The following is a 288,358-nucleotide window of genomic DNA, read 5'->3' on the forward strand; positions in this document are numbered from 1 at the left end:
TAAGTAAGTTGTGGTCACTATTAATATCTGCACCTGGTAATGTGTGCACCTTCTTGATTCCATTCCTGTATCTTTCTTCTACCAGTATAAAATCGATTTGTTTTCTGTATTTATCCCCCGGTGATTTCCAAGTGTAGAGCCTCCTCTTATGGTTCTTGAACCATGTGTTTGCCGCTATCAGCTGCCTTTCCCTGCAGAAGTCAATTAACCATTAACCTCTGTCATTTCTCTTTCCAAGACCATGACTGCCTACTATGTTTCCCTCTTTCCCTTCTCCCACAATGGCGTTCCAGTCTCCCATTACTATTTTGCAGCATTTTTTATTTTCGTCCATTATTCTCTCTATTACATTGTACGTTTCTTCTACAATTTGGTCATCATGTTCTGAAGTTGGCATATACACCTGGACAATCAGTAAATCTTTTTGTGCTCCTTTCAGCCTTACACCAATAACCCGGTCATTTGCATAGTCTACATACTCCACACATTTAGCCAATTCCTTTGTCATAATCATTCCTACTCCATTAATTCCTTTTACTTCTCCTCCTGAATACATATTCATCTGACTGCAACTCTCCATGTCCATTCCATCTTACCTCAGCAACTCCTACGAGGTCCATATGATTCTTTTCCATCTCTCTTTTAAGGTTTTCTAGTTTTCCTGCTTGTAGCAGAGTTCTGACATTCCAGGTACCAATTCTCGTCGTTTTGGTTTTTTGCCTCCTTTCAAGTTGTCCCCCCCAGAGATCCGAATGGGGGACTATTTTACCTCCGGACACTGATTTAACATGAGAGGAAGCCATTTTTTGTGCATAAAATGGAGACTGCATTATGCAGGGAAGATAATCTGCGGTGGTATTCCGTTGCCTTCCGCAGTTCTGGAGGCCGCCCCTAACATGGGATACAGACGCCATTTGCAGCCGCCCGGTCCGTGTCAGACGCTGCATGTTCTTCTATATGACGCTGAAACATGGACTATGAGGAAAAAAGACAGAGAAAGGCTGGAGGCTTTTGAGATCTGGACATGGCGCAAGATGGAAAGAATAAGTTGGATGGACAGAGTAAAAAATGAAGAGGTACTGAGAAGAGTGGGAGAGAAAAGACAGTTACTAGATGTAATAAAGAGAAGAAAAATAAATTGGATTGGGCATATATTAAGAAAGAATGACGGACTGATAAAAACAGTTTTAGAAGGTTGTGTAGAAGGGAAAAGGAAGCGAGGAAGGAAGAGATTCCAAATACTGGATGACATGATGGACAGTACAACATACAGCAGCCTTAAGAAGGAAGCAATGGATCGCAGAAAATGGAGAGGCAAAGGACCTGCTAATATAACAGATAACTGGTGATGATGACCACTCCACAACATCACTCAGACGAGCGTTCGCGTAACCGAAACGACGCGGGAGATTGTTGATGATGCGGAAGCCGAATGATCGCACGAAAGTTCTTACGCTCGTCACACATACACAGATATTTGGTACCACTCCTCCTTGTCACTACTAATGATATAACACTGTTCGTAAAGTTAATTTTTCAGTTCTCAGTTCTCACTTGTACGAGCGTGCGCGTAACCGTCGCGGCGCGGCTGATTGTTGATGATGCGGAACGCGATGATCGAACGCACGTTCTCACCGTCGCTACAAGACACTGGCACTTGACTGAACTCTTTTATGGTAACTAATTTCTACTGATTCACATCAGTTCATTCTGGGAGACCGAACACGGCGCGGGTGATTGATACTGTACCATATGACACGCAATGAGAGGGTACACAAAAATGTCATTGGTGGTACTGCTCACTTTTAATTACATCATTACGCACTTTCCTCTGAATCACTTCCATATTCCATCACTTTACTGTAATAGCAGTTGCAGCAACACTTGAACTTCCATAATAACAATGCTTCTTACATGCAGAGTTACCCACAACACAACATAACAGTTCCGTGTTCTGCGCTCGACTCTACAGACGCGGCTGCCCGCAAAGTTACTGCACAACTAAGCCAGCGATATGACAGTACACTTACAAGGTGTAGTGTCCACTATCCCTCTAGCGGCCTCATTGCCAGTATCTGTGAGGAAGAGTTGGTATCTGTGGGTTGTGTCCCTAGAAGGTCTTTGCTTGCCTCCCTCTCGGGTCAGCGAATATACGGGACCCGAGAGAGAGGTACGAAGTTTGGCGATTGGCGGTAGCGTCGAAACAGGAGGTGGTCACGAGGTCCAAGCGGCCGAAGCCACGAGCTGCGCAAGGAGGGCCTGCGCAGAGCGAAGACACCGGAGTGCTTCACCGGGGTCAGCGTCGACTACAAGCAGCAGGCCGGCACCCCGTCGGTTGGTTGGTTGGCAACATTCGTGTCGGACGACCGCTCGTGGCCTGGCTGCCCCCTTCTACCTGGCTTTCATCGGCACCACTCAGTAACCGCTGCGACGCACCGTGGATCCATGGAACTGCTAGCTGATAAAGGGGAGAAACATTCTCGAATCCTCGTGCTGATTTATGTAATTGCCTACCTGCCCTCCTTATTATTTTCTGGTTTGTACCCGACCCTCAGAGGTTTACTCGGTCGGCTCTTTGGTCGTAAAATATGGACCGTAGTATTGTGCTAAGACACTTGTCGTTTGAAAATTTGTCCCGCTATTATATTGCCTTTCCTTTCTGGTTTATACCCACTCAGAAGGGACGGGTTGGCATCCAGTCGCACCTTGGTTGCCGATTGAAGTAAAGAGGTTAGTTGCTTTCAGGTAAGCGTTATCATTGTCATATTTCCATAATGAGAATTTTCACTCTGCAGCGGAGTATGCGCTGATATGAAACTTGTTGGCAGATTAAAACTGTGTGAAGGACCGAGACTCGAACTCGGGACCTTTGCCTTTCGTGGGCAAGTGCTCTACCATCTGAGCTACCCGAGCACGACTCACGCCCCGTCCTCACAGCTGTGAGGACGGGACGTGAGTCGTGCTTCGATCTGTGAGGAAGGGGCGTGAGTCGTGCTCGGGTAGCTCAAATGGTAGACCTCTTGCCGTCGAAAGGCAAAGGTCCCGAGTTCGAGTCTCGGTCCGGCACACAGTTTTAATCTGCCAGCAAGTTTCATTGTCATATTGTTTGCTAATCTGTTTAACCTTTAAGCACAGGTGCGCATCCTAACCTCAAATCTTTCGACATACAGCTTTCAGATTAAAAGTTGAGTCGTTTGTTTTGAGTAACTTAATTACTCTTGTCATCAATGGTGCTTACATAGTTTTCATGTGTTGCAGAAGGGCATTTAATGAGACAGACTGTGTCCAGCGCCGTAGTAAACACTGCTGATTCACCCGACAACGGGCGGGCTGCAGGTCCGGCCATCTTGTATCCTTGTCATATTGTTTGCTGTTTTGCAATACAGCACTTCTGATTTCTTTTGCAAAGATTAAAACCTTACTCAACTTAAGATTTAAGGTCAAAAGAATTTTGCAGATTTGTTAAAGAAAATTTTATGGTTAAATGATTCGATTATCTGTAAAACAGAGTTTATATATTGTTAAATAAACAGGTTGTGTGAAAAGAAAGTTATATTGGTGGGTCCTCCCATCCACGTTTTCCTTAATTCCAGTAACTATCACGTATCACTTTCGGCGTCGCACAACACAAAATCATAAACACTACGTTTAGTGTATCAAAATGATAAGCATCAGCCTTAGACTACGTACTTACAGATATCGACCGTGAGAATTGTAAAGTATATATAAAAGATCTTGGCTGTTCTAGTAGTTACTAACCGATAATAAATTTAAAGACAGGCTCGCTACAATCCACAAACCTGCAGGCCTAGGAAAGGATATTCTTGGACGAGAAGTAGATACCTTTCTTTAGGCTATTTGCAAATCAAATCAGGGATGAAGTGTACGTGGAAAACGGTGCGCAGGCTATGTTCTCTAAATTCTCCACACGGCGTATATTAATTTTGAGGAGACGCTTTCAGAAGTAGCCACTTCAACAGCAACAGCTGCCGGCCGCGGTGGTCTAGCGGTTCTAGGCGCGCAGTCCGGAACCGCGTGGCTGCTGCGGTCGCAGGTTCGAATCCTGCCTCGGGCGTGGATGTGTGTGATGTCCTTAGGTTAGTTAGGTTTAGGTAGTTCTAAGTTCTAGGGGCTGATGACCACAGATGTTAAGTCCCACAGTGCTCAGAGCCATTTGAACCAGCAACAGCTAAGCAAAATAATGGATAATTGCGGGTATTAGGTAGTCCTCCCAGACACTACAATTTCCCATTCCTTTTCAAATGCATTACACTAATCAACAGTTCTTAGATTAAGATTACTCCTACAAGAAGATGTACAGGGGGCACCGCTTAGTGCGAAAAAACTATTCGATGACAAAATAATATACACACATCAAAAAAAATTTTGCATCACCTCTGTTCCTAAAGTTCCGGAACATGTACAGAAAATTGGAATAGAGATCAACATAAACATCACTTCCGCCCTTTTTATTGCATGTTGTACCACCATACAGCGAGAACTTCAGAGGTGGTGGTCCAGATTGCTGTACACACCAGTACCTCCAGTACCCAGTAGCACGTCCTCTTGCACTGATGCATGCCTGTATTCGTCGTGGCGTACTATCCACAAGTTCATCAAGGTACTGTTGGTCCAGATGGTCCCACTCCTCACCGGCGATTCGGCGTAGATCCCTCAGAGTGGTTGGTGGGTCACGTCGTCCATAAACAGCCCTTTTCAATATATCCCAGGCTTGTTCGATAGGGTTCATGTCAGGAGAACATGTTGACCACCCTAGTCGAGCGATGTCGTTATCCTGAAGGAAATCATTCATGTTGTCCATGAAGACGAATGCCTCGCCAATATGCTGCCGATATGGTTGCACTATCGGTCGGAGGATGGGATTCACGTATCGTACAGCTGTTACGGCGCCTTCCATGACCACCAGCGGCGTACGTCGGCCCCACATAATGCCACCCCAAAACAGCAGGGAACCTCCACTTTGCTGCACTCGCTGCACAGTGTGTCTAAGGCGTTCAGCCTGATGAGATTGCCTTCAAACGTGTCTCCGACGATTGTCTGGTTGAAGGCATATGCGACACTCATCGGTGAAGAGAATGTGATGCCAATCCTGAGGGCTCCGGGTCTATTCGTCATGTTGTTGGTCCAGTCTGTACCGCGTTGCAAGGTGTGGTGGTTGCGAAGATGGGCTTCTCCACGGACGTCAGGAGTGAAGTTGCGCATCATGCAGCCAATTGCTCACAGTTTGAGTCATAACACGACGTCCTGTGGCTGCACGAAAAGCATTATTCAACATGGTGGCATTGCTGTCAAGGCTCCTCTGAGCCATAATCCGTAGGTAGCGGTCATCCACTGCAGTAGTAGCTGTTGGGCGGCCTGAGAGAGGCATGTAATCGACAGTTCCTGTCTCTCTGTATCTCCTCCATGTCCGAACAACATCGCTTTGGTTCACTCCGAGACGCCTGGACACTTCCCTTGTTGAGAGCCCTTCCTGGCACAAAGTAACAATGCGGATGCGATCGAACCGCGGTATTGACCGTCTAGACATGGTTGAACACGACCCGTGTACCTCCTTCCTGATGGAATGACTGGAACTAATCGGCTGACGGACCCCCTCCGTCTAGTAGGCGCTGCTCATGCATGGTTGCTTACGTCTTGGGGGCGGGGGGGGGGGGGGGGGGGGGGGTTTAGTGACATCTCTTAACAGTCAAAGGGAATGTGTCTGTGATACAGTACCCACAGTCAACGTCTATCTTCAAGAGTTCTGGGAACCGGGGTGAAGCAAACCTTCTTTTATGTGTGTATAAGGTGTCTCTTCTATGAGTCGTCAGGCGCGTAATCTCTGGTGTTTTAGCAGATATTTGCAGTTTCACTGTCGCTGGAGTCAGCCCAAACGAATGGTGCTCATCACGTGCTTCATGCGACACCCACTGTCGCCGGAACTAGTTGGTTTGTTTCCCGTTACAGACGAAATTATTTTTAAAATGGAATTTTAGTGTGGTCCCATATAATTTTAGTCCAATATTCGCTTTACCGATATGTACTAACAGGGACAGTGAAACACGTAGAACAACCAGAACAGCAGCAGCGATTGCATCGTCCCGGTCCGCTCTGACTGCTACTGCCAAGTGTCCAGCGCTACTGAATGCAAAAATCGATAAAACGAGTATCGGACTAGACTAATTTAGAAGTGCTCTATCGAATGGGCACGTAAAATTTCGATTTAAAAATAATTTTGTTTGTAATGGAAGTTACAAACCGACGCTTTCTGTTGTCGCTGGGCGTCGCATGAAAGACATAACGAGCACTGTCTGACTACAGCTAAGCAATGGAAAAACTAAATCGCAAATATCTGCTGAAACGTGGGATCAAATGCACGTGACGATTCTTAGAAGAGACACCCGGTATAATACTGAAAATAAAAGCAAAGGTGTAGGAGATGTCATTAAACATGAAACTGGGAAATATAGTCGCAGGTATAACAAACAGCTCAAAGATGTGGATGGAGTAGTAGAAAACTTCCAGGAATTCTCAGATATTGCTGAGATGTTGCAGCGAAGATTTCGTTAGAAGTTCGTAGCGCACACAACGAAATACACAGCAGTCACAATGACGTTGTTTCCCACGAAAAAACTTGGTCAGAAAGACAGTTCATAAATTAAGAAAGAAGCGAGCAGGCATAGGCGAGGTTCCAGCCGCTGTTACGAAGGCGCGCGTCGATAGCAAACAGATCCCAATGACAGACATAATAAATGAGTGCTTTAGTTCAGGTATTATTGCAGAGTGTTTAAAGTACACAGTGACGCTACTAAAGGACGGTAATGCGGAGAGGTCGCTTTCACGGCAGTCAGCGTTCACAAAAGCAATTGAATCAAGCATGACAGATATGCTAGTGAGTCACATGAATACATGCAACCTTTTTAACGAAGCACAGTTTCATTTCCGAAATGGAAAAAGTACAATAGCGGCCATTACTGAGTACGCAGCGGTGGTACTTGACAATCTTGACTAGGATGACTGTGTTACAGACATATTCTTAGACTTGTCAAAAGCTTTTGACACTGTTTGCCCTGAAATACTACTGAAAGAGATATAAGAGAAAGAGGAAACAAATGATTCAAGTCTTACTTTAAAAAACAGGGTGCGAAAGGCAGAGATAGTTACGCATCTGCTGATGGCAAACTGTTAGTAAAACAATGGTAAGACACACACAACCATAGGTGTGCCTCAGGGTGGTGTATTAGGTCCAGTTCTCTCCTTAATATACATCAATGACTTTCCAGGTGGTAGCAGAGACGTAGAAAAATTTGCCTTTGCCGTTGACAGCAATGATAAAACACCAGAGCTCCTGTTAGAGAAAGCAAATGAAACTCTCAGGGATGTTTACAGTTAGACAGTATTAACAGTGAACACAGAGAAAACAAATAGCATGAACTTCAGCATAAAGACAGAAAACAACTTCGTCACATTAAGCATAGATGGTAAGTCTGTAGGATGTGTAACAAACAGAAAGATTTTCAGGATGAATATTGATTGTCATCCAACATGGAGTGTAAACACAAAGTTTATATCGAAAAGAATATCATCACCATGTTATGTTCTCACTGTTCGATCATCAGTATGTGACAGTCAGTGTCTAGTGTCAACATACTGTTCCCATGCACGTTCGTTTCTTAGCTATAAGATTCTTCTGTGAGGTTCATAGGGACGAAAGATGCACACAGTTTTCAGACAACATAAGAATAATAACTAAAAGTATTAACTGAACTCATTGTAAAGAGCTACTCGAAAAATTCGGTATTTTGTGCACCAAGTGAGTCTGTGCACACCACGCGGAACATTACTATTTCACTAGTAGGAGCAAGACCCTTTTGGGACTTATTTACCGCGGAAAACAAATAGAAAACGCAAAACCGCGTTTTCTATCAGAGAATAAAAACTACATAATAAATTGTCCAAGGAATGCAATTTAACCCTAAAATACGTCTGTTTGAAAAGACAGTTAATTGATGCCTACTACACAAATAAAGAAGGCTAAGTGGACTCAGAGTAGTGTTTAAGAATGTTCTGGGACAACTTCAATATCCAGTCACATTTGCACTAAATGATCAAAATGTAATGCTTTTATGAGATTATCATGTGCCAGGATGTATAGCACACGACAGTAATGTCTTGTCATTCTGCTGAGCTCTCCGCCTTACCGTGCCGGATGCTGATTCAGTATTCGTACGGACTGAAGGGAGGACATAAAGACGTGCACGGGACATAGTTACATGTTTATGGTCGTGACGCGTTTTCCAAGCAGACTGGAGGGAGTGTTTGTGACCCAAAAGTCACCAGCGGATGTCCACAGTCCGTGCAGTGATAAACTATTTTATATGTAGTAAATTATATGGTGCAGGTTGTGTACCAATAAAAGAAAATTGTACATTCAGGACCAACTGTACGAGGCAGTGCTGCTGTTAAGATACTGACCTCATCTTCTGGAGGATGGCGTTTGCTCTGTCTGGCTATCCTGATTTAGGTTACTCGTGGTTTCCTTAAATCAGTCCAGGCAAAGGTGGGACGGTGCCTATACCAAGGCTACTGTCAATCACCTGTCCTATTCTCATAGAAACATACTTAAATATATTACACTGACGGAAAAAAGTCACAACACCAAAAAATAATTACTGTAGAGTAACGAAATTTGGGTAGTATATTTGTCTAAGTAACACATGTAAGTGATTAAGGTTGCAAGATCACAGTTTAATGTAAGCCCTAGACATATCATTGGAAATGTGAAATCGTGGTACATTAACAACCAGTGTAACTGCCAGAATGTTGAAATCAAGAATACAAACGTGCATGCATTGCGTCGTATAGGTGCCGGATGTCTACATCTACATCTACGTTTATACTCCGCAAGCCACCCAACGGTGTGTGGCGGAGGGCACTTTACGTGCCACTGTCATTACCTCCCTTTCCTGTTCCAGTCGCGTATGGTTCGCGGGAAGAACGACTGTCTGAAAGCCTCCGTGCGCGCTCTAATCTCTCTAATTTTACATTCGTGATCTCCTCGGGAGGTATAAGTAGGGGGAAGCAATATATTCGATACCTCATCCAGAAACGCACCCTCTCGAAACCTGGCGAGCAAGCTACACCGCGATGCAGAGCGCCTCTCTTGCAGAGTCTGCCACTTGAGTTCGTTAAACATCTCCGTAACGCTATCACGGTTACCAAATAACCCTGTGACGAAACGCGCCGCTCTTCTTTGGATCTTCTCTATCACCTCCGTCAACCCGATCTGGTACGGATCCCACACTGACGAGCAATACTCAAGTATAGGTCGAAAGAGTGTTTTGTAAGCCACCTCCTTTGTTGATGGACTACATTTTCTAAGGACTCTCCCAATGAATCTCAACCTGGTACCCGCCTTACCAACAATTAATTTTATTTGATCATTCCACTTCAAATCGTTCCGCACGCATACTCCCAGATATTTTTACAGAAGTAACTGCTACCAGTGTTTGTTCCGCTATCATATAATCATACAATAAAGGATCCTTCTTTCTATGTATTCGCAATACATTACATTTGTCTATGTTAAGGGTCAGTTGCCACTCCCTGCACCAAGTGCCTATCCGCTGCAAATCTTCCTGCATTTCGCTACAATTTTCTAATGTCAGTTTGTGGGATGGAGTTACACGCCTGTCGCACATGCCCGGTTAACGCTGTTCGTGGCTGACACTGCAGTTGTCATCCGATGATGTGCCACATGTACTCGATTGGAGACAGATCTATTGATAGAGCATGCCAAGGCAACATGTCGACACTTTGTAGAGCATATTGGGTTACAACATTGATATGTAGGCCCGCGTTATCCTGTTGGAAACACCCCTTGGAGTGCTATTCATAAATGGCAGCACAACAGGTCGAATCACCAGACGGACGTACAGATCTGCAGTCAAGGTGCGTGGGATGACCACGAGATTTCTCCTGCTGTCACACAAAATCGCACCCCAGAACATAACTCCAGGTGTAGATCGAGTGTGTCTAGCTTGCAGAAGGTTAGTTGCACGCCCTCAACTGGCCTCCTCCTGACCAAGACACGGCCATCACTGGCACCGAGGCGGAACCAGCTTTCGTCATAAAACACAAGAGACCTCCACCCTGTCCTCCAATGAGCTCTCGCTTCACCACTGAAGATGCAAATACATGGCTATCACTGGCACCGAGGCGGAACCAGCTTTCTACGGAAAACACAACAGATGTCCACTCTGTCCCCGAATGAGCTCTCACCTGATACCATTGAAGTCACAAACGGCGGTGGTTTGGGATCAGTGGAATGCACGCTACAGAGCGTCTGGGTCAGAGCTGTCGTTGAAGTAACCGATTTGCAGCAGTTCGTTATATCCCTATAGTCCCAGTTGTTGCTCAGATTGCTGCCGTAAAAGCAGTACTATGCGCCAGAGCCGTACGCCGAACATGATGGTCTTCCCTCTCGGTAGAGCAAAGTGGCCGTCCGGAACCTGGTCTTCTAGCGATCGTACATTCTCGTGATCACAGCCTCCAGCAGTCAGGTACAGTGGCTACATTCCTGTCAAGTCTTTCTGCAGTATCGCCGAAGGAACATCCAGCTTCTCGTACTCCTGTTACACGACCTCGTTCAAACTCAGTGATGTGTTGATAATGGTGTCACTGTCACCTTAGACTAACATCACATCACCGAGTCCAGTCTCAAAGGTAACGAACGCTCACGACCGTTATCACGTGTAATTAAAGCAAACCTGATTTGAATCCTCCTAGTCGACTGACGCGAAACTTGAATAGACATAATTTTTCAGACGTGGAAACACGCCTACCAACTTTCATTTATATCACAGAGCTCCTTGGTGATGCGATTTTTTTCCGTCACTGTCTCTAAATGTATATTTTAACTCACGTGTTTTTGCTGTATTATGACGACAAATCCTATTTCGTTGTTAGACGAACCCTGGATGAATAAGCCGATAAATGCATAAACGAATAGCATCACTGGCACCCGGCATAAAATCTTCCCGTCTCTTCGTATGCACTCATAATTAATAATTGATATACGAGGGCTGTCCAGAAAGTAAGAAATGAAAATCACAGTGAAAATCAGAAATGTTTCATTTGTAACAGTTAGCTACACCTTTCAGCTACTTCTCTACGTAGTCGCCGTTCTGACTCAGACATTCGTCGTAGCGTTGTACCAACTTTCCAATACCCCCATCATAGAGGGCAGCCACCAGTGCTTTCCGCCAGTTCTCTACGCTGGCCTAAAGCTCATTGTCTGTGCCAAAATGTTGTCTTCATAGCCAGCGGTTCGTTTGAGCAGAGATGAAACTCAGTGGGAGACAATTACGGGCTGTATTGTGGGTAACCAAACATTTCCAATTGAAACGATGCAGGAACATCTTCATTGCCCCTGCAGAATGAGGCTGAGAATTGTCTTGAAGAAGAAACCGCGCGACAGTTATGTAATGTTGGTTGCATAGCTTCAGGGGAAAATTCTCACCAGGCCCTCGTACTTGGCGAGAGACACTATTTTCTATAACATCTTTACGCGCTCACTAAGAGCTCAGGAATGAAAAGAGCGACGTAATTCTACCTAGAGTCATACTAGAGACACTGCCCAACACATCTTTGCAAAGCTTTATCGGATTTTCATAGTCGTTTCCATTTCGCGACCGATCGTAACTTACTTTCTGGACAGCCCTCGTAGTAGTATATTTAGTAGTTTTAGGTGTGCTGCCGAAACGTGTCGTGCCAATAAATACAGGAATATAATCGTGACTGAAGCTGAGCAACATTTTTATGCAGTTCATGTTACTGTCATCGATCACAGCGAACTCCATGCAACAGAGACAAATTTAAGGGAAATACTGTTTCGAATGGCATGTGAGGAGCAGATACTTTTAGAAGCAAAATGCCCATTACTACTTATTAGCGCAGAGCAGCTGAGCCGCCCTCCGTTAATAGCCAGACAGCCGGGCCTGGGACGCTGCAACCCCCGTCTGTTAGCGCCGCAGATTTCCGGCGCAGTGCGCATGCGCGCCACCCTGCACTAGAACGGTGCAGTCTGCGAGAGCCGGCGCCCCTGGCATATAGGCAGCAGGCGCGCCCGCCACGCGGCAGTGTCGTTTGGGACGTCGCACCTGTAGGGGTGGCGCGACTGGACACGGCGTCGTATTGTGGTGTGGATCCCACACCGGAGAGACCGACCGGTGCTGATGCGAGTGTACGCTACGAGTACTTGTGCTCGCTAAAGCCGGCTTCTGCCGCGATGGCAAGCTCTGAATCACCGGTCCTGTCTCCACAGGGGCTGCGTTAAGTGAGGTCGGGATCCGCTAACATTGAAGGGGATATACTGTGTCGCGCATGCTGTCGGCAGCGAGGAAACGCGCCATAAGCATGTCCGATCACGTTCGCTGGCGGGAGAGCCGGGGGTGAACGGCGCTTCTTGACGAGGGTACGTAGTCAGAGCTCCAAAAACTATCTTTGTTTGTTCCTTAGATGAATCTGGATTATGGAGTGTTCAGCTGTAAATTACTCGTATTTTGTTTTGGAGCAAACAAGCAGTTTACATAATAATGTCCCACTCACTTTTGTTTGTTGTTTAGTTTATTTGCAACCAATTTTAAAACCCTGTATGTCTTCATATTCAGCCAAATAGTCACACTTGCCGAAGCGAAATACACTCGCTACTTTATTTTTGCTGCACCGCAACACTCTCTTCTGTAGTAAATAGAAGACTGTAATATTTACTACATTGGAGGATGTTGTGGCATAGTAACACTGTATACGTTCTAATGCATTTCATTTCGATTGCTGACCTAAGTGTCATAAAACACTTCGAAACTGATTGCAGATAAACTAAAAAACAAACACAAGTGAGTGGAAAATTAGTATCGAAACTGCCTGTGTGCTCCAAGACAAAATGTGTTTACTTTATAGGAGTTATCCTGTTCTGCTACTATTCTGCAATCTGTCTGAGCAAACGATTGTATAAGGGGCAGTGCAATAAAAAAGAAACAGATGGAAAGAAGCAAGTAAACCGTTTATTATTTCGAAAGTAATGGCCATAACTGTTAATAAAGTTATCCAACAATGAAACAAGAGGGTCAGTGCTTGATGAAAAAATGTTTGCGGTATCATGATTGGACCCAAGCACCTTTTCATTCTAAGCAAACCAACGGCCAAGAATGTCTTTCTTCAGGGCTCCAAAAAATGGAAATCGCATGGGATGTGTACGGAGAATGAGGAAGAGCTGCCAGCTACGATAAACTCACGGTGACTTTTTCTATGACTGCAAGGGAGAGCTGGTCATTCACTTTTTGGAATAAGGGGCCACAATTAACGAACAACAGTACGTGCACGTTTTGAAAAAACTAAAGCGCGGCATCAAATGCAGGTACCCAGGAATGTAAACGACGGCATCATTCTGTTACAGAATAATAACCGCTCGCATGTTGCCAACGTTATTTCGACTGCTCTGCAGAAGATTCACTGGGATGCCGTTACACATGCTGCATACATTCCCGATCTTACTCCATGCGAATTTCATTAGACGTTAGTGGCCGTTGGTTGCTTCGGAAGGTTTGCTTGCCTCAGTACAATCATGGTTCGTAGGCAACCGCAACCATTGTTACAGAAAGATGCCAATCGTCTTGTGTCACAGCAGGATAAAAGTATTGACGGTTATGGCGATTACTTTTGAAATAATGAATAGTTTCATTTTTTTCCATCTGTCTCATCTTGATTTCACTATCCCTTATAGCTTTTATGTCGTTGCAATCGTATGGTTCCATCATCCACAGTTTCCTTGCCACTACAAATCATCTGCAATCTGATTTGCATGTAATAGTGTTTGTCTTCCTCTACTATTTTCCCTCTCTACTGGTCCTTCCAGCGCCGAGTTTTCTATTGCTGGATACAGTAGCAGACGTCCCACTAAACTCTCTGGTATGGATGTTCCACAGACTTCTCTCTTCATCTATTCCTTTTTGTATTTCTTCAGTTTTGTATTTTATCCATTCATTTATTTTTTTCAATATTCTTCGACTGCAGCACATTTAAAATGCTTCTCATATCTTCCGGGAGTTCCGACTGTATACATTTCATTTATATTTGCTGATTTGTTTCAGACGTACACTCCCAGAAATTTCTTCCTCATTTCCGTACCTACGAGTATATCTAATACCAGTAGAGATATTTCCTTGAAGAAAAGTCCTTCGTCCGTGGCAGTCGATTTTTGCTTCGACCACCCTGTGAAATCATGTTTCCTACACAGGAGAACCACTTTACTTCTTCCATTGCTGTATCATTCCCAATGCTGGAATTAAACTAGTTGTTGTCCTCTTTTCTGCTACTGTTTGTTACCTTTATCTTTACTGTTTATCCTTAAGCCAAATTCTGTGCTGACTATGCTGTCCATCTCTCTCAGCAGCTCCTCTGAGTCTTCTTTACATTCGGACAGAAAGACCAAGTCGTCTGCCAGCCATAGTGCGGACACTTTCGTTCATGTTGCGAAATTTTCTTTGACGTACAACTAGAGAAACAGTGACGGCAAGCTGCGATCGAGCCTTACTCTCTTCTTGAGGCTAACTTGTCTGTCTTGAGCTTCTACTCTCATTTCAGTTTTCTAGATGTCATAGATTATTCGTCAGACTATATACTTTAGCCCATGTCTGCTAAGAACTGCGAACATACGAGGGATGTCTAGAAAGTATGTTCCGATCGATCGCGAAATGGAAACGACTATGAAAATCCGATAAAGCTTTGCACAGATGTATTAGGCAGTGTCTCTAGTATGACCCTAGATAGCATCACGTCGCTCTTCTCATTTCTGAGCTCACAGTGAGCGTTTAAAGATGTCTAGAAAATAATGCCTCCCGCCCAGTACGAGGGCCTGGTGACAAATTTCGCCTGATGTGATGCAGCCAGCATTACATAACTGTCGTGCGGTTTCTTCTTCAAGACAATTCTCAGCCGCATTCTGCAGGATCAATGAAAATGCTCCTGCATCGTTTTCAATTGGAAGTGTTTGATTACCCACAATACAGCCCGTGATTGTCTCCCTCTGAGTTTCATCTCAGCTCACATGAACCGCTGGCTATGAAGACAACATTCTGACACAGGCACGAGCTATAGGCCAGCGCGGAGAATTGGCGGAAAGCACTGGCGGCTGTCTTCTATGATGAGGGTATTGGGAAGTTGGTACAACGTCACGTCAAATGTCTAAGTCAGAACGGCGACTACGTAGAGAAGTATCTGGAATGTGTAGCTAACTGTTACAAATAAAACATTTCTGATTTTCACTGTTTTCCATTTCGCGATCAATCGGAACTTACTTTCTGGACAGCCCTCGTATTATTCCACCTTACATTTTGCAAGGTATTCTCCAGGGCCATAAAATGCTTCGTCAGTACCCTGATTTTTCTTCAGCTTACCTGCTGTTAAGAAATCACTGCTTCTGTAGTAGCTTTCACCTTTTTGAAACTAACTTTACCTTGCTACCGTACGTCCTCAATTTTGTTTCTGTTCCCCTGTATATCACTTGACCTAGCAACCATCTTGCAGTTGGTTTTCTTACTTTTAACATTTCAAAGTTATAAAATATTTTAACCGACGATTAGCTACAAAGTTAGATAAATGTGCCTAGTTACAAATTTTCACATGAAATGTTCATCTTAAAGAGTGAATGAGTTGAAGAATACGACGAAGCACACAATGCGGCATAAATCGATAAAATACTTTCACGCGCTGTGTGTATTGCCATATGGACTATAATGTTTCTTGTTGTTCCCTTTTTATTCTTTTTATTATTTACGAATAAACGAATGAGGACGAAGCGAGATGTGGGCATTTGCTTTCCTTTGCGCCCACGTTTCTTTAATCCCTTCCCGCTAACTTCCTTCTGCCCTTGAGACAACACTGTTCCACTGTTCTTTTATTTTTCCTCTTGCTCAACTCGTAATTTGTGAATTTTTTACATGGAGATTTCGTGGTTTCGGCCATCTATTGGAGTGATTCCAGACGATTTCAGATCACTTTTGATCTCGCCAACCCACTTTATCTCGTCAGTTTTGCTTTATTCTTGTTGACAAAGAATTCGATACTCCAAATAATTTCTGTGAATGCAGCCGGGTGACTTCTTCACCAACGCCCGGTATTTACACAGGTGCACACCCAGCCATTTTCAAGGAACAAATGCCGTTAGAAAGGACTATGCAACGAAATTTAAAACCTTGCGGTATGAAAAGCATACCCGAAAAGATACACAAATACTCTGTATTCGCTAGCGACCAGACACAACTAAAAATGACCTTCATCAGAAGTTATCGATAGTGGGTATTAACAACCAATGTGTGAGGCAGCATTAACTCTGTCCCTCTGTTTTTTTTTTGAGAAGGAAGAGAGGATAGGATTCCAGGCAGAGTTTAAGCAACAACACCTATCTATATTTACAAGGTTACCTGCAGATTTAATTTTAACTGTTTCCGTAATAGCCCTATCCGAAAAGCTGTATGTGCATGCCAGAATCTCCGAGTTGTTATGTTGCACAAGATGACCGGTGCCAAGACAATGTTCTGCAATAGTGATTTCCTCGGTTGTTGGTGACACCTACGCATTATCATCAATCACCTCGTGTACAGTTTGTCGGTAGCACAAAGTACGTCTGATCTGTCTTTCACTATAACCATTTTTACGAAAGTTCACCTCGAGATGGGATAATTGTGCTGACAAACTTCCAGGATCAAAGATGACGTGGACCCTGTGAACCAAGGTAGGAAGTATCCCTATACGCTGAGCCGGAAAGTGACAACTATGAGCCTGCAGACAAAGGTCTGTGTAAGTTGGCTTCCTATAAACGACTCGTCCTCTGCGTACTACCAACCACTCTCTGAGCAACGCGCGATGCAACAGACAGCAGCTGTCCTTTTCCACCTCCGTCGTGAAGCAAATATTCGGGTGGCTTGAATTCAAACGTTCCCATACGCCGTTCAGATCCTCACTACCATGAAGCCAAACACTACAGTCCAAAAAAAAAAAAAAAAAAAAAAAACCCGCTGCTTTCAAAATCGCCGACTCCAAGGCACAAACCTCGAAGTCTTCTGTAAACAAATTGGCAGCAATAGGTGATAATGGGCTTCCCGTCGTAACTCCATCCGTCTGTTCATAATACTGGTCACTGAATAAAAAGTAAGTAGAAGTCAACACATGTCGAAAATACTTCGTTAATTCAACGCCTAACCTAATCGTAACGAATCAGACAGAGGAACGCGAGTGAAGAGAGAGACTACATCAAAACTTACTCAGACATCAATAGTTCCAAAGTAACCTTCTGATCGATGGAAGATATCAATCGCGTTCTGTAGGGCTCAACAGAGCATCATGATGTTCTGCTACACGATATGTCGGAGTACCAATGTGACTCATCATCGGACGAAGGGGAACCTCTTGCCTGTGGACCTTAGCGAGACCAAACAACTAGCGGGAACAGCACAGTCAGAATTAAGACCTTTGATAGTGTCCTGCGATAAGCAACTTTTCTTCAGGAGGCTGTTAGTCTTTCTCTCAACGCTTTTTGTGGGGTCAGCACTGATCCTGAGATATGGTGAAGCCCGGCGCCGTGGCCGAGCGGTTATAGGTGCTTCAGTCCGGAACCGTGCTGCTGCTACGGTCACAGGTTCGAATCCTACCTCGGGCATGGATGTGTGTGAAGTCCTTAGGTTAGTTAGCTTTACGTAGTTCTATGTCTAGGGGACTCATGACCTTAGATGTTCAGTCCCATGGTGCTTAGAGCCATCTGAACCATCAGGCAGCAAACACTAAATCTGTTGAACGTAATCCTGGTTGTGCAATACAACAGTCGCATTGCCTTTGTCCGCAGATAAAATAACAATATCCGGATCAACTGTAAGTCCGGAGTGGGCGAGCGGTTCTAGGCGCCACAGTCTGGAACCGCGCGACCGCTACGGTCGCAGGTTCGAATCCTGCCTCGGGCATGGGTGTGTGTGATGTCCTTAGGTTAGTTAGGTTTAAGTAGTTCTAAGTTTATTGATTGGCGACTTCATAGTGCCCTGTGCACTACGACCAGATAATGGGTATACTTGGAAGGAGAGAAAGCATTGGTCGTATATTTTTGTTTATTATCGCAAAATCGATTTTCGGTCACTTAGTGACCATCTTCAGTGCTAGAAGTTAAAAAAATTTTTTCACATTACGATCAGAGAGTATAAAACAGAAAATCACAATTACATCTGCATATGAACATAACACTTGTTAGGAACATACCTGTAATTATAACTTAAATTAGTAAGCACTGGTGTCAATACGCTTACGGCGATCACATAGACTGAGGTCGCTGTTTACATGCACTTGTTCAGCAGACCTCGGTGTGACGGGGCTTGACACGCCCTCTATGTGACGTGAAGACATAGTATTACTGGTTTTGCTAGATATTAACACTAAATAACTCTTGTGCATTTGTGAATCGTGAAGTAATTCAAATTTAAAATGTACGTACAACACATAGCAGACGAAGGGGGAAGGAAATATCTAAAATACATTGGCGTATTGTTTTTTAAAAAAACAAACTTATAAAACATAAAACAGATCGATGATAAATTGTCAGAGTACAGGACATATAAAAGAGCAAAAGATAATGAAAAACAATAATAAATGAATAACATGAATGAGGTGTAACACAGGTTTTCAAAGAAAAACATAATACCCACCATCTGGCGTGGGAAGTTAGAAGTACAACGTTCGTGATTTACGTAAAATGTTACGTTAAGACTAAGGAGTCAAATATATAAAAAAATATATATATATATTTAACTCCTTAGTCTTAAAAAATATATAAAAATATATATATATATATTTGACTCCTTAGTCTTAACGTAACATTTTACGTAAATCACGAACGTTGTACTTCTAACTTCCCACGCCAGATGGTGGGTATTATGTTTTTCTTTAAAAACCTATGTTACACCTCATTCATGTTATTCATTTATTATTGTTTTTCATTATCTTTTGCTCTTTTATATGTCCTGTACTCTGACAACTTATCATCGATCTGTTTTATGTTTTATAAGTTTGTTTTTTTAAAAAACAATACGCCAATGTATTTTAGATATTTCCTTCCCCCTTCGTCTGCTATGTGTTGTACGTACATTTTAAATTTGAATTACTGCACGATTCACAAATGCACAAGAATTATTTAGTGTTAATATCTAGCAAAACCAGTAATACTATGTCTTCACGTCACATAGAGGGCGTGTCAAGCCCCGTCACACCGAGGTCTGCTGAACAAGTGCATGTAAACAGCGACCTCAGTCTATGTGATCGCCGTAAGCGTATTGACACCAGTGCTTACTAATTTAAGTTATAATTACAGGTATGTTCCTAACAAGTGTTATGTTCATATGCAGATGTAATTGTGATTTTCTGTTTTATACTCTCTGATCGTAATGTGAAAAAATTTTTTTAACTTCTAGCACTGAAGATGGTCACTAAGTGACCGAAAATCGATTTTGCGATAGTAAAAATATACGACCAATGCTGTCTCTCCTTCCAAGTACAGTTCTAAGTTCTAGGGGACTGATCACCTCAGGTGTTAAGTCCCATAGTGCTCAGAGCCATTTGAAACATTTTCAACTGTAATTGAGCGTCACGCAGCCCGCTCATCTGCTGTGGTACTAGTCTTGGATAGACGTGCCCCTCAAAATTCTGCCATCTCTCTCCACATCCACCACTGCTGGCGGCTCACCCTCAACTGGCCAACTGCGATCTGTTTTACTTGCTAGTAGATGTCGGATGTTAATTGGCTCTTAATCATATCTGTAGGTTCCCAAAGCTTAAATCTGGAGTGAATCGTTAAACGTCACATTACTGATCTTACTAATATCTGTGTTAAGGCTTATTTACGAAATTTTTTCTTAACATTTGTTTGTTAAAATTTTTTTCTTAAATGTTATTTTGGAGGTTTCGTAAATTCTACTACCAGTCCTTGCTTCCAAAACAAGAAGTTACTAGTAACTTAAATTCTGCTGGTTGACTAGTTCCCGACATTTTTATATGTATTTAATGTGATTTAATTATTGAATGAAAGAATAAATGTGGTAAGCTTCTATGAGACCAAACTGCTGAGGTCATCAGTCCCTAGGCTTACACATTACTTAATCTAACTTAGGCTAAGGACGACACACACACCCATGACTCATGCTCGAGGGAGGACTCGAACCTCCGACGGAGGGAGCAGCGCGAACCGTGGCAATGTGCCTTTAACCGCGCGGCTTTAATTACTATTAAATTTATTAATAAAATCATGGCTCGCTATCCTGTCACTCAACACCGTCTCCCTGCTGCTTTTCCAAAACCATCTACTAAATCTCTGTCCCCGTTTAAGGCTGTAGAACTTGTGCTTTTGGCTTGAATCAGCGTGGTTAATAACAGAAGGGTTAATTTCTCGAGGGATCACAGGATACCCTTCCTGTCGCCACCCCGTCAAATAAGGCCAATATTTGATCCTAGTAGACTTCTCTTGGTCAAGAATGCCTTTTTTGACTATGCTAGTTTGCTTCTGGTATCCTTCTTGTTCCGTCCGTCATAGGTTATCTGGATGCCTAGGTAGCAGAATTCCTTAACTGCATCTACTTCATGATCACAAAACCTGATGTTAAGTTTCCCGCTGTTGTCATTTCTGCTACTTCTCATTATTTTCGTCTTTCTTCGATTTACTCTCAATCCATATTGTGTAATCACTGGACTGTTCATTCCGTTCAGGAGATCCTGCACCTCTTCTTCACTTTCATTGAGGATATCAATGTCATCAGCGAATCTTATCATTAATATCCTTGCACCTTGAACTTTAATTTCACTGTTGAACTTCTCTTTTATTTCCGTCATTGCTTCTTCGGTGTGTAGATTGAACATTAGGAATGAAAGACTACATCCCTGTCATGCACCCTTTTTAATCCGAACACTTCGTTCTTGTTCTTCCACTCTTATTATTCCCTCTTCGTTCTTGTACATATCTTATATTATACGTCTCCCTCTATAACTTACCCAAATTTTTCTCAGGCTTTAGGACATCTTGCATCATTTGGCATTGTCCAACGCTTTTCTCAGGTCGACATATCCTATGAACATGCCTTGATTTTTCTCTAGTAGGCCGGCCGCGGTGGCCGAGAGGTTCTAGGCGCTTCAGTCCGGAGCCGCGTGACTGCTACGGTCGCAGGTTCGAATCCTGTCTCGGACATGGATGTGTATGACGTCCTTAGGTTAGTTAGGTTTAAATAGTTCTAAGCTCTAGGGGACTGATGACCTCAGATGTTAAGTCCCATAGTGCTCAGAGCCATTTTCTTTTCTCTAGTCTTGCTTTCATTATCAACCGCAACGTCAGAACTATCTGTCTGGTGCATTGCTTTTTCTAACGCCAAACTCATCGTCATCTAACACATCCTCAAACTTCTTTCCCTTTCTTCTCTGTATTATTCTTGAGTGCAAGTTGCATTCATGAGCGGTTAACCTGATTGGGCGATAATTCTCCCACTTGTCGGCTTTTGCAATCTTCGGCATTGTGTGGATGATGCTTTTCCGAAAGTCAGATGGTATATCACCAGACTCACATACGTACTCTACACAGCAACGTGCATTGTCGGTTTGGTGCCACTTCTCCCAATGATTTTAGAAATTCTGATGAACGTCTGATGTTATCTACATCTACATCTACATCCATACTCCGCAAGCCACCTGAAGGTGTGTGGCGGAGGGTACCTTGACTACCTCTATCGGTTCTCTCTTCTATTCCAGTCTCGTATTGTTCGTGGAAAGAAGGATTGTCGGTATGCTTCTGTGTGGGCTCTAGTCTCTCTGATTTTATCCTCATGGTCTCTTCGCGAGATATACGTAGGAGGGAGCAATATACTGCTTGACTCTTCAGTGAAGGTATGTTCTCGAAACTTTAACAAAAGCCCGTACCGAGCTACTGAGCGTCTCTCCTGCAGAGTCTTCCACTGGAGTTTATCTATCATCTCCGTAACGCTTTCGCGATTAGTAAATGATCCTGTAACGAAGCGCGCTGCTCTCCGTTGGATCTTCTCTATCTCTTCTATCAACCCTATCTGGTACGGATCCCACACTGCTGAGCAGTATTGAAGCAGTGGGCGAACAAGCGTACTGTAACCTACTTCCTTTGTTTTCGGATTGCATTTCTTTAGGATTCTTCCAATGAATCTCAGTCTGGCATCTGCTTTACCAACTATCAACTTTATACGATCATTCCATTTTAAATCACTCCTAATGCGTACTCCCAGATAATTTATGGAATTAACTGCTTCCAGTTGCTGACCTGCTATATGTTAGCTAAATGATAAGCGATCTTTCTTTCTATGTATTCGCAGCACATTACACTTGTCTACATTGAGATTCAATTGCCATTCCCTGCACCATGCTTCAATTCGCTGCAGATCCTCCTGCATTTCAGTACAATTTTCCATTATTACAACCTCTCGATATACCACAGCATCATCCGCAAAAAGCCTCAGTGAACTTCCGATGTCATCCACAAGGTCATTTATGTATATTGTGAATAGCAACGGTCCTACGACACTCGCCTGCGGCACACCTGAAATCACTCTTACTTAGGAAGACTTCTCTCCATTGAGAATGACATGCTGCGTTCTGTTCTCTAGGAATTCTTCAATCCAATCACACAATTGGTCTGATTGCCCATAAGCTCTTACTTTGTTCGTTAAACGATTGTGGGGAACTGTACCGAACGCCTTGCGGAAGTCAAGAAACACGGCATCTACCTGGGAACCCGTGTCTATGGCCCTCTGAATCTCGTGGACGAATAGCGCGAGCTGGGTTTCGCTTTCACACGATCAGCTTTTTCCCATCTGCCTTTTTTTTGGCTCGTTTGTCTTCTGACTGGTTTGATGCGGCCCGCCACGAATTCCTCTCCTGTGCCAACCTCTTCAACTCCGAGTGGCACTTGCTCCCTATGTCTTCTGTTATTGTCTGGATGTATTCCAATCTGTCTTCCTCTGCACCTTTTATCCTCTACAGCTCCCTCTAATGCCATGGAAGTCATTCTCTGATGTCTTAACAAATGTCCTGTCGTCCTCTCGCTTATTCTTGTCAGTGTTTTCCGTATATTCTTTTCCTCGCCGATTGTCCGGAGAGCCTTCGAATTTCTTACGTTATTACTCCACCTAATTTTCAACATTCTTCTGTAGCACCACATCAAAAATTCTTCGTTTTTCTTCTGTTCCGGTTCTCCGAGACAGTCTATATTTCACTACCACGCAGTTCCGTGCACCGAACGTACGCTGTCAGTAATTTCTTTCTCAAGTTAAGACTAATATTTGATACTAGTAGACTTCTTTTGGCCAAGAATACCCTTTCTGCCAGTGCTAGTCTGCTTTTTATTTCCTCCTAGCACCGTTCGTCGTGGATTATTTTGCTGCGTAGATAACAGAATTCCATAACTTCATCTGCTTCGTGATCACCAATCCTGATGTTAAGTTTCTCGCTGTTCTCATCTCTGCTACTTCTGATTACTTTCGTCTTTTTTCGATTTACTCTCGTCTGTTTGGCCGTAAACGTCTCTGCAGTCGCCGTTCGCCCCTGTCACGTATGCTCAGTAGTACACCATTGTTGCCTCAGTACTACTGGTTTTGGACAGCGCTATTTTGCCGCGCACAGTATATCTGAAACACGGCGGCACGTAATCAGTTTACAACCTCAGCCGTTTCGAAAATGCTTCTAGCCTTGGCCCAAAGGCCAGTGGTCATGTAAGTCAGATAAATCTCTCCGTTTTCACATTACGACAGCGACTCTGCTTCTAGTGCTGCCACCTGTCATCTGCAAGTGGTTATTGCACGCCGACGTCGAACATAGGCGATGGTCGGATTACTGTGACTGGGCCGGGTACAATCAGAAATACACACATCGAGAAAAGTTTTGCATCACATCGGTTCCGAGAGATCCGGAACCTGTACAGAAAATTGGAGTAGAGATCAACATAAACATCACTTCCGCCATTTTTATTGCTCATGAAGACCACACGTTGTACGTTGTACCACCATACAGCCAGACCTTGAGATGTGGTGGTCCAGATTTCTGTACACACCAGTACCTCTGATACCCACAAGTACGTCCTCTTGCACTGATGTATGCCTGTATTCGTCGTGGCATAGGCATACTATCCACAAGTTCATCAAGGCACTGTTGGTCCAGATTGTCCCACTTCCAAACGGCGATTCGGCGTAGAGCCTTCAGAGTGGCTGATGGGTCACGTCGTCCATAAACAGCCTTTTTCAATCTATCCCAGGCGCGTTCCATAGGGTTCATGTGTGGGGAATATGCTGGCCACTCTAGTCAAACGATGTCGTTATCCTGAAGGAAGTCATTCACAAGATATGGGGGCGCGAATTGTCGTCGATGAAGACAAATGCCTCGTCAATATGCTACCGATATGGTTGCACTATCGGTCGGAGGATGGCATTCACGTATCGTGCAGCCGTTACGGCGCCTTGCATGACCACCAACGGCGTACGTCGGCCCCATATAACGGCACCCCAAAACAGCAGGGAACCTCCACCTTGTTGAACTCGCTCGACAGTGTGTCTAAGGCGTTCAGCCTGACCGCGTTGTCTCCAAACACGTCTCCGACAATTGTCTGGTTGAAGGCATATGCGACACTCATCGGTGCAGAGAACGTGATGCCAATCGTGAGCGGTCCATTCTGCATGCTGTTGGGTCCATCTGTACTGCGCTGCATGGTGTCGTGGCTGCAAAGATGGACGTCGCCATGGACGTCGGGAGTGAAGTTGAGCATCATGAAACCTACTGCGCACAGTTTGAGTCGTAACACGACGTCCCGTGGCTGCACGAAAAGCATTATTCAACAAGGTGGCGTTGCTGTAAGGGTTCCTGCGAGCCATAATCCTTACGTAGCGGTCATACCCTGCATTAGTAGCCCTTGGGCGGCCTGAGCGAGGCATGTCATCGACAGTTCCTGTCTCTCTGTATCTCCTCCATGTTTCAACAATATCGCTTTGGTTCACTCCGCGACGCCTGGACACTTCCCTTGTCGAGAGCCTTTCCTGACACAAAGTAACAATGCGGACGCGATCGAACCGCGGTATTGCCGGCCTAGGCATGGTTAAGCAGAATCAACACGAGCCTTCCTGGTGAAATGACTGCAACTGATCGGCTGTCGGACCCCCTCAGTCTAATAGACGCTGCTCATGTGTGGCTATTTACATCTTTGGGCCGGTTTGCTGACATCTCTGAACAGTCAAAGAGACTGTGTCTGCGATACAATATCCACAGTCAACGTCTATCTTCAGGAGTTCTGTAAAGCGGAATTATGCAAAACTTTTTTTGATGTGTGTGTATTAAAACTATAAGATTAAATACAGCTAATGTTATTGAATAGAGAAACGTCTAACGTCAACGAATTTGAGGTCTAAGGCGCTGCAGTCATGGACTGTGCGGCTGGTCTCGGCAGAGGTTCGAGTCCTCCCTCGGGCATGGGTGTGTGTGTTTGTCCTTAGGATAATTTAGGTTAAGTAGTGTATATGCTTAGGGACTGATGACCTTAGCAGTTAAGTCCCATAAGATTTTACACACATTTTTGAACAAATTTGACGTTTCTCTCTGTATTAGCCATAACTATTTTTAATCTTACCGTTTTAATGGATTTTAGTCATATTATACGTATGTGACTTCAGCGCCTCAATTCCTGATGCATGCAGCATTGTTTTACGTAATGCACTCCAAGTAACTGCTTGTTCTTCTGAAGAAGATACCCTTAGAGGTATCGGAACGTGGATCAAGTCTGAAAATAAAAAAAAAGTCGGCAACTGATTGGCTGATTACTGTTTTAGTTGGTTACTTCAGTTTCCTATAGCTAGATGTTGCGTTGATTACAGACTCGTACAATAATCTACACATTCTTATAGCTTTAGTAGGTAACCAGTATTGGACGATGTTTGGAAACTGATTGTAGAGTTTTAACTATTTTAATGTGGTCCACATTCCTAATACATAAAAGTGTGGCACTGAGATTGATTCCACCTTTTTTTTTGCCTTCTGACTAATTTGATGTGTGTTGACCTCTACATCCCAGAGTAGCACTTACACCGAACGCCCTCAACTATTTGTCGGATGTATTTCAATCTTTGTACACTGGACTCGCATTCGGGAGGACGACGGTTCATTCCCGCGTCCGGCCATCCTGATTTAGATTTTCAGTGATTTCCCTAAATCGCTCCAGGCAAATGCAATGCCAGGATGGTTCCTTTGAAAGGGCACGGCCGGCTTCCTTCCCCGTCCTTCCCTAATCCGATGAGACCGATGACCTCGCTGTCTGGTCTCCTTCCACAAACAATCCAATCCAAAATTCCAATCTTTGTCTTTCCCTACAGGTTTCACCTTCCCCAGCTCCCTCTACGAACGTTAAAGTAAGTCCTTGATCTCTTAACGCATCCTGCCATCCTGCCCTTCGTTAGGGTCAGTGGTTTATCCGTATGTTCCTCTCATCGCCAGTTCTGCGGAGAACATTTTTATTTCTTATCCCACGCACTTCATTTTCAGGATCCTTCTATAGCATTACATCTCAAGCGCTTGAAGCCTTTCGTTTTTGGTTTTTGCACAGTCCATAATTTTCTACGATACAATGCTGCACTCCAGATGTACATTATAAGGAATTGCTTTCTCTAATGAAGGTCTTCGTTTGAAATATCAAACTTCGTCGAGAAATGATCTCGTTGCCTTTTATTCGTAAATATTGGTCGTTACTTGTAACTTCCACTTGGGAACTGTTTCTTATCCGAACAAATAGTGAAAACTAAACTAAAATTACAGTAGACGTCGGAAATGATGACAGTTCAGAAATAAAATTTTATTAGATGTGTCGTGATGTTAGACAATTTAAAAATTTAATTAACAGTCAGATCAAAAAGAAAAGTACTTGGGGATGGCTTAAGTGTCTTTTATCGCCGGAGAACATGACAAGCAGAACAGGTAACAGGATATTTAGAAACGATAACAACAGTTTAAACTGAAAGCCACTTGTCATTTAGGAAAGCAGCCAGCTCAGAACACTAGAGAAGGCGTCACGACACTGAGAGGACAAGGTCAAATAAGACGGAGGAGATATTCCACTGACACACGTAATGTATGACAGCAGAACTGATCTAACATTAAGGGAGTCACATGTAGATGGACATCTCGCAAAGAGATAGTCCGATAGGGCATCACAGCATCGGTGCACGCGATGGAAAACGTGTTGGTGAACCAAACAAGGCAGGACTGAGGTCACACGAGAAGGCCGCATGCAATCACATCAATTATGACAGATATAAAAGAGGCCGTTATCAGATTCCCCAAACAGTTACAGAATGGAGCAGTGACCATACGGAGTGGCAAATCCGCCATAGTAGCACATGAAGACTTAGTTTCTTCAGTCGGCGGAAAGCCAGTGGAAAGACTCTGGGGACACATAACAACTTCGACATAAGTAATTAGTAATTTCTTGGAATTATTGAAGTATTATTCTGAACGAGTAATACTTCAGCATTTCAGCAAATGACAGTGTGATGACCTCAACCCACAGGAAAAATAATTATCAAAATCTGAACTGTGAAGTCATCCAAAATTCTAGTTGGAATACCACACTCCTTGTTACACTTCTCAATTGGTCACGATTCCATTTTGTTTATGAACTGAAAACTCTAATATTCACAAGAAACTGCTCTGAAATTAACCTGAATCGACAAAATTGTGTATATATTCTCTGAAACTTCAAAGGCATCTGAGACAATATCTGAAAGGAATTAGAAAAAGTGAAAAAATTTCGGGAATCACACACGATCCTGTTAATAATTGCATGAACGCTGGGGGGTTCACCATACATCTACCCACTTTTGAGTATAACCAGTGTCTCTTAATACTACGACTCGTAACAATACAATATCAAAAACTTTTATTAATGGGTAAACAGTCCCTACGTGATTTGACAGCTGACATTTATAATTCACGCTCACGTCAGGAAATGCACCAATACGGGAATAGCAGCTTTTACGTTATTGGTCAGAACGCAAGCAATTATGGCGGTCGCCGTAATTTTCGCACGACGCCATATTTCGCGACAAAACGTTCTTATTAGTCACTGTCAAAGGTCTAGTCTCTTAACAATACATAAAACTACATAAAATAACTACAATAATTTTGACATGCAAGCAGAATTAGTTCTAATGAGAGGAAGTAGTTTATATTTATTGGTGTTTCAACAATGACTACTAGGCAACTTTTAATTCACTGATTATAATTTTATTTTCGTTAGCAGAAAGCAAATATAAACTAAACAAAGAATTTATTTGAATAGAGTCTGTAATTCTTATACTTTTAATAGAGAAAGAAAGTTTCTAGGTCAGGGGATAGCGTTCGGCGAAATCTCTTAACTTTTTGTTGCATACGAAGCGTTGAGTTGGGCAGCACGATGTCGGCGGGTTACGATGACGAGAGCAGGATACAGGCAGTTCCGCTGGTTAATCTTCTCCGGCGAAACGCAAATAAAGTTCCGGCACAGCTGTATCATTAACCTCGTGGTGATTAACAAACCACAAGACGTCTGTATACGACCGTTGATGACATGTCCTCTCTTTCAAAGTACATTACGTAGACATCGCTCGTTTTTACACTCTATGCACTGTCCGTGACGCTATCGTCCATAATTACACAATTCGTCACATTCATATAGTCTTAGCCACAAATACACAGTTCATAGAATTGTTCTTGTGTGTGAAGCACACCGTAAAAAATGTCCACTCTGTTCTCGCATTTCAAACTTCGACAACGTCACTGAAAGCCATTTATATTGCACAGTTAATTAGTCTTCACTTTCATCGCTTGATAGAATGTGATAGACAACAGTTCCACCACCCAAAACCAATACCAGCAAAGACCATTATCATAAAAGCACTATTCGTGTGGGCCACAACAAAGTATTGTTAGCGGCACTTTCACAGTCCGGTTTATTTGTTCTTAAAGTTCGCTGGCGATGGCATTACATACCGCAGTGCTAAGAGAATTAACAATCTGATAGTTCGGTATCACTGTCCATACAATTACATATGCTTTTCATAAAACACAGTACTATTTTTCCGCGCACGCTTCACAGACACACCATCCACCATCCCCTCTACTACACAACAACCTTTCGACTATCGATATCACTATCGCTGTCCTCTGTCTATAGATGTTATATCGTTATCGTAAATTACATAAATCTTTATAAATGTTATTGACTGCATGTTTCACAGTTAGTAATATTCCAAAGGAGAACTTTACAAACTTTATCACAGGTACAGAGCAAGAAACATATTAATCCATTGGCAAACGAAATAATCGCAATTACATCTTTACATTTAAAAACCACCGTAGAATGTTACATAATCACAATTAGAAATGCCCATATGAACAAAATAAAAAGAATAGAAATCTAAAGCAAATCACGAAAAAAATCACAACAGGACCAAGTTATAGCTGACGACTTGTCTCCTGTACCGCAAAGCTAAGTGTCCATATAGTAATAGTGAAACAGGCCCAGGGGACCAACAGTTAGCAGAACGTGTGTGGCTAAGAGCACTCGTCTCTATTTAAATTAGATAGCTGACTGACTGTATAATAAAGGGTAGTAGATCTGATACCTCACCTACTCTAATTCTTTATAATCTCACCTGTATCTAACAGCTAAATTAAAGTGTTACATCAAAGTAATAACGTACAACTCCTGTAGAATCTATGCGCAACATTACTCCTTTGTAGTCGACAATACTGATATTACCAAACTCCCAATCTTCCTCTCATCTCCGTTACAAAGGTTATGAAGGTTGAATCCTGTTTCAGGAAAACATCCCGGTGTCGCCTACGTGCTGATAGCGCCACGCAGATCTCACCAACTCTATATTGGTGAAAGGCACCACGTGTGCCGGGACAGACGTTATCGTCACATATTACACGGAAGTAAAAGAGTATGTCTCTAAAATACACTACTGGCCATTAAAATGATGAAGTGCTACAGACGCGTAATTTAACCAACAGGAAGAAGATGCTGTGATATGCAAATGATTAGCTTTTCAGAGTATTCACACAAGGTTGGCGCCGGTGGCGACACCTACAACGCGCTGACGTGAGAAAAGTTTCCAACCCATTTCTCATACAGAAACAGCAGTTGACCGTCGTTGCCTGGTGAAACGTTGTTGTGATGCCTCGTGTAAGGAGGAGAAATGCGTACCATCACGTTTCCGACTTTGATAAAGGTCAGATTATAGCCTATCGCGATTGCGGTTTATCGTATCGCGACATTGCTGCTCGCGTTGGTCGAGATGCAATGACTGTTAGCAGAATATGGAATCGGTGGGTTCAGGAGGGTAATACGGAACGCCGTGCTGGATCCCAACGGCCTCATATCACTAGCAGTCGAGATGACAGGCATCTTATCCGCATGGCTGTAAAGGATCGTGCAGCCACGTCTCGATCCCAGAGTCAACAGATGGGGGCGTTTGCAAGACAACAACCATCTGCACGAACAGTTCGACGACGTTAGCAGCAGCATGGACTATCAGCTCGGAGACCACGGCTGAGGTTACCCTTGACGCTGCATCAGAGACAGGAGCGCCTGCGCTGGTGTACTCAACGACGAACCTGGGTGCACGAATGGCAAAACGTCATTTTTTCGGATGAATTCAGGTACTGTTTACAGCATCATGATGCTCGTATCCGTGTTTGGCGACATCGCGGTGAACGCACATTGGACGCGTGTATTTGTCATCGCCATACTGGCTTATCACCCGGCGTGATGGTATGGGGTGCCAATGGTTACACGTCTCGGTCACCTCTTGTTCGCATTGACGGCACTTTGAACAGTGGACGTTACATTTCAGATGTGTTGCGACCCGTGGCTCTACCATTCATTCGATCCCTGCAAATCCCGACATTGCAGCAGCATAATGCCCGGCCGCATGTTGCAGGTCCTGTAGGGGCCTTTCAGGATACAGAAAATGATCGACTGCTGCCCTGGTCAGCACATTCTCCATATCTCTCACCAATTGAAAACGTCTAGTCACTGGTGGCCGAGCAACTGGCTCGTCACAATACGCCGGTCTCTACTCTTGATGAACTGTGGTATCGCGGTGAAGCTGCATGGGCAGCTGTACCTGTACACGTCATCCGAGCTCTGTTTGACTCAATGCCCAGGCGTATCAAGGCCGTTATTACGGTCAGAGGTGGTTGTTGCGGGTGCTGATTTCTCAGGATCTATGCACCCAAATTGCGTGAAAATGTAATCACATGTCAGTTCTAGTATAATATACTTGTGCAATGAATACCCGTTTATCATCTGCATTTCTTCTTGGTGTAGCAATTTTAACGGCCAGTAGTCTAAGTACACATTTCTGATTGGGCCCTGAGCGACCTTAAAGCGGCTTTGATGCAGATCTGTACCAACAAACAAAGATGTAATTACCTAACTTGCTTTTATCGTGGTAGTAATTAATTACGACTGCCGCTTGTTACTCTAGCTTTGGGTCGGAGGACTTCTCCACAGCTGTTGAGGAAGTCCCCAAGATTCACACGGTCCGCACGCGTGAGTGGTGTCCTTTACGAAGCGAGGCCGTCGTCGCAGTAGGATCAGGGGAGCACTAAGTGCGGAGTGCAGGGCACGAGTCCACAACACGCGGCCCCACAGCTGTCTGCTTGGGGGAGAGTGTGAGAGGGAGAGAGGGAGAGGGCACAGAACCGAGCTAATGGGCGCCTCTATCGATTCCCAGCGCTTTCGCTGCTCTCCCCCTGTGGACAAACCGAGAGCCGAGCTGTGGCCAGAGGCAGGGCTGAGCCAGCACCACCTGTTCCGCAGTGGGTGGCGGTTGAAGGAGTGGGGGGTGGGGGGTGGGGAGTGGGGGGTGGGGGGGAGGAGACGCTGCCACAACCAGGGCGGGGGGGGGGGGGGGGGGCTGACTGCTGGCGCCCAGTCAGCTGCAGTGTGCAGGCGTAGTGCGGTTATCGTGGCGATACGTCCCGCATCGGACGACATGTCTTTAGTAATAATCAGCTCACAGTACAAAATGTCAGTCACTCCCTTACCAGAGTGGGCTGTTCGTTTGGAGAGCTGTACATGATGTGCAGTTGGTATCAGGCGGTCATGTGACCCTCAGGTGTTGAAGTTAAGTCATGGCAGTGAAGTGCCAGCCGGCTGTACAGAATCAGCACGGTAAAACGGGAGGACAATATTATACAAATGGAAGAGAATGTAGATGAAGATGAAATAGGAGATATAATACTGCGTGAAGAGTTCGACAGAGCACTGAAAGACCTAAGTCGAAACAAGGCCCCGGGAGTAGACAACATTCCATTACATCCACTGATAGCCTTGGAGAGCCAGGCCTAACAAAACTCTACCATCTGGTGAGCAAGATGTATGAGACAAGCGAAATACCCTCAGACTTCAAGAAGAATACAATAATTCAAATCCCAAAGAAAGCAGGTTTTGACAGATGTGAAAATTACCGAACTACCAGTTTAATAAGCCACTGCTGCAAAATACTAACACAAATTCTTTACAGACAAATGGAAAAACTGATAGAAGCCGACCTCGGGGAAGATCAGTTTGGATTCCGTAGAAATGTTGGAACACGTGAGGCAATACTGACCCTACGACTTATCTTAGAAAATACATTAAGGAAAGGAAACCTATGTTTCTAGCATTTGTAGAGTTAGAGAAAGGTTTTGGCAATGTTGACAGGAACACTCTCTTTCAAATTCTGAAGGTGGCAGGCGTAAAATACAGGGAACGAAAGGCTATTTACAATTTGTACAGAACCCAGATGGCAGTTATAAGATTTGAGGGGCATGAAAGGCAAGCAGTGGTTGGGAAGGGAATAAGACAGGGTTGTAGCCTCTCCCCGATGTTATTCAATCTGTATATTGAACAAGCAGTAAGGAAAAGAAAAGAAAAATTTGGAGAAGGAATAAAAATTCATGGAGAAGAAATAAAAGCTTTGAGGTTCGCCAATGACATTGTAATGCTGTCAGAGACAGCAAAGGACTTGGAAGAGCAGCTGAACCGAATGGACAGGGTCTTGAAAGGAGGATATATTATGAACATAAACAAAAGCAAAACGAGAATAATGGAAAGTAATCGAATTAAATCGGGTGATGCTGCAGGAATTAGATTAGGAAATGAGACGCTAAAAGTAGTAAATGAGGATTGCTATTTGGGGAGCAAAATAACTGATGATGAACGAAGTAGAGAGGATATAAAATGTAGACTGTCAATGGCAAGGAAAGAATTTCTGAAGAAGAGAAATTTGTTAACATCGAGTATAGATTTAAGTGTCAGGAAGTCGTTTCTGAACGTATTTGTGTGGGGTTTAGCCACGTATGGAAGTGAAACCCGGACGATAAATAGTTTGGACAAGAAGAGAATAGAAGCTTTCAAAATGTGGTGCTACAGAAGAATGCTGAAAATTAGATGGGTAGATCACGTAACTAATGATTAGGTATTCAATAGAATTGGAGAGAAGAGAAATTTGTGGCACAACGTGACTAGAAGAAGGGATCGGTTGGTAGGGCATATTCTGAGGCATCAAGGGATCACCAATTTAGTATTGGAGGGTAAATATCGTAGAGGGAGACCAAGAGATGAATACACTAAGCAGATTCAGAAGGATGTAGGTTGCAGTAGGTACTGGGAGACGAAGAATCTTGCACAGGATAGAGTAGCATGGAGAGCTGCATCAAACCAGTCTCTGGACTATAGACCACATCAACAACATTCAACAATAGATCACACTAATCTGCTTAATTTTTTGTAGGAGCATCCAAACAGAGTAGAAGGAGTAAGAGCTTCCAAAAAGAAGTAGAAGGACTGAGCCGCAAGAAAATCCCTAATTTTAGAGTTGAAAGTGCGTGTATTACCGCTGAGATTCTTTAATTTTTGTGATAGCTTATTGAAAATGGATGCAGCGGAGTACTGCACAAGAGTCAAGATGGTGCGATCCAAATGCAGACTGATTTCTACAAAGCATTAAATTACCGAAAGCTGCCACTTTTTGGAAATAAGCTCATATTGTCAACAACAAACGACGCTAAGCAAAATATGTGTTGAGAGGCCAATGCCATAATTCCCAGGCTCCTGAACAGGCATTCGTGAACTTAACAACATACATTGTTCGAACTGCCCTCTTCTAAGAGAAAAATACCCTATGTGAATGGAAAGAGTTATTCCAGAATGTAATGCTGTATGCCGCAAACGAATGAAAATAAGCAAAGTAACCCTATTTCCTCGCTGGGCTAACACATATTGTAGGTAATGTTATAATGCCAAATGCAGCAGCATTCAGTTTTTGAAAAAGTTCCTGGAGATGTGCTTTCTATGACAGGCTAATATCTGCCTGAGTTCCTAGGAATATGTATTGTTCAGTTCACTAATCATGTACCAGTTCTTTGTAATGAAAATGTCAGTTTTGGTTGAAATATATTTTAAAAACTGTATAAACGGAGTCTTAATGTGATTTAGCATAAAATTATTTCCTACTTGCGCCTTGAACTGCAGAATTTGATACACTGCCTATGTTCCACTCAATGTCCTTCAGCACCACGCTAGTGTCATCAGCAAAGAGAGCTAATTTAGAAACATCTGTCATATTAGGAGCTATGTCACTTTTATACAGGGTGTTAGTTTTAACTTGAGACAACTAAATATCTTGAAAACGACTTATCATACGAAAGAAATTCCTAGGTTAAAAGTTGGTATTAGTAAACGGGACATCTATCTGTGGGAAAATTGGCACTTCGTAACCACCCCTCCTGCGTGGAAGAGGTGAACTTTGTATTTTCGAATGGGAACTCTTCTCCCCCCACTTGTATTGCATATTGGAATTCTACGCCAAAAAATACGTACGGTTCACTAGAATCGTTGTTTTCAACTCGTGTAGCTGACGCTATAATTGACAAATATCAAGTGTGCCTGTTTTTGCAATGAAGAACCGATGCATTTGATTCTACACTTCATTTACCAGGTAAATGTAAACCATTGTATTGTAACGGTTGATATTTATGTTCGAAATTTACTTCATCATCATCATCATCATCATCAGTGCCATAAGGCAGGTTTCACATGGTAGTGCGCTAGGCTGTCCGGTCTTGTGCCATCCTCTTCACGTCTACACAATTTCCTCTTCCCTTTATGTCGTCTATCATCTTGTATCTCTTTCTTCCTCTTAGTCTTCTCCCACAAACCAATCCTTCCAAAGCGTCTGCTAGCAAGCACTCCCTTCTCAATGAATGTCCCAACCAGTTCTTTTTCCTTTCTATTATAACCTTCTGCAGACATCTTCTCTCACCAGCCCTTTCCAATACTCTTTCATTACTCGCTCTTTCCAGCCAGCTTATTCTCTTCATTCTCCTCCACATCCACATCTCAAATGCTTCTAACCTTTTTTCATCCTCTCGTCTCAGCGTCCATGTTTCTGCCCCATATAGTGCCACACTCCAGACAAAACATTTGCCAGGCGTTTTCCTTAGACCTTTATCTAATTTGCCACATAAGAGTCTCCTTTTTCTGTTGAATGCCCCCTTCGCTATGGCAATTCGAGTTTTCACCTCTTGGTGACATCTCAAGTCATCAGTTATTGTGCTTCCAAGATATTTAAAGGCACTTACTTGGCTAATGGTAGGTTCTCCTATTTCAATATTGGACAGTCTGCGTCCTATACTGTTGACCATACTCCTTGTTTTTGCTGTGTTTATTTGCATCCCATTGTGTGGAATATGGGATGAAATTTACTTGAGTGTAGCAAATTTTATTGTACAATGTAATGTGGTTAGTCGTTTCGATGTTCGGTTCGAATCTGCGTGTTGCGTGATCCAGGAACAACAACGTCCATGTAATAGCATTCTGATGGTTTGCACTCACAGCTGTCAATCCCATGGGGAACAGAAAAGCACGTTACCATATAAGCAGCTTATTTGCCAGAAATGTCAGTTTCTAGCCATATTGTCTGTACTTCACAATCACGTTTGCTACTCTCAAGTAACGTTTGAACATCAGTATCAACCGTTAGATCAAAAAGGTTTACATTCACAATGTAAATGAAATGTAGAATCAAATGCGTCGGTTCTTAATTACAAAAACAGCCACATTAGGTATTCGTCGATTACACCGCAGACTACTACAATTGGCAAACAATGGTTTGTTATAACTGTACGTATATTTTGGCACAGAATCCAAATATTCAGTAAAAATGAGGGGTTCCCATTTGAAAATCAAGCATTCCAATAATGAGGGGCAAGGGGACTCACCTTTATCAAGCATCCTGATGGGAAGATCTATACATATAAAAACGAAAACAAGCAAGACTGTAAACGAACAGCGACATTATGAAAGGGAAATGTTGAAATACTTGCACCCAGTGCTTCATTATAAGATGTGTCGGAACGCAGAGTCCCTAGTGTTGTCAAACAATCCAAGGTAATGTGTAAAAAACTAATCTACGGGAGTATAAGGGAACAGAGCAAGACAAAGGACGCTTTCTAGAGTAAAAGCTGTAAGATCATTTCGTATTCTTTGTGTCTTTTCATATGCACAATAAATTATGTAAAACGGGGTAAAAAGTGAGAGATAAATACATTCCAACTGCAGCTTCCGACAAAATGGGCAGAGAAATGTGAGGGAACAAAAGGGGCAGTCGGTGTTATTCTGAAATTACTGAAGATAAAGCGGCTATTTGGCCCGGCAAAGGCGCAGCGGATTTTCAAACTGTCGTAGGATGCTTTATTACGAGAGCACATTCAGCAGACGCGCCAGGGCTTGGCAAGCATAAACTTTAAATTAATGTCTCTCCTTACTACTGTTAGAAATAAATTGTGTACTAGTGGCTGAGAAATAAGTGACAAATCATTGTATGATACTTTAGTACTTTACAACCTAATTAGAGGATGCGGCATTTAGACACTTCCCATACCATTATCAGTTTATCTGGAACATTCAGTGTCTAAAGATGAAAGGTCTGCACTTGCCAACGTTGAAATTTTTGCCATCAGTCCACGAATTGTGCCAATGGAGGGAATTACAGCCAGTGTGGAAGCAGGCATTCGTAGTGTCGGCAGGATAACAGCTGAAAAAATCCATACAGATGCAGCAAGAGTATTAGACAGCGTGAAACCTTCAAACCGTAAAGTAACTATGGGTGACAGGAATACTATAAAACACTGAAAGCCTGCTGACAAGGGCAGTGCAACAGCAGTCAGAATGGGGCTGACATCCACAGACATCCTAAGTAAGCATGCGACTATCATGGTTGATAAAAAAAGACTCCTCAATCGATCAGAAATGTCTGTTCACTTCAATTTTGCCACCATAGGAACTTCATGGGTTGCTGAAAATTCACAATGAAAACATTCTGCTGAAACATACAGCAAGTGCCGTTGGTTCACTCACCTATTCATCACCAAGATCTTGATAAAACTATTTCAACTGCATTCGTTACGTGGATGACACATTCTTTGCGCTGTGGAGACTTGGCAGGGAGGGAAGAAGTCGTTTTCATGAACATCCCGAAGAGATTAATCCGAAGATTCAGCCTACTACGGAGGAGGAGGTGGATGACATTTTCCTGATGTGCTAGTTTTGAAGAAAGAAGAAATGGGCTACACGGTATAACGAAAACCCACAAACACGAACCATTATCTAAAGCATTCTTAATAACACCCACAACAAAAGCGAACTTTTGTAAAAAACTTAGCGGATCGACCGAGCGACATCGGCAAACCGGATCTGCTCGATGTGGTATTAGAATATCTCACATGTGCTTTGCTGAAGAATGAATATTTGTCCATTGAGATAAAAAGAGCGCTAAGACAGATCATACCAATGTACAGATATCTGTGAAATTTAAAGTCTTTCCTGCCCTTCATTCAAGACGTTACTGATCACATAGGAAATATCTTGGCGAAATGGAATATTGCTGTAATTTGCAAAAGCACCTGGAAGATATAGGAAGATCTAAAGCTGCCAAGGATGTTCGCAAACCGCTGGAAAAAGCAGGAATTTGCGGGACAGCGGGTAGCTGTGAAGGCGTGTACGTGGGTATTACTGAAATAACGGCCGAAAATCGACTAGGGGAACAGAATGGAGCTGTAAAACGCGAGAAACTCACAGATCGATCTCACGGAACATAATTTGTTGTCAGGAGACCGCCGGATTCTATTTGATATGACTCAGGAACTGGAAGTCACAAGCGGATGCTATGAAAGGCTAGAGAGAGAGACCTTAGGAGGAGTGTGTGAAAATGAATGGTATCCGGATTCCTGCGCTGAAGAAGACGTGCGCCAGACTTTTTCTACTATGGAGAGAGAGCAATAATGGGCAACAACAACTGAAAATGGCCAAATGCGTTCGAGCTTTCGAAACGCGTGACGTCACGCCTCATGGTGGGAGCACGCGGAAATGGAATTTCACTTCACTAAGTGGCGAGCCAGCGTGTGCATTAGACCTTCGAAAAAGCTACTACACTCATGAAGATGTCCTTCGCAGATGGAGACGAAATGTTGGGTTTTATAAGAAATTCATCCGACCACGGCATAATAGCAGCGAATATTTCAGTAAGTGTGTTCTACACATAAGACACGTCTATGTTACGTCTCTGTAAGCTGGGTTTCCACGAGAAATGACTGAACATCACATAGTGAATGCAAATATGCAGAATAAACTAGTTTGTTACTCTTAATCGACAGCAGAAGTAATCGTGCCGTCTTCAGATATCTTGAGGAACTTCGTAAGTTATGAGGTGTGGGTTTTCCACACACGTTCGTAAACTGTCTTTAACTCCATTATTTCACTGGCTGGACTATTTTAGTACCTTGTGTAATTCTATGAGAAGTTCGTAAACTGTATGTACTGATTCTCATCAAAATGCGACGATGATCCGTATGTTGATGTTACTTGTAACATACAGCAAGAACAGTTTGACCCGCCACTAGAAGTCAGCATACGATACCTGGATTAGTCGATATTCCCCATGATGAAACTATTCCACTTGTTCTGTAAGATGTATGAGACAGGCGAAATATCCTCAGACTTCACGAAGAATGTAATAATTTCAATTCCGAAGCAGGCAGATACTGATAGGTGTGAAAGAGCACTTGTACGTTCTTGTGTTCCTTTTCTTGTGTTGTTGCTGTTGCGGTGGTGGTGGTGGTGGTTTGAAGCAGCTCTCCAAGCAAGCCTATCTTTGGCAAGCCTCTTCATCTTTGCGTAAGTACTGCCACTTACATACGTATGAATTTGCTAACTGTAGCCAACTCTTGAGCTCCCTCTACAAATTTTACCCCTTCACTTCTCGCCATTACTAAAGTGCCGATGTCTCAGATGCAATCTTTTTAGTGATCTCTTCTTTTAGTCAATTTTTGTCATAAATTTATTTGTTCCTCTATTCGATCTAATATCTCTTCATTAGTTGTTTGATTCATCAATCCTACCTTCAGCATTCTTCTGGAGCACCAAATAAAAAAAAGTTCTACTCTCTTCCTGTTTGAACTGTTTATTGTAAACGTTACAGTTCCATACAAGGCTACGCTCCAGACAAATACATTCAGATACTAAGTCTTCCTAACAGATTTCTTTTCGATTTTACTTTCCTTCAGAAACGCTTTTATTGTTGTCCCCAGAATGCATAATAAATGCATTTTACTTCTGCCATCATCAGTTTTTTATTACGCAAATAGCAAAACTCATCTATTAGTGTCTCATTTCATTATGCAATCCACTTAGTACTGGCGGATTTGATTACTCTGCATTCAATTACCCTGGTTTTACTTTCACTGATTTTCATCTTATAATCTGTTTTCAAGACAGTATCCATTCTGTTCAGCTTATCTTTTAAGTTGTTTTCCATGAATGACAGAGTTAAAATCTCATCAACAAGCCCCAAAATTTTTATTTCTTATCCTTGACTATTAATTCTCTTTTAAAACTTATGCCCGGTTTTCTTCCTGAGTGTACATGTTGGATAAAATCAGGGTTAGGCTACACTCTCTCCTCAGTAGTTACGTCTCTTTAATGATATTTGACTCAACCGCAGTCTGGTTCCTGTACAAGTTGTATACAGAATCTCAGTACGTGTATTACAGTCAAAATTTTCAAATGTGTGATCAACATTTTCAAATGCTTTAGCTTTAGCTAGATTTGCCTTTCTTCAATCTGACTTAAATGGCGGTATCTGGTGGCTGCTCCCTTCTGCTGCAGGGCTGTGTGTGGGAGCAGTTCACGTCACAAGGTCAGTATTGCAATGCACGTTCCTACATTTATTCAGAACCCAACCTGAACTTCCCTCAGATCGCTTCCACTGGCGTTTTCATTCTTCTGTAAATAATGCGTGTCAATATTTTGCATCCACGATTTATTAAACTGATGATAATAATGATAATGAGCGTATGGCATTGGTGACCGGGAGAACCCTCGCGGGGCGGTTCGGCCGCCGCTCCACAAGTTCTTTAACGCCACTACGGCGACTTGCGAGGGAATGAGGATGAACTGATGATGAAAGACACACAACACCCAGTCATCTCGAGGCAGAGAAAAATCCCTGACCCCCCGGGACCCCGTGCGCGCTAAGCAAGAACGCTACCGCAAGACCACGAGCTGCGAACGTTAAAGTGATGGTGCACTAATATTCACACCAGATACCGGAATTGGAATTATTACATTCTTCGTGAAGTCTGAGGATATTTCGCCTGTCTCATACATCTTACAGAACAAGTGGAATAGTTTTGTCATGAGGAATATCGACTAATCCAGATACCTTATGCTGACTTCTTGTACTGAGGTCAAGCTATTCTAGCTGTGTCATGTATTCTGTACTTCTGAACAACTGCAAAACCGGATATATTTTCATCTTGTTGCAATGCAAGTTGCAGATCATTTAGGTAAACCCTAAACAACAGAGGACCTAAAATAGAACCCTGTGGTATATTATTTCTGACTTCAGATTGTGTCTGAAAGATATGCCAAGTATCTTTCAAACATAATCTTGGCGCTAATTTTTTTATTATTTTCGTTGATGCTAGTTGTTGCATAGCTGATGTGCTTCATGACACCGTTTGTCAATATTTTCTGACTTCTGGTAGATTTTTTTGAAGCCACAGGGATATTAGGAACCAGTGTCTTCCGTGACCTACAAAGATTTGTGTGGAGGCAGTCACCATGACAGGGAAGTGCAAGGGGACCTTGACACGTGCATCATCTAATACACTGTCTCTCTATTCCATCAGTCTAGCAAGTTCTGAGGCAGCTGACATGGGAAACAGAATTGGTAAATTGTCGCTTGTGGAGCAGTCAACGGCGCTGCTTGCTGACTTTGAGCTGCATGGCCAAGATTAATTTGTATTTGACGTAACTGCTGCAGCAAACAGGTTAACGGGGCCAGCGTTCTACGCACGGCTTTTGTGTTTTAGGGGCTGGACCACAGAGGCTGAAATGGCGGTATCTGGAGGCCGGCACCCAGCAGAGGGCTGCCTCCTGCTGTAGGGCCTTCTGTGGGAGCAGTACACGGTAAGGCACTCACTTGTAGATCCAATGTAATAAATTTATAAAAAGCTGTATATTCTCTCCATTAAGCAGCTATTTTCATCGAGAATTACGATATATGCATCTCATTCAATAAACATTTTATGTGGCTACTCACAGGATCTTCTTGTTTCGTCAGTTTCCATGATTGTGGCGTAGTGATCAAACAGAGAATGCATGTTAGGAAGTGTCTGCGTTCAGTTAACTGCGTGGGCTCTTCTCATTTTAATTTTCGATGAGGAGTGCCACGCATTCAGTCGAAGAGTTGAAACACTGTAACGTATGTGCTTCTGAATTTAGGCCCATTCAGCCGCTTGTTACTCGCTGGTTGACGTACTCTTCACAGAAGAGCGCCAGTGAAGCTGCGGGCAGGGCTAGGTACAGAGAGCTACAGTCTGTGAGATTTTGGGAAGAGGTGGCGAGCTTATGCAGGTGTGTTCACACAGGGCCTCGGGACGTCCAGCCGGTTGTAGAGTGGTGGTTGCTGCCTAGCTGGGACCTCCTGCCAACTGCCGCATACGAGTTGCTGAATGTTGACTACAAAAGTGATTTACATGTTCCCGACGACCCACGTCAAAGCTCGCAAACTCTTTGTGGGGGCGAGGTATCTTCAGACGCCAGTACGAGGTGCATTCGAGTTCTAAGGCCTCCGATTTTTTTTTCTAATTAACTACTCACCCGAAATCGATGAAACTGGCGTTACTTCTCGACGTAATCGCCCTGCCGACGTACACATTTTTCACAACGCTGACGCCATGATTCCATGGCAGCGTCGAAGGCTTCTTTAGGAGTCTGTTTTGACCACTGGAGAATCGCTGAGGCAATAGCAGCATGGCTGGTGAATGTGAGGCCACAGAGAGTGTCTTTCATTGTTGGAAACAGCCAAAAGTCACTAGGAGCCAGGTTAGGTGAGTAGGCATCATGAGGAATCACTTCAAAGTTGTTATCACGAAGAAACTGTTGCATAACGTTAGCTCGATGTGCGGGTGCGTTGTCTTGGTGAAACAGCACACGCGCAGCCCTTCCCGGACGTTTTTGTTGCAGTGCAGGAAGGAATTTGTTCTTCAAAACATTTTCGTAGGATGCACCCATTACCGTAGTGCCCTTTGGAACGCAATGGGTAAGGATTACGCCCTCGCTGTCCCAGAACATGGACACCATCATTTTTTCAGCACTGCTTCCATTGAGCTGACTGGCGCTTTGTTTCTGGATTGAAAAATGGCATCCACGTCTCATCCATTGTCACAACCGACGAAAAGAATGCCCCATTCGTGCTGTCGTTGCGCGTCAACATTGCTTGGCAAGATGCCACACGGGCAGCCATGTGGTCGTCCGTCAGCATTCGTGGCACCAACCTGGATGACACTTTTCGCATTTTCCTGTCGTCATGCAGAATTGTGTGCACAGAACCCACAGAAATGCCAACTCTGGAGGCGATCTGCTCAAGAGTCATTCGGCGATCCCCCAAAACAATTCTCTCCAGTTTCTCAATCATGTCGTCAGACCGGCTTGTGCGAGCCCAAGGTTGTTTTCCTTCAGCAGTCGATGAATTTCAATCGGTTTCACACCACGCAAATTCAGAAAACGAATGATTGCATGCTGTTCAAGTAAGGAAAACGTCGCCATTTTAAGTATTTAAAACAGTTCTCAATCTCGCCGCTGGCGGTAAAATTCCATCTGCCGTACAGTGCTGCCATCTCTGGGACGTATTGACAATGAACGCGGCCTCATTTTAAAACAATGCGCATGTTTCTATCTCTTTCCAGTCCGGAGAAGAAAAATCAGAGGCCTTAGAACTTGAATGCACCTCGTATTGTGATACTGGACTGTATTTGTGATTCCCAAAATTACGCAAAAAGACAAACTATTACTGTGCTCAAACCAAGTGTGGCTATATGTTCTCTTCATAATTACATAGTTTTGTTCCTACTTTGTCGTTATGCTATATAGTAAATAAAATAAGTTGGTGATGGGGTACAGCAGCAACCAGATAATTATTCACCAGACACCTCTGATGATTTCGTCAGAACAGATGTCACACTGGTTCACAGCTGAGTTGTCCAAGATAAACAGTAATTCACAGTGACAAAAGCTAGTAATGTTGGTTGCGCTACCGATTTGTATTAGAATGCAACTTGCATGAAATGACGGCCTTGGATATTTGTTTTTCAGTTTTTCTTCAACAAACCATATTCTTGCTCATGTTCGCATTTTCGAACACAGATGCAAGGTAGTTTCTTTATCATTATACAGTTTCGTTTGAGCACAAAATAAATTTCCAATGTGCGCCATGGGTTTTGACTCACTTAGCTGTACTACAATAAAGACAAGACGTTGTTTAACGTTGTTACCAAGAATCTCGACAAGTTATCTACCGATTTGCTTCAAATTTTTACATGATGCTGTAATAAAGACTCGGATGGAGGTGTTTTTTTAAAAATATATATAATATATACAAACATATGTATAATATGCATAAATATATAAACATATGTAACATATAAAGCGGAAATGTTGTTAGCAAAATTCTCGGAAGCTTTTTGACTGATTTACTTCAAATTTTTGCATGTTACTCTAATAAACATTGTCACAGATATAGGATATGTATTTTAAACATTCTTGACCGATTTGATTCATATTTTTACACGATACTCTAATAAATATTCAGGTGGACTAGAGCATATTTTTTTGAAACAACCGTTACTTGTTTTCTGTTAAAACGGACAGCCAGAAAGAAAACGCTGTGCTGTGCTCTGGTGTGCTGTGAAAATATGGTTTAATTTTCTTTCTCACAGTCAGATTTACGAAAGTGGGGCTTTTAATCTATTTGACTTTGTTTCAGTTTGTCATATATTCAAATACGTTTCCTTCTCCCAGTCGGTTTTGAGGGAAATAACATTTGTGATTTATGTGTGTTTCATTAGAATACTATTAAGAAGTCCAAGCTCTCTAAATCTATGTAATGCTGCCAGATACGTCCCTCTCACACGAATGATACCAGCCGATTTACCCACTCATTTTAAGGGACTTCAGTTCCCACTCTATGAATTGTTTACAGTTAAATTATGCAGGCCTGAAGGTCACAGAGAGGGAGGATGGGAGAAGCGGATAGAGTGATGGGAAGGAGGGGATGGACAGATAGAGAAAGGAGTCAGATAGAGAGTCTGGAGGGATAGAGGGGGGAGAAAGAGATGGACAGAGTGAGGGGGAGGGAGGAGTAATGGATATAGAGATGCAGATTAGAGCGTATATCCAATTAAAACACCTATTTAGGAATTGCAAAGCTTTGCCGAGTATTCTAGTAAAGAATACAGAAAGGTTACAAAGAATATAAGTGTCAATTAAATTCAATATTTCTTCTGTTACCCAAGGATTTCTACTAGCCCTCGTATTTTTATCTACTTGATCCTCTGCTGCCTTCACTATTTCATCCCTCAGAGCTACCCATTCTTCTTCTACTGTACTTCTTTCCCCCATTCCTGTCAATTGTTCCCTTATGTTCTCCCTGAAACTCTCTACAACCTCTGGTTTTGTCAGTTTATCCAGGTACCATCTCCTTAAAATCCCACATTTTTGCAGTTTCTTCAGTTTTAATCTTCAGTTCATAACCAATAGGTTGTGGTCAGAGTCCACATGTGCCCCTGGAAATGTCTTACAATTTAAAACCTGGTTCCTAAATCTCTGTCTTACCATTATATGATCTATCTGATACCTTCTAGTATCTCCAGGATTCTTTCATGTATACAACCTTCTTTCATGATTCTTGAACCAAGTGTTCTTATAGAAAAATTTAATACATATTCTCTGATATTAAATTTTTCGTGAGACATTTGAGTCTCATCCCCATCTACGATAATTATAGAAGCTGAAGGAATGAGATTACATTTATGCCACTGTCAGGGCTTGAATCCGGTCTCCTTGGTTACTATGCACCGCCGCGGCAGTATACCTACCACACCTGTCGATCTAAAAATTGTAAAATAAGCTAAAGACGTGAATTGAAGTATCTGTAATGGAGGACATTGCACTAGGGTAGTCCATGCAGCTATGTTGGCTATACAACTGCAGTGGTTTAATGGCTAACATACCTGACTAGTTAGCAAGGAGACCGGGGCTTAAGTCCTGGTTTAGCACAAATTTCAATTCATTTATTCAGTTTCTATCTTTATCGAACAAAATCTCTGATCCATTTGTGAACAAAATATATAATCTGTGATATTATCAAAACAACCACAGCCTTTTTGACACCTGCCAACAAACTAAATATCCAGTGGAGCTAACACTGTTCATATACTTTTCAGATATGTTCACCAACGCAACAACGAAAAAAATCGCGCTAATGGAGCTAATGAAATACACGAGACTACAATATTCTCTGCACCTGTGGTGTTGGGATAGCGTCTTTGACTAGTAATCAAAACGTCATGGGATTAAACCTCCCCACTACTTAAGGTTTGAATAAAAATCATCAGTAATGGTGGCCGAAGACTTCCGTCATAAGTAGTCGTCCTCCTTCTGCCAATGGCCTTGTCAAAGAGGGCAGAGGAGCAGACAGGGGTTCAAGACCATCTGTACCCTTTAGGGTGGGATACTGTCCCCAATAGGCAGAAGTATCAGCAATGACGAAAGGGCAAAGGAAGCCACTGCATCAAAGACACATAATCTGTATCCACAGAACATGTGACTTAATTTAAAAGTGTCATGACGATCTCTACACTTACAAAACATTCTGTACTAGTCCACATTCGGATGTGATGGAGGGTATTCCCAAGGAGGAGGTGACTACGAGAAAAAGATTGAATAACTAACGAAAGGATAACGTTCTACGAGTCGAGGAGTAAAATGACATAAGTTTGATCGTCGTACGAAAGTTAGAAAATCGGAAATGAGAAATGTTAAACCTCAGTCTAGATATAGTGGGGGTAAATGAAGTGAAATGAAAAGAAGACAAGGGTTTCTTGTCAGACAAACATATTGCAATATCAACAGCAGTGGTCAATGTTGTAATGGCAGTAGGATTCGTTACGAATAGGAAGGTCGGGCCGAGAGTGAATAGTTCAGTGATTGAATTGTTCTCATTAGAATCGACAGCAAACCATCACCAGCAACAATAGTTCACGTATACATACCGACGTCACAAGCAGAAAATGAACAGACAAAGTATATTAGGATACTGAACGAGTATTTCAGTATGTAAAAAGAGATGAAAATCTAATAGTCATGGGAATGGAATGTGGTTGTAGAGGAGGGAGTAGAAGAAAGGATTATGAGAGACTACGGGCTTGGTAGCAGGAACGGGAGAGGAGAAAGGCTCCCTGAGTTCAGTAATAAATATCAATTAGTAACAGCGATTACCTTGTTCAAGAATTGGAACAGGAAGAGGTATACCTGGAAAAGGCTAGGATATACGTGAAGATTCCAATTAGATGACATCATTGTCAGGCACAGATTTCGAAATCAGATGTTGATTTAATGCGTACCCAGGAGCAGATACAGACTCAGATCACAGTTCAGTAGTGATGACAAGTGGGCTGAAGTTTAAGAGAGTTGTCAGGAAGAATCAGTGCCCAGAGAAGTGGGACACAGAAGTAATAAGGAATAAACAGACACGCTTGAAAGTCTCTGAGGCTACAGATACTGCGATAATGAATAGATCAGTAGACAGTTCAGCTGAAGAGAAATGGGCACCTTTAAAAAGGCGATAACAGTAATTGGAAAGGAAAATGTAGGTATACGGAAAGTTACTTCGAAGAAACCGGGGATAGGAGAAGAAATACATCACTTGATCGACGAAAGAAGTATGTACAAAAATGTGCAGGAAAATGCAGGAATACAGAAATGCAAGTCACTTAGGAGCGAAGTAAATAGGAGTTGCAAGGAAGTGAAGGTTAAATGGCTGCATGAAAAATATGAAGACGTCGGAAAAGAAATGATTGTCGGAAGGACTGCTGCGGCATACAGAAAATTGAAAACAGTTTACGATGAAATTAAAAACAAGAGTGGTGTCATTAAGACTCCAAAGGGAATTCCACTCTTGAACGTAGATGAGAGAGCGGATGGTTGGAAAGAGTACAATGAAGACCTCTTTATCAGGGCGAAGATTTATCTGATGTGATAGAAGAAAAAACAGGAGTCAATAGAGAAGTGCTTTGGAAGACTTAAAATCAAATAAGGAAGAAGGAATAGATAACATTCCATTGGAATTTCTGAAACCATAGGGGAAAGTGGCAACAAAGCGACTATTCACGTTGGTGTCAAGAATGTATGAGACTGGCGGTATACCATCAGACTTTCGAACAAAACGTTATCAACACAATTCCGAAGATAGGAGCACCCCAAAAGTGCGAGAATTACAGTACAATCTGCTCAACAGCTCGTGCATCCAAGTTGCTGACAAGAATAATATACAGAACAATGCAAAAGGAAGTAGAGGATCTGTTAGATGACAATCAGTTTGTTCAAAAATGGTTCAAATGGCTCTGAGCACTATGGGACTTAACATCTGAGGTCATCAGTTCCCTAGAACTTAGAACTACTTAAACCTAACTAACCTAAGGACATCACACACATCCATGCCTGGAGCAGGACTCGAACCTGCGACCGTAGCGGTAGCGCTGTTCCAGACTGGAGCGCCTAGAGCCGCTCGGTCACAACGACCGGCCAATCAGTTTGTCTTCAGGAAATGGTAATGGCACCAGAGAGGCAGTTGTGACGTTGCGGTTGATAGTGGAAGCAAGACTGAAGAAAAATCAAGACACGTTCATATGATTTGTCGACACAGAAGAAGCATTCGACAAAGTAAAATAGTGCTAGATATTGGAACTTCTGTGAAAAATAGGGGTAAACTTTAGAGGCTAATCTACAAGAATCAAGAGGGAACAGTAAGACTGGAAGGCCACGAACAAAGTGTTCGGATTAAAAAGGCTGCAATGCAGGGATGTAGTCTTTCGCCACTACTGTTTAATTTATGCATCGAAGAAGTAATCATGGAAATAAAAGGAAGGTTCAAGAGTATTATTAGAATTCAGGGGGAAAGGTCACCAGTGATAAGATTCGCTGATGACATTGCTAGCCTCAGTGAAAGTGAAACAGAACTGCAGGATCTTTTGGATGGAATGAACAGCGTAATGAGTAAAGAATGTGGACTGAGAAAGGCCAAATTAATAAGAAGTAGCAGAAAAAAATTAAGAACAGAGAAAAAAGTCACCAACTTAGGCGAAGTTAAGTAATTCTGCTACCTAGGCAACATGGGCATTCCTGGCCAAAAGAAGTCTACTAGTATCAAACGTAAGTCTTGGTTTGAGGAAGAAAGTTCTCAGAATGTATCTTTGGAGGACAGCATTGTATGGGAGTGAAACAAGGATTGTGTAAAACCGGAACAGAAGAGAATCCAAGCATTTGAGATGTGGTGTTACAGTATAAGGTTGAAAATTAAGTGGACTAATGAGGTAAGGATTGAGAAAGTTCACCAGAGAATCGGCGAGGATAGGAATATACGTAAAACACTGATAACAATAAGCGAGAGGATGATAGTACATCTGTTATCAGAAGAATAATTTCCATTCTAATGGAGAGGGCTGTAGAGGATAAAATTCCAAGAGCAAAGTGTTCGGATTAAAAAGACTGCAATGCAGGAATGTGGGCTTTCTGCAGATCAACTAACAAATCTCATAATTTTGTAAGTTCCTACCACAGTTAATAATTTTCATGGCACAAAATATTAATAAATTTTAATGGCGTGCCATCAGCACTGTCCAATAGCACATGAGTATTTTACATTCCTTTTATTTCTCTTTATTTAATGCCCCGTGTTATTTAAAATAAGTTTTCAATTTAGTAAAAAAGTAATACTCGCCTCCTTTTCCAAAATGCCGTATCTTCGTGAAGTATCGCTGAATTAGAGAGCTTTACTGGCAGAAGTAAAGCTGTGAGGACCGGCCGTGAGTCGTGCTTCGGTAGCTCAGATGGTAGAGCACTTGCCTGCGGTAGGCAAAGGTCCCGAGTTCGAGTCTCGGTCGGGCACACAGTTTTAATCTGCCAGGAAGTTTCCTGTTCCAAGATGGCCGCCGAGTAAGTGACGCCAGAAACTATTCCCAGAAAGTTAAGTGATTTAGACAGGAATATAATTTAGTTTAACACCGACAACAAATTAAATACGTGCATTAGTGAATCGTTTAGCCTTGCCGTTAAGGGTTTCATTTATCTTTGCGTATTTTTTCAGAAAACAGGAAAAGATCGTAACTTCGCGAAGTCGCGTTTAGGCTTAAATTTTATAGACGTGTTTGTTTCTTGTTTCACGGAAATTTGACTAGTTTCTCGATAACAAATAAGTAAACTACCGTAAATAGCGTATAACTTCATTGTTTTAATATAGATTTCAGAAAAACAGCGTAACTTTATATCAGAAACTTGCTTATATACATTTGTTTATAGGCCTAATTCTCGTAACGTTTTTGGAGAATAAAACTTAAAGTATCTCGTTTAATTGTCCTTTTTTCATTCCATCGAGTGAAATATATAATAAATAGCGTATACCTTCATTGTTTTAATACAGATCTCAGAAAAACAGCGGAATTTTAAATCAGAAACTTGCTTATGTACATTTGTGAATAGGCTTAATTCTTGTAACGTCTTTTTTGATTTTCGGTAATTTAATTGATTTAGTCTAGCTAAAGTATTATTTTTGCCATGAGAGAGAAGTGGCTGACTTGCCGTAGAATTGTTAGTTCCGGGGTTTGGTGTGATGGATGCAGTAGTTTTTTTCACTGGGGGTACTGCAGTGGCGTGGGTGTCGGGAAAGTGGATCAGGCTCCTCAGTGGTTATGTAGGATTTGCAACAGAGATAGGAAGATAGTGGAACAGGAGGGGAAAATTGCTGCCCTTCAGGCTGAGCTAGATCAGGCTAGGGAAGATCTGGACTGGTTAAGGACTGAGAAGGGCAAAGAGAGGTGGGAAGTGGCAACAGGTAGCAGAAGGAACAGGCCTAGAACTAAGTTTGACAGTTTTGTGGTGAATGTCAAAAATAAGTTTGACCTGTTGCTTCAGTTAGAAACTGATGAGCCTCAAGCAGAGGTAGGTGTAGACAGGACACAACAAACTTTCAATAGTAAATTCAGAAAGAAAAGTCATTGAAAAGGAAGAAAGTTTTGTTGTTAGGCAGTTCTCATGCCAGAGGTGTAGGCCAACTTCTGCAGGAGGAATTAGGACCAGAATACCAGGTCACAATTTTTTCAAACCAAGTGCTGGTCTGGATCAGGTGACAGAGGATTTAGGTTCACTCTGTAAAGGATTTACCAGGGAAGACACCGTGGTTATTGTGGGAGGGCCAGGGAACAGTATCGACAGAGATCCTGGGTACAGTATAGAGTGTGACCTGGTAAAGATTGCGTCGGCATCGAGACACACCAATGTTGAATTTGTATCTGTCCTGAGACGCCATGACCGGCCTCATTTGAACTCTTCTGTTGGGAGAGTTAATTTGGAGTTGGAACGGCTGCTTGGGTCGGGTGCGGGGGCTCATATTGGTGTGGTTCCTGTTGATTCTCTCAGTAGGTGGGACTATACCAGGCACGGCCAACATCTCAACAGGAAAGGGAAGGGGAAACTGGCTGGGGTAATAGCAGGAAATTTAAGGGGGGGAGGCACTGCCATGAATGGTAAAATACCAGTGGTTACAGGTGTTGGAGCAGCACCTTTTTTAGGATATGTACGACAGAAAGATGTCAAGTTCTACGAGAGCTCAGGATTGAAACAAATCTTCAGTTTAGGAAAGAAATTAAACAGCACAATTTTAGCACATTGGATCACCAGTCACAGCTGTCAATTATAAATTTTCACCAATCACCAGAAATTTTGTCTCCACCAAGTTGTATCTCAGTCCTAGGTAATTGCATTGATGAATTAAAGTCACCCAACCCAGTTGACATAATCTGCCTCTCTGCACACCATGTGACCACTGGTATAGGAACTAGGCCTAAGCACAATGAGAAACTCAGACAGGAGAGTACTGCAAATGTTAGAATAAGGAAAGGCTCTCATAAAAGTATAATTAAAAATAATGTAAGTATATATCATCAAAATATTGGGAGATTAAAGAATAAAATAGATGAGCTTCTGGTTTGTTTAGAAGATTTAGAAGCTGAGGATGAAATAGATATACTATGCCTGTCTGAGCATCACATTGTTACTGATATGGATAAGGTAAATGTAAGTGGATATAAGCTCTCTGCACATATAATGAGAGAAAATATGGAGAAAGGAGGAGTTGCCATATATGTCAAAAGTTATCATTGTGCAAAAAGTATAGAAACGAAAAAGTTTTGTGTAGAGAAACATATAGAACCATGGGCCTGTGAGCTTAAATTAAATAAAGGCACATTTATAATTGTAACTGTATATAGGTCCCCATCAGGAAATTTTCATCTATTTCTGAAAAATTTGGACTCCTTGTTGTGCTATCTGTCAGACAGGGGGAAGCAAATTATTATTTGTGGGGACTTCAATGTAGATTCTCTGAAAGAGTGTAATAGGAAAAATGACCTTGAAGTATTACTCGGTTCTTTCAATTTGACACCCGTTATTGATTTTCCTACTCTGGTGGTAAAGGATAGCAGCTCACTGATAGATAACTTCTTTATAGACCAAGATAAGTTTAACCAGATAAATGCTCAGCCTGTTGAGAATGGTCTTTATGATCATGGTGCATAGCTGGTTACAATATATGACATAGCTCCATTCAGCAATACTAAACAGTCCTCCAAAGTAGTACGTTCAGTCAACGATTTAACAATTGCAAATTTCAGGGAAAGCCTACAGCAGTTAGACTGGGATGAGGTGTACCGTGAACCTGGTGCCAATTTAAAATATAATTTATTTCATGACATTTTTGTAAATGCATTTGAAAACAGTTTCCCCAAGAAAATAGTTAAATATACTCGTAAGAAACCTTGTAACAAACCATGGCTTACTAAGGGTATAAAAATATCTTGTAACCGGAAAAGGGAGATGTATCTGACAGCAAGAAAGAGTAGTGACCCAGAAACTATCAAACATTATAAAAACTACTGTGTTATATTAAGAAAAGTTATTAAAAAATCCAGAAGTATGTGTATCATGTCTGAAATCAGCAACTCTGATAATAAAATTAAAACAGTTTGGAATATTATTAAAAGAGAAACAGGTCAAACAAGAGCACAGGAAGACAGTATTACCATCAAATTGAATGAAAACTTTACGAACAAAAAGTCAGAAGTTGAAAATATTTTTAATAATCATTTTCTAAATGTTGTGGATATAGTAGGATCCAGGTGTTCATTAGAAGATGCTAGGCTGTTAATGGAAGAGGCCATACCTATGCAATTTGATAGAATTGAAATCTCACCCACTTCTGAAATTAGGAAAATAATAAGCTTGCTTAAAAGCAAAAAGTCACATGGAATTGATGGAATTTCAAGGCAAAATACTAAAAGCTTGTTCTCAACAGATAAGTAAGATTCTCAGCCACCTGTGTAATAGCTCTCTAAAACAGGGCATTTTCCCTGATAGACTGAAATATGCTATTGTTATACCTTTGCATAAAAAAGGGGATAGATCTGATGTCAACAATTACCGTCCAATCTCCCTTCTAACAGCTTTATCCAAAATTTTTGAGAAAGTAATGTATTCAAGAGTAGCTTCACATATCTGTAAAAATGAAGTACTAACAAAATGTCAGTTTGGTTTCCAGAAAGGTTTTTCAACAGAAAATGCCATATATGCTTTCACCAATCAAATTTTGAATGATCTGAATAACCGAACACCACCCACTGGGATTTTTTGTGATCTCTCAAAGGCTTTTGATTGTGTAAATCATGAAATTCTGCTAGACAAGCTCAAGTATTGTGGCATGAGTGGGACAGTGCACAAATGGTTTAATTCGTACCTAACTGGAAGAGTGCAGAAAGTTGAAACAAGCAGTTCTCATAATATGCAAAGATTAGCACATTCCTCAAACTGGGGAACTATCAAGAATGGGGTTCCACAAGGGTCAGTCTTGGGCTGTTTGTTGTTCTTAATATACACTCCTGGAAATGGAAAAAAGAACACATTGACACCGGTGTGTCAGACCCACCATACTTGCTCCGGACACTGCGAGAGGGCTGTACAAGCAATGATCACATGCACGGCACAGCGGACACACCAGGAACCGCGGTGTTGGCCGTCGAATGGCGCTAGCTGCGCAGCATTTGTGCACCGCCGCCGTCAGTGTCAGCCAGTTTGCCGTGGCATACGGAGCTCCATCGCAGTCTTTAACACTGGTAGCATGCCGCGACAGCGTGGACGTGAACCGTATGTGCAGTTGACGGACTTTGAGCGAGGGCGTATAGTGGGCATGCAGGAGGCCGGGTGGACGTACCGCCGAATTGCTCAACACGTGGGGCGTGAGGTCTCCACAGTACATCGATGTTGACGCCAGTGGTCGGCGGAAGGTGCACGTGCCCATCGACCTGGGACCGGACCGCAGCGACGCACGGATGCACGCCAAGACCGTAGGATCCTACGCAGTGCCGTAGGGGACCGCACCGCCACTTCCCAGCAAATTAGGGACACTGTTGCTCCTGGGGTATCGGCGAGGACCATTCGCAACCGTCTCCATGAAGCTGGGCTACGGTCCCGCACACCGTTAGGCCGTCTTCCGCTCACGCCCCAACATCGTGCAGCCCGCCTCCAGTGGTGTCGCGACTGGCGTGAATGGAGGGACGAATGGAGACGTGTCGTCTTCAGCGATGAGAGTCGCTTCTGCCTTGGTGCCAATGATGGTCGTATGCGTGCTTGGCGCCGTGCAGGTGAGCGCCACAATCAGGACTGCATACGACCGAGGCACACAGGGCCAACACCCGGCATCATGGTGTGGGGAGCGATCTCCTACACTGGCCGTACACCACTGGTGATCGTCGAGGGGACACTGAATAGTGCACGGTACATCCAAACCGTCATCGAACCCATCGTTCTACCATTCCTAGACCGGCAAGGGAACTTGCTGTTCCAACAGGACAATGCACGTCCGCATGTATCCCGTGCCACCCAACGTGCTCTAGAAGGTGTAAGTCAACTACCCTGGCCAGCAAGATCTCCGGATCTGTCCCCCATTGAGCATGTTTGGGACTGGATGAAGCGTCGTCTCACGCGGTCTGCACGTCCAGCACGAACGCTGGTCCAACTGAGGCGCCAGGTGGAAATGGCATGGCAAGCCGTTCCACAGGACTACATCCAGCATCTCTACGATCATCTCCATGGGAGAATAGCAGCCTGCATTGCTGCGAAAGGTGGATATACACTGTACTAGTGCCGACATTGTGCATGCTCTGTTGCCTGTGTCTATGTGCCTGTGGTTCTGTCAGTGTGATCATGTGATGTATCTTACCCCAGGAATGTGTCAATAAAGTTTCCCCTTCCTGGGACAATGAATTCACGGTGTTCTTATTTCAATTTCCAGGAGTGTATATTAATGACTTACCATTCTATATTCATGAAGAGGCATAGTTAGTTCTCTTTGCTGATGATACAAGTATAGTAATCACACCTGACAAACAAGAATTAACTGATGAAATTGTCAATAATGTCTTTCAGAAAATTACTAAGTGGTTCCTTGTGAACGGACTCTCACTGAATTTTGATAAGACACAGTACATACAGTTCCGTACAGTAAATGGTATGACGGCATTAATAAATATAGACCTTAATCAGAAGCATATAGCTAAAGTAGAATATTCAAAAATTTTAGATGTGGCCACTGATGAGAGATTAAATTGGAAGAAACACAGTGATGATCTGCTGAAACGTTTGAGTTCAGCTACTTATGCAACAAGGGTCATTGCAAATTTTGGTGATAAACATCTTAATAAATTAGCTTACTACGCCTATTTTCACTCATTGTTTGCATATGGCATCATATTTTGGGGTAATTCATCACTGAGGAATAAAGTATTTATTGCACAAAAGCGTGTAATCAGAATAAAAGCTGGAGTCCACCAAAGATCGTCCTGCAGACATATATACTCTCTTATGAAATTTGTTATTAACAACCAAACTCAATTAAAATGTAATAGCAGTGTGCATAACTACAATACTAAGAGAAAGGATGATCTTCACTATTCAAGATAAAATCTAACTCTGGCACAGAAAGGGGTGAATTATACTGCCACTTTGGTCACTTACCAAATAGTATCAAAAATCTGACAGATAACCAACAAGTATTGAAGCAGAAATTAAAAGAATTTCTGAATGACAACTCCTTCTACTCCATAGAGGAATTTTTAGATATAAATTAAGAAAAAAAGAAAAAACCACCAAAAAAATTATAAAAAAAATTAAAAAAACAAAAAAATTAAAAAAGTTGTTATATTAACTTAATTATGTTGTTAAATTAACTTAATTATGTCATGTATTGCAAAATTTGACTCGTTCCACATCATTACGAAATATCGTATTCATGATCCATGGAACTAGTATTAATCTAATGTAATCTAATCTAAAAGCAAGGCCCCGGGTGTAGAAAACATTCCATTAGAACTACTGACGGCCTTGGGAGAGCCAGTCCTGACAAAACTTTACCATCTGGTGAGTAAGATGTATGAGACAGGCGAAAAACCCTCAGACTTCAAGAAGAATATAATAATTCCAATCCCAAAGAAAGCAGGTGTTCACAGATGTGAAAATTACCGAACTATCAGTTTAATATGTCACAGCTACTAACACGAATTCTTTACAGATGAATGCAAAACGTGGTAGAAGCCGACCTGGGGGAAGATCAGTTTGGATTCCGTAGAAATATTGGAACACGTAAGGCAATACTGACCCTACGGCTTATCTTAGAAAATAGATTAAGAAAAGGCAAACCTACGTTTCTAGCATTTGTAGACTTAGAGAAATCTTTTGAAAATGTTGACTGGAATACTCTCTTTCAAATTCTAAAGGTGGCAGGGGTAAAATGCAGGGAGCGAAAGGCAATTTACAATTTGTACAGAAACCAAATGGCAGTTATAAGAGTCGAGGGGCATAAAAGGGAAGCAGTGATTGGGAAGGGGGTGAGACAGGGTTGTAGCCTCTCCCCGATGTTATTCAATCTGTATATTGAGCTAGCAGTAAACGAAACAAAAGAAAAATTCGGAGTAGGTATTAAAATCCATGGAGAAGAAATAAAAACTTTGAGGTTTGCCGCTGACATTTTAGTTCTATCAGAGCCAGCAAAGGACTTGGAAGAGCAGTTGAACGGAATGGACAGTGTCTTGAAAGGGAGATATAAGATGAACATCAACAAAAGCTAAACGATGATAATGGAATGTAGTCGAATTAAGTTGGGTGATGTTGAGGGAATTAGATTAGGAAATGGGACACTTAAAGTAGTAAAGGAGTTTTGCTATTCGGGGAGCAAAATAACTGATGATAGTCGAAGTAGAGAATATATAAAATGTAGCCTGGCAATGGCAAGGAAAGCGTTTCTGAAGAATAGTAATTTGTTAACATCGAGTATAAATTTAAGTGTCAGGAAGTCGTTTCTGAAAGTATTTGTATGGAGTGTAGCCATGTATGGAAGTGAAACATGGACGATTAATAGTTTGGACAAGAAGAGAATAGAAGCTTTCGAAATGTGGTGCTACAGAAGAATGCTGGAGATCAGATGGGTAGATCACATATCTAATGACGAAGTATTGAATAGAATTGGAGAGAAGAGGAGTTTGTGGCACAACGTGACAAGAAGAAAGGACCCGTTAGTGGGACATGTTCTGAGGCATCAAGGAATCACAAATTTAGCATTGGAGGGCAGCGTAGAGGGTAAAACTCGTAGAGGGAGACCAAGAGAGGAATACACTAAGCAGATTCAGAAGGATGTAGGTTGCAGTAAGTACTGGGAGATGAAGAAGCTAGCACAGGATAGGGTAGCATGGAGAGCTGCATCAAACCAGTCTCAGGACTGTAGAGCACAACAACAACATAAGAACAGAATGTCTCCTGTTCATTTTAATGACTTCAGTGTAGAAAAAATAATTTTATTGAAATATGTTTTAATAAGCTGCCCTCTGAAATTCTTAGCAGGGGAGCAATGTACACGGCTATTACAAATGATTGAAGCGATTTCATAAATTCACTGAAACTCCATTCATTGACATATGGTCACGACACACTATAGATACGTAGAAAAACTCATAAAGTTTTGTTCGGCTGAAGCCGCACTTCAGGTTTCTGCCGCCAGAGCGCTCGAGAGCGCAGTGAGACAATATGGCGACAGGAGCCGAGAAAGCGTATGTCGTGCTTGAAATGCACTCACATCAGTCAGTCATAACAGTGCAACGACACTTCAGGACGAAGTTCAACAAAGATCCACCAACTGCTAACTCCATTCGGCGATGGTATGCGCAGTTTAAAGCTTCTGGATGTCTCTCTAAGGGAAAATCAACAGGTCGGCCTGCAGTGAGCGAAGAAACGGTTGAACGCGTGCGGGCAAGTTTCACGCATAGTGATGTGAAAGATTCAGTGTTTAAACCTCCTCTACCAAGAAGCGTGCCAGAACTGCGAGCTCGCATCAACAATGCTTTCGAACTCATTGATGGGGACATGCTGCGCCGAGTGTGGGAGGAACTTGATTATCGGCTTGATGTCTGCCGAATCACTAAAGGGGCACATATCGAACATTTGTGAATGCCTAAAAAAAATTTTGAGTTTTTGTATGTGTGTGCAAAGCATTGTGAAAATATCTCAAATAATAAAGTTATTGTAGAGCTGTGAAATCGCTTCAATCATTTGTAATAACCCTGTACATATTTTCAATCTCTGTTCGAGAAATTTCCTTCCTCTCTGTGGAGGTTCGGACGTTATTAGAGACTAGTTTTGGTTACTTATTCGTAGTAGATTGACGCTTCGTATAATAAGCTCAGCTGCAGTTTTGCGGAAACATAATATTATTTGTTATTACCGCGGCTTCTAACGTATTTAGCACATAAATGTAGCGTATATCAGTGCATGTTGGCAATCGACAATCTACAGTGCTCCAAAGAAAAATATAGCAAAGATATATAAAGATTTCTCTTTATCATTGATAGTACTTACTGACCCTTCAGAATGCAATGTTCCCAGAATAAACTGCTGCACAGCGACAAGGTTGTGGAGAAAGCAAATTTCTCTCGTACATCGTAATTTCGACAGTCACAGCAATAATAATAAGCCAAAGGAACTTTCATTTGAACATAATATTCATTATTAAATTTCAAATGTTATATTTAACGAGGGTAGAGAAACGATCTGGATACATCATCAACTGAAGCAACTGTAAAGAGAGTGAAATAAATGATTATGAACGATCGCTGTGCCACAAACGGAGAAACTGGTGATAATATTGGCATATAGACCGACTCAAGACATATTCTCTCGGATGATTTTGGATTGAAACATGCGGCAGCAAGGCTAGTGCCAAAACTGCAGAATTTCGAATAAAAAAGCACCAAAAGCACGTTGCGTAGGAGTCATCAACGATGCAGAACTACTGGAACACATCGTAACAAGTGATGAAGTGATCACAAGTGATGAAAGCTCAGTGGTTCCACTGAAAGCATTATGGGTCGCCAGGACCAAAACACGTTCGCCAAGTGCAGTCAAATGAGAAGGTTATGCCCCCTCTGTTCTTTGATTTTAACGGGATAGTACACCGTAAGTTCTCGCCGCTACGTCAAGCCATCAGTAAGCATCTTTGAAGCTAAAGTTTTGATATAAATTGAGGAGTAGAAGTTAAAGTAGCACTCGTCAATCTCATACATTGAACCTACAATTTCAGGACGATTTGAGTGAAGCAACTGAAACAAACCGATACGTTTGTGGCGAAAAAATTCAAGACTTTGCATCACGATAATGCAGTTACTTAGAAATTGTTATATATTAGTGAAGTTTCGGCCAAAAAGAATACTGTAATTGTGCTCCAGCCTCCAAATACACCAGACATGACTCCATGTAGCTTTCTGTTCCCAACAACAATGAAAACAATAGAATGTCGTCATTTTACTAAAGCAGACGAGAGCTAAAAGCCAACTCAAAGATGAAGTTCGAGAAGTGTTTCGGATGTAGAAAAAAAGCTGGGATATGGAATGGAGACTTATTTATTTTTAATTTTTGCTGCTACTCACTTTTTTATTTTTTGTTTTATGTTCAACTCTAACAAAATACAATGCGTTTCGAACATGTCCTGTTTATCTTCAGGTCTTTAGACATACATACATACAGAGAAGTGTTAGCTGAAAATAAACTGTCTTAAACTAGATTTAGATAGAACTTTTTGTCCATTGAATGGAGGCAATTTGAAGGGAATAACATTGATGTAGATGAATAAATAAAATCTTTTAAAAAAGCAATAGATGCCTATACTTTTGAATACTCATCATACGGTGTTTATCAGCTGTCGGTGGAGGAGCAGCTTCTAGATGTTTTGACCGCTGACCCTGCTGACGTCAAGAGTGAGTGCTGATGGCTGCAGGGATGGAGACCGTCTGGTGGCCGAGCAGCTGCTGGTGGGGGTGTGACTCTTGCACATGTTTTGATTGCTGATCCTGCTGACTGCTGCAGAGGCGGAGCCCGCATGGTGCTGACGCGGCTGCTGGTGGAGGTGCACTCGCTGCACGTGTTTTGACTGCTGACTCTGCTGACTGCTGCAGAGACGGAGCCCGCATGGTGCCGACGCGGCTGCTGGTGGGGGTACGACTCCTGCACGTGTTTTGACTGCTGACTCTGTTGACTGCTGCAGAGACGGAGCCCGCATGGTGCCGACGCGGCTGCTGGTGGGGGTGCGCCTGCTGCACGTGTTTTGACTGCTGACTCTGCTGACTGCTGCAGAGACGGAGCCCGCGTGGTGCCGACGCGGCTGCTGGTGGGGGTGCGCTTGCTGCACGTGTTTTGACTGCTGACTCTGCTGACTGCTGCAGAGACGGAGCCCGCGTGGTGCCGACGCGGCTGCTGGTGGGGGTGCGCCTGCTGCATGTATTTTGACTGCTGACTCTGCTGACTGCTGCAGAGACGGAGCCCGCATGGTGCCGACGCGGATGCTGGTGGGGGTGTGCCTGCTGCACGTGTTTTGACTGCTGACTCTGCTGACTGCTGCAGAGACGGAGCCCGCATGGTGCCGACGCGGCTGCTGGTGGGGTACGACTCCTGGACATGTTTTGACTGCTGACTCTGCTGACTGCTGCAGAGACGGAGCCCGCGTGGTGCCGACGCGGCTGCTGGTGGGGGTGCACCTGCTGCACGTTTTTTGACTGCTGACTCTGTGGACTGCTGCAGAGAAGGAGCCCGCATGGTGCCAACACGGCTGCTGGTGGGGGTGCGCCTGCTGCACGTGTTTTGACTGCTGACTCTGCTGACTGCCGCAGAGACGGAGCCCGCATGGTGCCGACGCGGCTGCTGGTGGGGGTATGACTCCTGCACGTGTTTTGACTGCTGACTCTGTTGACTGCTGCAGAGACGGAGCCCGCATGGTGCCGACGCGGCTGCTGGTGGGGGTGCGCCTGCTGCTGGTGGTGTGCTCCGTCTGCCTGCTGACGCTGCTGCTGCTGCTGGGGCGCTGCAGTGTGGAGTCACAGTCCGAGGCCGCGCTCACAGATGTCTCCACAGGTGAGCTGCCAGTCTAGCTGAGATTGTTGCCATGCTGAGCACCTGCCTGGATCTTTGTGTACGGGGATGACGACTATTGGCTTAGCCTATACTGCACAAGGTGTCCGAAACATTTAGCTTCAAAACTGCACACATATTACATGATTGAGAATTAATTTGATGTGGACATGACTGCTTTTTCCAGTATCCCCTTTTCTCAATATATTTGTATGTACAAGGGCATGTTGAAAATTAATGCCTCCGATTTTTGTATGTGAAATCCCTTAAAACTTTCAAATAAGAAATATGTATTTGACATTGTACATATTTACTCTTCATGTTCAAATGGCTCTGAGCACTATGGGACTTAACATCTGTGGTCATCAGTCCCCTAGAACTTAGAACTACTCAAACCTAACTAACCTAAGGACATCACACACATTCATGCCCGAGGCAGGATTCGAACCTGCGACCGTAGCAGTCGCGCAGTTCCGGACTGAGCGCCTAGAACCGCGAGACCACCGCGGCCGGTTTACTCTTCATGTCTACATATTTGTTTCTCAAGGTTGTTTAACTGCCCCTGCCCTCTCTCCTCACTGAATAATTTTAAGACTTCCTTGAGACTAAGATCTGTATCTCTATCAATGCAGCATTAAACTTCAGTCAACTAAAACACTGCATAAGGGCACTCATACAGGTGACAATTATTGAACTACATGAAATAAAATCGTTATAAATTCTTCGTTAGGACATTCAAACTGCACGATTGGATTAGAATCCGCTGTTCTACATCTATATCTACATGGATACTCTGCAAATCGCATTTTAATGCGTGGAAGAGGGTTCATTGGACCACCTTCACTATTCTCTATTATTACAATCTCGTATAGCGCGCAGAAAAGAATGAGCACCTATATCTTTCCGTACGAGCTCTGATTTTCCTTACTTTATCGTGGTGATCGTTCCTCGCTATGTAGGTCGGTGTCAACAAAATATTTTCGCAATAGGAAGAGAAAGTTGGTGATTGGAATTTCGTGAAAAGATTCCGTCGCAACAAAAAACGCCTTTCTTTTAATGATTTCCAGCCCAAATCCTGCATCATTTCTGTGACACTCTCTCCCATATTTCGTCATAACACAAAACGTGCTGCCTTTCTTTGAACTTTTTCGATGTACTCCGTCAGTCGTACCTGGTAAAGATCCCACACCGCTCAGCAGTATTCTAAAAGAGGACGGAACAGCGTAGTGCAGGCAGTCTCCTTAGTAGACCTGTTACATTTTCTAAGTGTCCTGCCAATAAAACGCAGCCTTTGGTTATCCTTCCCCACAACATTTTCTATGCGTTTTTTTTCCAATTTAAGTTGTTTCTAATTGTAATACCTAGGTATTACGTTGAACTTACGGCTTTTAGATTATACTGATTTATCGTGTAACCGAAGTTGGTTTGGTTTAGGGACGAAGGCAAGTATCATTTGGGTGGGTTCATCAATAAGCAAAACTGGCGCATTTGGGGGACTGAAAATCCGCATTTCGCGATCGAGAATTGTCTTCACCCTGAATGGGTGACTGTGTGGTGTGGAATGTCCAGTCACGGAATAATCGGTGCGATATTTCCTGATGTAACTGTGACTACCGAACGGAATGTGAAGGTTTTGGAAGATGATTTCACCCTCATTATCCAAAGTGACTCTGATTTTCGAGCCGGCCGGGGTGGGCGAGCGGTTCTAGGCGCTACAGTCTGGAACCGCGCGACCGCTACTGTCGCAGGTTTGAATCCTGCTTCGGGCATGGATGTGTGTGATGTAGTTGTAAGTTCTAGCGGACTGATGACCTCAGGCGTTAAGTCCCATAGCGCTCAGAGCCATTTGAACCAACCTGATTTCGACAAGATACGGTTCAAGCAAGATGGAGCTCCACCTCATGGAAGCAGGAGAGTGTTTGATGTCCTGGAGGAGCCCTTTGGGGACCACATTCTGGCTCTGGAGTACCCATTATCATCTATTGGTCGCCCTGTGATCCGGATCTGGACACATGCCACTCCTTTTTGTGGGGCTATATTAAGGACAAGGTGTACAGAAACAACCCCAAAACCATTGCTAAGCTGAGAACAGCCACTCAGGAGGTCATCGACAGCATCAATGATCCGACACTTCAGCGGGTCATGCCGAACTTCGCTATTTGTCTGCGCCACATCATCGCCAATGATGGTTACCACATCGAACATGTCATAACCTAAATCCGCAAATCTGTAGTGACGTTTACATGTTGAGTAAAGTGTGTGCACGCAGTAGTTTGTTACTAATTTACATTTTTTCATATAGTTCAAGAATAGTCTCCCTGTAAGCACAAGAGAAAGGATAAACTATGTTCAATCTCGGAAGTACTAGGACAGTAACTTAAGGGCTACAAACTTTTAAATTTCGCAGCACTTCATTACAAAGTTTTTACATTAAATAAACAAGTTGCAAAATGGTTCAAATGGCTCTGAGCACTATGGGACTTAACATCTGTGGTCATCAGTCCCCTAGAACTTAGAACTACTTAAACCTAACTAACCTAAGGACATCACACACATCCATGCCCGAGGCACGATTCGAACCTGCGACCGTAGCGGTCGCGCGGTTCCAGACTGTAGCGCCTGGAACCGTTCGGCCACTCTGGCCGGCCAACTGTTGCAAATTGGAAATTTGTGGTATGATCGTACGGGACCAAACTGCTAAGGTCATTGGTCCCTAAGCTTACACACTACTGAATCTAACTGAAACTAACTTACACTAAGGACAACAAACACACACACGTGCCCGAGGGAGGACTCGAACCTCCGACGGGGGGAGCCGCGCTGGCCGTGGAAAGGCGGCTGAGACCGCGCGACTACCCAGCGCTGCACAACTGTTGCTAAAAACATCATCAACTACAACGCAGTTCAACCATCTGTTACAAGAGACGGGCGCAACACCCCAGCATGATCCATATTATGCCGACAGTGGCCATCTGCAATAACATCAAGTCTTCCTACAGGGAGGTGCAGGTGGCTTCTAAAACAAGAAAAGCGCATGTCTACATTGATCAGCCAGAACATTATGACCACCCATCCAATAGCCGGTATGTCCACCTTTGGCGTGGGTAACACTGGTGACGGGTCACGCCACGGAAGCAATGAGGCCTCGGTAGGTCGCTGGAGGAAGTTAGCACCTGATCTGCACAAAAAATACCGTAATTTTCGGAGAAGAGCACAACGAGCTCTGATGCCACGTGCAGTCACATCCCAGATGTGTCCGGTCGGATTCAGATCTGGCGAGCTGCGGGTCCAGCACATCAATTGGAACGCTCGTGGTCTTGTGACATGGCGCGCTATCTTTTCGAAAAATGCCACTGCTGTCGTGAAACATGATCGTCATGAAGGGCTGTACGTGGTCTGCAACCTGTGCAAGACACGCCTTTGCCGTCATGGTGCCTTGCACGAGCTCCCATGGATCCATGCTTTCTAGAGCATAATGAAGCCGCCGCCAACTTGTCTCTGTCCCCCGGAAGACGGTGGATTCGCGCCCTCCCATCGTCATGACGAAGAAGGTATCGGAATTCGTGAGACAGTGCAACGCTCTGTCACTGCGCCCTACGTTCAGTGCCGATGGCGAGGTGCCTATTTCAGTCACAGTTGTCGATGCCGTGTTGTTAACACGGGCACGTGCGTGGGTAGTCGCTGCGGAGGCCCATCGTTAGGAGTGTTCGCTGCACTGCATGTTCAGACACGCTTGTACTTTGCCCAGCATTTAAGTCTGAAGTTAGTTCCTCCGCAAAATGGTTCAAATGGCTTTGATCGCTATGGGACTCAACTGCTGATGTCATCAATCCCCTAGAACTTAGAGCTACTTAAACCTAACTAACCTAAGAACATCACACACATCCATGCCCGAGGCAGGATTCCAACATGCGACGGTAGCGGTCGCGCGGTTCGAGACTGTAGCCCCTAGAACCGCTCCGCCACACCGGCCGGCAGTTCCGCCACAGTTCACCCCCTGTCTGCCAAGCCTACGACGTCCGACATCTTGAATGAGAGGTGACCGCCAATTCCCACAACGTCTGGACGTGGTTTCCCTTTGGCTTCACCACATGTTGAAGACACTCAACACAGCACACCTCGAACACCCGGCAGGTCGTACAGTTTCCGAATTGCTCGTGCCGAGCCACCGGGCAGTCACAATCTGCCCTCGGTCAGACTCAGATAAATCGCGCGCCTTCCCCATTCTCCGCACGGACAGCACGCTCACTCATACTACATGCACCGTGGAGTGTGTCTGACTAGCAGTCGTTCCTCTCCAGGTGACGCTGCTATCGCCTGTACCGGTTTATATCAATAGCAGATCGGTGGCCATAATGTTCTGTCTGCTCTGCGTATAGCGACTAATACACAAATATTTTAAACCCCACATTATCAAGCATTAAAAAGCGCCCCGAGCTCGGGATTCAGAATGAACAAATAGTGGACATAAATTCTTACTAAAACGTTGTGTTCTGCCTTTCGGAAGGTCTTGTCGTGGGGGAAGCCTTGTCAGAGAGGTCCACCGCATGAGCGTCTAGGGAAGTGATTGAAGTGGTGGTTTCCCGTTGCCATCCACTGTTGATGATGAAATGACAATGAGGACAACACAACACCCAGTTCCTGAGCCGAGAAAATCTCCAACCCAGTCGGGAATCGAAACCGTGCCCCTTGCCGTGACAGATCACCGTGCTGACCACTCAGCTATCGGGGCGGACGGACATAAATTGTAGCAGCTGTTATTTAAAGAATATCTTGTGCACAACAAGAAACTTTACATTTCTTCAAAACAAAGCTTTAAATTAAAATATACGGCATCTACTAATTGTATTGCAATAAGGACTCAGTTGTGAATTTACTTCTACCGATAACCGTCCAGTAACGAAACAGTTTACAAACGACCACTGGCATCAATTAGGAAGCTGATTATTCCAACTTTAATTGACCACGGTTGGGGTTGGGGTTGTTTTGGGGAAGAAGACCAGACAGCGAGGTCATCGGTCTCATTGGATTAGGGAAGGACGGGGAAGGAAGCCGGCCGTGCCCTTTGAAAGGAACCATCCCGGCATTTGCCTGGAGTGAATTGACCACGGTACCACTTAAAACACTGTAAAATCTAAACCACTGAAAGCCAATTTAAAAGCATTTAAAAAACAACACGCAACAGCAAAGCCCTGTTTTTAAATGCAGTCAGAACATCGGCTAATAAACAGAACATACGAGAGAAAATATTAAAGTAAACCTAATGAATTTCCGGGCGGGTAGGAGCGCCTGGTCCCCGGCACGAATCCGGTCGGCGGATTTGTGTCGAGGTTCGGTGAGCCAGCCAATCTGTGGACGGTTTTTAGGCGGTTTTCCATCTGCCTCGGCGAATGCGGGCTGGTTGCCCTTATTCTGTCTCAGTTACACTATGTCGGCGATTGCTGCGCAAACAAGTTCTCCACCTACGCGTACACCACCATTACTCTACCACGCAAGCATAGGGGTTACACTCGTCTGGTGTGAGACGTTCCCTGGGGGGTCCACCGGTGGCCGAACCGCACAATGACCCTTGGTTCGGTGTGGAGCGGCGGAGTGAAGTGGACTGCGGTAGTCGCCGTGGGGTTGTGGACCACTGCGGCTGCGGCGGGGACGGAGCCTCTCCGTCGTTTCTAGGTCCCCGGTTAACATACAATACAATAGAATACAGAACCTAATGAGGATCATTTCAATAGGGCACAGGACGAGAACTCGCTCAAACTCCTGGCAGGGAACAGTTTTTTTATGGACTTGCAGATGCTCACCCTTGTAATTACGTACTGAAGTTTGCCTTTATCTAACCTCATACCATAACTTTCCACCAGACAAAACACCTTTCATCGTGAGGCCAATTAAAAGCGCATAGCATCCACAGTACACCATATTTTGCGACTCGCACAATGATACCAGCCAGCGCGGTTACAACGGCCAACTAAAATCGATGCAGCGCGGAGCTTACTTCCATACGGGACGGCGTATCCCAGAATAAGCCCTTACTAGACGGGTAAGTAATACTTCACATTGAAAAAAGTACGCTTCCGCTGATACACGTTCCGGACATCACACGGCCAACACAGCCGTCGCCACATATGCATCCGTGCCCACTGTTCTACCTCGACTGCTGTCTCCCACGATCATCAGGGATCAATTCCGCGCCACGTCATCTAGTGCCCGCCCTTAACCCATAACCGAGCCGCGCACAGCACGCCGCTCGGTCTCCTAACCGGGATATTCGCTTGCCCTTCCAGAACTGCACTCTCCCCGGACTGTCTGTGTTTTCTGCATTCTTGCTTGCGGCCCACAAGGCCCATCAGCCAGTGACGAGCAGTACATTTCGCGAGGGAAGTAAGACAACCTGTCGAATCGATTACAGACCGTCTCACCCCTCCACGCTAAAATCCCGCACAGGGAGCTTAATCTGACTGAAATGGATCCGCGTTCGCTTCCTTGTTTAGATGTGCTATATTCACAAACTGACAGGGGAAATCTTTTGTACTGTTTTGCGTGGGTCTGCAAATAGAGGAAGCGTCTTCTGGACAATACCCCTGAAACCTCCCCGTCTCCTCTATATCTCTTTTGCTGTTACGCAACCTTCCCTTCTACAATAACCTATGAAACCTTCCCTTAGGATTTCTATCTCTTGGTTAATAATAACAAATGAAATCTTCCCTTTGAAATTAATTCTCTTTCTCAATCTACGAATACAAATTTAAATGCTGCTTATTAAAAGTGATTATTTCGACGAAACATAGAATGTGTCGTCGTCGTGGCCCTCAGTTGTTACCTGCAATAACCCAAAACTGTTCCTTACCCTTTTTACTGTTACTGGCTCTCCATCTGACTGCTGCATCGAACTGCGACATGAATATACTTATTCTGTTTTACTATACTCTATTAGCTGCTGGTGGGCTGTCATACTAAGTGGCTGTATTTATTACCAAAGCTGACGTTATTCTTTAATAGCAAAGCTGACGTTATTCTTTAATTAATTTGACTGGAGTTACGTAATTCATAGTTAAACTTTTTCTTGAAAACAACAAAATTTTGCGAAGTTTTACGTTGGTGGTTTTTGAGATGGATTACAATCAGTAATGCAATATTGCTGGCAAAAATTAATTATATTCTGAATGAAATGATTTTACAAACGTTCAAATGAGACTTACTTTTTACAATAGTCTTACAACTAGCAATGTGCAAACATATCTTCAGTGGTCTTGAGTTTCTTAAAAAAATTAATTCAGTAATATTCCTTCCTCGTATGACAATAGTTAGCTGATGTCTCTGTACATCCGTTTATAATCTCTTGTAAATCATAGCTGGTGGCTGGCAGGCACACCGCTCCTCTCAGCCTCTCGCTTCAGACCTGCTACAGACTCGCTTCACTTCTGGCTTAGTACTGACTTCCTACGAACGCTAAAGTGCGGTCTCTCCTGCCAACAATGCTTTCTAGTGCAGACAATCCCTGCTACCGTTACAAAATGTGGCAATGCGCGGTCTTTCCCGCTCTTTTCTTAAAATGTATGCATACCCTGTCTCTCCTGCCCTTTTCAAAATTATATCAATGTGCGGTCTCTCTTGCCAACAATACTTTGGTGCAGACATTCCCTGCTACCACAATTATTTCCAACTTGAAAAATATTAATTATTCCTACTTAACCCTTTTAATAAAATATAAACATCTTTCATAAATTGTGAGTTGAGAATAGACAATAGAAATACACACGTCTTACACCCTGACCGGCTTCATTTTGAGTCCAGAAACTACGCACGTAAACCAAATTCCCAACACAGATATTACACTCCGGATTCTATCGCCTGGCCTGCTTCTGATGCGCACAAGCAATATTTCGATTGCCATGTTGCACTTGGCTTTAATATCCGAAGGGTCAACTCTCTCCGGAAGCAGGTCCACAAGTTTGAATGGGGTGAGTTCATCGAATGGCCCAGCATCAGCCAGGAAGGTGTAGTTCTATGTACTCGATGAAGTGCAGTGTTAGAGTCTAACCCCAAAAACCTTACCGACAGGCCCCATTACGAATGACACTCAGCGAGATATACACTCCTGGAAATGGAAAAAAGAACACATTGACACCGGTGTGTCAGACCCACCATACTTGCTCCGGACACTGCGAGAGGGCTGTACAAGCAATGATCACACGCACGGCACAGAGGACACACCAGGAACCGCGGTGTTGACCGTCGAATGGCGCTAGCTGCGCAGGATTTGTGCACCGCCGCCGTCAGTGTCAGCCAGTTTGCCGTGGCATACGGAGCTCCATCGCAGTCTTTAACACTGGTAGCATGCCGCGACAGCGTGGACGTGAACCGTATGTGCAGTTGACGGACTTTGAGCGAGGGCGTATAGTGGGCATGCGGGAGGCCGGGTGGACGTACCGCCGAATTGCTCAACACGTGGGGCGTGAGGTCTCCACAGTACATCGATGTTGTCGCCAGTGGTCGGCGGAAGGTGCACGTGCCCGTCGACCTGGGACCGGACCGCAGCGACGCACGGATGCACGCCAAGACCGTAGAATCCTACGCAGTGCCGTAGGGGACCGCACCGCCACTTCCCAGCAAATTAGGGACACTGTTGCTCCTGGAGTATCGGCGAGGACCATTCGCAACCGTCTCCATGAAGCTGGGCTACGGTCCCGCACACCGTTAGGCCGTCTTCCGCTCACGCCCCAACATCGTGCAGCCCGCCTCCAGTGGTGTCGCGACAGGCGTGAATGGAGGGACGAATGGAGACGTGTCGTCTTCAGCGATGAGAGTCGCTTCTGCCTTGGTGCCAATGATGGTCGTATGCGTGTTTGGCGCCGTGCAGGTGAGCGCCACAATCAGGACTGCATACGACCGAGGCACACAGGGCCAACACCCGGCATCATGGTGTGGGGAGCGATCTCCTACGCTGGCCGTACACCACTGGTGATCGTCGAGGGGACACTGAATAGTGCACGGTACATCCAAACCGTCATCGAACCCATCGTTCTACCATTCCTAGACCGGCAAGGGAACTTGCTGTTCCAACAGGACAATGCACGTCCGCATGTATCCCGTGCCACCCAACGTGCTCTAGAAGGTGTAAGTCAACTACCCTGGCCAGCAAGATCTCCGGATCTGTCCCCCATTGAGCATGTTTGGGACTGGATGAAGCGTCGTCTCACGCGGTCTGCACGTCCAGCACGAACGCTGGTCCAACTGAGGCGCCAGGTGGAAATGGCATGGCAAGCCGTTCCACAGGACTACATCCAGCATCTCTACGATCGTCTCCATGGGAGAATAGCAGCCTGCATTGCTGCGAAAGGTGGATATCCACTGTACTAGTGCCGACATTGTGCATGCTCTGTTGCCTGTGTCTATGTGCCTGTGGTTCTGTCAGTGTGATCATGTGATGTATCTGACCCCAGGAATGTGTCAATAAAGTTTCCCCTTCCTGGGACAATGAATTCACGGTGTTCTTATTTCAATTTCCAGGAGTGTATAATCAACGCTATATTTAAATTATTGTTAATCTGCTCGGCGAAGAATGGCTGCAGATAGTAGGAATGGTCATCACGTGCTTGATCGCATAGTCGAAGCGTAACTTCCTAAATGGTGCTGCAAGAAAAGCGGCCGTATTATCTGAGACAATGATCTTAGGAGGGACAAAACTGGAAACGGTACTAGCGAGATGGTGAATCATGGCCACAATCATAACCGAGCTGCTCGAAATAAGCCACAGAAACCAGCTGAACACGTCAACAGCCGCAAAAATGTGACGATAACCCTCCTTGGTGCATCGGAACCGCCCCACACAGCACATGAAACATTTTTGAACTCATAGTGAGGGCGGTACGGCAACTAGTAACAAACGTTCTTGGTTGCAGGGCTATAATTATTATTTATTTACCAATGGCGCACTTCGCCTGATTCACGTATCTTGAGATTGGTTGAGTACTATTAGCTTAGCTCGAATATGAGCAACTACACGTCCAACATGCTGACATTCTGATAGATCTATGCAGGTGTGATCCTGTTTTGTATTCATTGGACAACGTTACATTCCACAACAAAGACACCAAGCAGTGTTTCCGAATATTTCACGAGAGCAGTTATTTGCTGGGGTGTGTTATATGATCGGAATCAAATGTACCTAACACCATCTAATATCAGCCCCTCTGGAGACGCCTGAATGAGGCGATACAGGTTATAAAATAAATAATAATCACAACCCTGCAACCAAGAATGGTTATTCATAGTCGATAAAGATTTTATCCACTGGGCTGTCCTCACGGAAGGAACAAAACAGATCCTGCGAGTATTCAAGTTAGGTTTCGCCGTCTTCCACAACTCACGTTGTGCCACTAACCTTTTAACACCTTTCACTGTAAATTAAATGCGAAATGCGCATCGACCAGCACGCAATACATCCAGTAGCCCCGGTCTTGCGTAGTCTAGAAAGCACCCAACTGAGCGCTTGGGGCCGGCCGAAGTGGCCGTGCGGTTAAAGGCGCTGCAGTCTGGAACCGCAAGACCGCTACGGTCGCAGGTTCGAATCCTGCCTCGGGCATGGATGTTTGTGATGTCCTTAGGTTAGTTAGGTTTAACTAGTTCTAAGTTCTAGGGGACTAATGACCTCAGAAGTTGAGTCCCATAGTGCTCCGAGCCATTTGAACCTTCTTTTTTGAGCGCTTGGTTGTTCCTCTCCAGACAGAAAGGCTTGTGTTCCAGATGGAAGCGAAGCTTTTCTAGCGCTTCCAACTCATCAAATTAGTACTAGTGTTCAGCGTCGGACAAACACTTCCCTTGGGCTGAAGAAGGACCGCGGTTAAACCCGAATGAGAGACATTGGTCTGGACAATAAAGTCCTGATTAAAATCAGGGATTACCGGAACCAGGAAGTTAGCGAGAACCTTCTTCAACGTCTCGAAGGCCGCCTGCTGGGCCAGCGTTCAACAAAATCACTTGTTCTTTTCACGGAGCAGATTAAGGGGACCAAGGATTTAGACAAAATTGAGGATATAGTTTCGTAAAAAATTGACCATCCCTCTAAAACGCCAAACCGCTTTCTTGTCTCTTGGAGGCTAGAAATCATGAATGGACTGACTCCAACACTGCTCACTGGCCACGTCAACACTCGACGCAACGTGTCCCAAAAAGGAAATCTGGCTGTGAAGAAGATTAAAAAAAAGAAATGGTTCAAATGGCTCTGAGCACTATGGGACTGAACATCTATGGTCATCAGTCCCCTAGAACTTAGAACTACTTAAACCTACCTAACCTAAGGGCATCACACAACACCCAGTCATCACGAGGCAGAGAAAATCCCTGACCCCGCCGGGAATAAGAAGATTCACTTTCGATGGCTTGACAGTAAGTCCCGCCTCCTTAAGCCTGTAAAAACCTGGCACAAAAGATCCAGCTGCTCCTCAAGGGTTTGACTATGTATCACTGTGTCATCTAAGTAATTGTACACGCAGCTCAATTTGACTTCCCTTTACACCGAATCTAGCAACCTTGATAACACTGCCGCTCCTGCAGCCAGATCAAAGGGCAACCGACTGAACTCATATAAGTCATAATCGGTGCAAAAGGTGTTAACACTTGGATTCCTCGGCTAACGGGCTGACGTAGTCTGGTCTAAGTCAATGATGCTAAAGAACTCGGCGGCAGAGAAGCAAGAAAAGCAATGATATAAGTTGGGCATGGGGACCGAATCAGGTACAACTTTCTAATTTTGAGCCCCATAATCGACAACTGGCCGATATCCTGCTCCCTTGGACTTAGGTACAAAAAAAAAAAAAATAAATAATAATAAGCGACGCGTAAGTCGACACCGAGGATCCAATAAACTCATCCTGCAACAGATGAATTACAATACACCGTAGCTCCCTTATTTTCCTTCACCTTAGGAGTTGAGAATCTGTAGGGAGTCTGCCTCACAGGCACCAAATCAGTGAACTGCATGTGATACTGAATGCAATTAGCAAGCCCCAATCTGTCCGTGAGCACTTCAGGTAAGTGCTGCAAAACTTTAAGCACATGATCCCTCTCAGATCGATTTAAATGGCTTGGATCAAAGTAACCATTCCGCTACTAACTGCATAAGCCCCCCGATGAGATCCACGAAGGCAGAAGGGGAATTTACACACTCTTTAAACTGAAGGAAAAACATTTTCTACCCACATAATTAATAATACAGGGGGTCTTAACCAAAAAAAATCACATCCCAAAATCGCAGGTGTAGTAAGCCCCCTCAAAAATCAGACAACGAAATTGGCAAGAGAAACTGCCTATTTTAAGTTTGAAGTGACATGGATCAAGTATAGAAAAAAACATTACCATTAGCGACCAAATGATTATCATTGGCATGTGTCATCATGCTAAACCCTTCAATGTGCTGCTAGCGATGATAGTATTTGCTGTCTAGCAAGGACGCCTAGTACCTTGAATGAAATAGAGCATACAAAGGTTCAGTACCTGAACTAACAAAAATAAAAGGCAATGAATTAGGCTTCATACCTTGTTTGTTATGAATACGACGTGGTGGTCCTCGGCTAGGTCTATTACATGCCACTGCACTTTTACGTAGTTGTTTTCCTCGCGTCTGTCCACATTTTCTGGCCAGATGACCTGGCTGATGACACCGGAAACACACTATCTCCTGGCGGTTCCTCTGACCTATCTGAGAGGGCCCCTGAACTTCACTCGAGGCCAGTTGGTTGGGTTGGGCTGTTTGGGGGAAGAGACTAAACAGCGAGGTCATCGCTCTCCTCGGATTAGGGAAGGAAGTCGGTCGTGCCCTTTCAAAGGAACCTGTGATGACCTCAACCCACAGGAAAAATAATTATCAAAATCTGAACTGTGAAGTCATCCAAAATTCTAGTTGGAAAACCACACTCTTTGTTATTCTTCTCAATTGGTCACGATCCGACTTTGTTTATGTACTGAAAACTCTAATATTCACGAGAAACTGCTCTGAAATTAACCTGAACCGACAAAATTGTGTATATATTCTCTGAAACTTCAAAGGAATTAGAAAAAGTGACAAAATTTCGTGAATCACACACAATACTGTTAACAATCACATGAACACTGAGGGGTTTCACCATACATCTACCCACTTTTGAGTATAACCAGTGTCTCTTAATACTACGACTCGTAGCAATACAATATCAAAAAACTTTTATTACTGGGTAAAGAGTCACTACGTGATTTGACAGCTGACATTTATAATTTCCGCTCACGTCAGGAAAAGCACCAATACGGGAATAGCAGCTTTTACACTATTGGTCAGAACGCAAGCAACTATGGCAGTCGCCGTAATTTTCGCGCGAAGCCATATTTCGCGACAAAATACTCTTACTAGTTACTGTCATATATCTAGTCTCATAACAATACATAAAACTACATAAAATAACTACAATAATTTTGACATGCGAGGAGAATTAGTCCTAATGAGAGGAAGAAGTTTATATTTACTGGTGTTTCAACAATGACTACCAGGCAACTTTTAATTCACTGATTGTAATTTTATTTTCGTTAGCAGAAAGCAAACAAACTAAACAAAGAATTTAATTAAACAGAGTCTGTAATTCTTATACTTTTAATAGAGAAAGAAAGTTTCTAGGTCAGGGGATAGCGTTCAGCGAAATCCCTTAACTTTTTGTTGCATACGAAGCGTTGCGTTGGGCAGCACGATGTCGGCGGGTTACGATGATGAGAGCAGTATACAGGCAGTTCCGCTGGTTAATCTTCTCCGGCGAAACGCAAATAAAGTTCCGGCACAGCTGTATCACTAACCCCGTGGTGATTAACAAACCACAAGACGCCAGTATACGAACGTTGTTGACATGTCCTCTCTTTCAAAGTACATTACGTAGACATCGCTCGTTTTTACACTTTATGCACTGTCCGTGACGCTATCGTCCATAATTACACGGTTCGTCACATTCATATAGTCTTAGCCACAAATACACAGTTCATAGAATTGTTCTTGTGTGTGAAGCACACCGTAAACAATGTCCACTCTGTTCTCGCATTTCAAACTTCGACAACGTCACTGAAAGTCATTTATATTGCACAGTTAATTAAAGTCTTCAAATTTCACGGATTGATAGAATGTGATAGACAACAGTTCCACCACCCAAAACCAATACCAGCAAAGTCCATTCGAATAAAGGCACAGCTCGTGTCGGCCACAACAAAGTAATGTTAGCGGCACTTTCACAGTCCGGTTTATTTGCTCTTAAAGTTCGCTGGCGATGGCATTACATGCCGCAGTGGTAAAGAGAATTAACAATCTGATAGTTCGGTATCACTGTCCATACAATTACGTATGCTTTTCATAACACACAGTACTATTTTTTCCCGCGCACGCTTCACAGACACACCATCCACCATCCCCCTCTACTACTATCAGATTCAAGCAATGAAATGTGAGTTGTTATAGTAAACTGTGGCTTTGCTTACAAATTTTTCTAAAGACACTCCAGTGTGTGTGATGATAAGTAGTATATACAACTGTCAAGAATCTAGCAAGATTTGTCTGCAGCCGCATTTTATAGGTTTACTATAATTATTTGTTCATCCTAGAATTCTGTTTGTGCTGTAACTAACACCTGTCTTAGTTTTAGTCTTTACTATATGAAACATTCATTTGTAATTTGATTTCCTTGCTTTATGTCAGCATTCTCAAATAATTGTGTAAACTGCTGATTCATTGTTGTTGAGTTTATTTGTACTGTTATATGACGTATCCAATTATTCATGTCAAATAGTCTGAATAGTAGTTTGAATACTTTAGGGCAATATATACACCCATGACATGACCTAGCTTTATGATGTTGGTTGTCTCACATGAGTCAATGACATTTTATCTTCAGAGGTTCCTGGGAACATCTCATGATAAAATGGGGGGCATATGTGAAGGCGTTGCTAATTACGCATATAAAATTTTTTTTCGTGATTTTCTTTGAATTTCTATTCTTTTTCTTTTGTTCATATGGGCATTTCTAATTGTGATTATGTAACATTCTAGTGTGGTTTTTAAATGTAAAGATGTAATTGTGATCGTTTGCCAATGGATGAATATGTTTCTTGCTTTGTACCTGTGGTAAAGTTTCTAAAGTTCTCTTTTGGAATATTATTAATTGTGAAAATATTGCCCGGAGTGATTTAGGGAAATCACCGAAAACCTAAATCAGGATGGCCGGACGCGGGATTGAACCGTCTTCCTCCCGAATGCGAGTCCAGTTGCCTAGCTGCCGCAGAAACCTCACGTTCACTATCCACAAATGTAATACTTTTTACTGTGGAAATAACAGCAAAAAACTTTGCAATCGACTTCAGCCTACCGCAAAGCACTAAACAACTGCGATTTGTGGTAGCATCTCTTCTACAATGACACATACGACATCGCCTTCCAGCAAATTCATAGCAATACACGAAATGCGAATGTGTAAGGTAGAATTTATCAGTGTACGTAGGTCATAAGTGGGGCCAAAGATGCAGCATTACTCATTACAGAAATCTATAGCGAAGTATCTAGTGTGTAATGCTGCAAGATGTAGGTACAGAAAAAATAACTTTTTTTTTTTTTTTTTTGGAATCATCAGTGGTTGGACACGTTTCATGCTGTTCGACTCAAATTCCTCTCCTGGCCAACCTCTTAGTCCCAGTGTAACACTTGCCCCCCACGTCCTCAACTGCTTGTTTGGTGTATTGCAGTCTCTCTGTTCCCCTAGAGTTTTTACCCTCTACAGCTCCCTCTAGTACCACAGAAGTTTCCACAGATGTAATATATGTCTTATCATCCTGTCCCTTCTACGTATCAGTGTTTTCGATACGTTACTTGCTTGGCAGATACTACGGAGAACCTCGTCATTGATTACGGAAGGGGCGTTCAAATAGTTTCCGTTTGCAGCGTGTATGGATCCCAGTACGACTCCTATGCCTGTATATAAGCACCTGCATGTAGGCAAGAGGTTAGTCTGGCCTTCGAACAGTCCATCTAATTTACAATGTCCTTCTGCAGCACCACATCCCAAACTCTTCGGTTCTCTTTTACATATGCGGGACTACTCTGCAGTTCACACACGGACAGTGTAACATTTGTTGCAATGAATGCATGCCACTTTATGATTTCCTGCATTGCTCAGTTTTTCCGCTGACTGAAATGTCATACAACAATTACATTCTTAAGTTCTCTGTTATGGCTATAGTAATTCTGACATCCATGGTATTAAACAGGTTGGCTATTCTGTACGAAATGAGCCCTTGTTGTTGTGGGTGGTGGCCTTGTCTGTTTGCTTTTGTTTTCTGTTACGTGTCGTGAAAGGGCGTGTATTTGATGTTCATGATACACATTGTTACATGCAGTTCCTTTGGTTGTGTTATTTCTGTCTCGTAGTCTGCAGCACTAAGACAGAATTTATGTGGTCTGCATAGGAAAACTCCGAATACATGGAATTGTTAGTCTACCTTATTATCATATACGAGGGCTATCCACAAAGTGCATTACGTTTTGGAATTAAAAATAAATAAAGTATTGGAATTTTTTTTTATTATGTACAGATGAAAGCCACACTTATATACTACTTTTCTACATAGTTGCCATTTAAATTAAGGCATTTATCGTAGCGATGGACGAGCTTGGAAATTCCTTCGTCGTAAAATTCGGCCGCCTGCGCCTTCAACCACGTGGTTACCTCTTCTTGAAGCTGTGCGTCGTCATCAAAACGCTGCATAGCCAACCACTTCTTCATTGCTGGGAATAAGTGGAAGTCGCTCAGTGCCAAGTCGGGACTGTACGGCGGATGAGGAAACAACTCCCACTTAAAAGATTCGAGAACTTCACGAGTGGAATTCGCCGTGTGGGCCCGGGCGTTGTCGTGAATCAGCAAGATCTTTGAGCCCAACTTTCCCCTGCGCTTGCTTTGTATTGCTTTTCTGAGGTTGTGCAGAGTTTGGCAATACCTTAGAGAGTTTATTGTAGTGCCTCTTTCCAGGAAATCCACAAAAATCGTATTTCTACCTGGTTACTGATTAACCACGTGGTTGAAGGCGCATGCGGCCGAATTTTACGACTAAGGAATTTCCAAGCTCGTCCATCGCTACGATAAGAGCCTTAATTTAAATGGCAACTATGTACAAAAGTAGTATTTAAGTGTGGCTTTCATCTGTTTATAATAAAAAAAATTCCAATACTTTATTTATTTTTAATTCCAAAACGTAATGTACTTTTTGGATAGCCCTCGTATATATACCGTTGAGCAACATCTGAGATGCGTCAACCAAGGTATTCAGGAGACATGACAAGTGACAGAGACTCATCATTAGTTAAATCAAAACAAGTTTTGTTTTGTTTCTGCTGTACAGTAGAGCTGACATGTTGCATTTGCCCTTTATACATTTATTAAGAGTGTTAACAGGATCCAAGGACACATAGCAATGAATATGACTTAACATACGAAAAGATATGAACAAAAGAGTGATTGTTAGAAAATTTTTGTTATGGGGACAGCAGATCGGCAGACTATCATATTATACTATTTTTCTCCACAGGATGGTCACAGCACGCGTGAAGACTGTAAATAACAACTTCAATATTTATATGTACTTCTGTTCAATGTGTTTTATCGCCATTGCACCCTGAAGATGAAGTATGTACTGCCAACACTTTCAACACAAATATTGTACACATCTTCTCCTCCACCCTCTCTGTGTCAAGTTTCTCCCCCCCCCCCCCCCCCCCCCCCGCTTCTCTGTCCATTTCATATTCATATTCTCCAAATTCTGTCGATCTCCTCCTCCCCAGTCTCTCTGTCCCGTCATCTCCTCCTCTCCTTCTCCCTGTCCATCTCTCCTCCTTCGTATGTGAACCTGCCCCACTCATGCCCATCTGAACGTGTAGCTCCAGCAAAAAAGGTCGATGAAGCAGGCCAATATTACCACAGCACAACAAGCCTGTGTCGCAGCGCTGTTTACATCTCAGGGGCTGGGAACCCTTCCGTACCCCTGCCGTGTAGGCTGCCTCTAAGGCAGACCGATAACGCAGACCGATACTATTCTCTCATAATACATGTGTTGTGCAGAGCAGCCTAAACGGCAGAGGTTGAAAAAAACGCGCTTTTGATCTTATCTCTGCTGCTACTGGGGCTATAAGGTTATAAGCCCCAGAGCGCTAATACTCGTTTAGTTTGATGATTCAGCGATCCAGGGGTTTAGGAGTTCATGGACATATACATACATGGTGCGTTATAGATATGTAGGTTTATGTGCTAAATTATTTTTCAGATACAGAAACTGTCGATATTCAACACAGACTTAAGACTCAATATGAATACTGATGAAGTATTCACGGAATACAAGACCAACATTACTTATTAATGACATGATGTGTTGATGTGTGGCTGAAAAGTTCTCCCTAAAACACTAAATCATATTCTCAGTATGGACAGTAAGGGGACCACACCCTGCCTATCTAACCCATGTTAATTTAGGCAAGTATTTGACCCTTTTCTGAAAAAACTATTTGATGCAGGACCCTAATATTTTTACTGCATGTTACATGATGCTAATAGAGTCAACTGTACTAAAATCTGCTTTAACCATTTTATAGCTTTTAAGAAATACAGTTTAAATTTATTAACAAAAAATATTAAATTTTTTCTGCAGAAAATATATTTTTGTGCACTTCCTAATGGGGGAATATTAATGAATGTAGTACCAGAGGTAGATTTTTGTGTTATGTAGAGTCTCCGAAATATTCATTCATTTATCTACAATAGTTTATGATACAATGGGGCATATGTACTGAAAATTTTAGTTTGCGGTAAATTGACTGTAAAGAAAAAACTTTTGAAATTTGTTACTTACAGTTAATTAAAACAGTCCTGCTGCATATGATGCCAGTTCTGTGGCCTCTAGCAGATCTTCCAGTTTCTTTTTCACCTTTCTGAATGTTTGTCTTGCTTTCTTGGCCATATTAGATGCAGACCTGTCTGTATCGGCTATCCTCATTTTGTCGCATTGTTGCAGTCTAATGATCATATTTTCACCAGGATTAATTCCCAGCTTTTTCAGTACCCAACACTTTCCAATATTACCACAATTGAATGTAATAACAGCATCATGAACTCCTAGTTTCATTGTATGCAAGCCTACAAATACAGTTTTAGGAAGGTGGTTCCAAATTATGCTGTTGAAACATTCATTTGGGTTCTTTGTCTGCCCATGCAGACATTTCCTTAGAAGGTCAGGATGAGCCAAGTCTCTGAAAATAGGTTTAGTTGCTGTAATAACAGCAGCAGGAAGACAATGCTGGTGAGAATAAGATTCTCCAGTTGCCTGAGCCCTATTGTATTTGCACCACGAATTTTCTCCTGATTCGACACAATCCATGACATGGCTTACCATCAGTAGAGGACTTATGGAAGAATAGGCCCAAACATCTCTCTTCATTGCCTCCAGATTTTCTTTATTTCTCCTAATTGATGCCCATAGTATACTTGCAAGTTTTATATTTCAGTTTTAGTTAACCGACCCTGTCCGGTCAACAATTTTCCATTTTCTAATTTTTTTCCTCTCATATTTACAGTTAGTTTTCTCAGCCTTGTTTATCATTGGCATGTGTCATCATGCTAAACCCTTCAATGTGCTGCTAGCGATGATAGTATTTGCTGTCTAGCAAGGACGCCTAGTACCTTGAATGAAATAGAGCATACAAAGGTTCAGTACCTGAACTAACAAAAATAAAAGGCAATGAATTAGGCTTCATACCTTGTTTGTTATGAATACGACGTGGTGGTCCTCGGCTAGGTCTATTACATGCCACTGCACTTTTACGTAGTTGTTTTCCTCGCGTCTGTCCACATTTTCTGGCCAGATGACCTGGCTGATGACACCGGAAACACACTATCTCCTGGCGGTTCCTCTGACCTATCTGAGAGGGCCCCTGAACTTCACTCGAGGCCAGTTGGTTGGGTTGGGCTGTTTGGGGGAAGAGACTAAACAGCGAGGTCATCGCTCTCCTCGGATTAGGGAAGGAAGTCGGTCGTGCCCTTTCAAAGGAACCTGTGATGACCTCAACCCACAGGAAAAATAATTATCAAAATCTGAACTGTGAAGTCATCCAAAATTCTAGTTGGAAAACCACACTCTTTGTTATTCTTCTCAATTGGTCACGATCCGACTTTGTTTATGTACTGAAAACTCTAATATTCACGAGAAACTGCTCTGAAATTAACCTGAACCGACAAAATTGTGTATATATTCTCTGAAACTTCAAAGGAATTAGAAAAAGTGACAAAATTTTGTGAATCACACACAATACTGTTAACAATCACATGAACACTGAGGGGTTTCACCATACATCTACCCACTTTTGAGTATAACCAGTGTCTCTTAATACTACGACTCGTAGCAATACAATATCAAAAAACTTTTATTACTGGGTAAAGAGTCACTACGTGATTTGACAGCTGACATTTATAATTTCCGCTCACGTCAGGAAAAGCACCAATACGGGAATAGCAGCTTTTACACTATTGGTCAGAACGCAAGCAACTATGGCAGTCGCCGTAATTTTCGCGCGAAGCCATATTTCGCGACAAAATACTCTTACTAGTTACTGTCATATATCTAGTCTCATAACAATACATAAAACTACATAAAATAACTACAATAATTTTGACATGCGAGGAGAATTAGTCCTAATGAGAGGAAGAAGTTTATATTTACTGGTGTTTCAACAATGACTACCAGGCAACTTTTAATTCACTGATTGTAATTTTATTTTCGTTAGCAGAAAGCAAACAAACTAAACAAAGAATTTAATTAAACAGAGTCTGTAATTCTTATACTTTTAATAGAGAAAGAAAGTTTCTAGGTCAGGGGATAGCGTTCAGCGAAATCCCTTAACTTTTTGTTGCATACGAAGCGTTGCGTTGGGCAGCACGATGTCGGCGGGTTACGATGATGAGAGCAGGATACAGGCAGTTCCGCTGGTTAATCTTCTCCGGCGAAACGCAAATAAAGTTCCGGCACAGCTGTATCACTAACCCCGTGGTGATTAACAAACCACAAGACGCCAGTATACGAACGTTGTTGACATGTCCTCTCTTTCAAAGTACATTACGTAGACATCGCTCGTTTTTACACTTTATGCACTGTCCGTGACGCTATCGTCCATAATTACACGGTTCGTCACATTCATATAGTCTTAGCCACAAATACACAGTTCATAGAATTGTTCTTGTGTGTGAAGCACACCGTAAACAATGTCCACTCTGTTCTCGCATTTCAAACTTCGACAACGTCACTGAAAGTCATTTATATTGCACAGTTAATTAAAGTCTTCAAATTTCACGGATTGATAGAATGTGATAGACAACAGTTCCACCACCCAAAACCAATACCAGCAAAGTCCATTCGAATAAAGGCACAGCTCGTGTCGGCCACAACAAAGTAATGTTAGCGGCACTTTCACAGTCCGGTTTATTTGCTCTTAAAGTTCGCTGGCGATGGCATTACATGCCGCAGTGGTAAAGAGAATTAACAATCTGATAGTTCGGTATCACTGTCCATACAATTACGTATGCTTTTCATAACACACAGTACTATTTTTTCCCGCGCACGCTTCACAGACACACCATCCACCATCCCCCTCTACTACTATCAGATTCAAGCAATGAAATGTGAGTTGTTATAGTAAACTGTGGCTTTGCTTACAAATTTTTCTAAAGACACTCCAGTGTGTGTGATGATAAGTAGTATATACAACTGTCAAGAATCTAGCAAGATTTGTCTGCAGCCGCATTTTATAGGTTTACTATAATTATTTGTTCATCCTAGAATTCTGTTTGTGCTGTAACTAACACCTGTCTTAGTTTTAGTCTTTACTATATGAAACATTCATTTGTAATTTGATTTCCTTGCTTTATGTCAGCATTCTCAAATAATTGTGTAAACTGCTGATTCATTGTTGTTGAGTTTATTTGTACTGTTATATGACGTATCCAATTATTCATGTCAAATAGTCTGAATAGTAGTTTGAATACTTTAGGGCAATATATACACCCATGACATGACCTAGCTTTATGATGTTGGTTGTCTCACATGAGTCAATGACATTTTATCTTCAGAGGTTCCTGGGAACATCTCATGATAAAATGGGGGGCATATGTGAAGGCGTTGCTAATTACGCATATAAAATTTTTTTTCGTGATTTTCTTTGAATTTCTATTCTTTTTCTTTTGTTCATATGGGCATTTCTAATTGTGATTATGTAACATTCTAGTGTGGTTTTTAAATGTAAAGATGTAATTGTGATCGTTTGCCAATGGATGAATATGTTTCTTGCTTTGTACCTGTGGTAAAGTTTCTAAAGTTCTCTTTTGGAATATTATTAATTGTGAAAATATTGCCCGGAGTGATTTAGGGAAATCACCGAAAACCTAAATCAGGATGGCCGGACGCGGGATTGAACCGTCTTCCTCCCGAATGCGAGTCCAGTTGCCTAGCTGCCGCAGAAACCTCACGTTCACTATCCACAAATGTAATACTTTTTACTGTGGAAATAACAGCAAAAAACTTTGCAATCGACTTCAGCCTACCGCAAAGCACTAAACAACTGCGATTTGTGGTAGCATCTCTTCTACAATGACACATACGACATCGCCTTCCAGCAAATTCATAGCAATACACGAAATGCGAATGTGTAAGGTAGAATTTATCAGTGTACGTAGGTCATAAGTGGGGCCAAAGATGCAGCATTACTCATTACAGAAATCTATAGCGAAGTATCTAGTGTGTAATGCTGCGAGATGTAGGTACAGAAAAAATAACTTTTTTTTTTTTTTTTGGAATCATCAGTGGTTGGACACGTTTCATGCTGTTCGACTCAAATTCCTCTCCTGGCCAACCTCTTAGTCCCAGTGTAACACTTGCCCCCCACGTCCTCAACTGCTTGTTTGGTGTATTGCAGTCTCTCTGTTCCCCTAGAGTTTTTACCCTCTACAGCTCCCTCTAGTACCACAGAAGTTTCCACAGATGTAATATATGTCTTATCATCCTGTCCCTTCTACGTATCAGTGTTTTCGATACGTTACTTGCTTGGCAGATACTACGGAGAACCTCGTCATTGATTACGGAAGGGGCGTTCAAATAGTTTCCGTTTGCAGCGTGTATGGATCCCAGTACGACTCCTATGCCTGTATATAAGCACCTGCATGTAGGCAAGAGGTTAGTCTGGCCTTCGAACAGTCCATCTAATTTACAATGTCCTTCTGCAGCACCACATCCCAAACTCTTCGGTTCTCTTTTACATATGCGGGACTACTCTGCAGTTCACACACGGACAGTGTAACATTTGTTGCAATGAATGCATGCCACTTTATGATTTCCTGCATTGCTCAGTTTTTCCGCTGACTGAAATGTCATACAACAATTACATTCTTAAGTTCTCTGTTATGGCTATAGTAATTCTGACATCCATGGTATTAAACAGGTTGGCTATTCTGTACGAAATGAGCCCTTGTTGTTGTGGGTGGTGGCCTTGTCTGTTTGCTTTTGTTTTCTGTTACGTGTCGTGAAAGGGCGTGTATTTGATGTTCATGATACACATTGTTACATGCAGTTCCTTTGGTTGTGTTATTTCTGTCTCGTAGTCTGCAGCACTAAGACAGAATTTATGTGGTCTGCATAGGAAAACTCCGAATACATGGAATTGTTAGTCTACCTTATTATCATATACGAGGGCTATCCACAAAGTGCATTACGTTTTGGAATTAAAAATAAATAAAGTATTGGAATTTTTTTTTATTATATACAGATGAAAGCCACACTTATATACTACTTTTCTACATAGTTGCCATTTAAATTAAGGCATTTATCGTAGCGATGGACGAGCTTGGAAATTCCTTCGTCGTAAAATTCGGCCGCCTGCGCCTTCAACCACGTGGTTACCTCTTCTTGAAGCTGTGCGTCGTCATCAAAACGCTGCATAGCCAACCACTTCTTCATTGCTGGGAATAAGTGGAAGTCGCTCAGTGCCAAGTCGGGACTGTACGGCGGATGAGGAAACAACTCCCACTTAAAAGATTCGAGAACTTCACGAGTGGAATTCGCCGTGTGGGCCCGGGCGTTGTCGTGAATCAGCAAGATCTTTGAGCCCAACTTTCCCCTGCGCTTGCTTTGTATTGCTTTTCTGAGGTTGTGCAGAGTTTGGCAATACCTTAGAGAGTTTATTGTAGTGCCTCTTTCCAGGAAATCCACAAAAATCGTATTTCTACCTGGTTACTGATTAACCACGTGGTTGAAGGCGCATGCGGCCGAATTTTACGACTAAGGAATTTCCAAGCTCGTCCATCGCTACGATAAGAGCCTTAATTTAAATGGCAACTATGTACAAAAGTAGTATTTAAGTGTGGCTTTCATCTGTTTATAATAAAAAAAATTCCAATACTTTATTTATTTTTAATTCCAAAACGTAATGTACTTTTTGGATAGCCCTCGTATATATACCGTTGAGCAACATCTGAGATGCGTCAACCAAGGTATTCAGGAGACATGACAAGTGACAGAGACTCATCATTAGTTAAATCAAAACAAGTTTTGTTTTGTTTCTGCTGTACAGTAGAGCTGACATGTTGCATTTGCCCTTTATACATTTATTAAGAGTGTTAACAGGATCCAAGGACACATAGCAATGAATATGACTTAACATACGAAAAGATATGAACAAAAGAGTGATTGTTAGAAAATTTTTGTTATGGGGACAGCAGATCGGCAGACTATCATATTATACTATTTTTCTCCACAGGATGGTCACAGCACGCGTGAAGACTGTAAATAACAACTTCAATATTTATATGTACTTCTGTTCAATGTGTTTTATCGCCATTGCACCCTGAAGATGAAGTATGTACTGCCAACACTTTCAACACAAATATTGTACACATCTTCTCCTCCACCCTCTCTGTGTCAAGTTTCTCCCCCCCCCCCCCCCCCCCCGCTTCTCTGTCCATTTCATATTCATATTCTCCAAATTCTGTCGATCTCCTCCTCCCCAGTCTCTCTGTCCCGTCATCTCCTCCTCTCCTTCTCCCTGTCCATCTCTCCTCCTTCGTATGTGAACCTGCCCCACTCATGCCCATCTGAACGTGTAGCTCCAGCAAAAAAGGTCGATGAAGCAGGCCAATATTACCACAGCACAACAAGCCTGTGTCGCAGCGCTGTTTACATCTCAGGGGCTGGGAACCCTTCCGTACCCCTGCCGTGTAGGCTGCCTCTAAGGCAGACCGATAACGCAGACCGATACTATTCTCTCATAATACATGTGTTGTGCAGAGCAGCCTAAACGGCAGAGGTTGAAAAAAACGCGCTTTTGATCTTATCTCTGCTGCTACTGGGGCTATAAGGTTATAAGCCCCAGAGCGCTAATACTCGTTTAGTTTGATGATTCAGCGATCCAGGGGTTTAGGAGTTCATGGACATATACATACATGGTGCGTTATAGATATGTAGGTTTATGTGCTAAATTATTTTTCAGATACAGAAACTGTCGATATTCAACACAGACTTAAGACTCAATATGAATACTGATGAAGTATTCACGGAATACAAGACCAACATTACTTATTAATGACATGATGTGTTGATGTGTGGCTGAAAAGTTCTCCCTAAAACACTAAATCATATTCTCAGTATGGACAGTAAGGGGACCACACCCTGCCTATCTAACCCATGTTAATTTAGGCAAGTATTTGACCCTTTTCTGAAAAAACTATTTGATGCAGGACCCTAATATTTTTACTGCATGTTACATGATGCTAATAGAGTCAACTGTACTAAAATCTGCTTTAACCATTTTATAGCTTTTAAGAAATACAGTTTAAATTTATTAACAAAAAATATTAAATTTTTTCTGCAGAAAATATATTTTTGTGCACTTCCTAATGGGGGAATATTAATGAATGTAGTACCAGAGGTAGATTTTTGTGTTATGTAGAGTCTCCGAAATATTCATTCATTTATCTACAATAGTTTATGATACAATGGGGCATATGTACTGAAAATTTTAGTTTGCGGTAAATTGACTGTAAAGAAAAAACTTTTGAAATTTGTTACTTACAGTTAATTAAAACAGTCCTGCTGCATATGATGCCAGTTCTGTGGCCTCTAGCAGATCTTCCAGTTTCTTTTTCACCTTTCTGAATGTTTGTCTTGCTTTCTTGGCCATATTAGATGCAGACCTGTCTGTATCGGCTATCCTCATTTTGTCGCATTGTTGCAGTCTAATGATCATATTTTCACCAGGATTAATTCCCAGCTTTTTCAGTACCCAACACTTTCCAATATTACCACAATTGAATGTAATAACAGCATCATGAACTCCTAGTTTCATTGTATGCAAGCCTACAAATACAGTTTTAGGAAGGTGGTTCCAAATTATGCTGTTGAAACATTCATTTGGGTTCTTTGTCTGCCCATGCAGACATTTCCTTAGAAGGTCAGGATGAGCCAAGTCTCTGAAAATAGGTTTAGTTGCTGTAATAACAGCAGCAGGAAGACAATGCTGGTGAGAATAAGATTCTCCAGTTGCCTGAGCCCTATTGTATTTGCACCACGAATTTTCTCCTGATTCGACACAATCCATGACATGGCTTACCATCAGTAGAGGACTTATGGAAGAATAGGCCCAAACATCTCTCTTCATTGCCTCCAGATTTTCTTTATTTCTCCTAATTGATGCCCATAGTATACTTGCAAGTTTTATATTTCAGTTTTAGTTAACCGACCCTGTCCGGTCAACAATTTTCCATTTTCTAATTTTTTTCCTCTCATATCAACAGTTAGTTTTCTCAGCCTTGTTCCCAAACGTTTCTGAACATGGCCTACACATTCTATTTTGCTAATAATGGCGTCTCCATATCGCTTAGAGTTCACCACATTGTTGTGTGCCTTAATTACAATTAGAAACATCGTTGCCAGGTGACATAACCTCTTGTACAGAAAGCTTTCTAAACTTGTTTGTCTGGAGCCGAGCGATCGCTACGGTCGCAGGTTCGAATCCTGCCTCGAGCATGGATGTGTGTGTGATGTCCTTAGGTAAGTTAGGTTTAATTAGTTCGAAGTTCTAGGCGACTGGTGACCTCAGAAGTTAAGTCGCATAGTGCTCAGAGCCATTTGAGCCAAACTTGTTTCCTCTAAATTGTCGTTTCTTGAAAATGCCTTTACGTTTCGTCATCTTCAATAAACACAACAAAACACACGTAAACAAGCACTGCAAACGTAAGTATAACAACTACTCCAACAAACTAACCGCGTGTTTGAAAGTGTGTTGTTTACAAACAGGAGAAACAAAAGAATACCGACCGTTGCATTCCAAGGATAGCCAACACACTCGGGAGTTAAAAAAAATCCCTACCGTGCAATGTAGGGGATATAAAGATCTAAAATATATGCAGAATAGTGTGTGACAGAAAAGTGGACGTGGCACGTGAACACATGTGGTAGGAAAATGCTCTTTAAATGATCGAAAAAAAAATTTTTCAGCTAAATCCTTTTCAGAGTACTCAAATAAAACTTTAATCTATCGAAATATGACGGAAAACTAAAATCGATTTTATTCGACCTCAACCAGGGTGTGGTCTCCTTATGACTTCTTGCATAGGAATAAAAACGTTGATCCACATTAACAGAAGAGGCTCAGCTCTGATGATGCTGATGTCGGCAGGCGGCTTTTACCCTCTGGCTTACTCTGTTGCACAGGCGCGTGGTCACCCCCTCAGCGGCAGCACGAGCAGCAGCCGCAGCTGGCGCCCCCTGCAGACAGAGGGGGGCGGGCGGGGGCGGAGGGGGAGGTGCGGCGGCTGACGGCGCAGGTGCGGGACCTCGAGAGGCGCCTGCACGCGCTCACAGGTGAGCAGAACACTCCTACACAACACCTGCAGCCCAGTCTAATATTGACTGTGCGGCTTCTGTTGCGAGGGGACTTCAAAAAGTAAGTTACGTATGTCGTCTCACTCTAAGACTACTTTTCAAAAAGAGAATCTCGTTATCAAAAGAGAGTACACACTCTGGGTTTCCCGCAGACACCTGGTGCGCATCGTAGTGTGCGAGTGAAATGACGCGGCACTCTAAACGTGTAATCCCTGACACAGTACTCGTCAAAGCCTGTGCTGTGGTGGCAGGGGTAAAATACAGGGAGCGAAAGGCTGTTTACAATTTGTGTAGAAACCAAATGGCAGTTATAAGAGTTGAGCGGTATGAAAGGGAAGCAGTGGTTGGGAAGGGAGTGAGACAGGGTTGTAGCTTCTCCCTGATGTTATCCAATCTGTATATTGAGCAAGCAGTGAATGAAACAAAAGAAAAATTCGGAGCAGGTATTAAAATCCATGGAGAAGAAATAAAAACTTTGAGGTTCGCCGATGACATTGTAATTCTGTCAGAGACAGAAAAGGACTTGGAAGAGCAGTTGAATGGAATGGATAGTGTCTTGAAAGGAGGATATAAGATGAACATCAACAAAAGCAAAACGGGGATAATGGAATGTAGTCGAATTAAGTCGGGTGATTCTGAGGGAATTAGATTAGGAAATGAGACACTTAAAGTAGTAAAGGAGTTTTGAGCTTTGGGGAGGAAAATAACTGATGATGGTCGAAGTAGAGAGGATATAAAATGTAGACTGGCAATGGGAAGGAAAGCGTTTCTGAAGAAGAGAAATTTGTTAACATCGAGTATAGATTTAAGTGTCAGGAAGTCGTTTCTGAAAGTATTTGTATGGAGTGTAGCCATGTATGGCACTGAAACATGGGCGATAAATAGTTTAGACAAGAAGAGAATAGAAGCTTTCGAAATGTGGTGCTACAGAAGAATGCTGAAGATTACATGGGTAGATCACATAACTAATGAAGAGGTATTGAATAGGATTGGGGAGAAGAGAAGTTTGTGGCACAACTTGACTAGAAGAAGGGATCGGTTGGTAGGACATGTTCTGAGGCATCAAGGGATCACCAATTTAGTATTGGAGGGCAGCGTGGAGGGTAAAAATCGTAGAGGGAGACGAAGAGATGAATACACCAAGCAGATTCAGAAAGATGTAGGTTGCAGTGGATACTGGGAGATGAAGAAGCTTGCACAGGATAGAGTAGCATGGAGAGCTGCATCAAACCAGTCTCAGGACTGACGACCACAACAACAACATGGTATGTGGGCGGGATTCATCTTATGGCAAAGGATTTTCACATAGATATCTACCGCGTGTACCTGAATGTTGGCAAATCAGACTTACATCCACTCTGTAATAACAAAGATCCGTCTAGTATGTTCGAAATGCAATCACACCTCAGGATGGATCAAAAGCAAACCAGAAGATGTTACCAATGTGAGAATAATACGGTCGCCAGCCTAATTAGGCATTAACTGAGTTGGTATATATTCGTGCAAAACAATAAGTTGTAACACTGCATAATATAGTAGAATTTTACAACCAGAAAATCTATTGCACTGGTAGTTTCACGTTCAGTACTGATATGGAAAATGATGAATACATAACACTACACTATAATGTTTACTACAAAACTTTATGCTGTCTATTAATCTGATTAAAATTGGGCATATGTTACCCTAGAAATTGTACTTTCATGCTACACACAAAATGTCAATTTTGGTAAAGATAAAACACTGATCAATTTAGACTTTTATATTGACTTTAACTTTTGCTGGTCAAACCAATTTAGAACACTTCAGAATTCAAATGAATGAAGGGGGACCCTGAAACTGTTACGATCGCTGTATTTAAAAAAATTGGTTACTGAATTTTTTATTCATTCAAGATTTCCAATATATAAGTTACTACTCTTTTCATCTTATTTACTACTCATTTAAATGCCTTTAAATCTGTCTCGAAATAATAAACTTCATTATTATATCAACACTAAAGTTATCTTTCGACTTCGTTAGACCTTCGCTATTCATTTACTGGTTCATTAACGAAACATTTCCTCAAACACCATTCTAATATAGCTAATTCTGCAAATAATTATTATTAACACAATTTTTAATTTTCATTTCGGGACACTCGGATTGCACAACGTTTGGAAAGGACCCTGTCTAGGTTGGTTGTGAGGATAATTAAATGATGGAAAACTTCTGGTAAAATTTAAGTTATTACTGCACCAAACAAACACAGTTCACTCTCTGATCCTTACGAATACAGTACTAAAAGTTTTAACCTGCTAGTATCGATGCGGTGGTTGGCGGGCGGCAAGATGGCGAGGCACAGAGCACACATATAACCACAGCTATGGCTCTTGACGTACCGGCACTTTAATTTTTCTTAGCGTAGCAATATTTTTCCATTTAGTGCCTATGGAATTTTGCCATGCTGTGTGGGCATTGGAACGGCAAACCCGAGGCTCAGTGAAGCTGTGTCTTCCAGGAGAGCCTCCTCGCTCCAGAAGGTGTTGCTCAGACCAGTGCCAAACTCCAACTACTACTGAGCCCGTTGAGCCGTGCAGTGCCCGTGCGCATTTTCCCGCGCTCGCCTGCCATCCACCTTTTACCGCTCCCTGACAGACCGGGTATTCACCTGAGATTTTGCATTCTACATATGCTAACACATTGCCTGCGTATGAACCAGACGCAAAATTACAATTTTAAACATCTTACAACAGTATCAACATTTGTTACATTTCAATTCTATTAAAATATTACTTGACATTTGACAAACATTAATATTGACATTGAAACTTATTTACAGTTTTCTTAACATAATGGCATGAAACAAAAAGAAATGAAAGCGGAACATCAATTACACAAGTTTATCGTAAAATCAGTTGAAAAGAATTACTTATATGTACAATAGTGCAGAGTCGTTATTGTTACAAACGTACCCCAATGTTGAAGGACACGAGGCAGTATGATTACTCTGCGCAAAGCGTCTAAATCGAACGGAGATTTACTGCGGAATTCTGGCGGCGTATGGACTGAATGTCGAGTCCAACCGTGATGAAACAACGTGACCAAATTCACCAGACGTGGGTAATGCTAATCGGAAGGGCAGGACACCGACATCGAAAATAGACAACAATATCCTGACAGTCGAGGAAATGATTCGCACCAATCCTATGTTTTACGACGATGAGTAATTCATACAGCGGTTCTCGAATAGCCCCGTAGCGAGGATTGGATTTCTATCGTCGAGGTATTGAACATATGGTAGAACGTTGCTATCGTTGTTTTCGCAAACCTAGTTATTGTATTGAAAATTGCTATCATGCGTCTTTGTCGCTATGAAGTGTAATGCAATTTACTTGACCTGTCAATAGCAATGTGTAAGTTCTTTTTGAAGTCCCATCGTCCCCCTTGCGTATGCAATTGTTTGTAGCCTATCTAGGGCAATGATTGTGGGTTACTGTCCTGATTTTTATTCGAATTAATCAGTCTTACAGGAAAATCATTTAAATACATGTAATTTAGGCTGTAATCTTACTAGAAATATGTCTTATTCGACTGCACTGAGTGCATTAATTGGGAAGTCTTAACTTAAATATCAGTTTACTAACGGAATAACTGCTTGAAACTGAAAACTTTTATTGTTGGACCTGTGTGCAACGGACATTCTGTGCTTTGTCTCGTCTGTACTTCGTGGAATCATACAGCGACGAATGTACCTCACGCCCTTTAAGGAAACATTTTCATGTACCTGTATGTGCAGTCTATACGTTTTAGTCTGTTACAAAGAGATGAGAAGAGATTGTGACTATGGCAAAGATAGGATGAAGATTACGGAAGAAACTACAGAGGGTCTGCAAAATCTGTAAGCACAGTTTTTAGTAAATTTTTAATGATATAAAGAAGCCAAAAAAAATTAGGTATCCAATCACAGATGTTGATCGTAACCAATAGGTGAACGTGCATTATGGATGACCAAGGGTAACTGAGGATACTACCCTCGTAAACTCATATGTTCACCAATTACAAAAGGAACTGAACAAAACACACCGAGAGAGTATAATATGCTATAAAGAAAGAACAAGGGAAGTAACGACGTCCTTGTGGACCAGAAAAAGGACTGAATTGTCAACTAGCTGTTGTACACGTTAAGCCTCAAGTCCGGAACCAAATTCCTCGGCCATAATACAGGCAAACTGCGGCTTCAATCTTGACTATAATTAACAGAAGTTATAGCGGCGATTAAGGAGGATACTGCGCCTGCATAATGTGTAGTAGTTCCACAACATAGCCCCACATGGTTGCCGTGAAGTGGGTTACGACACATATGTAGCTATAATAAGATCGTATCGGCGGATAACTCCCCATTTACTTACTCCTACTACGTAAGAGGTAGACTTTAAGCCTGTCGGAACGTGCACAAAAATACTGAAGGTTTTCATTACTAACTCTACAGCTCACAGTGCAGCCGATGTAATGCATCCGAAATAGGTTTTTTATGATACGCAATCATGAGACAATTGCTTGTTTGCACACAAAGACCGTTTCCAGTGAAGGAGCAGATATCTCATCCGTGAACAACTTCATCAGAGAAAAACAAAAGTAGCATACGTGTCCTGGACCCCAAGCGTTTCCTGCTTGAGGTATCGTATATTGTAAGACACACTTTTTCTTCGAAAAATTGACTCCTAAATTCAGGTGCGTTTTATACTCGAAGTTAATATAGAAATGACATGTGTTTCATTTAAAATTCCCGTTGTTGTTGTTGTGGTCTTCAGTCCTGAGACTGGTTTGATGCAGCTCTCTATGCTACTCTATCCTGTGCAAGCTTCTTCATCTCCCAGTACCTACTGCAACCTACATCCTTCTGAATCTGCTTAGTGTACTGATCTCTTGGTCTCCCTCTACGATTTTTACCCGCCACGCTGCCCTCCAATGCTAAATTTGTGATCCCTTGATGCCTCAAAACATGTCCTACCAACCGATCCCTTCTTCTAGTCAAGTTGTGCCACAAACTTCTCTTCTCCCCAATCCTATTCAATACCTCCTCATTAGTTACGCGATCTACCCACCTTATCTTCAGCATTCTTCTGTAGCACCACATTTCGAAAGCTTCTATTCTCTTCTTGTCCAAACTGGTTATCGTCCATGTTTCACTTCCATACATGGCTACACTCCATACAAATACTTTCAGAAACGACTTCCTGACACTTAAATCTATACTCGATGTTAACAAATTTCTCTTCTTCAGAAACGATTTCCTTGCCATTGCCAGTCTACATTTTATATCCTCTCTACTTCGACCATCATCAGTTATTTTGCTCCCCAAATAGCAAAACTCCTTTACCACTTTAAGTGTCTCATTTCCTAATCTAATTCCCTCAGCATCGCCCTACTTAATTCGACTACATTCCATTATCCTCGTTTTGCTTTTGTTGATGTTCATCTTATACCCTCCTCTCAAGGCACTGTCCATTCCGTTCAACTGCTCTTCCACGTCATTCCCGCCAGTCTTAAAAATGACCATATATTCGATGCTGCGCGGAAACTTATCTCTATCCGCAACACTGGATTAAACTGGCAGCAGCAGTGCACTGATGGGACGAACATGAGTTGGGGGGATTCACAAGCTTGCTAACACTGTCTCCCTCCCACCCCTCCATCACAACCCCAGAACACGGTTTACTTATGATACGTCATTGCAGTCTACGGTGCCAATGAGGTTGAATTTAAAGTGATTTGTTACTGAATAGTTCGTAATGGAAAAAAAATAAATGGTATTCATATGATGCAGGCTATAAATGGAAAGTAATAGCATATGCAGAAGGACATGGAAACAGAGCAGCTGGACGGCATTTCGGCCCTCGACCAACAGAAATACCCATTTGAGACTTGGGAGCTAGTAAAGGAAAACTGAAAAAAGTGAGGAAGACTAAATGCCCAAATAGGAGACTGAATGGAAAACTGCCAAAACTAGAAGATGGCATATTGAAATGGATTCAGGAACACCTCAAAATGACAGTGGAATTACTACAAAACGATTCAAATACACGCTCGTAAGCAAGCGCTGAAGTGGAACTTAACAGACTTTAAGTTTGGTGTTGGTTGCTGACATAGGTCTACGATGCATCATGGGCTTAGCATGGGAACCAAAACCAAAATATCTCAGAAATGGCACGAGAGCATGAAGAGAAAACATGTTTCCATCGCTTTATTATCCAACATCGAAAGGAAACAAGTGTGGGACAACACCAAATGGCGAATATGGGCGAAAATCCTCTGACATTTGATGTATCGAGTAACAGAACTTTTGCCATAAAAGGTGCCAAGACTGTAACTCTAAAGAGAAGTGAACGTGAAAAAAATCACTACACTATTTTCCTTTGATGTTGTGATGACGGTACTAAACTTAATCGAATGATCATTTTCAAGCGCAAAACAATGCCACAGCATTCTGAAATATCACCAGGTGTTATTTTTCACGTACACAACAAGGGTTGGATGGACGAGGCTGGTATGAAATTAACAACGAGAGAGAGAAGGGAAGGTGCTTTATTGAACAACACTTCTTTCTTGCGCCAGATCAGTTTAGTAGTCATTTGAAAAATTCTGTGAAAGAGAAATTGAGACAGGGGAATACAGAGCTCGCTGTTATCCCGGGAGGACTTACTTCGCATTTGCAGCCTCCTCTTGTCTCAATAGATAAACCATGTAAAGTGCATATCAGAGAGGAAAGGAACAAAAGGATAATGGATGAAACCCAACATGAATCCAGGCCAAAGGGAGCTTTAGAGTGACCTACAATCAAACAGCTGTGTCAGTGCGTAAAGCAGTCGTGGTCTAGAGTGAGAGAAGACATTTTTGTTAAACCTTTCAAGAAATGCGGCATAAATAACGCTCTCGATGGCAGTGAAGACCGTCTTATATAAGAGGAGGACAACGATGAAGGCGAAGAGAAAGAAGAAGAAGAAGAAGAAGAAGAAGAAAAAGAAAGTTCAGATGATAATTTTCATGGATTTCAAAGGTAACTTTTGGTATTATGAACTAAGATTTTTTTATTCTAGCTTTGCAATATAATAATAAAAATGGTAAAATAGTTTTTAAAAAAATGCTTGAAAATTAAGGTGCGTGTTATAGTCCCCAGCGTCTTAAACGAGAGTTGGAACTTAAATAGTGGCAACTATTTATTCACAACCGATACAAAAGAGTTACATGTTTGCACCTGTTACTGTCCTTCAAAGTAGTCGCCACCGTCGTGTAAAGCCCGTTGCCTGCGATGTGGAGGCGTAGTATACAGTTAGCAGAGCCTGTTCTGGTGATGGTGCGAATCTCTAGAACAGTTCTGAAGCGAATGCTACGAAGTGCTTCCTTCATCTTCGGAATCAAATCAAAGTCACAAGGACTTACGTCCGCGAAGTATGGTGGATGGTACAGTACTTCCCAGTCCCATCGACCGAACAGAGCAGCCACAGCCTGCGCTGTATGCTCCCGTGGATTGTTGTGCAAAATGATGGATGGGTTGCGCAGAAAGGGTCGCCGTTTCTTTCGCAAAGCTGGTCGCAGGCGATGCTCCAGAAACAAACAGTAATACTGTGCATTGACTGTGTGCCGTGGAGGAACGTAATGCGTTAGGATAACACCATCACAGTCGTACACGAGAACCACCATAACTTTAGACCGCTCCATTAGCAGCATCAGTAGAACAGGCTCTGCTAACGGTATACTTCCTTCCACATCGCTGGCAACGGGTTCTAGACAACTCTTTTGTATCGGTTGTGAATAAGTTCCAACCCTCGTAGTCCGTAAATTACGGTACTCTATCCGAACAGAAGTGTCCGGACAGTCCTATGTTATGCGAGATTCACCACTAGATGTCACGAGCTACGGAGCCACCAGTATAAAAGGAGGCGTGGAATATTGTGTTGTCAGTAGAGAAGCAGTGACAGCAGAATTGGTCAATTAGGTGAGCTGAGTGACTGTCACCTGAGTAACATATCTATCAGGGGCACTTCAACCATCCTGTAACTGTTGGTGATATGACTGTGGAAAGGAAATATGAAGGAACAATCACACCCAAACTAAGAGCAAGGTGACTTCATCTACTGAGGGACAGGGACCGACGAAATGTGAGAGGATGGTTGTAAAAAAAAAATAGCATGAAATCAGCAGAAGAATTCACGTGTGAGTTCCTAAGTTCTACCAGCACCCGAGGTAGCACACTGGCTTTGCATAGGGACTGAATCGGCTGCAATGGTCATCGTAAGTCGTAAATTTCTGCAGTCAGTGGAATGCGACGCTTCAGGTGATGTACAGAGAGACGTAACGGGACAGTCTACGACTGGAAACGAGTGCTTTGGGGTGATGAATCACGCTGTAGCCTGTGGCAGCCCGATGGAAGTGTTTAGGCTTTAAAATGCTTGGAGACCGTTTCCTGCCGTCATGTGTAGTACCAACAGGGAAGTATGGAGGAGGTGGTGTTTACAGTATGTTTAGAATGTGGTCCCGTTATTGTGTTAAAGAAAGGACATGAATACATTTTGCAGTATTGTGTACCTTTTACAGTAGAGAAACAGTTATGAGTCGGTAACTGCTTGTTTCAGAATGAAGCGCACCCTGTCACAAAGCAGCGTTTGTGAGGCAGTGGTTTGTGGACAATAACATTTCTGAAATGGACTGGCCTGCCCAGGGTCCCGAGCGTCTTTGGGATGGGTTAGATTGTCGACTTTGCTCCAGACACCAGGGTCCCACATCAGTACCGTCTCCGTATCTGACTCTTGAGGAAGAATGTGTTGTGACCAGACGAAACTGCTTTCGTCTCGCCGCAATGTGGGCTCTTTGACTGCTCTGGGGGGAAGGCACGTCATACTACAGCACGTGAGATGTTGGTTCACATTCTTACATAAATTAATAAAACATTTTCTTAACTTTGACACACGTCTTTTCCACAGGAGACGTGGATAATTTACATCTGTCAGAGACTAGCAAAGTATCACTTGATGCACTAATTAACAAACTGTTCCCTTGAGGTACAATGTTCAACATTAGCAACACTATGTAAGCGAATGGGGTAGGGTGGGGTTATAGTTCCGTCTGTGTTTGCTAATTGTACCCACTCACCTCGTAAATCGAATCGTCATTCGCTTCTTCCCATGTAGTCTAGGAACAGCAGCTTGAGTATTGCTGTAATAAATGATAACTAAAAAAGGGAACATAGGAGTGCCAATTACCAAAATTCAAGTTTTAGCTAGTATAATCCATTGATCTATTTTTTAACACATGCACTACACAGCTCTGCACTGTTACGCGCTTCACAAAATAGCAAATATGTTGATACACTGATACATACAGTAACACTACACCGCAATACATCATCCCACACTGGAATCCAGATGCGGCGCTCGTGGCAATATAGGTAATACAAGTTTCATTTACAGGCGCGGATGAGATGCACGCGGGCATCTAATCATGTTCTCGCGTCTTTTCTCGTGGTTTTTGACTAAGCGAACCGCGGATTACTTCTCGTAAGGTACGTGAATGATTAGACAGCATCAAACACCTTTATAGTCACAAAATTTACTTCTTCTCTTAGCCCGATTCCTTAACATCTTGACACCAAGTACACGGTTAAACGCCTCCACCTCACTCCTTCGCTCGTCCTGGCGCGAAAAAACAAAGAAGCCACTACAGCGCTGTCATCATAATTGAGATCAGCGCTACTCGATACATGCTTACAACTACAAGTTTATCTGAAGCTTTAACTATCACATTGGTCCTGGTTTTTTTGATGTGCGTATATTGACTCCAACGTAAGGGTGCTGCAGAGCTGATAGGCAAGGCGTGGTCTTCAGGAGTGCCTCCCATACGTCGTTGCAGATTGCAGCGAGCCCTCGCTAATGTCTGTGATATCGATCCACGTTGTCAATTTTGGTCTGGCAACGCCATCTCTGTACGATACCAAGGAATGGATTACCATTCCCCACAGGCATTCAGACAACTCACTGAAGTGTCCCCAAAAGAAGTCAAGCAATAAAAAAGCGAAGGGTGGACCAACCCTCTTTAATATCCATAATATTTGTCCGAATATATTTCATCATATACTGTGGATCGATAGTATTAGGGATTATTTGTTTTAACAGATATTTACTCTGCTGAAGTTTGAAATAGTACCAACAGTGTCATGAAAATATTAAAAGTTTATTGTCCTATATGCAGCCAACTGAGCCAGCTTTCACTATGGAAATTACTGATAAATTAAGGCCTTGTGCTGGAGCGAGGGTGAACTCGGAAAATTGCCTTTCAAGATGACTGCCCTTACTGACTGCGTCATTCAGGTGCAGCTCACAGGATCGCTCCTGGCGGTACCTCTACTCAATTTCCAAATTTCACACAAGGTGTTCAAGTGGCTCTGAGCACTATGGGACTTCACTTCTGAGGTCATCAGTCCCCTAGAACTTAGAACTACTTAAACCTAACTAACCTAAGGACATCACACCCATCCATGCCCGAGGCAGGATTCGAACCTGCGACCATAGCGGTCGCGCGGTTCCAGACTGTAGCGCCTAGAACCGCTCGGGCACTCCGGCCGGCTCACATAAGGTGTCATATTCGATTTGTGGATATAGTACTTCTGAAATAAGGGGTACCACGGCGAAATGGTTTAGTCATAGTCTAGAGAGTGGCTTCCGGAATGAATCCTTCAGTATGCAGTGGAATATGAGATGTCTTGGAAGCTGTGAGGGAGGATGGCGAGTCGTATCTGGGTAGCCTAGCCGGGTTGGGCACTGCCTGAGAAACTAAAGGTTTTGATTACTTTTCGAGTTTGAATTTCGCAGTCATGTAAATGTTTTGAAGAACATTATGGTCGTCTCTGACTTTCGACGGGACAGGAACCCCCTACTAAAAATTACCATGCTCTTTTACTTAAATGTTGAAGGAAACATGATAATTCTGTAATGAAGTGTACCCAAGATCACATGCATGTAAATTTTGGAGCAGCTAAAACCAAGAAAATTCAGTTGTTTCCAAAATTAATTAAATATTACTCCCATTCAGACTGAATTTCTAGTTAACCAAGAAAATTCAATTTTTTCCAAAATTAATTAAATATTACTCCCATTCGGACTGAATTTCTAGTTAATATTTACCAAACAAGTAAGCAAGGCGTTACAATGGCTTGCAGTACCACAGCATAACGAATGATATGTAAACACATACAATTTCCAGATTCAAATATTTCCCGCGATCTAAATCCCTCACTAATGCAAGCACGTTCACTGTGTAGTGGTTGGCTGTAGCCATCTGACCTAACGGCGGACGCAATACAATGCGTGTAGTTCACTAACAGTTCCATTCAAACAGGAGAAATGTAAACATATAATTTAAAGAAGTATACAGAATGCAGGAGTAACACTCACAAACACGGCAAATACACATTTATATGCAGTAAAAACTAAATTAAAATAAAAACAGAAAAGTTTTGCATTGAGAGTACACATGAAGGCAATGTCGAAATATAAAGTATTTACAAAAATCAGTATTTGTTATGCAAAACTATCTAAAAAATTAAATTATTCCGTTTTAAGCCATTGAGAACTACGGGAAGTGTTTATTTAAAAAAAACATTTAGAGTTCATCTACGCGAAGAAGTAGGAACGATGAGAAAACCAAAAGCAATTTACGTACAAAAGACAATTTAACCACAAAAATTTTTCTAACATTTTTCCGCGAGATGAAACTGGGATGCCGACGTCCCGTGCTGCGGTCTGTACTCGATGAACGTAATCCTCGTTATAATTGCAGCCGTAATTGTCCTCTTGACAATGACCGCTCGTTTGCGGATGCAGCATGAAAATGTGATGTTTACACTAACCTCTTGATTAAAGTATCTGCAGTCGGCTATGTAGACCATACGTGCTTCACTCAGCAAACATGTGGCGTTTTTAAAACGTCAAAGCACTTGTCAATAATCTGTACGAGGGGCGCTCAGTAACCAATACAACACATTTTATTTTTCTGGAAGCAGGTTCGTTCTCTTCAGGATTCCAATGCACTATGTTATTCCCCACTCTTTTGGCAACGAAACCATATTACTGGGGAGGGCTGTATGCCCGCATGGTACCATTGTACTGGTCACGTCGGAGCCAACATCTCGCAGCATTTATAACCTCCCTATCACCCACGTACCGGCTCACATTGAGTGGATCCTTTATTGGGCCCAACAGATGTCGGAATGGGCGACATCTGGGTTGTAGGGTGGATGAGAAAGATCACTCCAATGAAGCTTTGTAAGCTCCTGTCGGGTGATCACACTTAAGCGAGTTCTAGCGTTCTCATGGAGAAGGAGAAGTTCGTTTGCATTTTTGTGACGACGAACTCTCTGAAGTCGTTTCTTCAATTTCCTGAGGGTAGCTCGGTACGTTTCAGAGTTGATCGGTGCACCACGAGGGAGAACGTCAAACAGGATAACCCGTTCAGAGTCCGAGAAGACCGTCACATGACTTCACAGGCTGTGGGTACGGTTTTGAACTTTTTCTTCGTAGGAGAGGCGATGTTGCGCCACTCCATGGGTTGCCGTATTGTACGAAGTGATGAACCCATGTTTCATCGCCTGTGAATGCGTTCGACAAAAATTGACGTGATCAGCCTTGTAAAGCGCAAGTAATTCCGCAAAAATCGTCCTTCGTTGCTCTTTATGCTCTTCTGTTAGATGGCAAGGAACCCAGTGGCCGCACACCTTTCAGTAACCGGACCGGTGGACGAGTGAGTCAGCAGTATCAGCGGAGACGTCCTGTCGTGCACCGAAGTGTTGGTTCGTCGACTACTTTGAATGAGAGTGTCCGCACGTTCCAACATTGCGGGAGTCACAGCCCTGTACGGCCGGCCGACGCGCGGGACGTCTGACAGGTTTGCGCGACCTTGCTGTGATGAGCACAGACGCCTCACACAACGACTCGTCACGCTTTTGTTCACTGGCATGTTTGCGCACACATTCTGCAAATGGCTATGTGTATCTGTGGCGCTCTGGTTTTTCGCCAGAGGACACTCAATGACAGGTCTCTACTTGGAACGCAACTCCGTTACAGATGCCATTTTGAAAACTACGTACCGTGCCGCCACCTATCGGTACTTTATAAAACTATATGGGTTGAAGGGGGAATATTCCGCGATGTCCCACAAAAAATGCCGCAATTTCCAAAACGAAACTGAGCGAGAATAATATGTGTTGCATTACTTACTGAACGCCCCTCGAAGTCACAGTTTCAGTTTTGTAGTTTTATATCAGACTACGGCTAGAAGCACTTCGGATATCACAATCTGTCATGTGGCTCACAAACGGTACACTTGTTAAACACGTTGCTTAACAGTCCCGGTATTATAGTCTACTGTTTATCACTGCACAAGTTAATGGAATTACCATAAAGTCACAGTCCGAACTGTTCATAGGAAGCATTCAACTCGGTGTAATTGTCTGCATATCGTATTTTCAAGTTTAATCTTCGGTATGTCTTTCCACGACCTGAAGCACTGTCTTACGTCTGTTTTAGCTTCATCACCCACGGTAGGCACCGGCACTGTAGGCGTGACGCCGATTTAAGGCACAGTATCAAAATGGTGGCCACGAGCTCAACACTCCCGCGCCCACGCCTGCGACGCAACAACCAGTCTCTCACTCGCTCTCCAGAAACCTTTGTTGGCGTTTCATCTATCGGCCTCTCGGTACCTTCCTAAAGAATAACTATTCTCTCAATGTGCTATACAATTACAATGTTCAAAATCTTTTGTGTGAAAGCATAATTTTACATTTACACACAACTTAATGTACGAAGAGTGATCAAAAACACACTTAATAATTTTATTAGAAACAAAGTGAAGAGCTCACATGGAATTTGATCTGATCTCTCTCGAAGTACTGTATATGGCTAGAAAAGTACTTACCCAACGCTGAAGCCATGACTGGAAGCACTTCTGGAAAGCCGGCCGGTGTGGGCGAGCGGTTCTAGGCGCTTCAGTCTGGAACTGCGCGACCGCTACGGTCACAGGTTCGAATCCTGCCTCGGGCACGGATGTGTGTGACGTCCTTAGCTTAATTAGGTTTAAGTAGTTCTAAGTTCTAGGAGACTGATGACCTCGGATGTTAAGTACCATAGTGCTCAGAGCCATTTGAACCATTTTTGAACTTCTGGAAGGCTTCTTTGGCATGGGCGTTCAGCTGCTCCGTCGTGGTCTTCTCAGTGTCAATGATGTCAAAATGTGGTCTTTGAAGCACGGTTTTAATCCTTAGGAACAGCCAGTAGTCGAATGGAGCTAAGTCTGGTGAGCAAGGTGGATGTGGAGCACTAAGAAAACTTTTGCAGGCCAAAAACAAGCGAATCAAATGCGATGTGTGACACAGCGCGTCGTCGTGGTCAAGAAAGAAGCCATTGCCCCATTTTTCTGATCTCTTCCTTCACACATCGTTTCACAAATGTTGCAGTGCTCCTTTTTAAGATTCGCTTTTTACAGTCGTTCCCCTTGGAATATACAAAAAAAGAGCGTGACTTTGCTATTCAATTTTATCTGATGCGTCTTTTTAGGGCGAGGAGATTCACTGGCTTTCCATTGAGAACTCTGAATTTTCCTCTCAGGATCATACCTATAGACGCAAGTTTCAGATCCATTTATAATTTTGGACGTGAAATCCGGATCTGAATGAAGACGATCCTTCAACTTCCTTCAAACTGACACGTGATTTTCCTTCAGTTCATCACTCAAAAGTCTGCGTACTAATGTTGCGCTCATTAGCCTCATTTGCAAATATCGGTTACAATGCTTTGCACAGAACTGTACTAGATGATAAGCTCTTCCGTAGGCACTCGAACAATTATTCGCCCGTTTGAACGAACAATTTTAGCCATTTTTGCACGTTTTGTTATGTTTTTGAGATTAATGGACGTCCCGAACGTTGCTCGTTTTCTACCGACTCATTTTCGCTTTTAAATTGGTCAAACCACTTGTACAGTCCTCAGAGTTATACCATTATCGCCGTACACCAATAATTTGAACATTTCATGAGTTTCTTTGACACTTTTTTGCAACTTTAAACAGAACATAATGTTTAGAATCTATGATGCGCTATAGATACGGTAAACAAAACCCCACTCTGCGTGCCTGGGCGCTGACTAACAAGTCCGGACGTATTCCAACTTGGCATTGCCTGTCTCAACAGTTCAGGCTATCGTACAAATTACATCAGCGTCAGCAGTTCACGCTAAAAAATGTGTTCATCATATTTTTTGATTTTGCAAAAACAGACATAATGTCTTATGGGATAACAGCAATCAGTGATTTTATAATGTTACTTAAAATCCGTCTTGATTGCAATTTTTTTTTATTCATATGACCGGTTTCGTTTCATTCAGAACCATCTTCAGATCTGATATTTCAGTTACAGGGGTAACCCGTCCAAATCCTGCAATCAAGACGGATTTTAAGCAACATTACATTTTTGGATGTCATAAGAGGAGAAAACAACAAATAGCAATTTCACAAATTGTCAATTACAAAAAGCGTACAAAAGACACTCGAATCCTCAGTTACTGCAGCTCTCTCCTAAATGCCAAGAAAAGACAAAGAAAAAGAAGGAAAAAGAAAAAAATCGTATCGTATAGTAATGGCATGTTCACAGGCTATAAAACTATTTATTCATAAAATCCACAGTTGAAATGTTGGTCCTGTGGCCATTATGAAATGGTATTCCGCGAAAATTGTACTTCAGTACACAAAACTCCTACCTGCACTGCATACTGTTCTCATTGCTGGTTAATCGGCTCGTTAGGTTGTCGGTGCGCTGGATCTCTTGCTGCATTTCATAAGAGCCAAAATCCTCAAAATCGTGACTTGTCGGACGACACTGCACGCTTCCAGTCAGATACTGCCCAGTTTCCGCGTTGTTTCGCCCGCTGAAGAAGTGTAACTTACGTGCTACTATTACGTAATGGACTTTAGCGAAGTAGCCAACTCCAAATATACATTGCATGCTGTTTCCTTCGCAATGTTCGCTTGGAAAATGTTCCAGATGAAGCTGCATTCACTAACAGCAGCAATGCCTGTAGAGTCTGAAACTGATTGTCACCGACCAAGCGTGTCATTCGTGTGTGGCCCTCCTCGGTAAAGATCTTTCTACGACCACTGTTCGTACTTCTTGTTACGTGGCTGTTTCTTGTTTTTCTTGAATCAACGTGGGTTGTCCAAATTAACGTTGATTCATTAACACATCGGGCCACTCACAGTTTGGTCGTTGGCGCGTTGTAGTATTTATGAGAGTGATTGGGGGAATGAGAAGTGAAGTGGTTAATACCTTCACTGTTCGTACTATCCGCTGTCTCGCGCTGAACTCAAATTTTGACCCTCATAAGCTACAGAGTGTATTCCTGAATGCAGCACTTCCCACCAGAAAGATGTGCCAGGATCAAAAAACACGGTGTATTTCAGTAAGTAATGTCCGCGGCAAATAATGGAGAAGTGTTACGAGTGGAACAGGGAATTGTACCTATGCTTTATAGATCTAGAAAAGGCATATGACCGGGTTCCTAGGAGGAAGTTATTGTCTGTTCGACGACATTATGGAATAGGAGACAAAATTTTGCAAGCAATTAAAGGTCTTTACGTAAATAGTCAGGCAGCAGTTAGAGTTGACGGTAAATTGAGTTCATGGTTCAGAGTAGTCTCAGGGGTAAGACAAGGTTGCTGTTGTTCATTTTATTTATGGATCATATGTTGAAAAAAATAGACTGGCTGGGTGAGATTAAGATATGTGAACACAAAATAAGCAGTCTCGCATATGTGGATGACTTAGTTATGATGGCAGACTCGATTGAAAGTTTGCAAAGTAATATTTCAGAACTGGATCAAAAATGTAAGGACTATGGTATGAAGATTAGCATCTCCAAAACGAAAGTAATGTCAGTGGGAAAGAGATATAAAAGGATTGAGTGCCAAATAGGAGGAACAAAGTTAGAACAGGTGGACGGTTTCAAGTACTTAGGATGCATATTCTCACAGGATGGCAACATAGTGAAAGAACGGGAAGCGAGGTGTAGCAAAGCTAATGCAGTGAGCGCTCAGCTACGATCTACTCTCTTCTGCAAGAAGGAAGTCAGTACCAAGACTAAGTTATCTGTGCGCCGTTCAATCTTTCGACCAACTTTGTTGTATGGGAGCGAAAGCTGGGTGGATTCAGGTTACCTTATCAACAAGGATGAGGTTACGGATATGAAAGTAGCTAGGATGATTGCAGGTACTAGTAGATGGGAACAATGGCAGGAGGGTGTCCACAATGAGGAAATCAAAGAAAAACTGGGAATGAACTCTGTAGATGTAGCAGTCAGGTTGAACAGGCTTAGATGGTGGGGTCACGATACACGCATGGGACAAGCAAGGTTACCCAAGAGACTCATGGGTTCAGCAGTAGAGGCTAGGAGGAGTCGGGGTAGACCAAGGGGAAGGTACGTGGTTTTGGTTAAGAATGATTTTGAAGTAATAGGTTTAACATCAGAAGAGGCTCCAATGTTAGCACAGAATAGGGGATCATGGAGGAATTTTATAACAGGGACTATGCTCCAGACTGAACGCTGAAAGGCATAATCAGTCTTAAATGATGCTGATGATGATGATTATGTCGGCGCTCACTTTCCCCAGCACACCTGGAGGCAGTTTTCAGCCATCTTCCCGACTGGTTTCTTCTCCGATGGCGGCAGGCTTCAGCGTGCATGCTGTAAGCTCGGCATAATGGAGTGACAAATTGGGAAGGATTCAGTGCTATTAAAAATCAAATTACAGAAAATTGGGATACCACATGATTTTTATTTTTTTCCATGGAATCACAAAATGAAAAAAGAAAAGTCAAGAGAATGATTCTGAGAGTCAGTCTACTACCAGTATCGATGACAAAGTTATTTCTAGAGCACCGCAAAAGTCACATCAAACAGTTTTACACGATCTCACAGTTCTCATGGGATCATACGCAGATGTATTCTTACACAACTTTTACCGATTCCATTCGTCTTTTTGCGAAATATTACTCGGTACATTACAGTACGTGTTGCCTTCCCGGAAACCGATCGTAGACACATCGTCAGCTATCTTAACGGTTTGGCGCGTGCTCGCTTAGGCGCGCCATTGACTGGTCCGTAGTTTTCACCAATGACTATCAGCATTAGCGGAAGTTTGTATTTAGTTTTTATGTGTGGGCTGAAAAGTAATAAGCTATCAATGCAATCAACGCGAGAAGCACGGTTGCAGATGGGTATTAATATTTAGACAGCAAATTAAGTGATGTAATTTATGTTCCCTCACGCCAAGCCTCGCAGGTGCTGTCTATACAGGTTCTAGCACGATACTGCTACCCCGTTCTCACGCACTGAGACCATCTGTCTCATGATGTGACGTGTAAGCTTCTCGCTACATTACAGCGACGTGACTCTTCGTGCACTGAATGTTAAAACGTAGCACTACAAAAATGTAGGCGGTGATGTGGCATAAACGCCACAACGTCGAAACAAAAGAGCTCGTTTCAGACGTTCTGTCACGTTTCTACGGCCATCCATCTTCCTACTCTGATTTCATACTAAAGACTGGCATGTGTCCTCCACTTCACTGCCATGTCTTAGGTCAGCAGTGGAGGGTAACATGATCAACTCGCACGAATTACACACAACATGCTGTTGTGCTGGCAGAAGAGCCAACACCGTGTTACGAGAGGAGGCCGAAATGCAGGTGTTTTAGCTCACGCAGGCTGGCGTGAGGAGGGAAGCACTATACTGACTTGAGGTCTGGAACATGACAAGGAATGAGAATTCAGAAAGCGGACGTAATTAGTTTGATACTTAACTTTAATCCATTAATGATGAACGTCGCTCTTGATGGCACAGGAATCACAATTTTAACTGTTCAGAATACATTCGTAGTAACTGAATATGGCGCCTTGCTAGGTCGTAGCAAATGACGTAGCTGAAGGCTATGCCAAACTGTCGTCTCTGCAAATGAGAGCGTATGTAGTCCGAACCATAGCTAGCAAAGTCGGCTGTACAACTGGGGCGAGTGCTATGGAGTCTCTGTAGACTAGACCTGCCGTGTGGCGGCGCTCGGTCTGCAATCACTGATAGTGGCGACACGTGGGTCCGACGTATACTAACGGACCGCGGCCGATTTAAAGGTTACCACCTAGCAAGTGTGGTGTCTGGCGGTGACACCACACGAGCAACACTCAAAAGAGACCAGTCTTCTCCTGTAACTGAGGAATTTATTTAGCGAACGACCAACAAGCGTGGAAAAGTTCAGATTTTTAATTTTCTTTTCTTGTACCCGTTCATATAAAGCATATGAGCGCTACCGTAGGACTGTCTCATTGTAGGCGTTCAGTTTCAGTTAGTTTCAGTTCAACCTTGAATGTCTTTCGCAGCGCAACTTAGAGTTGTTGATATCCGGCGAAAAACGTGAGTGTGGGCGGAACGGCTCGCCGCTGCTGCCCCACATGTAGTGCAAATAGTTGCAGAGCCCAGATGCGCCGCCGGCTGCTTGTCCGGCAGAGGGAGGGGCGCGTAATGAGCAAAGTTGAGCAGTGCAGTCGGGCTGTGTTTCGGCCCAGTGGTGGGCGGAATCATCAGGATAGCCTGCGAGCCGTCCCACGCATTGTGTCCCTGGCTTGCTGCCCACCCCGCCAGCACTAAGCGGACAAAATTTCCAGTCGTGCTGTAGCATGTAATGGTACTTGAATTACGTAACCATTACGGCACCTCAACTCAACCTCTCGATACCAGCGATATTCTACTGTGTTTCTGTTAACTACTTAACATATTTCTGAGACAACATTCAGATTTGATTTCATTTGTGATACATCGATATGTTTATATTGCAATGATATTATTCTTATGTGTATTCTTTCTTTTGTCACTATGATCTTTGACGTACTTGTAACTCTGATTTTTGGGCGCGTAAGCGATTATTAGTTAGTTAGTGAGTTAGAGAGTCGGACCTTGAGAAAGTCAAGTCCTGGACGTCATGTTGGAAAGACGCTTATTGTAGTCAGCTTATAAAATGTGAACTTTGACAGTGACTGTGAGGAAGATGTTTTCAAGTATGTTTTGTATTGTGAAGTGATGTTTTGTGTGTTACGTGATATTGCAATAAAAGCAATTAAAAGGAAGTGTAACTTAAATTCGGAGTGCTGATTGTTCTTTACATCACCATTGTGCTAACTTTGAAAGATGTAATCTTCAAGAATGGTTTGTGAAGCGCATCTACAAAACTTTTGAGTATAGCACGACAAAACCTAGGCCTCTTTGCATACGAGCTTGGAATCATCATCACCTAGATTTTCGACGATTGAGCCATGATTTAACAACGAGAGCAGCGTAGGAAACACGAAAAGATGAGTGCCTAGTTTATTCATTATTACATGAAATGACTTTATTAACTGTGCTCTAATGACACCTGCCACATAATAACTTTGTTGTTGCCCGAAAATGTACTATTTAGCAGCGTGAGCAACACCACAATCATTATTAAATTTTGACCTTTGTCGTGGTAGGGTTGTTAGAAGCAGTACGAGGTGATTATGGCAGACAGACTCAGTCACTGATTGGGACAGTGAAAGATACTCCTACAAATCACTTAAAATATCGATAACTATTAGCAACGAAAAGAAACGAACTGAGAGTTACTAAGGTATAAGCGTCTATTGCCTAAATAGGCTGAAGTTTCATGAAACACAGAGTGAGAATCGCATAACGTCACATGCCGTGTTTAACGCAAATTTTGGTAGTCACCGTTTGTATACTCTTTCATTTTCTCACTTGGCTGTTTATATATTTGATGCAAGAACTTAAACTGTTAGTTTACCGAATCAAAAAGTAAACAATAAACGAAAAACTTTCCGTCAACACGTAATATAAGGATACAGGATCATCACAGCCACGTTCCTTTATATTTCTGTCTATTGGAAGCATTACTGATAGTAAAACAGTAAATTGGCTATTTATTCCTTCCTCTACGTTAATAAGCACAGTAATTTGTGTTACCAAGACACCTACAACTTTAGAAAAACGTGTTTAGCAAGCACTACGCAAGAGACTGCCAGCAGCTAGTGTGGCGGTGTGGATTGCCATTCGGTACACAAAACGACGGCTGTGGCTAACATAGGTGATAAGTTGCACACCAGGAATTACGTGTCTGTTATAGCTTGTGGCTGTACCCGCCCTTCCAAGTCTCCCTGATAATGTATTTCAACAATGTAACACAAGATATTTAATTACGAAGAAAGTACGAAAACTGTAACCTGTTATTCACTAATTAATAAATTTCTAGTTACTTCATTACTTATTATTACATTAATAATTACTGAATTACCACATACTACATTACTACTTACCAAATAATGCACAAAAATTTCATCCATTCTGGACTGTTAATCTGAATTAAAAGTATAGAAAATCTGCGTCAGTCGCAAGTATCTTAGTGGTTACACTATCATCTTTGGGTGAAAAGCTTTTTACGATTGACTTTTTTGTGAAGAGCAATGGCTGCAAACAAAAATCGGTACTACTTTGGAGAAAGAAAATTAATCTAAGAAATTGAAGTAAGCGTCAAAACAGATTGTGGATGAAATAAACTATTGTGACAGACACACATATTGTAAACTTTCGTTCAAATAAAACCATCCTAATAAAAGGAAGATTTTACAAGTTTCCTTTCACTCCAGTCATTAGGGAGATTATAAACATTTTAATCTGTATGAAAATACATTGTTTTGAAATCAATAATCAATAATAGTGGCTTAATAATGAAGTGTACGCTTCTCACTAACTTACACCGATGTAACTCCTCCTATACTGAAAGTTAAAACGTAGCCCTAAACATGTAAGGAGATGTAGGCGGTGATATGGCATAAACGTCACAACGTCTACACACGAAAGCTTCTTTCATTTCTACGGCCATCCATCTTATAATCTTACATAGTATTATATTCCACTACACTCAATAAATGAGGTTCAATTTTTTTAATGATATAAAGAAAATTCTCTATTATTTGATATGAAATAAGCATCAACTCTCTTTAATATACAACAGTAATAATTTTAAAGTTAAACCAAATGTGAGCATTTACTCTAACTTCAGTTTGCTCAAGCCATTAGTTGGTAAATACCCTGCAACCGTATACTGATAGGAAATAAGAGTTATGTCTTAGTAATAATTTTTACCTCTTTAACCACACTGTGTAACCAGAGCTGAATATAAAGAATGAAATAAGAAATATATGACGAAAAGAAATTTTTGGTAATATACTGGGCCGTAATTTTACTAACAAATTTAATTGAAAGTAAACCACTTTATTTCCAGATCAAAAAGACGAAAAAAAAATCAGCAACTACCAGCAGAATTTAATTTGCCAGTGCCTTTTTCTTTTGGAAACAAGGCAAATGGTGGTAGAATTGACAAAACATCTATAATAACTTTAAAAGAACTGAGAACAGACTCCCAGGAAAATTTTCTGAAATGCTGACATTAAATCCAAGCCTTAAAACAGTTGTTTAAAGATCATAAATATGATGTTTAACAATACCTTACAGATTTAAGCTTTAGAAGCCTACAAAATGATTAACAGGTAATTAACATCTGACATTCACTGCAAAGTAAAATACATGACATGTAAAGCATAAAATATAATCAGTTTGTCGAACAGACAAGGCGCCCATTTGGGCCAAAAGAACTTTCTTTTGCTTATGAACAGCACTCAACCTGGTTGGCTTGCTCACTTTTAGGATCTTGCTTTAGCACGGTTAACAGTAAGAGCAACCACTTTACGATTAATCATTTTTTTTTACTCAAGACACTTTTAGTGGGACTCACAATATAATCCTCATGTTTACTCAAGCAAGGATCTGATTGGCTACCAAGTCACGGCGGTAATTACCTGCCGACGCCACACAAACGGCTTGGCACCCGATCACTGGCAGAGAGAGAGAGAGATACTCTTGCCACGTTAACTCTTAACCCTTTGTTTCCTGACATAAGAAAAAATTTGCTTTTTAACATTTTCTTTTCAGAATTTATGCTATTGTGGCCTCAAATGACGGTAGAATTTTTTGTAAAATTTTATTTTATTTTGCACAACTTTTTTCTCTCCTGGTACTCAGAAGTACCGTAAGACTCCATGGACAGAATCACAACATGCGCAGAAAAATGCTCCAATTTTTATAACTTGTACTTTATTCCACGTAAATATTAAATATTTTTACATTAGAAAATTAATTAACAGAAATATGATATTTCTGAATTTTTTTATAGATTTCGCATAAATTTATTCTAGTGCAACTTCACAATGCATAGTAACTTAGCTATACATTTTTGACAGTGTATACATATCACATATTTAGTGATACCTCATGAAATCGTAGGAAACAGTTCTTTTTTTCATTGCAGCACAAATATACTTTACATGTACTACATTGTGAATGTGGTCTCGACTGAATTTTATTTTTCGCACACATTTCGCATCATCCTCTTTTACAACTGAACACTACAAAATGGTTTCCTCGGTTGCCAAGACGTACATCCTTCGGAACAGAAAAGTTATCCTTCGTTCTCTTTGGGAGAGTTATTTCATCTTTACCAGAGTTTCTCTTTTTGAGATTTGGCACTTGCTGTTCATTCATTAGCCCTAGTGCCACAGCACGCCTGAATTCCAGCAGTGGCAGTGCCCCATGTAGATCACTGAAAATGACGTAAGCATTGACAAAAGCAATTTCTATTGCTCCACAGAAGAGACGGTGCCACCATTTCTTTCATCGCTTGTCAAGACCATAAGTTGAACGTAATCTGTCTGCATGATCCACACCACCCATGTTTTTATTGTAATCACATACAATAACTGGACATGGTATAGTCATCTTAGTTCCATCTTTCTGATTTTTTGTCACTACGCTCTGTTCAGTGCCATGGAAGTTTGACGCAAAATACACTACTTTATTTTCCTTCCACTGAAATACTGTTAGGTCTAAAGATGACTCTCTGTGATTTGATTTAGACATTTTTCTTTAGGTAAATTCCCTGGCAAACCTTTCCTGTTTGTTCTAATTGTTCCACAGGCAAATGTATTTACCGATTTCTGTGTGAGAAAAAGTGGACAGAACAACTAGTGAGAGGTAATGCATTGTTGCTACAATAAAGTGTTCACACAACCTGACGGTACTAATAAGTCCGCCTTATATTTTCCACTTTATCTCATTCACATGTAACGTAATGCTTCAAACTATTATAAAAAAACAAAGAAGGTAAGTACGTACAATGGAAAACTCAACGGAAGTTTCAATAAATTGCGCACAAATTCAGGCAACACCATGGAAACAAGCACATACAATCTTCTGCTTTCACAGCAGCGCGCGAAAAACAATTTCAAACTCTGACCGCCAGAGAGGTCTATGTATTGCACAATAACATCTATGAAACAGTAGAGCAGAGTTACTGTTACGTACCGACAAGCTCTCAGATCACGAAACTGCACCACAAGAAAATAATGAAAGTCAAAACTTACTGGTACTTTTAAGTACCGTCAGGCAACAAAGGGTTAAATCGACAAGAGAGATCAATCAACTGATATCCAATTGCGCCGCGATGTATCCACGCGGTACAGTTACCTTGTCACTGAGATATATTGTTGGAATTGATCAAATTCGAAATGTAATTCTTATATCTCACACATTTCTAATAATCTTCTTTATGTTTGTTTGTAAAGACTCCGTATAAGTTTGAAACTAGTATTGCTATTAAGTACCGAGTGCAGTGACCTCTCTCTCTGTTTGACAGTTCCTTAATGACAGCTTCCTTACACTTACAACGCCAAAAATTCAGAGTTCATAGGGAGTTAGAAATGTGTTGTTGTTGTTGTGGTCTTCAGTCCAGAGACTGGTTTCATGCAGCTCTCCATGCGACTCTATCCCGTGCAAGCTTCTTCATCTCCGAGTAACTACTGCAACCTACATCCTTCTGAATCTGATTAGTGTATTCATCTCTTGGTCTCCCTCTACGATTTTTACCCTCCACTCTGCCCTCCAATGCTAAATTTGTGATCCCTTGATGCCTTAACACATGTCCTACCAACCGATCCCTTCGTCTAGTCAAGTTGTGCCACAAATATCTCCGCTCCCCCTAATTCTATTCAATACCTCCTCATTAGTTACGTGATCTGCGCATCTAATCTTCAGCATTCTTCTGTAGCACCACATTTAGAAAGCTTCTATTCTCTTCCTGTCCAAACTATTTATCGTCCATGTTTCAAATCCATATATGGGTACACTCTATACAAATACTTTCAGAAACGACTTCCTGACACTTAAACCTATACTCGATGTTAACAAATTTCTCTTCTTCAGAAATGCTTTCCTTGCCATTGCCAGTCTACATTTTATATCCTCTTTACTTCGACCATCATCAGTTATTTTGCTCCCCAAATAGCAGAACTCCTTTACTACTTTAAGTGTCTCATTTCCTAATCTAATTCCCTCAGGATCACCCGTCTTAATTCGACTGCATTCCATTATCCTTGTTTTGCTTTTGTTGATGTTCATCTTATATCCTCCTTTTAAGACACTATCCATTCCGTTCAACTGCTCTTCCAAGTCCTTTGCTGTCGCTGACAGAATTACAATGTCATCGGCGAACCTTAAAGTTTTTATTTCTTCTCCATGGATTTTTGTACCTACTCCCAATTTTTCTTTTGTTTTCTTTACTGCTTGCTCAATATAAAGATTGAATAACATCGGGAAGAGGCTACAACCCTGTCTCACTCCCTTCCCAACCACTGCTTCCCTTTCGTGCCCCTCGACTCTTATTACTGCCATCTGGTTTCTGTACAAATTGTAAATAGCCTTTCGCTCCCTGTATTTTACCCCTGCCACCTTCAGAATTTGAGAGTGTTCCAGTCAACATTGCCAAAAGCCTTCTCTAAGTCTACAAATGCTAGAAATGTAGGTTTGCCTTTCCTTAATCTTTCTTTTAAGATAAGTCGTAAAGTCAGTATTGCCTCACGTGTTCCAACATTTCTACGGAATCCGAATTGATTTTTGTCAAGGTCGGCTTCTACCAGTTTTTCCATTCGTCTGTAAAGAATTCGTGTAATTATTTTTCAGCCGTGACTTATTAAACTAATAGTACGGTAATTTTCACATCTGTCAACACCAGCTTTCTTTGGGATTTGGATTATTATCTTCTTGAATTATTATATTCTTATTGAAGTCTGTGGGTATTTCGCCTGTCTCATACATCTTGCTGACCAGTTTTGTCATAGCTGGGTCTCCCAAGGCTATCAGTATTTATAATGGATTGTTGTCTACTGCCGGGGCCTTGTTTCGACTTAGGTCTTTCAGTGCTCTGTCAATTTTTTCACGCAGTATCACATCTCCCATTTTATCTTCACGTATGTCCTCTTCCATTTCCGTAACATTGCCTCAAGTAGATAGCCCTTGTATAGACCGTCTATATATTCCTTCCATGTTTCTGCTTTCCCTTCCTTGTTAAGAACCGGTTTTCCATCTGAGCTCTTGATATTCATACGTTTCTCTTTTCTCCAAAGGTCTCTTAAATGTTTCTGTAGGCAGTATCTATCTTACCCCTTGTGATATATGCCTCTACATCCTTACATTTGTCCTCTAGCCATCCCTGCTTAGCCATTTTGCACTTCCTGTCGATCTCATTTTTGAGACTTTTGTATTCCTTTTGACTGCTTCATTTACTGCATTTTTATATTTTCTCCTTTCATCAGTTAAATTCATCTCTTCTGTTACTCAATGAGTCCTACTAGCCCTTAGCTTTTTACCTATTTGATCGTCTGCTGTCTTCACTATTTCATCTCTCAAAGCTACCTATTCTTCTTCTACCGTATTTCTTTCCCCTGTTCCTGCCAATCGTTCCTTAATGGTCTCCGTGAAACTCTGTTCAACCTCTGGTTCTTTCAGTTTATGCAGATCCCATCTTCTTAAATTCCCACCTCTTTGCAGTTTCTTCAGATTAACTAATAAAATTAAGTAATAAAATTTATTTTAAATAGTATCACTTTACTAGGAAAAATTATTCGAAGTTTCACACAGCATCTGATCTGCTCAGCAGTGAACCAGTCCCAGTGTGCCAAGACCTCGAACTGTTTGAACGTTAGAGGCAGTCAGTATCCTAAGACACAATGACACATGGAGCAATGGCCGTTAGTAGTTGTCGTAACTTCCTACCTGCTAATTATTCCCACACAAGAGCTAGTCAATCCATCTGAAAGTACAGTGTGTTTGAAACTTGGCTTTAAGTTGTGTTTTGCACAGAGAGTAATGAATGCTCTAACTATCTGAATACATACAAGTGCATTGGAACAGGTACTTCCTTACATCAGTGATACACAGGTGGCCAGTCGCTTTAGTGAGACGTCCGCCTATGACAGAGGTCAACGTGCAACAACCACCCACAGACGGCAAGTGCCAACACTAACACAAGCATATCGGAGGGACGTAGAAAACATCGCAGTCCTTGTTGTAATGGAGCGATTTACCTGAGGTCCAAAACTGCATAATCATTGGCTTTCGGGTCAAGGGTGGAGGTATCTCCGAAATGGCTAAGTCTTTAAATAGTTCGTGCGCCGCGGTGGTTAAAGCATATCGTGTGTGACAAAATGGCGCTATTCCAAATGGAAGTCGAGGCCATTGTGGTGCACCACAGGCCGTGGATTAAAGGGTTGAACGACGGCTCCGGTAGTGGGTACGGGCGATGAAACTGCAATCGCCGAGCAACTGTCCACCCAGATCAACCATGGGGTTGTCAACAGTGGCTTCTCAATGACCGTTCTCCGAACGTTTCTGCGTGTGGGCTTTCGTACCAGGCGCCTAGTTCACGCACCCATACTGACTTTCGTTCGAAGGTGGTGAAGGCTGGATTTTGCAGCCCCATTCCGTTAACTGGACGTCCATTGAGTGGCAACAGGTGTTGTTAGGTAAATCGTATTTTATGCACCATCGGAGAGATTGGCGCTGGCTTGTACAGCGTGAAACGACTGAAAAAAAAAAACACCCTAACACCCTGCAACAATCGCTGGAAGTGACCTGTCCGGAGGAGGGAGCGTTATGGTCTGGGGAATGTTTACGTGGCATTCCGTGGGTGAGCTCGTCGTTCTGAAAGACACAGTGGATCATCACAGGTACGCATCTATCCTAGGCGACCATGTCCTCACCTACATGCAGTTTTTTTTCTCGGCACGGTGGCATCTTCCAGTAGGACAAAGCATCGTGTCAAACAGCTCGCAGTTCACTTGCGTGGTTCGAAGAGCACCAGTATGAGTTTATTGTACTCCATCGGTCACCAAACTGCCCGGATTTAAGCGAGACGGAGAATCTGTGAGACCACCTCGATCGGGCTGTACGTGCCATACGTGCTCAACCGAGAAACCTGGCGCAGCTGGAGACAGGGCAGGGTTCCACGTCGCTGCCGGTACCCCCCAGAACTTCACTGACGTTCTTCCTGCACGACACGCAGCGCAGCATGTCGCGCTGAAAGATGTGATTATTCAGGCTTTTGACACGTGGTCACTTTAATGTGACTGGACACTGTAAAAGCACGCTTTGTACATACTGTAAAACACGGAGATTTTGATATTTTAACTCTGTTGCAAACAAGTATTCAGTAGTAGCCTATTTAATCAGATTTTGTGCTGTGTAGCAGTGTCAATAGTCAATGCTATAATTAGGCCACAGTACGTTGTATACCCACTCAGTTGTACTGTGAGAAAATAAATTAATACAATGCTTACATATTGCCTAGAATGGGGGAAGCCCACGAACTTGGTGTTCATTTAGAAGTTGCTCATGAATACAGATCCATTTTTTACAGATCACGTACTCTTTGCGCAGTCTCCTTCTTGGGATACAACGTCATCTGCAGTTCCATTTCTAACAGTTGTATGTGATGTATCGTCGACCTGAAGCTTGTAATTATATTTTACAGCAGATCTACCTCCATTATTCTCCTCACCTCCTATCTCCAAAAGCCGCACACATATACAGAACTTACGACACTGTCCATTCGATCAGCATGAATCACTTTTTAACAATAATATTACACACAGAGTACTGTTCATTATTTCACTACATGCATACTACTTTCTGCTACATACTAACATATCAGCAGAAATAACTGATGCAAACCATTTCTCATACTAGTATTTCGTGAGAACCTCTAACGCTAACTGCTTATCACTCGCTGTGTCTACCGACTGATTGATAAGCTGTTTTTGGTGGGGGCGATAACTTCCCGCTCGCTTGCATGTCACCGGTACATCTGATCCAAAGATATGTAACTTTCAACTCTACTCGAGTAAGATTTTATACAATAGTGTACAATATCGATCTGTCTTATGTGTTATTACATAACTCTGCTGTTACTTGAAATAAAACGAAAAAAGTTACATTACAATCATAAAATGTCTCGAATACTATTTTAAGTAGCTTTAGTAAGTTTTTAAAAATTTACGTAAATATAGATGTGAGAAAAAATACTACTGTCCTTTGCTTATGGTTGTATTTAGTGTAGATATGTTACAGTGCCTATTATAATTGGTGTATATGGCGAACCAACTCGTGAAGCTAACGTTTTAGACCTCATAGGAACAAATAGACCGGAACTTTTCGACTCCGTGAATGTAGAAGAGGGTATCAGTGATCATAAGTCAGTGGTTGCATCAATGACTACAAGTGTAATAAGAAATGCCAAGAAAGGAAGGAAAATATATTTGCTTAACAAGAGTGATAGGGCACAAATCGCAGAATATCTGAGTGACCACCATCAAACGTTCATTTCTGAGGAAGAGGATGTGGAACAAAAATGGAAAAAATTCAGAAACATCGTCCAGTACGCCTTAGATAAGTTCGTACCGACTAAGGTCCAAAGCGAGGGGAAAGATCCACCGTGGTATAACAATCATGTACGAAAGGTACTACGGAAACAAAGAAAGCTTCATCGTAGGTTTAAGAGTAGTCGAATCATAGCTGATAAGGAAAAGCTGAACGAAGCGAAAAAGAGCGTAAAGAGAGCAATGAGAGAAGCATTCAACGAATTCGAACATAAAACATTGGCAAACAATCTAAACAAGAACCCTAAAAAGTTTTGGTCATATGTAAAATCGGTAAGCGGATCTAAATCCCCTATCCAGTCACTCGTTGACCACGATGGCACCGAAACAGAGGACGACCGAAGAAAGGCAGAAATACTGAATTCAGTGTTCCGAAACTGTTTCACTGCGGAAAATCGTAACACGGTCCCTGACTTCAGCCGTCGCACGGACGCCAAAATGGAAAATATTGAAATAAACGATATCGGAATTGATAAACAACTGCTATCACTTAGTAGCGGAAAAGCATCCGGACCAGACGAGATACCCTTAAGATTCTACAGTGATTATGCTAAAGAACTTGCCCCCTTTCTATCAGCAATTTATCGTAGATCGCTGGAAGAACGTAAAGTATCTAGCGACTGGAAGAAAGCGCAGGTCGTTCCCATTTTCAAGAAGGGTCATAAATCAGATGCGAATAATTATAGGCCTATTTCGCTTACGTCAATCTGTTGTAGAATAATGGAACATGTTTTGTGTTCTCGTATTATGACGTTCTTAGATAATACAAATCTCCTTCATCATAACCAACATGGATTCCGCAAACAGAGATCATGTGAAACTCAGCTCGCCCTATTTGCCCAAGAAATTCACAGTGCCGTAGACACTGGCGAGCAGATTGATGCCGTATTCCTGGACTTCAGGAAGGCATTTGATACGGTTCCGCACTTACGTTTAGTGAAAAAAATACGAGCTTACGGAATATCGGACCAGGTTTGTGATTGGATTCAGGATTTCCTAGAAGAAAGAACACAACATGTCATTCTTAACGGTTCAAAATCTGCAGATGTAGAGGTAATTTCGGGAGTACCGCAGGGAAGCGTGATAGGACCTTTATTGTTTACAATATACATAAATGACTTAGTTGACAACATCGGTAGCTCCGTGAGGCTATTTGCAGATGACACGGTTGTCTACAAGAAAGTAGCAACATCAGAAGACTCGTACGTACTCCAGGAGGACCTGCAGAGGATTAATGCATGGTGCGACAGCTGGCAGCTTTCCCTAAACGTAGATAAATGTAATATAATGCGCATACGTAGGGGCAGAAATCCATTCCAGTACCATTATGCCATAGGTGGTAAATCATTGGAAGCGGTAACGACCGTAAAATACTTAGGAGTTACTATCCGGAGCGACCTGAAGTGGAATGATCACATAAAACAAATAGTGGGAAAAGCAGGCGCCAGGTTGAGATTCATAGGAAGAATTCTAAGAAAATGTGACTCATCGACGAAAGAAGTAGCTTACAAAACGCTTGTTCGTCCGATTCTTGAGTATTGCTCATCAGTATGGGACCCTTACCAGGTTGGATTAATAGAAGAGATAGACATGATCCAGCGAAAAGCAGCGCGATTCGTCATGGGGACATTTAGTCAGCGCGAGAGCGTTACGCAGATGCTGAACAAGCTCCAGTGGCGGACACTTCAAGAAAGGCGTTACGCAATACGGAGAGGTTTATTATCGAAATTACGAGAGAGCACATTCCGGGAAGAGATGGGCAACATATTACTACCGCCCACATATATCTCGCGTAATGATCACAACGAAAAGATTCGAGAAATTAGAGCAAATACGGAGACTTACAAGCAGTCGTTCTTCCCACGCACAATTCGTGAATGGAACAGGGAAGGGGGGATCAGATAGTGGTACAATAAGTACCCTCCGCCACACACCGTAAGGTGGCTCGCGGAGTATAGATGTAGATGTAGATGTACTATTAACAATTGGTATACCTGACAGATCGTTCTTATGAATAAATAATAAAAAAGAGTTCTCACAATGACTACTATCACTAAGTCTCTTCGCTCTACATTCTGCAGGGCTTTTACTCAAAGTGCAGTTAATTACACAGCGTTCAAGTGGCACTTTGAAGCTGAAGCTATCGATACATATCAGCATATATTTTTGTATTTATTTACGAGTGGTAATAAAAAGACCGTCTTCTTTTTTTCGTTACCTGTGGCAGCAGCACGTATTACTAATTAACTAATAAAGAGAATGCGCTCACATGGACTGTCCTGAGTCACAGGCCGACGTATCCACGCGTTTATATGCGGACCTCCACGTCCAACAGATTGCTCGCCTTATGTCACTCAACAATGTGATTGCACCTGCGACTGACCGGTCGCCATTACTAGGATAAAGTGCACCGCCAAGTCTCAGGAGTAGATAAGTACGTGTCTGCGACTATCAGGCAGCGCGGAGAGTCTGCAGCCAGTCTGTTTCGTGTCCCCAGGTTCAAATTGTTCAAATGGCTCTGAGCACTATGCGACTTAACTTCTGAGGTCATCAGTCGCCTAGAACTTAGAACTAATTAAACCTAACTAACCTAAGGACAGCACACACGTCCATGCCCGAGGCAGGATTCGAACCTGCGACCGTAGCGGTCACGCGGTTCCAGACTGTAGCTCCTAGAACCGGACGGCCACTCCGGCCGGTCGTGTCCCCAGGAAGAGTGACGACGTCCACTCGGCCGGCCTCTGTTCGGTGAGCGGTGCCTGGACGATGTTTGCTACCAAGTGTCTCAAGTGGATGATCATTGTGTGTACGGTGTGTTGCAAGCGGCCTGGCGTGGTTGTCTGGCGGCTCTCTGCTTCTTTCTGTCTTGGTGTCCTCTAGCAAGGCAACAGCCTATGCTTTGGTGCTGTACGTGCCACTGACTGGAGAGAGATGCATGGATCCAGTGTGTTGCCATGTTTCACAAGCAGATGTATGTTGCAGGTAGCCTGGAGGGGCTGTCCAGCGGCTCTCCACAGTCTGATAGCTTGATGTCCTCTGGCAATGTGATTGCCTCCGCTACGGCATGGCACGTACTACTGAGTGGTGAGAGGTGTATGGACCCAGTGTGACAAGTGGATGACCATAGGTCCATTCCACGCGTTGAAAGCAGCCTGAAGTGGCTGTCCAGCAACTCCCTACAGTCTACCGGCTTGCAGCTCTCTAGGAACGCAACCACCTCTGCTGCGCCATTACACGTGTTGCTCACTGGCGAGTGGCACATAGACCCAGTGTGCCGCCTCATGCTTGTGCCACCACAGGTCACAAGTGGATAACTGTGGGTCTGTTCTACGTGTTGTAGGTGGCCTAGAGTTATTGGCAGCTGTCGATGGTTTGCCACCTCCGTTGCACCACTGCACATGCTACTGACTTGCGTGGGCTCGGTGTGCCAGTACATGTGACAAGTGGATGACTGTGTGTCTCTTCCACATGTTCCAGGCAGTTTGGAGTGGCTGTCTAGTGGCTTCCTACCATCTGCCAGCTATATGGCGTCTAGCAACACGACCACCTTGTAGCCTCCCCCTCACTTACCGACCTTAATGACTAATGACAGTATAAATTAAACAACGTGTACCTAATGGAAATTTGGGATAAGCAATCGTCACCGAAGTTAATCTGTCGTAAAGAGGGAGGAAGGGGTTACATCTAAATGAAAGGAAAAATGCAAATGAAACTGGTGGAAATTAATTTTGAGAAAGGGTAAAGTTAATAAAGAAAGTAAATGTGGGGCCGTTACGTTAACAATTGACTGGCGGTAATTAGATATTTGAGATTTGGGGAAAATTACGGTCGCCAGTCCTATGGACAACTACTATAATAACTGAAAATGAAAGGTTATGGCACATATAATTAGCACTAAAAGCGTGGCATTTGAAGGTTGACACGTGTTGTGTGAAAACTGAATGTTTGTCAGAAGTAATACGTTTCACTACAATCTGACTTAATTTAGCAAAAAATTAATAAAACCGGAAAACTGAAAGTTAATTTCGTGACTGAAATTAATAGTGAACTTTGTTATTGTAGCCAGCTATGAATAACTTAACTGAACTTTAAAATTAAAGCAGTGAAATCGAATGATATTACTTTAATGCTGGCGTTTGAATTTCAACGACACTCGAGTTCATTCCGGAAAAGGAAGGGACCCTGCTTGGTAATGCAATTGGGACAATGAGCTGCAAAGGTTCATGCTAAGTTGCTGTAATTTTGAGAGGCAAATGGGACAATTTTAAAAGCTGAGGTCTGCCATACAGTCTAAAACTTTACGTGCTTTTAGTCTTCCTTGTTGGTTGATTGAAGGTTTGAAGTCGTCGGTCGAGGAGGTGGCGACAATCACTCATTGTCGGCCGTAGCTGTTGCAGAAGCTGGATGTTGGCGCGCCTTCTTCTCGACACGGTCACCAGGCGAAACGGGCTCTTGATATGCGCCAGCTAATGCTTCCCGTCCGCGACACCGTGTCAGAAACTATCATAGCAAGTCGAGCGCAATTACATGCTGCCAAACCCCGAAAGCGCGGCAACTCGTGGGGAGCGTCACTCGACACATCTGCTCCACCGCCCTACTCCAGCCAGACTCTGCTCTCCCCGGGCTCCACGCGGTAGAGTTGACACTACCAAAGATCCTAAACACTTTGGTCCTCCACACGACCTATCGATATTATCGTTCGATAGCATAGAATTCCCTAGGCAAGACCCAGCGTAAAAATACAAATAGTAAAACAGTTACGATACATAAAGATGCGGAAGTGTCATATCTTCAGGTAAACAAAATAAGGAAAAAAATTTATAGTACAATAGATGGAAATAGGAGGATATGCACTTTCGCCGTTACAACCTCTGCTGCGCTGCTTCATGACTGGCTTATGGGGCCTGAACCACGCGTATCACCATGTGTCAGAAGTGGACGTCAGTGTTTCTATTTCGTATGTTGCAGGCGGCCTGGAATTGCTGTCCCCGCTGCCTGCTGGCAACCACCTTTACTTGGCCGCTTCATGTGCGGTGTCTGGACTATGTGCATCAGCAAGTGCCACAGGAGAACGACTTCGCCTGTGTTCCGTGTGTTGCAGGCAGCCTGGAGTGGCTGTCCAGCGGCTCCCCGCGGCCTCTCAGCCTGCTGGCCCCCGGCAACACGACGGCCGCCACTGTGGCGCCGCTGCACGTGCCGCTGACTGCCGAGCAGTGCGTGGAGCAGGCGCGCCGCCACGTGTCGCAGGCCGAGCTGCTGGACAGGGGGCGCCCGCTGGCCAGCGAGTTCGAGATGGTGGCCTTCTCGCACTTCACGCTGAGCCGCGTCTACCCCGTCGAGCTGGCGCTCGGAAAGCGCGTCGTCGAGAAGCCCATCGGCTTCCGCAAGCTGGACCTCCTGGAGGCTCTTATGCAGGTCAGCGTGCTAGAGATCAGAAGTGAGCTCCGTGTACTCGCCTTAAATTCGCCCGAGAGTCCTGTAACGTCATCACCGAACTTGTCGTCTCCGTGTTTCCGTAGACCTTAGTGTGTTGTCGGGCCTAGGTGGACACGAGTCGCTCAGAAATGAGTGCGAATACACGAGTCCGCGGAGTCGCGGCATTCCCGCTGCATTCGCAACCGTTTTGAAAGACATTTCCGCCATTAAACTGCAAATTATAATTCTTTTACTTCACACAAGAATCATGATTTCGGCCGGCCGCAGTGGCCGAGCGGTTCTAGGCTCTTCAGTCCGGAACCGCGCGACCACTACGGTCGCAGGTTCGAATCGTGCCTCGGGCATGCCTGTGTATGATGTCCTTAGGCTTAAGTAGTTCTAAGTCTAGGGGACTGATGACCACAGATGTTAAGTCCCATAGTGCTCAGAGCCATCATGATTCCGACTTTATAGCCATTCTCAAAAGCAAATTAAAGTGTCAGAAAATGGCCCACTTCTTCTTAGAATAGCACTTGCAAACTACGTCATCAGTTATTTGATGGAAGCAAGTTATATACCAGTGCAACGACTGATCGATTCACAGTGCATACCGTTCTGTTTAGACGTACCAATACGTATATAAAACTTTTTGGAAGACTGCTTTAAATTTATTTTAATATCTATTCAGAGAATGTCTAACAATTACGTTGACATACATACACTTCCGTGGCTTTTCCGAGTTTGTAATGACAGCACTAGCAAACATGAAATGAGGATGTGGTCAATCAGTAATCATCATTAATTATTGAACTACATTACAGAAGTGAGTCATAAACTACACAACTTGCTTGTAGCATATAAACACAAGTTGCAATGACCAAATGAAAACCGAAATAAAGCCCTTTTGTGTCACGGGGATTTAACAGTGCCGTTACTCTCCGTTTTCGTTTGATGCAACACGTTTTCTCATGGTGAAGCTGGAATAAACAAGAATACGACAATTTTATCTGCGCTGAACGAAATTTGTGTATTTTTCGTCTGAAGCGTGGACTCTACCGTGAAACGTATTCCAGATATCACGCCTCCTCTAATGGAACACATTTGTAATTGTGTACTTTGCACCAATTAATTTTCATCTTACACCCTCCACAGTCTCGCAAAATACAGCTTCGTTAAAGGTCACCTGATCCAAACAATCGGACATTTCGCCTTGTCACTTTGCTTCTTTACAGAGGCAAGTCTGCGTGCGCGTATTTCGCACTAACAATAAAGCACGACTATCCCTACACTCCTTGCACGGTTCAGTAAGAGGGAACGAGTCGACGAGTACGAAGCGACTGCAGCGCCATCGTTATCTGACCCGTCATACTCGGGGAACTACAGCGGGTACGAAAGAAATTCCTTAGCACTGTTGTAACAGTGGTGTCTTTATTTGTGAATTACGCAACCCGAGCATTGGAACCGTACTCTCCTCGTTCCTGTTCCCTACAGCATGCCTCTGCCCTCGTGGTATAGTTCTGCTGTCTCCTAGAGATGCAATGGCCAATCAGATTATCGTGGCCATCTGAGTCCAGGGTAATCAATGTTTACAGCGTAGACAGCGGTTGGAAGAGTGGGGAAAGATGCAAGGCAGCGGACGACATTTCGCACTCATAACCATATCAATCGAACCATATTGTAACAATGTTAACCACAGCTGTTCAAGAGTGAGTGGCAGAGCGTTGATACAATGAGCTTGACAGTTCAAGTGGGCCCACAGACCCTTCGGTTGTGTTACAATCAATCCAGTTTAGTGCCAAAGAAGTTTGTAGTCTTTGTCATAAACCTCAAGCGATATTTGTATACGTTTAGTTGTATGGAAATATGTATTATCCTGTCAAAGGCTTCCACTTTGCTGAGACGAAAATAATTTGCATGGTCGAGCTCGTAACCGTATTGATCAACAGTATCACATCGATTAATTGTCTCAGATAATCACACAAAACCATTTTCTAGAGCAACACGCAGCCTGCGACGTTCAGTTTTCTTCACAAAACTGATTGTATAGTATCTGATCTCCGACTTATTTTTGACAGGATACAGTACGCTAAAATCAATCTATTTTGAGAAACAGAAAACAAGACTCACAGGTGAAAATTAGCTGTCATCCACTGACAAGAGATACGGTTCAGTACTATCCAAGAGAGTCATTTTTTTAATCGATATGACGTCACTAGCACACTGACAGCGTCAGTCTGCTTTTGTGTCCTGTAAAAAAGAAAAAAAATGAAAGGACGTTCAAGTTGTACCACGCTGTTGCCTATAAGCTCATTAGACGCAGTACACTAACTGTCACAGGACAAGTACGCGGAGGTAATCGACTGTTTCGTTGACAAGGAACATTTCTGTCATAGAATTTAATCTATTTAGGGAAACGTAAATGTTCGTGAAAGGCTGGGATTCTGACATCGCTCCCCGCAGCTCGTGGTCGTGTGGTAGCGTTCTCGCTTCCCGCGCCCGGGTTCCCGGGTTCGATTCCCGGCGGGGTCAGGGATTTTCTCTGCCTCGTGATGACTGGGTGTTGTGTGATGTCCTTAGGTTAGTTAGGTTTAAGTAGTTCTAAGTTCTAGGGGACTGATCACCGTAGATGTTAAGTCCCATAGTGCTCAGAGCCATTTGAACCATTCTGACATCGCTCCTCCTAAATATGCCATAATCTTGGCTCGATCTGGAATATTATACAGGGTGTCCCAAACATGCAGAGCCAAAACTACGAGGAACCCTGAACCGGTTATTTTGAGATAAGAGCCAATGGTCACAAACGAAAATCTCAGGCTGCATGAAGTCTTAAAACAGTTGTCTGTCTGGGACTTGTGTTTGTAATAAACGATACTAATGTGCGCTGCGTTGACATTGCTTGCACTAGCTAGAAAGCATACACAATCGTTTGTTGTGGGTCCATGGCAGAGTGTGTTAATTCCACGGTTCTTTGTGGAAAATGGAACATTACTAGTCATAGGAACTTGCAGATAAGGATTTAACAGTTCTCAAAAAGTTCCTCGTGACAAGTAGCGGACGTTTTCATGTACTTTTACTGGCCTACTTTTAGCTGAAGTTCACAAAAATTAAAAGTATTCCAGGTCTACATGACTTTAACACAACATCAACTCACTCTCCACAGACGCTCGCGTGTAGAAAAGAAATGCGTTAAATAGCACACCTCTTGCCACTACTTAAAGGGATGTGACGTCACAAAACAGAGTACAAAAATGTGTTTAAGAAGAGAGTTAATCTACCTGAAGATTAGCACTATTTTAATTTGTACTAGTATTAACTTATAAGAGATTTACTGCTCCTCATTAAATTTATGCGAATGAGTATTAATGTGGTAGCGACCGTATTTGAATCCACGATTATTTCCACAAAAATGTCTGCCATTTTAGGAAAGTAAAACAAGTTTCTGTGAAATTTAATACGATTAAGAATTTGCACCTAAAGTGTTTCATCCCAGAAGAATATTCGTGATGATTCCCACACTGGTTGTAGATGTTGCGAGTCTGTAATATTGCCCAATTCATGGAGAATTTCATATTATGACTTACATTTTTGTTATATTATTGCAGTTGTTGTGTTTGGATTACAGTTACATCAGTAAAATATTTACTTCTGCCGTCCAGCAGCTGCTAAAGTAAATGTTACTTTTCGAAACAATCTTTTGATTGAATTTGAATATTGTGCAACAGCTTTGTCAATATTTGATTCAGTTTTGGAATCAGTTAAATGATTTGGTCTCCCATGAAACCTATGGTCATATTATGGTCCTTAGTTGGTAGCAAAATATGAGGTAACATATTAAAGCGATTTAAACATTCGAAATATGGTTTTCTTACAGAATCATAAAAAAATCGAAAATATTGGATTTGTAGCAATCAGCAATATTGTTGTTGTTGTTGTGGTCTTCAGTCCTGAGGCTGGTTTGATGCAGCTCTCCATGCTACTCTATCCTGTGCAAGCTTCTTCATCTCCCAGTACCTACTGCAACCTACATCCTTCTGAATATGTTTAGTGTATTCATCTCTTGGTCTGCCTCTACGATTTTTACCATCCACGCTGCCCTCCAATACTAAATTGGTGATTCCTTGATGCCTCAGAACGTGTCCTACCAACCGGTCCCTTCTTCTTGTCAAGTTGTACCACAAACTCCTCTTCTCCCCAATCCTATTCAATACCTCCTCATTAGTTATGTGATCTACCCATCTAATCTTCAGCATTCTTCTGTAGCACCACATTTCGAAAGCTTCTATTCTCTTCTTGTCCAAACTATTTATTGTCCATGTTTCACATCCATACATGGCTACACTCCATACAAATACTTACAGAAACGACTTCCAGACACTTAAACCTATACTCGATGTTAACAGATTCCTCTTCTTCAGAAACTCTTTCCTTGCCATTGCCAGTCTACATGTTATATCCTCTCTACTTCGACCATCATCAGTTATTTTGCTCCCGAAATAGAAAATTCCTTTACTACTTTAAGTGTCTCATTTCCTAATCTAATTCCCTCAGCATCACCCGACATAATTCGACTACATTCCGTTATCCTTGTTTTGCTTTTGTTGATGTTCATCTTATGTCCTTCTTTCAAGACACTGTCCATTCCGTTCAACTGCTCTTCCAAGTCGTTTGCTGTCTCTGACAGAAGTACAATGTCATCGGAGAACCTCAAAGTTTTTATTTCTTCTCCATGGATTTTAATACCTACTCCGAATTTTTCTTTTGTTTCCTTTACTGCTTGCTCAATATACAGATTGAATAACATCGGGGAGAGGCTACAACCCTGTCTCACTCCCTTCCCAACCACTGCTTCCCTTTCATGCCCCTCGACTCTTATAAGTGCCATCTGCTTTCTGTACAAATTGTAAATAACATTTCGGTAGAGCATACTAGAGATCAGAAATGAGCTCCGTGTACTCTCTTTAAATTTGCTAGAGAGTCCTGTGTCGTCAGTACTGAACTCGCGTCTCCGCGTGCCCATACATTCGACTCCCAAGTCTTCGCTTCAGCCCACTCGTCTGCTCTTGGATCCAAGTGGACACGAATCGTTCAGAAAGGAGAGCGAGTACACGAGTCCGCGAACTCGCGGCGCTCTCGCTAAATACCCAACCGTTGGCAAAAAATTTCCGTCATTAAATTGCAAATTATTGTTCATTTATTTCGGCTTATCAGCCATTCTCAAGAGCAAGCTGAAATGTCGCGAAAGTATTTTCTCTTCTGAGAGTAGCTCTTGCAATTAAAGTTCTCAATTACTTGCTGGAAGCAAATTATGTACCAGTATGACGACTGATCCGTTAACAGCCAATACCGCGCTGTTTACACATACATTTATGTAGGTAAAACTTTTTCGAAAACTGCGGTAAATTCATGTTTTAACTAAAGCTCAGTCTTGATCACAATACTTATGTCCCAATAACATAGGTGACCGGTTTCGGTTATATTTATATAACCATCTTCAGACCCATGGCTTCCTTGGAGGATGGTAGGCGGAGCTCTCCTCAGCTGCTACGAAGTCACCTGACTTGATCACTGTATTCCAAAAATGTTTCCCAAAATTGCGGTAAATTTATTTTAATATTTAATATCTATTCACAGAATGTCTAACAAGTACGTTGACAGATACACACTTTCGAGGCGTTACCGAATCTGTAACGACAGCACCAGAAATCATCACATGAGGTTGAATCTCAATACCTAAATGGTGATTTATTTATGCAAAACCTTCTCGGTATTCTTGCCGCGTCACTTCTGAATAAAATCTCGAGCTTTCGACGATTACCTCCATCGTCATCGTCAGGAGCAACTGACTGTCTTCACTGCTACTGTGGTAGCCTCTATATAGCCCTAAGACGGCTTCTGATTGGTCGGCTTCTGATTGGTCGGCGATTACGTACTGCTGTCGCAGACGGTGTCACTGTACGCGCCGGTGGCGCCACCGCTTCCGTTGGAACGTAATCCTTGCAAGGAACGTCTCTGCTGCTTCTCTGCAGCTCAGATGGTATCCGCTATTGCGGTTAAAGTTCTTTTGGCTCATTCTTATTTCAACAGCCTCCTTAATGACAGAATCCCAGTACGTGGAGGCATCGGACAGAATTTTTGTTTCACCGAACAATATTTTATGTTTGTTCGTGAGGCTAGGCTCCGCAGTTGCCGCAATTGGTGATTTGTTATTAAACTAAAGTACAGAAATGAACGATAAGCTACACAACTCGCTTGTAGCCCATAAACGCAAGTTGCCATAATCGAATGAATATAGAAATAAAGCCTCTTCTTTCCCAGGGATATAACAGGGACGTTACTCTCAGTTTTCGTTTGACGCAACACATGTTTTCTCATGGTGGAAGTGGAATAAACAAGGAAACAGCAATTTTTTTGGTGTTGAACGAAATCTCTGTATTTATCGTCTGAAGCGTGGACTTAGTGTGAAACTTATCCCAGATATCACGCCTCCTCTAATGGCACACAATTCAAATTGTTTATTTTGCGTCAGCTGAGTTTCCTCCTACACCCGCCACAGTCTAACAAAACACAGCTTCGGAAATGGCCACCTGATCCAAACAATCGGTCATTTCGCCTTGTCACTCTGCTACTTTACTCGTACAGCAGCAAGATCGTTTGCGCAGCTTCCATACTAACGACAAAGCACGACTAACCTTACACTCCTGGCACGGTTCAATAAGAGGGAACGAGTCGACGAGTACGAAGCGACCGCAGCGCCATCGCTGTCACACACGTCATACTAGCGAAACTACAGCAGGACGAAGGTAACCTCTCAGCACTGACGTAACAGCGGCGCCTTTATTTGTGAATTACGCAACACGAGCGTTAGAACCGTACTCTCTTCGTTCCTGATCTCTACAGCAAACCTCCGCGCTCCTATTATGGCGCTGCTGCCTCCCAGAGATACACTGACTAGTCAAATTATCCTGAGCATCTGCTGGAGTCCAGGGTAATCAATGTTTACAGCATAGTCAGCGGCTTGAAGGGTTAGAGAAGATCCAGGCAGCGACTGACAGGTCGGACTCTTAAACATATCGATCAAGCCTCGTTGTAACAGTGCTCACCACAGCTGTTCAGGAGTCAGTGGCAGAGTGTTGATACAATGAGCTTGACAGTTGAAATAGGTCCACAGATATTCAGTCGTGTTGCAATCAAGGCAATTCAGAGCCAAAAAAGTTTGAAGTCTCTATCATAACCCTCAAGTGATATTTGTCTACGTTTAGATGTATGGAAATATGTATTGTCTTGTCGAAGGGTTCCACTTTGTTGAGACAAAAATAATTCGCATGGTCAGACTCGCAGCCGTATTGACCAACAGTATCACATCGACTAATTGTCTCAGAAAATTACACAGAAACCTTTTCTAGAGCAACAGACATTCTACGATAGCACGTTTTCTTCCCAAAACTGTTTGTATAGCATTTGATCTCTGACTCAACTTTGGCAGGATACAGTACACTAACATCAGTCCATTTTGAGAAACAGAAATCAAGAGTCGCTGGTGAAAGTTAAGCGTCATCAACTGACGACAGCTACGATTAGTAGTATCCAACAGATTCGTTTTCTTAAATCGATATCACATTACTACCATACTCACTCTGCTTTTGAGTCCTGTGAAAAAGAAAGAAAGGACGTTCAAGTTGTAGCGTTCTGTTGACTATAAGTTGAGTATAAGAGCACCAACTTTCACAGGACAAGTGCACGTAGATAATCGACTGTTTCGTTGACGAGGAACCGTTCTACCATAGGACTTGATCCATTTAGGGAAACCTAAATGTAGGTGAACAGGCTGTGATTCTGACATCGCTCCTCTCGAATGTATATTAACTCTGGTTCGGCCTGGAACATTATGCAGGGTGTTCCAAACACGTAGAGTCAAAATTACGCAGAATCCTAAACTGGTTATTTTGAGATAAGATACCTATGGTCTCAAACGAATACCTCATTGTGTCACGAAGTCTTAAAATAGCATTCCGTGAGAGATTTGTGTTTGTAATTAACTATACTACTGTCTGCTGCATTGACGTCGCATTCACTAGCTCGAGAAAGCATACACAATCGTTTGTTTGTTATCTGTCCGTGGCAGAGTGTGTTGATTTCATAATTTTTTGTGGAAAATGGAGCATTACTTGTCACAGGAATTTGCAGACAATGATTAAACACTTCTCAAAGAGACGCTCGTGGTAGGCACCAGACTTATTTATACACTGTTGCTAACATACTTTAGCTGACGTTCACAAAAATTAAAAGTTTTCGCTTCTAAATGAATTTATCACAACATCAGCTCATTCTCTAGTGACGCTCTGTGTGCATTAAATAGCACGTCTTCACCAACAGTTGAAGAGATATGATGTCACAAACAAAGTATAAAAACGTGTTTAATAAGAGTCAAGCTGTCTGAAGGCTAATGCTATTTTAATTTATATTAGTATTAACTTATAACAGTTTCGCTGTTCCACATTAAATTTGTGTCACTGAGTGTTAATGTAGTAGTAACCATACCTGAGTCCACTGTTATTTCCACAAAAATATTCGCCATCTTAGAAAAATAAAACAAGTTTCTACGAAATTTATGCGATTAAGAATTTCAATCTGCAGTTTTTCATCTCAGAGGAATATTCGTAATGACTCCGAAACTGGCCGCAGATCTTGTGAGTCTGTTATATTTCCCAAGTCGAAAATGGTTCAAATGGCTCTCAGCACTATGGGACTTAACATCTATGGTCATCAGTCCCCTAGAACTTAGAACTACTTAAACGTAACTAACCTGAGGACACCACACACATCCATGCCCGAGGCAGGATTCGAACCTGCGTCCGTAGTGGTCGCGCCGTTCCAGACTGAAGCGCCTAGAACCGCTCGGCCACACCGGCCGACTTCCCCAAGTCATAGAGAATTTTTGTAATATTATTTCAGCTGTTGCGTTTGGATTACAGTTGCATCAGTAAAATAAGTGCTTCTGTCCCCAGCAGCTGCTGAATAAATGTTACTTCTCGAAACATCTTTTGAGTGAATTTTGTGGAACAGTTTTGTTTGTTAATATTTGATTCAATTTCGGAATTAGCTAAATGACTTAGTCTCCTTTGACACCTATGGTCATATTATGCTCCTTAGTTGTTTTTGGCTCTTAATTCATGGTAGCAAAGTATGAGGTAACATATTAAACTGGTTTCAGCATTCGAAATTTGATTTTCTTACAGGGGTCCTAAACTACGGGTAACGTTTCGGAAATATTGTATGTGTAGCAATCAGAAATATTATGTTCTTGTCTTATAATCTTACGGATAAAATAGAGACTGGATCCACTTGACATAAATTTTGGTTTGGGTCGAACAGTTTGTTGTTAAGTGTCATGATCAACAAATCTGCAAATTAGCTATTAGTTGCTGCAATCACCTCCTCGTTTGAATAAAATCTTTGTCCCACCAGCCATTTCTTCAAATTGGGGAACAAATAGTAGTCCGGGGGAGCCAAGTGTGGAGAATAGGGGGTATGTGAAACGAGTTGGAATCCTATTTCCAATAATTTTGCTACCACAACTGCTGAGGTGTGTGCTGGTGCACCGTCGTGACGGAAAAGGACTTTTTTGCGAACTAGTCACCGGCGTTTCTCTTGCACCTCGATTTTCAGACGGTCCAATAACGATGAATAATAGGCGCCTTTAATAGTTCTACCCTTTTCCAGATAGTCGATGAGGATTATCCCTTGCGAATCCCAAAAGACAGTCGCCATAACCTTTCCGGCCGAAGGAATGGTCTTCGCCTTTTTTGGTGCAGATTCTCCCTTGGTAACCCATTGTTTAGATTGTTGTTTGGTGCCAGGGGTGTAGTACTGTTTCCATGTTTCATCTACAGTGACGAAACGACGCTTTAAGTCCTGCGGATTCTTCCTGGACAGCTGCAAACAATCCTTTCAAGACCTCACACGATTCCGTTTCTGGTCAAGCGTGGGCAATCGCGGAAGCCATCTTGCAGATAGCTTTGTCGTGTCCAAATGTTTATGCAAAATATTATGTACCCGTTCATTCGAGATGCCCACAGCACTAGCAACCTCACGCACCTTAACTCTTCTGTCATCCATTACCACATCATGGATTTTATCAATGATTTCTGGAGTCGTTACCTCCACAGAGCGTCCAGAAAGTTCAGCATCACTTGTGCCCATATGGCCACTCCGAAAATTTTGAAACCACTTATAAACTGTTCTAACTGAAGGTGCAAAGTCACCGTAATGTTTATCAAGCTTCCCTTTAGTCTCCTGAGTCGTTTTGCCCTTTATAAAGTTATGTTTAATCACCACACGAAATTCTTTTTCGTCCATTTTTTGGCAATCACTCGACTTCCTTGATTCACACCAATGCTAAACACAAAGAAATAGACCAATATAGCTGAAACTTGATGTGCGTTCTTTCCAAAGATGATACTAACTAAACATGACCTCGGTAAGCACCGCCGGTGCCAACTCTCGGACTTTGCACGGGCTTTTCAAACAACCCTCGTATTTTCATGGTCCTCACGCGAAATGTTCGTTGGCGGTAGTAGAATCGTTCTGCAGTCAGCCGCAAATGCCGCTTTTCTAATTTTTTTCGATAGTGCACCTCGAAAAGAACGTCGCCGTCTTTCCAGTGATTGCCATTTTAATTCCAGAAACATCTCCGTAATACTTGCGTATTACACTGGTTACAGATGTAGCAGCCCGCTTCTGAATTGCTTCGACGTCTTCCTTTAATTCGACCTGGTGTGGATTCCAAACACTCGATGAATGCTCAACAATGAGTCGTACTCGTGTCCTATACTCGGTCTCCTTTACAGTGAACCATCCCTGCTACAATCCTTACATGCTCATTTCGTTTCATATTCCTTAGCAGCGTTACGCCTAGATATTAAATCGATGTGACTCGGTGAAGCACTAAATTACTAATGCTGTATCTGAGCATTACAGGTTTGTTTTTCCTACTCATCCGCATTAACTTACATTTTCCCACATTTAGAGCTAGGCGTCATTCATGACGCGAACTACAAATTTTGTCTAAGTCATCTTGTATCCCGCTACAGTCACTCAACGGCGACTGCTTGCCATACACCACAGCATCATCAGCAAAAATCCACAGACTGCTGCGCATCTTTTCCGCCAGACCATTTATGTATATGGAAAATCTGTCCTACCACACTTCCCTGAAGCAAGTCTGGCGTTACCCTTGTCTCTAATAAATGTTCGCCGTCGATGGCAACATAGGGGTTCCGTTAGATAAGAGGTCCGATATATTTCACTCTCTGTCGGCCCCACAGTTTTTATCCTCTACAGCTTCCTGTAGTACCACTGAAGTTATTTCCTAACTCCGTAACATATGACCTGTTTTTTGTCCTTTCTACTTGCCTGTGTTTTCTATGTGTTCCTTTCTTCTCTGATTTTATGAAGAACCTCTCATTCATTCCTTCATCAGTCTCCCAAATTTTCAACGTCCTTATGGAGAACCACAGTTCAGACCCTTCGAGTCTCTTGTTTTCCGGTTTTTTCACTAACCATGATTCACTATTACAATGATGTCCTCCAAACTTACATTATCAGAAATTCCTTCCTCAATTTAAGATCTACCTTGGTTGCTACTACAGAAATGCATTGTTTATCTGTGTTATTCTACATCTACGTTCATACTCCGCAAACCAGCTGACGGTGTGTGGCGGAGGATACCTTGAGTACCTCTACCGGTTCTCCCTTCTATTCCAGTCTCGTATTGTTCGTGGAAAGAAAGATTGTCAGTATGCCTCTGTGTGGGCTCTAATCTCTCTGGTTTTATCCTCATGGTCTCTTCGCGATATATACGTAGGAGAGAGCAATATACTGCTTGACTCCTCGATGAAGGTATGTTCGCGAAACTTCAACAAAAGCCCGTACCGAGCTACTGAGCGTCTCTCTTGCAGAGTCTTCCACTGGAGTTTATCTGTCATCACCGTAACGCTTTCGCGATTATTAAATGATCCTGTAACGAAGCGCGCTGCTCTCCGTTGGATCTTCTCTCTCTCTTGTATCAACCCTATCTGGTACGGATCCCACACTGCTGAGCAGTATTCAAGCAGTGGGCGAACAAGCGTACTGTAAACTACTTCCTTTGTTTTCGGATTGCATTTCCTTAGGATTCTTCCAATGAATCTCAGTCTGGCATCTGCTTTACCGACGATCAAATTTATATGATCATTCCATTTTAAATCACTCCTAATGCGTACTCCCAGATAATTTATGGAATTAACTGATTCCAGTTGCTGACCTGCTATATTGTAGCTAAATGATAAGGGATCTTTCTTTCTATGTATTCGCAGCACATTACACTTGTCTACATTGAGATTCAATTGCCATTCCCTGCAGATCCTCCTGCATTTCAGTACCATTTTCCATTGTTACAACCTCTCGATATACCACAGCATCATCCACAAAAAGCCTCAGCGAACTTCCGAAGTCATCCACAAGGTCATTTATGTATATTGTGAATAGCAACGGTCCTATGACGCTCCCCTACGGCACACCTGATATCACTCTTACTTCGGAAGACTTCTCTCTATTGAGAATTACATGCTGCGTTCTGTTATCTAGGAGCTCTTCAATCCAATCACACAATTAGTCTGATAGTCCATATGCTCTTACTTTGGTCATTAAACGACTGTGGGGAACTGTATCGAACGCCTTGCGGAAGTCAAGAAACACGGCATCTATCTGGGAAGCCGTGTCTATGGCCCTCTGAGTCTCGTGGACGAATAGCGCGAGCTGGGTTTCACACGATCGTCTTTTTCGAAACCCATGCTGATTCCTACAGAGTAGATTTGTAGTCTGCAGAAAAGTCATTATACTCGAACATAATACGTGTTCCAAAATTCTACAACTGATCGACGTTAGAGATATAGGTGTATAGTTCTGCACATCTGTTCGACGTCCCTTCCTGAAAACGGGGATGACCTGTGCCCTTTTCCAATCCTTTGGAACGCTACGCTCTTCTAGAGACCTACGGTACACCGCTGCAAGAAGGGGGGCAAGTTCCTTCGCGTACTCTGTGTAAAATCGAACTGGTATCCCATCAGGTCCAGCGGCCTTTCCTCTTTTGAGCGATTTTAATTGTTTCTCTATCCCTCTGTCGTCTATTTCGATATCTACCATTTTGTCATCTGTGCGACAATCTGGAGAAGGAACTAAAGTGCAGTCTTCCTCTGTGAAACAGCTTTGGAAAAAGACACTTAGTATTTCGGCCTTTAGTCTGTGATACTCTGTTTCAGTACCACTTTGATCAGAGATTGTCTGGACATTTTGTTTTGATCCACCTACCACTTTGACATAAGACCAAAATTTCTTAGGGTTTTCTGGCAAGTCAGTACATAGAACTTTACTTTCGAATTCGTTGAACACCTCTCGCATAGCCCTCCTCACACTACATTTCGCATCGCGTAATTTTAGTTTGTCTGCAGGGCTTTGGCTATGTTTATGTTTGCTGTGAAGTTCCCTTTGCTTCCCCAGCAGTTTTCTAACTCGGTTGTTGTACCACGGTGGCTCTTTTCCATCTCTTGCGATCTTGCTTGGCACATACTCAGCTAACGCATATTATACAATGGTTTTGAAGTGTAGAGGGACGCCACACCTGTTGCAGGCCCTGGAGACTCTGAACAGCAGCAGCGGCGGCGGCGGCGGCGGTGGGGAGCGCTTCTCGCTGTCGGACTTCAGCGAGGGCGTGTACCGCACCGAGCCCACGACGGGCACGCAGTACGAGCTGGTGTTCCGCGGCCCCGGTGGCGGGGGCGGGAGGCGCGTGACGCTGGCGCGGCCGCTGCTGGCGCCGCTGGTGGTGGGGGTGGAGCGGCTGGCGGCCCCCCGGGGGCGGCCCACGGTGCACGTGCTGCTGCCGCTGGCCCCCGGGCCCGCCGCGCACTTCCGCGCCTTCATGGACAAGTTCGTGCGCATCGCGCTCAAGAACGACCGCAGGTCAGTCGCTGCGCCTACCACCGGGGCGGGCTGCCTTTTAGTAAGACCGTAACTCCTTCCAGTATTCCCTGTGAGCAGACTCAAAAATGGCTCTGAGCACTATGGGACTTAACATCTGAGGTCATCAGTCCCCTAGAACTTAGGTTAGTTAGGTTTAAGTAGCTCTAAGGACATCACACACATCCGTGCCCGAGGCAGGATTCGAACCTGCGACCGTAGTGGCAGCGCGGTTCCAGACTGAAGCGCCTAGAACCGCTCGGCCACAACGGCCGGCTGAGCAGACTCTTTTGCATTCTCTGCACATATTCACCAAAAAATTACGTGTTGTAAGTAATTCGAGTCATATTTTCACCCTCAATCATACCGGCTGAGCAGACTCTTTTGCATTCTCTGCACATATTCACCAAAAAATTACGTGTTGTAAGTAATTCCAGTTACATTTTCACCATCAATCGTACCTAAATTCGTACCATCCGTCCATCCTCGCACTCATCCTCAGGAGTGCCCCAGTATCAATCTTGTTTCCTCTCCTCTATCTCCTATACACAGCTGATGTGTCCCAGCCACCTAAGGACATGAAAACTATGTTGTTTTCATTAGTTGGCCTTGCACCTAAGCATCACACTGTATTCCATATGCAACAAATCGTATTGGTGTTATTATTATTTCTAAATAAAATACATATCACTATTACTATGCATCAGTGCGAAAGACGATATTCTTCTAAATCGAATTATGAAAACATTTTTCTCTGTGATGACAGAAGTATTCTTGGAATTAATTTCAAGTAAGGTTGTCAAGACTCCATAATAACAGAAAGCATGTGGTACGTAATTTTTGTATTCGTCTTTATCAGACCGACGGAGTTTAGAGTGTGAGATATGATGCATACCCTTGGAGGAGGGGGAGACGTCCGGTTGGTGTGTGACCAGAACTATGACAACTTCGAGATTGTTCCAGAACATTTCGAGTAGATGGACTTCCAGTCTACAGACTATTAAGATGCAGTAAACCTTTGAAGACATAGGTCAATCAGGAGAATGAAGTATTCCGACTCTCTTGGGCGAAGCTGAAAGGCAAAATATTGCTGAAGAAGATTGTAGTTTTATCAATAGTTGAATCAGATGAAACGCTATATGTTATATTATACTAAGACGTCACTAAATGTTGAAATACAACAAACAGACCATGCAGTATGTAAATGTTTAAAAGAAGCTACGTTTCCTGGATTTTTTAATTTCCCGCCATTTTTATATTCGAGTGACGTCATAGTAGGAACACTCTTGGCGGATTTAAATGACAACTCATGCAGGCAGCCATGAAGAACAACCGTCATGCAATGTGACATCACTCAGGCTCTCATATGGCACTTGAGGGAAATCTGGGAGCCATGCAGGCTGTGCCAGTGTTCTCTGCCCCTAGGGTAACTGGCCATGCATTTCCCACCAATAGGACAAGAGGCCTAGAGGCCTAGAGGGATGGGGAAGAGGGAGAGTGGGATTAGGAGAAGGTGGCAGGGGACTATGTCAGGGGGAGTGAGTTGGGGAGATCTGTTAACAAGGCAGACTGATCCGCACATAAAATATCATCATACTTCGAAGTGTTCACACCATTTGTCAGCAGAAATTTTGCGGCATTTCACCTTCTATAGTAAATAGTCTTAAACTATATTTCGTACTTTTCTTGCTGGTAGGCATAAAAATGTCCTTTTCTGGCATAAACCCTCTTTGGCAATTCAGCGTAGCGCTACCTCGTTAAGCAGAAAGCAGATTATTGGGGGACATTCCTTTGGTAAGGTGGGCAAGTAGGTTTGCACGAAGACGGACAGCAGAGCAGAGGGCGTTAAATATTCATTACCACTAATAATATTCCAGACAAGTGCCAGGAGCCCCCATCCGTGTGCCCCTGTTTCCAACGACATCGTCTTCCTTGCTCTCAATCAAAGCCTTCAAGCCTCCCAACGGTCGGTCCACATCGATCTCAGTAACTTCTCCTCCTGGCATAAACACTGACAGTAAAGTTTAAGTCGATGCAAAATTTGGGCAGTAATCATAAGAGGCAATATCTGACTTTCATTTCACTGCACATAGTTGTAAAGACAGTAACATCTTGCTCATTTTATAAGTAGCCCACTCTTAACGATTTTGGAAAAATTATGACAATCAATACGTGAAGTTTGGCCCTTCACGACTCGTAAGAAATTGTTTTAGCATCACGTTAAGCTAATCATCTTACACTGAGTTCAACTGCGGCTAGTGTTTCGTAATTATATAACTTCTTCAATTCCAGGATGTGCGATTAATTGTCCTTACCTGGATGTTGTCTTGACTCGTCACATTGCGCACGTCATTATCGCTTAGCTGTACTCAAGTGGTTTTCGTTACGGAAAGCGCTCTGCGTACCTCGTATTATGATATCTGACTTTTCATTCTGGCAATACTTTTCCACACTGTTCAAAATGTAATACTTTTGATGTTATAGAGCTTTACAGCACAACAACAATTTTTAATTACAGTTTCGACACTCATATTTTTATAGTTAAGCAGTAGTACCGATACTGAATACATAAGTACCGTGATGGCAAAATTACTACCTTCAAATTCGATACGATCTAGCAATTTAGTATGCACCTCAACCTTCCATAGTTCTGTCCTCCCATCAAATTGTTCTCAAGCGTTGTATTGCATTTTTGAGTTCCGTTGGTAAAGAAATTAACGCATAACAGCGATGTTAATAATGAAATAGCACTACTCTCGCTTTTAATGACATATTCATTCGTTTCCCGCATTTACACTGTATTTTTTAATCACAACACAAAAATGTTCAAAGCACAGATCTCTGGCACCAGCTACTTGTTAGAAACTGTGCACTTTGACGCAGTGAACAAAGCACGTTACCAATGTCGAACGTATTAAACAACTGTTTTACTCACTGCACTGCACAAGAGTTCGCGCATGGGAAATAAGCGACAGTGGTGGGGCGGAGCGAGTGAAAAAGCGGTGATGGCGCATGTTTAGAATCTGTCCTTTCAGGTTGAGGTCAAAGTTGATGATGTTTCCTTGTTAGCTTACTAAGAACACTGTGACAATAGATAATGAGGGTAATATTTTGTCAAGCCAGTTTGTCGGCTTTCCTCCCAGCTTCTGTGAGGTTGGTGTTGAACTGTAGTCCCCGTACACTGAATGCACAGAACCGAGTGTAGTTGATAATAAACTGAATTCTGATTTTGGAAGTATGAAGTGGTTTCAGACCCGTGGCTGGTCATACAAATACAGCTTTTCTTTTCTTCCCCCGTGCAAGTGCTATGACAAGTCCTTCGAAAAGGAAACGCCATTCTGTTTATTGCAAGCTTATTCATCTCAAAAGACCTCACGTCGTTAGTACCACATTGAAGCCCAGTCTCCCTTGCTTCCTTAAATACCTTGAAAAGCAGACACTCATTCTTAGTACTCTGGATAGCTTCCAACCCAAATATTTTGCTATGGATCAGCTCCTTAACTTCATCCACTTCCTATCCCAGCAACTGAAGAAAACCTACTCTCCCAGAAATCAAGTAAAGTGATCCGAACTCTCACAATGCAAGCGATTCTAACCAAAGAACAGTAAAGATAGAAACGCAATACATGGTCTGCTTCATGTGACACCAGCTGGTCTCTATCCAGAGAACCAAACTAAATGATATGCAGAGTGTTCTCTATATACATAAATGATTTTTTTGGACATAATGGGCAGCAATCTGCGGTTGTTTGATGACGATGCTCTGGTATACAGTAAAGTGTTGAAGTTGAGTAACTGTAGGAAGATACAAGACAACTTGGACAAAATTTCTAGTTGGTGTGATGAATGTCAGATACCTCTAAATGTGGAAGAATCTTAAGTTAATGCGTATGAATAGGAAGAACAAACCTGTTATGTTCGTCACAGTATTACTTGTGTCCTGCTTGACACAGTGAAGACACTTAAATTTCTGGGCGTGACGCTGCAAAGCGATATGAAATGAAACGAGCATGTGAGAAGTGTGTAGGGAGGGCTAGTGGTCAACTTCGGTGTATTGGGAAAATTTTGGGAAAGAGTTGTTCACCTGTGAAGGAGACGGCAAATAGGACGCCGGTGCAACCTGTTCTCGAGTACCGATCGAGTGTTTGGTATCCATACCAGGTCGGATTGAAGGAAGACATCGAAGCAGTTCAGAGGAGGCCTGGTAGATTTGTTACAGGTAGGTCCGAACAACACATAAGTGTTACGGAGATGCGTCGGAAACTCAAGTGGGAATCCCTGGAGGGAAGGTGATGTTCTTTTCGGGAAACGCTATAGGTAAAGAAAGTTTAGGGATCTGATATTTGGAACGAACTGCCTAACGATTCTACTGCCGCCAACATACACTGCGTGTAAGGACCACGAAGAGAAGATTCGAGAAATTATGACCCACACGGAGACATATAGACAGTAGTTTTTCCCTTGCTGAATTTACGAGTGGAACAGGAAAGGAGTTGACTGGCAGTGGTACAGGGTTCCCTTCCACCACGCACGGTACGATGGCTTGCGGGGAGTCGATGTAGATGCAGATGAAAGAATGAACGCTATTGACGATCCACAGCTGAATGAAATTATTTGAAATGAAATCCCTAAATGCGAATTCCTTGACATTAGCTGTATGAGGTATAGATCTACTTTCCAGTAGCGACATATGAAAATTTGTGCCGACGGGACTCGAACCCGGGTTTTCGACTTACCACAAGCGGTCGGTTTAACCACTGCTGCTATCCATTCACGCTCCCCGGACCGAACCGAACTTCCATATGTAATTCTGTCTGCATCCACTGAATTTATCACCTGGTGCTCCCAACATAACTTGGATTCCCGCACCAGGGAGAACAACGCATTGAGGAACCGAGATCAATGTTATTATCGTCTTTTGCTCGTAATACTTACATTCATGTCTGAAGAACAGACATGAATGTAAGTACGAAGTAATTCGAAATTACTTCGCTGAACGCCATTCCCTTGACCTCAGCTGAGTTAGGTATAGACCTACTACCCAACAGCGACATATGATTTGTATCCGACTGCGACTCGAACCAGGACTTCCTGCTTATCGTGAGTGGTCGCCTTAACCAGTTCGGCTATCTGCGCAAGCTCCCTGGACAAACCTAAACCTCCATATATCACCTTGTCTACGTCTTTATGGCATAGTCCACTGCTTCATCCCGTAATGCTCGCCGGCATTATTAACTGGACTTCGGAATTGGGGAGGAGGAGGAAGCGAGGAATGGAGATAAGTGTTGTTACCATAAACAGTGTCTGTTCTTAAAAAGAGATGAATGTAAGTATTACAAGCCTAGACAGGCACATGACGATAAGAACACTGGTCTCGATTCCTTGTAGTCTCATCCTCCCTGATGTGGAATCCAAGTAACACGGCGAGCATAGGGTGATAAATTCAGTGGACTGTGAGATAAGGATGTAGACAGTGTGGCATGTGGAGGTTTTGGTCGGTCCGGGGAACGAGTGCAGACGACGGAAGTGGCTAAAGCGACCGCGCGTGGTAAGCCGAAAATCGGGATTTGAGTCTCGGTCCGGCACATATTCTTCATATGACACTATCCGGTAGTAGATTTATATCTAATGCAGCTGATGTCAAGGAACTCTACTCACAGAGGTCCAGTGTAGGCAGCAATTATCGTGATCTGGTAGACATTGTGATACATGACTGCGGAACAGATTTACGCTCGAAAAAAATAGTTCCAGTTTTGGCCACCGGGTGCAAATGTGGCGCTGTGAATGCAAGAAAGACGTATCGAAATGTTTCCATAAGCAATGGGTTAGGAACAGGACTCGGGCAGAAGCGTCAAATGAGCGAGATGGACATAGTGATGATGTTGCTATCAACCGCCTCTTCCACAGTTTTTTTTTTCACTATGAGATCTGGAGACGCGGGCGAGATGATGTACAGCGCCAGATTTGCACGTGGTCGCCAAAATTGGAACTAATTTTTTTCCAGCGCAAATCTGTTCTGCTTTAATGCCTTAGAATATCTAGGAAGTTCCTCTGCCATGCAATAATTACAGTCCACGCTGGACCTCTTTGAATTGTTGCTTTTTAATTGCAGCCAACCGGTACGTGATAACAGGTGGCAGGTGACTGAGGTGTTGTTCATAGAGTGTTTCCCAGGCATACAGTCCAGCGGGTTCTCCGCACTGCAGTCTCCTTAGTGTCACACTGCCTGCCACTCTCTGGTCTGCAGCGTCCGCTGTACAGCCGCTTGTGGTGTGTTGGTGCACAGGGTGCAGCTGACGGTGGTGTTCTTCGGCGAGGAGGGTCTGGCCGACGCGCGGTCGGCCATGTCGCGTGCGCTGTCGCTCTCACCCCGCGGCGGGCCGCCCGACCAGCTGCGGCTGCTGGCACTCAACGAGTCCTTCTCCAGGAGCCGCGGGCTGCGCGTCGCCGCCGACAGGGCCGCCGCCGCGCCCGGGGACGCGCTGCTCTTCCTCTGCGACGTCCACCTCGTCTTCAGCGCCAGGTTCCTCGACCGCTGCCGCTGGAACGCCCAGCCGGGCAAGAAGGTACGGCGAGGCTCTCTTGGTGCTGCTTGCTCCGTATCCTGGAAACTGAGCGAGATCCAGCCTACAGTTTAAATAATGGTGCATGTAAACCACGTTCACAATAAATTAAATTCTTTTCAGCACCCTGCTGGTCTGAATCGCGTAGTTTCCATGTTATGATGACTGGTAAGGAATAATTGGTTGGGCTTTTTTTATTTTTTGTTGTTAACCTTTCCATTGTGAGATACTGGTTTTCTGTGACCATCTTCTAAGCATTTTGCAGCCAGTTCCTTTAAGAATTATTATTTCCATTGGACACATTATTTACTGTCATGGGGCAAGTTGGAAATCACTTTCTTCTTTACCTTTTTTTTTTTTTAGCCTCGGACATGGTCCACAGCCACCTCCCGGTACATGAAATGCTAGAAATTATTGTGAGAAACATTTAGGTAAATAAGACATATGTAGCGCACCAAATCCGCCCCTCCCCCACGTAGATACAAAGACCTACGACTCCAGTGCCATGGGTAAGATAGAATATTTACATTAGTTCGTGAATGTATAAATTTAATCAGTCGTTAAAAAGTTATATAAAGGTTGAAGCAGAACTCCACGAAAAACCTTGAGTATTAGTAATATGAAGGAACACAAGAAAAAAGCGTCCAGTAAAGAAAGACTCTAAAATGCATACCTTAAAGAGTTATGAGCACTTTTTGAGTATAAGACATTTGTTTCACAGTAGAGAAGATGAACAAGTAAGTGTTCATTGGTCTGAAGGTATGCACTTCATGCTCATTACACTGAAGGTACCCATTTTAGAGGTCAGCTTTACTAAACTTTTTATCTTGGTTTGTACTACTACCTCTGAAACTTTCTCGGTGTATATGCTTATGTAGTGAAACATCATCCTCAGTAAGTAGTGTCTTTATTTTCGTGGTACTAAACAGGTTGTTGCGTGATATGTCAGTGGGCAGCCGATAATGGTATGCTCGACGGCTTCACCACACCACAACCGTATGAGAGTGAGTCGATCAGTTTCAACCGATAGAGGTGCAGTCGAAAAGCTCCATGGTTAAAGCGGAGGCGAAAAATGGTGACCAGAAACGTTCCTTGTTAGAAACGTGAACGTGAACAGTTAGAAATGTGAACATGAACATAGTGAGTCGGCCTTATTTCTTTTCCGACTGGCCATTGCTGCCTGCAAGGCAGTGCAAGGAGCGATCTATGCATGTGATGCTGGGTTGTATAGCTGCATAACGTTTTTCTCTAGATTGTTACAGTGGGCACCACGTTGTCCCAAGAGGAGTTCCTAGATAACAGAACGCAGCATGTCATTCTCAATGGAGAGAAGTCTTCCGAAGTAAGAGTGATTTCAGGTGTGCCGCAGGGGAGTGTCATGGAACCGTTGCTGTTCACAATATACAAAAATGACCTGGTGGATGACATCGGAAGTTCACTGAGGCTTTTTGCAGATGATGCTGTGGTGTATCGAGAGGTTGTAACAATGGAAAATTGTACTGAAATGCAGGAGGATCTGCAGCGAATTGACGCATGGTGCAAGGAATGGCAACTGAATCTCAATGTAGACAAGTGTAATGTGCTGCGAATACATAGAAAGATAGATCCCTTATCATTTAGCTACAAAATAGCAGGTCAGCAACTGGAAGCAGTTAATTCCATAAATTATCTGGGAGTACGCATTAGGAGTGATTTAAAATGGAATGATCATATAAAGTTGATCGTGGGTAAAGCAGATGCCAGACTGAGATTCATTGGAAGAATCCTAAGGAAATGCAATCCGAAAACAAAGGAAGTAGGTTACAGTACGCTTGTTCGCCCACTGCTTGAATACTGCTCAGCGGTGTGGGATCCGTACCAGATGGGGTTGAGAGAAGAGATAGAGAAGATCCAACGGAGAGCAGCGCGCTTCGTTACAGGATCATTTAGTAATCGCGAAAGCGTTACGGAGATGACAGATAAACTCCAGTGGAAGACTCTGCAGGAGAGACGCTCAGTAGCTCGGTACAGGCTTTTGTTGAAGTTTCGAGAACATACCTTCACCGAAGAGTCCAGCAGTATATTGCTCCCTCCTACGTATATATCGCGAAGAGATCATGAGGATAAAATCAGAGAGATTAGAGCCCACACAGAAGCATACAGACAATCCTTCTTTCCACGAACAATACGAGACTGGAATAGAAGGGAGAACCGATAGAGGTACTCAGGGTACCCTCCGCCACACACCGTCAGGTGGCTTGCGGAGTATGGATGTAGATGTAGATGTAGAGGTTCCGGTCTGCTGCTGCATATGTTCTAAAAGGTCTGTGTAAAGAACATGTTTGTACGTCTTTGTCCCATTTTGGCTCAAATGGCTCTGAGCACTATGCGACTTAACTTCTGAGGTCATCAGTCGCCTAGAACTTATAACTAATTAAACCTAACCAACCTAAGGACATCACACACATCCATGCCCGAGGCAGGATTCGAACCTGCGACCGTAGCGGTCACACGGTTCCATACTGAAGCGCCTGTAACCGCACGGCCACACCGGCCGGCTGTCCCATTTTGTATGACACTCTTAGAGAGAGCGTCGACAACTTCACTGCTGCTGATGTCAGGGTGCCACTTTACCCATAGTGATACGATTTTCTTGTTACAGAACTGTGGTTCTGCAATGCGGTCCATAAACTGGTACACCAAATACACTGCCGGAGAAAAAGTAGGACATTTGGAAGGACGACGTCGATTTTGATCTGATGATGGCATGTCCCGCCTGGGGGGTAGTAGGTGTACTGATAACAGATTCGACGTCGTCCGCCAACAGATTGCGTAAGTAGCATAGCTACCTGAGCGCCATCCACGTTGACCCTTTAATACAGATGCTCAGCGTACAAAGTTCAGTGTGGTGCAAACGTGTGAAGCAACCCGGCAAACATGCCACAGAAACGCACTTTGCCATCCGAATGGCGGTATGGTCCTTGCGCAGAACTGCTACACAAATTGGACGTGGTCCGTCATTGTGGAACGATGCTGGCATCAGTGGTCACATGAACATTCTCACACTCGTAGAAGAGGTTCTGGGCGTTCATGCAGCACCGACGCCCTTCTGGATCGTTATAATGTAAGGGTTGGAGTGGCAGATCGTAGACCTACCGCTGGTGTGTTCAGACGTGTCGACGCTAACTGTTGGGAAACGGTTATTAGCTTTGGGACTACGGGCACGCACACCTCTAGACGAACTTCTACTCACGCCACAGCATCGACGTGCAGGGCTCGACTGATGCCGTCAGATGATCACTTGGAAGATGGACTGGCGCGGCCTGGTCTTCAGCGATTCTGCCTGCTCACAAGTGATGGTCGTTTGCGCGTACGACGCAGACCTGGTGGGCCCTGTCTCGTAGAGCGCATTCGTCCACGATACACTACCCCACTCAAAGCCTTATAGTGGGTGGTGCGAAAAGCTGCAACTCTTTGCTGTTTCTGGAGGGGACGCTAACAAGTACTCGGTATGTGCAGAATGTTGTCAGACCCTTTCTTTTGCCGTTCTTGGTGATGTGTTGTAACAACAGATAAACGCTCGACCACACACTGCCGGTGAAACTCTACGTGGAGGACAAGTGACTCGCGCGACTCATCAACCAAGAGCTCTTACAGAACTACGTGAGCAGGTCGAGCAGGCGTGGAATAACGTATCTCAGGACAGAACTCACCATCTGTACGATCGAGTGGATGCCGCAGTCAGCACCTGTGGAGGCTACACCACGTACTAATGGGGGTTTGCATCACGGATTGCTACTCCTTACCTTCAGTGAAATGGAAACCTCTAGAAGGATGTACTAATTTTTTCCCAGTAGTGTAACTGTTGGAATTATTGACAACATGATTACGTATGAACAGAAATTCAGACTGCGAATAATCTGTTAGCATAATTATTGTTTCTTTATCTAAGTCGCCAGCATACTGAAATCCCTTTAGTATTACAGTAAACTTTGATGTAGGTACCGAGGTTTCCGGAACTGGAACTGGAATTATCGTATAAAACTCCGTACCCGGGCCTTTGCAGGCCCAACCTTATCGACCGATACCCGTGTCATCGTCTGCCAATGCGTGAACGGATGCGTTATGAAGGGGCGTCGTGTCAACACACCGCTATCCCGGTTGTCGTGACCTGGAGCCGCTACTGCCTGGTCATGCAGTTCCTCAGTTGTCTTCATGTTGCTGAGCGTACCTTCCACCGAGGAAAAATTCCTGGCAGTACCGGGAATCGGACCCGTATCCTCCACATGGCAGACAACTGCGGAGGAGGACGGCATGGGGTGTGTGTTACATCAGCTGCTGAAGCCATCTACGTACGTAATCCATGTGTGTGTAGAGACGGTCTGCAAGTTCCCATCCGGTTAAAAAGTACTTTAACAGTTACAGGTTCATATTAGATTCCATGTATGCTGTATCTGTGCGAATGTACTAATGACGCATTTCGCAGCCAACATCAAAATCCTCGCCCGCCCCCGGTAGCTGAGTGGTCAACGCGACAGACTGTCAATCAAAAGAGCCCGGGTTCGATTCCCAGTTGGGTCGGAGATTTTTCTCCGCTCGGGGACTGGGTATTGTGTTGTCCTAATCATCATCATTTCATCCCCATCGACGCGCAAGCCGCCGACGTGGCGTCAAATCGAAAGACTTGCACCAGGCGAACGGTCTACCCGACGGGAGTCCCTCGTCACACGACATTATTATTGTTATCAAAATCCTCGAAAACGAAGGGTCTTGCGCAAATTGTGGGCGTTTGAATAGATATTTGGAGCGAGTGTTACCTCTGAATTAGAGCGGAGGCTGTTTGGCCTCGACGTGAAGAAGAATTGTAGGGGTTGACCTCAAAGCACCCAGGCAGCGCCTGACCGTTTTGTACTAGCAACTGCCAAGAGTTTATTTGCTATGGCTCGGCCACTGGTTCTGCCCTATAAACTCTTGGCAGTTGCTAGTACAAAACGCTCAGACTCTAGCTCGACCAAGGATAGCTTCAAAGCTAGTAAGTTTTCTTTCTTTTGTGTGTGCCTATCGACAACTCAAAGCTGCTGCTTTTTCGGTGAGTGGTGTCCTTTAATCCAGAAGTATTTACAGTCTACGAGAACGTATCTGCAAGATTTTCACACAGTAATACAAAGTCTAGGATCGGCAACCCATGAACCATGTGGACGGTTCTCACTGCCCGTGATCTGCATACTACGCGTGTGCTGTCATTTTGCTAAGTTCGTTCACGCACATATTCAGTTCTCATTTTTACAGCCCTGCAAGTGACACTTGCAACTGCCACGTGGCTTCTATAGTTTCAAAACAGAGTATGCACACTGGCTGAGCAAAACCATTATGACCTCTGCCTAAAGTTAGATTGAGTGCCACGTAGCGCCCGAGCGATGAGGAATGCATGGGGAGTGAACAAAAAAATGGGAACACAAAAAACCCAACACATCAACACTACGGTGTAGGGAAACGGTTCTCATTCAAAACAGCTTCCAGTTGTATCGGAATGGATAAATACAAGTCCTACTCGATAGTAAATGGAATCTGATACCATCCTTCCAGTAAACTAATGGCACGTTCAGGTAACAATAATAGATATGAAGCTGGTACCTCTACAGACGTCATTGGTGATCTTGCAGCTCTCGAAGAATGAAGTTATAATGAAATCTAGACCTTTCGGTGCTTACAGGCGTTGTAAATATCAACGGGGACGGTTGAAAAATGTGTGCCCCAACCGGGACTGGAACCCGAGACCTCCGGCTTACAAAGCATATGCTCTGTCCGACTTTCTTTTTCTTTTTTCTTTTTTTTAGATCTCATTTTGTTCTATAGTGTTCGTTGAATTTGTTCGGGGGGGGGGGGGGGGGGTGACGTCCGATGACACCCGTTCAGGTTCTTTGTTGATCCATTGACTCAGTTTTATCATACAGAGGGCTGCTAACCCAAGCTGAGCTACCGTGCCGGCGTCTGAGCCACAGAGGACACAGACGCTAGTGCGACTGAAGGGCCTTATCTCTGTCACGCTCCCCGTGAGACCTACACTTTCCACACACTACATTTGTAGTGTCCCTGCCCACAATACTCGTGTAAACAGGAGACCCAGATTCGAGTCCCGGCCTTGGTACAAATTTTCGGTCTCCGCTTCAGTCTGTTCACGTAAAATCATAACTGTATACACCAGTAAAGTCTATGAAGTTATATCATTTCATCTGCATAAGTACCTGCTTCTAGATTTCGGCCTGGATCCCCTATTTACGTTCGATGGTGAGGTGCTGTTCCAGAACATGCAGAGCCTCAGCAATTCTGTTCGTGTGTGAAGGGGAATTTGGATCGAGAGGGGGGGGGGGGGGGGGGGCGCCAGCTGTGTGAGCCGCTGTGCTGGGGTGGCTCAGTGGCAGTCTGCTTCCCGCAGTCGTCCGGCTCGGATGTCTGCTTACGTCCCTGCCGCGGTGCTTAGCGCGTACGCAGTTGTTGGCTTCGTGTTAGCCTTCGCTAGTACTTGCACTTTCGAACTAAAATGACTCATTCGTACCGACAATCTACTATCAAGATCAGCTTTAATAATAAATTTGCACGAGAGAAGGCATTTGAAATAGAACGATTTATACGCGAAGAAAGTAAAATTGAACCACAGGATATGATTGCCATCCACTTCTCTATAACAAGCAGTGTGGTCTACGTGAAACTGATCAACGACAAGGTGTGTGACAAGATCGTACTGGACCATAAAAAAAGGCACTCCGTCTTCAGGCCACAAGTGGCCCATCGGGACCATCCGACCGCCGTGTCATCCTCAGTTGAGGATGCGGATAGGAGGGGCGTGTGGTCAGCACACCGCTCTCCCGGTCGTTATGACGGTTTTCTTTGACCGGAGCCGCTACTATTCGGTCGAGTAGATCCTCAATTGGCATCACGAGGCTGAGTGCACCCCGAAAAATGGCAACAGCACATGGCGGCTGCATGGTCACCCATCCAAGTGCCAGCCACGCCCGACAGCGCTTAACTTCGGTGATCTCACGGGAACCGGTGTATCCACTGCGGCAAGCCCGTTGGCACTGGACCATTAAATGGACTTAAATTTAAACATTCAGACGACCATGTCGGAACGGTAGAAATTGATCATGCGGGACTTGGATTGAGAACTGTCAGAGTATTTGAGGTACCGTTTGAGATTCCGGCTGAGATCGTGGTTAACGCGCTACAACCCTATGGACGGGTACTAAGTCACACAGCAAAACAATGGACAACCTTTATCACGTGTCCGTACCTTACAACTGGAGGCTGCAGAGCGATAATCATTTACGACGGTCAGCGGAAAACTTGCTCAGGTTGTGGTCAAGAAGGCCACGTTCGCTCAGCTTGTCTCCATCGAAGAACTGTACAAATACCGACATGTGAAGCTGTAGCAACATGTCTGGCGATGTCTCTCCCTCTCACTTATGCAAATGTGTTCCGCAAGGAGTCCTCACCGCCGGCCAGAGTGGCCGTGCGGTTCTAGGCCCTACAGTATGGAGTCGCGTGACCGCTACGGTCGCAGGTTCGAATCCTGCCTCGGGCATGCATGTGTGTGATGTCCTTAGGTTAGTTAGGTTTAAGTAGTTCTAAGTTCTAGGGGACTGGTGACCTCAGAAGTTAAGTCCCATAGTGATCAGAGCCATTTGAACCCTTTTTGAGACCTCACCGAACAGTGACAGCGCTAAACAGCTGGAGAAGCCAGTCGAAACGCCGACGACTTCTGATGACGATATGAGGATGGGGACGGCGGCGACGCCCCCACCGAGCAGCGCCCACCGATACCACCTGTACAGACATCAGTTGAGCAAATGGTCGAATACTGCCAACGCCTGCCTTCGTGTCCGACTGCAGTGGTGACAGACTCACCCACATTCGGATACGGAAACGCACTCGCGTAAATAACGGTCTCTGAAGCGGCGCAAGAAACGACGTCTAGCCCCGTCGGACGCCTCCTTAATACGTATGCAGGGCGACGATCAAGAAACGACCGAGGAAGACGGCCACCTCACAATGGGTCCCGAGACTCTTCATCCAGAACGCCACCGTCTCGACAGCAGCAAACGCCAAGACCGACCTGAAGAACTTGACAACGCACGGCTACCAGCAGTCCACTGCTACTCCCAGGTAGTGGAAGAGGAGCCACAGAGAGACAGGGCTGGCGAGCCCCGGCCCACGGAAAACTTGTCCCAAGGAGACTGGGCTGATGATTGTGGAGCAGACACACCGACAGTCGCAACTGGCGACACGGCGGAGGCGGCGTCCCTCTAAAGTTCAACTTATGACCAACGACGGCGGGCAGGACGGGGTCACGTAACGTGCCAGCACAACAGCAGGCGGCGTAGGCTCCCATGGCCGATATACACTACTGGAAATGGAAAAAAGAACACATTGACACCGGTGTGTCAGACCCACCATACTTGCTCCGGACACTGCGAGAGGGCTGTACAAGCAATGATCACACGCACGGCACAGCGGACACACCAGGAACCGCGGTGTTGGCCGTCGAATGGCGCTAGCTGCGCAGCATTTGTGCACCGCCGCCGTCAGTGTCAGCCAGTTTGCCGTGGCATACGGAGCTCCATCGCAGTCTTTAACACTGGTAGCATGCCGCGACAGCGTGGACGTGAACCGCATCTGCAGTTGACGGACTTTGAGCGAGGGCGTATAGTGGGCATGCGGGAGGCCGGGTGGACGTACCGCCGAATTGCTCAACACGTGGGGCGTGAGGTATACACAGTACATCGATGTTGTCGCCAGTGGTCGGCGGAAGGTGCACGTGCCCGTCGACCTGGGACCGGACCGCAGCGACGCACGGATGCACGCCAAGACCGTAGGATCCTACGCAGTGCCGTAGGGGACCGCACCGCCACTTCCCAGCAAATTAGGGACGCTGTTGCTCCTGGGGTATCGGCGAGGACCATTCGCAACCGTCTCCATGAAGCTGGGCTACGGTCCCGCACACCGTTAGGCCGTCTTCCGCTCACGCCCCAACATCGTGTAGCCCGCCTCCAGTGGTGTCGCGACAGGCGTGAATGGAGGGACGAATGGAGACGTGTCGTCTTCAGCGATGAGAGTCGCTTCTGCCTTGGTGCCAATGATGGTCGTATGCGTGTTTGGCGCCGTGCAGGTGAGCGCCACAATCAGGACTGCATACGACCGAGGCACACAGGGCCAACACCCGGCATCATGGTGTGGGGAGCGATCTCCTACACTGGCCGTACACCACTGGTGATCGTCGAGGGGACACTGAATAGTGCACGGTACATCCAAACCGTCATCGAACCCATCGTTCTACCATTCCTAGACCGGCAAGGGAACTTGCTGTTCCAACAGGACAATGCACGTCCGCATGTATCCCGTGCCACCCAACGTGCTCTAGAAGGTGTAAGTCAACTACCCTGGCCAGCAAGATCTCCGGATCTGTCCCCCATTGAGCATGTTTGGGACTGGATGAAGCGTCGTCTCACGCGGTCTGCACGTCCAGCACGAACGCTGGTCCAACTGAGGCGCCAGGTGGAAATGGCATGGCAAGCCGTTCCACAGGACTACATCCAGCATCTCTACGATCGTCTCCATGGGAGAATAGCAGCCTGCATTGCTGCGAAAGGTGGATATACACTGTACTAGTGCCGACATTGTGCATGCTCTGTTGCCTGTGTCTATGTGCCTGTGGTTCTGTCAGTGTGATCATGTGATGTATCTGACCCCAGGAATGTGTCAATAAAGTTTCCCCTTCCTGGGACAATGAATTCACGGTGTTCTTATTTCAGTTTCCAGGAGTGTACATGCGACGGACGGAAGACAAGCATATCGGCTTGCTTCTATCAATATCAATAATATACGGTCGCAGATTAAGATGTCCTTACTCAAAGACATGCTACAAGCAGCAGACAACGACGTCGTCCTCCTACAAGAAGTATACGTCGATGACTTTCCTGTCGTGTACGGGTACGTATCCTACATATCACACGCCTCCGAAACTGGCAGCGGCATAGCAATTCTTCTTAAAGAAGGCATCACGACAGAGGATGTACTGTACCTACCGTCAGCAATGACAGTACGGCTCGTCAACATCTATGCACCGTCCGGTACACACAGGAGGCAAGAACGTTCCAGCTTCTTCCCCGACGAATCTGTCCCGCTATTCCAAGGTCGACACGACCGATTAATCCTACGCGACGATTTTAATTGTGTTTGCACCGAAAGACCAATTTCCGCGATACACTCCGTGTCCAGAGTTACGAAGGCTGGTCCAGAATATGCACCTGGTTGACATCTGGGTGCATGAAAGTTCCTGGCAGATTAAAACTGAGTGCCGGACCGAGACTCGAACTCGGGACCTTCGCCTTTCGCGGGCAAGGGCTCTACGCGAAAGGCAAAGGTCTCGAGTTCGAGTCTCGGTCCGGCACACAGTTTTAATCTGCCAGGAAGTTTCATATCAGCGCACACTCCGCTGTAGAGTGAAAATTTCACTCTATCTGGGAGCATGTCCATGGTCTCCGTCATGGATACACCCATACAACAAATCATTCCGCTAGCCGTCTCGACCGTTTATATGTCACACGCAATCTTAACATTGACGTCCTGGAAGCAGAGCTGTGCCCTACAGCCTATACCGACCATACAGCATTAATATGTACAATCTCCCTCCGGCGACAGCAAGTGTGGCGTAGCCGCGGTCCTTGGAAAATGAACGTCGCCCACCTGCGGGGCCCAGCTTGTTGAGGCATCATTGAAGATGTTTGCAGATCTCGCGAACGACGCCTTCGGTCGTTTTCCACGACCCTCAGTTGGTGGATGGGTTGCGCCAAACCGGCGCTGCGCAGTTCTATGATGACATATGGTCGTGAGAATGCAGTTTGGCGACGTCAGTCGGTGGACTTCTATTTCACGGTGCTACCGGAGTGCACCGAACAAATGCCTTCTCCGGAGCGGCAAGAGGCGGTACAACGAGCAAAGGCCAAAATTATATCCAACATGCGACGCCACCTCGAAGGTACGGTGGTCAGGGTGCAGACACTAGACCAGGTTGCAGGAGAACGGCCATCGATGTATCACATCATCAACGAAAACAATAGACGACGAAGAGCCCTAGTACATGCTCTGGACACGCATTATGGCAGACACCTAACATCGTAACAACAAATAGGCAACGTCTTCGTAGAACATTACACTCAACTTTACGCCGCAGTGGATTCCGATATCACGGCCATTAACGAAGATACACATATGATTTTCGCCACCATTGATTCAGAGGCGGCAGCACAACTGATGGAGGAGATTACAGAGGAGAAAGTGATGGAGACCATTGGTAATGGAGAGGTGAACAAATCGCCGGGACCACATGGCCTTCCTCTGGAACTCTACAGAACCTTCAGCTCTGTGACCGCAACACGATGGGCTACTACCTGCCGCGAATTAATGTGTCCTGACGTGCCCTTACCGCCGGCTTTTGTGGAGGGGCTGATAATCCCGATACACAAACCCTCGGATAGTACACGGATACGGGACTGACGCTCCTTAACTGCAAATTTAAAATATTCAACAGATTATTAGCAACACGCGTCCGAAAGAGTATTGCAGCAAGTACTCTGACTTGATCAAACTTCGCTCGGCGGAGATAACAACATCCATACGGCGCTTATTGAATATCGTGATTTGATCGCCGTAGCAAAGACATGCCGCCTCCGTGCAGCACAAGCGTCAATAGATTTTGATCAAGCCTTTGATAGAGTTAGCCATAACTATCTTGCAAAAGTCCTGACACACATGCGGCTTCCACGTCCATTTAACGCTGTCGTGATGCGGCTGCTCAGTAATGCCTCCTCCAAAGTGCTCGTCAATGGACGTACGACAAAATCTCTGGTCGTACCAAGATGGGTCAGACAAGGATGTCCCTTATATGCACTCGCTCTCGATCCGTTACTTTGCGGCCTACGACGCCGCTTGATAGGACTGACTTGGAGAATACACATTTACGTGCAAGTCATGCGGATGGCCTGGTGTTGATAGTACGGAATGAAAACGACATGAGTGCTGGTAGTACGGAATGAAAACGATATGAGTGCGGCTTTAGGTTGTGTACGTAAATATGGAACGGCCACTCCCAGCCGTATAAATATGAACAAGTCTGTAGCGATGAATATTGGTATTGGACTAACGGAAGAATGTGTAGCACCTTTACGGCTCACGGATACCTTGAAATGCCTAGGTATTGTTTTTACCAATGACATATGTCAGGGAGCGAAAGGCTATTTACAATTTGTACAGAAACCAGATGGAAGTTATAAGAGTCGAGGGACATGAAAGGGAAGCAGTGGTTGGGAAGGGAGTGAGACAGGGTTGTAGCCTCTCCCCGATGTTATTCAATCTGTATATTGAGCAAGCAGTAAAGGAAACAAAAGAAAAATTCAGCGTAGGAATTAAAATCCATGGAGAAGAAATAAAAACGTTGAGGTTCGCCGATGACATTGTAATTCTGTCAGACACAGCGAAGGACTTGGAACAGCAGTTGAACTGAATGGACATTGTCTTGAAAGGAGGATATGAGATGAACATTAACAAAAGAAAAACGAGGATAATGGAATGTAGTCGAATTAAGTCGGGTGATGCTGAGGGAATTAGATTAGGAAATGAGACACTTAAAGTAGTAAAGGAGTTTTGCTATTTGGGGAGCAAAATAACTGATGGTGGCCGAAGAAAAGAGGATATAAAATGTAGAGTGGCAATGGCAAGGAAAGCGTTTCTGAAGAAGATAACTTTGTTAACGTCGAGTATAGATTTAAGTGTCAGGAAGTCGTTTCTTTAAGTACTTGTATGGAGTGTAGCCATGTATGGAAGTGAAACATGGCCGGTAAATAGTTTGGACAAGAAGAGAATAGAAGCTTTCGAAATGTGGTTGTACAGAAGAATGCTGAAGATTAGATGGGTAGATCACATAACTAATGATGAAGTATTGAATAGGATTGGGGAGAAGAGAAGTTTGTGGCACAACTTGACTAGAAGAAGGGATCGGTTGGTAGGAAATGTTTTGAGGCATCAAGGGATCACAAATTTAGCATTGGAGGGCAGCGTGGAGGGTAAAAATCGTAGAGGGAGACCAAGAGATGAATACACTAAGCAGATTCAGAAGGATGTGGGTTGCAGTACGCACTGGGAGATAAAGAAGCTGGCACAGGATAAGGTAGCATGGAGAGCTGCATGAAACCAGTCTCAGGACAGAATACCACAACAACAACAACAACAGCATGTCACACAGCAGCGTACGACTGTAAGAGACTACTACGGTCAGTCCGGACCGGTGTTAGGATACTTTGAAATGCCTAGGTATTGTTTTTACCATTGACATATGTCACACAGCAGCGTACGACTGTAAGAGACTACTACAGTCAGTCCGGACCGGTGTTAGAGGGAACATCGCACGGGTATTACACACGATCCAGCGGGTCACGTATGTTAGCACCTACCTGACGTCACGAATTCCGCATTTTGCACAAGTACTCCCAATACCGGTGACGATAGCAGGACGAATAGTGGCGCCGTTCAGTTCCTTTGTGAGTGTAGGTCTACTGTTTAAAGTAAGATACGACGCCCTCAGCCTCCCTCTTAGTAGGGGTGGACGTGGTCTTGCGCAAGTTCGTGATCGAGCGGTGGCGCTATGTATCAGCACGATGTTAAAACTGTGGAGACGGCATGAGACAGAAGAACTGGCACCAGTTTCTCCAATGGCGCCAGTGGCGGTCCAGCACATTTCCCCGTCGCTCCAGCATATATGCACGTTTTTTTTTTCTTTTCTTTTTGTAGAGTGCAGCTACGTTCAGAAGGCTCTGTCGGAAGCCAGACCTGCAACGGAGCGTGACATATATCGGATACTAACGACCGGACGACCCAGCAGTCCTATTGAGAGGAAGCATCCACGTATCAATCAGCAAGTAGTATGCCGATCAATAGATCATGTTCCCTTAGACACATAGACACGTGCAACGTGGTACCTAACAGTTAATGGTAAAAACGTCACCCGATCCAGACTCCATGCGATTCATATGACAGATGCACCATTGTGCCCTCTGTGCCAAACTATGGACAACGATGAACACCGCCTCATATGCGGCCCCTCGACAGAAGTGTGGCGTTTGGCGACACGAATGATCGTTTTCTTTCTCCGAATGGGACAACACAACATTGAACCAGGGATTATATCCTTCCCGGACGGGACGTACTACTCACGCACCACAACGAATTCTGTAACGTGGCTTCGAGACCAGAAGGTGCTGTATTTGTTCAGACATGGCTGAAAGAATATAGTGGACTTTTGGAAATTTCTACAGGAACGACATCTAAAGATCGTGAACAATCCGAAGTACCGACAGTATTTCTCTAACTTCCTGTGGAGTGCGTTTCAAGAGGCCCCGATTAGCTGGAACGTCCAAGGTGAGAGAATTTAAATTATCGATGCAAAGAAAGCATGAACGGAAGATAAAAATCGGTGATACATTGTACTTACGAGATAACGTACTCGGTTGAAAGAACAGCGGGGGAGGGATGGGGGGGGGGGGCGACTGGAAATACGATTCTCCATTGTAATGTGTGTTTCTTTCTTCACGTAATGTGAGAATAATGTTTAGTTTACTAGCTTTCAAGCAATACAGAAATATTATTTGTGGTATGACAATGCAGCGGTTGTTACCGAAATTTAACTTCACTTATATGTTATACGTGAACCAGGATTTGCTTTCGTTTGTGAAATATATCCATTGAAATTTGAAGCATGGTTGGAGAAGTATTTCTTTTTAACGTAATTTTGCTGTGTTTTTTTTATTTCTGACGTTTGGTTATCTTTCAAAGCTTACTACTTATCACAATGTTAATTTTACGTCAGTCTGGTTTATAGTTATCCTTTCAGCTTATATGTGTACATATATAAAGAAATTGTTAATCTCATTTTGTAATACCAACAAAAAGGTACTTTCTTTGTTTTATATTGATCCTGTTTAAATATAACAAACAAAATAAACAAAAAATAAAATGATAAAAAATAAAAATAAAGCAAAAACTGGCTAGGATACCAGGCTCTCAAAAAAAAAAAAAAAAAAAAAAAAAACAGGGTAGCGTCTTTGATTATTAATGAAAATGTCCTTGCCCGCTGTTCGAAGCTCGCTGCCGCTTAAATTTTGAGTTAAAGAAAAAAAAAAGTGCCTAACGCACCTGTCTAGTAAGCAGGAGAGCCGGGTTAAATTCCCGCCCTTGGTACAAATTTTTACTCGTCGCTTCAGTTTATATGCGTAAAATGACAAAGTGTTGCACGTCCACACCTTATAGTGTGTTGCCCGGAGACTTGCGCGTTCTGTGAAGCATAATAGGCGGCGATCTATGGCAAATGAGAATTTGTGGCAGATCTAACTAAACAGAAAATTGCTGGTGCATGCATAAGTGTTTCAAAGTACACCGTTCAGCCCAAAATGTTGAACATGGTGCTCCGCAGCAGAGAATTATATTGTGTTTTCATACTGACTCAACGAAATGGATCATTGGAAAAGTGTCGGTTGGTCGGAAGAATCACGCTTCACAGCTAGACGATCGTATCCGAATACGCCATAATAAAGGCATGAGGCAGCTCGAAACGTGCACAGTGTCACCGACGTAACGCGTTGGGAGCAGTTTTACGCTATGGGGGACATCTACCTGGTCTTTCATGGACCCTGTGGTAGTAGTCTAAGGCCCCATGACAGCACAGCCGTGCGCTCCGTGACCTTTACTGCGGACCACCTGCATCCGTTCATGCCTGAAGTCTGTCGTGACCACCGTAGTATCTTTCAGCAGGATAACTGCCCACGTCGCACGGTCAGAATCGTGCTACAGTGGTTTCAGGAGCACGACGGGGAACTCACGTTGATGTCTCGGCTGTCAAATTCGCCCGATCTGAACCCGACGGAACACATATGAGACACCATGGGACACCGTCTCGATGACCACATATCAGCAGTCCTTAATTCGCAGAAGGATGTATCGAATCCGTGACATGCAGAATCTCAGTATTGTGTTGCAAAGGTGTACCAACACCCTGTCAGTCAGGTGGTCATGATGTTTTGGGTCTTCAGTGGATGTAGGTGCACAGTCAGCAGTCTAGCTGGTTGCAGCGCTGTGCCACTAAGGCGGCTGCCCCCTGGTTCGCAGGTGTACTACCCGATCGTGTTCAGCTTGTACAACCCGCACGTGGTGTACACCCTGCAGGGCCGGCCGCTGCCCCCGGAGGCGGAGCAGCTCGTCATCTCCAGAGACACCGGCTTCTGGCAGGACGCAGACTTCGCCACCTCCTGCCAGTACAGGTGAGGCGCTAGCAGCCGCTCTCGCACTTTGTCTGATTTCCATCTGGTGTACAACAGCGTAGGGGAACGCACTAGGCTGATGGTATCTCGTGCGTTAGCTCTGGTAGAAGCCGACCTCGGGGGAGATCAGTTTGGATTCCGTAGAAATGTTGGAACACGTGAGGCAATACTGACCCTACGGCTCATCTTAGAAGAAAGATTAAGGAAAGGCAAAGCTACGTTTCTAGCATTTGTAGACTTTGATAAAGCTTTTGACAATGTTGACTGGAATACTCTCTTTCAAATTCTGGAGGTGGCCGGGGTAAAATACAGGGAGCGAAAGGCTATTAACAATTTGTGCAGAAACCAGATGGCAGTTATAAGAGTTGAGGGGCATGAAAGGGAAGCAGTGGTTGGGAAGGGAGTGAGACAGGGTTGTAGCCTCTCCCCGATGCTATTCAATCTGTATATTGAGCAAGCAGTAAAGGAAGCAAAAGAAAAGTTCGGAGTAGGTATTAACATCCATGGAGAAGAAATAAAAACTTTGAGGTTCGCCGATGACATTGTAATTCTATCAGAGACAGCAAAGGACTTGGAAGAGCAGTTGAACGGAATGGACAGTGTCTTGAAAGGAGGATGTAAGATGAACATCAACAAAAGCAAAACGAGGATAATGGAATGTAGTCGAATTAAGTCGGGTGATGCTGAGGGAATTAGATTAGGAAATGAGACACTTAAAGTAGTAAAGGAGTTTTGCTATTTGGGGAGCAAAATAACTGATGATGGTCGAAGTAGAGAAGATATAAAATGTTGACTGGCAATGGCAAGGAAAGCTCTTGATATTCATTCAAGTGGTTCTCTTTTCTCCAGAGGTCTCTTTAATTTTCCTGTAGGCAGTATCCATCTTACCCCTAGTGAGATAAGCTCCTACATCCTTACATTTGTCCTCTATCCATCCCTGCTTAGCCATTTTGCACTTCCTGTCGATCTCATTTTTGAGACGTTTGTGTTCCTTTTTGCCTGCTTCATTTACTGCATTTTTATATTTTCTCCTTTCGTCAATTAAGTTCAATATTTCTTCTGTTACCCAAGGATTTCTACTAGCCCTCGTCTTTTTACCTACTTAATCCTCTGCTGCCTTCACTACTTCATCCCTCAGAGCTACACATTCGTCTTCTACTGTATTTCTTTCCCCCATTCCTGTCAATTGTTCCCTTACGCTCTCCCTGAAACTCTCTACAACCTCTGGTTCTTTCAGTTTATCCAGGTCCAATCTCCTTAAAATCCCACCTTTTTGCAGTTTCTTCAGTTTTAATCTACAGTTCATAACCAATAGATTGTGGTCAGAGTCCACATCTGCCCCTGGAAATGTCTTACAATTTAAAACCTGGTTCCTAAATCTCTGTCTTACCATTATATAATCTATCTGATACCTTCTAGTATCTACAGGGTTCTTCCATGTATACAACCTTCTTTCATGATTCTTGAACCAAGTGTTCGCTATGATTAAGTTATGCTCTGTGCAAAACTCTACCAGGCGGCTTCATCTTTCATTTCTTAGCCCCAATCCATATTCACTTACTATGTTTCCTTCTCTCCCTTTTCCTACTCTCGAATTCCAGTCACCCATGACTATTAAATTTTCGTCTCCCTTCAGTACCTGAACAATTTATTCTATCTCATCATACATTTCTTCAATTTCTTCATTATCTGCAGAGCTAGTTGGCATATAAACTTGTACTACTGTAGTAGGCGTGGGCTTCGTGTCTATCTTGGCCACAATAATGCGTTCACTATGCTGTTTTGTAGTAGCTTACACGCACTCCTATTTTTTATTAAACCTACTCCTGCATTACCCCTATTTGATTTTGTATTTATAACCCTTTATTCACATGACCAAAAGTCTTGTTCCTCCTGCCACGGAACTTCACTAATTACCACTATATCTAACTTTAACCTATCCATTTCCCTTTTTAAATTTTCTAACCTACCTGCCCGATTAAGGGATCTGACATACCACGCTCCGATCCGTAGTACGCCAGTTTTCTTTCTCCTGATAACGACGTCCTCTTGAGTAGTCCCCGCCTGGAGATCCGAATGGGGGACTATTTTAGCTCCGGAATATTTTACCCGAGAGGACGCCATCATCATTTATCCATACAGTAAAGCTGCATGCCCTCGGGAAAAATTACGGCTGTAGTTTCCCCTTGCTCTCAGCCGTTCGCAGTACCAGCACAGCAAAGCCATTTTGGTTAATGTTGCAAGGCCTGGTCAGTCAATCATCCAGACTGTTGCCCCTGCAACTACTGAAAAGGCTGCTGCCCCTCTTCAGGAACCACATGTTTGTCTGGCCTCTCAACAGATACCCCTCCGTTGTGGTTGCACCTACGGTACGGCCATCTGTATCGCTGAGGAACGCAAGCCTCCCCACCAACGGCAAGGTCCATGGTTCATGGGGAAGGACTCTGTGTGATTAGAAATAAAGAAAACTTGCCTTTTCATAAGGTGCGGCCCTCCGCTAACCTCGGTGTCTATAATGTGGCCCCCGAGTCAAAACAATTGCCCACCCCTGCTGTGGATCGATCGCATTTAGTACTTTGCGGTTTTATGTAAACAGTGCATAACATCAGGAAAAGCAACATTAAAATTTAATTTATCTATTGCAGTGTAATTATTACAAAAATGTATCTACGATACGAATTTTGAATGCATGTTTAGTTTTCGGTGCCGTTATTCGTTATATTAGAGGAAATAAATTGATGTTACTCCCTCAGTTATACTCCAAACTACAAGAAATGTGGTGTAAAATGTTTCTATGGGTGTTGACAAAAACCTGCCGCAGTTTGAGTGGCATTGCATGGACGATGCTCTAGCTAATGATTCCAAAGTCGAAACGTTACTACAATATTCATCCCACAGAAAATTGTGGTAATAAACTAGCTTCTTCTTCTTATTATTATTGTTCTTCTTTCCCTTTTGTTATTTCCTGTTTCGCTACGAGGTCGGCATTGTTATACGTCGGTTTTCGCAGTGTTAGTGACATCTGTTGGTCGGACGTCCTCCCTGAATGCGCCGCACTCCCTGGGAAGGAATCTGTGTACACCATCTGTTTGCATCTAGTGCAGATCTCGTGTTTAAGTATGGGAACGTTTTCTAAGTGTTTCGGTAGCGCTGCATCTGAGGAGAAGCGTGGGTACCAACTCGGTATTTACGTATTTGTATGTGGGAAACGCCGGCCGGCGTGGCCGAGCGGTTCTAGGCGCTACAGTCTGGAACCGCGCGACCGCTACGGTAACAGGTTCGAATCCTGCCTCGGGCATGGATGTGTGTGATTTCCTTAGGTTAGTTAGGTTTAAGTAGCTCTAAGTTCTAGGGGACTGATGACCTTAGAAATTAAGTCCCATAATGCTCAGAGCCATTTGAACCATTTGATGTGGGAAGCCGCATAACAACCACATCCAGGGTGGCCGGTTCACTAGCTTTCATCGTTAATCCACGAGGCGGATTCGATCCGAAACTGGTTCGCGTCCCAGCGTCCCGGAAGCATGGGCATTACTGCTCTTGGCTGGCTGAGCGCGTCGTAATGATTAAACTATTACAGAAAAATAGATTTAATTTCAAATTCTCCTTTACCTAATTTTATGAAGTCTTGACAACAGCCGTAACGTACACCGCTCAAGAATAACATGTTTTCAAAGTATGTGGTGAAAATGCTACCTTTACATGTCTAGGTTTCCCTAACAACGCTCGTAGTTGATGTAGAGTACAAGCGGTGTAACTAAAGTGCGCGTCATTTACGACGGCGGCCGAGTTTAGGTTCGTTCTGCGCATCTGACGTCACAAAACAGTCAGCTAATGAACAGAGAACGACGTTGCAAGAGCTCGACTGCAGTTCAAATGGTTCAAATGGCTCTGAGCACTATGGGACTTAACATCTGTGGTCATCAGTCCCCTAGAACTTAGAACAACTTAAACCTAACTAACCTAAAGACATGACATACATCCATGCCCGAGGCAGGATTCGAACCTGCGACCGTAGAGGCCGCGCGGTTCCTGACTGCGCGCCTAGAACCGCTAGACCACCGCGGCCGGCTCTCGACTGCAGTGCAGAGCACGGGCGAGTGTCTTCAGTTTTAGAAACGTTCAGTCATAAATAAAGTAACTGAACAAAAGCAGTGTCTTGATAGCAGACTTTCTTTTATAGGAAGTTTGGAAAAAGCATTCTTTATATCAATCGCTTCATATTCTATTAATTAATTAAACCAAACAAGCAATAAACCTTCTAATTCAGGCGATAGCAAGGAAAGGTGTTTGTATCATTCTCACTAACCGCTTTTTCGCAATAAAGAACGGCGGTAATTGTTTATTTCCTTTTGTACTTCGGCGAAACGTGAGTAATTCATAGTCATACCAACAGTGTTTGTCGGCATTTTGCGTGATACTTTAAAGTCCTCCGCTGGGACATCTATTAGATGACGAGTTGCGTTAGTGTAATGGTTAAAGTGTATGGATGCTAAGCAAAAGGTTCTGAGTTCGGGGCTTAGTATTTTCTTTATTTAAAAACAATATCGAAGTTTCTTACTTCATGATTTTTATTCGTTTGAATGTAATTTTTTGAAATTTCTAGTGGCAAATAAAATCGACCATATGGAAAGTATACGCTATGGACTTTTACCTCTGCAAACTCTTCAAAATTTCGTGCAGTGGTTTACTACATCTAATGCTGCACAATAACTGCGTTGAACATCGAAACAAAATTAAGTCATTTATTGCGAGAAGGTATCAGTCAAGAAGATTTGTAAAAATCAGATTTTTGGGCCAAATAGTTTTTGTGAAATCGAATGATAAAGTGTGTCAAAGCAGTGGGAACACCATGTGTCAGCACAGGCGAGCAGTGCAATGATGACAAAATCGCGCACAGCGCGGAATGCGGGGAGCACGTCTCTGTAGCAGCGAAAGGGTTAATGCGGCCGTGGTAGCTTTTTTCATAAACTGCGCGCTCCCCCCTAAATGTAAGTTTGCGAACTATATTACGGCGCTGCTTCTCTTGTCGCGTACAACTGGCAACGCAGCAATCTCCCGCGTCTGGGCGGGCATGCGCGATCCGCCAAGATAAAAGAACTGAACTATGGTGTAATAGCAGTTTGTGTTTTTGTTTCATTTTTATAGTGATGTTTTCATAGAAGGCGAGCAGTGGCCGTGCGGTTCTAGGCGCTTCAGTCCGGAACCGCCTGACTGCTACGGTCGCAGGTTCGAATCCTGCCTCGGGCATGGATGTGTGTGATGTGCTTAGGTTAGTTAGGTTTAAGTAGTTCTAAGTTCTAGGGGACTGATGACCTCAGATGTTAAGTCCATAGTGCTCAGAGCCATTTGAACCATAGAAGGCGATAAAACGCAGTGGTTCGTAATAACAGAAGTACCTCTCTCCGTGCCTGGGACAGGAAACCTGCCAGAATTAGCCTGGTACACATAAACAGCCTGTCGGATGGGGTGACGAGCACTCTACAACTGTCTGCTGATGACGCTATAGTGTACGGCAAAAGATTCGTCTTTGGGTTGCTATGGGAGGATAGTGATTCAGCATACGGAAAAGTAAAGACAGATTTCGGTGAAATTAAAAGCAAGGCGGCAATATTAAGAGCGCAGTAGGGATTCCACTGTAAAATGCAGAGAAGAGAGAGTGGTTAAGATATCTACGACGGCAAGACTTGTCCGTCGTGATAAAAAAAGAAATGGCAGTCGATACGGAAAACGTACAACTAGAGTTTTAGTCTAACGAAGCTTCGCAAAAGTTGCGGCCACATAAGGCAAAAGGGATGGATAACATTTTTTCGGAATTTCTAAAATCATTTGGGGAACTCACAACCGGGCGGCTATTCAGGCTGGTTTATAGGATCTATGAGACTCGAGACGTGACGTTCAACTTCGGGAAAAATTTCATGCACGCAATCCCGAAGACATCAACGGCAAGTAAGTAAAAGAATTTAACACAGTCAACTTAACAGTACATGCTTCCATGTTGCTGATGAGAATAACATGCAGATGAATGGAAAAGAAAATCGAGAACCTGTTAGACAACGATCAAAGGTAAACGCACCACACAGATAGTTCTAACTTCGTGCGTGATGATGGTTGTAATAATCAAGAAAATCAAGTCACGTTCACGAAATTTGTCGATTTGCCGACGTAAAAAAGCTTTCGGCAATGTAAAATGGTGCAAGATGTCGGAAATTTGGAGAGAGTAGTAGTAAGACTTAGGGAAAGGCGGGTGATATGCAACATGGACAAGATCCAAGAGGGAAGAATAAGCATGGATGATAAAGGAAAAAATGTTCAGAAGAAACAGGGTGTAATACAGGATGCAGTCTTTAGCCCCTATTATTTAATTACATAAAAGAAGCAATGACTGAAAGTCAAAGTGAAGAAGAATTACAGGAGCTGAAAAACGGAACGGAAAGTGTAATATGTAAAGAATATGGATTAAGAGTAAACTACGGAAAGACGAAAGTAATGAGGAGCACCAGAAATGAGATTAGCGATGAACTTAATATCAAAATTCTGGGACCACGAACTTGGCGAACTTAAGAAATACTGGTACCTTCGAAGCAAAACAAGTAACAACGAAGTAAGGAGGACATAAAGACAGAACAGAAGACTCTGCAAGAGAGACGCTCAGTAGCTCGGTACGGGCTTTTGTTGAAGTTTTGAGAACATACCTTCACCGAGGAGTCCAGCAGTATATTGCTCCCTCCTATGTATATCTCGCGAAGAGACCATGAGGACAAAATCATAGAGATTAGAGCCCACACAGAGGCATACCGACAGTCTTTCTTTCCACGAACAATACGAGACTGATATAGAAGTCAGGTGGCTTTGCGGAGTATGGATGTAGATGTAGATGTAGAATAACGCAGATAAAGAATGCATTTCTGTAGTAGCAACCAACGTAGATCTTAATTTGAGGAAGGAATTTCTGATAATGTACGTTTGGAGGGCAGCATTGTAATAGTGAATCATGGTTAGTGGAAAAACCGGAAAACAAAAGAATCGAGATGTCTGAACTGTGGTTCTCCATAAGGACGTTGAAAATGAGGTGGACTGAAGAAGGAATGAATGAGAGATTCTGCATAAAATCAGAGAAGAAAGGAGCACATAGAAAACACAGGCAATTAGAAGGGACAAAAAGCCGGACATATGTTACTAAGTCAGGGAATAACTTCAGTGGTACTACAGGAAGCTGTAGAGGATAAAAACTGCGGGGCCGACAGAGAGTGAAATATATCGGACCTCTTATGTTCCCATCGACGGTGCGCATTGGTTCAATGGCTCTAAGCACTATGGGACTATCCTGAGGTCGTAAGTCCCTTAGAACTTAGAACTACTTAAACCTAACCAACCTAAGGACATCACACACATCCATGCCCGAGGCAGGATTCGAACCTGCGACCGTAGCAGTCACGCGGTTCCGGACTGAATCGCCTAGAACCGCTCGGTCACAGCGGCCGGCCGGAGGATTAGAACCGGCGACCGTAGTGGTCGCGCGGTTCCAGACTGTAGTGCCTAGAGCCGCTCGGCCACTTCGGCCGACGACGGCGAGCATTGATCAGAGACAAGGGTACCGCCAGGAGTGCCCCAGGGAAGTGTAACAGGACAGATTTCCTATAGGTATAGATAAATGATGTGGCGGGAAGGATAAGCAGCAGTCTGCGGATTTTTGTTGGTGATGCTGTGGTGTGTGGCAAGCAGTCGTCGTTGAGCGACTGTAGGAGGATACAAGATGACTTAGACAAAATTTGTAGTTGGCGTCATGAATGCGGATGAGTAGGAAAAACAAACCTGTAATGCTCAGATACAGCATTAGTAATGAAGTGCTTGACCGAGTAACATCGATTTAATGTCTAGGCGTAACGCTGCCAAGGAATATGAGACGAAATGAGCATGTAAGGATTGTAGCAGGGATGGTTCACTGTGAAAGAGACCGCGTATGGGACACTAGTACGAGCCATTGTTGAGTGTTGTTCGAGTGTTTGGAGTCCGCAACAGGTCGAATTAAAGGAAGACGTCGAAGGAATTCAGAAGCGGGCTGCTAGATATGTTACCAGCGTAATACGCAAGTATTACGGAGATGCTTCGGGAATTAAAATGGGAATCACTGGAAGGAAGACGACGTTCTTCTCGAGGTGCACTATCGATAAAAATTAGAAAAGCGGCATTTGAGGCTGACTGCAGAACGATTCTACTACCGCCAACGTACATTTCGCGTGAGGACCATGAAAATACGAGGGTTGTTTGAAAAGTCCGTGCAAAGTTCGAGAGTTGGCACCACCGGTGCGTATCGAGGTCATTTTTAGTTAGTAGCATCTTTGGAAAGAGAGAACACCAAGTTTCAGCCATATTGGTCTATTTCCTTGTGTCTGGCATTCAAGTGAATCAAGGAAGTCGAGTGATTGTCAAAAAATGGACGAAAAAGAATTTATTGTGGTGATTAAACATTACTTTATGAAAGGCAGAACGCCGCAGGAGACTAAAGAGAAGCTTGATAAACATTACGGTGACTCTGCACCTTTGATTATAACAGTTTATAAGTGGGTTAAACATTTTCGAAGTGGCCATATGGGCACAAGTGATGCTGAACGTTCTGGGCGCCCTGTGGAGGTTACGACTCAGAAATCATTGATAAAATCCATGATATGGTGAGTTAAGGTGCGTGAGATTTCTAGTGCTGTGGGAATCTCGAATTAACGGGTACATAATATCTTGCATAAACATTTGGACACGAGAAAGCTATCCGCAAGATGGGTTCCGCGATTGCTCACGCTTGACCAAAAACGGAATCGTGTGAAGTGTTGCAAGGATGGTTTGCAGCTGTTCAGGAAGAATCCACAGGACTTTAAGCGTCCTTTCGGCACTTTGGATGAAACATGGATACATTACTATACTTCAGAGACCAAACAGCAATCTAAACAATGGGTTACCAAGGGAGAATCTGCACCAAAAAAGGCGAAGACCATTCCTTCGGCCGGAAAGGTTATGTGACTGTCTTTTGGTATTCGCAAGGGATAATCCTCATCGACTATGTGGAAAAGCGTAAAACTATTACAGGTGTATATTATTCATCGTTATTGGACTGTCTGAAAACTGAGCTGCAATAGAAACGCCTGCGATTGGGCAGCAAAAAAGTCCTTTTGCATCACGATAGTGTACCAGCACACAACTCAGCAGTTGTGATTCTCAAAATTAATGGAAACAGGATTCCAATTTGTTTCACATCTCCCCTATTCTTCAGACTTGGCTCCCTCGGAATACTATTTGTTCCCCAATTTGAAGAAATGGCTAGCGGGACGAAGATTTTACTCAAACGAGGAGGTGATTGAGGCAACTAATAGCTATTTTGCAGATTTGGAAATTCCTATTATTCGGAGGGATCAACAAATTAGAAGAGCGTTGGACGAAATGTGTAAGTCTAAAAGGAGACTGTGTCGAAAAATGGAAAAAAGGTTTAGCTCAAAAACGTAAGTAGGTTTTTATTTTTGCATGGACTTTTCAAACGCCCCTCGTAAGATCAGAGAGATTAGGCACTGTACGGAGGCATTCAGACAGTCGTTTATTCCTCCTTGTATTTGCGAGAGGAACATGAAAGGAAATGACTGGTAGTGGTACAGGGTACCCTCCGCCACGCACCATACGGTGGCTTGCGGAGTACGTATGTAGATGTAGAACGATTGAGGACTTAGAGTGCATGATACTCCGAGTACATGAGATGGCGTAAGAGAGGAATTCTTGGCTGGCTGCATCAAAGCAGTTAGAAGGCCCATGACCCAAAAAGAAAAGTCGAAAAGGATGGTGCAAGATGACTTAGAAAGAATTTCTCTTTGATGTGGCTCGACCTTATTGTGAGGAAATAAAAATTAATGCCAATGTGCAGGAAAAAATCTTGTATTGTTAGACCACGGTATTATTAGTGTGTTGCTTGACACAGGCAGGTCAATAAAGTGGAGCCAGTACATAAGGCCGGTTGTAAGAAAGAGCAAATGTCGTCCTGGTTGACTGGGTGAGTTCTTAGTAAAGTCCTGCTTTTCTATGAAGGAGACAGAGTACAAATCAGATGGCCGTTCCATTACTGAGTAGTGCTCGTTTGTTCGGGATCCACAGCAGACCGGACTAGAGGAAGACATTTGAGGAATTCAGAGAGATGCTGCTACGCCTGTTCCCAGCGGGTTCGATCAACTCTCGAATAATACAGAACTGCTGCGTGAAATCAAATGCGTTTCCATGGAGAGAGTGATAACTTCTTCTCGCAAAGCACTGTTGAGAATGCCTTGAGAACCAGAATTTTTGACAGATTTCATAACGGTTCTGCTGTCGCCATCGTAGAGTTCGCAGAAAGACCGCGAAGACGGGGTAAGAGAAACCAGCTCTCGTGTAGAAGCATACAAGCAGTCGTTTTTCTCTCGCTCCATTTGCGAGTGGTACAGGAGAGCGAATTGTTAACAGTGCTCCAAGGAACCTTCCATTGTACACCGTATGGGGTCTTGCGTAGAATGTATGCAGATTTAAATGGCACTAAGTGGCCAATTAATAACGGGGTATCTGTATAAATTTATTTACGTAACCATACTATCCGAGTACACTAAGATTGCACACTACTGGCCATTAAAATTGCTACACAGCGAAGATGACGTGCTACAGACGCGAAATTTAACCGACAGGAAGAAGATGCTGTGATATGCAAATGAATAGCTTTTCAGAGCATTCACACAAGGTTGGCGCCGGTGGCGACACCTGCAACGTGATGACATGAGGAAAGTTTCCAACAGATTTCTCGTACACAAACAGCAGTTGACCGGTGTTGCCTGGTGAAACGTTGTTGTGATGCCTCGTGTAAGGAGGAGAAATGCGTACCATTGCGTTTCCGACTTTGATAAAGGTCGGATTGTAGCCTATCGCGACTGCGGTTTATCGTATCACGACATTGCTGCTCGCGTTGGTCGAGATCTCATGACTCTTAGCAGAATATGGAATCGGTGGGTTCAGGAGGGTAATACGGAACGCAGTGCTGGATCCCAACGGTCTCGTATCACTAACAGACGAGATGACAGGCATCTTATCCGCATGGCTGTAACGGATCATGCAGCCACGTCTCGATCCCTGAGTCAACAGATGGGGGCGTTTGCAAGACAGCAACCATCTGCACGAACAGTTCGACGACGTTTACAGCAGCATGGACTAACAGCTCGGAGACCATGGTTGCGGTTACCCTTCACGCTGCATCACAGACAGGAGCGCCTGCGATGGTGTACTCAACGACGAACCTGGGTGCACGAATGGCAAAACGTCATTTTTTCAGATGAATCCAGGTTCTGTTTACAGCATCATGATGGTCGCATCCGTGTTTGGTGACATCGCGGTGAACGCACATCGGAAGCGTGTATTCGTCATCGCCATACTGGCGTATCACCCGGCGTGATGGTATGGGGTGCCATTGGTTAAACGTCTCGGTCACCTCTTGTTCGCACTGACGGCACTTTGAACAGTGGACGTTACATTTCAAATGTGTTACGGCCCGTGGCTCTACCCTTCATTCGATACCTGCGAAACCCTACATTTCAGCAGGATAATGCACGACCGCATGTTGCAGGTCCTGTACGGGCCTTTCTGGATACAGAAAATGTTCGATGCTGCCTGGCCAGCACTTTCTCCAGATCTCTCACCAATTCAAAAGTCTGGTCAATGGTGGCCGAGCAACTGGCTCGTCACAATACGCCAGTCACTATTCTTGATGAACTGTGGTATCGTGTTGAAGCTGCACGGGCAGCTGTACCTGTACACGCCATCCAAGCTCTGTTTGACTCAATGCCCAGGCGTATCAAGGCCGCTATTACGGCCAGAGGCGGTTGTTCTGCGTACTGATTTCTTAGGACCTGTGCACCCAAATTACGTGAAAATTTAATCACATGTCAGTTCTAGTATAATATATTTATCCAATGAATACCCGTTTATCATCTGCATTTCTTCTTGGTGTAGAAATTTTAATGGCCAGTAGTGTATTACTCTTACGGAGTTCATTGCATTTACTACGTAATGGACTTTATTATAGATATAAAAAAAGTAACGTTGGCTGCTGTGAGAAAGCGTCGGCTATGTGATGCTGATGTTGAGAATGAAAATTATAAAACCGAGAATCAGTGAACAAAGTGAAATTCGTTTGGTGAAATCGAGCTTAACTACAACTGGGAACTCAATGATGGTTAGCGGCTGTCACATTCGCCAAGTGTGCCAGTTTGCCAGCGGCAGCACAATGTGTGGATTTGTTACAGACGTGATTACAGGCAGGGGTATGTTTTACAGGTCTGACTTCCTGAAGGCGTCCACCCCGGCGGAGGACCCACCCGGCTGGGGTGGGGAGGGCGTGTCGCTGTACCGGCGCCACGTGCGATCGCCCGTCAAGGTGGTGCGCGCCACGGACCCCGGCATCTTCCGCCTATGGCACCCCAAGGTGAGCGGCGGTTGTCACTGCTTGCTGACGTCAGCCATATTCATTATGTGCAGCATTCGCTATAGCTTCATGTGGAGCACCAGACATTCAAAATGAAAAGTATTGATAGCGGTCTAGAGTGGTATGGAGTCAAGCGAGAGACAAGGTACTTCCTGCCGGTAAAAGCCGACTAGGATCGCGATGACGTAGGGAGTCACTAGACAACCATCCAGATATCTTCATAATATTCCGCAAACACTGATGAGACAAAACGTTATGACCAACCATTCAGTAGTTTGTTGATCCACTTTTGGAGCGAAATACATCAGCGATTTTATGCGGCACGTAGATGCGACAAGTCCTTCGTTGGTTTCCCGAGACATGTGGCACCAGACGCCTTCGTGCATGTCATACACTTCCCGTAAGTTATGGACCGATGGGTTGTGGACGCTGATCAAGCACGCAAGCCTCCCAGATGTGTTGTGTCAGGTACAGATTACGCGAATTCGGTGGGCAAGACATCAACGTGAGTTCACTACCAGTCCTCTCAAACCAGTGTAGCACGATCGTAGCCTTGTGATATAGAGAGTTATCCTCCTGAAATACACTCCTGGAAATTGAAATAAGAACACCGTGAATTCATTGTCCCAGGAAGGGGAAACTTTATTGACACATTCCTGGGGTCAGATACATCACATGATCACACTGACAGAACCACAGGCACATAGACACAGGCAACAGAGCATGCACAATGTCGGCACTAGTACAGTGTATATCCACCTTTCGCAGCAATGCAGGCTGCTATTCTCCATGGAGACGATCGTAGAGATGCTGGATGTAGTCCTGTGGAACGGCTTGCCATGCCATTTCCACCTGGCGCCTCAGTTGGACCAGCGTTCGTGCTGGACGTGCAGACCGCGTGAGACGACGCTTCATCCAGTCCCAAACATGCTCAATGGGGGACAGATCCGGAGATCTTGCTGGCCAGGGTAGTTGACTTACACCTTCTAGAGCACGTTGAGTGGCACGGGATACATGCGGACGTGCATTGTCCTGTTGGAACAGCAAGTTCCCTTGCCGGTCTAGGAATGGTAGAACGATGGGTTCGATGACGGTTTGGATGTACTGTGCACTATTCAGTGTCCCCTCGACGATCACCAGTGGTGTACGGCCGGTGTAGGAGATCGCTCCCCACACCATGATGCCGGGTGTTGGCCCTGTGTGCCTCGGTCGTATGCAGTCCTGATTGTGGCGCTCACCTGCACGGCGCCAAACACGCATACGACCATCATTGGCACCAAGGCAGAAGCGACTCTCATCGCTGAAGACGACACGTCTCCATTCGTCCCTCCATTCACGCCTGTCGCGACACCACTGGAGGCGGGCTGCACGATGTTGGGGCGTGAGCGGAAGACGGCCTAACGGTGTGCGGGACCGTAGCCCAGCTTCATGGAGACGGTTGCGAATGGTCCTCGCCGATACCCCAGGAGCAACAGTGTCCCCAATTTGCTGGGAAGTGGCGGTGCGGTCCCCTACGGCACTGCGTAGGATCCTACGGTCTTGGCGTGCATCCGTGCGTCGCTGCGGTCCGGTCCCAGGTCGACGGGCACGTGCACCTTCCGCCGACCACTGGCGACAACATCGATGTACTGTGGAGACCTCACGCCCCACGTGTTGAGCAATTCGGCGGTACGTCCACCCGGCCTCCCGCATGCCCACTATACGCCCTCGCTCAAAGTCCGTCAACTGCACATACGGTTCACGTCCACGCTGTCGCGGCATGCTACCAGTGTTAAAGACTGCGATGGAGCTCCGTATGCCACGGCAAACTGGCTGACACTGACGGCGGCGGTGCACAAATGCTGCGCAGCTAGCGCCATTCGACGGCCAACACCGCGGTTCCTGGTGTGTTCGCTGTGCCGTGCGTGTGATCATTGCTTGTACAGCCCTCTCGCAGTGTCCGGAGCAAGTATGGTGGGTCTGACACACCGGTGTCAATGTGTTCTTTTTTCCATTTCCAGGAGTGTATAACATCGCCGTCAGGGAAAATTGGATTGTTTGGGGGAGGAGACCAAACTGTGAGGTCATCGGTCTCATCGGATTAGGGAAGGACGGGAAGGAAGGCAGCCGTGCTCTTTCAAAGGAACCACCCCGGCATCTGCCTGGAGAGATTTAGGGAAATCAGGGAAATCATAAATCAGGATGGCCGGACGCGAGATTGAACCGTCATCCTCCCTTCAGGGAAGACATCAAGCATGAAGGGATGGACGTGGTCCACAGTAATGTTCATGCAGCCCAAAGCTGTTATGCTGCCTTCGATTACTGCCAAATGTCCCTTGGAAGCCCACAATATTGCATTTACAGGAAAGCACCTGCAGTGCAGTGCATGTTTTGATCAACCTGAATGATGGCGTTTCTAGACATGGTTATCCATAATATGTAACAAGAAACGTCATACATCCACTATGCGACAAGTTCCCATTGATCCACGGTCCACTCTCGATGACTGAATGCCCACTCCAGTCGTAACTGACGATGTCGTTGAGATACCATGGAAAGACGGGGAGGAGGGGGGCGCCTTTTGCTGCATAGGCCGATGCTCAATCACGTGCGCTGAATGGAGTGCTCTGAAACACTTGTGCCTCCCACTGCACTGTACTCTGTCAGACGACAGATTGCCGGCTATATTTCCTTACAGAGCAAGCAAGCCGTCAGCCTACACGTTGTTTAATAAGGTGTGGACGCTCGACTGCTTGTGGCATGAAACTTCCTGGCAGATTAAAAGTGTGTGCCCGACCGAGACTCGAACTCGGGACCTTTGCCTTTCGCGGGCAAGTGCTCTACCATCTGAGCTACCGAAGCACGACTCACGCCCGGTACTCACAGCTTTACTTCTGCCAGTATCTCGTCTCCTACCTTCCAAACTTTACAGAAGCTCTCCTGCGAACCTTGCAGGGGCAATAAAGATGCTCCTGTAGCGTTTTCGATGGGAAGTGTTTGCCCACCCACAATACAGCTTGTAACTGGATGCCCCTGAGTTTCATCTCTGCTCACACGGACTGCTGGCTTTGAAGACAACTTCTTGTCACAGTCAACGAGCTGTAGACAAGCGCAGACAATTGGCGCGAAGTACAGGCGGCTGCCTTCTATGACGAGGGTAGTGGAAAGGTGGTACAACGCTAGGTCACATGTGTAAGTCGGAGCGGCGACTATGTAGAGAAGTAGCTGGAAGGTGTAGGTAACTGTAGCAAATAAAATATTTTTGGTTCTCACGGTGGCTTCCATTTCCGAACGGACCTTACTTTTGGAATAGTCCCCGTAATATGTATAATTGCCCGAGTAAATGTGTACCTCTTTGACTTCCTGAATACACCTTTTCCTTGAATTTCGAACCACCTTCGTATGTGTAGGTGTCAGAAAAGCGTTGACATGTTCGCAGGAGTGCAGTCGGCGGCTGCCCGCGGAACAGCTGCGAGCCTGCCTGAGGATGCGCGCCCTCACCGAAGCGTCGCACGCGCAGCTGGGGCTGCTCGCCTTCCGCGACGAGGCGCGCCACGCCTGACGATGGACTACGTTTAGTGGACGAAACGTCGTCTACCTAAGAACGGGTCATCTCACTGAAGCGTTGTGTATCCAGCTGGGGCCACTCGTGCTCCAAACCTAATGGTGGACTACCCCTACTACTACGTCAAAACCCTCTTCCTGTGGAAGTGCGCCCTCGCCGAAACAGAACGTTCGCAGCTCCGGCTGCTTGCCTTCCTCGACTTCAGCAATGCTTGACGATGTAGTACGTCCCGCGGCCGAAACTTCACCTGCCTGAAGTCGGGCGACCTTACAGAAACGACACATGCACAACTGGCCAAATGATGCCTCCCCTGACGATGAAGTCCGGTTTGCAGTATAAAAGTTGCCTGTTTCTGTATGTGTACTCTAAACAAAACGTCTTATATAGCTGGCAGTGCTGTAAGTTGTGCTACAGCTGACGTTCGACTCACATTTCACGGCCGAAAAGTCTCCTGCCTTGGGGCGAATGCCCTCAGCAAAACATCACAAGTGCCGCTGAAGCAGCTCCAATTATACCATGGGATGTGCCAAAACGTCGGCTGGCGGATGATGCTCACCCACACACACGTTTCACGTTGTGCTTTAAAGTGAGATCCGTCGCATGGTCAAAACGTCTCCATAGAATGGCAGTGGTACAGCCACAGAGCTTCAGACCTGCGAATCAATGGTACTAAGTAGACTGACAGTGGCTCACCTCACAAACGAGTCTTGAACTGTGTACGAAACTGTGTAGAGTAGCAAGGAATAAATATTTTGTACTTAATCTGAGTCTGTAAAATAAAGTATATGATTCTAACCACATAACATAACATAGTAGCATGCATTCATTCCACGTTCAATCTGTTTTTAATGAACAAATACAATAGCACGTAGAAGTATTTTGTGAAGAACATAACAACAAAACTGTGAGAATGCAGTTCATTTATATACAAATTCGGTCTTCAGTTAGAAATGGTTATTAATACACAAAGTATTTCAGTTTTGTGGATTTTTCGCCATATCCTAATGTGCAGTACGGCGCACTACATCGGCAGTACTTCAAAGGTTCACAACTGTAGACACAGCAACATCTCTGAGAATGCAGGCTTTCTCGGTGAATCTTCGCCTGAAGATGGCATGTAAGAAACTTGCTGAAACGTTGCTGGAGAACAACGCGCTGACTCGGCTGTCAACCCGAGAAGATTTTATCACAGCAACATCTCCTTGTGAGCTTGGTCGTTTTAATAATAATTTTCTTTGACAATCAATACTAGAAATGTATTCTACGAAGTAATATACATATTGGAACTCACTGTTGGAATTTTTAGACTTTATGTAACTTATAATTAAAGAAAATTTCTTGTTCCATCTCCAACTGGGGATTCTTTTTGGCATTTTAGACTATCTCAAGCTAACTAGCACTATGGCGGATCTTATCTAACTCGTCCCTTAGTTCAGCTAGGTAAGAGCTCTAGGTTAGCAGACAATGAAAAACACTCAAGAAGCGGTCAGAAGAGGATTCGGTAAGCGACCTTCTTTTTAGAAACCTACCTGCACGTCATCAATTATTTACTGTATGTATTCCAATCTCTGTCTTCCTCTACAGTCTTTGCCATCTACAGCTCCCTCTGCTACCATCAAAGTTATTCCCTGGTGTCTCACCACATGTCCCACCATCCTGTCCCTCCTTATTGTTGAGCATCTTCTCCGATTCTGCGGAGCACCTTCTCGTTCCTAGCCTTACCAGTCCATTTAGATTTCAACATCCTTCTGCAGCACCACATCTAAAACGCTCCGATTCTCTTCTGTTCCGTTTTTTTCACAAACTATGATTCACTGGCATACAATGCTGTGCTCCAGACGTACATTATCAGATATTTCTTCCCCAAATTCTCCTTGATAAGAGTAGATTTCTCTTGATTTCCGTCGTCCGTCATGACTTACTTTGCTTCCGAGGTTGCAGAATTCCTTAACTTCATCTACTTCGTGATCACCAACTTTCATGGTTTGTTCTCATTTCCCCTACTTCGTATTTTTTCGTTTTACTCTCAATCCATATTCTTTACTCATTAGAATAGTCCATTTAACAGATCTTGAAATTATCTTGACTTTCAATGAGAACAGCAAAGCGTCAGCGCATCTTATCATGGACATCCTTTAGTCCTAAATTTAATACCGTTGTTGAAGATCTTTTTCATTTCTGTCATTGATTCTCTGATGTATAGATTGATAGTGACGGATGACTGCGTCTCTCTCTCTTACATGGTTTTTGATCCTAGCACTTCAGTCTTGGTCTTACAATCTTACTATCCTCTCTTGGCTCTTGCACATGTTAAATTACCCCTCCCTCCCTACAGCTTATCTACATATTCCTTAGAATTTCAAACATATTACACCATATTACATTTTCAAATGCTTTTCCAGGTCGACAAATCCTATGAACGTGTCTTGATTTTTCTCTAGTCTTGCTTCCAATGTCAGAATTGCTTCTCTGGTGCTTTTACATTTCCTCAATTTTTCCGTAAAATATTCTTCTCGGCAACTGAATCGTGAGCTGTCAAGCTGATCGTGCGGTAGATTTCGCGCTTATCTGCCCTTTCTATCATCGAAATTTTGTGGATGACATTTTCGTGCATTAGTATGTCGCCAGTGTCACAGATTTTACATACCAGTTTCAATAGTCGTTTGTTACCTCTCCCATTAATCATTTTCGAAATTCTCATGGAATTTTGTCAATCCCTTCTGCGTCGTTTCACATAAAGTCTTCCGAAGCGTTTATAAATTCTATTGCTGGATGCTCTACCTATCCCATATTGATTCCAATTTCTTCTTCCATCACGTCATCAGCGTGCTCTTTCTACCTATCCACTCTCTCCTCTGCGTTTAAAAACGGAATTCCCGTTGACCTATTAATGCTACCGGCCCTATTTTTATATCACCTTACGTTGTTTTTACTTTTCTGTGTGCTGTGTCAGTCCTTCGGATGGTTATTTCTCTTTCAGTTTCTGTACGTTTTCCCTGTAGCCATTTAGCCTTCGCTTCTCTCACGTCCTATTTATTTCATTCCTAAGTGACTTATATTGCTTATTCCTGTCTTTTCCTAAAAAATTTTATACTTTCTTTTCTCATCGATCAATTGCGGTATTTCATCTGTTACACAAGGTTTCTTCGCAATTAACTTATTAGCACCTATATTTAACTGTCCAACATTTGTGATTGCTCTTTTATAGATGTCTATTCCTCTTCCATTGAATGCCTTATCACAGTATTCACGCCTTTAGCGACTCATTATTCCTCAGTTCTTCAGTAACCCATTTCCTTCCAGACTTATTCTTCCGGACGATACTCTTAAACCTCAGTCTATCTTCCATCGTTACTAAACTGTGATCTGTTTTTTTTTTTTTTATCTGATCATGTGTACGCCTTACAGTCCTATATGATTTCGGAATATTTCTCACCAAGGTGTAATCCTGCTGGAATATTCCCGTGTCTCCGAGCCTCTTCCTCTTGTGATTCTTGAACAGAGTATTCGCTACTACTAGCTGAAATTTATTGCAGAACTTAATTAACCTTTCTTCTCTTTCATTCCTACTATCAATCCCATGCTCTCCCGTAATCCTTTTTTTTTATTCTTCCCTCTACGAACACATTGCAATCGCCATGGCTGTTTCATTTTCATCTTCTTTTAAATACTGAATTACCCCCTCAATATCCTCTCATGCTTTCTCTATCTCGTCATCTTCTACTTGCGACATCGGCATGTCTACCTGAACTATCGTTGTTTGTGTTGGTTTGCTGTCGATTCTGATGAGAATAACCCTATTACTGTACTGTTCACAGTAATTCACTCTCTGCTCGACCTTCCTATTCATAAAGAATTCTACTCGCGCTATACCATTTTCGGTTGTTTCCGATATTACCATGTACTCATCTCTTATCTTCCTTCCATTTCACTCCGGCCCCCGCTATAACTGCGTTGAGTATTTGGATTTCCCTTTTCAGAATACTTATCATCTGTATCACGTTCAAAGTTCTGACATTCCATGCTCCGGCGCATAGACTGTACCCTTTTGTTGGTTTTTCAACCGTTTTCTCATGTTCAACTACCCCTGGGCAGTCTCTTCCAGAAGATCTGAATTTGGCCCTAATTCGGAATCTTTTTCCAGCGGAGAGATAATCATGACACTTTTTCAATTACAGGCCACGTATCCTCTGGATAACATCATGTGCTTCCAATGCAGTGGTCTCCATTGCTTTTTGCATCCTCACTTCGTTTATCATTGCTGATTCTCATGCCTTTCAAGAGCAGTTTCCACTGTCTCTCCTGCATTAACTTACGCGTCTCAGAGCATCACTCAAACCCTACGACCTCGACTATTTGTTTGATATATTACAATCTCTGGCTTCCTCTACGGTTATTAACCTCTACGACTTCTTCAAGTTCCAGGTGTCTTAGAAAACTCCCATCATGATGTCCTTTCTTCCTGTCAATGTTATGCACATATTCGTCTTCTTTTCGACTCTACAGAAGACATTTCTTATTTTACCAGTCCATCTAACTCAAAGGCACTTACCCTTTCCTTTTCCAGATTTCTCATAGTCCATGGTTCACTTGCATACAATGATGTCCTCCAGACGAACATTCTCAAAAACTTCTTTCTTAAATTAAGGCCGATTTTTGCTATTAGTAGCCTTTTTTTGGCCAGGAAAGCCCTTTTAGCCTCTACTCGTTTGCTTGTAATGCTCGCCTTGCTTCGTCCATGATGTGTTATTTTGGTTAGAAATTCTCTGAGTTTGTCTATTTCGGGGCCCCCAATTAGATTTTAAATTTATCGCTAATCTCGTTTCTGTAATAATATTCCCTTATACAGTACGTTAGCTACCGGCCTTACACACACACACACACATATATATATTATTATTATTATTATCGTTAATTCCCCATTAAGGAGAGCGTTAAAACACAATCAGTATTCACAATGACAATATGGTACATAAATTGGTACATTTCAAATTCATGGCACTTTTTTCTGTCTCTTTCTTTTCTCTTCCCAAAAAACTTTCATAAATTGACTGTGTTTCTTCTTCCTCTCTTCTGTCCACTTCTTTCCTGGTTTCTTCTCTTTTGGTGTTTCTTCGAATTTCTGTTTGTTGATTTTTTCTCTGTATTTTCCTCTGTTTGATATTTCTTCTGTGGAGATGTTTAGATTTTTGAGGTCTTCCATGGTTTCCTTTACCCAGTTAGTTTTCACCTTATTCGTCACCACTATGTTAAAAATCTTCTTGGTCAGCCTATTTTCATTCATCCTATGAATGTGCCCATAGAATTGTGCCCTTCTTTTTCTGATATTGTCTGTAATTGTCTCTGCCTGTTTGTACAATTCCTTTGTTGGTCTCTTTATCCAGATCCCCTGTCTCTGAACTGGCCCATAGATCTTTCTCAGAATCTTCCTCTCTTGCTTTTCCATTTCCTTGATTTTAGTTCTTCCTCTGATTACTGTTGTTTCTGAGGCATACAAGGCCTCAGGTAAGACTACTGTTTTGTAATGTCTTAATTTGGCATTGACAGAAATATTTATTTTATTGTAATGGTTCCAGGTAAGTCTGTATGCTTTTTGTAGTCCTGTTCTGGCTGCGATTTCATGCAATATCTCTAGGGCTTCTTTGGATTCTTTTCTGTCATTTGTAATGATGGCTATATCGTCGGCAAAGGCCAGACATTTTATGTTGACGGTTCTATTTTTCTCTCTCCCCATCTTTACCCCATTGACTCCTTTGTCCCACGTCCTGATAATTTTCTCTAAAACAGCGTTAAATAAAATGGGTGACAGGCCATCTCCCTGTCTCACTCCTGTCTTGATTTCGAAAGATTCTGAGATCTCGCCCATGAACTTCACTTTTGACTTTGTATTTGTTAATGTTTCCTGAATTAGTTTTCTGGTCTTATTGTCTACCTTCATTTCTTCTAGTGTATTAAAAAGTGTTTCTCTATCTATGGAATCGTAAGCCTTCTTGAAATCAACAAATGTTACTGCGGTGTTTCTGGACTTTCTCGTTGTTAATAATGTTCTCAGACACCAGATCTGCTCACTGCATGATCTTCCCTTCCTGAACCCTCATTGGTATTCTCCGATCTGTGGATCTATCTGAGGTTCTAGGCGATTTAACAGAGCTTTTGATAGAATTTTGTATGCCACCGGCAGTAACGAAATCCCTCTATAGTTATTAGGATCTGTTTTGTCTCCTTTCTTATGGAGGGGGTGTATTAGGGCTGACTTCCATTCTTCTGGTATCTTTTCTGTTTCCCAGATGTTTTTGATTACACTATGAATTTTGGGTGTAATTTTTTCATGGTCTAATTTCCAGATTTCTGCAATCAGTCCATCTTCTCCTGGTGCTCTATTATTTTTCAAGGATTTTATTATTTTCACGATTTCTTCATATGTTGGGGGTTCGGAGTCCCGGTTGGGTTCTGGTTTTGTAAACTGTAATCGCTGCTTTGGTTTATCACAGTTAAGTAACGTGTCAAAGTATCTGGCTAATATTTCACAGTTTTTCTTCGGATTTGTCTCCAGTGTTCCATCTTGTCTTTTGAAGCATAAGCTTGGTGGCTGATATCCTGTCAAATTTTCTCGGAATACTCTGTAAAAATTTCGTGTGTTGTTTCTGGTGAAGTCTTCTTCTATCTCCTTCAACCTGCTGTTTTCGTAACCTCTTTTTTCTCTTCGGATTATTTTTGAAGTGTTTTTCTGTATCCTGTTGAAGTCTTCCCATTTTTCTTGTGTTTTATGGCTGTTAAATTTTTTCCAGGCTTGTATTCTGTCTTCTATGGCCCTGTCGCATGTCATGTTCCACCATCGGTGTTTCCTTTTTCTCGGTGTCTGCCCCAATTTTATCAGTTCTTTTATTTTTTCTGACAATTCTGTCCAGTTGTTGCTGTTGATTTTCGTAATTTCTTCTATTATTTCTTTCTTGTTTATTTGTAGGTACTCTGGATCTGTCCTGAAAGATCTGTTGGTTCTCTTGATTTGTCTATTGGGTATAAATTTTACTTTAATTTGGAGAAGGTGATGATCAGATTCGAAAACTCCTTTCCTTGTTCTTACGTTCATTATTTCTCTGGTGTTTTTTGTGGATATTGGTACATGGTCTATCTGAAATTCTCCTAGAGCATGGTTGGGGGATTTCCAAGTTACAAGTTTTCTGTGTGGTTTCTGGAATTGCGTTGACATGATTTTCAGATCAAAATTTCTGCAGAAGTTATTCAAGTTCTCTCCATTTTTGTTTGTTCTCATGTGGGCCGTGTGTTTCCCTGTCGTGTCTCGGAATTTTCTTTCCTTGCCTAACTGGGCATTGAAGTCTCCTAGTAACACTTTTATGTGATTCTTGGGGATTTTGCTGGTAGTTTCTTCCAGATCTTCCCAGAATTCCTCAATCATCTCTGGGTTCTTCTTGTTGTAATTGTTTGTGGGGGCATGTCCATTGATTAATGTATAGGCTTTGTTTCCAGATCTTATCGTGAGTGTCGACATTTTTTCTGATTTTGAGGTGAAATCTATTACGGAGTCCAGTATCGATTTATGTACTACAAAACCAGTTCCGAAGAGTTTGAGATTTCTTCCTGGGATGGTTATGGCTGGTTTCCCCTTATATATCCTGTAATTTTCAGAATCAAAGTGGTTCTCATCTGCAAATCGTGTTTCCTGTATTGCCATAACTTTGATGTTGTATTTATCCATGGCATTTGTTAATTGTTTCAGTTTACCTGGCCTCAGTAGTGTGTTGGTGTTGAGTGTTCCCATGTAAAATACTTTCTTCATCTTGAGGGTTTTTGAGAGGCTCCGATTCTTCTCTTCATGACATGCCTGATCCCCTGGAATCCGATGATCAGGTCTATTACCCAGTCTTACTGACTGGGGCCCAGGGTAGTGGATTCTTTCCCGTTGTTCTGTCATGATTATTGGTTTGTGTTGAGGTATTGGTGGTGAAATCACGAAGGATATATATATATATATATATATATATATATATATATATATATATATATATATATATATATATATACATGGATATAATAGAGGGAAACATTCCACGTGGGAAAAATGCTTCTGTCTGTGTATGTGCGGTTCGATATGGGTGTGTGTGCGAGTGTATACCTGTCCTTTTTCCCCCTAAGGTAAGTCTTTCCGCCCCCGGGATTGGAACGACTCCTTACCCTCTCCCTTAAAACCCACATCATTTCGTCTTTCCCTCTCCTTCCCTCTTTCCTGATGAAGCAACCGTTGGTTGCAAAAGCTTGAATTTTGTGTGTATGTTTGTGTTTGTTTGTGTGTCTATCGATCTGCCAGCGCTTTCGTTTGGTAAGTCACATCATCTTTGTTTTTATATATATATATATATATATATATATATATATATATATATATATATATATATACTCCTGGAAATTGAAATAAGAACACCGTGAATTCATTGTCCCAGGAAGGGGAAACTTTATTGACACATTCCTGGGGTCAGATACATCACATGATCACACTGACAGAACCACAGGCACATAGACACAGGCAACAGAGCATGCACAATGTCGGCACTAGTACAGTGTATATCCACCTTTCGCAGCAATGCAGGCTGCTATTCTCCCATGGAGACGATCGTAGAGATGCTGGATGTAGTCCTGTGGAACGGCTTGCCATGCCATTTCCACCTGGCGCCTCAGTTGGACCAGCGTTCGTGCTGGACGTGCAGACCGCGTGAGACGACGCTTCATCCAGTCCCAAACATGCTCAATGGGGGACAGATCCGGAGATCTTGCTGGCCAGGGTAGTTGACTTACACCTTCTAGAGCACGTTGGGTGGCACGGGATACATGCGGACTTGCATTGTCCTGTTGGAACAGCAAGTTCCCTTGCCGGTCTAGGAATGGTAGAACGATGGGTTCGATGACGGTTTGGATGTACCGTGCACTATTCAGTGTCCCCTCGACGATCACCAGTGGTGTACGGCCAGTGTAGGATATCGCTCCCCACACCATGATGCCGGGTGTTGGCCCTGTGTGCCTCGGTCGTATGCAGTCCTGATTGTGGCGCTCACCTGCACGGCGCCAAACACGAATACGACCATCATTGGCACCAAGGCAGAAGCGACTCTCATCGCTGAAGACGACACGTCTCCATTCGTCCCTCCATTCACGCCTGTCGCGACACCACTGGAGGCGGGCTGCACGATGTTGCGGCGTGAGCGGAAGATGGCCTAACGGTGTGCGGGACCGTAGCCCAGCTTCATGGAGACGGTTGCGAATGGTCCTCGCCGATACCCCAGGAGCAACAGTGTCCCTAATTTGCTGGGAAGTGGCGGTGCGGTCCCCTACGGCACTGCGTAGGATCCTACGGTCTTGGCGTGCATCCGTGCGTCGCTGCGGTCCGGTCCCAGGTCGACGGGCACGTGCACCTTCCGCCGACCACTGGCGACAACATCGATGTACTGTGGAGACCTCACGCCCCACGTGTTGAGCAATTCGGCGGTACGTCCACCCGGCCTCCCGCATGCCCACTATACGCCCTCGCTCAAAGTCCGTCAACTGCACATACGGTTCACGTCCACGCTGTCGCGGCATGCTACCAGTGTTAAAGACTGCGATGGAGCTCCGTATGCCACGGCAAACTGGCTGACACTGACGGCGGCGGTGCACAAATGCTGCGCAGCTAGCTCCATTCGACGGCCAACACCGCGGTTCCTGGTGTGTCCGCTGTGCCGTGCGTGTGATCATTGCTTGTACAGCCCTCTCGCAGTGTCCGGAGCAAGTATGGTGGGTCTGACACACCGGTGTCAATGTGTTCTTTTTTCCATTTCCAGGAGTGTATATATATATATGTTAATTTTTATTATTATTATTTTCAGTCTGATTATTATTATTGCTATCATTTATTGTTATTATGAACCATGGACCTTGCCGTTGGTGGGGAGGCTTGCGTGCCTCAGCATTACAGATGGCCGTACCGTAGGTGCAATCACAACGGAGGGGTATCTGTTGAGAGGCCAGACAAACGTGTGGTTCCTGAAGAGGGGCAGCAGCCTTTTCAGTAGTTGCAGGGGCAACAGTCTGGATGATTGACTGATCTGGCCTTGTAACACTAACAAAAACGGCCTTGCTGTGCTGGTACTGTGAACGGCTGATAGCAAGGGGAAACTACAGCTGTAATTTTTCCAGAGGGCATGCAGCTTTACTGTATGGTTAAATGATGATGGCGTCCTTTTGGGTGAAATATTCATGAGGTAAAATAGTCCCCCATTCGGATCTTCGGGCTGGGACTACTCAAGAGGACGTCGTTATCAGGAGAAAGAAAACTGGCGTACTACGGATCGGAGCGTGGTATTTCAGATCCCTTAATCGGGCAGGTAGGTTAAAAAATTCAAAAAGGGAAATGGATAGGTTAAAGTTAGATATAGTGGGAATTAGTGAAGTTCCGTGGCAGGAGGAACAAGACTTTTGGTCATGTGAATACAGGGTTATAAATACAAAATCAAATAGGGGTAATGCATGAGTAGGTTTAATAACGAATAAAAAAATAGGAGTGCGGGTAAGCTACTACAAACAGCACAGTGAACGCATTATTGTGGCCAAGATAGACACGAAACCCATGCCGACTACTGTAGTACAAGTTTGTATGCCAACTAGCTCTGCAGATGAAGAAATTGATTAAATGTATGATGAGATAAAAGAAATTATTCCGATAGTGAAGGGAGACGAAAATTTAATAGTCATGGGTGACTGGAATTCGATAGTAGGAAAAGGGAGAGAAGGGTGAGTATGGATTGGGGGTAAGAAATGAAAGAGGAAGCCGTCTGGTAGAATTTTGCACAGTATATTCATAGCTATCCCTTGATTCAAGAATCATAAAGAAGGTTGTATACGTAGAAGAACCCTGGAGATACTGGAAGGTTTCAGATAGACTATATAATAGCAAGGCAGAGATTTAGGAATCAGGTTTTAAATTGTAAGACATTTCCTGGGGCAGATGTGGACTCTGACCACAATCTATTGGTTATGAACTGTAGATTAAAACTGAAGAAGCTGCAAAAAGGTGGGAATTTAAGGAGATGGGACCTGGATAAACTGAAAGAACCAGAGGTTGTACAGAGTTTCAGGGACAGCATAAGGGAACAATTGGCAGCAATGGGGGAAAGAAATACAGTAGAAGAAGAATGGGTAGCTCTGAGGGATGAAGAAGTGAAGGCAGCAGAATCAAGTAGGTAAAAAGACGAGGGCTAGTAGAAATCCTTGGGTAACAGAAGAAATATTGAGTTAAATTGATGAAAGGAGAAAATATAAAAAATGCAGTAAATGAAGCAGGCACAACGGAATACAAACGTCTCAAAAACGAGATCGACAGGAAGTGCAAAATGGCTAAGCAGGAAAGGTTAGAGGACAAACGTAAGGATGTAGAGGCTTATCACATTAGGGGTAGAATAGATACTGCCTACCGGAAAACTGAAGAGACCTTTGGGGAAGAGAGAGCCACTTGTATGAATATCAAGAGCTCAGATGGAAACCCAGTTCTAAGCAAAGAAGGCAAAGCAGAAAGGTGGAAGGTGTATATAGAGGGTCTATACAAGGGCGATGTACTTGAGGACAATATTATGGAAATGGAACAGAATGTAGATGGAGATGAAATAGGAGATACGATACTACGTGAAGAGTTTGACAGAGCACTGAAAGATCTAAGTCGAAACAAGGCCCCGGAAGTAGACAACATCCCATTAGAACTACTGACGGCCTTGGGAGAGCCGGTTCTGACAAAACTCTACCATTTGGTGAGCAAGACGTATGAGACAGGCGAAATACCCTCAGACTTCAAGAAAAATATAATAATTCCAATCCCAAAGAAAGCAAGTATTGACAGATGTGAAATTTACTGAACTATCAGTTTAATAAGTCACAGCTGCAAAATACTAACGCGAATTCTTTACAGAAGAATGGTAGAACTGGTAGACGCCGACCTCGGGGAAGATCAGTTTGGCTTCTGTAGAAATGTTGGAACACGTGAGGCAATACTGACTTTACGACTTATCTTAGAAGAAAGATCAATGAAAGACGAACCTACTTTTCTAGCATTTGTATACTTAGAATAAACTTTTGACAATGTTGACTGGAATACTCTCTTTCAAATTCTATAGGTGGCAAGGGTAAAATACCGGGAGCGAAAGGCTATGTACAATTCCTACAGAAACCAGATGGCAGTTATAAGAGTCGAGGACATGAAAGGGAAGCAGTGGTTGGGAAGGGAGTGAGACAGGGTTGTAGCCTCTCCCCGATGCTATTCAATCTGTATATTGAGCAAGCAGTAAAGGAAACAAAAGAAAAATTCGGAGTAGGTGTTAAAGTCCATGGAGAAGAAATAAAAACTTTGAGGTTCGCCGATGACACTGTAATTCTGTCAGAGACAGCAAACGACTTGGAAAAGCAGTTGAACGGAATGGACAGTGTCTTGAAAGGAGGATATAATATGAACATCAACAAAGGAGAACGAGGATAATGGAATGTAGTCGACTTAAGTCGGGTGATGCTGAGGGAACTAGATTAGGAAATGAGACACTTAAAGTAGTAAAGGAGTTTTGCTATTTGGGGAGCAAAATAACTGATGATGGTCGAAGTAGATAGGATATAAAATGTAGACTGGCAATGGAAAGGAAAGCGTTTCTGAAGAGGAGAAATTTCTTAACATCGAGTATAGATTTAAGTGTCAGCAAGTCGTTTCTGAAAGTATTTGTATGGAGTGTAGCCATGTATGGAAGTGCAACATGGACGATAAATAGTTTGGACAAGAAGAGAATAGAAGCTTTCGAAATGTGGTGCTACAGAAGAATGCTGAAGATTAGATGGATAGATCACATAATTAATGAGGAGATACTGAATAGGATTGGGGAGAAGAGGAGTTTGCGGCACAACTTGACTAGAAGAAGGGATCGGTTGGTGGGACATGTTCTGAGGCATGAAGGGATCACAAATTTAGTATTGGAGGGCAGCGTGGAGGGTAAAAGTCGTAGAGGGAGACCAATAGATGAATACACTAAGCAGATTCAGAAGGATGTAGGCTGCAGTAGGTACTGGGAGTTGAAGGAGCTTGCACAGGATAGAGTAGCATGGAGTGCTGCATCCAACCAGTCTCAGGACTGAAGACCACAACAACAACAACAATGAATTTTGTTATTCGTATTATTTTGCTGACATGTAACTTTTTGAGCAATCGAAGCTCTTAACAACTTCAAAAAATGTTAAAACACGACCTGTATGTTGAACGACGTTTATGTGGAACAGCCACAGTACAGCGTTCATCGTCGCTGCATGGCGGTCTGCTCCCCGACACTCTCTCCAGCCGTCGTCATGGAGTTATAATGGTCTGATGGTGATCGTACCACGAACACAACCAGTCACCTGATTAACAAATCTTAAGTTTTGCAAACTTAAATGCTATCTTAGACTCTATTATGTAAAAACTTTTATTCCAAATTTTGATAGCTGTTTGCCAGGAACACTGTTCCAAAAGGTGCTTATTTACTTCTTGTTTTTATTTCTTTCCCAGCTCGTAAGAGCAAGGTGGATTGCTGTAAGACGTCCTTTTCAGTCCAAATTCCCAACAGTTTGGGACTGTGACAGAGGAACTCCAAATGGAGAATGTTTTGGAGGGGATTTCTAGTTCCAGCATTCGTCTCGTAACCAGGGCAAACCTCCCGGAACGTTGCCTGTATTGGAATCGTAGAACGATTTTACTTTTTTTCTTGATCAGTGTTCTCCATTGTCCTAACCAAAAATTAAAATTCTGTGTAAGTGTGTATACTTTTCTCCGCAACTGTCATTACATGCCCATGAAAGTTGAACTGTTCTAGAACAAGACCGCGTTATTTAAAGCGAAAAATGACAATTGGCTGGTAGTGCTGTAGAGCGACTCTGAAATGAGAACATTGTTGAACGCAGTTAATTAATTGTTGGGCAAGGTAAGCAAGAGTTAGAGAGAGTGGAAAGGTCGGATAGCCCAGAAACCAAATTTAAAATTGTAATAAGATATTGGCTTTAATGCACAGACGTGTTGCTATGTCCGCATGCTTAGGTGAGTGGATACGTGCTTGCCCACGATGCAGCGGGCCCGGGGTCGATTCCCGGCCGGGTTGGAGATTTTCTCCTCCCGTGGACTCGGTAATGTGTTGTCCCCATCGTCACCGACGCGCAAGCCGCCCATTGTGGCGTCACATGGAATAACACTTACAACCCCGCGGGGAGGCCGTACTCCCCCGGAAGAGGCCTTCCGGCCAACAATGCCACACGGTAATGCTTATTTTTTGGCATGTTATAACAACCAAATAGTGCATCAGATAAAATTATATGCACTTTTTGTAAAATAGAAAAGGGGTGTATAATAAGTTTACTGTTATTTACACCAAATCTGACCTGGTAGCGCAATAAACCTTGCAGGAAAAATGCCTCAACTTCTTGTAACTTATCTTGAATCTGAGTTGAATCAAAATTTATACCAACTCATTTAAAATGCAAAAAATAATTTTACTGAATCGAAAGAGTCACGTAACGTGTAGATAAAACAAGTTGTTTCCTTCCTTCTTTTTCTGGGCAAAGATTACAGCTTATAATCTGACATCTGATCAATGTAAGATAGATATTTTACAACATGGAAATTCTGCGAGAGATATTTTTCAAGTGAAAGCAACTGTAGGCAAATCACTCTTGACAGAACTGACACAAATACACTCCTGGAAATTGAAATAAGAACACCGTGAATTCATTGTCCCAGGAAGGGGAAACTTTATTGACACATTCCTGGGGTCAGATACATCACATGATCACACTGACAGAACCACAGGCACATAGACACAGGCAACAGAGCATGCACAATGTCGGCACTAGTACAGTGTATATCCACCTTTCGCAGCAATGCAGGCTGCTATTCCCCCATGGAGACGATCGTAGAGATGCTGGATGTAGTCCTGTGGAACGGCTTGCCATGCCATTTCCACCTGGCGCCTCAGTTGGACCAGCGTTCGTGCTGGACGTGCAGACCGCGTGAGACGACGCTTCATCCAGTCCCAAACATGCTCAATGGGGGACAGATCCGGAGATCTTGCTGGCCGGGGTAGTTGACTTACACCTTCTAGAAAACGTTGGGTGGCACAGGATACATGCGGACGTGCATTGTCCTGTTGGAACAGCAAGTTCCCTTGCCGGTCTAGGAATGGTAGAACGATGGGTTCGATGACGGTTTGGATGTACCGTGCACTATTCAGTGTCCCCTCGACGATCACCAGTGGTGTACGGCCAGTGTAGGAGATCGCTCCCCATACCATGATGCCGGGTGTTGGCCCTATGTGCCTCGGTCGTATGCAGTCCTGATTGTGGCGCTCACCTGCACGGCGCCAAACACGCATACGACCATCATTGGCACCAAGGCAGAAGCGACTCTCATCGCTGAAGACGACACGTCTCCATTCGTCCCTCCATTCACGCCTGTCGCGACACCACTGGAGGCGGGCTGCACGATGTTGGGGCGTGAGCGGAAGACGGCCTAACGGTGTGCAGGAACGTAGCCCAGCTTCATGGAGACGATTGCGAATGGTCCTCGCCGATACCCCAGGAGCAACAGTGTCCCTAATTTGCTGGGAAGTGGCGGTGCGGTCCCCTACGGCACTGCGTAGGATCCTACGGTCTTGGCGTGCATCCGTGCGTCGCTGTGGTCCGGTCCCAGGTCGACGGGCACGTGCACCTTCCGCCGACCACTGGCGACAACATCGATGTACTGTGGAGACCTCACGCCCCACGTGTTGAGCAATTCGGCGGTACGTCCACCCGGCCTCCCTCATGCCCACTATACGACCTCGCTCAAAGTCCGTCAACTGCACATACAGTTCACGTCCACGCTGTCGCGGCATGCTACCAGTGTTAAAGACTGCGATGGAGCTCCGTATGCCACGGCAAACTGGCTAACACTGACGGCGGCGGTGCACAAACGCTGCGCAGCTAGCGCCATTCGACGGCCAACACCGCGGTTCCTCCGTATGCCACGGCAAACTGGCTGACACTGACGGCGGCGGTGCACAAATGCTGCGCAGCTAGCGCCATTCGACGGCCAACACCGCGGTTCCTGGTGTGTCCGCTGTGCCGTGCGTGTGATCATTGCTTGTACAGCCCTCTCGCAGTGTCCGGAGCAAGTATGGTGGGTCTGACACACCGGTGTCAATGTGTTCTTTTTTCCATTTCCAGGAGTGTAGATTCTCCTGCCACCACACGAACCGCCGAAACACACTACAGGAAATAGTATTGTGACACTTATAAACAGTAGTGAGAACTGTTCTTGATCCCAGAATACACCAATTACGTTAATAAATATGCAGTCAAATTCTCAGTAATACAGCAATTGAGAACAATTATTAACAACATCAGCTGAAACACTGCAGTTAGTACAAATCGGGGAGGTCTAAAGCGAAATTAAAAAAAAAAAGTTGCTTCAATGGACAACAGTAAACATAAATAGGCTACATAAGCTTGAGTTTGTTTAAGATCAATCAATAATACCAACAGCTCACACAGAACGCAAACGATGTGTGGATATAATCAGAACACGACCAGGGGCCAACTAGATATCAGTGGACACAGTGTTGAATGTTTCCAAACGCAAATCCTCACCAGTAACAATGTCCAGCGCGCATTCGCTCTGATGCAGTTGTGGTGCTAACGTTTAACATGGTCTTCATGCTAGTAAAGAATCAGGGGCATGTATAGAAGGAAACAAAATTTATTCTCGAGTGCACACCCGTGTAATGCCCCACTATCGACAGTCACTGACTGCGCATGCGTTGCTGTGTCTAGCCGTACTGACTGTCAGGGCCTGCTCCTGCCGGCCATCCTGATTTAGATTTTCGGTGGTTTCCCTAAATTGCTCCAGGCAAATGTCGGGATGGTTCCTTTGAAAGGGCACGGCCAACTTCCTCCCCGGTCCTTCCCTACTCCAATGGGGCCGATGACCTCGCTGTTTGGTCCCCTCCCCCGAATGAACCAACCAACCACCCTGCTCATGGCGGGAGGCTGACGCACTACTCCCATAACCCAACACCGACTCAGAGGAAGGCCTCGGCGCTTGTTGGTGACGTCACGTCAGCTAGGCACGGCTAACGCCAGGTCTGTTACACGCATACTCATAATGGTGGTGTCTCCCTCTCCGACACAGGAAAATGTGAAACTATTGGCGGTAGCTGACCAACACACATTGTTCTGAGAGATTTCTGCAATCAATTAATTGTGCAATTCATTAGACTTCTTAACAAATAGTGTACTCCTGAACTTAAGTTTCCACCTGTTTTAAGGATTGACATACAAAAGCAACTTCATGGTCCAGCAGCAACAGAATTCGTGCTTCTTTACCTTATTTGTAAATCTGAGGAAGTTACGTTTGTACTGGGTTGCTTTTACAAGAAACTGTGAACGTATTGGTGCTCTTCTTTAGGTATCTTGATGGCCTATGGGGTGAGGAGCACTGAATGTTAATGAAATATCTTGCGATTGGTCACGTTGGGGGAGGGGGTGGGGGACAAAAGAAGAGGCAAGAGAAAGATACTTGTTTTATCAAATAAAATTTTTTTATCTTATAAAGTTTCTCGTTTCAGTTCCAAGAGGGGAATATTTATCTTTTGTAACGTGCATGTTTAAAAAAGTTTAAGCTCAGCAGTATTTTCGATGTATGAAGCTATTTTGTTTCCTGTTTATAATTCCTTTCGTTGAAAAGAACTGTAATCTAATGACTGGCCACAGTTGGAATTTCACACATGTAAATTAGTTCACATTTCCAGTGACGATGTCAAACGAAAATAAATAAAAGAAATAAGTTCATTGTAAGGGGGTTGGGGTAAGTTTCGACAGCAAAATGGATCAAGTAAATATAGTTACTTGAATGTAAAATTTCCGAAGCTTGCAATGGGGCAAAGTATCTTCTCGTATTGATCTACGTTTGTTTCGACAAGATTCATTAATAAAGAACTATGGTCTTCATTTGTAGCTTTACGATAGTAAGAAAATCTTTCATCTAAATAAAACTGCAGAATCCAAAACAATACCAAACATTTTGTCCAAAAATAAGAGATATATAGTGATAAGCACGCCCAGGTGTTTCTGCCTGCAACACACCTGGCGTTCGCCATGCCTAGCTGACGTGACGTCACCAACAAGCGCCGAGGCCTTCCTCTGAGTCGGTGTTGCATAGGCTCGGCTCACACAATCCAAAACGGCAGTGTCAGTATTATAATGAACGTCGTAAAATATCTTCAATGGAAATAATAAAAGGCAGCCTTTAAGCTGTATGTTGGCTACAAAATACACTCTGAATGCACTCGTGACACAATTTATTTTGAAATTACAATAAAATCCAGACCTTTGGCTGTTTACAGGCGTTGATAAATATCAACGGGCGCAGTTGAAAATGTGTGCCCCCACCGGGACTCGAACTCGGGATCTCCTGCTTACATGGCAGACGGGAATAGGTAGATTGACTGCCGCCAGTAATGAGTTCAGTGGGCAGGGGCACTTTAAATGTAGTGTGTAGACAGTAAGTTGGAAGTGTGGGTCTCGCAGGGAGCGAGCCAGAGATAAGTTCCTGCAGCCGTACTATCCTCTGTGTTCTCGGTGGCTCAGTCGGACACAGCGTCTGTCATGTAAGCAGGAGATCCCGGGTTCGAGTCCCGATGGGGCCACACATGAAATCGTTTTCTAATGAAGTGTTAATTCTGGGATGACTTTAATCATCTATCTTCAATTTGCGTATGTCGTATTTTCACGTGCCGCCGCGGGACAGACGTTCTACCATTATTTAGCGTGGCGTTTGATGAACATTATCATCAAATTATGGCGAGCATTCACTTAAACCTTTAATTTGAACAGTTATAGTTGCATCAGTGCATTAGACTCTGAACTGCTCTGGTAGTTGGATTGTGTGGATTCTTTTTTGGTCTGTGACTTTCAGAATATAGTGACCATTTTAGAGAGAATCGTTTTTGATTATGAATCCCAGACAATCTCCTAATTCCTCAGAGCTATAAGCTGTAGCTATAAGTGTATTTGTCAGATGAAGTGGGCACTAGGAATTCTAATTACAGGCTTCACGTTTTGCTAATTACTTTCTGGTTGCCAATATTGTAGATAGAGAGCCAGTGTTGAGAACGGCAAACAACAACATTAAATAAATAATAGGAACATTTTATATAACAATAATTCCACCCGCTGCCCCACAGGGTGTACCCTTGTTATTAAATACTCACTAGATAAAATGTCAGCTATGAAGCTATTCATTCTTAAGTGAGCTCTGAGACGCGAGTCTGTTACAAACTCATTCTGTACCAGGTCAGCGATTGCTTAATGTCTTCGACTAGTCGCGTGCAGTCATGTCTGCTAAGCCAGGGAGCCAGTATGTACGGCCTAAACACGTCGCTTTTTTGTGAGCCCTGTTGAATGGAGAACAAAACATTCTGCTTCGGTTTATTTTCTTGGTTTTTGGTTCGTCCCGCCGCTTCCACGTTTTGCTACGGACGAATGGTGCGGCAGCTAGGTTATGAATGTCGGGTATTTGGACTGTGGCTGCTTTCTGGTGGCCATTCTCATGCAACGAGCTACGAGAATTACGGTGAGAGAGCGGCTTTCCCCTGTGGCGTTGCGTAATATTTTGTTTGCAGCATTTTCAGGTCTTCAAATATAACTTAATTTCTGTTCAAAATTAACTTCCGCTGGTAAAAGAAGTAGATCGTGGTCTGTGCACGTGGTACAGTATCGGTCTTTCTTTGGCATCAGTATGGTAAGCTGTCTTGCTACATAGCATTCCCGTAATTTAACTGTGTTCAGGATCAGTTGATGTGTCAAAAATTTTTCTTTGGTTACTTTTTCTTGTATCGTGACCTGCGTACCTTGAAGACAACACACAAGGAAAGTGTAATCTTTCATTTGGTATAGATTTTGAAATGAGTTTCAGTAATCAGAAGTTTACCTAATGTACCTACGATTTATTTTCCTTCCACGTCACTCAGTGAAACACATGCTGAAAATGCGATTACCTACACGCTTTGGTATTCACCCTCCAATCTGTATTTAGTGTAAGGACGAAATTTAATGCGAAAACTGCCTTCTTCAGTACGAAGCCGAACTCCAGTTAGCAGAAGTCTGCAGCAATTATCTGCACGCCTTTGTAGTAGAGAAGATAAGCTGTGCTCCAGAGACTCCGAGTCTACTTGCTGTTTAATACGTTATGTTCGACGAGATTGTTATGTTTCTTGTTCTTGTGTTGGGATGCTATGAAACTTTGAGAAGTAATAGTAATGTTCAGTTCACTCAGATATTCATCCAGGCCCCAATGTAAGCAGCTCCTGATCTTAAATATGTTTATGAAACAGCAGTCCGATAGCGTTATAGATTATTTATTGTACAAAAATTTCGTATGAAAAGTGTACACGTTCAGAGTGTTTTAATGAAATCGCATGTTCACATGTAGTTAGTGTGAGACGTCGGTTGAGCTGTTTAGCGTAGCCACAAGACGATCCGATCCCATGTGACCCACATAGAAGGCGAGCTGTCCATCAGATGATGTAAATTTAACAGAAACGGTGTCGCACAATGGAGAACTTCTTATTAAATGAGATTACCTAGCCTTCGCCCAACTAAGCACGACTGTATGACTGCTACAACTCATATAGATAGATTAATGAAGGGATTCAAGTGGTTTCTCAGCACTATGGAACTTAACATCTGAGGTCATCAGTCCCCTAGACAGAACTACTTAAACCTAACTAACCTAAGGACATCACACACATCCATACCCGAGGCAGGATTCGAACCTGCGATCGTAGCAGCAGCGCCGTTCCAGACTGAAGCGCCTAGAACCGCTCGGCCAGAACGGCCGGCGAAGGGATTCATCAAACTACAAAAGGAAACTGGCGATGGCTGTAACAATCTGCTTTATTGGCATAATACATGAAGCAAAATGATTTATTCACTTAGTCAAGCATATGATCATTTAATAAGTGGATAAAACCAAAGAATGGAAACTCCAGACTGGAATCTACATCTACATGGATACTCTGCAAATCACATTTAAGTGCCTCGCAGAGGATGCATCGAACTACCTTCACAATTCTCTATTATTCCAATCTCGTATAGCGCGCGGAAAGAATGAACACCTATATCTTTCCGTACGAGCTCTGATTTCCCTAATTTTATCATGGTGATCGTTCCTCCCTATGTAGGAAGGTGTCAACAAAATATTTTCGCATTCGGAGGGGAAAGTTGGTGATTGGAATTTCGCGAGAAGATTCCCTTGGAAACGAAAAGCGCCTTTGTTTTAACGATTTCCATCCCAAGTCCTGTATCATTTCTGTGACACTCTCTCCCATATTTCGCGATAATACAAAACGTGCTGCCTTTCTTTGAACTTTTTCGATGTACTCCGTCAGTCCTATCTCGTAAGGATCCCACACCGCGCAGCAGTATTGTAAAAGAGAACGCAGAAGCGTAGTGTAGGCAGCCTCCTTAGTAGGTCTGTTACATTTTCTAAGTGTTCTGCCAATAAAACGCAGTCTTTGGTTAGCCTCCCCCACAACATTTTCTATGCTTTCCTTCCGATTTAAGTTGTTCGTAATTGCAATACCTAGGTATTTAGTTGAATTTACGGCTTTTAGATTGGACTGATTTATCGTGTAATCGAAGTTTAACGAATTCCTTTTAGTACTCATGTGGATGACCTCACACTTTTCGTTATTCTGGGTCAACAGCAACTTTTCGCACCATTCAGATATTTCTTCTAAATCGTTTTTCAGTTTGTTTTGATCTTCTGATGACTATATTAGTCGATAAACGGCAGTGTCATCTGAAAACAACCGAAGGCGGCTGCTCAGATTGTCTCCCAAATCGTTTATATAGATAAGGAACAGAAAAGGGCCTATAACACTACCTTGGGGAACGCCAGAAATCACTTCTGTTTTACTCGATGATTTTCCGTCAGTTACTACGAACTGTGACCTCTCTGACACAAAATCACAAATCCAGTCACATACCTGAGACGATATTCCATACGCACGCAAATTTCAATACGAGCAGCTTGTATGGTAGTGTCAAAAGCCTTCCGGAAATCCAGAAATACGGAATCGATCTAAAATCCATTGTCAATAGCACTCAGCACTTCATGTGAATAAAGACCTACTTGTGTTTCACAGGAACGATATTTTCTAAGCCCATGTTGACTGTGTGTCAATATACCGTTTCCTTCGAGGTAATTGATAATGTTCGAACACAATATACGTTCTAAAATCCTGCTGCATATCGACGTTAACGATATGGGCCTGTAATTTAGTGGATTACTCCTACTACCTTTCTTGAATACTGGTGTGAGCTGTGCAACTTTCCAGTCTTTGGGTACGAATCTTTCGTCGAGCGAACGGCTGTATACGATTGTTAAGTATGGAGCTAATGCATCAGCAAACTCTGAAAGGAACCTAACTAGTATAGTCTGGACCAGAAGACTTGGTTTTATTAAGTGATTTAAGTTGCTTCACTACTCCGAGGATATTTACTTCTACGTTACTCATGTTGGCAGCTGTTCTGTAGGCAAAAATAGACTGTAGTAAATAAGACACGTTGAGTTATAGACAGGCACAACCAAAAGACTTTACATAAAACTTTCGGCCACAGGTTCCATCAGCAAAAGAGAAACAGACACCATTCATACACAAAAGCAAGCACACCGGAATGAACAGATGACGGCGCGAGATGCTGGAGTTGGCCGTCACGCGTGCATGTCGTGTGCTTGCTTGTGTGTGTTTCTGTTTTGCTGATGAAGCCTGTGGCCGAAAGCTTTGTGTGTCTTTTATTTGTGCCAGCTTAAACTGTCTTCTTTACGGTGAGTGGCAAACTGTCTTTTCCTACATTCTTAATAAGACGATAAGATAGTGAAACTACGAACACGCAATATGTCTTGAACACACAAGAAATATCAAGCGTCACAGACAATACCATTCTTCAAATCCTCATAGTACAACTGTCTCAAAATTTCGTCACAACCAGTAAGAGGTACACAACAAGAGAACACCAGGCGCGAATGTGCTGTCACCGTGGAATCCTCCCACATTCGCCAGCAGTTCCAAGCTGACCGCCGGATACAAACAGATCCTTGTCGACGAGCTGCTCAGAAGGATTCGTCCACCTGGCAGCTGCCGTGCCGTCCAACTTGCACACGAGACACGGCGGAAACGGCGCGTGTCCTTTGGCATTGGCATAGTGCATGGACAACCGCAACCTCTGTGTGGCCCATCGGTGACTCTCTGGGACTCTCACCGTGAAACTGAAATCCATGTCGACACCATACAGTAAGACACAGATGTAAAGAGGTGCAAAACAATGACACAACGTCCTAACAGAAGATGTGCACTACTGGCCATTAAAATTGCTACACCACGAAGATGACGTGCTACAGACGCGAAATTTAACCGACAGGAAGAAGATGCTGTGATATGCAAATGATTAGCTTTTCAGAGCATTCACACAAGGTTGGCGCCGGTCGCGACATCTACAACGTGCTGACATGAGGAAAGTTTCCAACCGATTTCTCATACACAAACACCAGTTGACCAGCGTTACCCGGTGAAACGTTGTTGTGATGCCTCGTGTAAGGAGGAGAAATGCATACCATCACGTTTAGTACTTTGATAAAGGTCGGATTGTAGCCTATCCCGACTGCGGTTTATCGTATCGTGACATTGCTGCTCGCGTTGGTCGAGATCCAATGACTGTTATCAGAATATGGATTCTCTGGGTCCAGGAGGGTAATACGGAACGCCGTGCTGGATCCCAACGGCCTCGTATCACTAGCAGTCGAGATGACAGGCATCTTATCCGCATGGCTGTAACGGATCGTGCAGCCACGTCTACATCTCTGAGTCAACAGATGGGGACGTTTGCAAGACAACAACCATCAGCACGAACAGTTCGACGAAGTTTGTAGCAGCATGGACTATCAGCTCGGAGACCATGGCTGCGGTTACCCTTGACGCTGCATCACAGACAGGAGCGCCTTCGATGATGTACTCAACGACGAACCTAGGTGCACGTATGGCAAAACGTCATTTTTTCGGATGAATCCAGGTTCTGTTTACAGCATCATGATGGTAGCATCCGTGTTTGGCGACATCGCGTTGAACGCACGTTGGAAGCGTGTATTCGTCATCGCCATACTGGCGTATCACCCGGCGTGATGGTATGGGGTGCCATTGGTTACACGTCTCGGTCACCTCTTGTTCGCGTTGACGGCACTTTGAACAGTGGGCGTTACATTTCAGATGTGTTACGACTCGTGGCTCTACCCTCATTCGATCCCTGCGAAACCCTACGTTTCAGCAGGATAATGCACGACCGCATGTTGCAGGTCCTGTACGGGATCCATTCTGGATACAGAAAATGTTCGACTGCTGCCCTGGCCAGCACATTCTACAGATTTCTCACCAATGGAAAACATCTGGTCAATGGTGGCCGACCAACTGGCTCGTCACAATACGCCAGTCACTACCCTTGATGAACTGTTGTATCGCGTTGAAGCTGCATGGGTAGCTCCAGGGCGTATCAATGCCGGTATTACGGCCAGAGGTGGTTGTTCTGGGTACTGATTCCTCAGGATCTATGCAACCAAATTGAGTGAAAATGTAATCACATGTCAGTTCTAGTATAATATATTTGTCCAATGAATACCCGTTTATCATCTGCATTTCTTCTTGGTGTAGTAATTTTAATGGCCAGTAGTGAACGTCTGCATATATACTCTGTGTATCACTGTGATACGCATGCGAGATGGTATTTGCCATGAAAGCAAATGTTACGGGTATATTCTTGTTCAGGTTGCGTATGGAACGCGGGAAGAATCAATGCATAAATTCTTTCCCAGTCCCCAAGGAACCGATACGTAGAGGGATGAAAATATGTTTAAATTCTTCGCTTAACATCGGTTCCTTCGTGGGATAATTTACGTCTGTCTTCAAGAGTCTGCCAATTCACATTTATTAGCACTTCCGCGATACCCTCTCGCGAGCCAAACAAATCTGTCAACATTAGTGCGGCCCTTACGTTATAGTCCCCTATTAGCACTATTTGGTTACGGGCCTCACAAACGTGACCATTGTTCTAAGATGAAACACACGGGTGATCTGTAGACCGAACGCAGTTTCGCAGTGTCCTGTCTCTGAACAGGAACCTGCCACATCCCGTACCTACGACGGAGCCCGTGTGATCGTTCCATTTCATACAAACTGTCATATCGAGGAATTCTGTTAGTTGGTTCATTCTAACTGCAAATCTTCGATGTTGTAGCCATAGGCTACCACGATTTTTCGTTTTGACAGGAGCAAAATTTTTTATTTCTGTACATTTAAAAAAATTTCTCAATCGTTGCAACAATATATTTGTCTAACTTTCCAGACAGTACGCCAGTCTGTCTCACCTGCCAAAGTCTGAGATTGCTATTAATATTGATTGCCAGGGCATTCATACAAAACATGAACAGCACTTCCCTGGGGCACGCCTGAACTTACTCCTGTCGACGACTCTCCATCTACGATAATATGCTACTTCCTCCCTATAGACAAGCATTCAGTACAGTCACGAATTAAGCTTGGTAACCTACGTAATCATCTGTTAACAATTGTGTGTGTAGCACTGAGTAAAGAGCTTTTCGTAAGTATAGAACTGACTGCCTTGGTGCAAGCCTTTCTTGGTGCCGTATGAACCAAAGTTCAAGCTGTCTTTCATATGATCGATGTTTTCAGAATTCATGCTGATCGCCATGGAGATCATTCTGTTCGAGATACCTCTTTATGTTTTGTTGTGTACTAGCTTAAGAGAGAATCCTACACAATTAAGTTCAAATGGCTCACATGGCTCTGAGCACTATGGGACTTAACATCTGAGGTCATCAGTCCCCTAGAAATTAACACAACTTAAACCTAAGTAACCTAAGGACATCACACACATCCATGCCCGAGGCAGGATTCGAACTTGCGATCGTAGAAGTCGCGCGGTTCCGGACTGAAGCGCCTAGAACCGCTCGCCAACAGCGGCCGGCCACAATTAAATAAAGCACAAACACTTAACTAACTAAAGAACAACTTTGATGGATCGCCCCTGCTGCGGCAGTTTACAATGGTCTATGGTTACTGGGTACTTGGTAGCCGAAGTATGTATCAGCCAAATAACAACTACCCTGCGAGGTAACTGTGGTCTGAGAAGTTCACTCCACTGCTGCCGATGAATAGGTACGCAGTACTTGCAGGGTGTTTCAAAAATGACCGGTATATTTGAAACGGCAATAAAAATAAACGAGCAGCGATAGAAATACACCGTTTGCTGCAATATGCTTGGGACAACAGTACATTTTCAGGCGGACAAACTTTCGAAATTACAGTAGTTACAATTTTCAACAACAGATGGCGCTGCAAGTGATGTGAAAGATATAGAAGACAAGCCAGTCTGTGGGTGCGCCATTCTGTACGTCGTCTTTCTGCTGTAAGCGTGTGCTGTTCACAACGTGCAAGTGTGCTGTAGACAACATGGTTTATTCCTTAGAACAGAGGATTTTTCTGGTGTTGGAATTCCACCGCCTAGAACAAAGTGTTGTTGCAACAAGACGAAGTTTTCAACGGAGGTTTAATGTAACCAAAGGACCGAAAAGCGATACAATAAAGGATCTGTTTGAAAAATTTCAACGGACTGGGAACGTGACGGATGAACGTGCTGGAAAGGTAGGGCGACCGCGTACGGCAACCACAGAGGGCAACGCGCAGCTAGTGCAGCAGGTGATCCGACAGCGGCCTCGGGTTTCCGTTCGCCGTGTTGCAGCTGCGGTCCAAATGAAGCCAACGTCCACGTATCGTCTCATGCGCCAGAGTTTACACCTCTATCCATACAAAATTCAAACGCGGCAACCCCTCAGCGCCACTACCATTGCTGCACGAGAGACATCCGCTAACGATATAGTGCACAGGATTGATGACGGCGATATGCATGTGGGCAGCATTTGGTTTACTGACGAAGCTTATTTTTACCTGGACGGCTTCGTCAATAAACAGAACTGGCGCATATGGGGAACCGAAAAGCCCCATGTTGCAGTCCCATCGTCCCTGCATCCTCAAAAAGTACTGGTCTGGGCCGCCATTTCTTCCAAAGGAATCATTGGCCCATTTTTCAGATCCGAAACGATTGCTGCATCACGCTATCTGGACATTCTTCGTGAATTTGTGGCGGTACAAACTGCCTTAGACGACACTGCGAACACCTCGTGGTTTATGCAAGATGGTGCCCGGCCACATCGCACGGCCGACGTCTTTAATTTCCTGAATGAATATTTCGATGATCGTGTGATTGCTTTGGGCTATCCGAAACATACAGGAGGCGGCGTGGATTGGCCTCCCTATTCGCCAGACATGAACCCCTGTGACTTCTTTCTGTGGGGACACTTGAAAGACCAGGTGTACCGCCAGAATCCAGAAACAATTGAACAGCTGAAGCAGTACATCTCATCAGCATGTGAAGCCATTCCGCCAGACACGTTGTCAAAGGTTTCGGGTAATTTCATTCAGAGACTACGCCATATTATTGCTACGCATGGTGGATATGTGGAAAATATCGTACTATAGAGTTTCCCAGACCGCAGCGCCATCTGTTGTTGAAAATTGTCTCTACTGTAATTTCGAAAGTTTGTCTGCCTGAAAATGTACTGTTGTCCCAAGCATACTGCAACAAAGGGTGTATTTCTATCGCTGCTCGTTTAGTTTTTATTGCCGTTTCAAATATACCGGTCATTTTTGAAACACCCTGTAAATGTACAGTAGTATAGCTGACATTTCTAAGACCTGAATGTCGGTGAACAGCAGAACTGTTCTACTTGTCAGCCTGACAAGAACACTGGCTGCCTCGAAGACGGTAAACGATGAGACACACTGTAGTGTCGGGTGCACAGTTGTAGCCAGCCGACTCCCGGTGTACAGAAGGACCGCTTGTCCGCTGAAGCTGTTCTTATGATAAGGCTGCGCAGCTTCATTCAGACGCATTCCTTGTAATCGAAATAAGAAATCCGCCGAATTCTTAATGTTGCGCTCACGGCGAACTACTACAGGTAACAACAGAGTAGAAACTTGTTTTGCTACACGACATGTCGGAGCACCAATGTTACTCACACTCGGACGAAGAGGAACCCGTTCCTCGTGCACCTTAGGAAGACACAATAAGAAGACAGAGTTTGCTTGATAGGTTCCCGGGAATTACACCGGGTAATATTGTAAAAACCGCACAATATTTCAGCGAGACAACTTCCCGCCATCTTCATGTGCTACTGTCGCGTCGCTGACAAGCTCGCCAATTTATATGCTGGCTTCCTAGAATAGCGCAGGCGCCAGCAGGGCACAACGTCATCGAAGACCAATCGTGGACAGCGTCGAAAATCAGAGCCCTCTGCTGGAGAAACGGGTCGCGGTCTGCGGAAGCGCGCCGCGGCGCGGGAAATGCGGCCGGGAGCGACGGACCCCGCTCGCGAGCGCGATTTAAGCATCTGCGACAAGGCTTCCCATCTGCGTTGACTCGGTGCGGTTGCTAATCTGCGGCTGGCCCAAGGTTGGCTTTGCTCGGGTGAAACCCCGTGTCTCTGTTTATTAGGTCACTGCTGATACGTATTTCGAGCGCCTCTTTGATGATGGGGTCCCAGTATGTGGAAGCATGCGAGAGGATCTTGGTTTCTTCATAATTCATGCCGTGTCCCGTGTCAAGGCAGTGTTCAGCAACCACCGATTTTTCTGGATGACCCAACCTCGTGTGACGTTTATGTTCGTCGCATCTGTCTTTGACCGTACGACACGTCTGCCCAATATAAGACTTCCCACATTGGCACGGGATTTTGCATATTCCTGGACAGATTTTGTCAGCTGAGCTAGCCTATCTGGAAGTTAGCTTTCGTAAGAATGGTTATAGTGAAAGACAGATCAGACGTGTGACGCCCTTTCGACCAACTGTGCACCGGTAAGAGATGATAATACCGAGGTGGCAGCAGAGTCTATGAGATTTTTGTCTTAGCAGGGAGTATTTCGAATAGGATTGGTGATATTTTCCGAAAATATGATGTGAAGTGTGTTTTTCGAAAACCATCTAAGATCAGGGACCTTTAAGTTTCCACAAAGGATAATCTTGGTTTGCGTAAGGCGGATGTATACCGTATTTTTAGCAGTTATGGCGTATCATATATTGGTCAGACTATCAAGACCGTGGAGGACCGTTGTACTGAGCATAAGCGTGACCCACGCTTACAACAGCCGAGCAAACCCGCCACTGCAAAACATTATCTCGGCACCGGTCATCCCATGGACTGTAACAACACAGAGAGTCTGGCATGCTCTTCCAGCTATACGGAGGGTGCTATTAAGGAAGCTGTTGAAATTAAGTGGGTAAGTAACCTTATAAATAGAAGTGGTGGTTTATGTTTAAATTCTGCATGGAATCCTGCTCTCTTCCTTTTCAATAAAACAGAGGGACAGAGTTTATGCTACCTCACCCGTTCATTATTAATTTCATAACTTCTGATCTCGGTCATCTTTGGTTTGTGATGACGCTAGAGTTTACTGTGTGTGTATGTGTGTGTGTGGTGTGTGTGTGTGTGTGTGTGTGTGTGTGTGAGACCGTTGTCTTTCCGGAGTTTCTCTGAAAACCGGAGTTTCAAATTCCCTTGCACAGCGCTTTCTCGCTTCAGTTTTGCCTTGAAAACGGCAGAGAGTGCTCCTGTCGGAGTATCAGCGGCTGTCGACGACGTCATCCGGCTGCATTCTCGTAATTTATTTGAACATTGAACATGCCAGGTGATTCTCAGGTCTCACAGTCTTCTGAGAGCATTGAGTATCATATGAGCCTTCTCGTATTTCCACTGACCTGTTATCAACAGGGAATTTTGATCTCAACAACATACACTATTGGCCATGAAAATTGTTAGACCAAGAAGAAATTCAGGTGATAAACGGGTATTCATTGGACAGATACATTATAATAGAACTGACATGTGATTTCATTTTTATGCAATTTGGGTGCATAGATCCTGAGAAATCAGTACCCAGAACAACCTTCTCTGGCCGTAATAACGGCCTTGATACGCCTGGGCATTGAGTAAAACACAGCTTGGATGACGTGTACAGGTACAGCTGCCCATGCAGCTTCAACACGATACCACAGTTCATCATGAGTAGGGACTGCCGGATTGTGACGAGCCAGTTGCTCAGCCGCCATTGACCAGACGTTCCAATTGGTGAGAGATCTGGAGAATTGTGCTGGTCAGGGCAGCAGTCGAACATTTTCTGTATTCAGAAATGCGCGTACAGGACCTGCAACATGCGGTCGTGCAATATCCTGCTGAAATGTAGGGTTTCGGAGGGATCGAATGAAGGGTAAAGCCACGGCTCGTAACACATCTGAAATGTAACGTCCACCGTTCAAAGTGCCGTCAATGCGAACAATAGGTGACCGAGACGTGTAACCAATGACACCCCATACCATCACGCCAGGTGATACGCCAGCATGGCGATGACGAATACACGCTTCCAATGTGCGTTCACCGCGATGTCGCCAAACACGGATGCTACCATCATGATGCTGTAAAGAGAACCTGGATTCATCTGAAAACATGATGTTTTGCCATTCGTGCACCGAGGTCCATCGTTGAGTACACCATCGCAGGGGCTCCTGTCTGTGATGCAGTGTCAAGGGTAACCGCAACCGCGGTCTCCGAGCTGATAGTCCATGCTGTTGCAAACGTCGTCGAACTGTTGGTGCAGATGGTTGTTGTCTTGCAAAGGTCCCCATCTGTTGACTCAGGGATCGAGACGTGGCTGCAGCTATGCGGATAAGATGCCTGCGATCTCGACTGCTAGTGATACGAGGCCGTTGGGATCCAGCACGGCATTCCGTGTTACCCTCCTGAACCCACCGATTCCGTATTTTGCTAACAGTCATTGGATCTCGACCAACGCGAGCAGCAATGTCGCCATACGATGAACCGCAATCGCGATAGACTACAATCCGACCTTTATCGAAGTCTGAAACGTGATGGTACACATTTCTCCTCCTTACACGAGGCATCACAGCAACGTTTCACCAGGCAGCGCCGGTCAACTGCTGTTTGTGTATGAGCAATCGGTTGGAAACTTTCCTCTTGTCAGCACGTTGTAGGTGTCGCCACCGGCGCCAACCTTGTGTGAATGCTCTGAAAAGGTAATCATTTGCATATCACAGCATCTTCTTCCTGTCGCTTGAATTTCGCGTCTGTAGCACGTCATCTTCGTGGTGTAGCAATTTTAATGGCCAGTAGTGTAAAAACTATCGAAAGCCGACTGTACATTATTGTTTCCAAAACTACCTGATTATTCAGATTTTAAGAAGGACGCAATCATTATTCGATGTAAAATATTCTACATATATCCCAATGTAAACAAATATCGATATGAATCATATTCTATGATACACCGTTGTAAAATTTTTATACCTTTGGATTACGTTACTGAAATATCGTTATGAATCACATTCTGTGGCATATCGTTGTATATTTGGTTTACGTTACTCTTGTCTGTTAGAGTTGGCAGTGCGCTGTGGAGGAGAGGAGTCGAAATGTAACGAGTCTCCTTTGTACCCAGTGGGCTGTAGTGTCGATGTATCAAGAAATGTGGAAAAATTTTTTGTGGTTATTTGAAAGTGATGAATACATACCATACTGACTTCTTGTGATGTTTCATTTTCAAGGAGTTACGTTTATACCTAATTACATAATTCTGAGAATATGGCTGATCTGCATTAATGACGATGTTGTTCGATGAAGGAATTACTCCACAATACTGAGCAATAGGAAGATTAATATATCATTCTAAAATACCTTTTGGATCCAAGAAAACTCTCGGCGAAATCATACCCCGTTTATTTTCAGGACAACGTTCAGGAACAACGCCTACCACAACGAAATCCAACGGTAAGTATTAATTACAATTACTGACTTTCAAAACTTTCAGTGTTAACGAAATAGTTCTTGCATCAAAACTCTACAATTTACACTACTGAAAGCTTTGTCAGGCGTCCACCGACAGAATTGTGTCTGTCCTTTTATTATTTCTATTATTCAACAATATTACAATTACAGGTATGACAGGGTTCGACTGGAACGTCTTGCTGTGAGTGTCGATAGTCGATGACATCATGTTTGATGTCAAAATATGTTCTAGATTGTAGAACAGTTGTAGATCAATGGGACAAGACGGTAATTTCAGGGATAGCTTGTGGTACCCTTCTTGTAGACATGTGTGGCCTGCTTTCTTTCATGTGGTGGCACAGTTATTTGCTCAAGCGACCAACAGTATACTGTGCTTAAAATGGAAGGTTACTCAGCTGGAAATTCAGTATACGATCTGACAGGGATTCTGTCGGGTCAAGGAAGTTGAATGGATGGTATTAGTAAACTTGTAGGAATAACATTGATTAATATAACAAGAACGTAATGGTACGGATTTTACATAACACCTATATGTTTAAACTTAAAATCTAAAGGGGGTGGAAGGGCTGACCCAATAAAGTGAACATATAAATTTCAATGGGTTTATTAGCTACTCAACACAACGAAATTTTCTGTACATGAAATCAGAAGTTAATAAATCATTAAGCAAACATTAAGAACCGCCACTCAGGCAAAATATGACCATAACTTTAACAAAGAAACTCTACTTAAGACACAACACAAAATGTGTACCAACCGAAGCAAGGCCCAAGCTTGTAAGGCCGAAGTTTAACCACGATAGGTGGAACCGACTGAGAGAAATAATACTTAACTTCGAACCAAGACGTGGCTACGTTTGCAACCCCAAGTCGAGTAGGCCATCAAAATGTGAACCAAGCAAACGCTACCGAAGAGGAACACACGAGCTCAGGCGAAGTCGATCGCCCGTAAGCCAAACTTGTAATCTAACGGGAAGCTCTACGCTTCGGTTGCCTGCTGCCTCAGCTCACTGAAACACAGACCACACCAGACAACAGGAGGCAGGAAACGTTTCTTAACTTTAATATCTAAGATAGGCCAGTAAATTAACTCTATAAAATCAAGGCTAAACAGCAACTAATTGCACTCGCAAGTCCTTCAAGTTAAACAGTACTTGTTAAACCAACACTAAGAGTGGTAAATGGACTGGCTCACGAGAACCGACACTGATTAGAAGGACATACATCCGCAAATACATCGATATTATGCGGAAGCAGAGCACACGCTTAGGAAGACGATTCAAATGAAATCAAATATAACATCACACGTCTTGCAACTTCTTACTGAACCAAGGGCGATCACAATGACAGTTAACTAAGCGCTCTTAGTAAATAGCGTACTTAACTTGATGCCTTGATGCTGGGGCGATCTTCCGAAGATGCCAAACCATGGCTTCACAAGACCATAACAGCGTGTCCCTCTAAGGAAGCGGGCACACCCACAGCTCACGAGTTTGCCGGAGAATGCACAGCGCCGGCCAACTCCAGCCGCCTCCAGTGTAACCACGTGACAACCGCCGCCCGGCCTCAGGCACGCCGTCTTCGATCGTCAGCCAGCCAATCGCCGACTCGCGCGCCGCAGCGTAACGTTCTCAAAGCGTTGTCTCTTCTCTCCTAGTCGCGGTCGGCGCACCCTTATATCTCGAGCCACCCCAAGCCCAAAGACAAACCTCTGCACTAGGAAATCGATCGTACTCGTGTCAGAGATACTATTGGCGCCAGTCTCGCCACGGCTCACGTAATGCATAGAGATATGTGGACGAGACATTTGTCCATGACTAGATATTAATGATGATGATTATTACTCACTCCCATAGCTACGATACATGGCACTCACACGTACTGTAACGTGACCTTCGTCGGGCAGAAGCGAGCAAATATGAAAATGACAAAGTTGAAGGAATCTGCTCAGTAGCATGCAGTCCATGAATTATGGGTTTGCCGGCGTAAGGACTCATCACAAAGAGATAATGACGCATTGGATTCACATCCAAACATAGTAATTATCTCTTTGAGTAGTAACGTGAAATCGTGTAAGGAAAAAATGAAATCTCTACCGCTTACTGGTTGGTGAACGTATCAGGACGTGGGTGTTTATGAACGTACCATTGTTCGATAACCAGATTGATCATGAAAAGTCTTAATTTATACCGTAAATAACGGTAACAGGACTGAATCGGACTTTGTATTTAAAGATGTAGGCTCTATTCGAAATACTACGCTCACACAGAAAGACACTATCCGTAGTCCGTGTGACTGTTATCGAACAATGTACTCGTACATTGCCGTTCTTGTCGCACCATTTCTAAAACAGAAAATACGCAACGTAAACACATGTGTGGGGAGTCTATAGGTGAACACATTAGCGGCAGAAGCTTTTGCTCAACACGTCACATTATTATTCAGATCAATACAAAGTACAAAATTCGCCAGTTACTCGTGCCTACGTTTGCTTTGTGATGGCGGACAACCGAGGGTGATGAACGGCAAAGAGCTTCTGTTCCCAACAAACTTCTACTGTTTCACAAATAACAGCTCTCTTTGATGTATCGATACCTTGCCTTTCCATTGTTACTGAATCGTCTATTCTCTGTTTGTCTTACGTATGGACGGATGTACATTACACACTACTGGACATTAAAATTGCTACACCAAGAAAAAATGCAGATGATAAACGCGTATTCATTGGACAAATATATTATACTGGAACTGACATGTGATTACATTTTCACGCTATTTCGGTGCACAGATCCTCAGAAATCAGTCAGTGCGGTTCTAGGCGCTACAGTCTGGGACCGAGCGACCGCAATGGTCGCAGGTTAGAATCCTGCCTCAGGCATGGATGTGTGTGATGTCCTTAGGTTAGTTAGGTTTAATTAGTTCTAAGTTCCAGGCGACTGATGACCTCATAAGTTAAGTCGCATAGTGCTCAGAGCCATTTGAACCATTGTTTTGACCGAGACGTGTAACCAATGGCACCCCATACCATCACGCCGGGTGAAACGCCAGTATGGGGATGACGAATACACGCTTCCAATGTGCGTTCACCGCGATGTCGCCATCATGATGCTGTAAACAGAACCTGTATTCATCTAAAAAATGACCTTTTGCCATTCGTGCGCCCAGGTTCGTCGTTGAGTACACCATCGCAGGCGCTCCTGTCTGTGATGCAGCGTCAAGGGTAACCCAAGCCATGGTCTTTTTGCTAGTCCACGCTACTGCAAACGTCGTCGAACTGTTCGTGCAGATGGTTGTTGTCTTGCAAACGTCCCCATCTGTTGACTCAGGGATCGAGACGTGGCTGCACGATGCGTTACAGCCATGCGGATAAGCTGGCTGTAATCTCGACTGCTAGTGATACGAGGCCGTTGGGATCCAGCACGGCGTTCCGTATTACCCTCCTGAACCCACCGATTCCATATTCTGCTAACAGTCATTGGATCTCGACCAACGCGAGCAGCAGTGTCGCGATACCATAAACTGCAGTCGCGATAGGCTACAATCCGACCTTTATCAAAGTCGGAAACGTGATGGTACGCATTTCTCCTCCTTACACGAGGCATCACAACAACGTTTCACCAGGCAACGCCGGTCAACTGGTGTTTGTGAATGAGAAATCGGTTGGAAACTTTCCTCCTGCCAGCACGTTGTAGGTGTCGCCACCGGCGGCAACCTTGTGTGAACGCTCTGAAAAGCTAATCATTTGCATATCACAGCATCTTCTTCCTGTTGGTTTAATTTCGGGTCTGTAGCACGTCATCTTCGTGTTGTAGCCGTTTTAATGGCCAGTAGTGTGTATTATTGTTCCCAAAACTAACTGATTATTCAGATTTTAAGAGTAAGGCAATCCTTACTCGATGTAAAATATCCCACATATATGCCAATGTGAACAAATATCCATATGAATCATATTGTATGATACACCGTTGTAAAATTTTTATATCTTGGGCTTATGTTACTCAAATATCGTCATGAATCACATTCTGTGACATATCGTTGTGTATTTGGTTTACGTTACTCTTGTCTGTTAGAGTTGGTAGTGCGCTGTGGAGGAGAGGAATCGAAATGTAGCTAGTCCTTTGTACCCAGTGGGCTATAGTATCGATGTATCAAGAAATGTGGAAAAATGTTTTGTGGTTATTTGAAAGTAAAGAAAAGATACCATACTGACTTCTTTTGATGTTTCATTTTAAAGGAGTTACGTTTATACCTAATTACATAATTCTGAGAATACGGCTGATGTGCATTACGGACGATGTTGTTCGATGGAGGAATTACGTCACAATACTGAGCAACAGGAATATTGACATATCATTCTTAAACAACTTTTAGATACAGGACAACTCTTGGCGAAATCATACCCCGTTTATTTTCAGGACAACGTTCAGGTACAACTCCTACTACAGCGAAATCCAACGGCAAGTATTAATTACAATTACTGACTTTCAAAACGTTCAATGTTACCGAAATAGTTCTTGCACCAAAAATCTGTAATTTACGCTACTGAAATCTTTGTCTGGCGTCCGCCGACAGAATTGTATCTGTCCTTTTATTGTGTCTATTATTCAACAATATTACAATTACAGGTAGGACAGGGTTCGATTAGAACGTCTTGCTGTGAGTGTCGATAGTCGATGACGTCATGTCTGATGTCAGAATGTGTACTAGGATTGCAGAACAGACGGAGATCAATGGGACAAGACGGTAATTTCAGGGATAACTTGTGGTATCCTTCTTGTAGACATGTCTGACCCGCTTTCTTTCATATAGGGGCACAATTATTTGCTAAAGCGAGCAACAGTATACTGTGCTTAAAATGGGAGGTTACTCAGGTGCAAATTCAGTACACGATCTGACAGGGATTCCGTCGGGTCAAGGAAGTTGAATGGATGGTATTAGAAAAAGTGTAGGAATAACATCGATTAATATAACAAGAAAGTAGCGTACAAAAAAGTGTGGACGAGGCATTTGTCCATGACTAGATATTAATGATGATTATTATTACTCACTCCCATAGCTACGAAATATGGCAGTGACACATACTGTAACGTATCCGTCGTCGGGCAGCAGCGAGGAAATATGAAAATGGCAAAGTTGAAGGAATCTGCTCAGTATCACGCAGTGCATGAATTAAGGGTTTGGCGTCGGTAGGACGCATCACAGAAGCGATAGAGACGTATTGGATTTACTTCCAAACATAGTGATTATCTCTTTGAGTAATGATGTGAAATCGTGTAAGGAACAAATGAAATCTCTACCTGTTACTGGTTGGTGAGTATCAGGCCGTGGGTGCTTCTGAACGTACCATTGTTCGATAAGCAGATTGACCGTGAAAAGCCTTACTTTCTACCGTAAATAACGGTATCAAGAATGAATCGGACTTCTATTTAAAGATGTAGGCGTACAATGCTCAAAAATAAAGACGCTACCCGCAGTCAGTATGATTGTTATCGAACAGTGTCTGGTAAATTGCCCTTCTCGTCACACCAACTCTAAAACAGAAAATACACAACATAAAAACATATGTGAGGGGTCTGTAGGTGACCACATTAGCGGCAGAAGCTTTTGCTCAACACGTCACGTTATTATTCAGATCAATACAAAGTACAAAATTCGCCAGTTACTCGTGCCTACGTTTGCTTTGTGATGGCGGACAACCAAGGGTGATGAACGGCGAGGAGCTTCTGTTCCCAACAAACTTCTACTGTTTCACAAGTAACAGCTTTCTTTGATGTATCGATACCTTGCCTTTCCATTGTTACTGAATCGTCTATTCTCTGTTTGTCTTACGTTTGGATGGGTGTGCATTTTATTGTGACAGTATGGATAAAGAAAAACGAATAGCACAGTATTTTATTTCTTACACTTGAATACCATAGAGTAATTAATTACACTACTGGCCATTAAAATTGTTACACCACGAAGATGACTTGCTACAGACCCGAAATTTAACCGACAGGAAGAAGATGCTGTGATATGCAAATGATTAGCTTTTCAGAGCATTCACACAAGGTTGGCGTCGGTGGCGACACCTAGAACGTGCTGACATGAGGAAAGTTTCCAACCGATTTCTCATACACAAAAAGCAGTTGACCAGCGTTGCCTGGTGAAACGTTGTTGTAATGCATCGTGTAAGGAGGAGAAATGCGTACCATCGCGTTTCCGACTTTGGTAAATGTCGGACTGTAGCCTATCGCGATTGGGGTTTATCGTATCGGGATATTGCTGCTCGCCTTGGTCTAGATCCAATATGAAATCAGTGGGTTCAGGAGGGTAATACGGAATGCCGCGCTGGATCCCAACGGCCTCGTATCACTAGCAGTCATGAGGACAGGCATCTTATCCGTATGGCTGTAACGGATCGTGCAGCCACGTCTCGATCCCCGAGTCAACAGATTGGGTCGTTTCCAAGACAACAACCATCTGCACGAACAGTTCGACGACGTTTCCAGCAGCATGGAGTATCAGCTCGGAGACCATGGCTGCGGTTACCCTTGACGCTGCATCACAGACAGGAGCGCCTGCGATGGTGTACTCAACCTGGGTGCACGAATGGCAAAACGTCATTTTTTCGGATGAATCCAGGTTCTGTTTACAGTATCATGATGGTAGCATCCGTGTTTGGCGACATCGCGGTGAACACACATTGGAAGCGTGTATTTGTCACCGCCATACTGGCGTACCACTCGGCGTGATGGTATGGGGAGCCATTGGTTACACGTCTCGGTCACCTCTTGTTCGCATTGACGGCACTTTGAACAGTGGACGCTACATTTCAGATGTGTTACGACCCGTAGCTCTACCCTTGATTCAATCTCTACGAAACCCTACATTTCAGCAGGATAATGCACGACCGCATGTTGCAGGTCCTGTATGGGCCTTTCTGGATACGGAAAATGTTCGACTGCTGCCCTGGCCAGCACATTCTCCAGATCTCTCACCAACTGAAAACGTCTGGTGAATGTTGGCCGAGCAACTGGCTCGTCACAATACGCCAGTCACTACTCTTAATGAACTGTGGTATCGTGTTGAAGCTGCATGGGCAGCTGTAACTGTACACGCCATCCACGCTCTGTTTGACTCAATGCCCAGGCGTATCAAGGCTGTTATTAAGGCCAGAGGTGGTTGTTCTGGGTACTGATTTCTCAGGATCTATACACCCAAACTGCGTGAAAATGTAATCACATGTCAGTTGTAGGATAAGATATTTGTGCAATGAATACCCGTTTATCATCTGCATTTCTTCTTGGTGTAGGAATTTTAATGGCCAGTAGTGTACGTCTGCATACATACTCTGCGAATCACTGTGATGCTAATGCAGGAGGTACGGTGGGGGGGGGGGGCGCCTTGAAGAACAGATATCCGTTTTGAAACTTCTGTAAGTTTAGTACACTTTAGAACCTTTTTTTATTCAGTCATTGAGATGACGTAGCCAGCAACACTGCCCCGTACTGTCCTCATCAACGAACACAAAGCAGCTGACGTGGCCGGGCTGTTACAATCGGAGTCCTTGCAGCGACACATACGTAATGTGCGGTGTGCCCGATGTTAGGGCACCAGCTATGCGTTCTTGCGGTGACCCCGGGGCTGTGCTCTTGGCAGTCGGCGTGTAATTACGGGCGCAGGTGACGGAGCGGGATGGGCGCGTAATTGGTGCCAGTTGGAGGGAGGGTGTGTGGGAGCAGTGATGGTGAGGGAGCGGGGGGAGGGGGGGAGGAGGGTAGCGTTGATGGAGCTGCACCGCAGCCCCAGGCGTCAAGAGGCGCAGCCTCGTCCACGGTTCTCCACCGAGGCAGCACACGGTATCGGGCGCTGAGACAATGAAGCGTCTTCTTGTTTACGTTCGTCACTTAAATGTTTGCTCGCTTCAGCGGGGCCACTGCTTTGAATGGGAGAATGTCACACTTCTCCCTAATCTTTTCTTGCTACAAAGCAGGCGGGCGCAAAGGTTCAGTACAGAATACCACACATGGTTGTAATAATATGGAATACAGACACCACCGGTAACTCAGGACAACAATTAACAGGTGTAGTGGATACCTTTTGCGCTGCATGCTGTAACATCCACGAGATAAATTTTAGCTACAGTGCGACGAGAGGAAATTATGCCTCTAACAATTATAAACACTATCTATTCAACAATGAAAAAACAGTGAAAACGATGATAAGTATTAATTATTTATGTAATATTTTATGATGTAATTGGACATATCGATGTGTATCATACAAATACAATGATAATTGTAAATTCCTTTTATGATCTGCGTTTGTCTTTCTTTGTTTTTACCTTTTGTTGGATGGCTTTTGCAGGTTGCGGACGCATATCAAACTGAGGTCTGTTAAAAATTTGCAATTATTTGTTAATTATTACTTGAGAATAGAGTTCATTATTATTATAAATATGAAGGAATAATTATTTGTAACTCAGTAAGCACTATCTGTGTTAATTATTTCTTTCTACTGGAAGGAGCGGAGCCGTTGACGATAGCGATTTGTATCGCGTTTTTGTCTGTGTTTTCGTTAGAAAAAAACCGGATGTTTGCTTGATGAAGTCTAAATAGTGCACAATACGAAAGTAAAGTTTAATAAGCATTTCAAATACTTATCCTATTTGCTCTAACAATAGAAAGTCTCTATCAATTGTCTGCCGCCATCTTAACAATTATCTCATCGGCAAATTCAAATTACGGAACTCTGCAGACATAAATGCGGAAGGTAATACAAATGTGTAAAAATAAATGTGCACCGGTGGTCCCGAACTCATTTTAATGAAAATAATTCGAATCACATTGGTTCTTTAAAAACAGCGCTCATAGCACGATCCTTATAACAAACTTTTCTAGCTGATGTATGGAGCCGAAATTAATTACGCACGAGATGCGAAGAATATTGCTTCAGGTAACATACGTCAGTGTTGTGTGGGGCTGATATTCGGTGCTTTTAATGATCATTTTGCTGAAGATAACTGTTTCCATCATAATCCGTAGTTGTATAGAATCTATTCTGTGAACTGTGCTTTAGTGACACTTACACAACTTACAAACAACACTTTAACACGACGTTAACTTGGAGTTCTTTAGCAACTTGACCAAATCTATAGCCGGGAGAAAAATTATTTAGTAATTACTCAATGTAATAAAATAAGATTATCATTTTCATTTACAAATTAGTTAAATACCAAACCATTGAATAAAACAGCGAACGCCACAATGCTGGGCTCACCAGCACCTTACAAAAGAACAGTGGTCACTTTGCGTCCCTGCAGATACCGGGCTCCAACGCCGACTTAACTCGACTCAGTGAATGTGTGTGTACGTCCTAGTCGTCTGTATGGAACCAATGTAGTTCGTCGTCATAGAGACGGGACAGAGTGGCAGAGGCGTGCTCTCGTGGCTGGGCATGCCGTGACCGCACCGTGAACAAAGTTGCGTGATTACTCGCTGTATTAGCCTGGACTGTCCAACAAGTGTACAAGGAATGGAGTACTGCTCTCGGCAGGGCTATGTCAACTACTTTCCGAGCAGACATGGCGAAGAGAATTGCATGCAGTGTACATTTAGAGTCAACCACTTCACAAAAGGCCATTACTCATAGCATCACAAAGCTGCACATCTTCAGTTGAACAGAAAAGTAGCTGACCGTGGGGGGGGGATGTAATGTGTCTAACGAGACGCGCAATTTCGCTGTTTTTCTAATACTGGAAGGTGTCAAGTGCACTAACGGTCTCTCAATACGTTTAACTCACAGTGTATGCAGGGCGTAGTCCAGGCCGGAGATGGTTCAGTAATGTTTTGGGAGCTTTTTCTATATCATGACTTCGGACCACTCCTTCAGGATATTATGAACATCAATCCGAGTAATTATTTCAACATTTCCGGTGATCAAGTGTTGCTCTTTCTTCAGCACTGTCATGATGAGTAAGCTGTAGATACTAATGTTTCTTTAAAATGACAACAGCCGAATTCAAAGTGCTGTATGCGTACATCCCTGGTTTGGTGAGCACTCTGGCACCTGTTCACAGCAATGTATGCATACATTCTTGGTTTGACGAACGCTAAGGAACCTGTCATAGGGCTGTATAAATACATCCCTGGTTACATGAACATATACATCTACATACATACTCCGCAATCCACCAGACGTTGCGTGGCGGAGGGTACCTCGTACCACAACTAACATCTTCTCTCCCTGTTACACTCCCAAACAGAACGATAGAAAAATGGCTGCCTATATGCCTCTGTACGAGCCCTAATCTCTCTTATCTTATCTTTGTGGTCTTTCCGCGAAATATAAGTTGGCGGCAGTAAAATTGTACTGCAGTCAGCCTCAAATGCTGGTTCTCTAAATTTCTTCAGTAGTGATTTACGAAAACAACGCCTCCTTTCCTCTAGGCACTCCGACCTGAGTTCCTAAAGCATTTCCGTAACACTCGCATGATGATCAGACCTACCAGTAACAAATCTAGCAGCCCGGCTCTGAATTGCTTCTATGTCCTCCCTCAATCCGAGCTGATAGGCGTCCCAAATGCTCGAGTAGTACTCAAGAATAGGTCGTATTAGTGTTTGATAAGCGGTCTCCTCTACAGATGAACCACATCTTCCCAAAATTGTACCAATGAACCGAAGACGACTATCCGCCTTACCCACAACTGCCATTACATGCTTGTCCCACGTCATATAGCTCTGCAATGTTACGCCAAAATATTTAATCGACGTGACTGTGTCAAGCGCTACACTACTAATGGAGTATTCAAACATTACGGGATTCTGTTTCCTATTCATCTGCATTAATTTACATTTATCTATATTTAGAGTTAGCTGCCATTCCTTACACCAATCACAAATCCTGTCCAAGTCATCTTGTATCCTCCTACAGTCACTCAACGACGACACCTTCCCGTACACCACAGCATCATCAGCAAACAGCCGCACATTGCTATCCACCCTATCCAAAAGATCATTTATGTAGATAGAAAACAACAGCGAACCTACCACACTTGCCTGGGGCACTCCAGATGATACCCTCACCTCCGATGAACACTCACCATCGAGGACAACGTACTGGGTTCTATTACATAAGAAGTCTTCGAGTCACTCACATATTTGGGAACCAGTCCCATATGCCCGTACCTTAGCTAGGAGTCTGCAGTGGGGCACCGAGTCAAACACTTTCCGGAAGTCAAGGAATATGGCATCCGTCTGATACCCTTCATCCATGGTTCGCAAGATATCATGTGAAAAAAGGGCGAGTTGCGTTTCGCAGGAGCGATGCTTTCTAAAGCCGTGCTGATGCATCGACAGCAACTTCTCTGTCTCAAGGAAATTCATTATATTCGAACTGAGAATATGTTCGAGAACCCTGCAACAAACCGATGTTAAGGATATTGGCCTGTAATTTTGAGGATCCGTCCTTCTACCCTTCTTATATACAGGCGTCACCTGCGCTTTTTTCCAGTCGCTCGGGACTTTATGTTGGGCAAGAGATTCGCGATAAATGTACCCTATCACAGGGCCGTATACATATATCCCTGGTTTACAGAACGCTCAGGCACTCTATCACAAGTACTGAACGCTTATCTCACTGGTTTGATGAACACTCAGATACACTACCACAGAGTTGTATGCGTGCCTCACTGGTCTGGGGGACACTCAGTTGCTCTATCAGAAGGACTGAATGTTTACATCACTGGTTTGATGAACACTCATGCACGCTATCACAGGGCTATATACAACACATCCGCGGTTTGGGGAACACTCGAACACGCTGCCACAAGGAGTGAATACGTATGTCACAGGTTTGACAAACACTCAGGCACCCTTTCACATAGCTGTACATACACCCCTGGTTTGACAAATACTCAAGCACCCTATCACACGGCTGTATGCATGCATCCCTGGTTTGACAAAAACTCAGGCGCTGTATCACAGGGCTGTATGTGTACATCATCAGTTTGGGGAATACTGAGGCACCCAATCACGAAGAGCGAATTTGTATGTCACTGATTTGACAAAACTCGGCACCTTTCACAGGGCTGTATGCATACATTCCTGGTTTAACGATCACTCAGGCGCCGTATAACAGTGCTCTGTGCGTACGTCACTGGTTTGGGGAACACTTAGATACCCTGTCATACTGTCGTACCTGGACTGGCCTGAGAAATTACATGATAGCCAAGGTGCGAATTATACTCGCGTATGAGGTCAGTGACCACGATGCAAACTCGAGGAATCTTACGCTACTGCTGAATATCTTGCTAGAAAAATCTGACCACTCGCTGTACAATTGAAGCGTTTTGGTCACAATCCATCATGAGAATATCTGCCAAAGAAAAGTGTATGCCCATAAACACAACCGTAATTGACCACCAAGAACACATTTTCAAAGAATATTAAAAAGAGTATTCCAGTGGATGGATTGTCAAAAAGTGAAAGTTCCATACAAAGTATGGAGTCACAGCCGTTAGCTGTCTTCATCAGTAGCCAACTAATAGGGAGGCGGAGTTACAAAACGTAACTAGCAGCAATTGCCACCAAGGGCCCAAAATATACTAGTCAGCAGCGCCACTTACGCCCAAGGAAATAGCTGAATAACTTGACAGTAAAAGAAAAAAAATCATAAACTTAAATACATTACAAAAGCAAAATTATACAGATCAGTGCATGAAAGCATACAAGGTTCAACTAGTGGCTCTAAAAATCTTAAATACCACAGACTGTTGCCAGGCAGCGAGAGTGGATTGCTACTGTGACGCTATTTACGATCACAAAACAAATAAACACTCGAAAATGAAACTAAAGTAATGCAGAAACACGAACAGTGACCTAAGTGTAAACCTAAATATACATAATAAAAGCAAGAGTATAACAACAATGCATCAACCATACATACTGCGCTGGTAGGGAGAGGGAAGAAAGAATAACATGAGAGAAAAATACGGGCAGGAACCAAAACAATGGCAGAATTACAAATCGCTCAAAATACAGTATTCATACAGAACCCCAACGTCTTCGTTTACTCTCCGGCTTTTGTATGAATATTGTATTTCTGTGGGCATAAGTAGCGCCTCCTGGTGGCAATTTCTGTTCGTTATGTTTTATGACGATGTCTCTCTATCGCTTGACTACTGAAGCTGAGGGCTAACAGATGTGACTTCATACTCTGTATGAAGCTGTTTCTCTTTGGAATGTCCACCATGGGGACATTTTTTTGTAATACCCTTTGGAAATTTACTCCCACTGATCCTTGTCAATTACGCTAGTGTTTATGGCTATACAGCTCTTTTGCAGATGTTCTGAGGATGTGCTGTGCTCGAAATGTGTCAATGAAAATGAATTTTTGAACGGCAAGTGATCATTTTGCTCTAACGACATATTCAGAATTGGCATGAGATTCCTCAAGTTCACGTGATACTAATCCCGCACAAAATATATGGGACTGTCGGGAACAGCAGATGAAACACAGCAATCAACATCCTCCCAACGATTCGGTAGCTCTACAGCATCCGTCATCAATGAATGGCTTCAGCTATCAATGACATAGCTGAAGAAACTTGTGTTTTCTCGTCCTCACCGGCAAAGCCATAATCAAAATAATAAGTGATTTTATAACGTATGAGCGCGCTGTATCCTAGCAGTGACTAACTTTTAGCTGAGTGCGCTTATGTAATAGCTACTTTTCTGGGCTCCGTGTTGATAAACAACAATATATTCACCTTCCTGTCCTATCAGCCATTATAAAAGTTGCTGGCTCCTAAAGTAGTGAAGGTAAACAAAAAAAACCATCATATTTCATAGCCGGGAACAGATTACATGAAGGAAAGACGCCAAACACACATTAAAACAAAAAATACGTTATTAATTTGCAGTTTCCAAGAAACAAGGAAGCTAAACAGTAGCCCAGTGCATCTCAGAGACGCTTGGCCTGGGCGGCTGTGAAATCGTACAGTAATTATTCCGTACGCCCTCTGGATGAAATTGCATTGTGTTTTACACACTTGCGTCCAACAGCTCAGTGAATAGATTCTCCAGATGACAAGTAACAGCTTCTTGGAGGTCTGCCGACCAGCCTGAAGTTTCAGCTGGTCACTTTGCCTGCCTCGCTGAGGGCTTGAACGCAGTATACAGTGGCCAATATGGTTGCTTCTACTTAAGGGCTCAGTGTAGTAAATACAAACTGCCAAATGGCTGTCTTTTGGTGAAGACAATTGCTGATGAGACACGTTTGTGGCAGAAGAATCTTCAGTTCAACTAAGACTGACATCAGGTGTATCATAATACTAAGACCACTTCTTGTGTGTGCAACCACTTTCAATTGTTCAGCATCCATTCTTGAATACACTATGAAGAACCAGTTTTCTACATTTACATATATACTCCGCTAGCCACCAGGCGGTGTGTGGTGGAGGGCACAATTAGCGCCAAAGTCTTATTCCCTCCCCTCTGTTCCACTCGCAGATCGCGCGATTTGAAAGTTGATGGTAATAATATATGCTCTACATCCGCGGTGAAGATCGGATTTCGGAATTTAGTGAGCAGCCCCTTCCGTTTAGCACGCCGTCTGTCTGCAAGTGTCCCACTTCAAACTTTCTATGAGATTTGTAACGCTCTCACGATGGCTAAATGTACCAGTCACGAATCTTGCCGCTCTTCTTTGGACCTTCTCAATCTCTTGAATCAGACCCAACTGATAAAGGTCCCATACAGACGAACAATACTCTAAGACTGGACGAACTAACGCATTGTAAGCTATTTCCTTTGTTGCAGGACTGTATCGCTTCAGGATTCCACCAGTAAACCGCATCTAGAGTTCGCCTTGCCCGTTACTTGTGTAATCTGATCATTCCATTCGAGATCATTTCGAATAGTCACACCCAGATAGTTGACGGATGTTACCGCTTCCAAAGACTGATCATTTATTTTGTACTCGTACATTAATGTGGATTTTCGCCTTGTTATACCCAGCAGGTTACACTTACTAATACTGAGAAATAACTGCCAGCCATTACACCACGCATTTATTTTCTGGAAATCCTCATTGATTTGTTCACAACTTTCGTGTGGTACTACTTTCCTGTAGTCTACAGCATCATCGGAAAACAGTCTAATGCCGCTGTCAATACCATCAACCAGATCGTTTATGTAAATCGTAAAAAGCAGCGGACCCATTACGCTGCCCTGGGCCACACCTGAAGTTACGCTTGTTTCTGTCATTGGTCAGAAGTAGTAATTTATTTCGGCGCTGGTGGCGGCTTGTCACTGCTGTTTTGAAACTTTTACTGCACCCAGTGTATTGGCGTTCTTCTTCTGCCCCCCACAGTTGGGGGGGCTGGTTCAGCTTATTCCCCCTCAGCTACACTGTGTAGGCGATTGCTGCGCAAGCAAGCTCTCCACGTACGCATACACCACCATCACTCTACCACGCAAACATAGGAGTTACACTCGTCTGGTGTGAGACGTTCCTTGGGCGTGGGGGGGGGGGGGGGGCGTGGGAGGAGGGGGTCCACCGGGGGTAGAGCCACACAATAACCCTGGGTTCGGCGTGGGGCGGCGGAGGGGTGAAGTGGACTGCGGTAGTCGTCGTGGGGTTGTGGACCACTGCGGCTGCGGCGGGGACGGAGCCTGTCCGTCGTTTCTTGGCTCTCGGTTAACATACAATATAGTGAAATGGGAGGAAATTGAGGACTTTTGATCAACTGGATATTGAGTAATATCAGCAGTAACAGAAAACAGTATAACGCGAGCAGTGTTCGTTGTATTTAGGAACGTAGGACAAAAGTGAATTACTACGAACAGTTGAGTGATACAATCATTCTCATCAGAGTCGACATCAAACCAACGACAACAGCAGCATCGGTATACTTGTTGACAGCATAAGCATCTGACGAAAAGGTAGAGTATCTGAGAACAATGAAAGAAAGAAATAAATCTATAAAATCACTGGGGACTGGAACGCTGTAGTATGGGAAGGAACAGAAGACAGAATTCCGTAAAAATAGTGTCTCTGTAGTAGGACTCAGAGAAGAAAGACTCCTTCTGCAACAGATTGGAGCCTTTAGTAACAAATACGACGTTGGACAACCAGAAGAGAAGGGGGTATACAAAAAAAAACGTCTGGAGACGCAAAAAGAAAGGCAGTGTGTCCAAAATCAGATACTTGGTTGTAAGACAGACCCGGCAACAGATACAAATAAGAAATGAAGTTTAGTAATGAAGAAGGACAGGCAAAAGTGTATGAGAATCATCAAGAAGAATCATCATACAGGACTTAGATTACTGAAGTGCTGAGGATAAAAATATGCTTCTGAAGCTCTCTGAGGCTGTAGACATTGTGGCAAAGAGTAACGCTGTAGGCAGTTCAGTTGAAGAAGAATGAACGTCTCTTAAAAGGTCAGTCACAAAATTTCAACAGGGAAATGTAGGTACAGGGAAGCTAACTACGAAAAAAGCCTGGGCGATGGAAGAAATACTGCAATTGATCAACGAAAGAAGGAAATATAAAAGATGTGTAGGCAAACGGATACAGCAATATATGGATTAAAATCAGCAGGAAGCGCCGGGAATCTAAAGCAAACACCTGCAAGAACAAAGCGTGAAGTAATCGAAAACGAACGTACATGTTTTGTAGAAAATTTAAAATTCCTACAATGAAATTAAAAGCAAGGTCGTCAACATTAAGACTGCAAAAGTCATTCCACTGATAAAGCCAGAGGAGAGGCCATATAGGTGGAAAGCTTGTACTGATGGCTTCTAAGAGGGCGAGAACTGTGTACTGACGTGAGGAAAGACTAAATGAAAGTCGAATTTGCGATAAGTAGAGGATCCCTTATTATAGTTTCACAGAGCTTTGGAAGACTTAATAATGAGATAAGGCAGAGGCCATAGATAACATTCCTTTGGAGTTTATAAAGTAGTCGGGATAAGTGGCAAACAAACGATTATTTAAGTGAATATGCAGAATCTGTGCGGTCAAAGGAATACCATAGGAATAGCATCCGAACAATCTCGGAGATGCTAAAGGAAGCTATATGAGAGAATTATAGCAGAATAAGCTTTAAAGCTTATGCAGCAAAATCCTTCATAATTTTAACACACAGAAAAATGCAATAGAAACCTAAGGATGTCATATGACCATTAGTTTTACTTCAGTAAAGAAAGAAGTACCAAAGAGATATTTCTAATGTAACACTTGACAATGCAAACAATACTCAAAGACAATCAAGACACTTTCACTCCATTTGCCAATGTAGAAAATGTGGTGGGAAATGTAAATTGTAGCTACATCTTTGAAACACTCAGGAAAATATAATCAGTATACAATATGGTTTGAGAGTAATCCAAACAAATAGGAAACGAATGGGAAAAGGCAAAAACGACATTATTAATGCACTTAACATATAAATAATGAAGCACATAGTAAGTGAACTAAAGGAATTCTGCTACCTTAGAAGCAAAATAAAATGTAAAAGGAGAAATAAGAAGGATATCACAAGCAGACTAGCACAGGCAAAGGGGAAGTATTCTAATGTCAGACACAGACTAAATTGAGGAAGAAATTTCTAAGAATGTTTATCTCAAGCGTAGATATATGGAAGTGAATCGCGGAGTTTGGGAAACCAAGGAAAGAAGAAAATCGAAGGGTTTAAGATGTGGAACTACAGAAGAATATTAAAAATTAAGTGGGCTGAAAAGTCAAGAGCTGGAAGTTATGCACAGAATCGGCGAGGAAGTTGCATGTGAAAAACTCTAGCTATGAGATGAGACTGGGTGATACCACACGCCGTACGGTATGGTGGAATAACGTCCATACAACTGGCGTCACAGGTGGCAAAAATATTAGGAAAAGGCACAAATTAGAATTACAGGGTGTATCTGAAATAAGAGTAGAAAATGAGAGGGATAGTAGAGTGGGTGATTACAAGCATATTTCTTATGGCAACCCATGTCCGCATCTCTTAGCGTATGGCTTAGGTGTCGTTGAACAGTATAGAGCGCCGCCTACAGGGTAGGCACACAACATACCATCCGAGCCGCCATGGTAGCAGATCTGCAGGACAACGATTCCAATGTATTTGTGACACCAAAGTAAAACAGACGCGGGTTGAAGTTTTATGGCCTTTATTTGTGAACGTTGTAGTCGACATGGTTGCTGATATTCCAGGCGAGACAACACTACAGGTTGTGCACCAGCTATGCAGTACAAGAACAGTATATGAACCTCTAAGGATGAGAATTGGAAGAGAGGAGCTGGAAGTGATAGAGGAATTTACTTACCTGGGAAGCAAAATCACAAGGGATGGTGAAGCTGGAAAGACATTGCGAGCAGAATACAAAAGGCTAAAATTGCATTTAATCGGAGAAGGAACTTAGTCACCAGCAAGAACATCAGTCTGAAAATAAAGAAACGTATCATGAAAGGTTTCGTTTGGAGTGTGGCCATATGCGGATGTGAAACTTGGACAACTCGAAGGAAAGAAAGAAGACGGCTAGAGGCCCTGGAGATGTGGTGCTATAGAATGATGATGAAGATCAGCTGGAGAGGCAAAGTAACAAATGAAGAGGTGCTTAGAAGAGTACAGGAAACCAGATCTCTGTGGAGGCACATCCAAACAAGAAGAGACAAACTTGTAGGGCATATCCTACGACACAACAACATCATTGGAACAATAGCAAAAGCAGCTACTGAGGGAAGGAATCGGCGGGGGCGACCAAGGATATCATATATGCAACACATCATGAACGACGTTGGATGCAGCACATACGTGGAAATGAAGAGGAAGGCAGACAGAAGAGAGGAATGGTGCTCTGCTGCAAACCAACCGCAGGGTTGAACACTAAAAGAAGAAGAGAAGACTGGGGTGTGAACGCGTTGCTTTTGGCTGTGAAATGCCTGTGTGATAGGTACTGCAGAGAGGGCAGGACCTGTGCATGCTGCGGTGTCTGTTTCGCCCTGCGCCAGTTTGTCATCAAACCGAGAAACCCTTGCGTTGCTTACTGTGTGGAGCGGACATGAAATGGAGCGCTACTCTTCGGGAGGAAACAGCAGACATGTAGTGTGCTTAGGGGGCGGCGGTGGAAACGCTCGCCGGCCACGGTGGCCGTGCGGTTCTAGGCGCTACAGTCTGAAACCGCGTGACCGCTACGGTCGCAGGTTCGAATCCTGCCTCGGGCATGGATGTTTGTGATGTCCTTAGGTTAGTTAGGTTTAACTAGTTCTAAGTTCTAGGGGACTGATGACCTCAGCAGTTGAGTCCCATAGTGCTCAGAGCCATTTTTTTGGAAACGCTCACGTCGCCCAACGAGTGTATGTTCGGCGGTTTCTGAATCGTCGAGTGCCAGATCCACGTACATTTACTGCCCTCCACAGGTTCTTACGAGAGGCAGATGCACTTGAGGTACGTTGTAGTAAAGGCATATGTGACTTTAAGGCCTTCTTCGAAAGCCAGGGTATTCATTTTTCGTTACAGTTGCGAAAGTCTGAAGGTCGTAGTTTTCAACGAACAGCGCGTACTCCAGGGCTTGAAAAGCAGGCGTTAGCACTGTTGGAAAAAATACCCTCAACAATCTCGCAGCGTGTTGCTCGAAAATGGATGTAAGTCACTCCAAAATTTGGCGTATGTGACATGGAGGTGATTTAAACCCCTACCGCTTTCACAAGTTTCACGCCTTTAGCCCAGACGATCTTTAACGCCAAGCTGAATTCTGTCAGTGGTTTTTACAAAAGTGTGCCATTGAAACTGACTTTCCTAACAGTATACTATTTACGGATGTGGCATCCTTTAGACGACAGGGTCTGTTCAGCAGCCACAATCAACACATGTGGGCACGAGAAAATCCTCGCGCCGCCATAGTTCGTGGTCTCCAAGATGGCTTCGCTCTCAACGTTTGGTCCGACTCGATAAGCGATCATCTGGTCGGTCCATGCTTGTTCCCCCTGGCGACTGAACGCAAACAGATACATAACCTTTTTACGGGAAACACTGCCAGAGTTACTGGAGAGTGTGGCAGCGAATGTAGTACCAACAGCTTGGTAAACCTGCACACTTGGCACAAGCAGTGCGAATGCATTCGGATGAAACGTGTGGTGAGAACTGTTAGTGAGCGGTGGGCCGGTGGCATGGCCCGCACTTTCCCCCGACTTGACGCCCACAGATTTTTTTTTTTGGCACCACCTGAAATATGTTGTCTATGAAACACTCATTGACACTAATGAACAGCTGATAGCGCGCATTAAGGCAGCTTCCAATGCAATTTCCACTTAGCCAGGAGTGTCCCAACACGGAGTACGTTTAAGCGGATGGGCGTAATTTCGAATACTTTTTGTAACTGTTTTCAATTAAAGGTAATAAAACTTCGCCACGACTTCTTATTTACCGCGCGGCTCCGCCGTCGGAGGTTCGAGTCTTCCCTGGGGCATGGTTGTGTGTGTGTGTGTGTGTGTGTGTGTGTGTGTGTGTGTGTGGTACTTAGAGTAAGTTACTTTATGTTAGATTAAGTAATGTGTAAGCCTAAGAACCGATGACCTCAGCAGTTTGGTCCTATAGGATTTTACCACAAATTTCCAAATATTTTTGTCATTTACCTCGAAGCCACAAATACACTGCAAACGTTACCCTACAGACCTGCTACTATGACCGCTCGTATGGCGTGTTGTGCGCCTGCCCTCTTGGCACACGACGCTATTCAAGGACGCCTTGAGCCGTACGTTAAGGCTGCGAACATGGGTTGCTACGTGAAATATGTTTCTTTATGATCCACTCTTCCAGCCCTCTCATTTTCTACATTCATTTCAGATGCACCCTATATAAGAGAAGTGATTGGGGTGGATGCGTGCTAGTGATTGAGATTAAGAGAGGGGGACGAGAGTCGAAGTCGTGCCGGGTCACGTCAAATGTCTCAAGAATGGAAGAATGATAACCTCTTTTTCTTTTTTTTTTTTTTTTAAAGAAAAGGCTATTGCAAGATTTTCTACACACTACAGCTCAGCACACTCGAAATAAAACATTTGTAGGTCCTTACTCATTGGCCTCTTGTCAGCTGTACACTATTGCATTGAAACCTTGATATGGCTTAGTATGGATGGATCACATCCAGAGCCGAGACAGCAAGAGGGGCGCGACTGCACCGGTAGCGCGATCAATATGATCTCGGGTCTTGCCCTTATGTACCAATACCGCATCGTCGGTGGCATTCTACATTACAAAATAAATGCCATCAATTAAGTTTGATATCAGTTAATAATGAAATTAATAAATTATATGTCTCAGCATTCTTCACCATACACTTCCGTGTAATAAATAAACGTATCATTTTCAAAAAGATATTTCCGTCATTTGATTGTGTATAATGAGTTTTAGTTAATATGTAGATTTCGGCCTTAGGCAATTTTCAAGTGTTACAGCGTCAAAAGTCGTCGAAAAATACATATCAGGTTATATAAACCAGTTAAGTGTGATAATGTGTTGAATTTCATAAAAGTTGGACAATTTTCTTTTGACGTTGTAGCATTTGAAAATAGGTTCCGTAAAAAGAAGAAAAAGTAATAAACGTATCAGTAGCTCAGAATTTCTGAAAGCAACAGAAAAGGTAGGAATGATAAAAAAAGGAGGTATGTGGTAAGAAGGCACGGGTACACGTACATGAGAAGTGCACACTAATTGAAGGAAGTTATATGGTCAGCACATGTTAAAACCATCACTGTTTAAGCTGTTAGTTACAGGGTGGCCGACGGGAACGAATGTCTTTAGTGTGGCTAATACACCAATTTCAGTGGTTAGATAGAGGCCATACAGTTTCATTCACTTCGCGACGTCCACAGTTTAAGTGATAATGGTGTCTGCCTCAGCACCTGCGCGGTCAGCGCGACAGACTGAAACCGAAGAGACTCGGGTTCGACTGCTGGCCGGCTCGGAGATTTTTCTTTGCCCTAGGGCTGGGTGTTGTGCTGTCCTCATGTTCGTATTGTCGTAATTGACATCCCAACACTGAAACGGCTGTAAGGGCACATCCCAAAAACCAGTAAAGTTTTTTTCTTTTTTCTAAAAAAGGTAGCAAGCATCGCGATTTAGTGTCTGGATACCATTGCCCTAAATCCTGGGTCTGCGGCAGTGACACACGGGATGTTTGGTTGTCATTTTAATCGCACACCTCCAAGACACAATACAGTCCTACACTGCAGAGCCAAAGAAACTGGTTCACCTGCGTAATATCCTGTAGCTCCCCCGTGAGCACGCAGAGGCGTCCCATCACGACGTGCTTTGGACTCGACTAATGTCTGAAGCAGTGCTGGAAGGAAGTTGCAAGACATCCCAGATATGCTCAATAAAGTTCATGAGTGGGGAGTTTCGTGGCCAGCGGAAGTGTTTAATCTCAGAAGAGAGGTTCTGGAGCCACTCTGTAGCAATTTTGGGGGTGTAGGATGTCGCATTGTCCTGTTGGAATTTCCCAAGTCCGTCGGAAGCTACAATTTACATGAATGATCAGACAGGATGCCTACGTACGTGTCACCCGTCTGAGTCCTACCTGGACATATCAAGGGTCGCATATGACTGCAACTGCATACGCACCACACCATGACAGAGCCTGAACCAGCTTCAACAGTCTCCTGCTGACAGGCAGGGTCCATGGGTTCTTGAGATTGTCTCCATAGCCGTACAGGTCCATCCGCTCGATAGAATTTTAAACGAGACTCGTCCGAGCAGGCAACATGTTTCCCGCCATCAACAGTCCAATGTCGGCGTTGACGAGCCCGGGCGAAGCGTAAAGCATTGTGTAGTGCGGTCATCAAGGGAAAACGAATGGGCCTTCGGCTCCGAAAGCCCACTACATCAATCATGTTTCGTTGAATGTTTCGCACGCTGACACTTGTTGGTGGCCCAGCATTGATATCTGCAGCATTGTGCGGAAGCGTTACACTTCAGTCACTTTGAATGATTATCTTCAGTTGTTGTTGTTCCCGTTCTTGCAGGATCTTTTTCCGGTAGCAGCGATGTCGGAGATTTGATGTTATACCGGATTCCTGACATTCACGGTACACTCTTGAAATGGTCGTACGGGAAAATCGCCACTTCATCCTCGGAGACGCTGTGTCCCGATGCTCATACACCTACTGTAACACCACGTTCAGACTCACTTAAATCTTGATAACCTGCCATTGTAGCAGCATTAGCCGATCTAACAACTGCGCCACACACTTTGTCTTATATAGATATCGCCGACCGCAGAGTCGCATTCTGCCTGTTTACGGATCTCTGTATTTGAATACGTATGTCCATTCCACTTTCTTTGGGGCTAGAGTGTACATTGAGTTACAATTTTCAGGATAACGTGAAACGTTCTTAAGAAGAAACCGCCGGTTCCTGATAAAGAAGCAACAAGTAAAAATATCGCCACTGTGAGAAAGGCAATCATCACGAGAGCCAGAGACGATGCACTTGTTGTCAACATGGATAATATCTGCGCATGGCCGCGAATCTGTAAGAAAAGTATTGCGTTTCAATTTGAAACTCCACCTTTATAAAATACGAATTGTTCAGCAGATCGTAGATAGAAACTTGTAATAACGATGAGACTTCACTGTTGTTATGCAAGTTACTTTTGCAGACGACCCAAATGTAAGGAGCGATGAAGCTCATTTCCATTTAAATGGCGCAGTTAAGAGAGTAATTGTTTGTGGGTCTCTGAACTTTTCGTAACCCATGAAAGACTTCTTCGCTCACCAAATGCGACTGTGTAATTAATGGGGACTTATCATTATTTTTAAAATTCTATTTAGGGGACCGTGCAATGGTGACACTTAACTCCAAACGTTACCTACACATATATGAAGGTATGTGATGGGCAAACATCTGCAAGGCACACTACGAATGTAGTGGTGTGGATATGTTGGGAATGTGGATCTCACGGGGAACGTGCAAAGGATAAGTCCCTGCAGGCGCACTATCCTCTGTGCCCTCGGTGGCTCAGATGGATAGAGAGTCTGCCATGTAAGCAGGAGATCCCGGGTTCGAGTCCCAGTCGGGGCACACATTTTCAACATGTCCCCAGTGATTTATATCAACGCCTGTTTGCAGCTAGAGCGTCGATTTAATTATCATTTCGTAACCTACACACTCCGAACACTTTCGCTCAGCTAGAATTGCAGAGACGATGAAGGTGGACACGAGCAGTGTTTATTTCCAACAGGAAACAGGGCAGATCCACCAGTAGCAGTTAGTGAAAAATATACGATCTTACAGAACATCAGACTAGGTTAGCTGCTAGATTCAAGACTTCCTTACAGAAGTCGACAGATTAAAGGCAATTTCCGGAGTACCCCGAGGGAGTGTGCCAGGACCTTTACTGTTTACAATGTACATTAATGATCAAGTAGAGAGCTTCGGAGTTCTGTAACACTGTTTGCACGTGATGCGATTCTGTATAATAAAGTGGTAGCGGTGGGTGTCAGTTTGCAGAATGACCTATCAGGGTTGATGAAGGGAGCAGGTTCTGGCAGTTGATTGTGTACGTCAATAAATGTAACAAATTGCACATAAATAGGAAATGATATCCGCTACCGTACAACTACACTTCTGATGTCAAATAGATGGAAACAGTACCTGCTGTAAAATTCCCCGTCCAGTCACATTAATGTGACCAACGCCTACGTTCGACATCAACGGGCAAGAAACCATCGCAGTCGCAGGTGGCAGCACAAACAGTGGGGATATTACATACACTGATCAGCCGGAACATTATGGCCACCCACCTGCTATCGATACAAACTCGGCTAGGTGATAGCAGCGTCACCTGGCGGGGATTGACTGGTAGTCAGACAACCGCACAGTCCGTGTAGTATTGGTGAGCGTGCTTTTCGATGCGTAGAATGGGGAAGGTGCGCGGTCTATCTGAGTCTGACCGAGGGCAGACTGTGATGGCCCAAAGGAAACTGATCGACTTGTCGGTTGTTCGAGGAGTGCTGTGATGGTTGTCTTCAGCACGTGGCGAAGCCAAAGCGGAACCACGTCCAGATGTGGGGTTGGGGGTCACCCCTCATCACAGATGTCGAACGTCGTAGCCTGCCCAGACTGGTGAAACGGAACAGGCGGCAAACTGTGGCGGAACTGATATCAGACTTTAAGGGGGGGGGGCAGAATACAAGCATGTCAGAACACACAATGCACCGAACACTGCTAACGAGTGGCTTCCGCAGGCGACGACCAATGCATGCGCCAATGTTGACGTCAAGACATGGCCAACTACGACTGAAGTGGGAACGTGACCATCACCACTGGACGTCGACGCAGCGGTAGAGCGTTACATGGTCTGATGAATCCCGATAGTCTCTTCATCATGGCGACGGGAGGGCGCGCATACGTCCTCTTTTAGGGAACAGCTCATTGACACCCACACTGCGGGATGGAGACAAGCTGGCGGCGGCTCCATTATCCTCTGGCGAACATTCACGTTGGTATCCACGGGTGCAGTGGAGCTCATGCAAGGCCAGCAGTGTGATGGAGTGGTTAGAGGAACGCAGTGGCAAGTTCCAGTTGCTGCGGCGCGGTTCTTTCCGTCCCTTTACGACGGACCTGCACCTACCTGTGAACATTGTCTCAGCATATCATCAGTAGGGAAGCCGAGCGAAACCTACTGTACTTCGACGTGAACCAGGCTGCAATTAAAGTCACTAATCTACGTTTCGGGAGAAAGTTTTCACACGAAATGAAAGGTTGGAAATTTTGTTCTCAAATAATATATTCTGAAACTTAGGTGAACAAGTATCACTGCCAAGCCCGTGCTAACCTTAACACATTCACTCACAATCCCTGTCACTCACGTTAGCAAGTCTATGGTGTTGCATTTCCCGAAAACGTTATAGCTACAAAAATACTGACTGTTTTTGATTGAGAATGCTCACCAAATATTAAGTCAGTCGGTACTAAATGCGGTCACAGCTTTTAGCCACCGACCTGCTCAATACGCCACGCGGAATATATGCCTTTTCTCGTCACAAAATTCACTTAAAAATTCCGACATTTCTACAAGCCCGTCGGAATAATTATGGCGTCACTTTACCACACTTGTGATGTATAAACAATGCTAGCTCCGGCAACTTATCGTTTGCATCGGAACTACTATTACATACGTCGGAACTGTTTCATGGCTAGGCTCCCACTCCTCTCTAGAATACTCCAAGTCTTCTCTACCAGCAGAGAAAGGCGCGCGAAGAATATTGCTTTACCATTGGTCAGTTTACTCAACAGCCAATAGCAAACCAACATTCTCCCGCGTCAATCCACGCTTTTCATCAATAACCAATGGCTCTGAGCACTATGGGACTCAACTGCTGAGGTCATTAGTACCCTAGAACTTAGAACTAATTAAACCTAACTAACCTAAGGACATCACAAACATCCATGCCCGAGGCAGGATTCGAACCTGCGACCGTAGCGATCAATAACCAATAGCCAAATAATAAACCTAGCGACTGCACTTTTTACCGAAGTAATTATCTAATATGCTGAAGTTTTGCTTATGCATGAAGTTATTTACTATTGTTATTTATACGTGAATTAACTTTCCCTTTACAATAAACTTACTTTACAAATCTATTCTACAAAAATCCCCTTTGTTCATACCCATACTTCTTCGAAATGTTCCTACACTCAATATTACTACATAACTCGTTAAACAATTATCTTCATATTAACCTTAAACCAGACTCACGCATCATTCCTACTGCTAAAACACATTTATAACATTTTACATACACAAAAACACATAACAAGACTTCATAAAAATATTAGAAAAGTTTATGAAAAATATTCTATTACTTCAGTGCACTCTAGTGGGCACAATCGAAACTAAATCAGTCCCCTATCCAATACTGTCCTCTATCGGCTGATAGATAAACTACGTCCAGTCTCGCGTCACCATCTGTCACTATCCAGCTCTGAGACACATCTCCCACTTCACCGCCTCCAAGGAAGGATCGGTATACGGCGCTACGCCTCACAGTGCCGGGAATTAGGTGACTTTTGTGTGCAGGCGTGGTGCCAACTCCCTCCAACGGCCTACTTAGGCCTCATTGCTCCAATGCCTAGGCGCACCGCCGTTGTTTTCAGTGCCAAAGGTGGACCTACTGGCTATTAGGTGATCATCATGATATGGTTCAGTGTAAAGCGTGTCAGAAGGGAAGCACAAACAGTGCATTCGTTGTCTTCATGCGAAAGTGGAGTGCTCCGATGCTCAGAAGGGCATGATCATTGGATTTCGAGCCAAGGGTGGAAACATTTCCGAAAGGGCTAAGTTTTTAAACTGTTCGTGTGCCGCCGTAGTTAAAGTATACCGTGCATGGCAAAACGGCGGTCCAAAATAGGCGCTGGGACAACTTTGGTGAACCACAAACCGTGGATTAGAGGGGTGATCGTCGGCCGCCGAGATGTGTATCTACATCTACGTCTACATCTACATCCATACTCCGCAAGCCACCTGACGGTGCGTGGCGGAGGATACCCTGAGTACCTCTATCGGTTCTCCCTTCTATTCCAGTCTCGTATTGTTCGTGGAAAGAAGGATTGTCGGTACGCTTCTGTGTGGGCTCTAATCTCTCTGTTTTTATCCTCATGGTCTCTTCGCGAGATATACGTAGGAGGGAGCAATATACTGCTTGACTCTTCGGTGAAGGTATGTTCTCGAAACTTTAACAAAAGCCCATACCGAGCTACTGAGCGTCTCTCCTGCAGAGTCTTCCACTGGAGTTTGTCTATCATCTCCGTAACGCTCTCGCGATTACTAAATCATCCTGTAACGAAGCGCGCTGCTCTCCGTTGGATCTTCTCTATCTCTTCTATCAACCCTATCTGGTGCGGATCCCACACTTCTGAGCAGTATTCAACCAGTGGGCGAACAAGCGTACTGTAACCTACTTCCTTTGTTTTCGGATTGCATTTCCTTAGGATTCTCCCAATGAATCTCAGTCTGGCATCTGATTTACCAACGATCAACTTTATATGATCATTCCATTTTAAATCACTCCTAATGCGTACTCCCAGATAATTTATGGCATTAACTGCTTCCAGTTGCTGACCTGCTATTTTGTAGCTAAATGATAAGGGATCTATCTTTCTATGTATTCGCAGCACATTACACTTGTCTACATTGAGATTCAATTGCCATTCCCTGCACCATGCGTCAATTCGCAGCAGATCCTCTTGCATTTCAGTACATTTTTCCATTGTTACAACCTCTCGATACACCACAGCATCATCCGCAAAAAGCCTCAGTGAACTTCCGATGTCATCCACAAGGTCATTTATGTATATTGTGAATAGCAACGGTCCTACGACACTCCCCTGCTGCACACCTGAAATCACTCTTACTTCGGAAGACTTCTCGCCATTGAGAATGACATGCTGCGTTCTGTTATCCAGGAACTCTTCAATCCAATCACACAATTGGTCTGATAGTCCATATGCTCTTACTTTGTTTATTAAAAGACTGTGGGAAACTGTATCGAACGCCTTGCGGAAGCCAAGAAACACGGCATCTACCTGTAAACCATAAACCCGTGTCTATGGCCCTCTGAGTCTCGTGGACGGATAGCGCGACCTGGGTTTCACACCACTGTCTTTTTCGAAACCCATGCTGATTCCTACAGAGTAGATTTCTAGTCTCCAGAAAAGCCATTATACTCGAACGTAATACGTGTTCCAAAATTCTACAACTGATCGACGTTATAGATATAGGTCTATAGTTCTGCACATCTGTTCGACGTCCCTTCTTGAAAACGGGGATGACCTGTGCCCTTTTCCAATCCTTTGGAACGCTACGCTCTTCTAGAGACCTACGGTACACCGCTGCAAGAAGGGGGGCAAGTTCCTTCGCGTACTCTGTGTAAAATCGAACTGGTATCCCATCAGGTCCAGCGGCCTTTCCTCTTTTGAGGAATAGAAGTGCAGCTGTTGAACAACTGACTGCCCAGATGAACCAAGGAGTTACCAAAAAGATCTCCTCAATGAGCATTCAGCCAACGTTGCTGCGTGTGGGTCTCCGCAGCAAGTGCCTGGTTCACGCACCGATCCTGACTTCTGTTGATTGGCGTTGAAGGCTGGAATTTTCACGACAGTATCGCAACTGTACGTCCACTGAATGACGACAGGGGGCCTCTCCAGATGGACCACGTTGTCTGCTCATCGGGCAGACAGCCCTTGGTGTGTACGCCGTGAAACGTCTGGAAGCAAATATCCTGCAACAGTCGGAAGGATCCAGGCCGGAGGGCGTTCCCTGAGTGATCTCGACATTCTGGAAGGCACAGTGGATCAAAGTAAGTACCACATCTATCCTTGGTCCTCTCACCCCCCTCCCTACCATGCAGATTTTTCCTCCCTTTGCACGAGGCCGTCTACCACCGGGACAACGTGTCACACAGCTCTTAGTGCATGTAAGTGACAAGTTTACCATACTTCTACAGATACTGAACTCCCCGGATTTAAACCAAATGGAGAATCTGTGGAATCACCTCTATCGAGCTCTTTGCATCTTGGATACTCAACCGAGAAAACCGAGCACAGTTGGCCGCGGATCTGGAGTCGGAATGGCTTCAAAACCCTGTCACTACCTTTCGGAACCTCACAGAATCCCTCCCTACACGTCTCGCGCGGTTGCGCTTGGAATGGTACTTGAATTACGTAACCATTACGGCACCTCACCTCAACCTCTCGATACCAGCAATATTCTACTGTGTTTCTGTAAAGTAGTTAACATATTTCTGAAACAGCATTCGGATTTGATTTCATTACTGTAGAGGTACTTTGATACATCGATATGTTTATATTGCAATGATATTATTCTTATGTGAGTTCTTTCTTTTGTCACTGTGATCTTTGACGTACTTGTAACTCTGATTTTTTGGCGCGTAAGTGGTTGTTAAAGAGTCAAGCCTTGGTCGTCATGTTGAAAAGACACAAAGTGTAGTCAGTTTATAAAATGTGAACTTTTACAGTGAGGAAGATATTTTCAAGTATGTTTTATATTGTGAGTTACGTGATATTGCAACAACAGTAATAAAAAAGGAAGTGCAACTTAAATTCGGAGTGCTGATTACTGTTTTACATCACCATTGTGCTAACTTGCAAAAGTTTAATCTTCAAGACTGGTTTATGAAATATATCTATAAAACTTTAGAATATCGCAGAATAACACCTAGGCCGTTTTGCATCCGAGTTTGGAATCATCACTACCTAGATTTTCGACGATTGAGCCATGAATTGACAACGAGACCAGCGTGGGAAACACGAAAAGATGAGTGCCTAGTTTATCCATTATTTCAAGAAATGACTTTATTAACTGTGCTCTAATGACACCTGCCACATAATACAGCTTTGTTGTTGCCCGAAAATGCAATATTTAGCAGCGTGAGCAACACTACAGTCATAATTAAATTTTACCTTTGTTGTCGTAGGGTTGTTAGACGCTGCAAAAGTTGGTTATTCAGGTTTTTGGGAAACGGTCACATTAATGTGACTGGACTGTGTACCTAGGAGTAACTATTCAGAGCGACCTTAAGTGGAATGATCAGATAAAAAATCGTTTTAGATTATACAACGAATAGTAGGAGAAGCAGATGCCAGACTGAGATTCATTAAGGAAATGTAACTCATCCACGAAATAAACGGCTTACAAGGCACTTGTTCGACCGATTCTTGGGCATTTTTCTTCAGTTTGGGAATTTTATCAGGAAGCAATGATATAAGAGTTAGAGAGGATCCAAAGAAGAGCGGCACGTTTCGTCACTGGATTGTTTGGTCAGCGCATTAGCGTTTCAGGGATGCTTAACAAAATCCAGTGGCAGACGCTACTAGAGAGGCAGTGTGCGTCACGGAGAGGTTTCCTATCAAAATTTGCGGAGAATACTTTCAGGGACAGTCGTACAGCGTACGCCATGTCACGGACTGCGCGGCCCCTCCCGCCGGGGGTGCGAGTCCACCCTCGGACATCGGTGTGTGTGTGTGTGTGTGTGTGTGTTCTTCTTCTTACCATAAGCTAGTTTAAGTTAAATAGTGTGTAAGTCTAGGAACCTATTGTAACGTCCGCGACTCATTACTCGTTAAAGCCTGTACTATGGTAAGTGAGCGGGGTTCACCTTATGAGAAAGGATATCGACCACGTGTACCTCAATGGTGGAAAATCAGACTTACACCCACTCTGTAATAACAATGATCCGTCAAGCAAGTTCGAAATGCAATTACACATCAGCATGGATCAAAAGCAACCCAGAAGACGCTACCAATTAGAGAATAATATGGTCGCCAGCCTAATTAGGCATTAACTGAGTTTCTTCCCTGTACAAGTTGGTACATATTCATGCAAAACAACAAGTAGTAACACTGCATAATATAGTAGAATTTTAGAACCAGAAAATCTATTGAACTGATAGTTTCACGTTCAGTACTCATATGGAAAATCATAAATACATAACACTACACTATAATGTTTACTACAAAACTTTATACTGTCTATTAATCTGATTAAAATCGGGCATAGGTTACCCTAGAAATTGCACTTTCGTGCCACACACACAAAATGTCAATTTTGATAAAGATAAAACACTGATAAATTTTGATTTTTATATTGACTTTAACTTTTGTTGGTCAAACCAATTTAGAATACTTCAGAAATCAAATGAATGAAGGGGGACCCTGAAACTGTTATGATTGCTGTATTTAAAAAATACAGTTTATTATGCGTTCAAGATTTCCAGTATATAAGTTACTACTCTTTTCATCTTATTTCCTGCTCATTTAAATGCCTTGAAATCTGTCTCGAAATAATAAACTTCATTACTATATCAATACTAAAGTTATCTTTCAACTTCGTTACACCTTCGTTATTCATTTACTGGTTCATTCACAAAACATTTATTTAAACACCATTCCAACATAGCTAGTTCTGCAAATAATTATTATTAACACAAATTTTACTTTTCACTTTGGGACACTCGGATTGCACAACAGTTGGAAAGGACCCTGTCTAGGTTAGTTGTGAGGATAATTAAATGATGGGAAAGTTCTGGTAAAATTTAGGGTATTATTGCACAGTTCAGTCTCTGATCCATACGAATACAGTACTAAAAGTTTCAACCTGCTAGTATCGATGCGGCGGTTGGCGGGCGGCGAGATGGCGAGGCACAGAGCACACATACAACCACAGCTACGGCTCTTGACGAATCGGCACTTTAATTCTTCTTAGCGTCGCAATACTTTTCCATTTAGTGCCTATGGAATATTGCCATGCTGTGTGGGCGTTGGAACGGCATACCCGAGGCTCAATGGAACTACGTCTTCCAGGAGAGCCTCATCGCTCCAAAACGTGTTGCTCAGACCAGTGCCAAACTCCAACTACTACTGCTGAGCCCGTTGTGCCGTGCAGTGCCCGTGTGCATTTTCCCGCGCTCGCCTGCCATCCACCTTTTACCGCTCCCTGACAGACCGGGTATTCACCCGAGATTTTGCATTCTACATATCCTAACACATTGCCTACGTATGGACCAGACGCACAGTTACAATTTTAAACATCTTACAACAGTTTCAACATTTGTTACATTTCAATTCTATTACAATATTGCTTGACATTTGACATAAACATTAATATTCACATGGAAACTTGTTTACAGTTTTCTTAAGACAATGACATGAAACAAAAAATAAATGAAATCAGGACATCAATTACACAACTTTATCGAAAAATCAGAAGAAAAAAATTACTTATATGTACAATTGCACAGTGCCGTTGTTGCTACACCATGACGTCATCAGTTTGGTCCCCTAGGAATTCACACACATATTACCTCTTTCCACATTCGCCTCGCGAAATGAGGACGACGAGAAAGTTCGAGAAATTAGAGCTAACACTGAAGGTTACCGACAGTCATTCTGGCGGACTTTTGATGTAACTCTAGATGCAGCTGTAGTTGCAGGAGCACTCTCCCTGGAGGCCTGATTTCTGGTTTCGGTGTCATGTTGCGACTACCACTTGCCCACTCGCGACTTTTTCTTGTGGGGGTGTTTGAAAACCCCAAATTTGTGAAGTTGAAAGCTTCCATCGTAGAAGAGGTGTGTTTGACTAACTGGCCTCTCGGCCAGAGTTAATACCAGTGCGTAGAGATTTTATTCAGTGGAATGACCGCTACTTGGATGACATAAGCTTTTCATAAGTGACCATGTAAGTCAAATAGAAGCTTTATCCTTTGAAAGTGTGTAACGTAAGATATTTTCCTTAGAAACCAACATAACACTGTTCGTTTAAAAACATCCGTTTCATATAGGTCATCTGTAGACATAAATAACTTTGTTAAATTCACTGCAAATATCTGTCACAAGTAGTTATTGTGTATGCTGCTACGCTGTGTCAATTTTAAGATTTTTTTTCTCCCCAGATCTTGTACCCCACGTGGCCTGAGGCATATTGTCACGGTTCGCGCGGCTTTCCCCGTCGGGGGTTCGAGTCTTTCCTCGGGCATGGGCGTGTGTGTTGTCCTTAGCGTAAGTTAGATTAAGGAGTTAACATCGGTTTGTTGCAGGATTCTCGAACATATTCTCAGTTCGAATATAATGAATTTCTTTGAGACAGAGAAGTTGCTGTCGATGCATCAGCACGGCTTTAGAAAGCATCGCTCCTGCGAAACGCAACGCGCCCTTTTTTCACATGATATCTTGCGAACCATGGATGACTTCCGGAAAGCGTTTGACTCGGTGCCCCACTGCAGACTCGTAACTAAGGTACGAGCACATGGAATTGGTTCCCAAGTATGTGAGTGGCTCGAAGACTTCTTAAGTAATAGAACCTAGTACGTTGTCCTCAATGGTGAGTGTTCATCGGAGGTGAGGGTATCATCTGGAGTGCCCCAGGGAAGTGTGGTAGGTCCGATGTAGTTTTCTATCTACATAAATGATCTTTTGGATAGGGTGGATAGCAATGTGCGGCTGTTTGCTGATGATGCTGTGGTGTACGGTAAGGTGTCGTCGTTGAGTGACTGTAGGAGGATACAAGATGACTTTGACAGGATTTGTGATTGGCGTAAAGAATGACAGCTAATTCTAAATATAAATAAATGAAAATTAATGCAGATGAATAGGAAAAAGAATCATGTAATTTTTGAATTCTCTATTAGTAGTGTACCACTTGACACAGTCACGTCGATTAAATATCTGGGCGTAACATTGCAGAGCTATATGAAGTGGGACAAGCATATAATGGCAGTTGTGGGGAAGGCGGATAGTCGTCTTCGGTTCATTGGTAGAATTTTGGGAAGATGTGGTTCATCTGTAAAGGAGACCGCTTATAAAACACTACTACGACCTATTCTTGAGTACTGCTCGAGCGTTTGGGATCCCTATCAGATCGGATTGATGGAGGACATAGAAGCCATTCAGAGGCGGGCTGCTAGATTTGTTACTGGTAGGTTTGATCATCACGCGAGTGTTACGGAAGTGCTTCAGGAACTCGGGCGGGAGTCTCTGGAGGAAAGGAGGCGTTCTTTTCGTGAATCGCTACTAAGGAAATTTAGAGAACCAGCATTTGAGGCTGACTGCAGTACAATTTTACTGCCGCCAACTTGTATTTCGCGGAAAGACCACAAAGATAAGATAAGAGAGATTAGGGCTCGTACAGAGGCATATAGGCAGTCATTTTTCCCTCGTTCTGTTTGGGAGTGGAACAGGGACAGAAGATGCTAGTTATGGTACGAGGTACCCTCCGCCACGCACCGTATGGTGGATTGCTGAGTATGTATGTAGATGTAGATGTAGAGTGGGTACACTTAGGTACCGATGACCTCAGCAGTTTGGTCCCATAAGATCTTACCACAAGTTTCCAATTTTTCCAAATTCATTCATACAGTTTACTATCTCCACCTATACACATCACTATGCTATTTTTCATTACTTTCTCTTCCACCTTTGGCAGTATATTTACTGCTGGATACTTTAGCACCACACTAAAACTGCATTGGCAAAAAACTGTATGAAGTCACTAACTTATTTCTTTCACGGCTCGAATTATTTACTTTACAATCAAACACAACGTTTGCCGTAAGTTATAACACCTATTCCGTTACACTTCGTCTATAGCATTACATAAAGGGGTTAATAAAAATTTACTAAATCGTATATATCAAACTAAATGAACAAAACTTTACCGTAGATGCTGTAATTACTTTGTTGAAGTTTTGTGAAGCTACTCTACTGTCGTATTTTCCCTGCTCTACAGATTTTTGACCTCACCGAGGGGCTGAAAACAGGTTTTGCTGTCATTAACCCGTCGTTCTTCACTCTACTCATTAAATGATCTTTGTAATAACAGCAGACTAAGTATGTAGCTAATACAGACCAGACAGGGCACTAAGTGCGGAGTCCCACACCGTTTCAGGGCAAAGCCAGACCTGCAGCGCAGCACAGAATGCCGACGCCCCATTAGAGTAAAAACTCGCCAGGGGGTGCCCATTGTGTGACGCACAATTAATTTTGTCACAAGTTTTTTTCAGACGCAAATGAGGCAAATGAATGGACACCGCATAATGGCTCTAAATTTAAAAGTGCCAGAATTTTTTTTTTGTTCCTCATGCGCAGAACTGTACGCCTGCGCGCAGAGACAAACGATGTCCTTTGCTGGGGTCAGTATTTAGACAAAGGTGGAACCATATCTCGACGCGTCCCCTGCGGCAGCGGAGACCAGAAAAAAACTGGCTTTTGACGTGTTAGCGACGGTGTTATTTAGCAAAGATTTACTGCAGCAGTAAGGATTAAAAAATGGCCTCGCATTGTCCAGTTTACCTGACACTATGTACAGTACTACCCAATTACTGACCAGCCATTAAAGTTACAGCACCCTGAAGATGGCGAGCAACGAACATCAGACCAGCTTGGAGATGCAAGTCATTACCCGAGAAAAACTGGTGCTGTAGCGCCATCTACATTCACTATATAGTGTGATTCACTAATATATGCAAATATTTTAATATGTTATTCTACAAGTAAAACTGAAGGAAAAAGTTCATATAAATACAGGTGCGCAAATGTTTAGTTACGGAGTTACGTCTAACAAAAGACTTTGCTTGAAATTTAGGAACTTCGCGAATATGAAGCCATCGCAAAACTGTACGAGGTTAAAGCACGATGTCCATTTATTTTGCTGTTATTGATCTGATGAATGTAACAAAACGTGTTCCAGACGTGTATCTGCAGTAGTTTTCCAGAACATCCAGAGCAGCGAAGAAGTAATTTCGTAAAATTTTTAGTTTTTTAGCTACCTGGCCCAGTCTGTTTTTCAAATTCCAGACAATTGCACAAAGTTTTTAGCAGAACTCGTAGAGAATTTAATGTTGGGGAAATGATGGTATCAAAGTTATCTGGAATTGTATGAATCTATCAGATAATCTGCTTTTATTAATACTATAGAACACGTGAATTAATGTTAAAATGGAAAAAAAGAAAGCTCAGTGTTAAGGAAGTTATACAGTGTACATAGAATTTCACAATACATTGACAATAAATGTTCAACAAAGTCTCCACCGAGTTCAATGCATTTAGCTGCATGTACAGGGTTATTACAAATGATTGAAGCGTTTTCACAGCTCTACAATAACTTTATTATTTGAGATATTTTCACAATGCTTTGTACACACATACAAAAACTCAAAAAGTTTTTTTAGGCATTCACAAATGTTCGATATGTGCCCCTTTAGTGATTCCGCAGACATCAAGCCGATAATCAAGTTCCTCCCACACTCGGCGCAGCATCAATGAGTTCGAAAGCATCGTTGATTCGAGCTCGCAGTTCTGGCACGTTTCTTGGTAGAGGAGGTTTAAACACTGAATCTTTCACATAACCCCACAGAAAGAAATCGCATGGGGTTAAGTCGGGAGAGCGTGGAGGCCATGACATGAATTGTTGATCATGATCTCCACCACGACCGATCCATCGGTTTTCCAATCTCCTGTTTAAGAAATGCCTCTGCTTTAGCCTTTTCCGTAAGATTTTCCAAACCGTCGGCTGTGGTACGTTTAGCTCCCTGCTCGCTTTATTCGTCGACTTCCGCGGGCTACGCGTGAAACTTGCCCGCACGCGTTCAATCGTTTCTTCGCTCACTGCAGGCCGACCCGTTGATTTCCCCTTACAGAGGCATCCAGAAGCTATAACTGCGCATACCATCGCCGAATGGAGTTTGCAGTTGGTGGATCTTTGTTGAACTTCGTCCTGAAGTGTCGTTGCACTGTTATGATTGACTGATGTGAGTGCATTTCAAGCGCGACATACGCTTTCTCGGCTCCTGTCGCCATTTTGTCTCACTGCGCTCTCGAGCGCTCTGGCGGCAGAAACCTGAAGTGCGGCTTCAGCCGAAGAAAACTTTATGAGTTTTTCTACGTATCTGTAGTGTGTCGTGACCATATGTCAATGAATGGAGCTACAGTGAATTTGTGAAATCGCTTCAGTCATTTGTAATAGCCCTGTATATGAACAGATTTGGTTGCTCGTTTCAGTTTCACAGAGTTGTTCTAAGTTTCATCTATTGCATTCATAATGCGAGCAAGTAATGCCTCACATGTATTGACTTTGTTCTCATAACTATATCTTTCATCCATCCCCATGTACAAAAATCCATTGATGTTAAAACGAGCGATCTGAGTGGGCACAGACGTGTAGCACCACGACCAATCCATTTCTGGGGAAAATGTTCATTTAAATGTGAAGTTACAGCGTTAGTGGAATGTGCAGGTGCGGCATCACGTTGAAAATACATTTGCAATCGCGTAAAAAGTGGAACATCTTTGAGCAAGCGGTTCATTTCTTCTTGAAGGAATTGTAAGTACGTCTCCCCAGTTAGACGTCCTGGGAAAATGAATGGTGCAATAAAAGTGTGTGTTAATTACACCACAGCAAACATTTATGCTAAATCGCTGCTGGAAATTGCGTTGCACTGTTGCATGTGGGTTTGATTCAGACCATACGTGCTCGTCATGTAAATTGTTTATACCATCTCGAGTAAACTGTGTTTCATTAGTAAATAAAATGTGTTTGTGTAACTGCCGATTAGTATTTAAGCAGTTGCACAATGCCAAGCGAAGGGCAGGACCTCTCGGATGTAAATTTGTTTATGGTAAGGATACAGATTATTGTACTTCAGTGTACGCCATACCTTAGATTGTGAAATGCCCAATCGTTGAGAGGCACGTCGTGTACTGGTACCCGGGATATGTTGAACAGCAGCCATAATATCCTCGTCATCGTCTTCATGTATCGAGCGCTCGTACTGATTATGAACGCTAGGTAGAGAACCTATCTCCCGTAACATTCGAAATACTCCATTATTGGTTCGTCCATTCGGAATCCTCCGAGTTGGATAACGTACGCGACATTCGTTAACTGCAGCCGTAGCATTACCATCACATTTGCCAAAACTAAACACCATATCGGCGTATTCCTCTGTCGCAAATTTGGAAGGCGTCCGTCTTTCTTAAATAATGTATAAACTGCAACAGTTACTATGTGGTTTCACTTAAATACCTTCTTGTTGTTATGTTCTTCCACTGAACAATACAGAAAACAAACTCGTTTCAAGGTTAGGAAACGGCTGAACAACTCACTAACGGTTACCAACAATGACATAAACGTTTCTACATTATTAATGGAAAGTTAACAAATTTACTTGTATAATAATCTTTGCTTCTCTGGATGTTCTGGAAAACTACTGCAGATACAAGTCTGGAACATATTTTATTAGATTTACGACATCAATAAAAACAAAATAAATGGAAATTGTGCCTTACTTTAACCTCGTACAGTTTCGCGATGGCTTCATATTGCTAAATTTCAGTCAAAATCGTAAATAGCCGCTACTCCATAACTAAACATTTGTGGACCTATGTTTATATGAACTTTTTTTCTTTAGTTTTACTCATAAAATAACATATTAAAATGTTTGCATATTTTCGTGGATCACTCTGTGAAAGGAAAGAGTACGCAGAGGATTCCACATTAAGAAATAGCATTTGAAACTCGGTTGAAACTGGAGCTGTGCGTCGTACAAGAAGAAGTCAACCAGCAAATGTAGGAATTCAACATCGGCATGCTCGCAACCTGTTGGGACTGGTGGCTTATCAAATGGTTCAAATGGCTCTGAGCACTATGGGACTTAACATCTGAGGTCATCAGTCCCCTAGAACTTAGAACTACTTAAACCTAACTAACCTAAGGACATCACACACATCCATGCCCGACGCGGGATTCGAACCTGTGCCCGTAGCAGTCGTGGGTGGTTTATTGTTGCCCGATATCGCCGCTCGCGTTCGTCGGAATCTGTGGGATCAGGCGGATCCTTTCCAACGCGATGCAAGACATCAACACCCGTACGAGACTAACACACAAAAGGACAGACACATCGTTCGCTCGGCCGTGTAAGATCGTTCAGCCACGTCACGTTCGTTGGCTCACGAAAGGCCTTGCATAAAAAGTTCTCGGTTTACTTGCCGCGTCAAATTAGAATAAAACCCCAAATTTTCGACTACTGCCTCCATCATCGTAGTTAGGGGGTAAGACCGACTGTCGTGCAAGCGTCTGGCACGTCTGTATTTTATATGTTAGAAGTACCACAGGGCTTTACCACTCTTAGTGTGAATTTGCATAATTGGGATGGCGGTTTTTGGGGTCTGGGTGTATGACTTGTATGACTTGTACCCTGAAGGTAGTTTCCTGACGTGCTAGGCAGAGCTAGCAAGTTGGAGGGATTGGTTGATGGATGGATAATGAGTTGCATAGGTGATGGCGGCAGAGCACGTTGGCGCAATGAGCCTACTTCTCAAGGGTCGTCCGTATTTCGATATTTCTCTGGAAGTGGATCCAGTAGGGCCGGCCGGTGTGGCCGTGCGGTTAAAGGCGCTTCAGTCTGGAACCGCGTGACCGCTACGGTCGCAGATTCGAATCCTGCCTCAGGCATGGATGTGTGTGATGTCGTTAGGTTTAAGTAGTTCTAAGTTCTAGGGGACTTATGACCACAGATGTTGAGTCCCATAGTGCTCAGAGCCATTTGAACCATTTGGATCCAGTAATCCATATAGTGCAGCATGACTGCAGACTTCTACTGAGAGGGATTGGGATCGAGAGCTGAGTTTCTTGAAGAACTCATAGGTCTCTTTCAACTCCTTTATTGCGTTGTGACTACAGTCCGATTAAAAGCACTTGATCGTCGGCTTCTGTCGCTTGCCGCTCGGTTATAGGTAACACACAAACACGATGGATCACTTCGCAAATGCTGTTATTGTGTTGGAAATTCAAGATGCTCTGTCGACAGCTGATTGTAACTGATTAATGACTGCACGGCGGCATACGACGCGTTTTCTAGCCCACTTATACAAAGTATCCCAGAAAACGGCTGTCAACAGTCTCCGGCAGAGTTGAAACCACGATTGCTTTGTTCACAGCGATTAAAACTGATCTCATCGAGCAAACGCAAGACAGAAAAAAAAATTGAGTTTCAGCGCTAAAAGCAAACTGTAATTTTTCGCTATCGTTGCTACGTGAAAGTATCCTCACAAAGGCGACTCAAGCCGCCCCGTTACAAACTGATGGGCAGTCGTGTGTGGAACTTGGTTGCAGATTATAGGCGACCCAGGCAGAAAACAATGATAGGGAAAGAATAACAGCAAGTTAAAAATGTCAATAAGATGATGAAAATGACGCGGCAAAGAATTAGAAATAAGAAATTACGTTTGAACCTATTAACTGAATAAAGATGATAATCAGACTCTTTTGACTAGATTTACAAATAAATAAGTTTCGCTATATTTGATGAGAATCGACCTTATGATTTTCTAAACGTCAGGTTTATACGCTGACCACTACGCTATGCAACAACATTGCGTTAAGCTATTGTATATGTAACTGTAGTTGAAACTTCTTTATTTAAATGTGTGAATCTGTACTTAAATTGCTGAATGACTGAGAAGATGAAACTTCTACGCACTGAGCCTACTTTCTCTTTACTTTTTCTTATCATGTCAACACTGACCCACAATATTCTAGCGCAACTCAATCTGACTGCTCGAAAAAAAAAAAAAAAAAAAAAAAAAAAAAAATTACAACCTGACTTCAAGTAATTAATACAAAATAATGGCCCTGAATAAGAAGCAATGCTGATAATAACCTGCATATTTCATTAACCACTTACCTCACAAAAATCTTCATTACGCGAACTACTACAATACAGCTAGCGTCAATACTGCCAGCTAAATAAAAGATTCTAACTACTAAAGCCACTAACTACTAATAGGCGTGTGGTTAGCAAAGGAGAGATTTTGTTGCAAACCAAGTAATGTATCTTTTACCTTAATAATGTGACATCCAGTTCAAACACGAACATAAATAGTAATTGACATCCAATACAAAGATATATAATCATGAGTAATTTTCACTCTCCAAATCGGATACGTCCAGATGGTTAGCCTACGCTAACACTTCAGACCTCTACCTTCCATCAATGCTAACTTCTCGCATCTAACATCCATCACTGCCGGCTGTTCACCTCCAACTGCCCAACACTACTTCCATCACTGCTGGTGACTAACTTCCAACTGCCCAATAGTACCGGCGATTAACAACGAGTCCGACCAGCCACAGAGTCTCTGACAAAGTGCAGTCAGAGATCCAATGCAAAGCGCTACACAGCGCTGCCAACACAGAAGCAGCCCACTTACATAGTGACACAGTCACAACGACGAATTACTACTTTCAAAAATTCGGCTTCATGCAATGTCGTGAGAAAGTTATCTAATGTAAGTTGATCTATGTGATTATTGGAACTGCACATGTGACGTTGACTCGGGTCTTGTACAGAATTACTAAGTAGTGTTTCTTTTGTGCTATGTATGAAATGTACGTATTTCATTAGAATCGTTGTGTGTGTGTGTGTGTGCGTGTGTGTGTGTATGTGTTTCTATGTTGTTTTTGATGCGGTTATAATGTGTGATGGAATACTAAATAAAAGTGCCAGATCCATGATGCGGGATCCACACACATCAAGGAAGAAAGCCAAGTAAGGAACTGTAAGTGAACTGACGAGTTATTGACAGTTTGGCAAAGGTGAATGGTTCGGGAGTGACTGAGCGTTCTGATTGGAGGAAACCAGCCCCAAAGCCTTGAAGTTTTTTTTTGTTTTTTTATTTTTTGGTGGGGTTTAAGGGCACTCAACTACTGAGGTCATTAGCGCCCAGTCACAGTTGTTAGAGCACATGGAATCTAGTAAAACTCAAGGGGAGGGGGGGGGGGGGACACCAGAAAGTCCTGACAAAGATGCAGATAAAATAAGTAAAAAAGTTAGATGTCTTTGGACAAGCCAGTCAAAGTTATAAAACGCAGAACACGAGCAGCTGCTCGAGCGTCATCAGCTAAAATATCCGGTAAAGTGGATGGCAGGGACAGGACAACACGAGATTGACTAAAGCAGGGACACGACAATAAAACATGGCGCACTGTTAATGCTTGACCACAAGGGCACTGCGGGGCTGGGTCACCGGAGAGCAGGTAGCGGTGGCTAAACCAGCAATGCCCAATCCGCAACCTGGTCAGAAGGACCTCTTCTCGCCGAGATGGTCGGGAGGAGGTTGTCCAAGCAGTTGGGAGCGGTTTTACTGCCCGGAGCTTGTTTCCTTGGAGGGATGTCCAAGCATCCCACCACAACGACACAAGCCTCTTACAAACAACCCCACGAACGTTAGATGACGGGACACAATGGGAGGCTGGCCGAGGCAGGAGGACTGCAGCCTTGGCTGCAGCATCTGCAGCCTCATTCCCAGGCACTCCTACATGTCCGGGAACCCACAGAAAGCTGACAGGGGAACCATTATCAGTGAAAGAATGGAGGGACTGCTGGATCCGTTGCACCAAGGGATGGACCGGATAGGGAGATCCAAGGCCCTGAAGAGCACTGAGGGAATCAGAGCAAAGCCTTGAAGTGTCAACTATAAAGTATTTTTTATCCGACTATGGTGAATGTATCGTCTGTGTGGCCACCTCCGTGGTCGGTAGCTCGGTTCGGGGTCTCGATCTGAAGTTTCCTCCTTCGCCTGGGCCACTGCAGGAGCCGCGACGGTAGCTGGCCACCCAGTCTGTGCGGCTACCTGGACAGGTGTTGCAGTGGCTGCGGCCTTCTGGCTGTTGGTTGCAGCGGCGCAACTCCGAACATCTGGGCGCGGTTTGCACCGTGCGCAGCAGTTTCCTCAGCGGTGCCTGGAGCCTGGAGCTGGTCTCTCTGCTGATGGCGTGGTGGACGGCGCGACCTCTGCCACCGGTGCACTGGCTAGCCACACGCAGGGTCCGCAGAAAATAAAGTTGGGCAGTAGGCGTTCAGTGTTGCTATTGACTGACCCTGTGGCGTCATTAAGGAGCAGTGTCTGCCTCTGTAACAGCACTATTAACGTGTGGGACGCGCGTTTATGCGATGTTTTTATCGTATATTTTAATCTCTACCGGAAAAAAAAGAAAAGTTCGGAGTAGGTATTAAAATAATTGGAGAAGAAATAAAAACTTTGAGGTTCGCCGATGACATTGTAATTCTGTCAGAGACAGCAAAGGACTTGTAAGAGCAGTTGAACGGAATGGACAGTGTCTTGGAAGGAGAATATAAGATGAACATCAACAAAAGCAAAACGAGGATAATGGAATGTAGTCGAATTAAGTCGGGTGATGCTGAGGGAATTAGATTGGGAAATGAGACACTTAAAGTAGTAAAGGAGTTTTGATATTTGGGGAGCAAAATAACTGATGATGGTCGAAGTAGAGAGGATATAAAAGGTAGACTGGCAATGGCAATGAAAGCGTTTCTGAAGAAGAGATATTTATTAACATCGAGTATAGATTTAAGTGTCAGGAAGTCGTTTCTGAAAGTATTTCTATGGAGTGTAGCCATGTATGGAAGTGAAACATCGACGATAAATAGTTTGGACAAAAAGAGAATAGAAGCTTTCGAAATGTGGTGCTACAGAAGAATGCTGAAGATTAGATGAGTAGATCACATAACTAATGAGGAGGTACTGAATAGAATTGGGGAGAAGAGGAGTTTGTGGTACAACTTGACTAAAAGAAGGGATCGGTTGGTAGGACATGTTCTGAGGCATCAAGGGATCACCAATTTTGTACTGGAGGGCAGTGTGGAGGGTAAAAATCGTAGAGGGAGACCAAGAGATGAATACACTAAGCAGATTCAGAAGGATGTAGGCTGCAGTAGGTACTGGGAGATGAAGAAGCTTGCACAGGATAGAGTACCATGGAGAGCTGCATCAAACCGGTCTCACGACTGAAGACCACAACAACAACAACAATCAGACTAATGAAACGTAAATTGCAATTATTATATCTACATCTGCATCTACAGCTACAAGGATACTCTGCAAATCACATTTCAGTGCCTGGCAGAGGGTTCATCGAACCACCTTCACGATTCTCTATTATTCCAATCTCGTATAGCGCGCGGAAAGAACGAACACCCATATCTTTCCGTACGAACTCTGATTTCCCTTAATTTATCGTGGTGATCGTTTCTGCCTATGTTGGTAAGTGTCAACAAAATATTTTCTCACTCGAAGCAGAAAGTTGGTGATTGGAATTTCGCGAGAAGATTCGGTCGCAACGAAAATCGCCTTTCTTTTAACGATGTCCAGCCCAAATCCTGTATCATTTCTGTGACACTCTTTCCGCTATTTCGCGATAATACAAAACGTGCGGCCTTTCTTTGAACTTTTTCGATGTACTCCGTCTGTCCTATCTGGTAAGGATCCCACAGCGCGCAGCAGTATTCTAGAAGCGGACGTACAAGCGTAGTATAGGCAGTCTCCTTAGTAGATGTGTTACATTTTCTAAGTGTTTTGCCAATAAAACACTGTCTTTGGGTAGCCTTCCCCACAACACTTTCTATGTGTTCCTTCCAATTTAAGTTGTTCGTAATTGTAATACCTAGGTATTTTGTTGATCTTACGGCTTTTAGATTAGACTGATTTATCGTGTAACAGAAGTTTGACGAGTTCCTTTTAACACTCATGTGGATGACCTCCCACTTTTCGTTATTTAGGGCCAACTGGCAATTTTTGCTCAGACTGACTCCCAAATCGTTTATATAGATAAGGAACGGCAAAGGGCCTATAACACCACATTGGGGAACGCCAGAAAGCATTCCTGTTTTACTCGATGACTTTCCGTCAGTTACTACGAACTGTGACCTCTCTGACAGGAAATCACAAATCCAGTCACATAACATATTGCTAGAATGTTACTGCTAATTCTGTAACTCATCCGGCTTTTAAACAGACACTGCTGATTTAAAAAAAAAATCTGTTGAATCCAAATTCATAGAAAACGCAAAGTATAGCCTATTTTCTGTCAAGAAAAAAGTTCCAAATAATGACGTAATTTTCTGAGTTGTCCCTGAAAAAAGTTTTAGCGACATCTATAGTGAGATGTATATTGAGGTCACAAAGTCATGAGATAGTGATATGCACGTATAAAGATGGCGGTAGTACAGTGTAGACAAGGTATATAAGAGCAATGCATGTGTGGAGCTGTCATTTGTACTCGGGTGATTCACGTGCAGAAGTTTCCGGCGTAACTATGGCCGCACGACGGTTAGGGAATTCAGTATTCCGAGATCCACACTTTGCCAGCGCAGTTTGTCCGCAAACTAAATTTCTGGCACCACCTCTCACCATGGACAATGCAGTGCCGACGGCCTTCACTTAACGACCGAGATCAGCGACGTTAGCCTAGATTTGTCAGTGCTAGTAGACAAGCAACAGTGCCTGATATAACCGCAGAAATCAATGTGGGACTTACGACGAACGTATCCATTAGAACACTGCGGTGAAATCTGCCGTTAATGGGCTATAGCATTAGACAACCGACGCAAGTGCCTTTGCTAACATCAGATCAGCAGCAGGTGATAGTATGGTTCGAGCGTGACGCAGACAGCAACGAAGCCATGGACCCTACTTGTCAAAAAAGCACTGGGCAAGCTGGCAGTGGCTCCATAATAGTGTCGGCTGTCTTCCTGCGGAGTGGATTGGGTCCTAAGGTAGAACCGAACCGATCATTGACTGGGAATGGTAATGTTCGGCTTCTTGGAGACTGTTTGCAGCCATTCGTTTTAGGCACCGTAGAGCCAAAGAAATGGATACATCTGCCTAGTATCGTGTAGGGCTCCCGCGAACACACATATGTACTGCAACACGACATGGCATCGACTCGACTAACGTCTGAAGTAGTGTTGGAGGGAACTGACATCATGAATCCTGCAGGGCTATCCATAAATCCGTAAGCGTACGAGAAGGTGGAGTTCTCTCCTGAACAGCACGTTGCAAGGCATCCCACATATGCTCAATAATGTTCACGTCTCGGGAGTTTGTTGGCCAGCGGAAGAGTTTAAACTTAGAAGAGTATTCCTGGAGTCACTCTGTAGCCATTCTGGACGTGTGGGGTGTCGCACTGTCCTGCTGGAATTACCCAAGTCCGTCGGAATGCATAATAGACATGAGTGCATGCGGGTTATCAGACAGGATGTTTACGTACGTGTCACCTGTCAGAGTCGTATCTAGACATATCAGGGGTCGCATATCACTCCAACTGCGCAAGCGCCACGCCATTACAGAGAGTCCACAAGCTTGAACAGTCCAATGCTGACATGCAGGGTCCATGGATTCATGAGGTTGTATCCATACCCGTACACGTCCATCCGCTCGATACAAATTGAAACGACAGTCGTCTGACCAGGCAACATGTTTCCAGTCGCCCAAAGTCCAACGTCGGTGTTGGCAGGCCCAGGCGAGGCCTCTAGATCACGGGGTTCCGGAAAATATTTGGAAATTTGTGGTAAGTTCTTATGGGACCAAACTGCTGAGGTCATCAGTCCCTAGGCTTACACACAACTTACTCTAATTTAAACTAACTTAAGCTAAGGACAAGACACACACACCAATGCCGAGGGAGGAATCGAACCTCCGACGGGGGAAGCCGCGCGAACCGTGGGAAGGACCCCCTAGACCGCACTGCTACCCCGCGTGACACGGGGTCCCGGGTTTGATTCACGACCGGGTTGGGGATTTTCTCTGCCCGGGGACTGTGTGTTCGTGTTGTCTTCATCATTTCATCATCATCATTCGTGACGGTGGCTAGACCGGACTGTGTAAAAAAATAGGAGTGCGTAAAAACTGGGACTTTGTACGGGCGCTGATGACCGCGTAGTTGATCGCTCCACAAACCAAACATCATCATCATCATCATCATCATCATCATCATCATCATCATCAACGGTACACGAGTGGGCCATCGGATCCGAGAGCCCATAACGTTGATGTTTAGTTGAATCGTTCGCAAGCTGACACTTCTGCACGGCCCAGCATCGGAATCTGCAGCAATTTGCGGAAGGGTTGCATTTCTGTTACTTTGAACGATTGCATTCAGTCATTTGGTCCCGTTCTTGCAGGATCTTTTTCCGGCCGCAGCGATGTCGGAGATGTGATGTTTTGTGGGATTCCTGATATTCATGGTACACTCGTGAAATGGTCGTACGGGAAAATCGCCACTTCATCCTCGGAGACGCAGTGTCCCAATGCTCATGCGCCGACTGCAACATCATGCTCAAACTCACTTAAATCTTGATAACCTGCCATTGTAGCGGCAGTAACCGATCTGACAACTGCACCAGACACTTGTTGTCTTATATAGGCGTTGCCGACCGTAGTGGCATATTGTGCCTGTTTACATGTCTCTGTGTGTGAAAACGTATGCCTATAACAGCTTCTTTGGCGCTTCAGTGTATAAAGAGCATCTGGTCACTGCATTTCTTCAAGTAATGTGATGCACGTCTGTAGAGCTGTATAAATTAAATGGGTATGAAGCTCAGTCGACAACTACATGATTTCAAGCGGTTGCTATCTCCTGCAGAGTTCTATAAGAAATACGGAATTCTATGCACTGAGTCATGAGAAAGAATATAATGATAATTCATTTGCCTTGACCATATGCTGATACTATCATTTCTTTTGACGATTCTTCCGTCGGGAGCCTTATGGTACCGCTTTTTATTCCCATACCTTCATCATCTATAATAAGGAGCAATATAGCACAAGTGGAATAGGAAACACAGAGGAGTGAGAATAGACCCTGCATTACACCACGCCTATTTGCTCCGATTTACGAATTTCTATCGCTAAGTGACCGACTTAGGTCTGATACACTCTGCTTTCTGTGATGGGAATACTGCGATGAACCTGCTGAATCTATTTTCCCCTAATCTTTTGCTTGGGAATGTAACGCTCCACACAATCGAAAGACTTAGCCAAGTGATTAAAAATTCAAAATTGTAATAATTTCTTAATTAATTTCTGATTTGATGATTATACGACCTATCAAAGTGAATATAGCAGACGCCATACCCCAGTCGCCCTCTTTTATCCCGGCCTGGGAAATGGAGGCCGCAGAGCAAGGGAGATACGCCACGCAGGTGTTTGCGCCGCACTGCGGCACAGAGGTTAGAGGTGCAAGGTGGAGGTGTCTGCAGTAGCGCCGGCAATGGGGTCCGTGTTTTGCTGGCTGGACACGGCATACAGCAAGCAGCGTGCAGCATACAGCATACAGCACGGCTCAGCTCTGCTACCGCAATTCCGCTCTGGCAAGAACAGAACAGCCCGCTGGGATAGGGTACGGGGCCCACTGTGTCTGCCCGACCTGACCCCACCTCCAGCCCGCTCTCGTGTCCCTCGCTACAGCGCAGACAACGGTTAAGTGCTGGCCTCGTATAAAAAAAAAATAATATTACTGTTCCTTTTCTCTACCGTTCCACTCTCGAACAGCGTGAAGGAAAAACGAGCACTTAAATTTTTCTGTGCGAACCCTGATTTCTCTTATTTTATCGTGATGATCATTTCTCCCAATGTAGGTGGGTGCCAACAGAACGTTTTCGCAATCGGACGAGAAAACTGGTGATTGAAATTTCGAGAGAAGATCCCGTCGCAACGAAAAACGCCTTTGTTTTAATGATTACCACTCCAATTCACGTATCATGTCTGTGACACTATCTCCCCTATTTCGCGATAATACAAAACGAGCTGCCTTTCTTTGTACTTTTTCGATGTCATCCGTCAGTCCCACCTAATGCGGATCCCACGCCGCACAGCAATACTCCAGAGTAGGTCGGACAAGCGTGGTGTAACCACTCTCTTTAGTAGACCTATTGCACCTTCTAAGTGTTCTGCCAATGAATCGCAGTCTTTGGTTTGCTTTATGCACAGTATTATCTATGTGATCGTTCCAATTTAGGTTATTTGTAATTGTAATCCCTAAGTATTTAGTTGAGTCCCATAGTGCTCAGAGCCATTTTGAATAAAAGTGAAATTGTTCTTCGGAATTTAGAGAATCAGTTCTCTACTGCGATGGTGAATCATTGGATTGCCACCATCATACATTTAGCTTAGGATCATGCAGATAAATTGAGAAAGGTTATGTTGCACACATTTTACCACGCTATGTACATGTATGTGACTGGAATCATGTGGTTACTATTTGCATGAAGTGCCCTTCACCATGGGCTAAGAGATGTTGCGGTATATAAATTTGAATGTAGAATGCTGCTGAAAAGGAATCCATAGTTCCATTTCAAACAATCCTTTTCCATGGTCTCGAAAGATAATAAATTGTCAAGAGTATTACACACAGCTAAATACAGATCCACTCATGATAGTTTCATGACCATAAAGACCGTTTCAGCTGAATGATAAACATTTATTTAAGATCCAACTACTTTCGTGGCGCTAGAGCCATATCTTCAGGATTACATATTTATTTCATAACTTAGTTCAAGCAATAACGAGTAGCTGATCCAACTTTCTTTGCCCAGTTGTTGGATTATCTACTGGTTATCGTTTGAATTGGGTTATGAAATAAATACGCATTCCTAACGCCACAAAACTAATTGCATCATAAATAAATATTTATCATACACCTGGGGTTACGTTTTTCATCATGGTACGACTCTACAGCTGTGAAAGCCCACGATACAAAATTTACTAAATCTGATAGTTATCAAAAACCTTTTGTTGATTTCTTGATCTGTTATGAAAAGTTGTGAGTGTCCATCAGAGGTCCTGAAAAGCATTATAAAGACATTATCAAAGAAGTGGCGTGCGATGAAATTAGGATACTATCTGGAAATAGTAGGTCAGGCAGAGAATACAGCGTGCAAAACAGATTATAGTTATGCGTTGTGTGTAACAGTTACGTTAAAATAAAAATTATTAACAACAGATAGGAAAAGATGGAAGACAAACCAGTAGAAAGAACGATGATTAAAAAAAAAAGTTCAGTCAACGTCACATGGGACACGCTTTGTTTTGAAGCTTGACCATGGGAACTGAGATTAGGACGGCTGTGTAGGTGGTAAACCTCAATGCTGGCTGTGAGCAGTACACACGACAGCTGAGAACAGCTTGCGACTCGTAAAACTGTTTTCGTTGGCGCGGGAATGAGGAAGTGGGCGTAGCACTATAGCCGCTCGTTAGCTGTATGTTTCTGGAGATGAACACGTGTTCAACAAGGCTCCAGTCCGACAGTTCCTGGAGCCTGTGATGTCGCTCCCTGGCGGCCACGGTGGCGGGTTCGCGGGACCCTGGATGCAGTCCTGCTGTGGCCACCACGCTCAGTGGTAGCGACTGCACCGCCAACCGAGCACAAGCAATGTGTGTGGCATACTATATTCGATGTTAAGGGTGATTCACGAAAGTGGTAATGCACTTCCTGTTGTTTACATACAACAGAAATGTACTGACAACCATTTTCAATCCGTGGTTGAGAGGAGCTGAAAATACAGCAAATGAATGGAAGTTTTCGTGTTTGCAATAAGCTTATAAACAGCGCTTGAAGAATTATAGTGATGTATACAGCAAGATTCCATTATTACGATACGTAAGTTCAAGGATAATGGAGAAGGACAATCTGTCAATACTTCTCAATACAATACACTTTCAAATGGCTCAAATGGCTCTGCGCACTATGGGACTTAACATCTATGGTCATCAGTCCCCTAGAACTTAGAACTACTTAAACCTAACTAACCTAAGGACATCACACACATCCATGCCCGAGGCAGGATTCGAACCTGCGACCGTAGCAGTCGTGTGGCTCCGGACTTTCGCATGAATCGGTTGCACAACGATTGGGATTCACGGTATCCACTTTTATGGTGCTATACGATATGCTCGTTGATTCGAAAAAAGCTTGTGGGAAACTTCCTGGCAGGTTAAAACTGTGTGCCGGACCGAGACTCGAACTCGGGACATTTGCCTTTCGCGGGCAAATGCTCTACCAACTGAGCTACCCAAGCACGACTCATGCCCTGTCCTCACAGCTTTAGTTCCGCCAGTACCTCTCCTGCAAAGTTCCCGAGTTCGAGTGTCGGTCCGGCACACAGTTTTAATCTGCGAGGAAGTTTCATATCAGAGCACACTCCACTGCAGAGTGAAAATCTGATTCTGGAAAGTGTATGGGGTCTGAAGATGGTAAAATGGATTGCCGAAACTGGTTGCGTTCGAAGTAAAATAAAAAACCTAAACTATACGGCTGTTGGTACAGTTTATTGAATTGAGAAATTCGTACAAGGCGATGTCCCCTGGCCATGATGGACCGACAGGGACTGAATCTATCAATATGTCATCAGAAAAGTGCTGCTCCTCAGTGGAAAGCTACGAAGCTAATCGTGTTGTGGGATAACCATGCTAGAATAATACGAGACCCTAAGAATAGAAGAAATAACTGATTCATTACTTAATGGTAAAATTTTAGAAAGTGGAGTTTACCTTTCGCAAAAACACTTATTCCACATAAACTGGAGAGACAAGCCAAATCGAAGGCATGACTAAAACAGCTTATAAACAGTTCCGTCACTTAGCAACAGACAGCGTTGGTGTCATGTCACAAAGGATTCCAAGTTCGAAGATTGAGAAAAATTTCTACGCTCCACAGACATTTTGTGTTTCATAAATCGTCTTCATAACACTGTGAAACAGATCTTGTAAGTGCTGATATAAACTTTTTATGAGGTTTAACTAACGAAATGAACCTACATGTGTTTGGAAACACATTTCCAAAATTACCACATCTTTCCTACAGAACTGGTTAAGCAAATTTTATACAAGAAGCGGAATGGACATAACTGCATGGTGAGAAAGCAAGTTGTGTAAAATAGCCATAACAAGTGTAAATATGATTTCTATTATGCCGGTAATTATTGTTCCTTAAAGATATGATGTTAGTGTGATTTCTCGAAAACCTTTGTTTTGGCATTTAACTTATTTAGATTTCGTCAGCACCAGTTAACTATTTAGGAAATAAGTTAAAAGTATTGAGAACCTAGAGTTGTGTAGCTGTTAGACAGTGGTGGACGAAGTATCATGATTTAACGATGTTGGAAATCCAAATTGTTCTGTTTGCTGCGCATGGCTTCAGAGGATCAACAAACGCAAGCTGTAACGAGCAGTAAATTAACTGAATAAATAAATGTTACCTACACTGACATGCCATCTTATGTGACTGACGGAAAATAGGTACAGCACTAGTGTGTAATCTTAATGCACAAGTAGCTATACCCGCTTGTTACGGCGGAGCAAATGAAGTCACGCTGCGAACCTCGTAGCACATTTCAGAAGCTCCCGGCGATAGGAATCAGCTTAATTGCAATTTGCTAGGCACCAGCGGTCGAGACACAATGCTTACTTCAGTCTCGTTTCCGCCGCTGGTGAAAAGCGACGCCGCTTTTAATTGTTTGTGTAGATAATTAGCCACTGAGTGGACAGCTTCTGTTCCCATACTGCACACCCATCCTGGAGTTCCAGACCTCGTCTTATTTTAATTCCACGCCTCCGCTTCTATCTCAAATGGCAGAACAGTGCTGAAAGGTCAAGGTGGCGAACCGAACCACGACAGCGAATTAAGGCGCTACCTGCGTTCCGCGTGTCTGTCTACTCGTTTTTCACTGTGTCCTCGCTCGCATTGGTGTATGGCTCAGATTCTACCTGCGATCTATTCCTGTTCCATTCACGGCTGAAGTGTAGGATGAATGAGTGCTTGTACGTTACCTGTGTGAGATAGCATTGGTCTGATTTTATCTGGGCCGTCTCTCAGTGGGTGGATATGCAGGGGGGCTGAAGATCTTTTGCCCTGAAAGAGGTTTTCTTGAAATTTTCAGAGTAAGATCTCGCAACATGTATGGCATCTTTTCCTCAGTGACAACCAATTAAGGAATTTTCATCAGTTCTTTTACAGTCTCTCACCAGTCAAACAATCCTACGACAATTTCAGTTTCATACAATTCAGTTTACTGCTGTAAATTCCGGACCTATTATCCGGAAACTCTAATACAGATCGCACGTCCTGAAAAAACATGTCATACAACGCTTTGTGTTACATAAACAGTGGTAAGGTGTGCTGGTAGCAACTGCTGTTAATGTAGAATGATGAAAGGAAGAGAATGTTAAATATATAATTTAACAGCACAACACAAAACAGAAGGAATAAAAGTCCTAAGTGTCAAACTTTCAACTTAAATTTTTGCGGCTGTTATTGGCTTCCTCGGAAGAGCTTGAGGTTTGCCGACTAACTACAACCCTACCTACATTATTACTACTCCACACTGTCCACATTGGTACATGCATACCTCCACAAGACTCGAGTCTGCGCATTGCCATGAGGGTAGCCAAGGCAAATTTACAATTATTTTATATTTTTATTTTATGTTTCACAGTCTTGAACATGTTGAATTGTTTTCCTCACACACAGCATCGTAATATTTTTCAATTAGTTTCACTTGATGGTATTACTCTTTGATAAGCTGGTCTCCCCCCCCCCCCCCCCCCCATGAACCATGGACCTTGCCCTTGGTGGGGAGGCTTGCGTGCCTCAGCGATACAGATGGCCGTACCGTAGGTGCAACCACAACGGAGGGGTATCTGTTGAGAGGCCAGACAAACATGTGGTTCCTGAAGAGGGGCACCAGCCTTTTCAGTAGTTGCAGGGGCAACAGTCTGGATGATTGACTGATCTGACCTTGTAACATTAACCAAAACGGCCTTGCTGTGCTGGTACTGCGAACGGCTGAAAGCAAGGGGAAACTACAGCCATAATTTTTCCCGAGGGCATGGAGCTCTACTGTATGGATAAATGATGATGGCGTCCTCTTGGGTAAAATATTCCGGAGGTAAAATAGTTCCCCATTCGGATCTCCGGGCGGGGACTACTCAAGAGGACGTCGTTATCAGGAGAAAGAAAACTGGCGTTCTACGGATCGGAGCGTGGAATGTCAGATCCCTTAATCGGGTAGGTAGGTTAGAAAATTTAAAAAAGGGAAATGGATAGGTTAAAGTTAGATATAGTGGGAATTAGTGAAGTTCGGTGGCAGGAGGAACAAGACTTTTGGTCAGGTGATTACCGGGTTATAAATACAAAATCAAATAGGGGTAATGCAGGAGTAGGTTTAATAATGAATAAAAAAATAGGAGTGCGGGTTAGCTACTACAAACAGCATAGTGAACGCATTATTGTGGCCAAGATAGACACAAAGCCCATGCCTACTACAGTAGTACAAGTTTATATGCCAACTAGCTCTGCAGATGATGAAGAAATTGATGAAATGTATGACGAGACAAAAGAAATTATTCAGGTAGTGAAGGGAGACGAAAATTTAATAGTCATGGGTGACTGGAATTCAAGCGTAGGAAAAGGGAGAGAAGGAAACTTAGTAGGTGAATATGGATTGGGGCTAAGAATTGAAAGAGGAAGCCGTCTGGTAGAATTTTGCGCAGAGCATAACTTAATCATAGCTAACACTTGGTTTAAGAATCATGAAAGAGGGTTGTATACCTGGAAGAATCCTGAAGATACTAAAAGGTATCAGATAGATTACATAATGGTAAGACAGAGATTTAAGAACCAGGTTTTAAATTGTAAGACATTTCCGGGGGCAGATGTGGATTCTGACCACAATCTGTTGGTTATGAACTGCAGATGGAAACTGAAGAAACTGCAAAAAGGCGGGAATTTAAGGAGATGGGACCTGGATAAACTGAAAGAATCAGAGGTTGTAGAGAGTTTCAGGTAGAGCATAAGGGAACAATTGACAGGAATGGGGGAAAGAAATACAGTAGAAGAAGAATGGGTAGCTCTGAGGGATGAAGTAGTGAAGGCAGCAGAGGATCAAGTAGGTAAAAAGACGAGGGCTAATAGAAATCCTTGGGTAACAGAAGAAATATTGAATTTAATTGATGAAAGGAGAAAATATAAAAATGCAGTAAATGAAGCAGGCAAAAAGGAATACAAACGTCTCAAAAATGAGATCGACAGGAAGTGCAAAATGGCTAAGCAGGGATGGCTAGAGGACAAATGTAAGGATGTAGAGGCTTGTCTCACTAGGGGTAAAATTAAAGAGACCTTTGGAGAGAAGAGAACCACTTGTATGAACATCAAGAGCTCAGATGGCAACCCAGTTCTAAGCAAAGAAGGGAAGGCAGAAAGGTGGAAGGAGTATATAGATGGTTTATACAAGGGCGATGTACTTGAGGACAATATTATGGAAATGGAAGAGGATGTAGATGAAGATGAAATGGGAGATAAGATACTGCGTGAAGAGTTTGACAGAGCACTGAAAGACCTGAGTCGAAACAAGGCCCCGGGAGTAGACAACATTCCATTAGAACTACTGATGGCCTTGGGAGAGCCAGTCATGACAAAACTCTACCATCTGGTGAGCAAGATGTATGAGACAGGCGAAATACCCACAGACTTCAAAAAGAATATAATAATTCCAATCCCAAAGAAAGCAAGTGTTGACAGATGTGAAAATTACCGAACTATCAGTTTAATAAGTCACAGCTGCAAAATACTAACGCGAATTCTTTACAGACGAATGGAAAAACTGGTAGAAGCGGACCTCGGGGAAGATCAGTTTGGATTCCGTAGAAATGTTGGAACACGTGAGGCAATACTAACCTTACGACTTATCTTAGAAGAAAGATTAAGAAAAGGCAAACCTACGTTTCTAGCATTTGTAGACTTAGAGAAAGCTTTTGACAACGTTAACTGGAATACTCTCTTTCAAATTCTGAAGGTGGCAGGGGCAAAATACAGGGAGCGAAAGGCTATTTACAATTTGTACAGAAACCAGATGGCAGTTATAAGAGTCGAGGGGCATGAAAGGGAAGCAGTGGTTGGGAAAGGAGTGAGACAGGGTTGTAGCCTCTCCCCGATGTTATTCAATCTGTCTATTGAGCAAGCAGTAAAGGAAACAAAAGAAAAATTCGGAGTAGGTATTAAAATTCATGGAGAAGAAGTAAAAACTTTGAGGTTCGCCGATGACATTGTAATTCTGTCAGAGACAGCAAAGGACTTGGAAGAGCAGTTGAACGGAATGGACAGTGTCTTGAATGGAGGATATAAGATGAACATCAACAAAAGCAAAACGAGGATAATGGAATGTAGTCAAATTAAATCGGGTGATGCTGAGGGGATTAGATTAGGAAATGAGACACTTAAAGTAGTAAAGGAGTTTTGCTATTTAGGGAGTAAAATAACTGCTGATGGTCGATGTAGAGAGGATATGAAATGTAGACTGGCCATGGCAAGGAAATCGTTTCTGAAGAAGAGAAATTTATTAACATCGAGTATAGATTTAAGTGTCAGGAAGTCATTTCTGAAAGTTTTTGTATGGAGTGTAGCCATGTATGGAAGTGAAACGTGGACGATAACCAGTTTGGACAAGAAGAGAATAGAAGCTTTCGAAATGTGGTGCTACAGAAGAATGCTGAAGATAAGGTGGGTAGATCACGTAACTAATAAGGAGGTATTGAATAGGATTGGGGAGAAGAGAAGTTTGTGGCACAACTTGACTACAAGAAGGGATCGGTTGGTAGGACATGTTTTGAGGCATCAAGGGATCACAAATTTAGCATTGGAGGGCAGCGTGGAGGGTAAAAATCGTAGAGGGAGACCAAGAGATCAATACACTAAGCAGATTCAGAAGGATGTAGGTTGTAGTAGGTACTGGGAGATGAAGAAGCTTGCACAGGATAGAGTAGCATGGAGAGCTGCATCAAACCAGTCTCAAGACTAAAGACCACAACAACAACAACAAGCTAGTCTACCTGGAGAGAGCACTTTCGTGTATTTTCTGTAACGTTCGTCTTCAGTGTTTTTATTTCGTCTATAATTTTTCACTGGGGAAGCATGTAATTTAATATTTTGTGTAATTCAGATTTCTGGGTCTATATACTATGGAAAACTGTAGATGTTAGTTTATTTAAGACTATTTGTCACCTTTGTATTTGTAATTTTAATTTGCCTCTTATTCCATCATTACTGTTGCACTGTTTTACACTAGTGAAAATATATTTTTATTTATGTGTTACTACAGTATGTTGGTGCATAAACAGGTAAATATTACGTAAGAACTTTATAGCATTTGTATACTTAGAGAAAGCTTTTGACAATGTTGAGTGGAATAATCTCTTTGAGATTCTGAAGGTAGTAGGGATAAAATACAGGATGTGAAGGGTTATTTACAAATTGTATATAAACGAGACGACACTTGTAAGAGTAAAGGAACATGAAAGGGAAGCAGTGGTTAAGAAGGTAGTGAGACAGAGTTGACCCTTTCCCCCATATTATTCAATCTGTACATTGAGCAAGAAAAATCTGGAGTGGGAATTTAAGTTTAGGGAGAAGAATTAAAAAAACCTTGAAGTTTTAACGATAAAATTGTAGGTCTGTCAAACAGCCAAAGTAGAGAGCTTATAAAATGTAGACTGGCAATGGCAATTAAAGTGTTTCTGAAGAAACATCGAATATATACTGAAGTGTTAAGAAGCCTTTTCTGGAGGTATTTTTATGGCTTGTAGGCATGTATGGAAGTGAAACATGAACGATAAATAGTTTAAACAAGAAGAAATCTTGAAATACGGTGCTACAGAAGAATGAAGAATGCTGAAGATTAGGTGGGTAGTTCACATAAATAATGGGGAGGCACTGAATAGAGTTGGGGAGACAAGAGATTTATGGTTGATAGAACACATTCTAAGACGTCAAAGGATCACTAATTTAGTACTGGAGGGAAATTTGTGTGTGTGTGTGTGTGTGTGTGTGTGTGTGTGTGTGTGTGTGTGTCTCGGGGGGGGGGGGGACCAGTTGTAGCGGGAGACCAAGAGATGAATACACTAAGCAGATTCAGAAGGATGTAGGCTGCAGTAGGTACTGGGAGATGAAGAGGCTTGCACGTCGTAGACTAGCTGGAGAGCTGCATCGAACCGGTCTTTGGACTGAAGACACAACAATAACAACAACAACAACTTTTTATTACGGCATCAGATCTCCACATGTGTTGTGCTTACGGTGGTTTACGTAAGCGGTGTAGCCGTATGCTACGCTCTTCGTTTGGCATCTACCCTCTTTCAGTTGCCATATGTGTTTCGCATTTACAGTTTTAATCGACATGTTAATTTTAATTATTGCATATGACTTTGAGGTGGTTGCCTCTTCATTCATGTAACACGTTTTAACTCTTATAACCAATGCAAGTAATATTTTTAATTGGGTATTTCCTATATTTTACTTCATAACTGTTACCTAGAAATTACTGTGTGTTTTGTCATAATATTTTATGTAAAATCATGTACATATAAAGAAGATACTCGTAGTGGTATCGAAACCTAGGTAAGATTTAAATAAATAAACTCCCGGCAACTGATTGGATGTTTACTTCATTTAATGAACGCACGTTATTTTTATAATTTTTCTTAATTACATTTTGGTCGTACTAGACAATCAGTAACACTTCGTGTTAATTTCTAATTTGGTCTTCGGATGTACTGACGATGGTCTGATATTCGGAAGGTCCACGTGATGTGAAGTACTGAAATTCGAGTAGTTGCTTCCTCGACATGCGATGTTCAATAACATTAACTTGATCTTTTACATTTGTTTGCAAGCAACAATCCAATTGTCTGTATTCCTTCTCTACAGTCACTGTTCGTATTCCTTCTCTACAGGGAAACGGGGTTAACTGAGAACAACATGATTAGCGGAACCATTTTCTCAGCATTAAAAAAAAAAATGGTTCAAATGGCTCTAAGAACTGTGGGACTTAACATCTGAGGTCATCAGTCCCCTAGACTTAGAACTACTTAAACCTAACTAACCTAAGGACATCACACACATCCATGCCCGAGGCAGCATTCGAACCTGCGACCGTAGCACCAGCGGGGTTCCAGACTGAAGCGCCTAGAACCGCTCGGTCACAGCTGCCTGCCTCAACATTCACAGATTGGTGTATTAGTACACCCCACTCGATTTGTAGAAATTTGAGATATCGTCCAAGACCTATTAATAGATGTGCCGTACCTCGGTTAGGGTCAATATTGTGTATAATTAGGGTATTTCTGATGTTGGGAATTCGCTGTATACCCGCCTTGCGTTGCTTCTAACGTCCCAGTCAGATTGCCAAAAAAATGTTCAAATGTTCGATGTTCAAATGTGTGTGAAATCTTATGGGACTTAACTGCTAAGGTCATCAGTCCCTAAGCTTACACACTACTTAACCTAAATTAGCCTAGGGACAAACACACACGCCCATGCCCGAGGGAGGACTCGAACCTCCGCCCGAACCAGCCGCACAGTCTATGACTGCAGCGCCCTAGACCGCTCGGCTAATCCTGCGCGGCCAGATTGCCATTCGTCTAATATTCAAGCTCGCGTGCCTCTTTTATAATGTGTATGAGATTTTGTTATGTATACATTTGGTCTATATTTTGCACCTCAACCAATATAACGCCACCCTTTAACGCGCCGTGATATCCTGCCAAGATATCATGTCGTTATAAGCAGTCGATGTCCACTATTAGTCCCAACCCCCCAAGCGGTATTCGAGTATGAGCGGTACACGTGTTTTCTATGCATGCAATTGTATTTTCTCATTGATCTACCAGGCAATCGTATTTTGCAATCTACTTACCCTTCAGTTCAGTAAGCTGGGAGATTCATGTAAACTGTTCACCTGAGATTAGTTCGTGAATCGTTCAAGATATGGTAAGTACGTTTTTGTCAAAATGCTCTCATTAAATGAAATATAGGATCACAAAGACATCAGTATCGACTTTGCTATTTCAAATGGAACTGCTGTAATCTTCGCTGCCCCTACTATAGTTCTACGGTAGGCTAATTGAACGCTGTTTCAATATTCAGACTCCGATTAGTTGATCGAAGAAATTACAATAGTTAGAGCTTATGATTTACCTGTTTTAAGCGTGAAACCGGTTGCTCTCTTATGCAGAAGTTTGTGTTGTTATACGAATCCGTCGTGTTAGGCTGAGGTGACGCTCCAGGTTGACGCAGCTAATAGAGTCTACTTACAAAACGGGATTACTGGAGAAAAGTTTAATTTAAAATTGATACTAATCACACCTGTCTATATGTGGTTGGACCGACACGCCAACTGGGAAACAAGGGACGCGCCATCCAAGGATGATTCAGAAGTTAAATACGATAACAGATCTGCTCTTGTTTGTGGCAGAGACCTGAAAGAAAGATGCTCGTGAAACACTGAATGTACTTGTAAAACTGGGGGTTGAACTATAAATATTGTTTAGTAATAATTTTGCAGCTTGAGTTTAATGTCAAGAGACACACTGCTATTGTATCACATTAGCCACAGCAGTAAGAAGAAAATCACAAAAGAATACGATTCCTTAAATTTCGATTCATGTCATCTGGTTAGTGCAATCCACATTTGCAATCGCTGGTGCAGGGATTTCTCGACGGACTGTAGACATTCGTTCAGTATTACTGTAATTGATGCAACAATGCGACGTTATGAAACTTCTTACGTCGTTGGAACTTTTGCATAGACTTCATCTTCGAGTTTACGTCAGAGAAAAAGTCCAGAGATGTCAAAACAGGCGAACGTGCAGGCCAACTGATAAAGCCCTCGCGAGCAGTGAGTCGGGCACCCACCGTGCTGGTACCACATACGTATTCGTATTTCAAGTGGTTTTTCGTCCAGAAGGGCTGAGACCATATTGGGAAGAGAATGTCTGTACATTCTAACCGTACAGGTTTCTTCGGTCAGGAAGGATCAATCACGCAGTCTCCAAGAATCCCTCACCATACGCTTACGCTTCACAATGTAAAGTGGGCTGTCATTTTGATTTTTGTAAGTTACCGACTTGCGCGTCAGAGAGCGAGCAAGTTACGTTACTGTTAAACAATCTTTGGTCTTGTTGCGGCACAGTGTTTGCCTCTGCGCAGTCTCATAGTTCTTAGTTGAAGTGTAGACGTGTTCAGTAGTGCTATGTTGAACTGTGAATGTATCTGTTAGATGAAAGATTTATTGTAAAGGACAGGAATATGATGTATATACCGAAAGGCGAAAAGAATATAAGTATTGATTTTTTTTTTAATTTTCTCAAGAGAAAGACTGCGCAACTTGTTTTTGTCGGAATGGTTATTGTAAGCTAGTTATTTTGTTCACTTGCTCAGAGCTGAAAGAAAGACCACCCCATTTCCCTGAATCATGCATTAACATATCAACTGATCAAGATATTTTGTTTTTATAGATATTCTGTGTTAATATTATACCCTTTTTGAATCATTGTTCACTTTTTTAGGCATAGGATTGTTCAGTCCAATGTTAGATGTGAAGATCACGCGAAGTTTCACTCTGTCTTTTTGAATACATACTTAATCCTAAAATCGTTGTTTAGGAATATCATTTCATAGGAATAATTACTCTCCCCAGCCCACTGTTTGTAGAGGGTTTATCATCACGCATTACCACATTGCAGCATACGGTAGGCAACAGTTTGAATATTCTTCGCAAATTTTATTTAAAAGAGACCTATTTGCTGTTATGCTTTCGAGAAATCTGCAATAAGGTTGTCAAGACGTGAGGTAAGTAGAAATTTTGATTGGTGCCAGGTAACTGTTTTACCACAGTTTTACTACAACATTTAATATAAAGACAAGTTTTACTCAGACCAGTTAAGTTCAATTCAAATTATGTTCTGTTTAGTCAAAGGTTAGTATACGAGTCTAAGTGCGATAACAGTTTGTGGGTGTATGTTGGTGTGGTAGTCAGCCCAAAGATGATTTGATGCAGCTCTCCATGTTACTCCTTTTTATCTAGCCTTTTAATATCCGTGTAACTACTGGAACCTACATCCTTTTGAATCTGCTTAGTGTATTTAACCCTTGGTCTCATTCTATGGTTTTTACACTCCACACTTCCCTCCCATATTAAGTTAATGATCTGTTGATGTCTCAGACCGTGTCCTGTCAACTGATACCTTCTTCTAGTCAAGTTGTGTCACAAATTCCTCTTCTCCCTAGTTATATTCAGTACCTCCTCATTAGTTACATGATCTGCCGATCTAGTCTTCAGCATTCTTCTGTAGCACCATATTTCAAAAGCTTCTATTCTCTTCTTATCTAAACTGTTTATCGTTCACGTTTCACTTCCATCCATGGCTACACTCCATACAAATACTTTCAGAAATGACTTCCTGACACTTAAATCTATACTCGATGTTAACAAATTTCTCTTCTTCAGAAATCCATTCCTTGCCATTGCCAGTCTGCATTTTATATCCTCTCTACCTCGACCGTCATTAGTTATTTTCCTGCCCAAAGAGCAAAACTCATCTACTACTTTAAGTGTCTCATTTACTGATTTAATTCGACTACATTCCATTATCCTTGTTTTGCTTTTGTTGATGTTCACCTTATATCCTCCTTTTAGGACACTGTCCATTCCATTCAATTGCTCTTCCAGGTCCTTTGCTGTCTCTGACAGAATTACAATGTCTTCGGCAAAACCCTTGTTTTTATTTCTTCTCCTTGGATTTTAATTCCTACTCGAAATTTTTCTTTTGTTTTTGCTTAACTGTTTGCTCAATATACAGGTTGAATAAGATCGGGGATAGGCAACAATCCTGTCTCATTCCCTTCCCTACCATTGCTTCCACTTCGTGCCCTTCGACTCTTAAAACTGCCACCTAGTTTCTGTACAAATTGTAAATAGCCATTCGCTCCCTATATTTTACCTCTGCCACCTTCAGAATTTGAAAGAGAGAATTCCAATCGCCATTGTAAAACGGTTTCTCTGAGTCTACAAATGCTATAAATGTAGGTTTGTCTTTCCTTAACCTCTCTTCTAAGATAAGTCGTACGGTCAGTATTGCCCCGCGTGTTCCTGCATTTCTACACAATCTAAGCTGATCTTCGCCGAGATCGGCATCTAACAGTTTTTCCATTCTTGTCGGCCGCGGTGGTCTAGCGGTTCAGGTGCTCAGTCCGGAACCGCGCGACTGCTACGGTCGCAGGTTCGAATCCTGACTCGGGCATGGATGTGTGTGATGTCCTTAGGTTAGTTAGGTTTGAGTAGTTTTAAGTTGTAGGGGACTGATGACCACAGATGTTAAGTCCCATAGTGCTCAGAGCCATTTGAACCAGCCATTTTTCCATTCTTCTGTAAAGAATTCACGTTAGTGTTTTAGAACCGTGACTTACTAAACTGATAGTTCGCTAATTCTCACACCTGTCAGCATCTACATTCTATGGAATTGGAATTATTATATTCTTCTTGAAATGTGAGCGTATTTCGCCATCTCATACAACTCGCTCACCAGATGGAAGACTTTTGGCTCCCAAGGCTATCAATAGTTCTAACGGAATGTTGTCTATTACCGGGGCCTTGGGTGCATAGTTTTGGTAATACGTAGAGTTTTATAGAGTGGGAGGTAAATTTGGGCTCAATTTCATACAGAAACACATCGTGTGAAAGTCACAACTGTCTTTGCTGTTTCATTTGTCTCAGCTAGAGGATATTCTCAGAGGTTCAATAATGCATATTTCACACACTCAGGTGTCCGTTTATTTGTAAAAGTGACTCCATCGGCAGTGAGAATTCTCTTTAGAAAGAATCTGCTGTCCTGATGTGGCATCAGAATCGAGTGATAGAGATCTATGCGTCTTCTACAGTTTCGCTGGTTGATCTGCGGCTGAAGTGACACGTTATCTGGATGGAAACTGTTTGCGTGCAAAATGCGAAAAGCGCCATGCTGACGTATTACGGAGACACTCGCAGTTTCTCTGGAGCTGATGTGTGTATTCTAAGCAGCAGCTAACACAGCGCTAATTTCGTTCGTTCTGTTCGTTGCAGGCGCGCTCCTTACCCTCTGAGTGGTATTCCAGCATTCTTCCAATAACAAATTTTTACACATTCGCTGAATTGTCGTTCTTGTTGGGCACTGTCTGTAGGGGTACCTTCGTGAGTACAACTCAATTGTTCCTCTTTTTGCCTTACTCCTGCTTTCTTTGCAAATAAGTAGTATTTCTAGTATTTCTCTTGGATTGTGAAAGGCATTTATTTTTCTTCTGCTTAACCACCACTCGATACAGAACGACACAGAACAAATGAAAGCTATATTTTGTGTGCCCTTTCTACACTAGTATCGTAGCGGCGTAACTCTCTGTTTCCTCCTTACCCATCGTGACGTATTTTCTTATTTGGGTATGAAATCAGGACCTTCCGCACAGGAGAGCAGTTGTTCAAAAGAGGTAGATGCTAAGTTCTAAATGTTGTAATTTCCCAGATCATAGTAATCGGAGTTTGAAGAATGTAGCCTAAAACGCGTTACGTTTGGGGAAAAATAGACTTCAAAGAAGGTAAGACTTTATTTATATAAATGTTATATTTTTCTTTCAGGTGGGAGAGACCGGGGCGGAGCGGCCTAACTTTTTAGCAAATGTTTGAAGTCTCAATGATGAAAAACTTTTTAGAAAAGTTAAGAACCATTTATTCAACTTTATGTGTTTCGTTTGTTGCATCTACAAACTAACAAAGTGTCTTTAAGTTCGCTCTGTACGTTGATCGGAATGGATCCTGTTTTCATTTTTTGTTGTTTTTTCTTAATTTCTTTGACGACACATCCTACAAATAAGCTGGGCGTCATCTTACTCATCGTGTATGCCAACAACGAGTTATGAGATCATTGCTTGCACTTCTCACATGCAATCCAGCCGTCAGCTGAAGTGGAAACACGACTCACTGCAATGTATACAGCTGCATCTTCGTCGTCTTCGTATGTTTCCTTTTCGGTAGAATTAATTCCTTTTTCTTTTGTCTTCCTCTTCTTTGATTGAAGACCTTTTCCTTTCACTTTCTTCTACTGTTCTCGAGCTAGCAGCTGGACCTTCGATCGATTCTCTTTAGCTTCTTTAGCTTCCAGGGATTTTTTGGCCGCTTCTTATAGCTCAACTTGTAGGAAGATGTGAGAACAGCGGTTTGCCGTCTATTTCTTGCTACTCGTTTCCGCCCCTGGGGTAATTCTGGGTACTGGTGTAACATCTTCCGGGCTAAAAGTAGGGAAACGTGACCCAGTGAAGTTACTGGTAGATACATTTCGAGTATCAGGTGTCAAAGAACACTGAGGTCTATGTGCCACCTCAGTAGTTTGTAATATGGCACTGCAGCTGGTTTATGCGCGTTCAGGAAGTAGTTTTGAGGAGTCAGTATGAGCATTAATGGCTAGATTTGCTGAACGATTGACCGAAGAATTTTCAGTAGTAGTGGCTGCTGCCTCAGTCGCAGTATTTGTCGCAGCAACTGGTAGAAAATCATCGCCTAGGAAAATCAGTTTTTTCGGATCCTTCCGTTGCGGTTTTCGTGTTCGCAGGATACAAAGAAGCTTGCCCAAACAAGCATGAGATTTGCCACAAAGTTACAACTTTCCCTGGGTTCGATCTTAACCAGTCTCTCAGTTTGTCTTTATAATACAAGCCCAACGGTTTCATAAATGTTAAGTTGTGAAGTTTATGCGAGCAGTAGTGTGGAAATCACAATAAAATAACACCGTTATTACGAGCTAGTTCGATCGTCTCCAAGTTTTTCGTATAAGAGGCATGCCTATCAAGAGCAGTACATTTTCTCTCTTTTCATCAGAAAAGTCGAAGATTTGTGGAACGAGCGTAAGAATATTCTGTTTGTCACTCTTGGGCATCGGCCCAACCTTTTGTTGGCAAGGCAGTTTTGAATTCTAGCTGTTTCCTTTTCCTGGGATAGATCAACATTGTAGGCATGAATTTTCCATTCTGAAGATGTGAGCATTCCAACTTGACGCTGTCCTTTATTTACAATAACTTAAGTCCTGTTTCAGTGCTGTAGTTATACAGGTCTCGTCGCAGTTGTAAATTCTTCCTCCAGTTAGTTTTTTCGTCGTTAACTTTAGGCCGTAAGTAAAGTAAAAAAAAAAAAAAAAAAAAAAAAAAAAAAAAAAAAAAAAAAAAAAAACCTGTGATACTGCACCTTTATTGAATCCCACAGCTCGCGACTCGGATGTGGCTTCTGGTTTCCTGAAACTTAACTCATCCCGGGTTCGATTCCCGGCGGGGTCAGGGATTTTCTCTGCCTCGTGATGACTGGGTGTTGTGTGCCGTCCTTAGGTTAGTTAGGTTTAAGTAGATCTAAGTTCTAGGGGACTGATGACCATAGCTGTTAAGTGCCATAGTGCTCCGAGCCATTTGAACCAAACTTAACTCAGGACGTCGAGTCAGAAATCCAAGGATCCAATCTTCTCCAGCCACTCCGTTTCGTTGTTGAATGGATGCGGGCATTCGTTTCGTTCTGCAAGTTGATACGCCAATCTGCGCAGTTTCTTCACAGTCTTACCAAAACGTCGCTTTTGCAGGTCCCTAAGATTTCAACAACATTTAACTCTTGCTCCATACTGAAAATACAGTGATATTTTCCTCTCGTTTTGTCAGTTGTTGAAAGGGGTAAAATGCAGTAAAATTCGTCAAATGAATAATGAAAGGCGGCCGGGGCGGAACAGACTTTACCAACAGACCATTTCTTTCCAAACGCATATCTATTGAGAAAATATTCAGTAACCTCAGTAATAATTTTTTTCCAGCTGAACTGTACACAAACATAGCTAAAGAAAATGCTGATTAAGGCGAACTGAAAGTTTATTGTGAAGAAAAAGTGTGACAAACGTACCTTATTTGAAAACAGTCCGGTAAGCTGTGATAGAACAGCGAATTCACTCACTTTTCGAGGCAGACTACATAACTGCCGTGCGACAACAGTTGCAACCTTACTAAACCATAACGGACATAGGTTTCGTAAACACTTGTCAGTCTGAGCGCACTCAAGGGCTTCTATACTAAATTACAACACCGAGACTGTTCTGCTATGCTAGTCCATTCCGCCATGGTCTCCTCTGCCCATCATGTCAGCTCATGTCTTTGTTCAGTTTCCTAAAATAATAAATTTTTGGCTTACTTACTCCCCTCATATCTAGTAGAGCACGGATCCTGATCAGAATTAGCATTTAACTGTCATAGCATCTCACGGAATGAGAGGTCCTTGAGTGTTGGTTGTGTAACGTAATTTTCTTTATTAGACATTTCTATAAACTTATTATCAATGGCTGTTTTGAGCACTTAGGTATCGTATGTCCTGATAACGACGTCCTCTTGAGTAGTCCCCGCCCGGAGATCCTAATGGGGAACTATTTTACCTCCGGAATATTTTACCCAAGAGGACGCCATCATCATTTATCCATACACTAAAGCTGCATGCTCTCGGGAAAAATTACTGCTGTAGTTTCCCCTTGCTTTCAGCCGTTCGCAGTACCAGCACAGCAAGGCCGTTTTGGTTATTGTTACGAGGCCAGATCAGTCAATCATCCAGACAGTTGCCCCTGCAACTACTGAAAAGGCTGCTGCCCCTCTTCAGGAACCACACGTTTGTCTGGCCTCTCAACAGATACCCCTCCATTGTGGTTGCACCTACAGTACGGCCCTCTGTATCGCTGAGGCACGCAAGCCTCCCCACCAACGGCAAGGTCCATGGTTCATGGGGAAGGTATCGTAGTTCGTTTATAATACGAATTAAGCTGAGTGATAATGTTAGCGACTAGAGTAAATTCCTTCTCGAAAAATTTGTAAGAAAATGTTTATTACATCATCAACAGACACCAGCTTTTTTTTCTTTTCCTTTTTTTTTCTTTTTTTTTTTTACCCTAGCGCATCTCTTACAGTGAGCACCTAGTTTTTAGTTTGCGACTGGAACGCTTTCGGTGATCAGGATTTGTAATGGGTCGTAGTCTCCGCTTTGCGAGTCAGAGGCACAGACGAGTACAGACGCGTGTCGCTGCACACTGCATTCTGCTGCCAGACATTGTTTTGCGTGCGAGGGTGGGAGCAGACGTCGGCCGAGTCGGGCAAGGACCGGCCGGCAGGGCCGCCAACCTCTGGCGCACAAAGGGCAGCCCAGCGCCGCCGGAAGCGGAAGTGACTATCTGGGGGCGGCTAATGGTGGCCGTAACGAGCCAACCAGCACCGCCGCTGCCCCCCACCCCCCACCCTCCCCCGCCGCCCTACATATTCATTAGCGGCGAGCGTCGCCAGATGCCTCGATACGGCCTGGACAGCGCACCACGCCGCAGGTTCTGCTAGCTGAGCCGCGAGCACCACACGCGTCTTACTCGGCAAGCTGAGCGGCACTAAGGCCCGTATTACACTGTCAAATTCCTTTGTCCAGTATCTTTGTCAAAGAAATCTGATGGTGTAATAGGGAACTTTGTCAAAGGTCGTCAAATATTTGATGAAATCTAGGGCCTCGCTGTAGATTTCATCAAAGAAGTCGCCTGTCTTCTGTTCACTGCAATGTGACATGTTACCACGTGGAGCGCTAGCATCGCTGTAGCGTTCTGTCATCTGTAGTGTTTTTATAAACATTGCCGGTAAATAAAATTGGTGTGTACTGACAACTACAAAATTAACAGAGATGTATGAAGCTGATGAGACGCTTTACAACTTGAGGCACCCTGAATACAAAAATAGATTAAGAAGATTGGAGACCTGCCCTGACCTAACCTAACCTAACCTAATTCTCTCCTGTAGCAAGGAATCGGAGTGTTACAGTGGGCCTGTCTTCTGCAGATATTGTAGTTCTTGAGTGAGTATAGTGCTTTGTGATGTGAGGATACACTTCACTGAGCACATACAGAAATGTATGCTCATCCATTCTTAAGTAATTGATGTACGACTTGACGTCCTCCACTATAAGCTCACGTAACAAGTTTTACTGAATGGATTTCTTGTGTCGTAGTAAAACCCACGGCTTCACCCACGTACGTTTCCTTATTTTCCCTCGCTTCTCTTCCGCATGTGCACACAGTACAATTGTGGTACATGCAACTGCAGCTGTTAATAACAAGTTGTTGCTGTCAGCCATCCTGAACTTTGACAAAAAATATGATAACACTGTAATACCCCTTTTTAGTGTATACAAACTGAGTAGTCCATGCGCAAGATAGGCAACATCAAGGATAGCGTGAGCTCAGGAGCGCCGTGGTCGCGTGGTTAGCGTGAGCAGCAGCGGAACGAGAGGTCTTTGGTTCAAGTCTTCCCTCGAGTGAAAAGTTAAATTTTTTATTTTCAGACAATTATTATCTGACAAACTCTTATGTTTTCATCACTTTTTTGGGAGTGATTATCACATCCACAAGAAAACCTGATTCAGGCAAGTGTACAAGTGTACAAGTTAGGTGGGTCGACAACATATTTCTGTCATGTGACGCACATGCCGTCATCAGTGTCGTATAGAATATATCAGACGTGTTTTCCTGTGTAGGAATCGGTTGACCTATGACCTTGCGATCAAATGATTTCGGTTCCCATTGGAGAGGCACGTCCTTTCGTCTAGTAATCGCACGGTTTTGCGGTGCGGTCGCAAAACACAGACACTAAACTTATTACAGTGAACAGAGACGTCAATGAACGAACGGACAGATCATAACTTTGCGAAAATAAAAAAAAGGAAACTTTTCACTCCAGAGAAGACTTGAACCAAGGACCTGTCATTCCGCAGCTGCTCACGCTAACCACGGGCAAACGGCGCCCCTGAGCTGAAGCTATCCTTGATGTTGCCTATCTCGCACATGGACTACTCAGTTTGTACATTTTGCTTATTTTTTCATAGTTCCACACAACTTCTTCCTGTTTTCTCGGTTGATGTGTGTTCAGTTTTTCAAGGCCTGTCCACTGTGCCAACTTATAACTAAATCTGAGGGGGGTGCGATGGGGAGGTTCCCTTGTAAGAGTCCCTCGTACCCTATTGTGTCACACATTTCATCTAAGACACCACAAGTTAATGAATACCCTTTCATTTTAGAAGCTTCAGAATGTGACATGTCGAAATCTGTCTCTCAAACAAAATTTCTGACTGATGTTATCGAAAAACCTCGATGGCAAAAACTAAGACGAAATATCGAGAGACAAATTTCATTAAATCAAAATCAGTATCGATAATATGGTACTATAAGTTACATTTCAGGCTCCTGGGGTATTCATATTCATATATATGTATGACGGAAGAAATAAAAATAAAGTCTTGTGCACTTGGTGCTCCACAGCTTCTAAGTATTTGTTAAAAGACATCTTTCTGTACACCATGAACTGCATGTAAAATATTTAATAGCCAGTCTGATATTCGGGCTAGAGCCCGTCGTCTGTGGCATATACAGGGTGCATCATAGTTAACGGTGTAAATGCATGCAGTTGAAGGTACACGATACTAAACTGACAGAAATAATGTAGAGTAATGAAATTTTAGAAATACACCTTGTGTGTGGGGGGTTGATCTGAGATTCTGTTATTCTGCGCAACAGATTAATCTGAGATGTACCCTTTACCCTGTGGCTCCTGCAAGATGCAATTTCCACCTCCACACTACTACAGAAGTCAGACAGACGCTCCTAACGTTCTAAAGAGAAATGCCTGAAAAACTTTCAGCAATAAATATCTTCTGGAGTCATCCGCTGTAAGGAAATGACACAAAAATTCACAAAATTTCTTACGTAACTAGTGGCATACTTGGGTACTGGAGTAGTGCTAGTTAGTGTAAAGAAAACGTGAAACTAACGAAAATTATTATTTATTTTGAAAATCACAATGGCACTTTTAGTTATGAATTGAACAAGTTATATCCTGGTTCTTTTCAGAATGTGAAGTTACCTCTCAAGGATAAGATTCGCTAATGAAATTTCTATACAAAGTTTAAGATGGTTGTTGACTTGGCAGAATGGCTGAGAGGTGCACCTACTCAACTTGAATAATTATCCTTTAGAATGTTGCTAGGTACGGTCGAGGCTGTCACATGTGAAATGCAGTGAAGTGTACTGTTGTGGAGGAAATATGGGGGTCGCAATAATGGTAGCGCACAATACTGTAAGCTGCGATGACTGCAGTCTGCGCCGCTCGCTGCTCACAAATAAGATAACTCTCGTTCTACCTGGATTGACCTTCGCCTACGCCTTGATGAATTCGAGGATTCCTATTCGCCCCTAGTCTAACTATTGGCGTGGTACACCAGTCAGATAACCAGTCCATCGCGATGCCACTCAAAAATTCGCTCGCAGGCGTTTAACTATAACTCTGTCCATTCACACCGCACAAGAAGTGTGTCGGCCAACACAGTGAACAACGCTTAATCACAAGGACTCAATATAGAGTTGCACTTCGATTCGCTCTCGACAGAGGTGCTCTCCCAGTGAAGTACTGAGGAGAGACTTGTTCTTCCCTCTTTAGAGTACACGTACGAGCATGCACGCTCTCGTTACGTGTTCTCGCTCCAAGAGCAACAACGGAATGGCGCCTCTCCACGCCAGATGTGAAGGGGTATATCTTTTGGTCTCTTCTATTACTCCTTCAGCACAAGACGTCAGAAATATCGTCTGCCAATCAGCATTGCTCTTCTAAAAAGGGAGAATGACGTTTCGTTTAAGGTGACCAATCCGGAAATCCGTAGCATTGGCGTTTGGCGTTTGCTGTCTCCCTGTGAAAATCTCTGAAAAAAAAAATGGTTCAAATGGCTCTGAGCACTATGGACTTAACTTCTGAGGTCATCAGTCCCCTATAACTTAGAACTACTTAAACCTAACTAATCTAAGGACATCACACACATCCATGCCCGAGGCAGGATTCGAACCTGCGACCGTAGCGGTCGCGCGGTTCCAGACTGTAGCGCCTAGAACCGCTCGGCCACTCCGGCCGGCAAAATCTCTGAAACTGCGTGCTATGTGTAAAGAATGCGTAGGCTGGCCACTCCCACGCAATGTAGCGGAATTTGTTTTTAAGCCAAACACAAGGTCGTTCCCCCTTTTCACTCGGGCCCATGCTGCCCGCTCCACAGGCGGTCACTGGCCGACATAGGCTGGGTCGTCCTCTGAAGGGACCGGCCTCCCGGTGTGTCGTCTGCCTCTCTCGAACTAAAAGCTGCTGTGACTGTCGCGTCTGGAATGTATGTGTGTACGCCAGCTTCGAGTATTTCAACCACGTTGCGCTTACTTGTTATTTGCATATTGTTTACATGAATTCATACAACATTGACTTTATCTTGTCGAGTTTGGGTTCGAATGAAGCGTCTTGATATGCGGAATATGATTGTGAGCGCGGAATATGTAAGCAATGAAGGTCAGAAGACCACGATGTCTTACAATTTGTCTAGGTAAAATATTTAGGCGATGAATGTACTCAGGTTAATGCAAGCGTGAAATAAGCTACGGGAAACGTGAAATGTTGGTAAGTTAATAACCGATGTAATCGCCAGAATGTTGAATGCAAGCATGCAAACGTGCATGCATTGTGTCGTACAGGTGCAAGCTGTCAGTTTATGTGATGCAGTTCCATGCCTTTTGCACTTGGTCGGTCAATGCAGGGACGTTTAATCCTGATTGTGTATGACGCTGGTCTTCCGACGATGTCCCACACATGTTCGATTGGAGGCTGATCTGATGATCCAGCAGCCAAGGAAGAAAGTCGACTCTCTGTGGAGCATGTCAGGTTACAACAGCGGTATGTGGGTGAGCGTTATCGTGTTGAAAGACACCCCCGGATTGCTATTCATAAATGGCAGCACGGCAGGTCGAATCACCAGACTGACGTACAAATTTGCAATCGGGGTGTATGGGATAACAAAAGCGACGGCTCCTACTGTCATACGAAATCGAAACCCAGACCACAAGTCCAGTTCTAGGTCCAGCGTGTCAAGACCACAGCCACTTTGGTTGCAGTCGCTCACCTGGCCTCGTTCTAACCAACGCACGGCCATCACTGACAGCGAGACATAACTAGCTTTTATCACAAAACAGAACAGACTTCAGCCGCTCTCCAATGAGCACTCGCTTGACGCTAGTCACTTCGCAAAAGGCGGTGGTTTTCGGTCGGTGGAATGCACGCTATAGGGCTTCTGGTTCGGACCTATCCTCGAAGTAACCGATTTCCAACAGTTCGTTGCGTCTCGGTGGTGCTAACTGCTGCTCGAATTGCTGCCAGAGACGCACTCTCGGTAGTGCCACGTGGCTAGACGGAGCCCGGTCTCGCTGCGACCGTACTTTCCCGTGACCACCGCTGCCACCTGTGGCTACGTTCCTGCCGAAACCTTCTGCAATATTGTGGCAGGAACATCCAGCTTCTCATAGCAACATGACAATATCTCGTCCATACTCAGTGAGGTGCTGATAAGAGCGTCTCGTCGTCTTAAAGGCATTCTTAACCAACATCAACTCTTTATATAAGAAATGTATTCGCAGTTGCGAATATGGAGAACGATCAGCTGTTTATTGGAACGGCCACAATGAGGATTTGTGACAGACGGGGACTCGAACCCAAGTTTTCGACTTTCGCGAGCGCTCACCCTACCACTCGTTTATCGGGGCGCGACTGGCGTCCAGACCCAAACTTCTACAAGTCGTCAACTATGTGTCTACAACCTGTACTCGTACATCCATTAAGCAGATTCCTGTACAAGGGAGACATTTTACTTGATAGTCACCTGCCTGGTGCCGGCGGATAAATATGATATTACCAGTTTTATTTCGAATTACGATGCAAAGTTCTTTCGAACATGCGTACTTGTCCGAGGGAACAGGCATTGCGGCGACTACATCTGTTGTGAAATACACGAAATGTATTCGCAGTTGCGAATATGGACCGGGACTCGAACCCGGCACAAATTTTCGTTGTGGTCATTTCATTATACAACTGGTGCGTGTCTATACTCACAACTGCGAATACATTTAATGTTTTTCACAACAGCTCTAGTCGCTGCAGAGCCTGTTCTTTCATGGATGCATGTCCTAAGGAACTTTGTTTCCTAATTCGGAATAACACAGGCACTCCAATATCGTATCAACTCACTGTGTCCAATCTCAAAGGCAAGTAACAATCACGAGCGTTACAGCGTGATTTAAAGGAAACTTGATTTGCATCCTCTTACGCGACTGAGGCGAAGTTTGAATAGACATCACATTTGAGATGTAGAAACGCGCCTACCAACTTCCGTTTACCCCGCACAACTCCTCCTTGCTACTGTTTTTTTTTTTCATTACTGTAAAAGAAAAAAAGTGTCAGTAAACATGGGCTCCAAAAAAGTACCATAAGGCTTATGACCACTTCTTCACCTTGGATACTGTGAAACAAATCTCTTTTACTGCAATCTCCTTGCTTTCCATGTTTTGGGAGAACGTAATATGGATCCGAAGAAGGAGTAAAAGTCCAGAAAGCATGGATTTTAAAGTGCACACCCTTAACAGCTCTGAGCACCTGTTCAGTGGAACAGCTATGTTCCACATTAACGAAGATGAAGAGGTGCTCATAGCTCTTATAGTATGCAGCAGTTTAGAGCCCATGTTTATAAGAGCACACAAGTAACGGGCAAGGCGAATTCTATATCGTGATTTATTGGTAGAATCCTGAAGCGATGCAGTCCTTCAACAAAGGAAATTGCTCACAATACGTTAGTTCGTCCACTTTTAGAGTATTGTTCGTCTGTATGGGACCCTTAGCAGCTGGGTCTGATTCAAGAGATTGAGAAGGTCCAAAGAATAGCGGCAAGATTCATGACTGGTATAGTTAGCCATCGCGAGAGCGTTACAAATCTCACTGAAAGTTTGAAGTGGGACACACTTGCAAACAGACGACGCGCTAAACGGAAGGGGCTGCTCACTAAATTCCGAAATCCGATCTTCGCCGAAGATGTAGAGCAGATATTATTGCCACCAACTTTCAAATAGCGGAATGATCACCATTCTAAGATAAGGGACATTAGAGCTCGTACTGAGGCGTTCAGGCAGTCATTTTTTCCCTCGCGCGATCCGGAACAGACGGGAGGAGAATATGACTTTGGCGCGCATAGTGCCCTCTGCCACACATCGCTTGGTGGCTAGCGGAGTATATATGTAGATGTAGACGTAGACTTTTCTGCTTCTATATAGTTTGCTTTCAATTGATGCATTTACACCCTTAATTATGATGCACCCTGTATTGTCCATGTCCATATTAAATGACGTGTGTGTCAAATATATAATACCTATGACATCAAAACTGATGTGGATGTTTGCAGCACACAGGTCATCGTGAGTACATGTTACAGCTATCAAACACTAATCAGCCACATTTTCTGATCACATTGGACCATACTGTCACTGGGATACTAGGTTCCACCGTTCTATGAACTGTGTCAGTAGGGTCCAATGCTACTAGGAAGTGTGGCCGTGTACCATGTACTCATGACGACCTTTGTACTGCGAAGATCAACAACAATTTTGACATCATAGAGATTTTATATTTTACACACACACACACACACACACACACACACACAGACACACACACACACACACACACAATTTGATATGAACGTGCACAATACAGGGTGGCGCAAAACTCACTGTACAGTTGATTAAAAGAAAACAAAAGTAACAGCAAGGCATAGTACTGTAGGAAGTTCTAACCCGTTAAGTTGTTATTACCAAATGACGATAATTCCCCCTTATCAAGTTGCTATACAATGCAATGACAAACAAACATAATAAACTAGTGAATTGTTGAAAGCAAGATCTGTGAGACGTCTTTACAGCTGTAGTTTTTCGAATTGTCACGATGTTAACAAAAGAAGAAAGGGTTTTAACATTAAAAACATTTTATGAAAGTGATGCTACTGCTGTTGTTAATAAACGGCGAATATACTTTAGATCAAGACCACCGTCTAGACAAACAGCGCACAACGTACTAGATAGATTTGAAAAGCATGGATTTGTTATGGATACACCAAGAACTGGCCACCCAACAACAGTCACAACTGACAAAAATGAATGGCGGGTACGTTTAGCTGCGACCCAAAGTCCGAGAAAATCAACGAGACGATTAGCAACTGCGCTGGGTTTATCACGAATGTCAGTGCAAAGAATGTTACACAAAGAGAAGTGTTAAGTTTACATTCCACGTTTACGACGTGGGTTACTTGAGTATGATCCAAATCGATGTCTTCAGTTTTGTGAATTGATGCTTGGCTAACAGAAATATGATACTAACCTATTCAATAAAACTTTTCGGTCTGACGGGGCCAATTTTAAGTTAAGCGGACAAGTTAACACACGTATTTGTATGTTCTGTAATTTGTTGTCCACTGAATTTTGCGCTACCTTCTATATGTCAATGACGCAGGTCTCTACGCTCGAGCGCCGGTATGGCTGTTGAATATCTTACAACCAGCTCATGCTGTACAGGAGATGTCTTTTAACAAATTAAATATAAGGTTGCCAGCTCCTCCAAAATGTATCGCACATTACATAGGACGCTGGGAAGCACGGTGGAAGATGACACAAATAAAATTCTCTAAAACAATGTCTCTGTTGTATTTGAGGCATAAAATACAGAGATGCTCCCCAGGCCAAGGAAGAAATGAGATACCTAAGTACAATTTAAGGGTACTTCAAAGAGACCACATAAGAAGTGAGGACAGTAGAAAAAAAGCATCAGTTCTGTAGAATCCAAAATTAATGTTTCTCAAAATAAACAGTTATGATATTTGACGAGAACGCGTAACAGAATTAACCTGCGCGTTGTGCCCCATCATAATGACTCAGCAGAGGAAATCCCCGAAGGGGTGGATTATTGAAATGCATCGGGCAGATTGCCCACGTCGTTAAGGAGATGCTGATCAACATTTCTGTCTGCCCTTCTCCTCTGTTTTTGTTCTTTGAGAAGACAGGTTTACAGGAAATATAGAAGTCCGTGAAGTGCAGTTCTGTTTCAAGATAGCCAACACGATTAATAAGACGATGGGAGTAGCAGCAGCTGCAGTTGGTTATAAACCCATTCCCAAGAGACATCAAGTACGTACAAGTGGGTAAGAGATAAACATGATGGACGCCACTGAGATAAGTTATCAAAATCCACAGTATCAGGTACAATATTGCTACCAAGCATAAGTAAGAAAAGGAATGAGGATGCTCTCCGAAGGAACCTAAGGAGTGGAAGAGATAAAATGACTGTTCACGTATTACGACTTGAGTTGTTGATGAAAAGAGAGGTGATTGTGGAAGAAATTAATCGCAGCAATAGGCCCAGATATGAGTACGTGACACTGACCATAAGAACACATTTTTCGTAAAGATTACAATTTTCGATGAATAAACTTAACGTTTCTGACAGATAGGCAACCAACATAACGTCTTCATCGGGAGGTTAACAAGCTTACACGTTGAATGAGAAATCGTTAATTTACGATGCTTCATAACAGATTACATTGCGGGACATTTTTCTATTGCAGATGACACCTTGAGAAATCGGATATATCTATTAGGTGACCGTCAGTCAGCAAGAAGGAAGGAAAAAAAGCAAGAGTTGGGATCAACGTTCCGTCGACGATGTGGTCTTCGCAGACGATGCGCAAGCTTATAAGTTGGGAGGCTGGAGAAGGACGTCAGCCGAGCCGTTTCAAAGGAACTACCCCAGCATTTACCAAAAGCTGTTTAAGGAAGTCACAGAAAAAATATGTCTAGTTGACTAGACGGGAATTTGAGCCGAATAGTCGACATATTCTCCAGTAACATGCTCCACCACTGTACTGGTTTCTTGCAGGTGGAACGTAACCTAAAAGATTTGTTTCGTAGAATGCGGACTTGTAGCAGTTACGCATTTCACAGTAAGTTAAGTTGTTTTTTTTCTGAGGGTCGAGTTGAACATCACTTTTCAAATTCCAGTGAATTACATCAATGACTTAAATGACGAAAAAAAAAAAGAGATCGTTTTGTGATTCTTCACTTTCTCTCGGCATACCGAACGGTTCACGGACGTGCTGCCGCTTCATAGCCCGGTTGAGCGATGGGTGAAGGGAGTTAATGTGACAGTAAGTGCAGAAACCGTGCTCCTTGTCATAACCACCCTCAGTCATCCATATGTCTGGACATCGTTTGATAAGGACGCGCACTATTTTCTCAACAAGGTGAATCGGACGGATGCCGTTATTCGTAGAGACAGTTTGCTCTTAATACCATCAGTGAGAGCTGCGAGTCCGTGTACAGTGACTGAGACTTTGGACGTTCAAAGATGTGCCCGAGATCGGTTTCGCAACAGGTCAGAAGGTCTAAAGAAAATCCATATAATTTGAATTGTTGGAGCAGGTTGAGGACAATGGAGGGACTGTTCTGCCATGGCTCATTACAGGTGACGAAATTTGGTTGCACCATTTTGGGGTGGAAACAAAAAGACATTCACCGGTGTGCCACACTGGCGATCACCAAAAGAAGAGGAAATTCAAGGCAGGTGCCTCTATTGCAAAGTCGTGGTGACAGAATTTAGGGGTAGTTGTGGAATGTT

General features: G+C 43.5%; 1 protein-coding gene across 1 annotated transcript; it reads left to right on the plus strand.

Annotated features, from left to right (window-relative positions):
- Positions 1-61,267: 61,267 nt before the first annotated feature.
- LOC124598849 (chondroitin sulfate N-acetylgalactosaminyltransferase 2-like) lies at positions 61,268-178,199 on the plus strand. Its single transcript, XM_047136031.1, has 8 exons — positions 61,268-61,279; positions 89,086-89,215; positions 124,267-124,580; positions 138,247-138,578; positions 144,862-145,141; positions 161,330-161,481; positions 173,809-173,956; positions 177,375-178,199. The coding sequence occupies exons 1-8, from the start codon at positions 61,268-61,270 to the stop codon at positions 177,495-177,497; spliced, it is 1,491 nt and encodes a 496-aa protein (XP_046991987.1). The 3' UTR covers positions 177,498-178,199.
- Positions 178,200-288,358: the final 110,159 nt, after the last annotated feature.

This window comes from Schistocerca americana, chromosome 1 (genome assembly GCF_021461395.2).
Source record: "Schistocerca americana isolate TAMUIC-IGC-003095 chromosome 1, iqSchAmer2.1, whole genome shotgun sequence".
In the NCBI taxonomy this organism is placed as follows: Eukaryota; Metazoa; Arthropoda; class Insecta; order Orthoptera; family Acrididae; genus Schistocerca; species Schistocerca americana.

Excerpts from the sequence above, each read along its gene's own strand:
- LOC124598849 (XM_047136031.1), top strand. Across the intron at positions 124,581-138,246 it reads TCCTGGAGGCTCTTATGCAG|GCCCTGGAGACTCTGAACAG; the intron begins GTCAGCGTGCTA and ends CACCTGTTGCAG. Across the intron at positions 145,142-161,329 it reads ACGCCCAGCCGGGCAAGAAG|GTGTACTACCCGATCGTGTT; the intron begins GTACGGCGAGGC and ends CCTGGTTCGCAG.